At 39.3% G+C, this 251,041-nt stretch overlaps 2 protein-coding genes across 3 annotated transcripts; both read right to left on the reverse strand.

Moving 5' to 3' along the window:
- Nucleotides 1-27,748: 27,748 nt before the first annotated feature.
- On the reverse strand, nucleotides 27,749-38,447 carry Cox18 (cytochrome c oxidase assembly factor COX18). 2 transcript variants are annotated; one of them, XM_006991664.4, is made up of 6 exons: nucleotides 38,050-38,447; nucleotides 36,641-36,741; nucleotides 33,284-33,447; nucleotides 32,769-32,893; nucleotides 31,106-31,213; nucleotides 27,749-28,063 (listed from the first exon to the last, which is right to left on the reverse strand). In XM_006991664.4, the coding sequence occupies exons 1-6, from the start codon at nucleotides 38,377-38,379 to the stop codon at nucleotides 27,890-27,892; spliced, it is 1,002 nt and encodes a 333-aa protein (XP_006991726.1). In that variant the 5' UTR covers nucleotides 38,380-38,447; the 3' UTR covers nucleotides 27,749-27,889. The 2 variants fall into 2 exon arrangements, with proteins under 2 accessions (XP_006991726.1, XP_015865395.1); XM_016009909.3 differs by having other exon boundaries at nucleotides 36,641-36,745; nucleotides 38,050-38,189.
- A 4,670-nt stretch (nucleotides 38,448-43,117) lies between these two features.
- Ankrd17 (ankyrin repeat domain 17) lies at nucleotides 43,118-183,831 on the reverse strand. The gene is given in 35 exon segments (XM_006991673.3): nucleotides 43,118-44,477; nucleotides 46,007-46,171; nucleotides 47,255-47,433; nucleotides 48,356-48,604; nucleotides 55,022-55,219; nucleotides 58,236-59,866; nucleotides 63,403-63,552; nucleotides 65,217-65,372; nucleotides 65,986-66,433; nucleotides 67,556-67,727; nucleotides 70,112-70,228; nucleotides 71,329-71,424; nucleotides 75,981-76,143; nucleotides 76,978-77,153; nucleotides 77,654-77,867; nucleotides 78,464-78,606; nucleotides 82,228-82,373; nucleotides 82,536-82,647; nucleotides 93,114-93,262; nucleotides 97,493-98,245; nucleotides 99,681-99,783; nucleotides 100,118-100,261; nucleotides 100,486-100,613; nucleotides 102,962-103,049; nucleotides 104,500-104,609; nucleotides 105,125-105,316; nucleotides 107,613-107,850; nucleotides 110,021-110,115; nucleotides 113,309-113,542; nucleotides 116,410-116,557; nucleotides 116,781-116,928; nucleotides 118,220-118,376; nucleotides 123,794-123,947; nucleotides 183,275-183,656; nucleotides 183,658-183,831. Coding segments are annotated over 35 exon segments (7,875 nt in total). The 5' UTR covers nucleotides 183,735-183,831; the 3' UTR covers nucleotides 43,118-44,417.
- Nucleotides 183,832-251,041: the final 67,210 nt, after the last annotated feature.

Consider the following 251,041-nt stretch of genomic DNA (forward strand, 5'->3'; position numbering starts at 1 on the left):
GAATAGGTCATAGGCCCTAGGAGAAAAGTTAAGACTATTATTCTGCTGAAAGGACATGATAATAACCTGCCCTCTGTGTTCTTATCATTATACCCATAGATTGGTGCGTCCTTCATCTTTCATCAGAGAAGCTTCTTTATGTCGTAGGTGGCAATTAACACAGAGACTCATGAATGGTCAATGTGTAGAGAACAAGACAATGTAAGGCTCAGAGATCGTTGGGGAAGAAGAGAGGCAAAAGACTGTAAGAGCCAGAAATAGTGGCTATCTGTAGAGAAACATTATTTGCTGCACATGACAGGGCTGTGGTACACATGAACTCCCACGCACTGTAACTGCATACATACGACCTGCACAAAATCTCAGCAAGGGTGATGGAAGGGCTCATCACGTCCCACCCTTAGCAGAGAAATTATTGGCAATTAACAGCTGCTGGGGAAGTGAGAGTCAAGTTTTAGTCAGGGCAGTGGCCCCTGATCATCTACCCATGCTCCAGGAGATGGTCATTCATCCAAGCACATACAGATAGCACTCAGTGGGCTCAGTATAAATTAAAAAATAAATAAATAAAATGAAGTTTGGAGGGAGGAAGGGTGGCGGATTAAAGGAGCAATTGCAGAGAAGGGGTGGATTTGATGGAAACACATTCTATGCATGTGTGAAATTCCCAACGTAAAATTTTTAAAGGGGCTAGAGAGATGGTTTCAGTAGTTAAGTATTGCTCTCGGAGAGGACCTGAGTTCCATTCCTAGCAGATACGTCAGGCAGCTCACAAGCATCTAAAACTCCAGTTCCAGAGGATCTGTTATGACTGCACAGTGATGAAAGTATCCAAGGTACCTGAGTCCACAGGCAGAACTCTCCCGGGGCAGGAGATACAGCCTAGAACTCAAGGGTCTGTGGTGCCAATCAGAAAGAAGTCACTGGTAGACAATAGAAGAATGTAGGTGTGTATGCAGGTGACCGTGTAGAAAACCCAGACAAAATCCTGACTATCTGCCCTCTGATAGCTTACAGTCCCGTCACTATGTGGATGTTTAACAGTTGGTTTGTGTTTTGTAGACACAGCCTGTTACAGAGGTAAGATTTTTTTAATTGCACGGTAATAGATCATTTGATAAAATCATTTTCAGCCAACACATTACACAGACATACACATGCTCATCTGAGCATGCACACAGAAAACATCTCTGCGTTACAAAAGTTCTTGGATTTATTTTGTATATCAAAAGAAAAGGAAAGAAAAAAAGCTAGCTAGCTAGCTCTCTCTGTAGGACAGAGGAACTAGAGCAGGAGTTATGTAAGTAATGATGCTAGGCAGCACAGAACTACTCTGAGACTTAGGAATTACACCCAAGAATGTGAGAGCATAGAATGGTCCCTGACAACCAAGAAGGAAGAAATTACCTTATTATGGGGAAAGGAATTTCAGTTTGGCTATGAAAGCTGAACCGGGACTGAATAAAGTAAGAGAACTGGAGACAGAGACCAGGGTGGGTCCCATACCTGCCCATCCCACAGCATCCTCTCTGTCCTGGCTAGTTATTGTCAGACTGACACAGTGAGAGTAATCTGAGAGGGGGAAATGCCTCCATCAGATTAGCCTGTGGGTAAAGCTGTGGGACATTTTCTTTTTTTTTTTTTATCTTTTTTCTTTTCTTTTCTTTTCTTTCTTTCTTTCTTTTTTTTTTTTTTTTTGTTGTTGTTGTTGTTTTCGAGACAGGGTTTCTCTGTGTAGCTTTGCGCCTATCCTGGAACTCGCTTTGTAGACCAGGCTGGCCTCAAACTCACAGAGATCCACCTTGCTCTGCCTCCTGAGTGCTGGGATTAAAGGCGTGTGCCACCACCGCCCGCCGGGACATTTTCTTGATGGATGTGGGAGGACCCAACCCACTGTGGGCAGTGCCACCCCTGGGCTGGGGATCCTGGGTGTTATAAGAAAGCAGGCTGAGCTAGCCATGAGAAGTGAGCCAGTAAGCAGCCCTTCTCCATGGCCTTGCTTCAGTTCCTGCCTCCAGGTTCCTGCCTCGAGTTCCTGCCCTGACTTCCTTCAGTGATGGACTATGGGATGGAAGCGTAAACCTTTCTCCCCAAAATGCTTTTGGTGTTTTAGTTTTATTACAGCAATAGAAACCCAAACTAATCTCCATGGAAGGATCTAAAAAATTGTCTTAAGTGCCATAGTCAAGCCACCAACAAGCTCAAAGCTGTATGTATAGCATTGACAGTCTCTACATGTTTTTTTGTTTTTGTTGTTTGTTTTGTTTGGGTTTCTGTTTTGTTTTGACAGTGTCTCTCTCTATGTAGCCCTGGCTGTCCTGGAACTCCTATGTAGACCAGGCTGCCCTGGGACTCCACCTGTTTTACCTACTGAGTGCTGGAATTAAAGGCAGGCACTACCACACCCATTTTAGAATCATATTTAAGTGTTAGTATAGACACATTAAAGAACCCAAAATCATTTTTTGTTTCCTTTCTGAAGCAGAATGGACAGAGAAAAACTAATTGATTTCAAAAGCCTTGAGAGGCTGTGATTCTGCAGGCTGCAGAGAGATCGTGATCTGACAGTGTCGGCTGCCCTCTGCTGGTCGTTTTGATAAAGCCCAGTTACTCCGAAATAATCATCCATTTGTCACGAAGAAACCTAAACGAGTTTCATTGGCTCACAGTGAAATGGGCAATGTAGAGCTGTACTTAGAATTAAGAGACTAAATTGAGTTGCCAAGTTAGTCTAACATTAGACTTCTTTTTACCTGCAGATAACACAGCCCTTCTGCTGAAAAAGTCGACAGTAGTAGCAAGTTGGAATCTGGAAGTGTGTGGACTGGGCGTCACCTCGGGCTCCATGTGATCTCGCATGCTATGCTTAGTCAGTCTGCATCAGTACTTGTGAGGTCCCTGACCACAAAACCCCAAGGTCTGAACACTCCTGTCCCTGCTGGTCTCTCAAGGCCCTCCCAGATGGACACAGCATAGTGGTGTACACTTGGAGTTCCAGTACTCAAGAGGCTAAGGCAGGAGGATCCCAAGTTCAAAACCAACTTGAACTACATAATGAGACCCTGTATTTTTTTTAGGGTGGAGCTGGAGAGATGGCTCCGCAGTTTAAAGCCATTGTTGTTCTAGCAGAGGACCCAGGTTCGATTCCCAGCACCCATATGGTAGCTTATAGCCATCTGTGGCTCCAGTACTAGGGGATGCAACCTCTTCTTATGGCCTCCATGAAACCAGGCCTGCACATGTTGCATACATCCATGTAGGCGAAACACATATACATACGGGATAAGTAAATCTAAAAAATGAATCAATTAAATAAATAAATAAATAAACACCCCTGGGGACTGGAGTGAAGGCTTAGTGGATAAGAGCACTTACTGCTCTTGATGGGGACCCAGGTTCAACTTCCAGCACTCGCATGGCAGCTCACAACTGTCAGGGACTCTAGTTCTAGTTTATTCAATGTCCTCGTCTGAGCTCCTTAGGCACCAGACACATACGGGCCACACATACATGCAACAATTCATACACATAAAAATAAATATATGGTTCTTTTCAAAAATTAAAAAAAAAAACAACTTAAAGTGCCAGGAAGAACTGACAGATGGGATTTCATCAAATTAAAAAGTTCTGCACAGCAATGGAAACAATTACCAGAGCGAAGAGAGGACATACAAAATGGGAGAGAATATTTGTTCATCAGTCAGGGGGTTAATATCCAGAATACACAAAGAAATTAAATATCAATAGAACAAACAATCCAACCAATATATGGCCAGATGAACTGAACAGAGAAAAGTCCAAGGGATCAATAACTACAGAGGGTGGGTGCTGCATTGGGTACGTACAAATCGAAACTACAAGATTCTGCCTTAAGCCCAGCCAGCATGGTCATCATCATAAAACATCAATGCTGATGAGAGCAGGCCAGGGGGACTGGCCATAGCAGAGTTCTAAGAACGGAGATCGGTACAGCCACTATGAAAACTAGTTTGGGAGCACTCCAAAGAGCTAGAAATGGAGCTTACAGATGCCCTAACCATATCCTATCCAGGCCTGTCCCACAAAGAACCAACAGCAGACTGTCATGGGGATGCTGGAATGCACATGCTCCTCCCAGCGCGACTCACAACCGTCAGATTATGGAAACAGCCTGGGTAGCCATCACCGGATGAACGGATGAAGGAAATGTAGTGTCTATACGCGCAACCATAAAGAACAAAATAGTATCATTTGTGAACAGGTAGGTGGAACCGGAGAAGGTCATCTGGAGGAAATGAACTGGAGTCAGGAGGACAAACAGCACATTTTCTCTCACACTCAGTAAGCAGAGTTTAAGGTAGGAAAGAAAAGGGGATGACTGGAGTAGACTTCAGAAAGACCAGAGAGGGGACTAGGCTGTGAACGTGACCCAAATACACCGTGCATATGTGTGACAATGCTATAATGACGTCTGTTATTTTGGGTAACTACTAAACACTGTTTTTCCCTTCTGACTTTTTTGGGGGTCGGGATTCTACTATATAGCCTAGGCTGGACTCAAATTCACCATCCTCCTGCCTCGCCCTCCTGAGTGTCCTGAGATTGCAAGCATGAACCATCACACCCAGCTCAATATACACTCATTTTTGTTTGTTTGTTTGTTTGTTGTTTACTTTTAAAGGATGGGATCTCATGCAGCCCAGAGTGGTCTCAAACTCCCTGTGTAGCTGAGAAGTTACTTGAACTCCTCATCTTCTTTCCTTCACTTCGAATGCTGGGACTCCCAGCATGCACCACTGTGTCCATCTGATACTGGTTTAAATGCTTAACGTTCTTTACCTTTCGAGTCTAAACTAAGGATGTGCACCTTCATTTCACTGTGCCACTAAACAAACAAACAAGCAAAAATACTCAAATGATAAGGTTAACTGATGGCAGGTATTTGAGGCGTGAGGACCATGAACTAGAGCTGGTTAAACTTTCAGGCTTTCCAGAAACAATTCAGCTGAGATCCATTTGGATGAGAACTCAGAAACTTCCAGTCTGAGGAAACAGGATCAGCTGAGGAATTGGCCAGGTGAGGAAGCTGTGGTTTGTTCTGCTTCTCTGATCTTTCAGCGTTCACCCCAATACCTGGCTCCAGCTTTGTTTTTATTAATAAGATTTTTCAAGATTCGTGCTACAGTTAACCTAATAAAAATGTTGTTTCTCTATACTCGAGAGATGAAATTCAAAGGGCAAGCATAAGGTTGGCAGTGTATATGCAACCAAAGAAGGCTAGGTGTCTAACAGAAAAGGCTTCTGTACATGCCCACTCCACAAATAGCATATGTTCACACACACAGAAGAAAGACATCCTATCACAAACAAACACTGCCAATTGCCAGCTTTGTTTTGGCTTAGTTTGGACTGGTTAGGTCTGGTGTTTGAGAGGAGGTCTCAAATGCAGCCTAGGCTGACAAGTGAATTCTTTTCTAATATGCTGTTTAGTTATTTGCTTTTTGAAAACCCCAAACATGAGAGTACTGTGTTTAGATCATTTCCCCCTTCCTCTTCTCTCTCTAGCTCTTCCCATGTCCCATGAATTCCCTCGCAAATGCATGGCCTCTTATTCTTTAGCTATTAGTGTTACATGTGCACATACACATACAACCTCAGTGTTGCTTGTGTGCACGCATGTTTAGGGCTGACCCCTTGGACTGCATAACCTACCAGGGAGCTCATTCCTGGAGAAGGTTGACTCGACTCTCAGTCTTTAGCTCTTCAGCTAGGGGTGGGATCTAGTGAGATGTCTCCTACCCATGCTGACATGTAAACTGGTGTTACCACTGTCCAAGTCTTGCTTAGGCAGCCGTTTGGTTGAGATTTCATGGGGGCAGCTTCCTCATCATACGTAGAAGACACTACCTCTCAGCAGACGTCCGGGTCCCCTGCTTCTTACGATCTTTCTCCCCATTCTTCCGAGAAGCTATAGATGCATCAATCAGGTACAGCACTCCACAATCAGCTGTTCTCAAATTCTCCCCAGTTGTGGTTTGCTGTAATGGTCTCCTGCTGCAAAGCCCAGCTTCTCTGACAAGGGGGTGAGAGCTACACGCACGTATCTGGGACTGATTTTAGAGCTACACATGTCTGGGACTGATTCTTCGGCAGGCACTGAGATTACAGATGCGTACCTCCTCGCCTGGCTTAGTGATGAGGGTTTTTGTTGTTGTTAAAGATTTAGTTTTGGTGTGTGTGTGCACGAGCGTGTATTTGAATGCCATGTGTGTATGGGTACCCCCAGACGCCAGGAAAGGGTGCCCTTGAGGTTGGAGTTTGGGAGCCACCACACATGCATGCTGGGAACCAAACTCGGCTCCTCCAGAGGTACAGCAAATGCTCCTAACCACTGAGCTTTCTCTCCAGCCCAGTTGTGAGTTGTTGAAATCCCAATATCCCCTCGATAGTTTTACCATCTTATTAATATCAACTTAATGGAATCTACACCCAAGGAAGAGAAAACAAAAGAAATGAAGAAAAAATGAAGTTCCTATGTTCACATTTGGTCTTAGCATTGCCTCTCCCCACAGATGCTGGGAAATGGAAAACACAAAAAGTGGGCTGTTCTCTACATCTTACCTCTGCATCTGACAAAGTTGCCAAATCCATTCATAGGTCACGGGTACCCCTGGAGGCTCTGAACCATAATCCTGGGTCTCATCTTAGTTGGCTGGTAAGGGTTAGTTCAAAATCCCATTGCTTCCCTAGTGCAGACTAGAAAACTGGTTAATCAAGTGACATCATTCATTACTGAATGTTTTTCTCTCTCTCTCACCTCTCTCTCTCTCCCTCCCTCCCTTTCTTTCTCTCTCGCTCTTTTATTGTATGTGTATGAGTGTTTTTCTGCTTTTGTGCTTATACCCATATGGTTAGGAGGATGGTTAGGAGCCATCATATGGATACTGGGAACCAAACCCGAGTCCTGTAGGAGCAGCAGGTGCTCTTGACCACTGAGCCATCTCTCCAGCCCTGCTAAAGCTTTCAAGGTGACACCATAAAATAAATGAAAAGAAGATGTACAAATGGCCCGCCAGCACACTGGGCTAACCTGTCTCCCTCTCCCATGTTTTCATGTTCTGGTTTCATGTACACAATAAGAACAGTGTAAAGACAAAGGACACAGTTTTACTGCTGGGCTGTCAGCAACCATCAAAGGCAATGATAGTAATTCCAGCAAGCCATGCGCTTTGAACACCGCACATGCACCTGCCACACATTACATCAGATCCTGCTGGCTACAGTTGCTGCCAGCTAGGGACATTTCCAGGAAGTTCCTCCTTCATGGGCCACCGAGCTTTGTATCAACATCAGTAACAAAATATCTGGATCTTGTTCTTGTAGCATTAACTGGAGTAAATGGAGTCCCAGGGTTCACTTAAGACAATGTGTTTACTTAAGATAATGTCCATGGAAAGTCAAGGGTGAGTTGAAAATACAAAGTAACTCTGAGCTTCCTGGGCACAACTGAGTCCAGAACTCAGGACTAGGGCTGAGGAAAGCCTTAGACTTCTGGGCTGCACGCAGCTGAATTTAGATGACAGTTCAGTGTGGCTAGAGATACTGTATTCCCAGCTTCCTGTCCCTTATTTATCACTATCTAACTAGGCATCTAAGGCTACTTATTTAAATTACCAGAGTTTACAATTTTATAACTTAAAAAGCAGCCAATTATTAATTACAAATTCCCACAAACATAAAAATCGTAATTTGAAAGTAACGACATATAATAAGATCCACAAGAAACACCTGTGTGTTTAAGGGAAACAACAAGAAAAAACAAAAACAAAACAAAACAACAACAAAAAAACCTGTCCTTTGTTAACTGAAAACTGAATACCGATTGATGGCTTGTTTCTACCAACCACCAGAGGGCAGTGTTGGGCTATTTGTCTAAAACATCCGCATGAAGGCTGAAGCGCTGGAATCATTTGCCCTTGTGTTCCTTGTGACTCTCTCACCAGTGAGATCCGGCAAAGTTGAAAGAATAAAAGGCTCAAGGTTCAATCTTGCTCTGTTTTCACTGATGTCATAAGAGCCTATTCTCAGTGATACCATTTTTAGTTCAATCATCAATTCATTATTCAAATTATCTTATATAGTCTTTAAAACCTGCAATTGTTAAAAATAGGTTAAACTGAGCCAGGCGGTGGTGGCACACACCTTTAATCCCAGCACTTGGGAGGCAGAGGCAGATGGATCTCACTGAGTTCGAGGCCAGCCTGGTCTACAATGTGAGTTCCAGGACAGCCAGGACTGTTACACAGAGAAACCCTGTCTCGAAAACAAACAAACAAACAAACAATGGTAGTGTACACCTTCAATCCTGGCACTGAGAGGCAGAGGCAGAAAGATTTCTATGAGTTCAGGGTCAGCCAAGACTGCATAGTGAGACCCTCCCAAGAGACAGGACAACAAAACAGCACCCGGAAACATAGCTCCAGGAGGAAGCAGTTTAGGGGTTAAGAAAAGAAAAGGTGGTACACTTACACAATGGAGCATTACTCAGCTGTTAAAAACAATGACATCATGAAATTTGCTGGCAAACGGATGGAACTAGAAAAAAATCATCCTGAGTGAGGTAACCCAGACCCACTCATATCCACTAACATCCAAACTCAGGGGCGGATATTAGCTGTAAAATAAAGGATATAGCCATGCTACAATTCACAGACCCAGAGAGACTAGGTAACAAGGAGGGTTCAGGGGAACGCATGAATCTCATTGTGAAAGGGAAATAGAATAGACATTGCTGATGGGGGCGGGGAGTGTTTGGATGGGGGAGTGGGGGTGGGAACAGAAGGGATGGGGGGAGGATGGAGGGAGAGTACAGGGAGAGACCACTGGAATCAAGAGCATCTCAGGGAGAAGCTAGAAACCTATAGCAACAGAAACTCCCAGGAATCTATGAAGATGACCCTAGCTAAGACTCCTAGCAATGGGAAATATGGAGCCTGAACCGGCCATCTCTGGTAACCAGGCAAAACTTCCAGTGGAAGGATTGGGACCCACCCCAGCCACAAACCCTTCAATCTACAATTTGCCCTGCCTACAAGATGTATTAGGTCTGGGCGGGGGTGGCACACCCCTTTAATCCCAGCACTTGGGAGGCAGAGGCAGGCGATCTCTGTGAGTTCCAGGCCAGCCTAGTCTATAGACAGAGATCCAGGACAGGCACCAAAACTACACAGAGAAACCCTGTCTCAAAAAACAAAAACAAAACAAGACAAAAACAAAAAAACAAACAAAAAACCCAAGATGTATTAGGATAGAGGTGGTGCAGAAATTGTGGGAGTGGCCAATCTTGAATTGACTGGTCCAGCTTGAAACCCATACCATGAGAGGGAGCCCACCCCTGACACTGCCTGGAGGGCCAGGACCCAGAGGCTGGACCACCCAGACACCTAGGATAGAACCAACTATGACCAGCAAAAAAAAGAAAGTCAATAAAATGACTATACTCATAGATTGGTGCCTAGCCCAACTGTCATCAGAGAGGCTTCACCCAGCAACTGATAGAAACAGCTGCAGACCCCCAGCCAAACTTTAGGAGAAGCTCAGGGAATCCTGCCAAAGAGGAGGAGGAAGGATTGTAGGAGTTAAGAGGGGTCAAGGACACCACAAGAAAACCCACAGAATCAACCAACCTGGGCTCATTAGGGCTCCCAGAGACTGAACCGACAACCAGGGAGCCTGCACGGGACTGACCTAGGTGTTGCTACCATGACCGCACATGCGCCGTCCAGTAGCCAAGCAAGAGGCTTAGTCATCCCGGGGCCTTACATCCTAAATAATCCATGCGCTGCATGGTCATGTAATTTGCATGCATCGTGATCACGTAATCTATGCGCATGTATGGCACAGCTACATAAGTCCATGTGAGGGGAAATCCATAATAATGGAGTCACAGAGGCCTCAGGCCTCTCTCCTAGCACGACCATTTCTCATAGACCTAAACACACACACACACACACACACACACACACACACACACACACACACACACACACCCTTCTCTTCCCCCTAATAAACTCTTATAGTAGGTTTTGTTGTGCCTCATGGCTTTTCTCGCATGATGAACAGCGGCTGCTTAATGAATAACACAGTACCACATAATAATAACGCTAGGCCCTCTGTACACATGTGACAGTTGTGTAGCATGGTCCTTTGGTGGGACTCCTAACAGTGGGAGCTGGGGCTGTCTCTGATTCTGTGGCTGGCTTTTGGGACCTATTCCTCCTACCTGGATTGCCTCATCCAGCCTTAATAGAAGAGGGGGCGCCTAGTCTCACTGCAACTTGATAGACCATGGCTGGCTGCTGTCCATGGGAGACCTGCCCTTTTCTGAAGAGACATGGAGGAGGAGTGATGCTCGGCGGGAGGAAGGGGATTGGGAGGGGAAGAGGGAGGGGAAACTGTAGTTGGGATGTAAAATCAACAACAAACAAAATAAAACAAACAACAATAACAAAAAGAATAGAGAGGCCTGGTGGTGCAGAGACAGGAGTTCTGTGAGTCTGAGGCCAGCCTAGTCTACACAGTGAAACCCAGTCTTACAAGACAGGGAGGGAGTGCAGGGGAGGGAGGGAAGGAGGACACAATGTGCAAAGAGGAGAGAGAAACGCTATGAACTGCATTGTAATACAGTCACCCCAGACATCAGGACAGGTTAAACCTGGGATTGTGCCTTCTGCATTTCCAACAAGTACACTTAGCTTTAGCTTCCCTGAAACGTGAGCATGTGGTACACACGATCTTATTATCTGATAAAACCTTTGTGTTTTGTTTTTAAAGTTGCACCTCTAAAGGGAAAAGGCGTCCCCAGTTGAGGTGGCAGGACCGATGGGGAGCTAGCTAAAACGCAGTGGTTGCATCAGAACCAGCATGGCTGGCTGCCTGTGGTGAGGAGGAGAGGAAAGGCCATGCTGTCTAGGTTGGGTGCCTGTTAATAGAGCAGCTGAAGGTATTTGCCAGAGCACAACGTGGTTGCCATGAGGGAGGCATGCAAAGTAAGGGCACTGAACAAGAAGGACAGATTTCTCAAGCCACAGACAGAAAAGGATTTCTTTACTTTATTTTACTATTTTGTTGTATGTATTTCGTTTCAGTGCGTGTGTAGTGTGCGTGTGGGAGGGAAGCATATTCATGCCATGGCATGTATGTGGTGGTAGGAGCCTTCTCCTGCCATCTGGGTTCCAGGGATCAGGCTTGGTGACAAACACCTTTACCTGCAGAGTCATCTCACTAGGCAATGGGATAGATTTTAAGCATTGTGAACTAAGCTACGAAGTCCCCCGGTTTTCACAGATTCTGTTTTTAATATTCTCATCCTCAGAAGCATCCATTATTCACAGATGTTCAAGAAAGCTTGGGGTTATGATGAGAATAAACGTGTTAAAGTTTTAATTGTACAAAAGTCAGAGCATGCAGGAATATGTACTTAGATATACTTTGTGTTACATTTTAAGAGTATATAGTTTGTATAGAAGAGAAAACCAAAGCCAAATTAAATGCAACATTGCCTTCAGAGTTTCTATCTAAGGCAAAAACAATCGTAATTGCCTTATCAGAGACACAGAACAAAAGCATGCCTGTGATATCTCTAAACACTGAAATTAGATATTTTCCCATAGTAACCTACCTGTCTTAAAGGATATTTTTGGCCCTTTGAAGTCTAGCAGTGACACAAACCTCTTTGTTTTTTCCTTCAATAAAACAATAGGAGTTGGTTTCTTCCTTGGAACATTTACTTTCAGTTTTATTTCATGCTTTCTGCCAATGTTTTTGTTCCCAAACACCCAGAAGTCCTGCTTTTCTGAAACAAGACCAGCGGCATAGGCCTAAGTCATCAAAGGCAGAGTGGGGTTGAAGAAGAACTCACCGGACTGTCAAGGAGGCACAAGGAGACTGCATGCAGCAGTCCGCTGCTGTTCTCTTAGGCCAGTTATGTCAACGGGGCCTCACATTCCAGTCATAAACAAGCGCGAAGTTAGTGTTTTGAGCAGTAGGTGAGGCAGGTGGAGGAATTGGCTTCTTTAGTGTAACATAGGTGATTGCTAACACTTGGGTTTACACGGCCACTCTGTCTGAAAAAAAAAAAAAGAATATGCAGGATGCAGGTTTTATAGTTTTTAGGGCTATCGGTCATCACGATCAAATGGCTTTTATATATAGTTTTTAACTGGGATGGCAGAAAGCCACACACAACAGATGTAAACGTAGGCTCTCTGAGCCTAGAATCACAGACCACGTAGAAGGACTCTCTAGTGGGATTAATCCTTTTCCTCTGGCGCCATCCCTAAAAAACAGGAAGAGCAAGAAACCTTGACTTCTTTAGCCTGATCTCTATGACAGCAAGACAATTGTGAAACGGAAATATCTCCAATATGATCTTCTGGTGGTTTATATAAAGGAATCTGTGATGGCCACACAAACAATACACATAACCATTAACCTGACAACAAAATGCTCAAAAACAAGAGCAATTGAATTATTGAAGTTCCAATTTTTCTAACTCCTTTACCTTTGCAATGAATTCCTCTAGTGACCTTCAGTGAAGGTCACTGGGCCCCAGGATGTCCAAGTGGGGCTCTGCTGCTGTCGGCTGGTGGCCTCTTGGCTTACTTGCTTGAATTTGCTACTCGCTGGCTTTTGCTGACTCTAGGCTCTGCAGATGGAAGAGCTGGAGAGAGGAAAGGCTCTCTTCACTCTCATGGGAAACACCATTGGCACTTCATTATCTAGACCTGACTGGCTTGGCCTAGAACTTGCTATGGATACCAAACTGGTTCCAAACTCAAGAGATTTGCCTGGCTCTGCCTCCCCAGTGCTAGGACAGATGTGCACTACCTACCACACTCACCTCAGTTTTGGGTTAACTGTGTGTGTGTGTGTGTGTGTGTGTGTGTGTGTGTGTGTGTGTGCGCATTATTTATCTGTACATGAGTTTTTGCTTATTGCACGTTTGTATGCACACCAGGAGGTGTCAGACCCCCTGGAAAAGCAGCAAGTACTCTCAACTACTGAACCATTCTCCAGTCCCTACTTCTATTTCTTTTGAGGGTCTCATATATCTCTGGCTGACCTCGAACTTGCTTCGTGGCTGAGGCTAGCCTTGAGATTCTGCTGCCCCTTGCCTCCAGCTCCCAAGAATGGCCACCACATGGCTTGTGGTTAATTTGTGATGTTTCCTCCTTCTCAGAATTCACCTAGATAAAATACCTCACCAGCACTCAGTTTTGGTCTGAAGCTTGAAGCCTCTACATGCTGTCTCTACAGGGAGACCTCTACCTTGCCCCAGTTTTTTTTTTTTTCTTTTTTTGAGACAGGGTTTCTCAGTGTAGTTTTGGTGGATCTCGCTCCATAGACCAGGCTGGCCTCAAACTCACAGAGATCCACCCGTCTCTGCTTCCCAAGTGCTAGGATTAAAGGCATGTGCCACCGCACCCCACACCCGACTGGCTTTGCCCCAGTTTTTGTTACCCACAAACAAACAAACAAACAAACAAATAAATAAATAAATTCAGTTCTTGGGCTCACCCAGAATGTCAACAAGAACATTTATGATCTATAGATAAGAATTCTGGTATAATATAATAAAGTACCACAGAATGCCTGGATGTCTTAAGAACTTGCTTCTGGATCAGGGAGCCGGCTGAGTTGGTAAAGGCACCTGTTACCAAAGCACATGACCTGAGTTCAACCTCCAGGAGTCACATGGTGGAAGGAGGGACTCAACTCCTGAAAGGTGTTCTCTGTGGTATAGACAGACAGACAGACAGACAGACAGACACAAACACACACACACACACACACACACACACACACACACACACACACACACTGAATATTTTTAAAAAATTAATAAAAAGGAACTCGCTGTTAGCCAGGACTGGGAAGGTAGAAGATGGAGGATCAGAAGTTCAAGACCATCCTCATCTACCCAATGATTTCAAAGCTGGCTGGGGCCACATGAGACATCCACACTCCCCACACTTTTTTTTTATATATATTTTTTATTTGTTTTGGTTTTTTTGAGAAAGGATTTCTCTGTGTAGCTTTGGAGCCTGTCCTGGCTCTCGCTCTGTAGACCAGGGTGGCCTGGAACTCACAGAGATCCGCCTGCCTCTGCCTCCCAAGTGCTGGGATTAAAGGCATGCACCATCACCTCCCAGCCACCCACACACTTTTAAAATGCTGTTATTTTTATTTGTGATGATTATTTTATATTTATCAATACAACACTTTTCTTCCAAACCTAGAAGTTTAAGGAAAAGGGGGAAGACATTCATTTTAGAGTGCAGTGTGGTGGTAATCTAATTGTATTGAAATATTATTTTGATTTGTACTGAAATATTAATTTGATTGTATGTTAATAAATAAAGTTGTCTGGGGGTCAGAGCTATTAGAGCCATAGCAAGAGTGTGGCGGTGGTGGCACACGCCTTTAATCCCATAAGATCTCTGTGTGTTCAGGGATACAGTCAGCATTGGAGACATATGCCTTTAAGACCTAGGGGGCTGTACATTCAGACAGTGACGAGGCAGTCATGTGTTTGGGTTTACAACCAATGAGAAGGCAGAACAACATACTATAAAAAAACGAGCCGACAGGAAGTAGGTCTCTTTTCGCGAAGCTGGGACAGCAGGAGGAAGGGTGAGATTTTAGCTCTGAGCTCTGACTTCTCGGCTTTCTCTTTTACATTGTTTCTGTGTTTCTTATTTAATAAGACGGTTGGTTACATCTACATCTGGCGCCCAACGTGACAAGAATCCATTAAAAACCGCTTGGCTTGACGGCAGGTCCGCTTTCCCGCAAGGGCGGCAGGCGGTGGCAGGCGGCGGAGGAAGCGGCAGGAAGCGGCCGGCGTCTTAGTCCGAGCTGCCGGCGTCCTAGTCCGGGTAGCAACTTCTAGCCCGGGCCTAGGTCTGTGAGCAGCTTGCCTAAAGCCGGTGCTACAAACAACTCAGACCTGCCCTGCCGAACAGGGCCCTGCCTGTAAAGCCAACGCACGTGGTTGGAGCTTAAGGAAGCCAGACCCAAGCCTTGACTCAGCACAAGAGGGAACACGTGGCTGCATTTAAGCTTTAGCCGGCTACGCTTTCTTGTGCGTTCTCTCTTTCCCCTCTCTCTCTCTCTCTCTCTCTCTCTCTCTCTCTCTCTCTCTCTGGATTTACACCTGGGACACTAGGTGGCTTTGAAAATCCCCTCGGATTTCTACTGTTCTACGCAGATTTGGTAAGTCATAATATATCAGATATTTTAAAGGAAACTATCTAAAAGAGAATTTTTTTCCACATTAAAAAACAAATGGGTTTTATGTGTACATTAGAAGAAAAATGGTTTTTGTTCGAAATTTTAGGCAGTCTGGCAATGGAACAACTATATAATATTAGTATTGGTGGAATTATGCACCTTATCACTATAATAATCCACATTTTAATATTTAAAAAGATAGTCAATTTAAGTGCCAGGATAACAGCTTTAGAAGAACTTGTTAAACCTGTAAAAATTCAGACAGAAGAAATTAACAGTGAAGTTGTTTCAAGTCGGGATCATAAGATTGCAGAAAGAAAGCCTGTTTTCACACAGTCACCCTTAATTTATCCTGTAACCGTACAGCAGATGCCTGATCAAATGGCTACACAAAATACTTGGGCTCCAATTGAAATGTTGGATTTAAAAAGGTTTAAGGAGGCAATAGTATCTTATGGCATGCATTCCCCATATGTAAAGCAAATGTTAAACACTTGGTCAACATATAATAGGATAGTACCACAGGACTGGCGGGACCTTGCACAAGGTGTTCTGGAACCCAGCCAGAGACTTCAATTTCTGACTTGGTTTAAGGAGGAGGCTAAAAACATAGAAAAACAATGGAGGGATAAAGGAGTACAAGTTTGCCAGGATCAGCTTATGGGTGAAGGCCAATATGCTTCAGCACAAGCACAATGTTTATATGATGTCCAAACCCTAATTTTATGTCGAACGGCAGCCTTGAATGCATGGGACAAAGTTGAGGAACCAGGAAAAAAATCTGAGTCATTTACAAAGGTGAAGCAAGGCCCAAAAGAGTCTTTTACAGATTTTTTACAAAGACTGGCTTCAGCAGTAAAGAGAATGGTCTCGGATTCAGAAGCTGGTAAGGCAATAATTGAATCTTTGGCCTTTGAGAATGCGAATGCAGCATGCAAAAGAATAATCAGGCCATTAAGGGCAAGATCTGCACCTATGGAAGATTGGATTAGAGAAACAATTAATGTTGAAGCTGATGAGCATGATGATACATGGGTAGGAGAAGTAATTTCAAAAGGTTTGAGGAGTGTTAGATGTTTTGGATGTGGAAAGCAAGGACATTTGAAAAGGGACTGTAGACAGGTCATTTCCAGAAACAATGTTTCTTCAAGGAACAATGGCAACAGAATGCCCCTTCCTTCTGGAGTATGCAGAAGGTGTGGTAAGGGAAAACACTGGACCAACGAATGTAGATCAACAAAGGACAGACAGGGTAATCCTTTGCCTCAGTCTTCGGGAAACTCCCAGAGGGGCCTCAGGCAGGCCCCCAGTGCAAATCCAGTTCAAACCTTTCCGGCAGCCATAGAGGAAATGCCTGCTCTGGAGAGCGATTAAATAACCAAATGCCTATTGGAATAAATCATGCTGGTCAGGATGATGAAACAGAGAGAATAGAAAATTCAGGAGAAAACATAAAGAAAATTTTTTGGCAAACTTCTATTAATGAACAAAGACCAAAATTAACAATAAAAATAAATGGTGTTTTGTTGTCTGGTCTGGTAGACACAGGTGCGGACGTTACCATAATTGCACCAGAATTTTGGCATCCAACTTGGCCTCTTCAGGAGGTAAACGTTCAACTATTAGGAATTGGGACATTATCTCAGGTGAAACAGAGTGCAAGATGGCTCGAATGTATAGGTCCAGAAGGACAGAGAGGAAAATTAAAACCATATGTGGCTAACATAACTATGAACCTGTGGGGTCGAGACTTGTTGCAACAATGGAATACTCAGATTAACATCCCTCCAATCTCAGAAACAAATCATAAACTAGCACATGTTACTGAGAGAAATATTAGAAGATATTGTTCTAATGAGTGGTCACCAGACATCCATATTATACAAGAACAGGGCACAATAACTGATGATCTTCCAAAGACACCAACAGCTCTACCTTTAAAATGGTTAACAGACAAGCCTGTATGGGTCCAGCAATGGCCTTTAACAACAGAGAAACTCCAGGCTTTAGAAGAGCTGGTAGAAGAACAGTTAAATGCTCAGCATATTGAAGAATCAACCAGCCCTTGGAATTCTCCTGTATTTGTTATTAAAAAGAAATCTGGTAAATGGAGAATGGTAACAGACCTTAGGGCAATTAACAAAGTAATTCAGCCAATGGGTTCTCTACAATCTGGGATGCCTTTGCCTACTCTGTTACCAAAAGGATGGCCTCTCATAGTTATTGATTTAAAAGACTGTTTCTTTTCAATACCCTTACAAGAAAAAGACAAAGAAAGATTTGCTTTTACAGTGCCTACTTATAATAATTCTCAACCGGTTAAAAGATTTCAATGGAGGGTCCTCCCACAGGGAATGTTGAATAGCCCAACTCTGTGCCAATATTTTGTACAACAGCCATTGGAAGTGATACGTAAAAAATTTCCTAAATCTATAATTTATCATTATATGGACGATATTTTACTAGCTGACTCAAATGCAGATACTTTAGAAATAATGTTTGAAGAAGTAAAGAAAATTTTGCCTTGCTGGGGATTACAAATTGCTCCTGAAAAGATACAAAGAGGAGATTCTATTAATTATTTAGGATATAAAATAGAGCTACAAAAAATTAGACCCCAAAAGGTGCAAATTCGGAGAGATAGACTACAGACTCTTAATGACTTTCAAAGATTATTTGGAGATATTTCTCATCTACGAACTATTGTTGGGGTAAAAAATGATGAACTGACTAATTTGTTCAAAACCTTAGAAGGTGACAAGGACTTAAATAGTCCAAGAGAATTATCACCTGAAGCTGAGAAAGAATTAGCCTTGGTAGAAAAGAAAGTGCATGAAGGACACGTGAATCGTATTGATCCAAAGCTGGATTGCATTTTGGTTATCTTACCTTCTAGGCGTTCTCCTACTGGAATATTAATGCAGAGGGAAGATATTATATTGGAATGGATATTTTTACCAAATAAACCAAATAAAAAATTAAAAACTTATGTGGAAAAAATCTCTGACTTGATTTACAAAGGAAAATTGAGACTTCGTCAATTAGCAGGCATAGACCCAGCAGAAATTGTCGTACCATTAACTAAGGAGGACATTGAAAAATTATGGGCAGAAAGTGAACCTTGGCAAAGAGCTTGCAGTAATTTTTTGGGAGAAATTAACAGCAAATATCCCAAAAGCAATAGAATTGATCTTATAAAGAGAGCTGAATGGATCTTGCCTCGAATGGTACGGCAAAAACCCATATCTGGAGTTCGTACATTTTATACAGATGCCAACAAACAAGGAAAGGCAGGTTACAAATCAGAAAATTTAAGTAAAGTGGTTCAAAGTCCGTATAATTCAGTTCAAAAATCAGAATTGTATGCTATTCTGTTGGTATTAATGGATTTTTCAGAACCTCTCAACATAGTAACTGACTCTCAGTATGCTGAAAGAGTGGTGTTACATATTGAGACTGCAGAATTTATCCCTGATGCTTCAGAATTAACTTCACTATTTATTCAATTACAAGATACAATCAGGAAAAGGAATCATCCTTTATATATAACTCACATTCGATCCCATACTGGTCTGCCAGGCCCTCTAGCACAAGGCAATGATGAAATTGATAAATTATTGATAGGAAATGTGCTGGAGGCCTCAGAATTTCATAAAAAACATCACGTTAATAGTAAAGGTTTAAAAAAGGATTTTTCCATAACCTGGCAACAAGCCAAAGAAATAGTAAAGAAATGTCCTACTTGTTCCTTCTACAATCAGACGCCATTACCAGCAGGATGTAACCCAAAGGGTACTCAGAGAAATGAAATCTGGCAGATGAACATGTTTCACTTTGCAGAATTTGGAAAATTGAAATATGTACACCACACTATCGATACTTATTCAGGATTTCAATGGGCAACTGCTTTGAGTTCTGAAAAAGCTGATTCTGTAATCACTCATTTGCTAGAAGTTATGGCCATCATGGGTATACCTGCACAAATCAAAACTGACAATGCTCCATCATATGTCTCTGTTAAAATGAAACAGTTTTTTGCTTATTACAATATAAAGCATATTACAGGCATACCACATAATCCTACAGGTCAAGCAGTTATAGAAAGATCAAACAGAACTCTAAAGGATATGCTAAATAAACAGAAATGGGTAACAAAAACCCCCAGAAATAGACTGCATAATGCTCTTCTAACTTTGAATTTTCTGAATGCCAATGAGAAAGGAACAACGGCTGCAGAGAGACATTGGATAATAGAAAAAACTACAGAATTAAATCAGCCTATATACTTTAAGGATGTGCTGACCTCAGAATGGAAACCAGGGTATGTATTACATTGGGGACGTGGTTTTGCTTTTGTTTCTACAGGAGAAGATAAGCTGTGGGTACCATCAAAATTGATAAAGGTTCGATTTGAACAAGAGAGACCTCTTAATTGAGGAGGTGATAGTTCATCAACCAGCATGAACATCCAATTTAAACTAACTTGTATCAATAACACATGCCTTTTCATTTAATCAGATAATAACTTGTCAAAAGGAAACATCCCCAAAATTAGTCTTGGGGAAAGGTTTTTGTTTTTGTCTTTTAGGAGAATGAAGGTTAAGGAATCTGAAGAACACTGGACAAATGAGACAACTGAAGAAAAGGGACAAATCATCTATCCCAAGAAACAGAGTGAAACGGTGTATGGGTATATATTATCTAAAAAAATTTTATGTCTTCCTAAATGTTTGTTTCTGCTTTTCTCTAAAGATTTAACACTATTGGTTTTCTAATAGTCCCAGTTCAATTAAAATTTAAAGCTGACTTTGGAGTTGGAGAATGGCTCTCTCCTTCTTTAAAATCAAGCATGTTGTTAAAAGGTAAATGCAAACTCCCTGTATCATGCCAGAATAAGAGCCATCTTCTGCTATGGTACAGGACAAAAGCAAAATTAATTAAGGGACGATTCTATTACTAATCTCAACTCTTTGATTCTATTCTGATTCTTTAAACTTTTCTCAAATTATAAATTTTATATCAAAATTTACAAGATTAATATATATATATACATTTTAAACTTTGTTAAGATATGAATGGTCACATTGAGTACTAACTAATTCTAGAAAAAAGGCTAGCTGCATATATATGTTTTTGTGTTCGAGTCTCTTATCAGTTTTCTGCAGGAAATCATGGCCAGGCCTAACATCAACTGAAGTCTCCAGAAAGAAGATGGGGCCCCACAACAACAACAATTCCACGTGGACAATAATAATATCATTAAGCTGACAAACATCATCCATAGATCAGCTTTGAACTATAAGATGCTCAGAGCAATTTTGAGATGACTAGCTGAGATGATCCAGTCTCAAAGACTACTTGAGTCCTTAGACTTGAGATAAACCCTGAACTTTGGCATTATACACAGACTGGATAATGAAGGATATAGTTACCTCTCTTAGAATTTGACAATTAACCTAAAATTTTTCTTTCAGGATAAAGAAAACTTCGCCCATACCCAGCAGGAAGCAATTTTAAGAATACGACGCCCACATTCCCAAAGAGGTGGTGTGGGGCGGGTGGTTTTTTGGTCTTTTTAATGGGTTTTGGGTCTGGGATAATTTTCAGTATTTAGGGGGGTTGGTTACAAGTTATTGTCAAGGGTTAGGAAAAAGGCTAAGCAAAGGAGATTAGATTTAAGGTTCTTGTTTAAAAAAAAAGAGAGAAAGAAAGAAAAGAAAAAGACAATTACTAATTTTAAATACTTTACATTGGATTGGATTGTTTTATATTGTACACAAATTTGAAACTGATATTGTTAGAAAATGCTATATGTATATTTCTAATTGTATTTATTCCATCCATTTAACAATGTAATGCAAATTTCTGATCCTTGAATGTTATTATTATCAACTATTAGGATATAAAGAAATGAAAGCTAGTAGTTAGACATTATCATAGAACTTGTAGTCATATTAAATATGTTTTAAAAATTGAGCAGAGATGTTTTAGACAGGTCATCTTCAAACCCTTCAGAGATCTACAGAATATGGCATTTAAAATGTTTTAATAACTTAGAAAATTTTTCTTTTTTGAGACATGTCGGCTCCTGGCAGTACCAATCTACTTTAGAGAAAATATGGGCATTGAAGAAACTGCATATGGAGTCAACTTTCATTCTGGCAAAAGTTAAGCCACTGGACAACAAAATATCCTCGAATCAACAGGACAAAATGGACAGACAGATCACGAAACAAGGGACTACTGATTCTTGCCAAAACAAGTGTGGTTATGGCTTTATCAAAAGGCATCTTCTGAGGCCAGGACAATATGGCCCCATCCCTGAAGTGGCCTTCGCATCCGGAAAAGGTACAGTGCCCTTTTCTTCAAAGGCAGCTTAACAGGCAGAGGGCCGATGGATTCTGTTGTACAATGGAACAGCAGCTGAAAGCTCATGCCTCTCAAAAGTAGACTGGCATTTAATAGAGGGATGTGGAGAAGAAGGGGATGCTGAGATGAAGCCATATATACACAGCCAAGAAGAATGGACAGCTGAATTAAAAAACTGTCAACAATTTCCAGAATTTAAAATCCTGAATCATGACAGGACACTAGTGGAATTCAGGTGTTTCTGGTACGTGGACTGCTCTCACCCAATGTGAGGTTGAACTGTTGACCTTGTGTACATCCTACTTCACAAATGAGTCTGTCAGATACACTAAGCCTATAGGCTGAAGATGATGCCCCAACACTGCGGAGAAACCTCAGGTGACTGCCCAGGCAGCTGGCTATTTCTGTCAACTCACAAAATTTTTTGGAAGTTGCTTGCATGCACTTCCTGTTTTTATTTTTGTTAGCTAATTATTCCCTTCTTGGGTCTCTGAGGGAGTTGAAGATTAGTTAGTTATGGTTGAAGATTAGTTAGTTATAGTTGAAAATTAATTAGGATAGAAAGTACATTAGATACATCTTGGAATTATCAAAATAGGATAGATAATGGAATTATTTTCTCTGATTCGTCAAATACCTGTTTAGGTATTTATTACTTGTATATATTGTATATAGTTATTGTACTTTTGTATATAGTTTTTCTTTTGTTAGTCATAACCTTTTGCTTTTTTTCTTTTTATTAAAATAGAAAAGGGGAAATGTGGTGGTAATCTAATTGTATTGAAATATTATTTTGATTTGTACTGAAATATTAATTTGATTGTATGTTAATAAATAAAGTTGTCTGGGGGTCAGAGCTATTAGAGCCATAGCAAGAGTGTGGCGGTGGTGGCACACGCCTTTAATCCCATAAGATCTCTGTGTGTTCAGGGATACAGTCAGCATTGGAGACATATGCCTTTAAGACCTAGGGGGCTGTACATTCAGACAGTGACGAGGCAGTCATGTGTTTGGGTTTACAACCAATGAGAAGGCAGAACAACATACTATAAAAAAACGAGCCGACAGGAAGTAGGTCTCTTTTCGTGAAGCTGGGACAGCAGGAGGAAGGGTGAGATTTTAGCTCTGAGCTCTGACTTCTCGGCTTTCTCTTTTACATTGTTTCTGTGTTTCTTATTTAATAAGACGGTTGGTTACATCTACAGTGCAGTTTTTGTTTTTTGTTTTTTTTTTAAATTCCAGATTCTAAGGGCAAGGGATGCTGCTCAGTCGGTACCGTTTTGTCTAGTATGTCCCACGTGCTGGACATGACGTAAGAGGGGGTAGTGGCCTCCCCAGTCATCTAGCACTGTCATCCTAGCTCTCAGAAGGCAGAAACAAGGATCTGTAAATCAATGTTATCTTCAGTCTAAAAAAAAAAAAAATCCAGACCTGGGTATGGTGACACACTCCAGCACTCAGGCAGAGGCAGAGGCAGGTGCATCTCTGTGAGTTCTAGGCCAGCCAGGGCTACATTGTAAGACCCTGTCTCAAAAAAAAAAAAAAAATCAATCAATCAATCCACACTATCAGAAGAAAATTTCATCATACAAATGACAGAGTTTGGGGGTCAGGCATGGTGGTGCTTTCCTATAAACCCTTCACTCAGGAAGCAGAAGAAAGACTGAATTCAAGGCCAGGTAAGTCATAACCTTAACACCTTAACAAAACAAGCAAAATACCAATACCCTTTTTAGCCTTTTTAAGCAAACAGAGACATGAAGGTGGTCTGCTTCCTGAGACCTGGCACATACCCTAAAGTAAAACTATGTGAACTTTATAAAAACTAACTTATACTCCGATTGTTCTTAAAGTCCACAAGTCCCAAGCATTTAATTTTTTAAAAAGCTTTTCTTGGGGTCAAAGAGATGGCTCAGTGGTTAAGAGCACTGGCTGCTCTTGCAGAGGACCTGAATTCCAGTTCCCAGCATCCACATGGTGGCTCACAACTCTGTGACCTGCAGGTCCAGGTGATCCAATGCATCAGGCCCCTGCGGGCACTACACTCATGTCTACACACACGCACTTCAAAATAATAAAGAATAAAGATTTTAGCGGTGGTGGCGGCGGCGCACACCTTTATTCCCAGCACTCAGGAGGTGAGTTCCAGGACAGCCAGGATCATTTCACAGAGAATCCCCATCTCAGAAAACAAACAAACAAACAAAAAAAAACACATTTTATTACTAACACTCCATAAATTCCAGAGGCTTACTAGTTCTGTCAGGAAAGGGAAGACCACGGACATTTTTGGCAGTAGCTAGCTACAGAACTCCTTCAGGTTTTGCACTTTGGAAAGTTACAAGTAGTAGAGAAAGGGTCGATGTCCCTCATCCTGAGAAAAATGACAGCACCAGGACCTAGTGATGTCACAGCAAGGACCGAACTGTCTGTTGCTGAGACTCTTGCAGCAGCCCGGAGTGTTCGCAACCCCCTCGGCTCTTTACTACACGTTGCACATATTTCTGTTTCCTCGATTGCATGCAAACACAGACAGCTGCTGGTTTATAATAATTCAGCACCTGATTTTCCAATTTTGTTAAACAAAAACTGTATTTGGGATTTTTAACTTAACAGTTTTCCTAGGAAAGGGAGCCAGTTGTGTGTGTGTGTGTGTGTGTGTGTGTGTGTGTGTGTGTGTGTGTGTGTGTGTGTAAGTTTTTCTACATACTCTCTAGGTCAAGTTGGTCTTGGATTTGTGGCAGTCCTGTGCTGGGGAATAATTCCTCTGTACACTGTGAAGAGGTGTTACTCTCATTGTTAATAAAGAACTGAGTGGCCAATAGCTAGGCAGGAAGAGGTTAGGCAGGACAGCCAGACTGAGAAGGGTGCAGTCTTCAGAGTTGCCAGGAGACATGGAAGAAGCAAGATGAGCAAGCTGTGCTTAAAAAAAAAAAAAAAAAAAAAAAAGGTGCGGGTTGGTCAAGATGTAATATCAAAAAAGAAAATGTGTGACATCACAAATGAAGATGTATCGTATAGCCAAATAGTTTCTTCTTTTTATTCAACAAGCTGAATTAGTAAACACTGAATCACTGTTCCTAGGGAACATGCAGGGTTAGGTTCCTGCAAGCGGCTGGTGTCTGTCCACAGATAAACACACTGCTGGTTCAGTAACTCGGAGCCCTCTGCCCACACCAACCTGTGCATGCACCCTTCTCCTTACCGCGTGTTCTTATGCTTCGAAGCGTTGGATGAACACTTCCACGGGCCACTTAGTGGCCATTTTAGATAGAAAAGGCTCAGTGGGCAAAGCCTTACAGCCGGAGTTGGATTCCAGGGAACCACAAGAGGGAAGGCGAGCACCACCTACTTCTGCAAGCTGTCTGCTGACCTCCACATGCTTGCTGTGGCACACACATCACTAGTGCACACCCATGCACACACCAAGTCATTTTAAAAAGGGAAGTGGGGCACACAGAAGTAAGAAAAGCACAGCATCACAACCGTGAAGGAAGCATGGTCAGAACTGTGCTGAGCACCAGCTAGTTTGAATTTCACTAATTCATTGGGGAAGCAGAGCCAGGAGGATCTCTGGGAGGGAGTTCGAGGCCAGTCTGTTCTACAGAGCAAGTTCCAGGACAGCCAGGACTACACAGAGAAACCCTGTCTCAAAAAACAAAAACAAAAACACTCCCCCCCCAAAAAAAAGAATTCCACTAATTTATCAAGTGACTAAATTTTTTTTCACCAGTGACCTTAAAAGTTCTATGAATGTCGGATGGTGGTGACACACACCTTTAATCCCAGCACTCAGGAGGCAGAGGCAGGCGGATCTCTGTGAGTTCGAGGCCAGCCTGGTCTACAGAGTAAGTTCCAGGAAAGGTGCAAAGCTACACAGAGAAATCCTGTCTCCAAAAACCAAAAAATAAATAAATAAATAAATAAAAAAGTGCTTGCTGCTTTAATGGGGCTGGAGAGATGGCTCAGTGGTTAAGAGCACTGACTGCTCTTCTAGAGGACCTGGGTTCAATCCCTAGCACCCAGATGGCAGCTCACAACTGTCTGTAACTCCAAGATCTGACGCCCTCACACAGACATACATGCAAGCAAAACACTAATGCACATAAAATAAAAATAAATAAGTTATTTTTTAAAAAGTACTATGAATGTTGATTTGGGGACAGGAATACATTTTAGCTGCAGGCAGGTTTCTAAATACAACAATCTACAAAACGCCAGGGCTGAATGTATCTATCAACCTCCTCACCGTAACTAGGGAGCTGCAGAGCAGTCCTGGGGCACCAGGGAGGGTACCGGGCTGCAACCACCCACCACCTGAGGTCTCAGGGATCTTTTTTTTTTTTTTTTTTTTTTTTAAAGATTTATTTATTTATTAAGTATACAGTGTTCTGCCTGCTTGTATCCCTGCAGGCCAAACGAGTGCACCAGTTATTACAGATGGTTGTGAGCCACCATGTGGTTGCTGGGAATTGAACTCGGGACCTCTGGAAGAACAACCAGTGCTCTTAACCTCTGAGCCATCTCTCCAGCCCTTTTTTTTTTTTTTTTAATTTTTTTTCTTTTTATTTTGTATGCATTGGTGTTTTGCCATGGGTGTTGGGTCCTCTGGAACTGGAGTCACAGACAGCTCTGAGCTGCCATGTGTTTGCTGGGAGTAGAACCCTGGTCCTCTGGAAGAGCAGTCAGTGCTCTTAAACACTGAGCCATCTCTCCAGCACCCAGGTCTCAGGGATCTTACAACCAGGTCCCTAATTCTAACAAAGGAGAAATTCTAATTTTCTCCAATGCCCGCTGAATTTATTCCTGAATACATCAGTCACAACTGTCACCTTTCTGAACGAAACAAGCAAAGAGCTGAAGCCACCATTTATATCACCATAAACTCTTCCTGTATTAATCCCAAGAGGGCATTCGGTCCTTCCAAAGGAACAAGTTAAAAACTATCTCACAACATAGAGGCCTTTTGGGTTGCATACACACTCCAAGTGACACCTGGTGTGTGGGTCCTCTGTGAGTAGCAAGTGCTCTTAACCACTGAGCCACCTCTCCAGTCCCTCACCAAATTACTTAACTAGAACTTGCCAAAAGGACACCCTGAGTCCCATAACTTTTATGACAAAACTGTATAGACTGTTTTTAAATATGCTAACAGACCTACAATCATCCTCTTTGGCTGGAGAGGTGGCTAACTGGCTCAGTGGTTAAAAGTAACCTCACTGGAGGGCTAGGCGACGGCTCAGTGGTGAGCACACACTGCTCTTTAGATGTCAGTTTAGAGTTCAGTTCCCAGCACCCATATTGCATTACTTCTCACTCCAGAGGGGTCTGGTGCTGTTGGCCTCTATAGAAATGTGGTAATACAAGTTAGGATAGAAAGGGAATTAGGCACAACACTTTGGACTCACCAAGATAGGACAGATGGAGTGTTTTCTCTGAATTTGTCAAATGCAAACGGACTAAACATTGTTAATATAATTCTTGCCTATAGGTATTGTACATATTGTATTAGACAAAAAGACGGAACTGTATGATATTTTATTTGTGTTCTGACAAAGCTTTCCTGGAGATCAGAAGGCAGAGCTAGCCACTAGGTTAACCACAGAGGTCAGACTGTGGTGGCACACACCTTTAATCCCAGCACTCTGGAGATGTAGACAGAAATACAAGGTGAGTAGGTACAGGATCTTGGCCCCCTTTTGCTCTGAGGATCCAGAGAGATAAGAAGTCACTAGTGGCTGCTCCTCTGCTTCTCTGATCTTTCAGGTTATTATCCCAATATTTGACTCCTGGATTTTATTCATAAGACTAATTAGGTTCACACTTCAGGCCTCTGTGGACACTTGCACATAGGTGAACATACACCCCCCCCACCAAACACACATACATAATTTATATAAAGTCTTTTTTTAAAGGAATTATCTCACCAGAGCCTTTAATTTACAAAACTTTATTGTGTGGAACGTCAGGCACAGATCACACAGGATCTAAGCCTGTTCTCAGCAAAGCATGATTTTATGAAGAAGGTCAGGCATCCGGGCTTATCTTTACACTTTACAATTGAATATTTATTTCTAACACGCAAAAGCTTTACCTATTATTGTCAAATACATCTGAATTACATCTTTCCCACAGGGCTTCATGATAGTTAAAGGCAATTTAAATGCTACCCTAGTCTTCTAAATTCAATACATGAAACTGACAATGACGTTTCTAATAATTTCAAAGTTACTGAAGCGTACTGTCTTCACTTTCTTGAAAGGAACTTGGCATAAAAGGCGGCAGAGAGGTCTTTGTAAGGGGTCTCTGAATCCGACTTGGTTGGTGGTATCCGGCAAAGCTGGCGGAATCCAGGGGAGCGCAGCAGCAGATTCTGGGAGAGGCCCATGAAGCTGGAGCACAGCCAGTAGAGAACGAGAGACTAGAGAGAGTGTATGACAGTTAGCATCTGCTCCTGTATATGCAACGTTCACACAAGCGGTCAGTAAAAAACACAGGCATTCTGAGCAGGCTACGAGACGGGCAAGAAAGGCCGAGAAGACCAGAAAGCAGAGCGGGGCGTTTACAGCAGACATGACAGACGGCAGGTACCAGCAGGGCCAGGAAAGCACCCTCCCTTCTCTGACTAGTAGGAATTTGTTCCCGCCACAGGTGCTGACAGGCTGGTTGTACAGATGGATGGTGGGAGCCTGGGGATGTGGTGGCTTCCCGTGGCAACCTTACTAGACCTCATTCTCCTTTTATTCGTCACTCTTTCATGATTCCCCAGCAACTCTTTTCTCCCCATCATATAGGATGCATTTCTTATCTTCAGAGCCAGCTTATTATCAATTTTCTTTTGTGATGCAGCCGAGGCTGGTGCTGTAAACTAAGCCCTGCAGCCTTTCTGTACATACATGTGTTTCCTACACATACATGTGTCTCAAGCTTTGCATGGGCATTAGAAAGCAGTCAGGTCTCAGAAGTAAAACCATGTGGCTGGTGAGTCCTGCCTGGGATGAAGATCTCCAGGTCTGAATCCTGTTCACTATTATTTGGCTTTGTATTGGTTATTTCTCTTGCTTCAGTTTCCTATCTGTAAAACGGGACAGAAACTGTACCCACCTTAGAGGGCTTATGAGAGCACGTGCACAGAATGGTTAAGCCAAGTATGCGACCCACAGTGAGTCTCTGCAATTGTTTACAGTGAGACCTCAAGGACAGAAGAATGGCAGACATCAAAGGCAGATTAGGCAGCAGCTACAAACAACAGCTGATCTACCTGGAATGGGAGAGTACCTGAGTAGTTCACAGCACAGAACCAGCTGTTTAACTTCCCATACTTTAGGCTCCTCATCACTAAAGCGGGAGATTGTTTTGTTGTTGTTTTGTTTGTTTTCAAGACAGAGTTTCTCATTGTAGCCATGGCTGTTCTAGAACTCACTCTATAGACCAGGCTGACCTCAAACTCAGAGTTCCTCCTGCCTCTGTCTCCCCGAGTGCTGGGATTAAAGGTGTGCACCACCACAGTCCGGCCCATTAAAATGAAAGACTGTAACAGTGCCTGCCTCATTAAGAGTGCCTCGCACTGGCAAGATGGGCCAGCTGGTAAGAGTGCCGGCCACCAAACCAGATGGTATGGGTTGAATCCCTGGAACCCACATGATGGAAGGAGAACTGACTCTAGGAGGCTGTCCTGTGACTTCACATGTATACCCTGACACGTGCAAGTGCCTGGCATAAAATCAGGGTGCCTGAGTATCAGGCTGGTGCATCCAGGTCATGGGATCTTTCTGTTCAGCTTCCTGAGTAGCTGCGACGAAGGACATGTAGCACCCTACGCTTACACAAGGATTTCGAAATCTTTTATCTTACTACACTTCTTACAATGCATACAGACAGAACCATAAGATGCCATCTACATAACAATTCCTTTCCTTGCTAGGGAACAATCCTAATTTTTAGCTGGGTATACTTGCTGTGGAATAGTCCTTTACATTGTGTGAAATATGTCACTGTGACTGGTTTAATAAAAAAGCTAAACAGTCAATAGCTAGGCAGGATTTTTGAGGCAGAGAAAACACTGGGAAGAAGGATTGTCAGTCAGACATAGAGGAAGCAGCATGGGCAATACAAAGTAAAGGTAACAGAGCCACATAAAAGAACATAGACGAAAAGAAATGGGCTAATTTAAATTATAAGAGCTAACTAGAAACAAGCCTAACCTATCAGTCGAGCTTTTATAAATAGTAAAAAGTCTCCATGTCATGATTTGGGAGCTGGTTGGTAGGAGAGAAAAATCTGCCTGTCTATACTGTTATCTAAAAAAACACTGTACATATTTCCTAGATACTGAAACTGCTAGATGTGACCAAATATGTAAGACACAAGCACATTTATTGGTGGGACCCTAGCAATGGTCCTTAAAGACCATGTGCACTTGAAGCACCCTCTACATTCCTGCAGTGTAACCTGCTCCGGCAGCATCATTACCACTGTGGCCATGAGGAAAATACCAGAGGCTGTGTGTGACAACGCAGAAAGACAGCACAGCTGTCTTCAGGGAGTTGGCACATTGTCCCTAAACTGGACCCGCCTGGACTCCCTGTTGGAGGTAAGCTTGGGTCTGTAATACACCTTCTCAGATTTGTTACTAACTCAGCCCAATCCTTGACATCACACAGCTCTTATTTCATGGAGGTTTCTTCCACTGTACTGCTGTGGCCACATGGTGTTTTACAGCAACACCCGCCCCCCCCCCAGCCATGGGAAAGTACTATAATACATACCATTTCATGCTCACAGACATCAGGTCTACTTCAGAGATGCAGAAACTTATTTTGAACAGGTAAAAGACATTCACCCAAGTACCAGCTTAGACCTTCACTTTTGTACCAACAGCACACTGCCTCAGATCCTAAGAACAGTGAGAGCTTTGTAACTGCTCATCTAACCTTAACTAGTGGCAACTGAATTCTACTTAATGGCTTCATGTTGGCCGAGTAAAGATGAAAATGTACGTAACACAGCTTTTGACAACTTCTAAAGTTATCTGTGGAAAACATACAAAGGACTGAAGTAATTGTAACAATTGTTTGTTCTTTTATTTCTTACAAAGCTTACTTAGGTATCAACAGGGATAAGTGAACCAAACCCACAGCACAGGGTTAAGTAGTACTCGTGAATACGGAAGTTGTTCACTGGACTAGCTAGTCAAATAGGTGAGTACTACAGTATTCAAGGTGCTCCGTCAGACTAAAATACAGGAAGGGGAGTAAGGAGTTTCACGAGAGAGCTGGGCACATGCAGGAGAAAGATTGATCCATCAACCCAAGGAAAATGCTCAAGTGTGAACTGACGACACAGACAACAGTCACACAAGCATTCTCAACAGCAAGGACAGTGAGAGAAGGAGCCTGAAAGCAGCAGGATGCCAGGCTGTGGAAGCTGAGCACCGGCCACATGCAAGGTTACCGCTACTCACAGAAGGTACTGTTGCGGCAATCGGGATCATCAAGACGGACATAGCGCGGACAAAGTGTGTAATATACATTTGAAACCGAGACATTCCAAGTTTTTGCAGAGCGAAAATCTGAAGAAGAACACAAAAGCCATAATTACTAAAATGCACATTCAATCAGATGAACTTTAAAACACAAGCTGAAGCCCAGGCTTTGTGGCACTCTTAAAATCCTAGTGTTTGCTCTGGAATAGCAACTCAAGGTCATCTTCGGCTTTTAGATTTGTAAGGTAGGCTACATGAGACACTGTTTCAAAACAAACAAACAAAACCAAAAACAAAACAATATTCTTTTTTTTAAAGATAGGGTTACACTATGTAGCCCCGACCGGCCTGGAACATATACTCTGTAGATTAGGACAGCTTCTGCTGGGATTACAACCCACACCTTGCTAAAAGCTGATTTGTGGCCAGCCTCCACCAATACCTTAAAGGACTGGCACTGTGGTTCAATGGCAGAGCACTTGACCTTGTGTGTACAAGGCCATGGCCTCCATATCCAGCACTTAACACACCAATTTCAACACCAGTGAACTTATGTAACTCATCATCTAGCTCCAAGGCTAGGAACAGGAAGGCTGTGCGTGCAAAGAGCAACCCTGATGTTGCTAGCCACCAAGCTATCTCTCCAGCCCTATCTTTTGTGTTTTAAACAGGGGCACACATATCCTAGGGTAGCACGGAACTTGCTGTGGAGTTGAAAATGACCTTGAACTTCTGATTCCTCTTACAGCCAGGCCCCACTATGTCCAGTGCATCCAAGGCTGGGACAGAGGTCCCCCGGCTTCATAAACACTAGGCAAGCATCCCACCAACTGAACTACATTCCCAGCTCCAAGGCGTTAAGAAAACAGGCGGTGTCTGCTACAAACAAGATGTACATTAGAATTCCCAGACAGCACTCATTTGATGTGAGGATTGTAAGCTTTCACCTCCAAGTCTGAGCTCTGTACAACACTGCAAGCATGCTCTCTGTGTACTGCTGAGTGAAGCACTATGGGTAACAGAGGAGGCAACTGAAAAATCCTATTTTTCATGTACGTGTTTCTTTACATTACCTCATCAAAAATTCAAATGACTATACTAAGCCATTTATTAAGAGAATGGCAGTAGGTTACTTATGGTTCTCTACCAATAAATTCACAAAAACCCCATTGTGGATTAAAACCGGCTGGCCAAGCATCTTAAATTTCTTTTTTTCCCCTCTCTCTCTTTTTGTGAGTGGTTCTCTCAACCATGTACCCCTGGCTGTCCTAGAACTCACTGTGTAGACCAAGCTGAACTTGAGCTTGCAGAGATTAAAGGAGTGCCAGCACACCCAGCTTTAGGTACTGTTCTTTTTGTTTTGCCTGGTTTTCTGAGATGGTCTTGTTAGATAGCTTAGGATGGCTTTGAGTTTGTGATTCTCCTGCCTCTGCGTCCTGAGTGCTAGGACTAGAGATGGGCAACCGTGCCTGGCTTAGTGCTCTTCTTCCTTTAATAATAAAGACTCTGCCACCTAGAGACACAAAGGACCTGGCCCAGGTCATGGGCTGATATGACATAAGAAGAGCAGCAACAGCAGCAGCAGCAGCAGCAGCAGCCCCAAGGCCGTAAGTGGTCAACAACCCCCATGTAAACCACTGACCTCGACTATCAGTAAATTGACGACACCAACGGAGACAGGCAGGATCCAGGTGGAGTCCACTGCAGTGAGGTCAGGAAACCACAGGGCCCCGCCAGCAGCCAGCTGTTCCTGAACAGAAACACCCGCTGAAACAGTTTAAACACAAAACAACAGATTCCTGAGGACAGCAGAGAGAGAAGAACACACATACAAGCACCCCAACAACTCCTAACAAGCGCCTCACCCTGAAGACCAGCACTGCTTATTCAAGCTATTTATAGCTGCAATTTTTCTCAAGGTATTTTTTCATTTTCTCAAGGTAGTGCTCTCAACATAGACTGTTTATGCTTAAGAGTCTAAACTCTGTAATATAAGGCAGAAGGTAAATGGTAATTATGAAAACTAGAATTATTAATATCATGAATGTAATTAATGAATATCATGAGTGTAAATAAATAAATAAAAACCAGAATTATTTTTTCTATTGGAATACAGCATTAAAGAATTTGAGAGATGAAGATTTCTGTAATAGTTACCTTCTGAATGTGCTGCCCCTGTGCTGAAGTTCCGGAGGGCAACGGATATGAAGATCCACATTGGAAGCTGGACCCAGACTAACACAGTGGCTTTGAAAGGATGGCAGTTGTCACGAACATACAGCTCTGAAACAAGCCTCCGCATATTCTTTAGATACGTGAGCCTAAGGTAAGGGAAGAAAGAGAAAACATCATCTGACCACTAGCAAGAGCTTCACCCTACGGCACACACAGACCCCTTCTGTAGGGATGCTGGAGGGCTGAACAAGGGTTTCAACTATCATAAGCAGTTAAGGGACAGCCACTAAACAGAAGGCACACAGCCTTTTATGAAAGACGCTGTCAGACCACAACTTCAGCCTCTAATATCTCTGGCCAATAAGATTTTTAAAAAACATTTTATTTATCATATTCTCTGATTTATGTGTGCATGCACGATACATGTTAACCACTGAGCCATCTCTCTAATTCCTGCCAATTAAGATTTTAAGGGTAAAATTTTACCAGCTGAGGCAGCACATACCCACAATCCCAGCATTTGGGAGATGGAGGTTGGAGGATTGAAAGCTTGAAGCCAGGCTCCAGTTACAAAGTGAAGTAGGTATGGGAAACCTGTGCTACTTCGTGAACTCCTGTCTCAAAATTAAACAAAACCGAAATGGAGAGTGGGATTGCAAGACCAACAAAGTATAACACACCATAACTACAAATGTTATAGCTAAAAGCATATTTTACTTAACTCTGTAGTCCAGGCAAACATAGTCATCTGACCTTCCAAAGAATCTGATCTGTCCCAAAGTATCTTGTGGGTCTGTGCAGTTTATATTCTTAGACTGTCAAAGTGGCCCCCATTTTTCAATCAACTTTCCAACAAAGGTTATGTTAATCTGTTCACCATACCAGTTCTCTTTTTTAAAAGGTTCACTGTGTAGCCCTGACTGGCCTGATGCTCACTATGTACTAGGCTGGTCTCGAATTCAGAGATTCGTCTGCCTCGGCTGCCCAAGTGCTGGGATTAATAGCACTCATCACCATATCCAGCTCAGTTACTTCCTTTGTTTTTTTGAGACATGGCCTCAGACAGTCCAACCTGACCTTGAACTTGGTTATGTAGCCAAGGTTAACTTTGAGCCTCTGGTACCCCTACCTCCACCTCCAAAGTACCAGGGTTACAGGCTTGTGCCACCACACCTGACCATTCTTCTTTCATAAGTCTTACTTTCTAGACCATGATCTTGAGAGACAATTACTGGGTTTTTTATCTGAGACAAGGAAGGCATTTCTAGCTCTGGCTGGCCTTCAAGTCACAAGCCTCTTCTGTGTGCAACCACTAGCCTTGCTCAGGTTTCCTATTCATCTTTAAATCTCTTATATCACACAGTTAGTACAAGGTAGGCCTTTCTTTAATTGCTGTATTGTATTTAATCAATTTGTAGTGTGCCGGACTGGACAGTACACACATACATTCTAGGCCCTTAAATTCTAATTTTATCTGTACTTTATTTTTCTACATATACCTGCACATTTTGGTCCTGGAAACTTTTAGGTCGTCCAACAAAATAGAGCTCCACATCAGCACATCTGTGGATGTAAACGACCCATCTGAACAAGAAATTTCTAGACGGCCGTGGCACCAGGGTAGCACAGGTAAGGAACGATAAATCTCACCTCACCAAGCCCTCTACAACCCAGATGAACAGCTATTCACCTGTCCTTCTGGCCCACGGCTGTAGCTCTCAGCTTCCTTTTTATTAAATATCAAAACTACTACAGGCTTCGGTTTATCTACATTTAACAAATAAAACTTTGTTTCATGCATTAATACATATACTTCCTCTCTTTCTGAGACAGGGTCTCAGTCTACAGCCTGGATGGCCTGGAACTCATGTAAACAGGCTGGCCTTGAACTCAAGAGATATACCTGCCTCTGCCTCCACAGTGCTGAGATTAAAGGCTTGCCTCATCAGTCTGGCTACAAGGTTTCTCTAAATTTCAAGTTTTCTGTATTGTTAAGATTTATCAGCTAGGCAGTGGTGGTGCAAGCCTTTAGTCTCAGCACTCTGGAGGCAGAGGCAGGCGGACCTCTATGAGTTCGAGGCCAGTCTGGTCTATAAATCGAGTTCCAGGACAGGCACCAAAGCTACACAGAGAAACCCTGTCTCAAAAAAACAAAAACAAAAACAAATTTATCTTATTGTTTTATGTATGATGCTTTGCTTGCACGTCTTTAAATGTACCACATGCACACCTGGTGTCCTGAGGTTAGAAGAGGGTGTTAGTGCCTGGCGGTGGTGGCTCACGCCTTTAATCCCAGCACTCGGGAGGCAGAGCCAGGCGGATCTCTGTGAGTTCGAGGACAGCTTGGTCTACAGAGCGAGATCCAGGACAGGCGCCAAAACTACTGAGAGCGGTGAGCCACAATGTGAGTGCTAGGAATCCGAGTGTTCAGGAGGCAGAGGCTTGCAGATCTTAGCAAGCTCAAGTTCAGCCTGGTCTACACAGTAATAAAAGTAATGTGTTCTTTAAGCCAGGGATAGTGGTGCATACCTTTAATCCCAGCACCGAGCAGGCAGAGGCAGGCAGATCTGAGTTTGAGGCCAGCCTGGTCTATATAGCGAGTTCTGGGACAGCCAGGGCTACAAAGAGAAACTCTGTCTTGGATTTAAAACAAATGCTCTTAAATGGTGAGCCAACTCTTCTAATGTCAAGTTTTATGACAGAGCTTATATTATATATAGTTTGCCAGGCATGGTGGCACATTACTATAGTGATACCATCTGAAAGGCAGGTAACCTGCTAGTGCAAGGCCAGCCTCAACTACACAAACAATTTCACAAGAATCAAAACAGGCAGAGGTTGGAGGGATACAGATGGACAATATGGGACAGGACAGGACCATACAGCAATTTTATACCTACTTACATGCATAGCATAACTCATATGACTTTCATATGACTTACATCAAATTAATACAGTATTGAATTTACCTCCATCTTTATCTGATCATGGCTCTCTTTCAGTGGGTCCTACAGAATAGAAGCCAGATGTGGCAGCACACATCTGTAATACAAGCATTTCCGGGGGGTGGGGAGGGCAGGGGAGGATGAGGAGTTCAAGTTCTGGGAGGCTGAGATGGGAGGACCATTCAGCTCCTCAAGAGTTAGGGTAAAGCGAGATGGGAGGACCATTCAGCTCCTCAAGAATTAGGGTAAAGTCTCTTTTTTCATTTATGTGCTTTCATTCCAATACATAAAACAACCATGCTTCACAGTGACTTATTAATATGAATGAATCAATCAAGCGACTACCTGAACCTGTATTCATGTACTTCATGATTACAGGCATAAAACTGCATACCTGGCAACTCTCTTGGACCAACCAAACCGATGTGCACAAACTGCAACTTCCTGGTTAAGGCGCTTGGCGATGTCTTTTATTTCTGGTTGCAAGTTTTCCACCTAACTGAAGAAAAAGTTGTTTTTATGAGCACATAAAGGATCTTTATTGGTAACGACTACTATAGTTAGCTTCAGTTGTCAACTTGGCACATCTGGGAGAGAAGAGCTCAAAGAAATTTCATCCATCAGATTAGCCTACGGGGTGTTTTTCGATTGCCACTTGACATCGAAGAATGCAGTCCACCGTGGGTCACTATCGCTGGCATGTGGGCTATGTAGAAAAGCCAGAAAGCAGTTTTCCACCACGGTTTCTGCTTCAGTTCCCATCCTGTTATCCCTCCATAATGGACTCTAACCTGGAAGTATTCCTGTTCCTCCCCCATCCTGCACCGGGTCAGTGTCACACCATAGCAGCACAACCAATGGAACTCATATAGTCTCTGTCCCCTAAACTATTAACAAAGTGTTGTATCCTGATCACATTTGCAATCAGAAAAATTTTAAGCAGAAGATACTATTAGATTGCTTAAAATATCTTTAGTCACAAACTTAAATTCCAGTTTGTACACCTAACTCTGGTCAACCAAACTGATTTGCGCAAACTGCAACTTCTTGGTTAAGGGGTGCTTGGTGACGTTTTCTATTTTCTGGCTGTGCATAACTTCTGAAATGGCACCTGCTTCATAGGATTTTGAGAAGTAGATGAAAACTGCACCCCAGATTTTACTGTTCCAGCCTTAGAGAAGCCAGTGGTAGAGAAAACATCACTCGTGAAGTTAAAATCCCAAGGACTCCCGCTGCGACTATACTTGCTGCCTCAGCGCTGCTGCAGCTTCCTTTCCTGGCAATCTTCTGTGAAATCTCACCCTCTCAAAGTAACTCGTGCTGATTTCATCTCACACCACGAAGCAGCCAAGGAAAGGAAAGAGAATTCTATACCGATTCCACATTTAAAAAAAAAAAAAAGTGAAGCCAAGTCAAGGTTACAACTCATCAGACACAGGGTCTCGTAGATTGTAGGTCCAGAGTGACAATCCAAGTCTGCCAATTGCTAACTTGGTGAATCCTTTCTAATAATAAAGAGCAGGAAGGGTAGTTAGGGACAAATAATGCTGCAGACACTCTGTTAAAACGTTTACGTTCCTAATTTTACAGGTTCCGCCGTGCCCTTTCTTCTGCAAACTGGTCCCAATCAAAAATACAGGAAGCACTTGTATTTCAAATATAGACCTGGTGGGTCGGATGAACTGGAAGGTACTCGAGTCACCAACCATCATTTAACATATGCAATACTAACTATTTTAGCGAGGCAGTAGCCTCGATGGTTAACGCTAGCAGGAAGGCAGCAAGGGGACCGACGCCCCTCACCTTAGCCAGGATGTAGTGCTGATAGGCGGCCAGGGGCAACGTGACGGCCCCGCGCAGGGCCACGGTGCTGAGCAAGATGCTGCCCCACCAGGGGAGTCCCGTGGCGGCCTGCGAGCCGAGCAGCACTTCCTCCGCCGCGCGCACGGGCGCCGACGCGGCCAGGGCCTCGTACCATCCAGCCGGAGCAGCGGCCGCCGACACCGACGCGGCCGCCCATACCGGGAGGGGGGCCGGGAGCCGCGGGCTACTCCAGCCCGGCTGCAGTCCCCGTGCCCGGAGCCGCAAGGTGGGCAGTGTCCGGAGCCACCCGGCACCCGGGCAGCACAGCATGGCGACACCACTGAGAGCGTGGGCGAGAAGGACGGCCCGGGGAGCCCGGCGCGCGTCAGGGGGAAGTACGCATGCGCCGGCCCGCGGCCGCACCTGACCCTCCCAGCCAAGGCGGTGACGCCAGGCGTCGCGCTAGAGATGACGCCACCAAGCCCCGCCTCTCCCACGCGGCACTGGGCAGCTGGCGGCACTCACGGGATTCCTTCCCTTGCTAGGGTGGAGCTCCGAGCCTCGGAACCGGAACCGCAGGGGTAGGCGGGGCAAGCAAGCCGCCGAGTGGTGGAGTTTCGGTTTCCAACCGAAGAGGATGGTCACTGGTGAACCTTTTTGTGACCCGCCTGCTTCCGGTGAGGGCACGCGTAGAAACCTCCTTTGAGAGTAACGAGTATTTCTGGTTTGTGCAGAGTGTTAGTCTGCGTCCTTTATCCCCTAGGCATAATTCTACCTGATACAAGATTTAATTCTTGATCTGTTCCAGTCAACATTCTGTTTCTTCTTTATAAACCAGGAGAATGCAAGATGCCAGGCAAGGTGGAGCACGCCTTTAATCCTATCACTTAAGAGGAAGAAGTAAGAGGATCTCTTGTGTGTTCGAGACCAGTCCACACAGCGAGCTCTAAAGCCGCCAAAGCTACCCAGGAGACAAAAAAACCCCACCACCACCATCATAATTAAAAGCAGGAAAAATAGCAAAATGGAATGCACGGGGCATACACGACTACCTGAGTTTTTCCAGTTTTGAGTTCCTGGCTACAGCAAAATAATTGGGATGACATGGTATTTTCTTACAGAGGCACCCAGCCCTAGAGTAATCCAAAGCGAATTGTGAGTTTTTAGAAACCTTTCCCGTGTTTGGTCAAGACAAACGGTAGATAATTGTCCTCTACTTTACTGCACACCTACCCAAGGTTTCAGATAAATTATTTTCTGGAATTCCGGTCACCTGCCTTCAAAAGTATAAATTCATATAAAAAATTTAGAAGTTTAAGCTCCTGTACCATAATCCCCTTTTCTGAAACAGCTTACCGACCTCTTCTAAGAAGCCAGCTGTTTCCAAACAAAACCAAAAAAGCCAACAGTTACTGTCTACTGATTTAAAGTGAAAATCAAGTTATGTTAGGTATGTGTAAAAAGTGAACTGTTTCCCCATCCTCCTTCCAGAGAACTGGCAACATCGAGTTGGCACTTCCAAAGTAGCCTTAAGGTATAGAGGGAAAATTTCTTAAAATGACACAACTCTTACCATGTGAGCACCTAGAATCAATTCTAACACTGGGAAAATAAGTAAATCTGTAATCCAAGAATTTCAAGCAGATATTAAAATCTTTAACACTTTTATTACAACTTCAGCTCCAGGGATCTGACACCCTCTTTTGACCTCTGTGAGCACTTGCATACACGTAAGTAAATGTAATAGAAATAGACCAACTAAAAAAAAAATACCTCATATATTATAACACGATTGAATTAATTTAATATTTAATTTCTTCTAATTCTGCATATGGCTTGTGGAAGTCAGGGAACTTGGTAGTCAGTCCTTTCCATCCACTTTTACCCAGGTCACCACATTTGTACCCTGAACCATCTTTCAGACCATATTTATTTTTAAAGCTTTTTAAACTCAGGTTTATCGCATGTTCACGTGCAATGTGGGAGGAGGAAACTCATGTGGGATCAGAGGGACAACTTGAAGGAGCTGGTTCTCTCTTTGTAATGTGAGTCCTAAGGATTGGTCTCAGGTTGTCAGACATGGCTTTATGGTTTTTTTTTTAACCTCTTGAGGTGCATTTCCTCGATGCTGTAGCCCAGGCCATCATAAAACTCACTATATAACCCAGGCTGACTTTGTGCTCTAGGCAACCTGATGCACTAGTGCTAAGAGGTTAAAAAGCAGGATTACAATTCAAGGTCAGATTTCACAAGAGATGCTTTCAAAGGACCTGAAACTGTAAAAGTGAGGGGCCACCACTTCTTGCGGTTAACGCCCCAAAAATTATTGCAACAAATAAAGCATTTTATTTTTGCAATTGTTTTAAAGATTTTATTATTTTATGTCTATTTTGCCTGCATGTATGTATATATATTGTACTACCTGCAGTACTAAAATGTTTGAGGAAGGGAATTTTTTTTTAAAACATAAATTATTCTTGTGAGAAACTTAAAAAGTAAACCCTTGGTATTGGACTTAGGCATATTTTTTTCTTTTGGGGGAAAGGGGATGTTAAGACATGTAGCCTGGAACTGTGTAGACCAGGTTAGCCTAAAACTCAGGGATTCACCTGTCTCTGCCTCACAGCTGCCACCACATCTGGCTTCTTAAAACCTTTAACAGGAAAGTTCTCTAATGTAAATTAGATCTTATATCTCTGTATCAAACATTGTGTCATTATGTTCCAGTCCAGAGTGGCCTGGAACCCCTTTCTCTCTCTCTCTCTCTCTTCTTTCTTTCCTTCTTTCTCTTCTTTCCTTCCTTCCTTTTCTTTTTTTCTTTCTTTCTCTCTCTTTCTTTTTGTTTTTTTGAGACAAAGTTTCTCTGTGTAGTTTTTGAGCCTGTCCTGGACCACGCTCTGTAGACCAACCAGGTTGGTCTCCAACTCACAGAGATCTGCCTGCCTCTGTCTTCCTAGTGCTGGGATCAAAGGCGTGTGCTTCTTTGTCCTTTGTCCATCCAGCTTTTTTTCTCATCACAAGGTGGCTTTTATTTGTAAAAAGTGTGAATTCATATAAGATAGAACTGTAACATGAGGCTCTCATTAAAACTTTGAATGAGACTTGGTCCCACTGTAAAGGAATTCTGTCTGGGCCAGCAAAGTGCTGCTCTCCATGTACTTACCCCCACTTAGGTGGTGGTCTTTTTGCATTCAGGATGTATAATAGAAGAAGTTGTAAGTTAAGATGCTCTCATCTGAAGGCAGCTGAGCCCAGTGCTGCAACTGCTAAGCAGTCATCAGTGAAATGTGTACTTCCCCATCAGTCCAGGAACACCCAAGCCCAAGTATAGAAAGCATTAACATTAACAGTCTAAGACACCTGGACAGATGAATTTACAAAAAGTCAAAATAAAGCGACTATCTTAATCATTTCAAAATCATCCTGATTCTTAAATTTTGTTACTTAGAAAATTCTGAAACACTGTAAATGTTCTCTATATCACTTCTGTGGGAATGAGTGTTCTTAAGAATTATCAGTGATGGATGCGAAGGGAGGACAAGGGAATCCGTGGCTGATATGTAAAATTAAATTAAATTATAAAATTAAAAAAAAAAAAGAATTATCAGTGAAAGACTGAGTCAGAGGTCCTGAAAGGACTGTGATTCTAAGAACCTCAATGAATAATAACAGTGCACAAAATCATGTTTATCCAGTACATGTTTAGGTAACTTGAGAGAAAGAATATTTTTTGTGAGATGAGACAGGGTTATTTAATATACTACTTTTGTTGTTTTCCCAGAGAACAAATGTATTATTTACTAATAAAAATTATTTTATAATAATAGGCCATAGGAGGTATTTTCTCAGAGAAATGCTAAAATCAGTTCTCAATGCTATTAAAATATGCTGAAAGGAAAGAATGAGGACTTTGTCAGAAACAGTTAACAAGATCTTTTTTTTTTCAGGGGTGGGAGTGAAGGTCTATATAGTCCGGGCAGTCCTAGAATTATGTAGACCAGGCTGGCCTCCAACTCAATGATCTCCACCTGCCTCTGGATCCCCAGTGCTGGGATTAAAGGCGTGAGCATGAGCCGCTACGCCTAACCAACAAGGTCATTTCTAAAGTGAAATAGCTGGAATACACATCACACAATAATTGGGGACATTAGCTATTTGGAAAAGTGATAGTTCTGAAAAGGTAACTCACTTCTGAAAGAGAAGCACACTATGTAGTCTGCAGAGATAATCACATACTTCAAAAGGAAAAAAAAAAAGACCTGCAAGGTCTCAAAAATTGTTTTTTTATTGTTTAAATAAAAATGTTCTTTATTACATCTGAAGTATAAAAATGTATTTGGAAAATGTTCCTAGTACAAACTTCTAGTACCATGGCACTGTCCTTTTCACAAGCCTGATCTCTAAGTGTAGAGATGGAGGGCTCCAATCTAATCTCATGTTCCACCTTTTAAATTCAAGAAAATAGCCAGCTTTTCACCCTTCTTCCTTATTAAACAGCACCACTCACATGCACAATACATGCTGAGTAATGTCTGTTCTCCACTGGGACTATTTCAGGTAGAAAATAACCCTCGTCATCACATAAAACAACTGTGGGGGTAGAGAAGACAGACCCGTGCAAAATTCAATACAAAAGGGTAACTAACATCACACAGGTGTTTTTGTTTTAGTAAAGTGCTGCTTTTTAATCTCATGGCTATATTTGTAGGCTGGTCTCCTAATTTGGGTGTATTTATCATAGGTGGAAAACCAAATGTCTATACTTAACATCTCCTAACTGAAAAGACAAGTGCACCATTTACAAACGGCTGGGTAGGTGTGAGAAACCAACCTTACACTCTTCTACTAACGTCACTAGAGGCAAGAGATCCTCTTATGTACTTTGACAACCAAGGAATGTTATTATCAACTCTAGTTGGTATATCTAAGCTTTAGTTCGTGTTTTACAGTGTGAAATTTGTATCTAATTAAAAATCAAACTGATATATACAGTATTTCTCATGAATGCATTGTTTTATATTTCAACCACATAAGTCATTTTTCCATAGGAGACAGGGTAGGACACATATTCTTCTTGTATACATTATTGTTTATTGTTTCAAGTGGATGGAATATATAATTCCCACTGAGTAGTTTAGTGTGGCCCTGAATCACATATAAACAGGTTAAATGTAGTCTTTATAATCCTTGTATTCGTGTATAGACCATAAAAATCGTCTTAATAACAAACCCAAATACTCCTTTTTTGACTTGGCCCAAGTTAGCTGTTCATCCTTTTCATTGCTACCAACAAGTGCAGAGAGCAAGGAGCCTTTCAACCTAAGACATAAGATGCTTGAAAAAGGAAAATTTTAATGTTGACTCTTCATGACTAGGAAACCAATGTTAAGAATCAATATTATCCCATATAAAATATGCCAAATTGTTTAAAAATAAACAGTATATGCTGACTGAGAACTGTGGTGGCTTTTAATTTCTCCAAAGTCTCAAGTTTTCTGGTAAGAAGAAACCACTGAGTCACTGAAGCTCTCCACCTCTGTGTAGCAGCTGCTATGGTAAAAAGCTTTACAGGGTGCTTTTCACTATTGAGCAAGAGAATCTTACTAGGAACAGTGGCAAAGACAGTCCAAACTGAAGAGAGATGTGTGTATTAGTTTGAAAGTGTGACAAATGTAATAAAGACATGGAAAAATCAGAAATTCCTTCTATATGCCTTGCTACAAACAAACCCAAAAGGGAGCAAGATGGATGTTTTAAGAGCTAACACAGGGAAACATCCACCGATAATCCCATCATTTTACTTTATGCTTAAATTACACAAGTAGAAAAGTTATGCTTATTAATAGTTTAATGTAGGAAGGAAACATCCAGATTTCTGAGTATGAAGGTACATATCTCACATTCATTCAAGTCTACATAAAGTAGAGCTTCTATCCTGACAGACTGAAGTTCACTCTCTGCTTAGCCTCTGCTGTTATGTAAACAATTGTACATTTATTTGCCATTCTAAAACTTCAGGATCAAGTTTAACATAATTTTGCTAAATTTCCGTGTTTGCTCAGAAGCAGTTTACAGTACTAAAACCAACCAGCCAAAGAACAGCTTTAACAGAAAGTTATGTCCAAAGGAGAGGGGAGAAAGAAGAAAATGATAAGAAAAATGCTAACTAAGATAAAAACGGATGACGATGGAGAATGGGCAGTCACAAATGTTCACAGAAAATAGGTCAGTTAGTAAGTTCTTCTGCAAAAAGCCTACACACTTCAGTCAAGCACATCAGTAGAATGATTTGGGAGCATAAAAAATTCTCGGCCACTTGTGATTTCCTCTGAATGAAAGGAATCTGCAGGCTAACAGGCTTATCCTCATCAGCCAAGCTGGTTCATGTGCACACTGTTCATGTGAGGTGCCCAGGGTCCGGTCCACACCTACAAATATAGAGCATGCATTTCACCAAATACAAATTAAATAGATATTTAGGTTAAATAATACTCGTAAAAAACAGTCAAGTATCTATGAACTAATTTCATTCAGTCTGTAACATATAGTCAGTTTTGTGGAAGGAAAAGGAAATACTTGGGAGTTCAAGGTCATCCTCATCTGCATAGTATGTCTTAAGGACAGCAGCCCGGGCTACTTGAGACCTTGGGTCAAAACTGAGAGGCTGGGGGAGGAGTACAGGGAACTGGAGGATGGCTCAATAAGAGCACATATGAGCCGGGTGGTGGTGGGCACACATCTTTAATCCCAGCACTTGGGAGGCAGAGCCAGGCGGATCTCAGTGAGTTCAAGGCCAACCTGGTCTACAGAGCGAGATCCAGGACAGGCACCAAAACTACACAGAGAAACCCTATCTCAGGGGAAAAAAAAAAAAAAAAAGAAAAGAAAAAGAAAAAAAAAAAGGCACAGTTGCTTTTACACAGGACTTGTGTTTGATTACCAGGACCTACATGGCAGCTTTCAACTGTCTATAATTCTAGTTCTAGGATCCTCTTTTGGGTTCCGAGGGCACAAGGCTTGCATATGATGTAGATATACATGCAGGCAAAACACCCATACACACAAATTACAAGAGAACATTATTAGGACACAACAGAAAAAATAGCAATGTCCCCACCCCTGACTGGGGTCTTGAGAATGCTAAGCATGTGCTCTGTCACCAAACTATAACTCAAACCTCTTTTCTTTGCTTCTCTTTTCTCTTTTTGAAACACTAACCAGAAGTGATATCCAAGCAATTTTAAAACTAGCTACCTGACAATATCAAGATTGCTGTGAAAGAACAAATTGTTCAGAGATACTGAACATACACTACACCCAAGTAACTTAAGCATGAGTCAAGTATGGTTGCTTATACCTATGATCCCAGCACATGGGAGGCTGAAGCAAGATCAGCCTGGGCTAGCTAGTGAGTGCCAGACCAAACAGAGCAAGACTCCACCCCCACCTAAGTGTATAGTCATTTCCCTAAGTTTTCAGTTATATACAGTTTGGCATAACACTGTTAAAATATAAGACTATATAGCTCTTTACACATTAATGAATTTTAATGAGAATATAAAGTTATTTTACATGAAGATCACTTTGCAACTTGCCATTTTTTGTTTCTGAAACGGGGTCTTACTATGTAGCCCTACATAACCTACAACTCTCTATGTAAACCAGGCTAACTCTTAAATCAGAGATCCACCTGCTGAGTGCTGGGATTAAAGGTGTGCCCTACCATGTCCAGCTCTATAATTTAAATTCTTCTACATACCATCTGCTACAGAATATAATCTATAAAATGCTTTTCTGTAATAGTTTACAAAACTGTATCATTCTACAAAGGTTTCCAGCTTTAGTCAATTTCTTCTCCTGCCTATATTCACTGTGCTCTATTGCTCTATACCAAAATTCTATTTGTCTTATATTTTGTAAACACCTAAGTGACTGCTTACTGAATTATCAGCCTTACCGTTTGAGGACCATTATTTTCTGTGGAACTTGAAACCATCTTTATCAGTGAATTCCAAGAAGGGTCTGCAGCATGAGGGCCATTGAATATGGGTCCTCCAGTACCATCAGGGATAGGTGCTACTGGAGGAATCATTGCATTCCCATACACAGAAAAAGGCATACTCTTCAACAAAGGGGGAGAGGAAGAAAGAGATTAGCATCCAAGTCATTACCTTCTTTTTCTTTGTCCCTCCCCCACCTCTGATAAACAATCCTGCAAGGACTAAGGACAGAAAACAAAAAGAGGCCCTTGGGAGGCAAAGGCAGCCGGGGTTTAGAGTAAGTTTCAGGCCAACCAGGGACACATACGTACTCTGTCACAGAACAGAAATGAAACAAAAACAATCAAACCAACCAACTGAGGAGTCAAAAGCTCTAAAATGTTTTTTAACACCTCAACTGACTTTATGAATGTGTAAGTTATTCACAGAGCCTAAAAATTATTCTGACATGAATTCAATTAGCAGAGTATAGCTGGGCATGGTGGCCCAGGGCTTTCATCTCAGCACCCAGGAGGTAGAAGCAGGTAGATCTCTGAGTTTGAGGCCAGCATGGTCTATAAAGTGAGTTCCAGACCAGCTAGAACTACATGGTGAGAACCTGTCTCATGAACAAAATAAAAAACAAACACATAGTATAGAGGAGAATACCATATTCAAAGTATTTTTCCAAAAAGCATTCCACTAAAGGCAGACATGGTAGTGCACGCCTGTAATCCCAGCACGTGGGAGGTGGTACAGAAGACCAGAAGCTAAGGTCACCCCAGTTCTGTAAGAGCTCTAAATGGGCTGGAGAGACAGCTCCACAGTTAAAACAGTTTGCTGCTCTTGCAGAATGCCTGAATTCAGTTCTTGGCTCTCACTTTTGATGGCTCATGATTTCTGTAATTCTAGCCCTAAGGGATCCAATACCCTCTTTTACCCCAGTGAGTGTATGATTTATGTGCACATACATACCCACATATACACATAATTAAAAATAAAAATGTAAAAAAAGGAACAAACAATATACCCCAACCAAACCAAACAAACCAAAGACTCCTAAAACATAACTCCCCTAAATGACAAGAAAAACTAATTATTTCTATTTTATCCACTTTGATTTGTAGAGCCCGAGCAGGACTTCACAGATGCATATCTTTGGAAATGAGAGATGACTAGAAATAAGAAAAACATTTTGTAATAATGTAAATGCTTATTTAAATTACCCCAACTTTAGGAAAGTCCATGTATCCTGCAGGAACATGCTGATGGAATGTACCAGAAGGAGTTACAATTCCTGTACTATCTCGCTCCATTGCTTGATGCTGTGAAAACACTCCTGGGTCAGACATTGGCCTGTGAATCATAGGATTTCCCATCCCAGGGTTACACCAGTCCACTTTGTCTAAGGGGAAAAAAAAAAAAAACCAAACAAACAAAAGTTGGTAACATTCAAAATCAATATACAATTTAAAAGGAACACTTTATAATTTCTATTTCCACTTATTGTAAGAATTGTGATAAGCAGGCTGACAGTGCAACTGGGTGTATCAGTCATTTGAGAAAGAGCAAGCTTGAAAAATCTTGACCTTGATGAATGGTGAAGGATTCACGAGAGAAATCCCTTAAATAAACATGTATTCACTGACATAGCAACAGCAAAAAAAAACAGTAGCAGGAACGACGATGACGACAATAAAATACTACAAAAGTAAGTAAAAGCTAAGAGCCAAAAGATCTCAAAGGAAATCCAAACATCTTCATATGGTAAAATGAAATACAAGTAGGGCAAGATGGCAGACAACTGTCATGGAAGTACTGTGAGGTTAGTCTCAGCTACACAGTAAGTTCAAGGCCAGCCTAGTATACAAAAAACTCAAAAAAAAGCCCAAATTCTTTATGTGTATTGCATTATTTTCAGAGATGAGTAAGTGCAATGGGAAAGACCACATGAAACCAGAACTAAAAGATGCTGGTTAGTTTAACTGAAGAGACAGACTAATTCCCTTAAAGGAACGATGAGGGCTGGAGAGATGGCTCAGTGGTTAAGAGCACTGGCTGCTCTTCCAGAGGAACTGGGTTCGATTCCTAGCACCCAGATGGCAGCTCACAACTGGATGTAACCTCAGTTTCAGGGAATCCAATACTTGCATCTGGCCTTCTCAGGCACCAGGTACACCTATGTTGCACAGACATACATGCACAGAAAACACCCACACATATAAGTGTAAATAAAATCTCAAAAAATTAAAATAATGTGAAATTGATTAAAGTATTATAGCTAAACAAATAAATGTAATTTCCAGTAATATGACAGTAAATCATACCTTGATTGCCACCAATCCCTTCAAAGGACCAGATGCCACTATGTCCTACTGATGTAGACAAATTACTCCCAATAACGGATGGAGCTGAAGTTCCAGTTTGCCTGATACGTGCAGAACGTTCAGTTCCAATAGGGACTGGAACTTTCCTGTCCTGAGAGACACTGCTGGGCTTTTCGGACCCTAAAGGTACTGAGGATGGGGCAGGAGACGGTGCACGAACGCCAGAGGATACCGACTGTGCAGGAGACTCTGGAAAAAAACATTTTGAAATAGAATACAGGTACTCTGTAGAATATTTAATTTTGTAAAACCAAATTTCACATTTTGAATCTTAAAATATACATTTTCTAAGAAAAGCTGAGATATAAGAATAATACTTAATTAGCTTTTGATTTGTATCCAAAGAAATGAAGTTCTGAGTTGTTTCACATATATCCACCACTACACTTTATTTTACTCCCATTACTTTCTTCTCCCTCTTCTCCCTCCTTGCTAGTCCCTTTGTTCCTTTGAAATAATTTCCTCTTCTGCTTTAAGAATGTTGAAGCTGAGCATGATGTAATCTGTACTCACAGCGCTCCAGAGGTTCAACCCAAAAGATTAACTGCAGCCAGGTGTGGTGGCGCTCACCTTTAATCCTAGTACTCTGGAGGCAGAGACAGGAGGGTCTCTGTGAGTTCAAGGGTAGACTGGTCTACATATGCAGTTCCAGGACAGCCAAGGCTACATAGTGAGACGCTGTCTCAAAACAAAACTAAATAGATGGCTACAAGTTCAAGGCCAGCCTAAGCTACATAATGAGACTCTGTCTTTTTAAAAAGCAATATATATGTAGACATTAAAACCTGGTTAGGAATAGTAATTTAGTTCAATGATACACTTGATACAGTGCTTGCCTGGCATTCATGAGGCCCTGGGCTCAACCCTCAATAACACACACACACACAATTTTGTAAAAAAAACCAAGGACTTTATCAAAGTGGTCAATTACTCATTTAATAAATCATTGGCTTAATTAATAATTAAGTCAATACTTGCTGCTAAAATATAAAACCAAAGCAATTAAAAGAACAATGTTTAAATGAAGTGTGTGCCCACTTAGCCCAGGCTGATACTGAACACCCTATATAGCTTAAGAGTAATCTTGAATGTTTTGTGTGTCTGAATGTGATATATGCACTTGTTCCTGTGCAGGTGTGCATGCCACAGGAGGATGTTAGGTATCCTGCCTTTGAGACAGGTTCCCTCAGTGGAGCTGGAGTTGAGCTAGGCTGCCAGGCAGCAAGCTCTAGGGACTCCTTTCCTGCTCCAACTTAAGTTCTGGGGTTACAGGCAAGGTTACAGCCTTGCTTTTTACTTGGGTGCTGGGATCTGAACTCAGGTCCTTCTGTTTACAGAGCAAGTATTCTTACTCAGCAAGACAATTCTTCAGTGCTTGACCCCGAATTTCAGATCCTTCTAGCTCTACCTCCTGAGTGCTGAGGTTCTAGGGACCTGCTGCCATGTCTGGTTTACACAGTGCTGGAGGGCAAACCCAAGGTCTTGTTGGGGTACACAGGCACTTTACCAAATGAGCTACATCCCAAGTTCTCTCAAACTGTACTCTTTGCAAACAACTGTTTTTGGTGTTCAGATAGTCTGTAGGCTCCTCTGTTTAAATGCTTGGTCTCCAGTTGGCACAGCTGTTTGGAAATGACTAGGAGGTGTGGTCCTGATGGAGAAGGGGTATCACTGGAGATGGCCCAAGCTAACACCTTTAATCCCAGCACTCTGGAGGCAGAGGCAGGTATCTGTGAGTTCCAGTGCAGCCTGGTAAATACATATATAGTATGTTTCAGGGCAGCCAGGGCTTTGTAGAGAGACTCAAAGAACAAAAACAAACAAACAAAAAACAAAACAAAACAAAAACAATTCTGGAGTCACAGGCAGGCAGATCTCTGTGAGTTCTAGGCCTGCCTAGTCTACAAGGGAGTTCCAGGCCAGTTAGGGCTCCACAGTGAAACCCAGTCTGGAAAAACAAAAACAAAACAAAGATCTGCACTCTCAGCTACTCGCTTTCACGGTGCCTGCTGCCATGCTCCCTGCCATGATGCTTACTGACGCTCATCCTCTGGAATCATAAGCCCCCTATAAACTCTTCTCTAAGTTGCCTTGATTATGGTGTCTCATCACAAAAATAAAAAAGTAAGCTGGGCAGTGGTGGCGGGCACCTTTAATCCCAGCACTCGGGAGGCAGAGCCAGGCGGATCTCTGTGAGTTCAAGGCCAGCCTGGTCTCCAAAGCGAGTTCCAAGACAGGCTCCAAAGCTACACAGAGAAACCCTGTCTCGAAAAACAAGAAACAAAAACAAACAAACCAACAACAACAACAACAAAAAAAGTAACTAAGGCAGAAAAAAGGTGGTATCTGGGGATGGGCCAATGTTACAACAGGCCAAACCATGGTCCTTTTTTGGAAGACTTTGGGACTTTAGGAAAATGATTGAACACTCTAAGAAGCACGTTAGTATGAATGAGCAAAACAGTAGTGCTGAGAGCTATGCTGACTGGAGGCCATGTTCAAGAAGTTTCAGAGCAACTTGAGTGGATACCATTCATGTGACATTGTGACCAAGACTGCAATTGTCCGAAGAATCTGCCCGAGACTGAAAAGTTTTGGACTATTTTAATTGGCTGAAGAGATTTGAAGACAGCCTAGTACTTGACTTTGTCACTTGGCTGTTAGGAATCATTCTTAGGCAGCTCTACAATGAAAAAGAGAAAGTTGGGCAAAGGGAAATGTAAAATGTACAGTCGGAGGAGAAAAAGGGCACCAGGAAATTTCATGTTGGACTCAAGGCTAGCGCTGAGGAAGATTAGGAGAGGCTTTATGCAGAATGAAATGACAGGAGTGCTGTCCTCAGGGTCAGACCCCACCCAGCTAAGCCCCCAACCTAACAAGAAAATGGCAAGAAATTACAGGAAAGCCTGTGCCAAAACGAAGGCGACAAATCAACTCTCATGCCAATGTAATTCAAGGAGGGGCCAGCTTCTCCCCCAAGCAAACAGAGGAATTTGACAGCATAACCTTGTGGTTCTGGCCTTAAAGTTATTAAGATACAGGAGTTGTGGACTCTTCCTTCACTTAGGTTAAGCAGAGCACTGTCCAGTGGTGTGGACAGGGGTGTAGCCAGCTCAAGAGACGTATGTAGCAGTCAGCACGGCTGGGAGGGCAGAGTCATCTAAGCTCTTTGACAACAGAGTCACAAGGTCTGGAATTTGTCTCAGTTTGGTCCAGTATTTCCCCACTATTGCCCCCTTCCTCCCTTTTGGAATGGTAATGTATATTCTCTGCCATCTAATGTTGTAGGTGAGTAATTTGCTTCTTTGTTTTTTTTTTTAATAGGGGTGTAATTAAGAGATTGCTTTGAGTCTCAGAAGAAATCTTGGACTTTATAAATAGTCTTCTTGGGACCGAAATACTATGGGGACTTTTGAAGCTGTACTAAGTGTATTTTGTATTATGATATGGCCACAAACCTATGGGGGCCAGGGAGAGGAATGTGGTTGTTTGAATATATGCCGAGTTGATAGAGCTGTTTGAGAAAGTCTAGGAGGTATGGTCTTGTTGAAAGAGCTGGGACACTAGTGGTGAGCAGAGGTTTAGTGCTCACCCTCCTCTCTCTCATGCTCATCGACAGGATGTGAGCTTTCAGCTACCACCCCAGTGTTAGGAACGCCTGCCTGATGCCATGCTCCTCACCATAATGGTCATGACCTCTGGAACTCTAAGTCTCCTTTAAACTCTTTCTTCTTTAAGTTGCTATGACCATGCTGCCTTCACAGCAACAGAAAAGGAATTCAGACAGGTGCTATGATGCAAAAACAAAGGAATTCATGTACGTAAAAGATCTGTGAGGTCTAACTTAGGGGGAAAAAATCAGCTGGCAGAAAGACACCAGGCTGCTCCTCCTCATCTTTGTTCTATTGTATCCTGTTGATATTTCACAGTACATAATTTTGTAGAGATGCCTAACAGCCAAAAAGGCGAGACATATGGGTTTTGTTTGTTTTTGGTTTTTTGAAACAGGTTCTGGTACATTTTCAACTTACACTCCCTCTGCCTTAACCTTACAAGCCTAGTATCAGAGGTACACACTACTACACCTAACCCAAGCTGTGATCCTTAACCCTGAGTACTTACATCAGAAATTCAATTTGTTTTACATGTTACTAATAAAAAAATTAAAAGCAACAAAAATTTGGTTTGATACAAAAAGCTGAAATATTAAGCATATAATTTAAAGAAGGGAAGAGGGTGTGATAATGACTATAAATCCAGTGACTCAGGAAGTTAAAACCGGAGAATTTTATGTTTGTGGTATGCTGGGGCCACCTGAACTACTTAGTGAGCACCTGTATCAAAAGGAAAGGCAAAAGGGCTGAAGACAGAGCTGCGTGATTAGACCACCGGCTGCTCTTCCAGAGGACCTAGGTCCAGTTCCTGTCACATACATGGCAGCTCACAGCTGTCTGTGACTCTAGTCCCCAATGATCTGACACCCTCTTCTAACCTCAATAGGTACCACACACACAGTAAGCAGATATACATGTAAGTCAAACACCATACACATAAAATAAAAATAAAGGATAAAAACTTGTTTTACAATAAGTAAAAAAGAAGCTGAGGTTACAGGTCAATCATAGAAAACCTGACTACCTTTTTAAGACCTAGGTTCAATCTCCAGTACTTACTTTTTTTGTTTGTTTGTTTGTTTTTGTTTGTTTGTTTTTCGAAGACAGGGTTTCTCTGTGCAACCACCCTGGCTATTCTGGAACTCACTCTGTAGACCAGGCCGGCCGTGAACTTAGAAATCCTTCTGCCTCTGCCTCCTGAATGCAAGGATCAAGGGTGTGTGCACTACCACCACCCTCCAAATGTTCACTTTCTATTTTGTTTGAAGTATTTTGGATTTCTTTTTCTTCTTCTTTTTTTAATTGTATGGAGTCTAATTTTTCAGTAATTTAATGCTTTTTAACTTTTTGTGCTTTTTTTTTAAAAAAAAAACATTTATTTTATTATGTATACAGTGTTCTGCCTGCACATATGCCTGCAGGTCAGAAGAGGGCACCAGATCTCATTACAGATGGCTGTGAGCCATCATGCGGTTGCTGGGAATTGAATTCAGGATCTCTGGAAGAACCACCAGTATTCTTAACCGCTGAGCTACCTCTCCAGCCCTAGTATTTTGGATTTCTGAGTCACGATTGTGGATACGGTAAGGATATAATACTGTGTACAGGGTGAGCTTGTTTTGTTATGCTGCTGAGGTAGATAAGATTTAAAGGTGGAGGGCTGGAGAAATGGCTCAGAGGTTAAGAGCACTGACTGCTCCTCTAGATGGTCCTGAGATCAATTACTAGCAACCACACAGTAGCTCACAACCATCTGTAATGAGGTCTGGTGCCCTCTTCTGGCCTGCATGAATACATGCAGGCAGGACACTGTATATAAAATAAATAAATAAATCTTTAAAAAAAAAAAAAGATTTAAAGGTGGAAAAAAGGTATGTGTTACATGGTAGCTAACAACTACCTAATGAGACCTGGTACCCTCTTCTGGCATGCAGGCATACATGCAGATAGAATACTGTATATATAATAAATAAATCAATCTTTTTTTTAAAAAAAGGTATGTGGTATTTATATAGCAAGTGTTTGTATATGTATTTGAGAGTTTCCACATTACTGCCCAGGCTGCTTTGCAATTCGCTATATAGTTGAGGCTGATCTGAAACACAAATTCTCCTACCTCAGTCTTTAAAGTAGTTAGAATTATGACTAAGTCTCATCATGCTAGGCTCAAAAGGCACACTTTTTATAAAGCTAGCAATCTTTCTGCTCACTACTTGTATTTAAAGAGTAAATACATTAACAGTGAATAGGACTGAGGTAGGGATGTGGTCTGGTTTCATCACCATGGACGATTAAGTAAGTAGGTTGTAAAAGCAGTTTTAGAAAGTTTTATTTTACGTGTGTAACGTTTTGCCTTTACGTATGTGTGTGCATCATGTGTTTGCCTGATGCCCCCGAAGGTCAGAAGGATGGAATGTCCTGGAACTGGAATTATAGATGGTTCTCACACAGGTGCTGGGAATGAAAGCTGACTCCTCCAAGAGCAGCAAGTGCTCCACCTCTCCAGTCCCAACAGTTTTCCTAATTGTTTTTCTTTTTGGTTTGTTTGAGGCAGGGTTTCCTCTGTGTAACAGCTCTAGCTGTCTTGGAACTCGCTCTATAGACCAGGATGGCCTTGAATTTACATAGATCTGCTTGCATCTGTAGAGATTAAAAGTGTGCACCACCACTGCCCGGCCCAATAGTTTTTAAATCTTCAAATTTTATTGACATTACATACACTGTCAAGAGTCAGAAATTGTATTTTTTTAACAGCATTAAAATAATGGTGAAGTTAAAAATCCCAAACATGAAGTAAGCGACAGTAGAATATGCCTATAATTCCAGCTGTGGAATTAATTCCAACTGGAAGCAGAATGATCAGATTCAAGGTCATCTTTGACTGCATGGTCAATTTAAGGCTAGCCTGTCTCAAGCAACTATCTTATACTTAAAGAGCTCGAATCTCTCTGTTTACAAGAAAGTAACTTCTTCTGGGATACAGATCACTCACCATTTGATGCTGATGAACATGGAGTCAACAAACTAAGTGGGGAAAAATGCTGTCTGTTAAAGTTAGCAGCTGCAGGTGCTCCTCCAAGAGGTGCTCCAGGCCCATACATTTGACCTCCTGAAAGACTTGAGGCAAAGTTTCCCAAATGTGTAGAAGAAGGTGTTACAGAACCATATGGTGAGTCCATGTTGACAATACCTGTAATGTAGAAGACCACCATTATTTACTAATTATCCCAAGAAGAGATCATTTAAAAAAAAAAATTCTTAGCTGGGTGTGGTGGCAAATACCAGTAATGCCGGCATCTGGGAGACAGAGTCAACAGAGTCAGATTAAGGTCCTCTTTGGCTATATAATAAATTCAAGGCCAGCCTAGACTATAAGAGAGACAATCTGTCTCTGTCTGTCTCTCTCTCTCACACACACACCTATCTTACATGGTCATAGACATCATGAAGTGGAGAATTGCCACATGACAAGTTAAAGGGGAGTCTAGGCTAAAGGAAGACCCTTTCTCAAAACCATTCCCTCATTAAAAGATATGAACAAGTGAGTAATCTGAATGAGGGAGTAGTATTTATTGCTTGGCATTTTATTCTTAATTTAAATTTTTTTCATTTATCTATTTATGTATTTATTTATTTTTGAGACAGTCTATGTAGTTTTGGCTGTCCTGGAACTTGATATATAGACCAGGCTGGCCTCGAACTCACAAAGATCTGCACCTGCCTCTGTTTCTCTGCTGGGATTACAGGCTTGTGTCACCACCGCTTGTCTAAAAAGATTGTTTTTAGTGTGTAGGCTGGGGAGCTTCAGGTGGCTCAGCAGTTAAGAAGCACTTGTTATTCTTGCAGAGGACCTGGGATGGGTCTCAGCACTTACACAGTAACTCAACAACTATCTGTAACCCCAGCTCCATGGGGGCCAATACCTCTTCTGACCTCCCTAGGCATTAGGCACTCATTGGTACACATATATTCATGCAGGAAAAAGTCTATAATTAGTGAGTTTAGGCCAGCCAGGTCTATAAAGTATAAATGTCCTTAAAAAACAAAAACCAATAACAAATAAATAAACAAAGACAGCCTCAGGTGGTTCATGCCTTTAACCGTAGCCCTGAGGCCAAGGCCTGCTGCTAAGTTCAATGGTCGTTGGGAAGTCTGAGACAAGCATGGCCTATATGGTAAACTCCAGGCCAGTCTAGCCTATAGAGGCCTTGTCACAAAAAACACAATTCAACCCCAAATAAAACAAAATATTCTTTAAAAATAGATCAGGTCACGTAGACCACAGGCCATAGTATGCCCATCTCTCACATGGATTTTCTCAATTACTTTAACTGCTCAGGCTAATCCACAAGAATTTCTTTTCTTCTTTTTTAAAAGACAGGATCTCTGCTGAGCAATGTCGGTGCACTTTTTTTTTTAAAGATTTATTATTTATTATGTATACAGTATGATGTCTGCACACCAGAAGAGGGCATCAGATCTCGTTTTAGACAGTTGTGAGCCACCATGGTTGCTGGGAATTAAATGCAGGACCTCTGCAGGAGCAGCCAGTGCTCTTAACCTCTGAGTCATCGATCCAGCCTGGTGGTGCATGTTTTTAATACCAGCACTTGGGAGGCAGCGGCAGGTAGATCTCTGAGTTCAGTGTCAGCCTGGATTACAGAGTGAGTACCCAGACAGCCAGGGATACACAAGAGAAACCATTTTGAATAGACGGAGTTTCTTTATATTCCTCGATAAAAATGAACTCCACATTTAGTCAAAGATCATATTGAACCCAAAGTGCTGGAGAGACAAGAGCAAGGACTACCATGTTGTTTCAAAAGTACAACAGTTCTAAATGCAATTTGCATCTTGCATCAGATCCTAAAACAGGAAAAGTAGTTATCTGAATACTGTAAAATCTATAGCCAATTAATTTCTTTTTGGTATATATGTCAGTCACCTAAGATATTTACACAAGAAGCATTCTTGTTTCATAAACCTAAGAATTCTTGTTTTATAAATCTAAAAATAAGTGAAAAGTTAAAAAACCAGGAACATAATTAGAATATCTTTAGATCCCCTATAAATACCAGTGTTGTCCAAAAGAACTTCCCTTGAAATAGAAATATTATAGAATTTTGCTGTCCAACATGGCAGCCATTAGTCCACAATACTTATAGCTTGACTAAGAAGACAAAGTGTTGTTATTTTGAGACAGGGTCACATTATGTAGCCCTGGATGGCCTGTAACTCACACTGCCTCTGCCTCCCAAGGCTTGGATTAAAGGTGTTCATCACTATACTTGGTGAATTTTCACTGAGTTAAATAAAAATAGAAGAGATACCTAATGGCTACCACATTAGATAGTGTATTGTCTAAAATGAGAAAGATGTTCAAAAAACAGAAATGAATTCAAATTTAATAAAACTGATAGCTATTTGGTATTTGCTGGCATTTCTTTAATGTAAAAAACCCTATTTTTCCCCCTTTTCTTTTGAGACAGGATCTCCTGTAGCTAAGGCAGTCAAGATCAGTATGCAGCTAGAAATGACTTATAACATGCTGGGACTACATGCATGCATCACCATGCCCTCCCTTCATTATTTTTTTTCCAAGACAGGAATTAATGAAGACTAGTCTCAAACTCAAGCTACTCTTCTTCAGCCTCTCATAATGTTCCATTCTCGGACACATCCCACAAACTTTTCTTTTTCAAAGAGGTGTGAGGGGGAGATGAGACCTATTATCTTATTTATGGGAAACTCAAGATAAAATTTACTATAGCCTTTAAAAGATTGTAAAATAAAAAATAACACACTAAATACACATGATACAATGGTGTACTAAGGGACCAGAATGATCTTGGGCTTGGGGTGTAGCTCACTGGTAAAGTGGTTCTAGCATGTATAAACCAATGGGCTTAACTCCTAGCACCACAAAAATAAAACCCTGTAGCAGTAGTCACCATAACCCATACCTTTAATCCTAGTGGTCAGGAAGCAGAGGTTTGAAATCAAGGCCAGTCTGGTTTACATAGTGAATTCCATGCTAGCCAGGGCTATGTAGCAAAACCGTTTCAAAAACAGCAGCAGCGCAACAAAACCCCCTCCTCATCCATGTAGTCTACTTACAGAGCAAATACATCACAGCATAGCCAGGAGTTTTCATATCATCTCTGTGAAGTAGCTGCCATTGATGTCAATAATTAACACAAACTCACCTGAGGGACTTGGAGCAGGTCTCTGTAATGGCGGCCTAAAACCGGGTGCTTTGGAAGTATCAGACTGATGTAAAGGATCTGAATTTGGCAAGTATGAGGACTTTCCAGACAGCATGGATTCTGGTGTTGACTGAGATGAAACAACAGATCCTCCCCAGAAGGCATGAGCATTCGTAGGGTTGTTTTCAAACAATGTGCTAAAGGGCCCAAACGGTAAAGGGGCACTGAAGTTGGGAGCAACAGGCTTATTTGCTGGATGTACTGAATTCTGACAAGCACTTTGTGTACTTAAGGTCGAAGGTAGCTGGACAGAAGAGGGAACACTATGAGGTCTTTTAATGTGATTGACATTGAGGACTGCAACAGATGAATTCTGCACTGGAGCTGGATTCTTGTGAGGGGCAGCTGTGCCATGAGAAGGTGGTCTGATAGCAGGGGTTTCCATTTGAGGAGGCTGGGCACATCCCATTTGTGTTTGAGGCATAGGGTATGTCACAGGCGCAGTAGAAGGCACCACCGCTGGAGCAGAACTTGTTGCTGGAGGAGGAACAGTCATTCTCACATCCGGGGAAGGAACCTGAGACTGCTGAAGAGGGGGTCTTGGCTCCTGAGAAACAGATCCCGGAGGCTGCTGCTGAGTGGAATGACCTGATGAGCTCCCAGAAGAACTGCTGCTATGTGGAGGCCTATTGTTTGAGGTTTCTACTACTGGCGGACTACCTGCTTCCTGTTCGGAAGAAGATGCTCCTTTATTTGGGGATGCTGAGCCACCATCCAAAGGGCTATTTCTAGAAACCCCTCCTGGCTGGGCTGGCGGTGATGGGGAAGATGGGGAGGATACTGGGTAGTGTTCTTTGGCAGTAGGCATAGGGTATGTGGCATTTGTGGGTGCAGTGCTGTTGTTGCTTGCTGTAGTTGTGACTGTTGTGGTTGTGGCATTGGATGTCTTCACAACTGTGACAAAAAGCTGCCTTCTGACTGAAGGAGAACTTGGACTGCCGTTTGAAGATGTACCAGGCACCGCTGACGCTGATGAACTGGTTGTAGTTGTTGGACTTGAAGTTAAAGAACCTGCTGAATTCACCTGAGAACCACTGCTATTCTGATTGCTATGGCGAGGCACCATGTGAGGCTTAGGCGAGTTAGTAGCTCTGGCAGGGCTCAAAGGCCTGACAGGAAAAGGACCCCAAGTGGACTGAGCTGGTGGAAAAGTACCTCCGAAGTGGGTCATGGGCAACCTTGGTGGACGGATCTGCTGGAAAGTCTGAGCAGCAAGCAAAGCATGTGCAAACTGTGGAGGAGGATATGCTAATGGAAGAGAAACTGGGAAGCCAGGCCTGACATTATTCACGGGGTTCTTAATGGTTTTGTGAGTGGATGCAGAAGAGATGGCAGGCACAGAGAGTGCTGTGGCAGTCTGAGATGTCGATGACAGAGCTACAGTCGTCATTTTAATGCCCACTAAGGAGCTATTAGCAGCAGTGGTGGTAGGTGCTGAGGACCCTATTTTGGAATTTGCTGAGGAGCTTTTCAAACGATTCTTTGGAATAAGTTCATCGATTTCTTTGTCTGGATCCTTGATCAAAGCATTGATCAACTGAGTTGCTTGTCTTGTTGATTCAGTGCCACCCCTGTACGAACAATGAACAAAAGAAAAGGCCGAGAGTTAGCCTCAAGTTCAGTACTTTCTAGCAATAAAGTCACTTGTGTGCAGATAGTGTGACACACACATACACACACCCCAGATAAACCCAGGTGTCCAAGGGCAGGTTTCTCATCAATTTTGAGGTATTCTGGAAACAATAAATGATCTTGAATTAATGCTAAACTTCAGAAGACCAGCAATTTTTATCTTCTTTTTTGGTATGCATGTGGAAAGTGTTGGCAGGCTTTCACAAGCTTGCTAAGTTCCCTACCACTAACCTATACTACCCATCTTACTACCGATCTTCACTGACTTTCCTAAAACAGACTTATTTATGTTTATGTGCATAAGTGTTTAGACGGCTGTAAGGCACTATGCGGGTGCTAGGAACTGCACCCAAGTCTCCTGCAAGGACTGCTGAGTTACTGCTCCAGCTCCCCCGCCCCACGCCTTTTTAATGAAAACTTCACTTTCCCATTGTAAAATATTTTATTGTTAGAAAATCCATTCTAGACAAAAGCTTGCACAGAATACAAGATTATAAAGTTAAATAGGTCAACAACTAGGAGTAGTAGTCGATGACTTTAGTACCAGCAGATAGATGATCTCTGTGAGTTCAAGGCCAGCTTAAGCTACAGAGATATGGTTTTAGAGAAAAAGGTAAGCATAGAACGGTGGTACAAGCCTTTAGTTAGTTACCCCAAGGTATTTTATATTATTTGTGGCTATTGTAAAGGGTGATGTTTCTCTGACTTCTTTCTCAGCCCTTTGATCATTTGTGTATAGGAGGGCTACTGATTTTTTTGAGTTCATTTTGTATCCTGCCACTTTACTGAAGGAGTTTATCAGCTGTAGGAGTTCTCTGGTAGAATTCTGGTGGTCAAAAATTATGTATACTATCATTATCATCTGCAAATAGTGAAAGTTTGACTTCTTGCTTTCCAATTTGTATCCCCTTGATCTCCTTGATCTAGCTAGGAATTCAAGTAATATATTGAATAAAAATGGGGAGAGTGGACAGCCTTGTCTTGTTCCTGATTTTAGGGAATCCAAGCCTTTAATCTAAATAGTTAGGAGGCAGAGTCTGTAGGGAAGGGGGTACCTTGCAAGTTCAAAGCCAGCCTGGTACAGTGAATTCCAGGATAGCTGGGGCTACATAGAGAGACCCTGTCTCAAAAAACAATACTAAACCAATCTAAGTTGGGAGTGGAAATTTAGGCTCAATCTTTAGCATTATAAATCAAAGAACAAAACAATGTAAGTAAACATGGAAAATTTTTACAACTGAGCAAGCAAAGAGGATTTTCTTTCTAACCCTGGTATCTGAGATAACACAGTTTACTACATATTCCCAAATATCTTCTATATTATTAGTATTATAATCCCTTGGGGAAGTTCTCTCAGAACGAGTGAGGAATCCCAATAATGCCAACAATGACAGCAAACTGTAATGTTGGCTCTTGAGGAAAATATTTGATTAGGCTTATGTATGGAAACCTCAGGAACAAATGACCCAGACAGGGTACCTGCTTGCCTTTTCTCAGGATACCGAAGTTAAATATGTGTTAGATTTAACTGTATTAACTAGTTCAAATTCTAAGGCTGCCATCTCAGAAGAACAAAATCTCAAATGTAAAATTGACAAAAAATAACTCCCTGCTTAAAACGTGCTAGATATTAGCCAGTCATGTGCCCACGCCTTTAATCCCAACACCTGGATCTCTTTGAATTTGAGGCCAGTCTGGTCTACAAAGCAAGTTCCAGGATAGCCAGAGCTGTTATACAGAGAAACCCTGTCTCAAAAAACAAAAACAAACAAAAAAAAAAGTGTTAGAAATTTACTACTAATGGCTTGGGACAAATTTTTAAGATTTTTTTTCAAATTTCCATAATAGTACTTAAAACATGTCACAACAATATATTCATTAGAAAAAAGACTGGGAATAACTGTATTCCCAAACACCTGTTTTTTTTTTTGTTTTGTTTTGTTTTTTTCTTAAAAGATAAGGTCTCACTACATAGCCCTGGCTGTCCTGGAATTCATTATGAAGACCAGGATAGCCTCAAAGTCACAAGAGAGCTGCCTGCCTACCTGCCTCTGCTAAGATTAAAGATGTACGGTACAATTCTCATACAATTACTATCCTTTAAAAACATCAAGGCTCGGAGATGTCTCAATGAATAAGAGTGCTTACTGTACAAAGGATTAGAACATGAATTTGAATTCCCAACACATAAAATCTGGGTATAGCCACACATGCCTATAACCTCAGCATTATTTATGGAAGGGTCCTGGCAACTCTCTGTTCAGTCAGACTAGCCTAAACATCAAACTTCAGGTTCACTGAATGATACTATCTCAAGGGATAAGATAGAATGACAGACTATGAGAGGGGAAATTCTTCTCTTGCCCCTACAGTGTCAGCACACATACACACATTACACATCCCCCACCCCGTCGATAATTCTCTTGGTAAAGTATTTGTCTTGAATGCACAGGAACCTGAGTTTGACTTCAGATCACAACACATTAGAGTAAAAAGCTGGGCATCGTGTCTGCATGCTTGTGATCTGAATGGTGGGAAGGTGGAGACAGGTAGATCATTTGGGCTCAATAGCCAGCTATGTATACCTACATAGCAAGTTCCAGGCCATTCAGAGGCTCCCTGCCACAGGAAGAAAGCGGGTGCTCTAAGAGAGATGGTTTAAGGGTTAAGTGCATGTACTGTTCTTGTAGTGGACCCAAATACAGTTTCCAAAACCCATGTCAGGTAGCCTATTACTCCAGGTCCAGGGAATGTGAGGTCTTTGGCCTCTGATGGCACACACAAATATAACTGAGAAATTAAAAGACAAAACAGACATAACAAGATAAAGTGCATCAGAGATCAGCACCCAAGGCTGTCTTCTGACATTCACATGCATTTGGATATACTTGCATTGGCACTCCCAACACACACACACACACACACACACACACACACACACAGTGGTAGTTTGAATGTAACTGGCCCCCATAATATCATAGGGAGTGGCACTACTAGGTTTTGTTGGAACGGATGTGGCCTTGTTAGAGGAAGCCTACCACTGTGGGGGAGGGCTTTGAGGTTTCCTATGCTCAGGATACCACCCAGGCTCTGTTGACTTCCTATTGCCTGCAAGGTGTCAGACCTGCAGCTACTTCTCCAGCACTATGCCTACCTGCATGCTGCTACATCCCGCCATGCCTAAACCTCTAAACTGTAAGTGAGCCACCCCAATTAAATGTTTTCCTTCACAAGAGCTGCCTTGGTCATGGTGTCTCTTCATAGCAAGGAAAACCCTCACTCACTCACTCACTCTCTCTCTCTCTCTCTCTCTCTCTCTCTCTCTCTCTCTCTCTCTCTCTCTCACACACACACACACACACACACACACACACACACACACACACACACTATCAAACACAAAATGCTACTCAAATGGTTCCATTTCATGGAATTACAATACAACAGAAAAAAAAATGCAGAAATAAAGCATTGCCTTATAGTTATTATCCGATCTCCAGTCTTGTCCTTCTGCTTATCAATATCTATGTGTGCACCAGTAAATTCCCGAATAGCATTGATATTGCAGCCACCTCTTCCAATCACTCTAGATATCACAGTTGATGGAACAGATACTTTCTTTGACCTGTTTAAAAGTTGAAAGATAAATTAATAAATTAAGAAAAATCATTATCAGCAGTTGCAATGAAATAAAAAATTATAAGGTGTTTTTAGTATAAACGGAGAACAGACTTGCTAAATAAGCTTCTTATATTTATTTTTTTGTTTTTTAAATAAGCAGTAAATACAAGATCTCACTATGTAGCTTTGGGATAGCTTGAAAGGCAATCTTGGCCTGTCTCCAAAGTGCTTGGATTAAAGGGGTGCACCACCACACCCAGCTTTTTATTTATTCTTAATCCAGACAAACAAACAAAAGGCCCCTTTAATAACATTTCTCTGAGCTCCAGGCTAGCCTGATCAACACAGTGAGATGCTGTCTTAGCCTAACTTTTCATCCTGTTGTTTGCTTTCTTGACTGTGCCACTGCAAATCCTGGTGATACAAATTAAGAGGGAAAGTTCAAGGATCTAATTTAGCCTAAAGGTCCAAGGAAGGCTTCTTTTAGGCACCTTTCATGTTTAACTTATGTTTAATGTATTATTTCAAAGAATGATGAAAATTCTTTGTTTCTCTGAATTTTTTAGAAGCATTTAATTGATTATCTAGGCATACAAAAACTCAAAGTCATGTGAGGAAAAAGAAAAGACTACGCCAGGCAGTGGTGGCGCACGCCTTTAATCCCGGCATTCAGGAGGCAGAGGCAGGAGGATCTCTGTGATTTCGAGGCCAGCCTGGTCTACGGAGTGAGATCCAGGAAAGGCGCAAAGCTACACAGAGAAACCCTGTCTCGAAAAACAACTACCACAATTTAAAAAAAGATAAAAATCACCTAGGGTAGCCTGCCAGGTGCAGGGAGTTGGTGGCAGGAAGATCAGTACTTATTCAAGGACAGAGTCTCATTCTACAGCCTATGTTGGCTTCCAAATCAAACAATCTTCCTGCCTCTCAAGTTCTTGGATTACAGGCATGAACTATTATGCCCCACTTTGCAAAATTACAAAGATTCTTACATTAGGGGTGTGTGCATACATGTGTCAGGGAGTACATGTGGAGGTCACAGGACAACTTGGAAAAGCTGGTTCAATTTATGTGTATCTACATGATTGTATGCCATGTTGTGTGCAGGTGGCCTGTGGAGGTCAGAAAAGGGTGTCCAATCCCCTCAAGCTAGGGTTTCATGAAGTCGAGAGCTGTCCTGTGTGGGTGCTGGCAACTGAATTCAGGTCCCTTGGAAGAGTAGCAAGCAGTGTGAATTTTATTTATTGATTTGTTTGTTATGAACAAATGGGAACCTCAGACAGCCCAGGCTGGCTTTAAACTCATCGTGTAACATTAAGCTCCTGCTCCTCTTGCTGGTACTTCCCTAGTGCTGGGATTACAAGCATGTGCCACCAGGGCTGGCACATTTTAATTTTAAATCTTCACATTGATGAAGGGTTCCCAGCACTTGGGAGGCACTCTTTGAGTTGGAGGCCAGTCTGGTCTACAATGAGTTCTAGGCCAGGCAGAGCTACACAGAGAATTACACTGGGATTAGAGTCATCTACCACTACCTCACTTCTCCTTTTAAAACACTGACTTTGGGGCCATGTGTGTCTCTTGACCAGATTTCGTTTTAGCACCTGAGTTTGTCTGCACCCTTGAGAATGGTGGGAGGACTTTAACTGTAACCCAAGAATCACTCACCTCCTTACAACTTCCTTCCATCCTTCTTCCCTCTTTTGCCCACGCTTAGGACTTGCTACTGTTAACTTCCCATTTGGAGAAGAAAGAGGAGATGGACCAGATTTTGTACAAGTTGACAGAGAATTACTGGTCCCTTCATTGACAGTCTCTGACAATCTTTAACAAAGGAGGGAAAGCACATTAATAATGAACAGATGCAGAAAATTAATGATAAAGGTTATAAGTGACATAGCTTATTGTGTAAGACCAATTAAAGAGAACACACGAGGAATTTGTTCCTACTACTTTCTCTACTAGTCCACACAGAATAACAAAGAGCCAGTTTTAAGAACAAACAACACATGGGTAAATTTAGTGGAGTAGAATCCTAATGCTGTGAAACTACACATCAATACTTTTTTCTTTTTGTGAGACAGGGTTTTGCAACATAGTTCAGCCTACACTCAAGTCAACATGTAGCATAACCTGGATTTCAACCTGTGATTCTCTTGCTTCAGCCTCCCAAATGCTGAAATTACAGGCATGTGCCACCGTGCCCTGATTCATATATCAATACTTTCCATAGGCTAATTTTAACAATCACAAAAAATTACATAGTAAAAGTAATTTATTTTCTCAGCAGAAGATCTAAACAACAGCTTAGTCTTTTTAGCATACAAAAAAATTTAATAGTTAATTTACTTGTTTCAAAAAAAAAAATAAAGAAAGATAGAAAATTAGCAACAAGGTGTTTCACATGACACCAGCAAAAGTAGAACTTGGAACTAACTTTATAGAAGCCTTGCCAGAAACGGATTTTCTCTCCTCCTTTGGAAACGTAACAAGAACAGAAGGCTGCTTCTTGCTGGTCACAGCGGTGGTGACCACAGCTGGCGAGTGACTGTCCCTCTGCCTGCTGCTGTTGCTGTTGCTGCTTTCGTCGCTGCAGCTGGAAATCCTCAGGTTGTCACTGTCCCCACTCTCGCTGGTGCTGCTGCTCTTGGACTCCCCGTTCCCCTTCTCCGGCTGACTGTATGAAATCGGTAGTGGATCATCAAATATAATCTGGACATTTTCGGGAGTAATTTTATTTTTCCTGTTTTTCCTCTTTGAACTGGTTGTAGTTATGGTATTATTTCTTTTACCATGGGAACCTGCCAGAGTAGTCCAGGTAGCAGAGATTCCTATGGTAGTGGTGGTAGTGGCACTTGGAGGCTCTGTCAAGACTTCAGGTTCTTCTGTGAAGGTAGCAATAGTGAGTTAGTCATTCACGGATGAGACTGATACAACCGACAACTGTAAGGAGGATTTGGGAACAGCTTGGGAAATATGCACATGAATCATGTATTCAGTTTTATAAAATCACTAATTTAAGTACAATAATGTTACTATGGATATATAAAATAATGTAACTGAGAAAATACTCAATTATGTCATTATACATAATATATACATTTACATGTAAAGTTTAAAAAAAAAAAGGAGAGAGACAAAGCAAATGTACTCAAAAGTTTTAAAAATCAAGAATGGAAGAAAATGTCCATAATCTAGACCACCTGAAAGGGGCGGGGGTAGGAGGATGTAGAGTGTAAGGCTAGCATGAGCTAAATACAGCAAAAGTATCTCAAAATCAAAGAAAAAACTACAAAACAATACAAAACCCAAACCCAAAATGAAAATCTAAACAGTGAGGTGGGAAATTAATAAATCAAATAACCACTTATCACCTTTGGTCCTCAAATAGTTAAAACCATTTCTAAATTGACTGCCTGGTATTTAAATAAAAACAAGACATGAGACAGCGTTTTACTACACAGTCAAGGCTAGCCTTGACTTTTCAGTAATCGACCTACCTCAGTCTCTGAATGCTAGGATTATAAATATGTGCCACGACATCCAACTTAAAAGTAAATCTAGTCACATTTACAATTAGCAGAAGTAGTTGTATTTTGCTTTCTGAAACAGGGTTTCATGCAGCCCAGTTAGCCTTTGACTGACTGGATGACCCTGAAGTGTTTGCTGACCCTCTTGCTCTACACTTCCCAAATACTGGGATTACCATGGTACACCACACCGTGTCTATCCTAAGCTAATTTTTTGTTGTTGTTTAGTACAAAGGACTCAGCACATGGTAGGCACATGTTTGCAGAGCTACCTGCCTGGCACTCTTTTAAAGTCTTGAGACAATCTAACCAAGTCCTATATTCTGGCCTTGAACTCCACTGTATAATCCACATGTCTTAATCTTGCAATCTTTTTACCTCAGCCTACTAAGCAACTGGAATTACAGCTACTAGGTGCAGCTAAGTATATGATTTTGACTGCAGTCTCGAACTGGATGCTTGTCTGGAAAAAAATACCTTCCACTTTAAGTTTTTCTTTTTCTTGGGCGGCTTGGAGTTCAAAGTTCTCCTTATTTTTGGCTTCAATTTCTTCTAATTTTCTTCTTTGTTCTTCCTTTTTCTTCCTTCTCTTCTCTTTTCGCTTTTCTCTTTTTGCAGCCAAAGCCAGCCTTCGACTTTCTTCCCTTAACTGTTTAAAAACAAAACAAAACAAAACCACAACACTAGAGCTTACTTCAAATAAAAGTGGGCATTATAATGCCACTTATTACAAGGCAATTAAGAAATCTTAAAATTCAAAGTCATTGGATCCAACTTATTGCTAGTGCTAGATGATACTGCAACCACACTTAAGACACTAATAGGACAGTATCTGTTAGCTCTAGGACATTTTTAAAATATCAAGCTGCAATCAAGTTTTTTTCTTTGAAAGGTTTATTTATTATGTATATAGTGTATGTATGCCTGCATGCCAGAAGAGGGCACCAGATCTCTCTATAGACGGTTGTGAACCACCATGTGGTTGCTGGGAATTGAACTCAGGACTCAGGAAGAGCAAGCAGCCAGTGCTCTTAACCTCTGAGCCATCTCTCCAGCCCAAGTTTTTTTCTTAAATGCAAAAATAGAAGGATTTGGAGAAAGGAATTAGAAGAGGGTAATGAATAGGGATTAGGGGACCATAATTCAAGTACATTATTATTTACATGCATAAAACTGCATGACTTAAGAAAAAAAGACAAAGTAACAAAAAAGAGGGGTTGAGGATGTAGCTCAGTGGTAGAGCGCTGGAGGCCCTGTGTTTGGGTCTCAATTATGACAAAAAAAAATCTGCCTGACTATTTTGTAAATAAAACTTTTTTTTTTTTTTTCTTTGAAACAGCATCTCACTAAGTAGCCTTGGCTTGGCTAGAACTCATTATGTAGAATAAAAAGGCCTTAAATTCAGAAAGATCCACCTGTTTCTCGCTTCTTGAGTGTCGGAATTGAAGATATGCGCCACCACACCTGACTTATTTTTAAGCTAGATATGACTGATTATGTATACTCTAATGTCAACATTCAGCAGGCTGAGGTAGTAAGATCTTGAATTCAAGGATTGCTAAGGTTACATAGTGAGTCTGATGCTGGTATAGGCTACACCACAAGTCCTGTCTCAAAAGAAAAGCCTAGGACATAGCTCAGTGATGGAATACTCACCTACCATGCACAAGGCCCCAAATTCAATCCCTATTATAAAAAACTAAAGAAAAGCTTATCTTATTTTAATGAGTAAATGAAAAAGACACATGATTTCTATAATCACTTATAATTTTTAAATTAGGTTTGGAGAAAGTTCAGTGGGTGACAGCTTTTACTGCTCTGGCAAAAGACCTGAAATTCGTTCCAAGGACCCTTGTTTGGTGGTTCAATCACCTCTAACTTGAGCTCCAGGGGGATCCAACACATTCAGCCTCCTCAGATACTAACAGAGCCCCCACCCTCACCCCGTGCACAGATAGTCTTGTTTCCTGCCCATAAGCATTCTCATTTTTGAAAACAATGGCACTTAGTATACATATATATATATAAAAAAAAAAGTCACAGTATCCTACTAGTGAGACTGAGGCAAAACAGAAAGATAAGGGAGATTTTTTGTTTTTGTTTTTTTTTCGAGACAAGGTTTCTCTGTGTAGCTTTGTGCCTTTCCTGGATCTCGCTCTGTAGACCAGGCTGGCCTTGAACTCACAGAGATCCGCCTGCCTCTGTCTTCCAAGTGCTGGGATTAAAGGCATGCGCCACCACTGCCTGGCCAGAAAAGTAAATCTTAAAAACTAAAAAGGTGAATAGCAGAATTTAGACCTCAAACTAATTTTCCTGCTACAATAACTATCTCTGAGACAGCCTGGTCATAAGGTAGTGAGGATGAGCTGTCGAAAGAGAGAGCACAGAAAGAGCCAGAGACTGCCCAAGTAGTTTACTGTTTAAAAAAGAAACATGTAAGGTAAGTTTGTCACTTGAAACAAACAACTTGATGAACAAGTTAGCACGTCTGTAATTCTGAGACAGTGGAGGCTGAATCAGGATAATCTCTAGTTTGAAATCAGCCTAGGATACATATATACCAAGTTCAAGGGTGGCCTGGGATCCACACCTTTCTTAGAAACAAAAACAAAATCATCAACCACCTAATTACTCCAAATCCAACACACACATTAAATGCTCTGAGTGACTGTGTTTCACTGGTCAATTGTGCCTTGCAGTAGATGTGGTATCTCTGATAAATTTATTGGTAATAAACTCTAGGGCTGTGGTTGAGGATTAAGAGAACTTTAACTGAAATAACACTAACTTCTAGATAGAATGTATGCTTCCTTTCAGATCCACATGATCCCTGTAATAAAATTTTACTAAGATTACAAAAAACAATGTCTACTGCCCCTGTGGTACTCAAAATCAAACTTGGTGAGTGCTTGATCACTATGATAAACAATGCATACTGATAGAGAAGAACAAAGTTAAACAGCATGGACAGACTTAAGTTTAGAGGACAGTGAATGATAAAGGATGGTCTCCATGTACCACCGCTTCCATTACCTTTTCCAGGTCCAGTTCCTCCAGCAGTATGCTGGCATTCTTATTTGCTTCAGCAGCCTGTCTGTCTTTGGCTTGTACTATTGACTCCATGCAAAGATGACACTTCTTCAGCATCTCCTGCAATGAAAAATTTGAGACATTTCCAGCCTTAAAGGACAATTCAAATTTAGTCAGATTCCTAAAAACATGACCTTCATTACAGTACTTAAAAATGAACATTAGGCCAGGATGGGGGGAAGGGTTGTTGGGGAGGGAGTGATGTGTAGATATCAAACTATACATTTCCTAAACAACCACAAGAAAGAGCTTTCCATTTTCAAAATACACACCCAGAAACTAACTTAGGCCTATATTTTGAGTAAAAAAATTAAACGTATTACATATGCACATAGTATACAGTGTACATAAATACATGTAAGCAAGCCACCCATGAGTAACATAAAATCTAAAAATAAAAAACCCATATATACCATAACAATGATAATTTTTCCTATAAATGGGGTCAATATAAACAACAAACAGATGTAAAGCATGTTCAGGAGCATTAATTTAGTGATTTCATTCTCGAAACAAACTTAAGAACAACAAAGGAATATATATTCCTTATATTACTATTAGTAAAAACATTAGCTGGGCATGGTGCCGCACACCTTAATTCCAGCAGTCAGGAGGCAGAGGCAGGCAGATCTCTAAGTTTGAGGACAGCCAGGAATATACAGAGAAACTCTGTATTGAAAAACAAAAAAACAAATGAAATTTTCAAAATATCTATTTACTCCAGATGTGGTAGTGCAATGCCTTTAATCCCAGAACTCAGGAGGCAGAGGCAGGCAGATTTCTGATTTCAAGACCAGGCCAGTATACAGAGTGAGTTACAGAACATCAAGTCCTATACAGAGAAACCCTGTCTTGAAAATCCAAAATAAAACAAAATAAATTTTAGTTTAACTCAACTCCCAACAAAAAAAAACCCTAATATTCAATAATATGAACTGCCATACCCCAACTTCTTGGTATTGAAGGCTTCAAGGTATTCTTGTTCTCAGAATACATTACAAATCTAGGTAAATCCTTTAAAAGTTCATAAATATTACAGAAAGGAAATTGCTATATAGTATATTTTATTGCTCACAATGAGTTTACTGGCACGAAAGCTGTATTAACCAAAAGTAATTCCGGCTCATACATAAGGTGAATTTAAATAATACGTACGTTACCTTATCAGTGATGGTTGCTATATACCGCATGCATTCAGAATCTGATGGAAATTGATTGACTTCTTTGACCAAGTAGCGTACTACCTTCACATGACCCTAAAAACAGATATCACTGTCAGATCAAAAACGTGCCAACGGAGTTCAATAAATCTATACACTGTCTGAAAGAACATTAACACTAGTAAATATTAAGGGCACAAATTAAAGACCTAACTGTGTATATATACTAAAAGGAAAAGCAGAGCTTTTTCTTCTAACGAGTTTCAACTACATCGTTCATTTCACCTCACAAAATACAGAACAATGTGGCCTAAAATTCTAAATAAATGAATAAATATCAGCATGAAGAAAAGTGAGCGAGACATCCAATGAGAAAAGAGTCTACAAACGTCAACCTTTCCCCTGCTCTCATTTGTTTTTTAATTCTAAGTAGTAAAAGTAAAAATAATTGCCAGGCTTGGTGTCACATGCCTTTAATCCCCAGCAGAGAGGCAGGGGAACTACTGTGAGTTCAAGGCCAGTCTGGCTGGCATATCAAGTCTAGGACAGCCAGAACTACAGAGTATGCCACTGCCTCAAAAAGAAAAAGAAAAAGGTAAAAACTATTTCCAAACAGGTGTGATGGCCCATACCTATAATCCCAGTACAAAAGGTCCAAGATAGCCTAGACTACACAGAAAGAAACCACATACACACACTCAAACACACACAAAACTGTTGTTTATACTTATGATTACGAGCTGCTATCCTTTTACATAAGAAGGATAGACAGTATTAAGTTTTTGTATATATGTGCATACTTCTACACACGTGCATGTATTTCTGTCATGCGTGGATTCAGTTATCTTCTTCCACCTCTATGTGGATTTGGGGAACCAAACTCAAGTTGCCGGTCTTGCATGGCAAGTACCTTTACCTGCTAAGCCTTTTGCCCCTCTTTTTTGAGACAGCATCTCATTTTGTAGTCCTAACTGTTTTGGAAGTCACTACAGATAGACCAGTCTGTCTTTTAGCACATCTCTGTAAGCCTCTTTCTCCCCAGTGCTGAAATTATGGTACTCACTATGTCGAGGCGAGTATTGAACCTGTTCTGTGAGGCACTACCCCAGCCTCCAAAAGACTGGAATTACAGGTGTGAGAAAATTGGGCTCTTTACCTTTAATCTGTATTATCTGTTTTATCTTTTAAAGGCTTTAAATGAATACTTACAGTCCGTAAAATACTTCTATGCCACAATTCATATAACACCCTCCCCATTAGCATTCATTTAAAAGAAAGAGGGAGAGAAGGAATATAGGTAGCCAAGCTGTATACTTGGTAATCTATTCCTGTAACTCTGGTACTTGTAAAAAACAAACAAACAAACAAAAAATGACAAAAATAAGAAAGGACTGCAGTAGGATTATAGAACTTCTAAAACCTCTACATGAAATCTAACAAAATGGGAACAGTTTGTGACGGCGAGATTTTAAACTACCCAAAAAACCGAATAACTAGAAAAAGAGGAGGGACATGAGCATTCTAGTTGATGACAGAGGTCAGCAGATAGAAGGTAACACAAAGATCAAGGAACAACATGACTCTTCCATTAGGGATTCACAATGGAAGGTGAGATCTACAAGACAGTACATTGTGGTGGCTTTGAAGAGCAAACCAGTCAAGAGAATACTAACACAGTGGAGTGTGGTGATATATTGTGTACCCTAATAAATTTATGTGGGGATCAGAGGACAGAGCCAGCCACTAGATTAGACACAGAGGCCAGACAGTGGTGGCACACATCCTTAATCCTATCACTTGGAAGGGAGATCCAGTCTGGATCTTTGTGAGTTCAAGGTCACACTGGGAACAAAGTCAGGCAGTGGTGGCACATGCCTTTAATCCCAGCACTTGAGATTGCATGCCTTTGCTTGAAAAGCACACACGCCTTTAATCCCAGGAAGGACATGGCTGGATGGAGACAGGAATTAAGCAGCAGTTCAACTGAGACCCCTCAGGGGTGAGGACTGAGAGGCTTTCAGTCTGAGGATTCGTGGAAACAGGATCGGCTGAGGAGTTAGTGAGGTAAGTTTGGCTGTGCCTTGTTCTGCTTCTCTGACCTTTCAGCTTTCACCCCGATATCTGGCTCCGGATTTTTTCTATTAATAAGACCGTTTAGCAATGCATGTTACAGTGGAGAGGGAAGGAAGGTTAACTTGGTGATTCAGCCAATATACTTAGAGAAGAAGACACTTAGAGAAGAAGACACTAGGAAAGAGTAGATTTGAATGTGAAAGGGAAAAGTAAGTGGCTGTGTAGTCCATAAGAATCAGCAAAGTGACTGGGCTGCGGTGGGGCACGCCCTTAATTCCAGCACTCGGGAGGCAGAGGCAGGTGGATCTCTGTGAGTTTGAGGTCAGCCTCGGGTACGGAGTAAGATCCAGGACAGGCACCAAAACTACACAGAGCAGAGAAACCCTGTCTCCCCAAAAACCAGAAAAAAAAAAAATCAGCAATGTGAAGTAAAGAACAAGAGTCAGTAATTGGGAGTGCTGGGTGTGGTGGTATATACCTTTAGTTCCAGCACAGGAAGACCCTGTCTGGGGGAGGGGGAGCAGAGGAGAAAGCAAAGGAAAAAAAAAAAAAAACAAAAGAAAAAGCTAAACCCCAACCATCATCAACAACAAAATAAGATCAAGAGTCAGAAAGAATGAGAGAAAGATGATGTCTTGTAACTTATGTACTAAAAATAGTCCATGCTTTAGTATCTACAAAGTACTTTTATGAATGCTAGGTTTTTGTGGTGTTAAAATTAAGTCCACTGCATCCTGCACACCAGACAAGTACTCTCTCGTTAAGCTATATCCCGAATATGGGATTTTTTTAAAGTAATACAATCTAAAATGCTTCAAATCAATTTTTAAAAATATAATTTATATAAATGTGTCTCTACCAGAAAGGCTGAAGCAGAGTGTCTGAAGTTCAAGCCCTATCTTAAACTCTATTATCTTTAAATAATTTATTTTGTTTGCATGCATGTCTATGTGAGGGTATCAGATCTTGGAGTTACAGACAGTTGTTAGCTGCCATGTGGGTGCTGGGAATTGAACTTGGGTCCTCCTGAAGAGCAGTCAGTGCTCTTAACCACTGAGCCATCTCTCCAGCCCCCCAAGCTCTATCTTATATAGTAAGATTCAAGCCAGCTTATGCCAAAAAAATACTCTCTTTTTTTTTGAGCTGAGGATTGAACCCAGGGCCTTGAAGTGCTCTACCACTGAGCTAAATCCCCAACCCAAAACTGTATCTCAAAGTAAACAAATGTAGTTCCTGAAATAATGATCTTGTTTTTCTAAGAAACAAATTGGGCTAAAACCACATTAAGTTATCAGTGGTATATTTTAAAGCAAATGATTTCATCAAACCACACACAGCTCTGTGCAATAGCACTACATAGAGAAAAGGCTACTTTTGCTTCATTAAAATTCTTATATAGTACACTAACTTTTCAGCAAACTATTGATAGTGAGGTTTTCATTGATTTTTCCCCCTAATATTTAAAACCAACAATTAAGGCCATGCTCATTGTGTGCACCTTTAGTCCTAGTACTCCAGAGGCAGAGGCAAGCCTACGAGTTCAAGGCCAACCTGGTATAAGAGCATGTTCCAAGCCAGTCAAAGCTACACAGTGAGATCCTGTCTTAAATCCAAACTAAAACACAAGACAAAACACCGAAACCAAGCAACAACCAAACAACCCCAATAAACAAATAAATAAAATCAATGATAAAATAAAACTTAGTTTATTTTACAATGGTAATGTAAAAAAGCATCTAAATATTAATATTATAACTAGATTTTGAATGTGCAACTTAGAATATCTATGGCAGTTTGAATGTAATTGGTCCCCATAAACCCATAGGGAGTGACACTATTAGGAGGTGTGGTCTTGTTAGAGGAAGTGTGTCACCTTGGAGGTGGGCTTTGAAGTTTCATATATGCTCAAGCCATACCCAGTGTCACAGTTCACTTCCTGTTGCCTGCAGATAAAGATGCAGAATTCTCAGCTCCTTCTCCTAGCACCAACCATGTCTACCTGCATGCCATCATGTTCCACCACGATGACTATGGACTGAACCTCTGAACTGTAAGCAAGCCAATTAAATGTTTTCCTTTATAGAGTTGCCATGGTCATGGTGTCTCTTCACAGCAATAGAAACCCCAAGAAACTCTCTGTTTTACTTATTACTAAGTATGCATATATACCCATGACTTATGAATGTGGGTGCCTATGTCAGGGCATGCATGTAGAGGTTAGAGGACAACTTTGTGGAGTTGGTTTTCTTTTTACCATTATGTAAGTTCCAGGATTCACTCGCAAGTTGCCAGGCTTGCATGTCAGGCACCTTTACCCACTGGATCATCTGGCTGGCCAGTCTAGATTATCTTCTTACAAGTATCCTTAGTTTTGATGTCTAGTATAAATCACATTCACAGCATTTCTGAAATACTATATCTATTTGGTTTGCCAGTAGAGCATTTCATTTGCACATAGTATTATTGCTTTCATCAAAGCTATTACGTCATAAAAATAAGTCTAGAACAATCACTGTCCAAGCTCTCCCTAGCACAGACCACCATGTGCAATGCAAGTGAATGAGGATGAGATGTGCTACCTTTCTAAATGCAGCCATGAGAGGTGTTATCTTGCGGTTATCTGCTGCATCTACATCTGCACCTGCTTGCACCAATAGCTGAACCACATCTAGGTGTCCACCATTTGCTGCTAGCCACAGCGGAGTGTTCCCCTTCTTGTTACGCACATCGATATGAGCTCCCCTGGAAATGAATGACAGACAGCACTTTCTTACATGAGATGGAATGATAGGGATAGCAGTAAAAAAAAAAAAAAAAAAAAAAAAAAAAACTGTGAAAATTTAAAGAGGAAAATAAATACTCAAGGATGAATGGATTTTTTAAGAATTATATCACAGAGAATTTCTAACTATCAAATTAAATATCCATGTGTTCAATATATGCTTCCCTTATTTTAAAAATGACTATATTATAACTCTAAATTCTGCAAATAAATAGATATTATTTTGGAGACAAACAGTATCCTATGAGGCAATACCCATCTCAGATTATTTGTATCCATGTATTTACAGTACATAGAGAAAAAAACAAAACAAAACAACTTTAGGGTCCTGCTAACATCAAGGTAGGTAAGACTCATGGTACTGTTAATAACAGTTAAGAATACTCAGAACCAAATATGTAGGATGCCACACAAAGGTCTTTAAGATTTTATTTTGTTTTATTTATTAAGATAGGGTCTCTTACATAAATAACCCTGGCTGTCCTGGAATTCACTATGTAGACCAGGCCAGTCTCTAAATCACAGAGATCCATCTGCCCCTGTCTCCCAAGAGCTGGAATTAAAGGTGTGTGCCACTATAGCTAGCTGGTCTTTGACAAGCCTTTTTCTTGAAACCTGGCAGGAAGCTTCTAGCAACTCCCCTTCACCTTGTCTGATACTGAATAGCTACTGTCAACTAAAACAGTGTAAGAGTGAGGAAAATGTAAGTTGCAGAAGTAATTACATTTGATTGTTTACACAGTGACACTGCCCAGAGAATTCTAACATTTACATAGGATACGTTCATAACATACCTGCCAATGAGAAGTTCACAAAATTTATAATGCCCTTTATCTGCGGCTATGGTTAAAGCTGTATCTCTTGAGGAGGGCACTGGAGGGGCATTAACATCAGCACCTTTATCCAAAAGAACTCGGCCCACCTCTGCATACCCACCAGAGGCCGCTTCCATTAGTGGTGTGAGGCCAGTCTAGGTTTAATGGAAAATAAATAAATGAAAAAAAAAAAAACAATAAAAAAAAAAAAAAACTATGGAAGAGACCAGAAATAGCCAAAATGTTAACAATCTGAGGGAGCAATATGATATAGTTTCTACAGATTCATAAATTTATACTGACAGTTGTTTGAGGTATATTTAATTAAAAATTAATTTTACCTAAAATCAGTATGGGAAAAAGGATTTGAATGAGATCCAAGTCCAATGATATGAATGACACTACATGTTTCCTGTCCTTTCAAAATTGCATTGTTTTCAGCTATTTAACCTATCAATAATGCCTATAAAAATGTATGCGCAAGTATTTTCCTAAGTGAATTTTAACTATATATAGTAGACTAATGTAATAAAGTAATAAAACCATAACTTCTACAATAAACCTGTTTTTCCATTTCTAAAATGATTTCTCAGGTATTTTGTCATTATAACAAAGATCTGACAAAGATCTGACAAAGTTCCAGCATTTTCCTTACCTTTGCTCTATGTTCAACGTTTGCTTTTCTATCAAGCAGAAGACTAACCACTTCCGTTCTTCCTTGGAAGCAGGCTAAGGTAAGGGCAGTGTTCCGATTGGTTTCTATCTGGGCGTTTATGTCAGAGCCCATGTCTAAGAGGAGCTTAACTGCAGCTGTGTGCCCGTTCATAGCTGCTAACATCAGTGGAGAAATGCCCAGTTTGCTACCAGTTCTGAGGGGAACAATATGGGGAAACAAAAGCAAACTTTTATCACAGCAGAGATACAGCAATGACTAAAAGAAACTTTGAATATAAAATTCTCTCTGTTTTTTGAGAAAAGAGTATCCTGTAGTCCAGGCTTGCTTCTAACTGGCCATGGTGGCTAAGAATGATCCTGAATTCATGATCAACCTCCCAAGCACTTCAATTATAGCAGTGGACCACCTACCAAGTCTGGCTGAAACTCTTGGTTTCTGTAGGATTATTTAAAATTTTAACTACATTTCTCAGACCTTGAATCTTCTGAGATACTACTAAAACTTTCTCAGAGACCTACAAGCTAGGGTGTGAATTCTCCATCCTATGATGAAGCAAATATATGACTATTTAATAACCACTAAGAAAGATATTGCCATTAGTTCCCTAAGAAACAGTAGTTTGCATTTTTCAGTTACATAAAACACTTTAAATTCTCAATTTAAAGTTTTTAAAATTAATAAGTTTTTATAACACTAAAATAACATTTCCAAATATCTACAGCACAATATTCTTAATAACATGTCTACTTGTCTACATGTCTACATGTCTTAATAACATGTCTAACTTGCCTCGAATTGATCTCGGCTCCTGCATTTAGCAGTATTTTGATGATGTTCACATAGCCACCAGAAGCAGCCAGGCTTAGAGGTGTGTAATCAGAAACATTCCTGTGTTCTTTATTTGCACCCCGAGCTAACAACAACTCCACCACCTGGTAGGAAAAAAAAAAGGTAAGAAATACGCTTTCTAAAGCCAAGACAATTTCAAAGGTATATTTCTCATTTTTCTCTGGTATGTAACAAAATGAGGTTCTTTCATCTTTACTGCCTTAGACAATACGGTTTTTTTTTTTTTAAGTCAACAGAGAGCTCTCAAGCTGAAAAAAAAAAAAAAAGCTTAGAAATCTAATGAATGTTCACAGAAGATTCAGACCTCAGATGTTGTGGCAGGCTATTTAGAAATGAATATTTTTTTTTATCACTTTTACCATATAGTTACAAGGAAAGCATTAGATAAGATTTATTTTATATGTACATATGAATGCATTAAAATTTCATTTTTTTATTTTCATTAAAAATTTTCCACCCATTTTACATACCAATCCAAGATCTCCCTCTTCCCTCCTCCCATCCTACCTCCCATTCCTCCCCACAAGAAGGCAAGGCCTCCTATGGGGAGGCACATCCAGTAGAGGCAAGTCCAAGCCCCTCTCCCTGCCTCAAGGCTGCTGGAGGTGTCCCATCATAGGCAGTGGGCTCAAAAAAGCCTGCTCATGCACCAGGGAGAGATTCTGATTCTACTGCCAGGGGCCCCCCAAGCAGATCAGGCTACACAACTGTCTCATCATGAATGCATTAAAATTTTAAAACCTTCAATCACCCCCCCCCCGCCCAGACAGGGTCTCAAATATGTAAATAAGGCTGGTAGCAAACTCCAAGATCTGACTACCTCCCCTCCCAAGGCACTGGGATTAATGGTGTGTGCCAAAACATCTGGCAATCAGTATTTTTTTGCTATTAAACTAACAAAAGAGTTGAAATTTTTTTCCATGTTTTAACTACCTTAACAACCTTAATAATATTTTGTGCCTGTGGGCACAGCATTAAATCTTACCTGGTAATAGAATCTTGGATGCATAACTTTTTAAGACACTATCAGACTGATCCACAGAACAGCTGTACTAATTAAACCTCACCAACAGTGCAGGAGTTCTGGCTGATTCTACTTCTGGGTCTCAAGACCATTTCTCTGAGAGCTAAATTACTGCGCATTAAGTGCTTTTTGGCCACTCAGAGATAAACCAGTTAAAACTCCTTACTTGTTTAGATAAAGCTATAGATTACTTTCATTAAAGCTAGCCAGACTAAGTGGCTTTACTTTTTAATTTATTGTAAATCTGTATGCATGCAGGCCCATATGGAAAGTGGTGGGAAGGTAGAGGACAACATTCACAAGTTAGCTATCACCATCCACCTCACCAAGGTAGGGTCTCTTGTGTACTTTGACACAAGGAGCCACCTACCTTACTTGTTTTTTTCCTCTTACATTTATCAATTAGCATGTGTACAGAAAATCAAAGTCAGACTGTCAGGCTAGGTGGCACAATTATCTCTACATGCTGGGCCATCTGTTGGCCTACTTTGTATTGTTTTGTTGAATGGCAGTGTCTTACTATACGGTCATGACTGACCTTGACAGAGGCCAAGCTTGCAACAATCCTTCTGCCTTTGACTCCCAAGGACAGGGGGCATTGGCACAAGCCAGTAACAGCCATGAGCTAGCATATCTATTTTAAATGGCTTGAGTGCTTTTATAGCATCTGTCACATAATAAAGTAAAAATAAATGCTTACAAATTTCATTTTTTTCTAAATTTTATTATGTAATTTTATGTTGAATTGATTTTCCCAATCATACCAATTATTTCTCAATACCTGTTTTAATGACACCAAATGAAAGCAATGTGTTTATAGGTAAAGTTTTGTAGCAGAAAGGAAAATCTTAAGTTGTCACGGCTTGGTTAGTTTCTTGTGGTGTTAAGGATGATGAAACCCTTAAAATATGCTAGACAATCATATTTACTAATGATTATTATCTCCAGCCCACCTATTTTATTTTAGTTGTGAATAACTCACAAAAGTGGGGCTTAGTGTTTTTAAATAAGGATGTTACTGTATTTCTTTGATTTAAAACTAAAATACTTGATATGAACTCAGGACCTCTGGAAGAGCAGCCAGTGCTCTTTCTTGAGCCATCTCTCCAGCCCCGTGACTAGGAATTTAAAATTGTATTTAGCCTCAAAAATTTCTGTCATCAAGTTTTGATCTGGAATCAGTAGGAATCTAATGTGGTGATTTTAATAGAATGGTTCCCAATAGGCTCATATATTTGAATGCTTGGCCATGATGGAGTGGTATTGTTTGAGAGGGATTAGGAGGTGTGGCCTTGTTGGAGAAAGTGTGTCGCTGGGGGTGGGCTTTGAGGTTTCAGAAGCCCAGAATCTCTCTTTCTTCTTGCTGCCTCTCCAGCACTAGGTCTGCCTGAATGCCATTATGCTCCTGCTGTGACCATAATGAACTAAATTTCTGAAACTGTAAGCAAGCCTACAATTAAATGCTTTTTTTAAAAAAATAAGAGCTGCTGTGGTCATGATGTCTCTTCACAGCAATAGAACAGTGAATAAGAAAGAAGGTTTTTGTTTTTGTTTTTTTTTTTTTGTTGAGAGCACTGTCTACCTGGCTGGACTGGAGCTCTCTATGAAGAGCAAGCTGGTCTCCAACTAAGAGAGAGATCTGTCTGCCTCCGCCTACAGAATGCAGAGATTAAAAGCATGGGCTAACACACCCTGCTAATTTTTTAAGACCCTCTCCACCTCCACTGTGCATTACAAACGAAACCCAGAAGGAAGAAGCAATACACCAGAACAGGGGCTGTGACATCATCACAAGCATGAACCTTTGTATATACTCTATTGGCAAGGGGAAAAAGCCATAGAAGTAGCCTAAATAAAAAGCTACCAAAAAAACATTCCATGTGTGTATCATGTTTGATTTTTAATCTATAATACAAAAGAGTATACTACCTTTTATGTATTTGTGCCATTTTTTACTACATTTCTCACTCTTGGATAGGAATTCTAAACATTTCTTTTACTAGTTTGCTTTGAAAAACCTAGCGAGCTTATCTGATTAGTTAGAAGGAAGGGATAGGGAAAAAGACGAATTTTTAAGACTGTTTTGATTTTTATTGTGTGTTGTATGGGACCAAATATGGGAGCATGTACCACAGTGAACATGTGGGGATCAAAGGACTACTTTATAAAGTCCTTTCCCTCATTCCATGTGGAGCTCCTGAGTTGTTAGGCTTATTCAACAAGCCCTTTCCAAGCTGAACAGGAAACTAACATAGATGACAGAGTGACTTCTAAAACTAGTCTAACTAGCTAACCATTAAATGCTATTAGACACAAAACTGATTGCACGGCTCGATTTTCTTGTGCCTATATGATCAACTCCTATCCTCTGGTCTGTTTGAAGAAGAGGAAGGATGAGTAGGCATAAGCACTGCACATCTCATCTGGAATGGCTTCATCTTTCTCTTAACACAAATGCAATACACAGGATTCTTACGGCAGAAACTATTTTCAGATGAACAGGACTGTATACATTATATGACTTTCGTTGGAATATTATACTAACCCTATTCTTGCTAATATGTAGTAATGTGAGTTACTCTGATAAGTTTAACGGGCAAAATGTTCATATATGGAAAACAAATACATGAGTACATATTTGCTAAACAGAAAGAGAAATTACACTAAGAGGAAATGTTACCTCCTGTCTGCCCCCCGAACATGCCAAGGACAGTGGTGTATCCTTGGTTCTTTCTGACTGGGCTTCAATGTCTGCACCATTATCCAGCAATATTTCTACAACCCCAACATGACCAGCTGTAGCAGCCAAGATGAGTGGAGTAAAACCTAGGGGGAAAAAAATCTGCTTACAACATGCTAAGCAAAGAAACAGTAACAATTGCTTTCTAATATACCAAACACCAATATGTGGCTATAAACTAATTATTTCTAGAGTCATACTTCCCCACAAAACTTGCATGAAGTAAAACCAACAAAAATAAGGGCTACCTTTCTTGTCTCGGTGTTCAATACTAGCTCCTCTTTCCAGTAGTGTTTGTACCAGTTCCTCATGGCCACCAGCACAGGCAAGCGTTAGTGCAGTATCATGATTACTCTCGGTCTGTGAAGAGAAGGAAAGAGAAGCCATTAGTTTAATTAGTTTATTTAAAGAACTTTCCAGTGTTAATGTCAAAAACACAGATACATATGTGCTCCTCTATTACATCAAGACACCAAGTTATGTGGCCCAAGCTTAGCTAGAATGCACCATCTTCCTGCCTCAGGCCTCCTTCCTGAGTGCATGCCACCAGGCTTATAGGAAGCATTTGTATGGTATATGGTTTACTGCCGACCCTTACACCAATAAGAAGCCAATTCCTAGTTTGTTTTTTCCTTTGTCTTTTTTTGGTGGTGGTGGTTCTAAAACTTCCTAGCTTATGACTGCCTTAGCTGAGGATGACCTTGAACTGTTTGTTCCTCATTGCCACACCACTGGAGTACTGAAATCACAAGCCTGTTCCATATGCCTAGCTTCAATGACCTTTCTAGGCTAGGGTTACAAATAACACTCAAACTTTATAAGCAATTATTAATGGCACCAAAGGATAAAAGAATGGGTTTCTATCATATGCTAATTTCAAGCATAAAATTGATAAAAGATAGTGTGAATTCAATTGTGCTGCCATATATTAACAGAGTAACAGATTAGATGTTTCTATTTCAAATAACTTTTTGTTTACATTTTTGAGATAGAATCTCACTGTACCTCAGGCTGGCCTTGAACTTGTATTGTTCAGTCAGCCTCTACCTCTATTGCTTTTTTTTTTTTTTTTTTTTTGAGAGACAAGATCTTTTGCTCCCTCTTGCTGTTAAAGATTTATTTATTATTATGTATATAGTGTTCTGCCTGAATACACTCCAGAAGAGGGCACCAGATCTCATTGCAGATGGTTGTGAGCCACCATGTGGTTGCTGGGAATTGAACTCAGGACCTCTGGAAGAACAAGCAGTGCTCTTAACCTCTGAGCCATCTCTCCAGCCCCCTCTATTGCTATTATAAGCATGTGTCACCATGCCTGACCTAATACATTCACGCTCTCATGCTCTCATGTTCTCTCTCTCTCTCTCTGAAAATGTGTCGACAGGCAGTACAGAACAGTGATTCCTAAGGACAAAAACATAGGAATGTAGGAATGCAAATGTAGGAATAGCAGGTGCCCAGTTAGCTGAGGAGAGAGTTTAAAGAGGAAGGACTACAGAGTGTTCTGGAGATGAGCAGAGAATCCCTCTGGTGTCTTCAGCTGATGTTCACCAGCCCATGTACATGAGGAAATTATCAGAGGGCAGGAAACAGACCAGGTACAACACCAAGAGCAGGAACACAGGGCCAGGGATACAAGTCCTACCAGCTAGAGCAGAAAGCATTTACAACATGCAGAAAATCAATAGAATCTTCTGTATACAGACCAAATTAGTTGTGTTGGACCCATAAAAATCATGATGAAATTTTTTTATTTAGCCTTAAAATTTAAAAAGTGTGCTGAGTATAGTTTTGAAAACCCTTAATAACAGCACTCAGGAGGCAGAGGCAGGAGGATCTCTGAGTTTTTGGCCAGCCTGGTCTACAAAGCAGCCAGGGCTACTACACAGAGAAACCCGGCCTCAAACAAAAAAACAACCTGAAAACAAATAATAAACCATTGTTTTCAGTAACTTGGCTGTGTTTAAAAATAAAGGCCCCAAATTCTTTAAGGACTAAAACACATCGGATACACTGTTTTAAAAACTACTCAAGATTGTAATTGTGATTACAATCACTGCAGAGCTGAACTTCTCGAGTAATATGTGACTAGCATGGCTAGTGGGGTGCTTCTTTTGGAGAGGGGGTCCCACTATAAAGCTCAGGAGGGTGGGTCTCTCACTCCTTCAGATAGTTACGGGTACTGGGAATGCATGAGAACGTGGCCCTGCCTGGCTTTTGAGACAGACTCTCACTACACAGCTCTGGCTGACCTGAAGCACTTTATGTAGTCCAGGTTGGCTTCAAACTCAGAAATCTGCCCGCTTCCATTTTAAAATTATTTTTAAGTTAATAAATAGGTAGTCTGAGAAAATGAACATGTGAATGTGCTTTTCAACTATGTAGCTAAATTTAAATATAAATAAAAGTATTTCCAATATAAATTCATATTAAAATTGAAAAGTACTGTACCAAACAAGTTGACAGAACTCTGGGGGAAAAGCCACTGTAAAGAGGGACTTTGAATACTAAAACCATTCTCAGTTAAAGCAAAATAATGGGATCACTATTAACTACAAACTCAACATACACACCAATTTTCAAGACTTAACCTATGACATAAAATTTCAGGGAAAAAAAAACCAGCTTTATGACTCATTCCTTTTTATAGTGGGGTTCCTTGCTTTCTTTTTTCTTTGATTTTGAGCCTGGGTCTCTGCAATCCTGTCTTGGAGCTCTCTATGTACACCAAGCTGGCCTTGAATTAATAGAGATCCACCTGCCTCTGCCCCTGCCTCTGCAGGCATTAGGGTGAGTTTCCTTCTTTGGGGTAGGGAGAGGTCTCACTCTGAAGCCTTGACTACCCTAGAACTTCCTATGTAGACCATAGAAGGTCCACCTGCCTCCTGAGTACTGAGATTAAAGGAGTGTGACATAATACTCTGCTCTTTTTACTTTTTAATGTGGTAACTAAAACTGTTCTAAAACATGCCTCTATTTTTCCTTTGTGGTTTGTTTTGAAATTTGTCTCACTATGTAGCTGTGGCTGGCCTGGAAACTCAATCCCACCTGAACTTACTGAGAGTACAAGTATCGGGCAAACTCTATTGTTCTCTTTGATAATATGTTTATATCTCTATTACCACACCATTTTCTTTGTCTTCAGAAGACTTAAAAAATTTTTTTTGAGATAGGCTCATACTATATAGACCAGGTGGGCCTTGAACTCAGAGGTCCACCTGCCTCTGCCTCTCAAGTACTGAGATGAAATATTTGGTGCACCATGGCCAGCCCACTAAACTTTTGAAAACCTAATGAACATGTACTGTATTTTCATTCTCAACCTACCATGTAATATTTTGTCCAGAATACATTAACTGAATGTTGAATGAATGACAACAGCTGTAAACCTTCACATATTCAAAGACTATTAACAGGCTTAAATATTTATAGTGTTCTTATACAGTAATATTTATATAATACAAGTCATACCCTCCCAATAACTGTAAAAGCCAAACTCCATTACAAAAAACTAAAATCAAGACAAAAAGTGAAACTGATCAAGAGTCAAGAAATGAGAAAAAGCCTACTAGTCAGTGATGGAGAGGGAGCCGCACTAGCTGCTCTGCAGAAGAGCCACTGACTGCAGAGATCAGGGATGGCCACAAGGGAGAGATGCACCAACTACAACAATGGAGAAGGACATGAAACTTCAATGAGTGACAGTTCTGTGCTTCAACATATGATCTTCATTTCAAGTTTTATATTTTGAAAAAGGAAAGAAAAGAAACCTTGTCTGATTTTAGAAAAAGGCAACCAATGCTCAGAGAAACAATTTTCTGATGGGCACACTGAACTGGTAACTACTAAAGATGGGCTTTCAAAGACCAAGAAGGACATTTCAGACAGCAAACTCCTCCAACTGCATCCCAAAGCCTACTAACATAGTCTGCGGAAGACTGTTAAACACCCACGTCCTGTGTCCTCTCTGTTAATTGTATATAGTCCACCAATAGATTTAGGTTTAAAAGTTTTAAAAATTCTTTGAGACTAAAGGGTAAATTATAATATTCATGTCTAACTGAAAGACACAAAAATATACAAAATTTGAAAAAGACAACAATGAAAAAATTTCAAGTGATCAATAATATATAGTTTCCCTCATTTCAAAGCATAAATTAAGCTAATATTAATTCTAAGCATCATTTTTCCCAAGTGCTCTATTCCAGAATCTCAGGTTTACAAAGTAAATATGGATCTTTCTACAGGATCTAGTTAAATACTGTACAGAGTCGATTTGAAATTAAGTTCAAACTATTTTTAAAAAGCTTATTAAACTATACATTTTTACAAGTGAAAAAAAATTTAAAGCTGAGCAAAGAGAGCTGTTAAATTCTTTAAGGAACTAAAGTTAGTTACAAAAATGAGAAGGTCCACTCCATTTTCATATGATGAAGAACGGAAAGCAACAATTTATTTTTGTTATTTATTTTTATTTTTTGGTTTTCCGAGACAGGTTTTCTCTGTGTAGCTTTGCGCCTGTCCTGGAACTCACAGGTAAGCTTTGCCTTCCGAGTGCTGGGATTAAGTCGTGTGCCACCACCGCCCGGCTTGCAACAAATATTTTTAAGATAACATGAGAACTTTAAGTTCAAAAAGATTGCTTCTAGTCCCCAAACACTAACATAATTCCAAATTGATAGTACCCTGCTTTACAACCCATAAGTAAAAATAACTGAAATAGTTTGATATTAACAATGACTGACAGTGAACAGAAATAAATAAGTGTCAGAGAGGGAAAAGTACAGGAAGGATCCTTAAAGGACTTAACATCACACACTGTTACTTTCTTCCTTATCAAGTACCCAAACCAAAGTCTCAAACATGGAAAGAAAAGGGGGTTGGGAGGAACGGGTGTGTGTAAAAAAAAAAAAAAAAGCATGTATGTATGTATGATTTATAAAACAGGGCAGGGTGGCGACACTCAGATTGAGGGTGAGTATGGAGTGAATCTCTGAGTTTGAGGCCAGCCTGTCTACACAGTGAGTCCCAGGACAGCCAAGGTTACAATCAATCAAACAAATACCTTATGAATTATTTACACGACTTAAGTGAGAGAAGAAATGTGCAGGTAACATTATGGCCATACATGTGACTTAATGCAAAGGATCAAGAATATGTGAGAGTGCTGTATAAAATGAAACCTTTAATGAGCTAATTATTGCACAGGTTGAAAAACTCTTATAGGAAGTACATTTGTTATTATTAAATTAATTATGTTTAAAACCAGGAAAGACTGAAATAGCTCAACATTTTTATATACCTACAAAAAAATCTTTACAATTTCAAATATTTCATCTTTTTATACTGCCAGATTATGTGTAAGTTTAAGGAATAAACTAACATTTCAGGATATCAAATAAATGAAAATAATCAGAAAAACTAAACTTAGTAAGTTTTCTAAAAGTAGTTCATATGAAGCAGCAGTTGAATGCATATCACTTTTCTATGAGACAGTGTCATTATGAATGTAGGCTGCCCTCAGGACCTCCCTGTCTTGAGTGCTGAAGAGGCCACAAAAAGGTATGAATTCTCCTGGAACCTGAGTTAGAGGCAGTTTGTGAGGGCCATGTGGGTGCTGGAAACCATCTTAAACTCTGAACCATCTCTCCAACTGCTCTAAGCTACAATTTGAAAGGAAACTGCTTTTTATTTTGAGGCAGGGTCTTGTTATACATGCCAGGCTAGTTAGCTTCCAGCTCCCTGTCCTCCAGCCTCAGACTTCCAAATGCTGGGATTACAGGCACGTGAACATACCCAGAACGTAGAAGGCCTTAATGTATATTACACATAATTCTTCACTTCCTCAATTACTTGTTGTATCATTACAGTGAAACTTTTCTCTAGACTCTAAACCTGGTAAGAATATAGGAAAAACCATCTAACTAACATTTAGATGATGGAAGGTCAGACACGGTCTCACATACTTCCCAATCTTGTTTGACTTTTTTAGGAGGTGGGGAGGCAGTATTCAGGCAGTCTCACTCTAGTCCACTTAAGATAATTCTCCTCCTATTTCAACCTTCTAAGTTTTAGGCTCACAGGAATGAACTGCTATGCCTAAATATAATTTACATTTAGCTATAATTTAAGTCTTGATGCATGAGAAGTTAAACTTAATAGCTCACGTAACCCAGGCTAATCTCAAATATGCTATGTACCAATGGATGACACTGAACTTTTAATTTTCCTCACTCAACCTGTATGCTGGCATTAGAGGTACCAACAAACATATCAGGTTTTATATGGTGCTGGGGAATCATACCCAGGATTCTGTGTATGCGACATGCAAGCACTCTACCAATTGAGCCACATTCCCAGCCCACACCAACAACTTTGAATAGATAAAAAGGGATGGAAATAATGTATACTAACTTTTTATTCGTTTTTCTCACATTACTACTTCTAATTTGAGAAAAGCTCATAACAGTTTGAGAATAACAAAGCTAGAAAGCTTAAACAAGTGTTAAAACACCATAAATAAAACTAGTCCTTTCCTATAGTTACTTAGTGCTTATGAGAGTCAATCAAATTTCATAAAATCAAAAAAAAATTAATTCAGGGGTACCCAAGTTTAATCTCCATCTTATTTACTGCTTCATGGAACCTTTTGCTCAGTTTATGCTAGGGATCAAATATACCCACTTCACCTCTGAATAGCATCAACAGAATCAGACTCTACCCCATTAGAAAGTGTTTAATCTCTCACAGGAGCTCGGCACTCTATCTTACAGTATTTTTTTTTTTTTTTTGGATTTTTGAGACTTTTCAGTATTTCATTTGTGTGTTCCAGCAAAGTCTGGTCATACAAACAAAAATATTCACGACATCAGAGTCCATGGGATTTTTATTTTAGTATCAAATATTTTTAGAAGGATGTGGCAAAAAAAGAGAAAAGGATTCTTAAAAAAATTTATTGAAGTATTTGCTTGACACAGAAGCAAATTCCTTAAATTAACTTCAATAATTAAGTCAGGAAGAAGTGTCATAATTATAATTTTGGCTGTTTTTTCCCTCCAGATTCAAAAACTTTTCTGTATTTAGATAACCACTCAAACTTAACTCATGTTAGACAAAAATGCAACACAAGTTTTAAAAAGCCTCAAAATAGGAACCAGATAATAAAATTTTTTATATTCATGTATTTTAGGCCTCCATGCTTTACTTTGCCTACATTTATGTGCACCACATGCATGCCTGGTGCCCTTAGAGGCCAGAGGAGAGCTGGATCACCTGGAACCAAAGTTAAGGATAGTTGTCAACGACCACGTGGGTGCTAAGAACTGAACCCTTGTAAGGGCAACAGGTGTTCTCAACTGCTGAGCCATATTTCTAGGGAGCCATAGTGAAATCTTTATATGTAAACAAAAGTTTATTTTAATTTATGTAAATTCTCAGTTAACTTATAGGATTGTTGGTTAAACAGTAACATGAGTGAAATTGCATCATCAGTAACTTAATTCAGTAAAATCACATTCACACTTGGACACATAGTTTTAGACCCATTTTATATGAAAATGTTTTGAAAACAAGAGTTAACTTTGTATAAGGACTCATTCTTGGTCCCCTAAAAATCAAAATATACTTCTTGTCAAATGCAATAGTCTCAAGATAAAATCTCAAAGGAAACAATGCACATCTAATGCCAAGTTTTACTGAATTCCACAATCTGATCAACAATAAATATAAATGAATGTGATTTTCATAGTTTTAAAAGAGGCTATGTAGCATGACTGGTATCTTATTGAATTCAATAGTGCTGCACACTTGTAATTCTACCTACCCAGAAGACATGATTCCAAGAAGCAAGCTAGGACAAGACTCATAGCCTTCCTCCTCCTTAGCCAAGCAATGTGACAAATAAACAAAATGATTAATCTCATTTCAGGACAGTAATGGCAGTGACTTGATCCGAGGATTAGGTAATTTCTTTAAAATATTCCCCAGCAACTTTTTTAGGGCTAGAAAGAGGGTTCAGTGATTAAGTGAACTTGCTGCTCTTGTAGAAAACCTTGGTTCAATTCCCAGCACCCAGATAGCAGCTCATAGCTGTCTGTTCCAAGGAATTCAAATGCCCTCTTATGGCCTCCACAGAGACCAGGCACATTTGTGGTACGTGTGTACACACACACACACACACACACACACACACACACACACACACACACACACACACACACACACACAACCATGCAGTTCAAACACTCACACATAAAATAAACACATAAACAAAATAAGCCTGAGCATGGTAGTACACACCTTTAATCTCAGCACTCAAGAGGCAGAGGCAGGGGATCTCTGTAGTTTCAGTGCAGCTTGGTCTACAGAGTGAGACCCTGTCTAACGATAAACAAACCCATTGGGGAATATTATTTTAAGGTGTGTTACTTTTGTTTATGTTTCATTTGTTTAACTCTGTGAAGCTGTGCCTGTCTAAAACACCCAATGGTCTAATAGTTGAACAGCCAATAGCAAGGCAGGAGAAAGGATACCTGGGGCTGTCAGGCAGAGAGAATAAAAGGAGAAATCTGGGAAGAGGAGATCTAGGAGGGAGAAAAGGAGGACATCAGGGGTCAGTCACCCAGCTACACAATCAGCATTGGAGTAAGGAAGTAAGGTTACAGAAGAAAGGGAAAAGCCCAGAGGCAAAAAACAGACACAATACTTTTAAGTTAAGGAAAGCTGGCAAAGAAGCCAAGATAAGGTTGGGCATTTTTAAAAGAATAAGCCTCTGTGTGTGAGATTTATTTGGGAGCTGGGTGGCAGGCCTCACAAAAGAGCAAAAACAAAAACAACAACACAAACCCACATATAAAACAATTATGAAACATTTTAGTAAAAAAGGAACTCTCATAGCTTGGAAGTACAAGGTTTTAATGGTATATACTGTTTCTTGAAATTAAAATTTATAAAAGTCTGGAAGTTTTAATAGAATATACTTCCCTTACCCCAGGCATTAATCAAAATACTACAAATATACCCTGCAAACATTTTCTTATTCTTACCTCTTACAATAGTCTCTCCTAACTTACACTTCTTAGCCTTTCCTTCTTTTCAATTTCACTTCATTCATTATTATGTAAAATAGAAGGAACCCCCTTGGTCCTCCTGCCTTTACTCTGCAAGGGCTGGGATTTTAGACTTTGTGACACCATGCCTGTCACCTTTTGGCCTTTTTCAAGATAATACAAGCTAAATTTGCCAATCCCATCTTGCCCTGGGAATTCGTGCTCATCTTAAAATGTATGTGTGTTGTGTGGGAACACATGATATAGCACACATATAGGTCAGGAGACAGCTGGTAGGAGGTGGTTTTCTTCTTCCAGTGTGTGAGTTACAGGAATCAAACTGAGGAAGCTTGCCGTCTTGCATCAACTAAATTTTCTTTATTTATTTAGTGAGACAAACTCATAGAAATTCACCTGCCTCTGCCTCCTGCGTGGGAATCAACTAATTTTTAATAGAGCTGCTTACTTAACAGATCTCAAGCTTTCTAAACCGTAACAGTATCATTCTTCACTCATACACATATTCCTTCAGATAATCCTAAGAAATAAGTGTTTCTATCTCCTCCATGCAATCTGTTACAGCTAAAATTGCATAAACTATGTATTTCCTCATACCATACATAATTTCATCATAATCTTTAAAAGCGATATAAAGCCACGTATGGTATGTTGCTGGAAGTTTTCCTGTGTTCTACACAGCCCTGAGGTCCCACAGCCACTTATAAAATAATCACTCAGAAGCTTATAGTAATTATTGTATGGTTATGGCAGGTTTCTTGCTAGCTAGCTCTTTCATCTTAAATTAACCCAATTCTACTAATCTATGTATCACCATGTGTTCCATGGCTTTACCTGTGTCCCATTACATGTTGCTCCTTGGACGGCAATTTGGCGTCTCTCCCATCCCACCTCTCTCTTTCCTGTATCTCTGCTTGGTTTCTTGCCTACCTCTAAGCTGCCTTGCCATAGGCCAAAGTAGCTTCCTTATTAGCCAACTAGAGCAACACATATTCACAGTGTACAGAAAGATATCCCACAGCAATGGTGATTCATGCCTGTAACTCCAGCACGGAGGAGGCTTAAGCAGGAGGATTGCCGGGATTGAGGCCAGCCTAGGCTATAGGGAGACCCTATCTCAAGGGGAAAAGTTATAGAATGCAACTAAGCATATATAATGTATAGAAACATAGTTCATGAAATTTCAGTATCACCTTTTGGTGAGGCTAGGGACTCAACCCAGGACTTTTAAGTACTCCGTAAGTTCACTATACTCCCAGCATTTTCTTTATAAATAATTGATTACCTATTTAGGAAAATACACAGCAATCCTAACTTTTGTTTTACTGACACAGTAAACACAGTAGGACGTCATGCAGCCTAGACTAACTTCACAGTGTCACACAGCTGAGGCCAACCTTATCGGAACTCATGATCCTCTTGACCCTACTTCCCAACGGCTAGGATCACAGTGGTGGTTTCATTTTAATCTTAAATAATTACTTCTATTATATTCTAGTACTTTCTAAACAAAATTTAATCCTTAGCTCAGCGTGGCCTAGCATTAACTATGAAGGCGCAGGCTGGCCTTAAACTCACATAATTCTGCCATAGCCTTCTAAATGCTAGGATTGGGTGTGAGCCACCATGCCTGAACTGGTAATATTTTAAAATGGATTTTAATTTTTAATTGTATCTGCAGTCTTCGTAAGGCGTTAAGACAGTTACCATTTAAAGGTGGTGTAATTCCAGGGAAACCATCTCTCCTATTGTGGAGCTTACCTGTGCATCAATATCAATGGCAGGGTAGATAGGTAGCATGGCTGAAGGAGAGATGATAGGACTTGGAGTTGGAGTCTGAGGTTGGGAAATAGAAGCAGCGATACTGTGGGTAGGAGTGTTTGACATTGCAGATGCTCTTCCACTGACTGCTGTTGAACAAAATAACTGCACTTAATAAGGACGAAACATTGTTAGGAAAGAGTAAGAAATACTTCTTTAAAAATGTCTATAAGAGATTATTATAACATTAATAACTAATTTTCTGATGATTTTTGATTGGTGGACAGCCCCAAATTAGAACGTACATTGAATGATACACTTTCTATTCAATAATCCTCCTGAAAGACACATTCTTTTTTAAATGAAAGTAACCATAAAAATCTTAATTCAAAATAATCCTGAAAACAAAATATTTTGCGTACTAAAATTACACAGAAAAGGAATAAATGATAAAATAGTCAAGAATAAAAGAAAGAAAGGTGATTTTTTTTTAAACTTCCAAACTTCAAACCTTGTATTGTAGAGCAAATAAAAGTTACTTCACCATTGGAATGGAAGATCCCAGAAGTCCAACTATTTCAAACACCACATATTTACTAACCACTACAGGGCAATGGTAACTTTGAAGGCCCTGGTGTTTCAAATATGTTTTCAACTATGCATTTTCTCACATTAAAAATCATTCTGAGAGGAATAAAATATCCCACCTGGCAATCACACTAACTTAGGACAAAATTAAGATTAGGCTACAAATAAGTATATTTACACAATCATCCTCCCAATATGGATTCTTGTTCTTCTATGTAGGATTCCGCTGTAATCTTATTTCACCCACATATATGATTTAAATAATGTCTACTTAGATCTGTACTTAGGGTGGGAGAATAATGCTAAAGACAAAGGCAGAGAATAAACTGAAAATTAGCTTAAGGGACTTTGTTCTCTCAACAACTCAATTCTGTAGTTCATGTGTGAACATCTTCCTCTTCACCCACAGTAAGAATGCTGCTGCACTGGTATTAAATCATGAATAGTAATCTCTGAACAGAGTGCAGATGTGTATTCCCAAGTACTGTAAACTCCATCAGACACAAAACAGAGAGTCACAGCTGAGTCTCAAACCAGGCAAAAGAATTTATCTTGCCAAGAATAGTGAAATTGATCTTGTAACAGTTATAAACACGACTATCAATTAAGAAATCTACTTTACACAAAATCTTTAGGTCAGGCACAAACATACACTGTACATTATAGCAACACACATTCTATAGTTTTACATTTTTAGTCCACTTAAAAGTCAAAAGAAAAACAAAGAACAACAAAAAAAACCAACAACAACAACAAAACATCTGAATCATTAAGGAACCAGATCAAGAGGAAGAGCATGTGCTACTACTAATGATCTAGTGACTTTGATAGTCTTACTGATTTCTTTCTAGATAATGTTTTAATCTTGCAATCCTGATCTCCTGAGTCTACCTCAGACTGCTAAGATTACAGGCTCATGAGCACACACAGATTTAAGAATCAAATAATTTCATTGAAAGTTCCTATCCTATACATAAATTTCAAAATCACATATAATCTACAGCTCTTAAGATAGGTTCCATGTTTAAGATGACCTTGAATTTCTGCTACTGCTACCTCCGCCCTACTAAGTGTTGGGATTACAGGAGTGCACCACTGGTTTTATAGAGTCCTAGGGATCAAACCCAGGGTGCTTCATGGATGCTATTCAAGCACTCTATCAACTAAGCTAGATATCCTTAGCCCTCACTGACTTTTATTCTATTAATTTAAATGGGTTAAAAGATAGGTAAATGTCTAAATTTCAATCCCCATTCCAACTAGAATAATATATTTTAAAGAACCTACTAAACCTAGTTTTCTTGTTGTGGGCTGTTTCAAATTGGTTGTTTTCATCTTCTCATCTAAAGTTGGTAAGAAAGAAGCCTCATTTCCTTCAAACTGTTTTATCAAGTAAGAGTAAGTTAACTATTCATCATTCAACCATTTACTATACAGATAAGAGGAAAAAACTTAAATTCTAAGAATCTTTCTTTTTCTTTATATTTTAAGATTCAATTAGGGACTGATTAGAGAGGGAAAACTGCATGCTTGAAAGGTTTTAACAACAGAAATGAAACAGTGTCATCAAGACAAAACGGGCATGTGTTAAGAGAGGTTAAACAAGTGCCTAGTTTTGATCTGGTGAGTATGAGGAATAAGGAGGGTTGAAGACTTGGCCAGCTCAGCACCCGAAGGAGAACGTCCTAGGAGAAACCTAACAAGTGAGAACTAAGAAAGAGAGGGGACAGTGCTTAGGGAAAGAAGGCCCAATGAGGTTGTGTTACTCAAGAAGCCCAAATAAGGAATGGAAAGGATCCTTAGTCAGCTGAAAGGACAAGTATGATCAGAAGTTATTCAAACAAGGAGAATATAGAAAAAAGTTGTGTGCTTGTATGTGCACATATGTGCGGAGACATGTGAATATGATTGAGATACTAGGTAGGGATCATCTGCAGGTAGACAGTAAGATTATTTTTAATTCTGTTCTTTTTCCGCTTGGGTATGTCTCTTTACCCACATGAAGAGCATGATACAGATGCCTTTTTAGAAAATAGCAAATTGGTCATAATCCCTAAAATCTTACGTTCATTGAAAAGAAAAAAGAAAAAAAAAGCAAAGAAAAAAATTTTATGAAGGAACAACCTTGAACACACAGAAATTTTGGGAATAAATGAGTTAATAAAAAAAGCTATTTTACAAACATCTGATAATTCTCATCAGAATTAAAAAATTTTACAATCAGCAAATTGTTGACAACTATGCTCAAGTACATCAGGTAAACTCTCATAGTGCATCAAAACCAACTTTCCAACAGTCATTGGTATAGAATGTCCCAAATTTTCATTTCATTAACACTTAACTCTATAATCTTTCAGTAAACTGATACAATAGAGAATTATAATCTAAGTTAATGGCCATGAACATGGTATCAATTTTGGATTTATAACTACTGTGAGCTAATTGTCATACAATGTTTTAAAGTTTATTAGGTATCATAACCAGTTAGTGATGATTAATAGGGACTTAGGTCTTAAAAATCTATACTTGTATTAAGATTGTTACAAATTCTTATTAGTTACTACTAACAGTTATCCTGATATAGGTTTATATTACTCTTAAGATTAGCAGAGGTTTTCATACCACATATTGCTGAGAAGATAAAAAAAAAAAGGACTGGGAAACTATACCAATTTTTAAAATGCAAAATCTACCTCATTACCTGTTTCGGTTTCTGTATTATCTCAACCTAAATAGCTAAACACTACAAAGCATATTTTCCTTTAAAAAAGTGAACCGTATATTAATGTATGACTTCATCATAATAAATGTTTCTCAAATAGTTTCAAATTAGAAATAGTAAATTATCCAGGTAAAGACAAATAAATAAAAAGTGGGAAGAAATCAAAAGAAAATTATCAAAATTCAACAACTATTTATTTCCTTTATTCTCCCCCTTCCCTTCCTTATCAAGTTTCCTTCCTGAAGAAGGAAAATGATTTTAGGTAGCAGAGCATTCTTTATGACCTATAACCCTATGAAATCTCATTTTACTGTTACACAATTCACAAAATCAGTCCCAAATAAGCAGCATTAAAAATCTTAAGTTGCAATACTCATTAGAATAGAAGACAAACTCTCTGGCTCCACATTTAAAACATGTTTTTTCCATACTGTCAGGGGAACATACCTTTCCATAATACAGTCAGAAACAGACTATACATTAGCATTCACAGGGGATAAAAACACTGACATACAGTAGAATCGGACTCTACTCGGTTGGTCCTTTATTAATGTTGTAAAGGTGTTTGTTTTGATTGTTGTTTGCTTGTTTTTAAATAGCCATCATCAAGTTTGGTACATTAGTAAGTTAAATATTTCTTTTTATCACAAATAGAGTTCCTAATATACCCTAATACTTTTGTACTTCAACTTTTATCAATTTTTCTTTTATTGGTGTGAATACAGAAGCAAAATTGCCAAAAATCCAACCCCAGTGTTCTGAACTTAAAAGTGAAAAGGATAACCAAAAGTAAAAACCCTAGACTCAATCCACTACTGAAAAACCTGGATTCCCAGCCTACTGATCTACGACAGGCAGATCTGGTCATTTGTCTTGTATAAACTAATCTTTAATTTGACCTGTAGCCATTTGAGAACTTCTTAACACTAATATTTCTAAAGACATAATGGGTCAAGAGTCCAAAAATAGTTCTCAAGTTGAGTAAAGGTTAAAAAAAAAAATTCTGGCACACTCTTACTCGCCTTAAGCAAATCATATTTGATACCTGCTCATAACAATATAAACCCACCTGCCATGATGTCATCCAGCGTGTCATTGAGGGTCTGAGCAGGGCTGGCTACCATTAACCCTTGTTGTGTTTCAGTGAGAATTCCTTGCCCCAGCCCTGCCAACTGTGCTTGGCCCAGTACTGGCTGTCCAACTATCACTCCTTGAAGTTCTGTAAGATTTGCGATGGACCCTGGAGGCAAGGGACCCGCTGCCAGAGGCAAAGCTTGAGGCATCGCCAGAGGCTGGATTGGTGCAAAACCCATCTGAGCAGCAGTCTGCTGGGGTTCATCTTTAAGCAAAACAGGATCCACTTGTTGTAAGCGTGCATAGTCTCCCTCGGAAAGCTGCTCTCCAACCCCAACAGGAGTAAGAAGTCCCAGGTGTTGGCAAGACTGCTGCTGTTGCTGCTGAAGTTGAATTCTTTGAGCTTTAACTTCTAGATACTGTTTTTTCAGCTGCTGCTGAGTTTTCAGCTGTAACTCTCGCTCTACTTTCTGCAGTTCCTCCAGAATCTTTTGTTTCTTCTGAATTTGCTCCTCCCTTGTTTTGTTCAGCTCCTCGATCTTCTCCTTGGTAAGTTGGTCGGCATGAGCCAGCTCCAAGGACTGCAGCTGTGCATTTTTTTCTATGGCTTCTTTTATCCTCTGTTCCAGTTCTGTTAACTTTCCCTGAGCCTCTTCTACAATGCTCTCTGGAGACTGATTGGTGATGTAACCCTGTACATCCTGGCTGTTTGCTGGCAAATGGCTGTTGGACTTTTGTTTAGAAGCAGCTGTGTGAAAAAGAAACCCCCTCAGAAGTGCACATGAATGGCATCCTCATTACAGAGTTACTGTTGGGAGGTTTAGTGCCCACAGTTATGCACCAAGGTATCATATCCACGAAGGTGAAATGTATTTTTAAGTAGTTAAACTCAAGTCCACCTTCTCTATCACAAATACAAAATGTATGTGTTTTATGTGCATAGAGTCATCTCTGAAAGTAGAGTTTAGAATTTATCAATATCTAATTTAAAAATTAGACAACAGAGGGATGAAAGCTTGTGACACTTAAGTGGTGCAGTTAAAGTCAAATCTAAGGCTATGTGTAGGTATTTCATATGGTCAGAATGTAAAAATTCATCATAAGAGCAGAAAAATTAAGCTAAATCATTAAGGTGTAAAGAAAATTTAGATGTCTATATTAAGATTTTCCACACTTCATAAATGTCTGTGCCTTTGATAAACACACACACATACACACAGAGAGTGCCCAAACCACTGAGATGCACCAAGAAATTAAAATCCAACTAAAATATATGTATTTGTTAGGACCTACCATCTTCAAGACTGACAAAGGAAAGAGATAGAATTCACATAGTCACACAGCTACGCGGCCAATAGAGAATTGGGATTTAGTTTCCCTGAAAGAAAAGATGCTGGCCTACGCCACCCTCTGTATCTTCTGACAGCCAGGGAAACAGACTGCTCTGGCCAACGGGTTTAGCAACCAACTGAAAAGGATGCCAAGACAACAGGCTGGTGGTGGTGACCGGAAACAACTGCTGGGAATGCTTAGCATACTTGTTGCTAAAAGAATACAGGTAGCCAAAACCAAGATGCCAAAATCACAGTTTCTTTAAGTAAAACTTTTCAAAAGAAAAAGTGATTCAAACTGGTAGGTGTCATGTTTGGGGACATACTTAAGAACAGGCATGGTATGACATATACAAGTCAAAAAATGGACCTTGGAATTCTAAGAAAGTGTATCTTATGTATCTTTGAATTACTAGTTGAGGAAAAAGTGTCCTAGATATAAATCTATGTTAAACCAGTTCTTTAAATTGAATTTTAATATTTGATCCAACTTCTTAATCTTTATGCCTTGTGTCACTACAGACTTAGGAATGGTAAATAAAAATGATCAGAATTGTCATGCAACTGTATCCAGCTTAACATGAATAAAAATGACTACTCATTGGAGGAAATTGTGGATATCAGAATTCCATCAGAAAGAGCACCTGAGTCTCTTCTGAGTCTCTCAGTCCCTGTCTTCTCTCCCAGAAAGTTGCTTTTTCATTAGTTTAAAACAAACAACAAACAAACAAAAAAGCTTTAGTGATACCAACTTAGTAAATTCATTGTTGGTGAAAAATAATTTTGAAGGGCTACTTTTTGTATTCTAATTTGACCTGGACATGTAAGAAAGTCTTTAGAAGTATAACTGACCTTTGTTCCTAACGGGCAGAGTGGCAGCAACGTTGGCAGGGGGTTTGTCAGGCTCCTGGGGTGGGACAACCATGGGCAGTGCTTGAACTGGTACACGAGGGGCCTACGGAAGAGGGTGATAACAGTCATTTCTTCTTTAGTACACACGTCATCATCTCTCGAATAACTTGCAGAGTTGCTATGTATACTTAATATGCCATTTGAGACAGTGACATATTTATATCAAATTATTTTAAAGGTGGCTATGTATTCCAGTTATTCTGACCATAATTTTAAAAAAGGAAATCATAATTCCATCAATCTAGAACATAAATCTTATACCAAATAACAATAGCCTTGGCATAATTATACAGAGCTTCATCTTAACAAAGATAATCTCATTTAAATGAAAATTATAGCTAAAAAGAAATATAAAATGCTTTAACTTTGAATCTTACCCTATTTAAATCGTGGGATGGGGGCGTTAGCTGAGTGACATCAGGTGGAGGGGCTGAAAGTAGATTATTAGGATAGTCTAAAAGATAGCAAACAACACTTGTATGGCCACCTTTTGCTGCTTCTATCAACATGGTTGAGCCATCCTAAAAGAACAAATATAGAAGGGGAAAAAAGTTAGTACACTAAGAAAGCTATCAGGTCTCAGATACATTCAAGTTATATATCTAATAGGAAAGTTTTTTTTTTTATATTAAGGCCAGATAACTAATACTCAGAATGTCATTACAAATACAACTTATATGTGGCAATTTTATAATGTTCAAGGTGAGGAATTCATAATGCTGCCTTAACCACTTGAGTTACCTACTTTTAAACGGTGAGTAGGGTCTGCCCCGTGAGCCAAAAGCAGTTCTACCACTGCCAGATGACCTCCTGCACAAGCCAGGGACAGTACAGTATGGTCATTATTAGCTGTGGTTCGATTCACATTTGCTCCTAAAACAGACATGGAAAAACTATATTAGTAGAGTGATTAAAAAAAATTAAGATTTATTCATTTTTAATTTATATGTATATGTGTAGACCTGTGTGAGTTTATGCCCCATGTACGTGTAGATGCTCTTGGAGGCCAGACATTGGATCCCCAGGAACTAGAGTTACAGTAGGCTGTGGGCTATCTGATGTGGATGCTGTGAACTGAACCCAGGTCTTCTGTAAGAATGGCAAGTGTTCTTAACCACTGATCCATTTCCCAGCCCCAATTATGGCAAAATTCTACAAATCATTTAGTGTTTATGCACACAAGCATATACATACATACATACATACATATTTATATAAGGGTGCATGTGTAACATGGTATGCACGTGGAGGTCAAAGGTTTATTTTCTCCTTCTACCATGTGAGTTCGAAGCCTTAAACTCAGGTCATCAGGCTAAGCAGAAAGTACCTTTACCCAGTGATACTCACTGACTCATTTCATTGGCTCAAAATTATGGAAAATTTAAAAATCATAAAGAGTAAAGCCAACAGTGCAATGAAACCTCACATAACCATTATCCAGTTTCACTGATTATAAACAGCCTCTCATTTCACATAAATCCTCATTTTCACGAAAATTCTCCTATACAGAATTATTCTAAAGCAAATCCCACAGAAATATGATATATTTTTCTTATAAATATTTTAGTATATATCAGTAAAGATAATACAAGGTTGTATCATACCTAAGGCAATCATTGTATTAATAAAGTAAAATACAGGGGAAAGAAAGATGGTTAACTCAATGGCTAAGAATATTTGAAGCTCTTCGGAGGCAATCCAAGTTTGGTTCCCAACACCCACACAGATCTCACAAGCACAGGCACCACTTGTTCCAGGGGATCTGATGCCCTCTTCTGGCACCTGTGGGCACTGCATGCATGAAATGGTGTCTTCTATGGTTGAAATACATTTAATACATTAATAATTACATTAAATACATTAAATTTTAAAAAATTACAAGGAATAGAAAAATCTAGTAATGTTCCTTTAATCCTAGGTCTTGAGATCTCATGCCTTTGCTTGAAAAGCACACATGCCTTTAATCCCAGGAAGGACATGGCTGGATGGAGACAGGAATTAAGCAGCAGTTCAACTGAGACCCTCAGGGGTGAGGACTGAGAGGCTTTCAGTCTGAGGATTCGTGGAAACAGGATCGGCTGAGGAGTTAGTGAAGTAAGTTTGGCTGTGCATTGTTCCGCTTCTCTGACCTTTCAGCTTTCACCACCATGTCTAGCTCTGGGTTTTTTATTAATAAGACCCTTTACAATTCATTACAGAAGGTAGAATATAATTAATTCAACCAAAGAAAAGGCAGGGCAGTGGTGGTGTATGCGTTTCACCCCAGCACATGGGAGACAGAGGCAGGTAGATCTCTGTGAGTTTGAGGCCAGCTTGGTCTACAGAGCTAGTTCTAGAATAGCCAGTGCTACACAGAGAAACCCTGTCTCAGAGAAAAAAAAAAAAAGAGGGTGTGGGGAGGGAGGGCAGTAATTATGGACATAAATCCAGTCTTGAAGTGTGTCACCATCATGCATATTTCACCAATCTGTACCAACTTGTCCTGGAATAATCTGTTCAAGAATTTATTTCTGATTTTTTAATCTATAAGAAGTTTGAAGACTACTGAACAAAGAGTAAACATTTCCAAGGTGCATATGGCCCTTCACTTATCAATCATTTCTGTCCTATTATTTGCTTTAGAAGTATTTTTAATCTGCAATGAAGAGTAAAACCAATTCTTGAAAAAAGATTTAACAGATTATATAGTAAATACTGAAGAAATAATTTAAAGTTTCGTGTTTATTTGGTCAGTAAAAAATTCAAAAGAATAACTGCAGATTATGAATAAAAATCTTCATGTAACTTGACACGTATCACAGTTTAATTCTGAATACTTTCTTCATTTAATTTAAAATTATTCCACTATCTTTTAAAAAGAGGACAACGTAAGGTAGGAAAGGTGCTTGCCCCAAGTTCTTCAGGGGAAAAAACAAAAACCCATGTTGGAAAACAATGCAGTAGTACACAAACAGAATAGGACTTCAACATAACACTAGCTTACACAGAAGACATTTTCTTTGTGTTTCTTCTCAAGAGTGCTACTTGGTGTAATAGTCTTTTGTAGCTCACAGCTATTATAAATATTATGAGATGTTTATTACTAATGTTAGGAGGAGCATCCCTTCTCCATATCATATAATAACCACAAAATGTTCTTTACCCTTCAAAGGTCAAAATGCCTTAGCATAGTTCTGGATAGATAGTTAAGAAAAAGAAAAAAAACTTCTCTATAAGATTACCTTTACTAATTAAGAACTGAACTGTGCAAACATGACCAGCTCTGGCAGCTTTCATTAAAGGAGTTCTTCCACCTTCAGATTCATGTTCCTGTTTTAAAACAAAACAAGAAACAAAAAAAAACCTCACTGTTGTATAACTCATATTTAATTGCAAGGGAATACTTAATCTTTTCATTTAAAAAAAAAAAGGAAAAGGAAACTTAATTCTGAACCCAAGCATATTAAATATCATGTAATGAGCAAAGAAAATATACTTTCAATTAAAAAAAAAAAAAGATCTGCACTTTATTGTAATAATTTGAAACCTAAAGTAGGGGATTAGTAGCACACACCTGCACTTCTGGTTACCAGAAGATGCAGCAATAGATACAGCCTGGCATGCTGGCACCCAGGCTTCAGAAGAGGACTGAAACGACACTTCATCTAATTCAAGCTGGGAAATGTCCTTTCTCTATAAAAGTGATTGTAGAACTCGAACATTGGATAGTCAATCTGCTCCCCCTTTTTAATGGTGAGATCCTGCTACATATCTCAGACTCACATAGAACAGTGATCCTCCCACTTCAGTCTTCTGAATGATAGGATTATAATCTATACGACCTCTCCTCAAACTCTTGTCATTTTCTGAAAGTCGCATATAGCATAGGTTAGCCACAAACCTCACTCTGTCACGTACTCCCAGTCTCCCGAGTACTACGGTGAGACTAGATCTTCCCTCCACAGATACTTTACACCTTCCAAGCACTCAGACAACTCCTACAATTTCAATTATATAGCTCTTCTGTCCAGGCCTCCCTTTCCAAACCCCATCCAGCCAATGAACTAGTATCTCAAATGACTAGTTACATCTTTTGACCTTTATCACTCTCTGTACATTCCCTGTGACATCTCTTAATACCCTGCACTGAATGCACTTAAGATCCATTTTACCCTCTTTACTACTTTATGTACTACCCATGGGACAAAATTATTAAATACTTATGTTTTAACGCTTTAATTGATAATGCTTAAAACATAGTAGGCAAATTTCCCCCCAACCTACAAAAGAAATGCTTCTAAACAACATTTACCTTAAGTAAACAACTAAGGAAGGAAAATTTAATTTGTAATTCCATCTCTAAGCAGAAAACATTTCTTTGTAAGGGCATGGGATTAGTGAACTGAATATTACAAAAATAAGAACAAAAACTAAATAATGTAAAAAAAGAAAAAACCAAACCAAACCAAACAACAACAAAAAAACCAAACCTGACTATGACTTTAAATAAAAGGGAAAAAAAAAAAAAAAAAAAACGCCAACAAAGTAAGAAGATATGCCTTTGATTTAATTATTAATTTCCTGTCTTTGTTTGCAGAGGCGGGGTCTCACCATGGATTCCAGGAAGGCCTTGGGACTCTGGACTCAAGTAGCCTAGGTGGCCTTGAACTCGTAAACTCTTAGGTACCTTTCTGCTTCAGCCTCACAGGTGCACAAGCGTGTGCTAAAATGACTAATTCATCTTCTCTTTATAAATAAAGATTTAAGTGATACAGCTTACCAGATCTGCACCTGCCTGAAGTAAGACATCTGCTACATCCGTATGGCCATTTTCACAGGCGTATGTTAAAGCTGTATCTCCTGTTGCTGTTGTGGCATGGACATTAGCTCCTGTAACAGTTAAAAATAATCACTGTTAAAAAACCCTTTTACAAAATCAACATAAACCTGTTTTTCAAGATAGCCCACATCTCCTAAAATCAGACAAAATATCCATATCTATTTCTAGAATGAGTACACTGACAACATCTTTAAAAGAGGGAGAAGTCTGCAACAACTGCTCAGGGCGTGAAGGTTAACTACCATCAAGCCTGACTACGCAAGTTCAGTCCCCAAGACCACATGGTAGAGAGAGAGAACGGACTTCTACAAGTTGTCCTCTGCCTGTGAACACATGCACTGTGGCATGTTTGCATGCACACATACACAAATTTTTGAAAGGAAAATATATGAATAAATGTACTTGAAGTTAAAATTGCATATACTTACTATGACAGCTAAATTATCCAGAACACACAAAGGATATCCTATCTTTTCACCACATATTCTGTGTGCAATAACATAAAAAATACTTGTACTGTGATCCTTATATCATGCAATATATTCCCAAATGCAAAAAGGCATACCTGCAGCTAGTAAGTATTTAACTAACTCCAGGTGGCCCTCTTGAGCAGCTTCCATTAGAGGGGTAGAACACCCGAGTTCTATGTCAGCTCCAGCCTTAATCAGAAAGTCTGCCACTTCCAGAAAGCCTCCACAGCAAGCCAGGGTCAAGGCAGTTTCTTGAGTTTCTTCTGTCTGTGCATTGATATTTGCTCCTAAAAGAAAGATTCTACTTAAAGGAAGTTCAGGAATTTATTCAGACACAAACAAAACACAACTGTTTTCTAATGAACTATATCTAAAGTGAACAGAATTATCTCTTCTCTATTCTTGGCAGTCAAAAGTAAATGGGAAAAAAACCCACATTCACAAGTGGGTATCTACTATATGTAGGTAGAGTGTTTAAAAAGGTACTAGTTATGAATAAAAGGAGTCATAAAATTACCTAATTCCCACCTATAAAGATTCAAAATGGAGGATAAATGTACTAATGACATTAGCTAACATTTTTTTTTTTTTTTTTGTATTTCATAAACTTTTTTTTTTTTTTTTACTTTTTTTTTTATTTTTATTTTTTGTGATATATATTTTTTATTTTACAATACCATTCAGTTCTACATATCAGCCATGGGTTCCCCTATTCTCCCCCCTCCCACGCCCTCCCCTTACCCCCAGCCCACCCTCCATTCCCACCTCCTCCAGGACAAGTCCTCCCCCGAGGACTGTGATCGACTTGGTAGACTCAGTCCAGGGAGGTCCAGTCCCTTCCTCCCAGACTGAGCCAAATGTCCCTGCATAAGTTCCTGGTTTCAAACAGCCAACTCATGGAATGAGCACAGGACTTGGTCCCACTGCCTAGATGCCTCCCAAACTGATCAAGCCAATCAACTGTCTCACCTATTCAGAGGGCCTGATCCAGCTGGGAGCCCCTCAGTCTTTGGTTCATAGTTCATGTGTTTCCATTCATTTGGCTATTTTTTTTCAATAATTGAGTAAAACTGAAATTTATTATATGCCACAGTCGTCCTAGGGACCTCCATGCTATATATATAGCCTCTATGGTTCTATGGGTTGTGGTCTGATTGTTCATTTTATATCTAGAATCCACCAATGAGTGAGTACATACCATAACTGTCTTTCTGGGTTTGGGTTACCTCACTCAGGATGATTTTTTCTAGTTCCATCCATTTGCCTGCAAATTTCATATTAGCTAACATTTAATAAGCTGTTACTATTTCCCAGGCAGTATTAACAGTGCAGACTGTTAAGGTACATTTATGTACATAATTCAAATTTGAGGTAGGGGCAATGCTGGAGAATGAACCATCCATGGCCTATTGGATTGTGTGGTGCTGGATAGAGATCAAACCCAAGTCCTTGGGAACACTGAGTAAATATCCTACCAATGAGCAACATATTTCTAAGGCCTTATGTTGGTATTATTTTCAGCACCATTTTACATAAAGCTGAACAAGCTGAGGTTAATTCATTTAATTCACTTGCCCTAGCAACATTATCACCATTACTATTACCTTCACCATGGCTGATTGACCATTGCACCACCTTCCACCCCTCCCTCCCACTAGAAACAAAACTGTCATGCAGTGTAAATGATTCACATTTCAGTAAGTCTGCCAGGCTGTGGTGGCACACGCCTTTAATTGTAGCACTTTGGAGGCAGAGGCAGTTGGATCTCTGTGAGTTCAAGGCCAGCCTGGTCTACAAAGCTAGTTCCAGGACAGACAGAGCCACACATAGGGAGACCCTGTCTCAAAAAAAAACAAAAAAACAAAAAAAAAACAAACTACTTCAAAACCTGTACGTTTAAAGTTCCAGTCAATAGAACCTCTACAGAAAAACAAGTAAATGTGCCTGCCACTTGTGTTAAATGTTAAACTTGTGTTAAATTTGTTAAACAGAATAACACTATAAATGTAATGGGAGATTATTATCTAAATGTAGATATTTAAACTACTATATCATATCACCGTTTCCAGAAATTCCTTCTGTTCTGGCCTGAGCTCAACAGTTTCTGATGTATATGCACCTAGATTTGTTGGTCTCGAGTGTTCTTCTGTTTTCCTCAGACAGTGTCTCCACATGTAGGACTGGATGGCCTCAGCCTCCTAAGCACTGTGATTACAAGTGTCTAGTCCCTACTTGGCCTGCTGCATACTTTCAAGCTAAGTTTCACAGAAGTGTTTCCCATGTTGCTCCATTACACACTTATATTCATGAGTAATGTCCTAACTCCAAAGAATTCCCTCACTGTATTAGGCTTGGAGAATTGTGATTTTGTTTTTGTTTGTTGTTTTATTTTCTCATAGCATATGACTTTCAAAGTACTACATTGAAGAAAATTCTACTGAGCCATTTTACAGCATACAACGTAGAAGTTTGGGAGCAACAGGTCAGTGTAAATATACTGAGGAGGTGATGTGCTGAAATTCAGCCTTAACAAAGACTTCTGTTTTACCCATTTATGGTTTAGTATTTACTACAAGTGCTTACCTTGGCCTAGAAGTAATGCCACCATTTCTTCATGTCCTTCACGGGCTGCTTCCATCAAAGGTGTATAGCCTTCATCATTGACCTCTTCCAGGCTAGCTCCTCTTTCAATAAGTAAGGCTGCAAGTTCCACATGTCCCCCACATGCAGCCAAAGTCAATGGTGACTCAAATGAATCAGCTGGCATGTTCACTTGAGCACCACTGTCCAGAAGCAACCTAGCTACTTCAACATGGCCATCCTATTCACAAGCAATTAAAAAAATTCAATCAGCACCATAAAAACTTGAAAGAAAGAAAAAAAAAAACTTCTCAATTATCACACAATGACAGTTGCTGACCTTTACTCAAAAGAATAAATATACACCTGACAGCTTGGTAAACGCATGTCATGTGTTGCCTGTACTCTTTATCCCACAGAAGTTCAAGGATTTAAAGCAAAGAGATGAAAAATAGTCTCTCTAATCAAGAAGCTTATCAGCCACCAAAAGAGAAGTGGAAGGAAAAGAACGGGAGACAAACTTAAGGCCACAGAGAATAAGCAGAGCATGGCAGACATTTGAATGACAAGCTCAGGTACTGAGAAGGCAAATTTTTTAACATCTTTAGAGTGAGCAAACTTTTGATCTAGCAGGACACTAGATGCTATGGAGAAAAAGCCTCCTGTGTTAAAGGACAAAGTGAATACATGATGCTTTCTTTGTTGTTCGTGTAAGCCCCAGGAAAAAGACAAAGAGAGGAGCTATCTTACTACTGCAACTACTCAACAATCTCCACTCTGTCTTCCTTTCAAGGAATAGTTTCTTTTAACCCTTCATGTACTTCCCACACACATACGGACACCTTGCTCTGAATGTCTTCTTTTCATGGTTACATTGTTATTTTTGCCGTTTTGAAATGCTTCCCCATTAAGTCAAAGACCAATTAAGAGCTTCAACATTTTAGCAAGACCTCCTAAGTGCCTGGCCTCTATTCATATACCTTTTAATTACATCTAACTATCCATCCATCTACCCATCTATTTATTATTTATTGAAACCAAGTATTGTGATTAAAGGTCGATCGGTCTATCTATCTATCTATCTATCTATCTATCTATCTATCTATCTATCTATCTATCTATCTACCTACCTACCTATCTATCTATCTACCTATCTATCCATCCATCCATCTACCTACCTACCTACCTACCTATCAATCAATCAATCAAATCAATCATTTATTTATTTAGACTGAGTACTAGGGTCTGGGCATACATCTCCATGCCCAGCTATTTGCATTTATTTATTACATTTCTAGTGCATATGGATTGGGTCTATCGAATATTCCTCCTTAATTTATCTGTCTAAATACAAGTTATTTTCATAGCACAAGGTAGCAAAAGTGACTGAATTTCCTTTATCAGAGAGATTGCTGAATTGGTCATTACTACTGCTGTTCAAGGATCTCATTTAATCCTCATGAGAACACCAGAACAAACAAAAATCATTTTACAGACAAAGAACGCAAAAGCTCCAAAGAAATGTACACATGTTCAAAGAGAAACTTTTAGTAAAACAAACACAGGGATGACAATAAAGAAAGCAATATATAATTCAAGTAGTAAATGATGATCATCTACCATTTCTCATAAATCTTTCCTAGTTTTTTCAGATACCTCCCTTTTTGTAGATTATAAATTAAAATACAAAAGCTTAAGAGTACTAATATAATTAATTTTCAAGAACAAACTCTAAAATAGAATTCTTTTTTATATTTTGTTTTTACAGATTTTTGTGTGTTGTGTGTATATCTGAGTGCTTTCTCTGCTTTTAAGTGTACGCGTACAGGCAGATACCCACAGAGGCCAGAAGAAAAGGGTCAGATCCCCTTGGAGCTTTAGTCACAAGCAGTTGCAAACTCGACCACGTGAGTGCTGGGACCAAGTGCACAGCCGCGTGTGAGTGCACGTGCACATACACACATTTGATTTTTTTTTGAGACAGGGTCTCTCTACATAGCCTGACCAGTCATTTTGTAGACCAGTCTGTCCTGAAACTCATGGAGACCCATTGTCTCTGCCTCCCTAGTGCTGAGATTAAAGGCATGCATTCATTATCATGTCTGGCAGCTCCTTATATTTTGACAGGGTCTTGCTATGTAGCCATGGTTGAGCCAGTACTCACTATGTAACATAACTTTGCCTCAAATCAACAGCAATCCTCCTCTTTCAACCTCCCAAATGCTGTGATTACATGTGATCACCACCAAGGGCAGCTTAAAATTAATACTTCAGCTAAGGTTCTGTTCTACAATAAAGTAAAGAAAAGGAGAGCTTTTACATCCAAGGAAAAGGCTCTTTATTTTACAGTAGCTCTACTTCTCCCCACCTACTATGGAAATACATTTCATATATTCATTCACCCATCTTACCATGCAAGCCTCCATTAGAGCAGTGTGCATTTCATCTGTTTTATGCTCTTGATCGGCGCCTGCTTCCAAAAGAAATCGCACCATCTCTAGATGTCCTAAATCAAAAGTGTATTGGATTACTTACATTTATTTTCAAAAACTATTTTTAAAGTCAGTGATAAATAATTTTTAGTGCATGTTGTAGAATATTTGATCACTGTGGACCCTGAGATTGCATTATTTACTGGAAAAAAATCTGTTTCTAGTCATGGTGTGGCTCAGCCCTAGCACACACCTTTAATCCAAGAACTTTCTTCTTGAATATTGTAAACAGGTCAAGAGGCAGAGTAAGCAACCAGCTGACAGGAAGTGAACATAGTATTATTAAGAATAAACCACAGAAAGAGTCAGGAAGATGGATAGAGAGGTACACAGGAAGTAGAAGGGAGTTTAAAGAGATTGGTTTTCAGACATTAGGAAAGGGAGAGGCCTCAGGGACTTCAGGAAAGGAGAAAGATCAGCTGGGTGCTTCCTCGGTCTCTGAGCTAGCAGGCTTTCACCCCAGCATCCGGTTTATTGGTCCTTATTGGTATGAGTCCCTTATTGGTAAAATCGAATGATTGAAGTTTTGTTAAAAACAACAGGTACGGGGCTGGAGAGATGGCTCAGAGGTTAAGAGCACTGACTGCTTTTCCTAGGTCGAGTTCAATTCCCAGCAACGACATGGCGGCTCACAAACAATTGTAATGAGATCTGGTCCCCTCTTCAGGCCTGCAGGGACGCAGGCAGAATACTGTATACATAATAAATAAATAAATAAATCTTTAAAAAAAAAAACAAAACAAATAAACAAAAAAACCAGGTGCAGATCTATATGTAAATTTTTATGAACCTCATTCAGCACACTAATTTTTTTTTTGTTTTTAGATTTTTGTTGTTTTTAATTATGTCTCTGTACATGTGAGTGCAGTGCCCATGGAAACCCAAAGAGGCTATCAGATCCACTGGAGCTGAACTTGAGAGATTCCATGAGGGTGCTTGCAAAATGAATTCAGGTCCTTTGAAAAACTAGCCATCCCATTGCTCCCCTCCCCATTTATTTTCAAGAGCTAGTAGCCCAGGATGAAAATCATTCAAGCTATTCCATCTATGAGTTCAAGTACTTAAAATGACAATAATCAATACACAAACTTTTCAAGAGGAATTGTAAGCCATATTTATGAAAATATTCTTAAAACATCATTTAATTTATATGCATTCCTCTACCTGGAGATAAAACATATGATAGAAACACAGTTTCAAATAAGCCTATGTTTCAGTTCAATAAGTTACTAAAAAGTAGAAGACCAATAATACTTAAATAGGACTTTGGATACTATAAAAGAGAGCAATATGAAATGAGTTATAACCAATTTATAACCAATTGGAATTAGACCAGAAGATAAAGTATAGTCCTAGATGGAGAGCTCAAACAAGACTTAGTAAGTACAGCATTGACTACACCTTGGTTTCCCTTCAAGTATCTGCATCAGTGCTCAATCTGTCTGACTTCTAGACCTTTTCTGTATTGTTTTCAAACTCCCAGGAAATCCCAATAGAAACAGAAGAAGGTAACAGAGTTCATTGACTCCTTTCAAGATGTACTCCATTAGCTTAATTCTCTAACTAGCTTCTAATTAAAGTTTGCAAGCCCAGCCTTAGATACCATCTCTAGAAAGCAGAGCAGACAATGGGTGACAGACCAGAGTTGTCACATATAGTCTCATCACAAAGCTCTCTGGCAAGCTGGGAAAAGTAATGTAATGGAACCAGTTCTGGGGTCAAAGTGTTTGTAAAAAGTATGTAAGGACATCCAATAAAAACTTCCCAAAGCTTAACTCCACCAATGCTTAATAAAGACCAGCCCCTGTGCCTAATTGTCAAACAGGAACAGGGAAGTTAACTGACTTCAACTGTGTTTTCTACCTGAAAATCTGCTAACAGACACTCAAAATTAAACAGCTTAAAATTTTAGCAATTTACATATCTAAGTATTATTGTCTCATACTTTTAAAGAAAATCAGTTCTAAAGACAATACAAGATCCTGACCACTCTTAAACATAGAGCAAAGCAATGGCAAGGAAAAGGGCTAGGCTGAGGAAAGACCAGAGTGGAAATTTTCAGCAGGCACTCATTTACAAACTTAGCAAATGAGGAGCCGACATGAGGTTGAGTGCCTCCTCCTTAACTTTTATATCTGCACTTGCAAAACCTTTTCCTTAATATCTCAGATCAATGCTGAACAGTGTTTTATGAACTAAATGTGGCCTGGGGAGAAATACAGATACAAAGTTGCATGGCTTATTTTTTAAGTTTCTTAAAAGTTAAAAAGAGGGGGCTAGAGAGATGGATCAGAGGTTGAGAGCACTGACTGCTCTTCCAGAGGTCCTGAGTTTAACTCCCAGCAACCACATGGTGGCTCACAACCATCCGTAATGAGATCTGGTGCGCTTGTCTGGCCTGCAGACATACATGCAAGCAGAACACTATATACATAATAAATAAATCTTAAAAAAAAAAAAAAGTTAGAAAGAAAAAGAAAACCTCTCAATTTATAGCCACACATCTGTCATACCCTTGGATATGAAAAATGTGACTCCCTGGCTCTTTTAAAAAAAGAAAAGAGCCAGGGAGTCATATCTGGCCCACCTAAGAATCCAAATTCTGATCTCTCTCAGTTCAGCACCACCCTGGCCTACAAAATGAGTTCCAGGACAACCAGAGTTGTTACAAAGAGAAACCCTGCCTCCAAAAAAAAAAAAAAAAAAAAAAAAAACCCAAACAAAAGAATCCATATTCATTAGTAAATATTTTTGGACTGGTTGGCATTTAATTATCGTGTACCTTCTCAAAAGGTAAAGCATTTCTAATATACCAAACCATCATAAAGTGTAATCACATTAAAATTATAAGCTTCCTCTGATAAGACTGTCAATTTTATTGACAATATTTACAATTTTGAGACTATATAGTATTAAGCTTTAAAACACTTTAAACAATCTTATTTACATTTTTTTTTTTTTTTTTTGAGACAAGGTTTCTCTGTGTAGATTTGCACCTTTCCTGAAACTCGCTTTAGAGACCAGGCTGGCCTCGAACTCACAGAGATCTGCCTGGCTCTGCCTCCCGAGTGCTGGGATAAAAGGCGTGCGTCACCACCGCCCAGCACTTATTTACATTTAATGACACTATATACTATTATGTTGCATTGATAATTTAAAACTGACTTTAATTGCATTATTTTATTTAAAGAACAATTTATACTATACCTTTATAACAAGCTAATGTAAGGGCACTCTCTTTAAATTCATTGGAATGCGTATTGATGCCAGCTCCATTTTCTAGCAGCAATCTGGCTACTTCCACGTGTCCAGCACTCCCAGCTTCCATGAGAGGAGTATGACCATTTTCATTATGGTCCTCAATACTAGCACCGGATTCCAAGAGCACCTTTACAACATCTACATAGCCTCCAGCACAAGCGTAAGTAAGAGCTGTGTTGCCTATTTAGGTAAGAAAACAAAGAAAAGACATTAGCATCACTCACATGCACACAAACACAAATGAATGTACATCTCAATCCAATGAGATGCTTCAGTGCATAAATGGACATATCAAGCCAGATGAGCTGAGTTTGATCCCTGGGGCCTATATGGAGAAGGAGGTGAGAACTGACTCCAGCAAGATATCCTTTGATTTCCCCAAGTGTACCATGGCACATATGTGCATGCACATACCTAAATAAAAATAAATGTAAAACTTCTTAAAAAATGAAATATCAAATTTACATTTAAGAAGCTGAAATGGAAAACTATGTCCATAATAAATATTTAGTAATAGACACATATAATTGTAGTACTTAACTGTACTTTCTCTATCTGAAATCAACTTCATATCCTCCCTTTTTGTTTAAAACCAGAATTGTCCTGTGCCTGGTGGTACGGGTTATCATCTCAACTACTAGAAGGCTAAAGCAAAAGGACTAGAAATTCAAGCCCAGCGTGTGCTCCAGAGTGAGTCTAAACAACTTCTTCTGAGTCTGCCTTAAAATACAAAGTAAAAGGCCTAGGATCTTAGCTCATTTGGGTAATGCTTGTCTAGCATGTGCAAGATTCTGGGGTCAATCATTTGTACTGCCAAACAACAACAAAAATACATGTCAGATTATAGAAAAATCAGATACACTTATCAAGACTAGAGAATTAAGATTTGACAGGGAAGCCATACCCAGGATATATCAATAAAATGGCTATCTAAACAAGACCTGAATAATAATTCCAACAGGGGACATAGTAACATCCAAAGAAGAAATCTCACAGAGTCCCAGCCCTAGACAAAGAACTACAGGCAAATAATGACGGCTAGTAGGAGGAGATTCAGCGTTTCCCAGAGATAAACCCCCATAATTAGTCATCTAATAACAAGTGACCTGCCCTAAAAATCATTTACACACAACTCACACTAAAAGGACTCAGTAGGCCATATTTGTGTGTGTGTGTGTGTGTGTGTGTGTGTGTGTGTGTGTGTGTGTAACAATAAATAGTAAAGAGGCTGTCAATTTGAGAGGGAATGAAGGGTAGGGGATGAATGGAGGGACATGGGATGGTTTGAAAGAAAAATGGGAGGTGATGGAGGAAGACAGGAGAACACGTAAGTAATGTATTTATACTTTAATCTAAAATTAAAAAAAAAAAAAAAAAACTTTGGAGAACTGTAAATGAACTGTGCAATTCTTTCCTGAACTTTTTCCTTCACAAATGAGATAAAAGTTATAGTTAGCTTTAATACAAAAAATGTTTCATAAAGAATTATTTTTAATAAAGGTCATCATACCCAAAACCTATATATATATAACCCACATACTAGACCAATGTCAAATAATTTAAAATAGATTCATATTTTTGTTTTTGGAATATGTTATGCAGTTCCACTGGCTTCAATAAATAGCAATCCTCCTGACTCGGCCTCCCAAAGGCAGAAATTGCAGGTATGAGACAAGACAATGAACAAAAGGATCCCTTCTTGGTGATTAAAAACTTGCTATGTTAAAAGAAACCCCAACTTAGTAAATTTTTTATATAGACTTCTTTTTAAAACACAACTACATTTATTTTTTTGTTTTTTGTTTTTTTTTAATCTGAAGAAAACTTACAAAATACAATACAATGTTAGACCCAGATCTGACCCTACTTCCAAAAAAAGAAATCAGTTTAGGCTCAACTAATGCCCCATTGGACATGTTTTCATAATTCTTTTCCCTGGGCCACAATTCAGCAAAATTAGAAGATCATGGTCTAGTCCTTGTTGTCCATCCTATTCTCCCTATATCTTGCATTAATAGTGAAAAGGAAGCCAGGGTTTGAGAACTGTAAGCCATACTTCTCCACATCTACATGGTAGTCTTTCAAACTGAGTGCTTAACATACTTTAAAAAAGAAACCAAGAATGTCTTATAAACCTAACAGGAAACATTTTTTTAAATATTATTTTAAACCTCATAGAGACTTGGGCAAATATGTAGCACTTAAGTGTTGTGGAATCTTATTTGAAGATGTTTTACATTTGTTTTTGCTGTAGAACGTTGTTTTAATGATGCAAAGATGTGCTGCATTCTTTTATGTTACATGTGTTTAACTCTGAAGGTAGTATGTTATTTTGCCTGTCTAAAACACCTGATTGGTCTAATAACGAGCTGAATAGCCAATGGCTGAGCAGAGAAAGAACAGGTGGGGCTGACACACAGAGAGAATAAATAGGAGGAGAAATCTGTGAAGGGAGATGGAGAGCCAGAAAAGGAGGAGAGGAGAACTCCAGGGGCCTGCCAGCCAGCTACACAGCAAGCCATGGAGTAGTAAGTAAAGAAAGGTATATAAGAAATAGAGAAAGATAAAAGCCTAGAGGCACAAGGTAGATGGGATAATTTAAGAAAAGCTGGCTAGACTAATGCAGGGGGAGGGGCTTGGACCTGCCTAAACTGAATGTACCAGGCTCTACTGACTCCCCATGGGAGGCCTTACCTTTTTAGAGGAAGGAATGGAGGATGAGTTGGGGGAGGGAAGACTGGAGGGGGAAGGGCAGGAAGAGGGAAGAGAGGGGGGATCTGTGGTTGGTATGTAAAATTAATAGAAAATTTCTTAATAAAGAAAAAAAAAATAAAGCTGGCTAGTAATAAGCCATGCTAAGGCCAGGCACTCAAAAGAAGTAATAAGTTTCCATGTGTTTTATTTTGGAGCTGGGTGGTGGGCCCCCCAAAGAACAAAGAGTTAAGAGGAAAAAACAACAAACTACACTTAAGTGAATACCTTCATGAGAAACAATTATTAAAAGGGATGCTACTAGCTAATGAAACTGAAAAGGAAGTATGCATAACCTGTTGAAGACTGTGCATTGACATCTGCTTTGTGAGCTAGCAGCAACTTCACAATTTTGACATGTCCTCCATTAGCAGCAGCCATTAAAGGGGTAATGTCACCTTTGATTCCCCTGTCTTCCACATTTGCATGCATTGCCAACAAAACCTGGAGAAAGAAGAAAACAGTTTATAGAGTATTAAGAAAGTACTCTGAAAGTTTTCAATACATTTATTTATATAATACCTCCATATGCATTAAGATTCCTAGGAATCATAAACTAGACAAGCTGTATGCTACAAGTCTGTATTGAAATTAGCTCAACAGGCAAAAGGGTTTATTCTTTTCCTAATAAATGGTAGTTTTAAAGGCTTATTTCTATAACACAAACCTGTGCAAGCTCATAGTATCCAGCAGAACAAGCTAAACAAAGGAGGCTCTCCCCTTCCTCGGTGTGTTCATTTACACTTCGACCTTCAATGAGTAATTTTCGCACAGCATTTACATCTCCTTCTGAACAGGCCTCTGCCAAACTGCGGCTATGGCAAGAAGAACAGAGTCATCTCAGAGGATGATATAAAGATCTGCATCATGTAAGTATTGTTTTTATGTCATTCTAAATTAAAATTAACCAGTATTCTAAAATGTTTTCAGATATGTACAACTAATTCACAGCAAATAGTGAAATTATAAAAATTCAAACATAAATGTTATAGATTAAGCTTTTGTTCAATTGCTAGAAATTCTATGACATTAAGAAAATATAAAATGGGTAAGACACCTACTAATTATGAAAGCCTATCTGAGTTCTTCCATCAAGTAAAAGAATATCAGACACAAGATGAGAGCATGTAATGTTAACAGTAGAGTAACTAGCAGAGTATTTACTCATACAATCACCTCAGGTGTCCGTCCTGTCCTTCTACCTTGTTTAGACAAGGTGCTATTCCTATCTGTAAGACAGGATCGTGTCTCCTGTCTCCACCACTTCCTGTGTCATACTCACATCCTCATCCTTACTCAGCAACAACTTTACCCACTGTGCCATCTCCCCACATAGCTTTACTTCCAATCAGAGGAAGAAGGCAGAAGGCAGTAAGGACTAAAACTGTAACACAGTAATGATACCTCTTCAGATGCTCTGTTCACACTCCAGACTTTATATATAAAAATGACTTTCATTATATAGCACCAGAAAAATCTAAAATATTACTTATAATACACTGAATCCTTATTAGTACTAAAATCAAATATACAAGAACTATGAGAGACAAAAAATAAAGTCTCTTGGTCTAACATTCACATTATGTAAACAAGATTTATGATTTTTTAAAACTTCAGGAAACAAAATTCTTGTATTCTAAACCATACATATGAACTGAAAAAAATACAGTTGATAGAATAGCACTGACTTCTTTGTCACTAATACATAAGAGCAACATAAATAAGTGAAAGGTTTTTTTTATGAGTTTTAAGCCATGGGTGCTGGGAACTCAACTAGGTAGGTGCCTGGGGAGGGGGCGGGGGGGCAGAGGCAGCAAGCTGTCTTAACAAAGAGCTACCACTCCAGTCCTCAACGGCTTTCAGCATAAGACAATGGTGTTCATCTCATCTTCTTGAGCTACATTAAGCTATTCATCTCCCAGTGTGCTTATACAACTGACATTAAGGAAAAAAAAATCCACAACTTAAAAGGTTCGTTTTTTTATGTACAAAAAAGGTACTGTGTTAAGTGGCTATAGTATGAGGCACAAAAAAGCTACATAAACATAAACTATTTCCCTCTTAGGAAAATCCCTGCTATACGGCTCACAACACAAAAGCACTCACTTGTCCGACTGCCCTGCATTTGCTGTGCTTTCAGCTCTCATTCGCGTAAGTGCAGCAGCAGCTTCATCCAACGCACAGCTGACAGACGATGTCAACCTCCGGAGTACTTCAGGGTCTGCAAAGGCTTTACCATCGGCCGTGGATAACTTGCCTATTCCTATTGTATTATTTTCACACCAATATGGAAATACCCAAAAGGAAAACAAAGCAAAACTCACGTTACTAAAATCTGCATGTTAACTTGAGCTTTAGATACTATAATAGAAATATCTGTCTATAATCTTGAGGTAAATAACTTTTCTCGAATCTAAAAACTTTATCCACACCATATGGTCCCTGGATACATGATCTGACACACTATGGTGTCAGATGTGGGTCTTTAGCCTGTGCTGGACAGATAGGAGACTTCTCTGAAACATGTCCTGTCTTTGGGAGAACAACTTATGTTCAGAGGTTACTGAGCTGTAGGTATTGAGTCATAAGCTATTTAGTCACTTTTATCACCACAGGCAGAAAGACTTCCAAAAATAAAGTCAATATACAGCAAAACAAAGAAAAAGAATTCTAGAAAAATCATTTTTGACTCACTGACGCCACAAGTGTCAGCAACATCACTCTATTTTTGGTAAATGTCTACTTTTGCTTCAAGAAAATGGATGAGTAGAATACAGGCTGCATAAAAAAGATAATCTACATATAACCACCTCTTAAAAACTCACTACATATGCTTACCACATGTACTTAGAATCTTCTAAAATTATTCAAAATAGCAAAAGAAATACAAAAGTAAAAATAGTAAACATCTGAATGAACATAATACTTACATTTCCATATATTTCTAATAAAGCAAGCTTACCATGATTAATATTCATTATTATTTTATTCCAGATTATCCATCTGCATCACCTGTGGTGCTTATTAAAGACATGGGTGTTGGGATTGGAAAGATGGCTCAGTGATTAAGAGCACCTGACACTTTTCCAGGACGTGATTTTGTTACCAGTTATCAGGCAGCTCACAAACACCTGTAACTCCAGCTTCAGGGAATCTGACACCCTCTTCGGACCTCTATGGCACTTGCACTCATGTGCAACACACACACACACACACACACACACACACACACACACACACACACACACACACACACACACACACACACACACACAGTATCTCAAGCCCAAAGATATTTCAGACAAGTAATTCAGACGGAAACTAAAATTTAGCAAGGAAACGCTATTGTTAACTGTAGAACTACTTGAGATCAAAGATCATCTACTTGGTAATATGAACATTTCTGTAAAATAACAGTATTTTATAAAAGTGGGAAAGGCACAATACTTACATAGTCTTATGATGAAAGTTTATACTTGCCTAGCTTTTCTGTCAAAAACTTCTATCAACTACTGTATTGTATAAAACTAAAGGTAAATTTGAGAAGCAACTATGATTTCAAAAATAATAAGAACTTCTCAGTGGCCAAATTTCATTTCTGCTAATCAAGATGTCCAGATGATAAAGGCTGCCGTGGTCTGCTTGTTAACACTCAGGCCTGCCCCTGCCCCTCCCAGTGTCCTGACAACACCATCCTATGTAAAGTGCCTTTTAAGAAAAAAAAAAAACCCTCCCTCTTCTCTTCTCTCCTCTCCTCTCTCCCTCTCCCCGTCCCCCTTTAATAACAAAACTTTCCATATGAGTACCATGGCATGGTGTGAGTGACTTTCCACCGTGGCCCCCCTTGGACAGAGCCAACCCTGTCTGCATGGCGTGTCTCCCTCACCCGCTGTGGGGCACCTTGGCTCAAACCCACCAACACCACCACATGCTGTTTTTTAAATACAACACTGCTAAGATCAAACCCTACTGTCCAACTGGTGTCATTAATATTCAAAGTCAAATTGTAATCGGAAGTCTATTGGAGCACAAGTGAGATCTATTTGGTGTATTTCCAAATGAGAATTAGCTACCATTTCTCAGGCTGTTGTCAACTCTATAAGAAATTCTAGTCAGACAAGCAGAGAATGGTCATTACTTAAAAATAAAAACAGAAGAAAATGTTCATTTTAATCCATGAACTTCTAATAGCTCCCAAGTTCCTTTCTTTTGATCTTTGTTCAGCCTCAGCCACCAGAATGTAGAGACTGCTAGGACTGAAGGGACCCACCACCATGTATGCCCACAAAAGCAATTTTAGTGGATAATAAGGATGCAGCAAAAATATTAATAAAAGATAAATAACCCATGGCAAATTATGGTGATCTTATGTCGAGCAGCAATAACCAAAAATACAAAGAGCATAGTGTAACCAGATTAATCTTTCCAACTTCAGACATTTAATCACAGGACTACAAGACTTAACATAGAGAAGGCATTACAGCATCTAGGTTTCATTTGAAGATAAGGGTAAATGATTTTTTTTTCTCCCTTTCCTTTTAAAACTTAATAAAAATAAGCAGAATGCAATACAGGAATTCCACCCTTGATAAAACTAAGATACCTCTTTAAATCTAAGGTTCTATTGTAAGGTAAACAGAACAGACTAAGCAGAAACAGCTATCAATGAGAAACAAGGAGATCATAAAGTAAGGACTTGAGAATTAGATAAAGAAACTGTAAGGCTTTGGTCATGAAACTGGGACACTAGCTGAACCTAATCAATTAAGTACAAGTCTCCATAGACTCTCTAAAACCAAACGGGATAGGACCTCAACTAGGAGACAAGGAACAGGGGGAGACAGAAAGGAGGAGTATTGGATGGATGGTGAGAAGGTGAACACCAACATGCTGCATATTCAATCCTCAGGTTCCTTCCTTTTTGTTCCTAAGAGACAGAGTGTTAGCAGCCAGACTTGTTATTCACAAGACTTAAAACTTGCAGACATGTCTCTCAAGAAATTCAGCAGATTTGAGAGGAAAGACCTACATAGTAATATGTTAGGTAATCTCAAAGAAATAAAAACGTCTGTATGTAATCACAGGTAGGAAAACTAAAATGTTCCTAACAAATTAGATAACACTGGCATACTTATATTATCCTTCAGTCAGTTTATTTATTGTTACGTGTATTTTTAAGTGTTCGACTGTGAGCATGTATGTGTATCAAGTGCATGCATGATGACAAGAGGTCAGAAAATAGGGTCAGGTCCCCTGGAACAGGAGTTAACAGTGGTTGTGAGGCATTTCTTAGGTGCTGGGAACTAAACCCTGGTCATTTCCAAGAGCAACAGGTGCTCTTATGTGGTGGTATTGTGTTCTCCAAAATATTGTGCATCCTAATAAATTTATCTGGGGTCAGAGAACAGAACAGCCACTAGATACAGAGGCTAGAAAATGGTGGCATGCACGCCTTTAATCCTAGCATTCCAGAGACAGAAATCCCTCTGGATCTCTGTGAGTTCAAGGACACATTGGAAACAGCCAGGCATGGTGACTCACGCCTTTAATCCCAGAAAGCAAGCCTTTAATCCCAGGGAGTGATGGTAGAAGGCAAAGATATATAAGGTCTGAGGACCAGGAACTAGAAGCATTTGGCTGGTTAAGCTTTTAGGTTTTGAGCAGCACAGTTCAGCTGAGAGCCATTCGGATATGAGGACACAGAGGCTTCCAGTTTGAGAAAACAAGATCAGCTGAGAAGTTGACCAGGTGAGGTTAGCTGTGGCTTGTTCTGTCTCTCTGATCTTCCAGTGTTCACCACAATACTTGGCTCCAGGTTTGATTTTATTAATAAGAACTCCTAAGATTCCTGTTACACTCTTAGTCACTAACTCCACTTTTACAGTCCCTATTTACCCACCTCTTAAGACTTCACTTAAGATAAAATCTACTGTCACTGTAAAGTTAAAGCATATCAAACAGATTATCCTGGTGGGTCCAACCCAATCAGAAACTCATGAAAAGCAGAGAGAGTTCTTTGCCTGGGGATAACAAAGATAGGGAATTTAAGAAATAAAAAGATTTTTACGTGCCCTTACTGGCTTAAAAATGGAGAGGAGCTGTGCATCAAGGAATGTGGAAGCAAGAGAAGATACAACTGATTGTCCACAAAGAGCTTGGAAGCGAACCTTCCCCAACAGCAGATAGGTACAAACGTAACACAGGTGATTTCAGTTTACAAGATCTTAATGCAAGAGATTTCAGCCACACTATGATCTAGTGTCTGATACAAAAATTACAAGGCATTTGAGTGCTTTTTCTTGTGGCTGTATAAAAAATAACTACAATGCAATAGGAAACCAGTGAATGCCTCACAGTGAAATGTATCAGTTGGCAAAAGAGATGTGTACACTTTCCAATTTCGCTTTTTATGTCATTGCTATTGGCTATAAACAGAACTCAGAGATCACCACAGTCAAACACAATTTGATAATCTGGAAAGACAAGCCAAGGCAATTAAAACAAAACCAATTTTCAAATGCCACCAAGTTCTGGGAAAGACTAGGAACTAGTGGTGCAGAAAATGAAACCATTCACAACTGCAACACACAAGAGCAGAAGACAATAGGGCAATAATTTCAAAAATCTGCAGGAAATTATTTTTAAACTAAACTTCAATGCATAAACTATTAAGCATGAACACAGTAAGACATTTCCACTTGAGATCTCAGAAAATTTTGCCCCTCACAAGTAAAATGAGGGAAAAATAAAGCAAAACTATTAACAACAAAAACCTCACACATTCATACATCTTTCTTGAGAAAGGTGTTCTAGGGCTAGAGAGATGGCTCAACAGTTAAAGAGCACTGGCTACTCTATCTAATCAAGCAAAACCTAGACTATGAAATAACTCATCAATTCTCCCAACAGACAGGATATTTAGTCATTAAAAGTAAATTTCTACTTTTTTCCCCCTTTCGACTGTCTTTATGGCCCCATTTTTAAAGGAATCCTTGAGATACATATGCAAGAAATCATATATGAAATAACAAAGTACATATCTATATTTAAAGACATGGGGATGTCAAGAGAAGAGTAATGAATAAAAGATGAATAAAAAATGAAAAAGAATAAGTCTACCCATGTACTGATGCTTATTAAAGTTGAAAAATCACAATTGGAGTTTGCTATGCTATTTCAAGCTTTTGTGTGAAATTTTTTATTAGAAAAGAATGAATAAGGGAGAGAAATAAAAGAATGAGGAAGAAAAAAATTATTTGTAAAATCCTCCAATTGAAATTATATTCTTACGGAGAAAATAAAACAATTTGCTTTACTTATATAGGTATACAGCCTGTATTGCACACTGGGGGATTCGAAGCATTCAATTATTATCATAAAGTTGCTGCAAACTGCAACTGAGAACTAAATCACTGCTGCTAGGACAAAGAAGAACTACTGCAAGTCTTGGGTTAGAATATTCCATTAATATATAACCTAGTTTCATGTGTATTATGTATTAAAGATATCAATAGTTTATTCATTAGCAATAAATTCAGTCAACAACACTGTAATTAAACTTCAATGAATCTTACCTAATGTGTTTTTTCAAAGAAATAAAGGAGCACACACTACAGTAGCAAGAGCTATGGTATGGATAATAAGGAAGACATGACTATCAAGAGCACAAGACATACATACCTGCAGCTTCTAGTAAAGCTTCCAGTCTAGCCTGTGTCTCTGGATCTACCGTCCTGAGGTCTGCACCATCAGCAGTGCCTGATAAGAGCAACTTGGAAGCTGTTTCCAGCATTGGATTCTCCAAATCATCCTGGTCCAAAATGAAAGACTCCACCTAGAAAAGAAAAAGAAGACAGGAAAGAGGAGAAGAGGACAAAAACAAAGTAAGATCAGAGGGAGAAAAAATATATTTAACATAATTACCAATGATAAGTATAGTAGCAATTCTAAATAAATTCAAACAGCTAACACCCACTGCTTAAACTAAGAGAAAATTAAAAGTTGAAGATTTTGAGAACTCAATCTTCAACTGCAATCTTTTTATTTACTGAAATCACATGCATTCTTTCCAGTTTTAATGTGTGCATAAGATACGCCTAAGCTTGTAAACATAAATCCTGGATCCGTCCCTCTACCAGCTCTTTAGGTAGTCATTTTAAACACTTGGCTTTCCTTAGTTTTTGCACTTAGAATTTTAAAATTACAGATAATGCTTAAAAGCTCAAATTTTTCATTACAACAAAAATGAAAATGACAGGTTCATTTTAATTAATCTTTTGAGGATGTTTGTCAAAAATCCAAGTTTAATAGACATCGTTTGACAGTTGTAAAAAGCATTTCATGAAAAAAAGTGGTTAAGTTTTCTTGTGTCTCAAAAATTTGTGAAAAGAGAGCTGGAGAGGTGACTCAGCAGTTAAAAGCATATATACTGTTCTTGCTGAGAATCCAAGTTCAGTTCCCAGCACCCAAGCTGGAGGATTTACAAATGCCTACCAACCCTTACTCATGTGCACATATCCACATATACCAATAATTTCAAAAGATAATAAATCTTTTAAAAACTAGTGAAAAGTGAGATCTGAAATATTTTCTTTTCTTTTTTTTCCCCTCTGTGTAGTTTTGCGCCTTTCCTGGATCTTCTTCTCTAGACCAGACTGGCCTTGAACTCACAGAGATCCGCCTGCCTCTGCCTCCCAAGTGGTGGGATTAAAGGCATGTGCCACCACCGCCCGGCCCTGAAGCATTTTCTTTAACTACAAGCATATAGCAATGAACAATACTTGTATACTTTGGTTCTACAACCTTAAGGATAGGAAACATTTACTTACTACTGTGAAAATGTCTACATACATACTACACATTAGAAACAACAAATGCCTCAGTATTATGGGGACAATAATTCTGACCTCCCGATACCCTGAAATGATCTACTAGACCCACAAAAGTTTATAGACCATATGTTTAGATACACTCACTATAAATAAGAGTAAAATGAAAGAAATTCAAGGAAACAGAAACCTATCCACCACAGCTCGTTTTGTTGTTGATTTGAGTTTGGCTATGCTGCCCAGTCCAGCATCAAAATCCTGGACTCAAGAGATCATACTGAGAAGTACTGGGAACCTAGGCAGACAAGACCACATCCAGCAAAAATTTTAAGGTGCTTCTATACAGCACTGCAAAAACTACAATAAAAAACCTAAAGTAATAGGGGGCTAGAGAGAGATGGCTTAGTAGGTTAAGTACACTAAATGCTCTTCAGAGAACCCGAGTTTGATTCCCAGTATCCACACAGTGATTCACAAATGAATGGGGATGTGACATCTTCTAGCCTCTGAAGGCATGCAAGGGATCTACAGGGATGCAAGTAGTCTACAGACATACACGTAGGCAAAACACTCATACACATAAAATATAAAGAACATACACAAAGTAATATATATCTAGAGCACAGCATGCTCAGGCCTAGTATCTAAAAGTACAAAAGAAAAGCAGTCAACAGAAAAGCATTTAAATACTGACAGTGACATTTTTTTTCCATCCTCAAATGTCATCACTTTAAAATGGCTGTCTCTCTGATGGGAGTATATGGACCCAAGTGCTATATATATGGACCCAAGTGCTGGTACTCTCAGAGGCCTAAGGCATCAGATCCCTTGGTGCTATAGTTACAGGTAGCTTTGAACAGCTTGATATGGGTGCTGGGAATGGAACTTAAGTCCTCTGCAGGAGCAAGGAGACAGGGGGCTCTCAACCACTGAGCCATCTCTCCACCTCCCATTCTTTTCAGAGACAGTGTCTCACTGTGTATAGTCCAGCCTCCCTTGGCACTCACTGTGTAAACTAGGCTGGCCTTGAACTTCGAGATCCACCTACCTCTGCACCACCACACCCAGCTTACCACTGCTATTTTTTTTCCAGAGCTGAGGACCGAACCCAGGGCCTTGCGCTTGCTAGGCAAGTGTTCTACCACTGAGCTAAATCCCCTACCTACCACTGCTATTTTTAATCAGCACACACTTAGTGGTAAATTATACTTTCAAGTTTTTGTTTTCACACACACACACACACACACACACACACACACACACACACACACACACCACACACACATATCACACAGTGCATGGGTAATCAACAGAAAAGTTGCAGGAATTCACTGCTCCTTCAGCTTATGATCCTAGGGATCAAATCCAGGTCACTAGATTCAGTCACAAGCACCTTACGCTAGAGCCATCTCATCAGCCCATAAATGACACTTCTAATATTTCAAAGACAAATGAACATAGAACACTCTGAAACTAATGTAACTGCCTAAATTTTTTCATAAAATTCTGAGGATATTAAATTCAAACAAATGTTAACATGCCAGGGCTATTCCATTCTGTTTTTTTCTTTTACTTTCTTTTTTCTTTCTTTTCTTTTCTTTTTTTTTTTTTTTTTTTTTTTTGAGGCCGAGTTTCTGTGTAGCCCTGGCAGACCAGGTTGGCTCTGTAGACCAGGTTGGCCTCTAACTCAGAGATCCACCTGCCTCCTGAGTGCTGGAATTATAATTCTGTTCGTAAAGGGGCAGCAAAGGCATGCTAAAGCGAGAGCAACACAGTCTAACTAAGTGCTTAAGTGAAGGGACGTTACCAGGTAAAGTGCAACTTCTACTTTTGTAAGTGCATTTTTGGGTGTGTTATGATTCACAAACGCCTTTGCATTCTGTAACATGGTTCAAAAGATGATTCTTTCTAAAGAAAAGGCTGTGCCCAAGCAATGACAAAATCACATCTGCTAAAATATCTCTAACAACTTCAATGTAATGAAAAAGGAAAATATATAAATATGAACACAACTGAAATTAACAGATGAGTAAGTAAATATTTTAAGTTAGCTTTAGAAAGTAAACAGACTCATTTTAAGGCAAAAATGACAGGTGCCAAATCTCTCCAAAAGTATTGTTAAGTAGAAAAGAATAATTTTGACCAAAATAACTAATCTGTTTAAGATGAGAGAGGGAAAGTTATTTGTGGCACTGGCAGATACACACACAATTTCACTCTGATGGAACAGGACAGTTCACAGCAAGAAAGTTCAACTTGTAAGTTAGGGGAAGTGGCTTACGTTACAATGTATTATTACTAAACCTAGTGAAGACTTACTACGATAAACATAGTTGAAAAAAAAAAAATAGTTGTCCAAGGCCTATGAGACGCTAAGGTAAGGCGTTTGCAGCCAAGCCTAAAAACTGGAGTTCCATTACCAAAAACCCACATGTTGGGAGGAGAGAACAAACTCCCATAAGCTGTCCTCTGACCACCATATGTTCATCACGGCACGTTTCCCCATCCCTGTATCAATAATTTATTGCATGTATGGTGTATGTTCGCATAGTTTCTATGTTCTCTCTCTGTTTAACTTACATGCACACCCAACAAGTAGGTAATCTATGTTCAGAAATCAAGAAACTTTTGGAGGGTGAAAAACTTCAAAGAATTAGAAATTTGGGCTGACGAGAGGGCTCAGCAAGCCAAGCTTGACAACTGAGTTCAAACCCTGGAAACTACACAGTTGTCCACTCACCCCGACAGGCCCACTGTGATACGTGTACCCATCTATCCTCTCTTACACATACACAAATGCATAAATGTACTTTTTTGGAAAGAATTTAAATTACCAGATGATCCTGATATTCTTTCCATTTTGATTCTAAAAGGTTTAGAGTATATTTGGAGAAAGAAAAGCTAATTATACAATCTTAAATGGAGAAGGGAACAAAACTGTTCTTTTCATTGATTACACATTGCAGACATTCTATATTCAAAAGTGTTTACTACTGCATTTATACATCAATGCATAAAAACCAATCCTGTTATTTAGGAACTTATTTTATAAAATGATTGTGTACAAGTGGCCAACAATACAAGTAAAGGAATATAATGTACTGTGGGGTTAGTGGTGGTGTGAAGGGCTACATGCAATTAGAGAAAAAGCAATAGACTTTTCCTTAACGCCATTAACCCTTCCCTCACCTGGAGGCTGTACATGTAGCCTTATGGTATAGAGCTTACCCAGCATGCACCAAGTCCTGGGTTCAATCCCAAGAGCTGTAGAAAGAAATATTCAATATTCTTTTTTAAAGTGGATTTTGTGTTCTATTCTCAATAAATACAGATAGAATGACACAAGAAATTCACTCTTATAAATATGAAAAATAGCCTTTTATTCAAATTTAAACTATATTAAGCATATATACCTCCTTTTCATGTTCTAAATGCTGTTAGTAGTTTGTCACTAAAAAAGTATCAAAGTTAATGAATATTTAAGTATGACAAGTATAAGTTACATTTAAAGTATTGTGGATGTATTGTCAGAACTGGGTATTCCACAAAAATGATTATGTATCACCATTTTTATTGTTTACTAATTTTTTGAGAACATACAGGAGCACTGTATCTGCATCACTCCCATCTCTCTCTGTCCATCCTTCAACTCCTCCAGTGTCCATCTTCTAAAATTCATGATCTCATCTTTATTATCATTACATGTAATACACACACACACACACACACACACACACACACACACACACACACACACGCAAACATGTGGTTACACAACCTACTGAGACCATTTAGCTTTGCTCGTATGTACATATGCCCAAGGCTGATCACTTGGGATTGACAAAATAACTGTGAGCTTGTCTGTGGAAGAGAGTGATTTTCCCTGTATTATTAAATTCTTGTCCAATATAAAGACAGAAAACTGGAAAAGAAATGTAAGAGCCTTAGAAATAAAAATCACAGGCCTAACTCATTATTACAGTTAAGAGACATACAAAGATCCTTATTTAAATGGCAGGTTTCTAAATATGCAGTACAGAGACCCAGGTAACCTCAGACCCACTCATTCAATGCTGTCTACCAAAAAAAGAAACTGTATGTTCATAGAGCTCCACAAAGTCTAACTTTAAATTTTTTTATTTTGAAATCAAGATTACTAAGTAAATTCACTACAAATGACAAAAAAGTAGTTCAAATAAACAGTTTAGGTCCCTGATACAACATAAAATGTGAATTATCTCCTATGACATATTGTTCTTTTAATAAATTGTGTTCATTTGTCTTTGGGTATCCACATGTCACAGTGTATGTGTAGAGGTTAAAGGTCAACTTGCAGGGGCCAGTTGTCTCTTTCTATCATCTGGGTTCCTGGGCTCAAACTCAGGTCATTAGGCTTGGTTGCAAATGCCTTTCATCCACCAAGTCATCTCACTAGCCCTCCTATGAGGTGTTCTTGACACTACCCCATTCCCAATAAATAATAATCTAATAGGCCTTTAGAAATAACTCAGTTTTGAAAACAGTAATAAGGCAAATCAGAAGATGAATCTTTTTTCTTAACCTAGGCACTAGAGGCATTCTGGATGAAATAAATAACCCTTTCTCGTTTGACAACCAAGAACATACCCAGACACAGTCAAACGTCTCCTTGGAAGAGTAAAGAAAAACTCCCTTCTCAATGTCCACAACCCCTTAAAAACAAAACAAAACAAAAAACAAACAAAACAAAACAAAAAACTCACATGGGAAGGAAGTTGAGAAGCTCTGAGTTAAGCAGAAGCAAACATACAAATCTAAAATGTGAAACAGTTTACAGTAAAACCATTTCTCCGACTAAGCAGAATAGCAGCAAAGATCAAAGAACTGTTCCAAGTTAACAAGACTTGAGCAACAATAAATCATAATACAGATCCTATCTGAAACCTGGCTTAAGCAAGCCAACGGGGGAAAGAGGGCATTTGAGACAAAAAGAAATAGGACTATATACTGGGTATTTGGAAGCATAAAGGCAATAGTTTGGCTATGTAAGAAAATACACTTTGCTTTTCTGAGATAGTCTCATGTATCTCTGCATGGCCTCAAACTCACTATGCAGCCAAGAGTATCTTGAACTTTGGATACTCCTATATCTACCGCCTAAGTGCCAAATTACATATGTGCATCACCAAGCCCAGTTTTATGCAATACTGAGGATCAAATCCAGAGCTTTACGCATGCAAAGCGTGCACTCCACCAAATAAGCCATGTCTCCGGCTCTAGGAAATTCTGAACAACATATATAAAGCAATTTTTGGACTGGTCTCTTTGTATGTTTGTTAATGTCTTAGCTTTGTAGTGGCTTCACTGCAGACTGATTCAGTTTTGCTTTGTCTTTTTAAAGCAAATATTACCTATATTCAGTAATAATGTTTATATTACAAAGTAAAATAATTTTATCACATTCTCCTCAATAAAAAAAAAAATATAACAGATACACTTAAATAAAAGCCAAGGTCTTTTTATAATGGTAAAATCCAAATACATGTTTATACCAGTAGCGATATTTCCAAATCGTTCTATACTCAAAACAGAAAGACAGGAAGTTTTTTGGCAATTTGAAACTACAAAACAATTTAGACCAGCTGTGAACATCAGCAATTTAAATGAACATTTTTTCTCAAAATATAGTCATTAACCTCATAGCTAAATCCAAAGGATAAGGAAATAGTGTACTTTGATTTACTGGCCATCATAATATACCAAATCCACTAAAGAAACATCTTTATACCTTGTGTGCAAAGTAGCTAACTAGCTATTAGCAACAGAAACACAAAAATGATTATTATGATCATTGCCATCCATCAATATACAATCTAGAAAGACATTGCTAAGTGCAAACAAGTATCAAATATATTTGAAAAACAAAAAGAACACTAAACAGGAAGACAGTGATAGTGATGATATGCAGAAAGAAGACAGTTCTCTATAAGTATAGTAAAAAAGAGCAATGCTTAAGGAATAGGGCACGTTAGTACAGTTCTGAAATTTTCACCATTTATAAAACCTACTGAAAGGATTCCTTTAGGCAAAGTGTTTCAGAAACATAATTAAGAGCCCATGCAAAAAGTTGTTTTGGATACATGTGGCTTCAAAGATGAAACCTATAGAATTTATTTCAGTATACCCAATACAAACAATGTAAGGTTCTGCCAGAAGGGAAGCTCAGACTATGAGTACAGCATATTTAAGACGGGCCTCCCTGGAGTTCAACATTCTGTCACCACAGCCACAAACGATGGCTGTTTCTGTTCTTCTGTACACTATCCTGCCATCTACCAGAGCAAACACCTGCACTTACAGTGTGACAAAAAGTCCATTTAAGTTTCCTTCCTTTGGCTGGGTTTTGAGGATCTTGTAACCCAGGTTGGTCTAGACCTCTATCTGGCTAAGGATGATGCTCTGGCCTCTAGCTCCTCTGCACTGAGGCTACAGGTATATCCTGCCGCCACCATACCCAGCTACAAAGGTCCTATAGAACAACAAATGATTCCATATATGCTCCACAACAGTAAGGTCTCTGCAATTTAAAGTTAGTCACACTTAATCCCTCCATATAAATGTCTATGATCTTTTTTATTTTTATGAATCTTACTTTTAGTAGTATCAGTATTTGATTCTTACAATCAATTTGATAATTTCAATGGAAAAGTGGTATATTTACATATATAGAACCTCTAATGACTATATATTTATATAATACCTACAAAACATAAGTGCTCCAGTTATTTGAAGCTGTGATCATGAACTGAATTCTCTAAGTTCATATTTCCCTATCTAGTGATATTCAAATGCCAGGGTAAATAAACATAATTTAAGACAACATGTTTTTGAATACTGATAGAATTTATCATCAAGAAAATGTCTTCTGCAAGTAAAAGATACTAAAAATCAGCATGAAATGGTAGATATAAAATTGAAGAATGAATCTGACAACTTGAGTTCAACCCCCAGAACCCATAAAGGGAGAAGAAAAACATCTGCACAAATGTGCCTTCTGACTTCCAAATACATGGCGGAACACTAGTGTCCCACATACATTACACCCATGTGAGCAAGCACATGCACACGTGTGCCCCCCAACCCCCTTCTTCTTTTAAAGAGGTGCTCTCTTTCCTTTCACCATGCCATCCAGACAGAGGAAGACCTGCAAACCCCAAGGCCTCATGAGCCACCGCTGCATAAGCCAAGGCTGCCAGAGCAACCAAGAAAAGCACCACAGCACCTGGGATGATGGGGATCCTGAAGGCACGGATCACCACTGGATCAACTTCAGCAACCATCATGCAGGTTACTCTGGCAAAATTGGTATGAGGATTTACCTTAGGAGCCAGAACTTCTGCCCAACTGCCAACCTTCCCAAACTGTGGACAGTGACCAGGAAAGGGACTCAAGTACATGCTGTAAAAAACAAGACTGGAACTGTTCCCACTACTGACGTGGGACTAAGGGCTACTACAAAGTTCTGGGGAGGGGAAGGCTCTCCCCAAGCAGCCTATCACTGCAAAAGCCAAATTCATCAGTATAAGGGCTGAGAAGAAAATCAAGGATGTTGGATGTTGGAGATGCCTGTATCCTGGTGGCTTGAAGCCACACAGGGAGGTTTATTAAATGCTAACATTTTTAAGGTCTGAGTATAGGTTCTTTGGTGATGGGTCTTACTGACAACAGTCACAGTGTATGGTGGATAGACATGGCCCAGCCTCACATCTCAAACACTTCGGAGTATGTGTGTATACTACTTAAAAGTCTTAGATTCCAGAAACCAGCTGTGGATTCCTAAGTCTTTGTTATACTACCAGGCCTGATATTCAAAGAACTGGTTAACACCATTAACTCTCAGCGCAAATGTATCTCATAAAAAGCAAAACAAACAAATCCTGAGGACCAGTGAGAGAAACACACTGGAGCTACAGATCTGACTGAGCAACTAAAAGCACAGACTGTTCTTCCAGGGGACCCAAAATCAGTTCTCTACATCCCACTATTTGCAGTTCACAACCACCTATAACTTCAGGTCCAAAAAATCCAGAATGCCCCTGGCTTCTATAGGCATACCCCCACCACATACATACATACACACACTATTTAAAAGAAAAAAAAAAAAAGGTGGTAGATTTCAAAAAAAAAAATTTTTAGAAGCTAATTATTATTGGTATGACTCATAGTATGGAGATATAAGTTAGCAAAATGAAAGTGAACATAATTAAAATAATTTAGATTTCAAAAGATCCACTAATCAGTAATAGAATTAACACAGCCTTTTTGATAGAACACACACAAAACATGACTTCTATTTTTAAGCTTCAAGGTGCTCATCTGTCCACAACTCAGATTAAAAACCACTAATATGATCTAGCCTTAAATTGTACTTAACTATAACCTTTATAAATTATGTGAACTAATTATATTTAAAATAAGATAAAGTTTTTTTTATGGTCTAGAATTTACAAATAGATTTTTCCATGACATACTTACCATTTAAAACACACACACACACACACACACACACACACACACACACACACGGATGCATGCCATTACCAAATCCATCATGAAACTGCTGTAATCTTAGAGTCCTGGGGCTATAAATGTACAAAGACAATGGGGGTGGGGTTTGATGTTCATGACGGACTTGCTAAAAAAACGTTAAAATCAGACATACTGGATTTCTTAGATAAAACACTAGATACTTTAAGAAAACTGTGCAATCAATAATTAAAAGTATTTTTACTTTAGAATTACCATATAAAACACACATATTTGTTTAAGAAGATACACAAATCCAAGAAGGGCACATCCTTGGAACGACAGGAACAAAAAGATAGTACAAAAACCAGTGAAACACAGCATATGTTTAATATGTTACATAACTGGTAACAAACAATTCCTTCAAGTTAGAATAGTGTGCTATCACACAAGTATCTCTAAAATTTCTGATTATTTAAAAAATGTAAGTCAAGGCCAAAGTAAAACAATATCAAAAGCTCATTCTAGGGGAAGAGTATCGTCTTTGCAACTGCTGGTTGACTCAATTTAATGCTGATATAAGAAGTGGAATATGAGAAGGAAAAAGAAAACAGCAAACTCAGTGAAAGACAAGAAAGAAATGAGAAATCAGAAAAGTAATAAAATCAACTGGGGCAATATTAGGAAGTTTTTAAAGAAATAAGAAAAGAAAAAGTCAATTATATGTTTTTGTTGAAAGAGACAGCTAATTATTATTTAAAGCCACAAAGGAGTTGGATATAAGGGCTCAGCAGTTAAGAATCCAGAGGACTGGAGTTCAGTTCCCACCATACACATTGGGTGGTTTACTATGCCTGTAACTGAAGGTCTAAGGGATCCAAGGCCCCTGCCAGCACCTGTATTCACTGTGCATATACATATAAAGATGTGTGCATGCATGCACATACACACACATACACACACGCACAACTATAGATAATAAAAAAATGTTTAAAGAAAAAAGATTGGAAATAGAGGAATGAAAAGGCAACCACAACCAACGGTTATTTTTATCAGCTAGAAAATAATCTAAGACAAAAAATATTACACAGAAAGAATACTTTGTAATGCTGGAGAGCAGCGGACACATCCAAGGTAGGTCAACCATAAACATACAACAAACCTACTAAAGAATATGGAGCTTAAAAAAAAAAAAAATCAACCCAATGAGAAAATTTCCATATGCTTCTCTAAGAAAATGATGAATATGCATACTATGCAATGACAAGAGTCAGAAATAAAATTACTATAATATTTAAGGAAAAATAGATGGCAGAGAAAAATTTTTTAAAATTAAACATCTGACCATACATTAGGAAGAAAACAACGAATTTCAAAGAGATGAATTTGTAATTTATATATACGAGGCTATGTTCTTGGTGCTGAAAAAAATGGGATATTAAATATTAATAGTAGATAATCTACTTGGAATTTAAAAAATTCACTATTAAATAATAGAGGAAATAAAAATCTAAAAAAGGACATTATTTCCTACAGGATTTGATCATATTTTCTTCCTTACAGAAAAGGTTAGAGGCTTTGCCCTGGAGGAGGTGGGAATGGGGGGTGGGCTGGGAGGAAGGGAAGAGGGGCAGGAGCGGGGGGAACAAGGGAATCCGTGGCTGATATGTAGAACTGAATGGTATTGTAAAATAAAATAAAAGGAAAAAAAAAGTTAGAGCTACTCTTAACATCTAAATAAATCAAATATACTGACAAATTATGTTAGTGGTACAAAGAGAAAAGGGGATTTATAAGAAGAAAGATTAAAAAAAATTCTATGGAAGCACTGACTTTTTGTTTTCTTCAAGTGTGGACTGCTTCTTCCTGAACTTGCATTCTTCAGGTCCTAGCTCGTATTACATTTCCTTCAATGATCACACAAGGGTGTGCTCTCCTCTGCTCCCTACCATACCACCCCAACTCTTAATACAGTCACAGTTGGAAATCACCACCTTCTCTCCTCCTTGCTTATTGTTTCTTTTCTCCACAGAAGACAGGAAACTTCTGCAGACTCACACAAACTGACACTATGGTGTAAGTGTACTACTGCTAACTCACAGCAGAGTTTCTGGCTATGAATATATCTACCTAAATATTTCCTTGAAAGAGTATTTAAAATAAACTAAATTATGATCAACAACTGTAAACATATAATGCATCACATTAAATATTACAGGTAAAAAAACATGAATCATCAACAAACTGTATGGTTAAATTAAGTATCTACTGCTGGGCATGGTGGCACACTTTTAATCCCAGGACTAAGGAGGCAGAGATTGGTGCCCAGACTACATGATGAGACTTTCTCATAAAAAAGAAAAAATATCCCCGACCATAAAAAGTACCCGTTAAGTCAGAAAAGTAATTTGCTTTCTTTTATAATAAAAATGTAGAACATACATAACCTTAAAATGAAAAACATTTAATTTAAATCAAGAACAAGACACTCGAATAAGAAAGAACAGCGGCAGTTCTGAAAAACCTACCCAATAGTTAAGACCAGAAAATGTAACAAAATACTGTTAAGCACAATTACTGAAAAAAGGAAAAACACAATTTACAGAAAACATTATTCTTCCAGAATTTTAACAGAATCAGAAAAAACTAAATAAATGGCAAGACCAAAATATACATAAAAAAATTAACAGCCTTCCTACACAACAGCAACAGCTTATTAGAAAATATTTTTGTAAAGATGCTATTCACAGTAACAACAAAAGCTAAAGATACTCAGAAAAATACCTAACAAAAAAATGTGTAAGGCCTACGAAAATAAATTTTAAAGAATCTATCAAACTGTACCGTAGACATAAAAGAACACCTAGAGAAATGGAGAGGCATACCATGGTCCTGGGTGGGAAGACTCAATAGTGTAAAGATGTCAATTCTCCCCAAATTAATCTGTAAATTCAATGCACTTCCAATCAAAATCCCAAAGGGATTTTTAATGGAACTTGACATGTTGACTCTAAAGTTCATCTGGAAGAGAAAATACACAAAAATTGCCCAAAAATTTTTTGGAAAAAGACAATGGGGAGGGGTGCCCTATCAGCTGTCAAATATAATATGAAATGAAAATAATCAAAACTGTAGAATACTGAATCCAGAGCACATGTATTGGGACTTAAAATATGATCAAGGTGATTTTCATGTTAGTGGGAGAAAAGAATGTATCACTCAATAATTTATTCTCGGAGAAATATTATGAAGCTGGAAAAATTAACTAGGCCCTTACCATGATTATTAAAAGAAAATTCAGATGAATTAAAATCAATTAGAGACATAAATAAAATTGCATTATAGAAGAAAAATAAGAAACTAAAGTGCTCTGATACTGTTGGTAAGAAGACTTTGAGAAAGACACATGAGAACACTGGGAAAGTTTTGACAGCATAAAAATAAATATAAAAAATGCTACAAAATAAGAAACTTGAAAAGGTAGGTAAAAATACCACAAATTATAACAAAGTTAGTAAGAGAATCATAAAGAAATTTTAAAATTCTCTCTAAGGATAAAATGAACAAAATTTTATGAGTAATTTTTAGCAGAAATATAAAATTCCAGTATATATGTTCAACTTTATTGGGAAACAGTTTAATACAAATTAAAATAAGATATAATTTTATATCCATTGGCAAATAATATCTAAAAGTTGGAGTGGATGGTAGAATATAAAAATTCAACAATCAGAATAAAATTTTTCTTTCTATGAATTTTATCTACTAAAATATTTGCATATATATGTGTACATGGTCGTTGATTGCAACATTAGTCTTACAGAAACAAAAGGCTACAAATTACCTTCCAATACATCATTGTAACAGCGGCTAAAGAAATTCAAACTGAAGGAAGAGGTGCTCTGGATGGAGCTGAGGTAGGATACTTACCTAGCGTCCTCAAGGCTCATCCCTCTAACTCTCAACATACCTGCTACCACTTCATCTCTTTAGCCTGCACTAGTTATCTTCCTACACTAACAGGAACGGCTCCTTCCACTTTTACTGTCCTCCTCTCACTTGAATACAACAGAAACCCTATTTCCTTGCATCAGAATAGAGCCTGAACACTAAGCATAAGGTATAAAGGAAATTCTGCCTTTTAGTTATCCACACTCTTCTGTACTTCTTACCTTAACAATAAATTAGGGGCTAACAGTTAGGAGCACTTACTGTTCTTCCAAAGGCCCCAAGTTCAGTTCCCAGAACCCATGTGGCCTCTTACAACCATCTTTGATTCCAATTCCAGGGGATCTGATGCCCTCCTCTGGCCTTCCTGGACAATACATGCATGTGATGCTCTTACACACATTTAGGCATAACACTACTGCATATAAAATAATAAAGCTTTTAAATAAACAAACAAAAATGACCATGCCATCTTCTATTGGGTGGTTTCAGCAAGTAAGGAATAAAAACCCAACTTCTCTAGAGTTTGGGCACCAGAGAATCAAAGCAGACCTGAGCCACATATGCCTGCATCCTAGCACTTAGGAACTGATAGTTTCAGGCCTGACTGAGTTACACAGAGACATCTCACCACCACCTCCAACCTCTTAACTCCCAATTAAGAACTATCTAACCATTTCTATACACTAAGCAAAAATATCAATAGCTAGTGTGGCAGCTTATATTATTTCAAATATATAAGACTAACTTTCAACTTCCTGGTACATATCATTCAGTTAAAAGCATGTAGGTATATATGTAACTTTTGTTTGCTTGCTTTTATGTTTTTGATAGGGCTTCAGGTAGTCCAGGTTGGCCTTGGACTTAGTATACAGCACTAATGGCCTTGAACTCCTGATCCTTCAACCACCACCTTCCAAGTGTTGGGATTACAAATGTGCACCACCACATGGAGCTTCCTAATAAATATTATTTTGAGAAATGGTCTCTCTATGCAGACCACGCAGAGATGCTCCTACCTTTGCCTCCCAAGGGCTGGGATTAAAGGCACGTGCCTTAAATTAATTAAATTAAATTAAAGGCACCAGCCTCCTAATTAATTTCAAAGGAAGAAAATGTTGGTACTGTTAAGACCCTGTTCAATCAATGGTATTCTCAAGTGGTGGCTTAAAAAAAAATTAAGCATTATGCTCTCTATTCATATTATTTCTCCCTCTATATTCAACAAATATTTTGTAAAGATTTATTATAAAGTAGAATGTGTGCTATATTTTTCTCAATTTTTATTTTTTTTCCCTTACTACCTTGTAGGCATTCTGAATATTCTGAGTACAAGCCCTGTCTCAGACACATGGTTTGCCATGCATTTTTAACTGGTGGGTCCTCTTTTAGGCATTTTCTTAGTAGCTTCTGAAGAATGGGTTTTTTATTTTGTTAAAGCCCAAATTCCTCACTTTCTTTTAAGTTTGTATAGTGTTCTGTGTAAAATATACTTACTAGTCCAAGGTCATAAAGATTTTCTCCCACATTTTGTTTTTATAGAATTATAATGTTCTGGCTTTTACAGCTACATTTACGATTCACTGGTGAATTTTTGCACAGACAAGATTTGAGTATCTTTCCTTTTTATAAAAAAAGATAACTGAACATTTTGGCACAATTGATAAAGAAAACTACTTATTCAATCACCCTGGCACCTCTCAAAAATTAACTCCCAAGTGTTCTGAATCTTCTCTAGAATCTTAAACTAATTAATTAAAACCACCACTATCTTCTATCAATAACAGAACAAACTAATTCATTAAAACCACCACTTTCTTCTTTTATCAATAATGTAACAAACCATCTTAAAGAAACAGCTTTATAATCCATCTTGGTTAATGGTTTTATTTCTAGTAATCTTTAAATTTCTCCTTATTTTTCAGGTGTTTGATAGTCTAGTTTTTTCCTATACAGATATTAAAATGTCTGTCACTTTCAAACCCAAATATCCCACCCCAACAAAAAGCTTAGTGAAATTTTGACTGAAATTGTGTTCAATATATACACCACCATGAAGGAAACAGACATCTTTAACAGTATTAGGTTTTATAATCCATTTGTGTCTTCATGTATTTAGGCCACCTTCATGTTCTCTGAAAGATTTTTAGTTGTCAAAATGAAAACTATATAGTTTATTAAATTTGCTTCCTTTTCTTTTTTTTGGTTTTTCGAGACAGGGTTTCTCTGTGTATCCTTGTGCCTTTCCTGGAACTCGCTTTGTAGACCAGGCCAGCCTCCAACTCACAGAGATCCGCCTGCCTCTGCCTCCCGAGTGCTGGGACTAAAGGCGTGTGCAACCACCGCCTGGCTGAATTTGCTTCCTCATTGTTCAATATTTTCTAGTGGGATTACAACTGACACTTTAAAATGTTTTCACTTTCCAAGAGATAATTGCATGTTTATACCAGCACAAGACTGCCAAATTTATTTTTGTAGTAGTTTTTTTTTTTGGGGGGGGGGGGGGCTTAAAAAAGGGAAAAAAAAAAATCGATGAAATTTTGTATATTGACAACTATGCTATCTACATACATTTTGTTTTCTTCCAGCCTTTATGGGTGCTTGGGGAAGTTATTTTGTTCTTTAAATTCTGATTTATTAGGCTAAGATCTCAAATACTAAGAGTGGACAATCTTACAAAGAAGTCATCCAGTATCAGCACTAAGTGCTGCATTGCCTACAAGGCTTTCTCTGATTCTTTTTTGTTGTTGTTGTTGTTTTTGTTTTTCCGAGACGGGGTTTCTCTGTGTAGCTTTGCACCTTTCCTGGGACTCACTTGGTAGTCCAGGCTGGCCTCGAACTCACAGAGATCCGCCTGGCTCTACCTCCCGAGTGCTGGGATTAAAGGCATGCACCAACACCACCCGGCCTTTTTTTTTTTTAAAGATTTATTTTATTATGTATATAGTATTCTGTCTGCACGCCAGCAGAGGACACAGATCTCATTACAGATGGTTGTGAGCCACCATGTGGTTGCTGGGAATTGAACTCAGGACCTCTGGAAGAGCAGCCAGGGCTCTTAACCTCCGAGCCATCTCTCCAGACCCCCTTTCTCTGATTCTTATCAGGTCAGATTCTTTTTTAAAAAAATATTTATTATGTATACAGTGTTGTCTACCTGTACACCTGCAGGCCAGAAGAGGGCACCAGATCTTATTACCTCATTATGGATGGTTGTGAGCCACCATGTGGTTGCTGGGAATTGAACTCAGGACCTCTGGAAGAGTAGCCAGTACCCTTCACTACTGAGCCACCTCTCCAGCCCTCTCAGGTCAGATTCTTACAATTAGTTTATCGAGAATTTGTTTTAATCAGTGGGTATCAAGTTTGATCTTTTCTGTACCTGAGATAACCAAATTTTTCCTTTACATGTGTTGACACCATGAATTACATTAGTCAACTAATGTTCAACCAAACTTACATACTTAAATATATATCATTAGTTTGACACACTATACTGCTTGGATGTTAGCTACTATTTTACTAAGATTTTGTTTCTATGATCATAATGTATATTGGTTTCCAACTACTAAAATTACATTTTTGTTTTCTCTGTGTATGTGTGCATACATGGTCAGGTAAGAGGACAGGTCAGGTAAGAGGACAGTGTGTAGGACTTGGCTCCCTTTCTGGAGAGTGAACTCAGGTAGTCAGACTTGGGAAAAGGAGATTCCACCGGCATAGGCATTTCATGAGCTCCTTGGAACTGTATTGTATTGTTATCAAAGTGATGCTGACCTCAGACACGGGGATGTGATCTCTCAGTGTCTGTTTTCCACAAAAATATACAATTAGTGTATTTCCCTTGAATGCCTCACACTGTTTGTACATGAAGCCATCTGGACAGTAAGCTGTCTATGTGGGAGCACTGTAAATTATAAACATAATTTCTCTAATAGATTTTTCAGGGTATTGATTCTTGAGTGAGATTTGGTGTCAGTGGTTTTCCTAGAATTTGCTCATTTCATCTAATTTAATCTTATGGGCACGAACAGTCCTTTGCTAATTATTATTATTTTATCAATGTTGGGAATCAAACTCAGGGCCTCACACATTAGCAAAGTACTCTACCACTGAGATATAACTTTTCAAAATCATACTTGTTTATTTGTGCATGTGTAGGCATGTATGTACCACAGTATACATGTGGAGATCAGGAAAATTTGTAGAAGTTGGTTCTCTCTTTCTACCACATGGGTCCTGAGGATCAAACTTCAAGTCATCAGGCTTGGCAGCAAACACTTTTATCTACTGAGATACCTCACTGGCCCTTTTATTAGCTTTTTAATAGATATGGACAGGTTTCCTGATAACAATGTTTTTCACAATCAACACAGTATGTATCCTTTCAATCTCTCTCTTCCTCTCATATCAATTTTAATCATTCCTTCAATGAACCAACTAATCATAGATTCTGCTTTTATCTTCACCATTTTCTGTATTCAGGGCTTCTGTTTAATCTGCTCTTTTTCTGGTTTCTTTACGCAGAATTTTTAGATTACTGATATGTCCTCTTTGGGATCATTTCCTTGCAGGCCAGTTCACAATGACCAGTCCCCACCACTCAAATTTCCCTGTTGGCCAGCCCCTCCACATAATTTCAATTAGTTTCTATTCCTTGTCCAGCTTATGTAAACATTCCCCTATACCATCTTGTTCCTTTTCTGTTTGTTAAATTGTATGGCAGGGTAATTTCATCAACAAACCCACATTTTATCAATGACCTACTTCACCAGCAACTTTGGAGTACATCTCTCTCTCAGTAAGTTCTTAGCTGAGCTCCAGCTCTGTATTAACTAGATTGCTAGATTACCTTCTCTCGGATATATTACTAAACAACTGAACACAACCCAAGCTGCTATCATCCTGTGTGCCAAGAACACTACAGGTATTCAATAAAATAGAACCACACACACAATGTCTCACCAGTGTAATCCCAGCACTCAGGAGGATCCCAATTTCCAGGGCAGCCTTGGCTAGAAGGGAAGTTCAAAACTAGCCTAAGCAATTCTCAAAAGCTAAAGCAAAGGTTGTTGAAAACACTAATTTCCCTACTCCTGAGCTGGTACACTGAAGTAGTCACTGGCTGTGAAGCCCACTACTCCGAGTTCCATCCCCAGGACCCACGTGGTGGAAATGACAGTCAAATCCCTCCAGTTGTCCTCTGCCCTCCATATGTGCACAGTAGCACACCCCATCAACCCAAGAAAGTAAATATTTAATATACTTCAGTAATTACTCCCCAAACCAAAGACATCAATTATAACTAGCATTTTGCCTTGCCATTTAAGTTGTTTTGTACGAATCTAAAGGTATATAAAAAAAAAAGTACTTAATGCCATGCTGAAAAAAATACATTATGCTTGCTTATCTGTTCAATCCCAAAGTATTAAAACTAAGAAGCAGTTAGCCACTTCTACGATAAGGCTTTTGAATATTTATTTATATTGGCATGAATTTAGACACAGTTAGAATGAGAAATCCTAAATTTAAAATAAACTGCGATTTTTGTTCAGAATAATTTTAAAAAACTGTGCATACAGATACCAAGTATCATAAACACCCAAACATGATGCAATGTTCCTCATCATTAGAAGAGTGACAACAATCTATGTGTGCTTTGTTTAGACAAGATACACTTGTCTAAATACACGTGGTTTATAAAAAGCAGAAAAAGATATTAAGGAACTAAATTTAACAAAATTAACAAAAATTTATTCGTGAGATAGGTATGGTAAGGTAACACTTGCCACTAATTCCAGCCTGCAGAGGCAGGAGATCTGTTAAGTTCAAGGCTAGCATGAACTACATTGGGAATTTCAGGTCAGCCAGGGCTGCACAGTGAGACCCTGTCTCAAAAAACAACAACAAAAATTATTTCAGGAAATACAGTCATTATCAACTCTATTACTATCACTGTAAACCTTTTAAGTATTAAATTTTAAACTATACAGTGACTTTATTATAGTGATCAGAAAAAGATAAACAGAGGTAAATGGAAAGCCCCAAATACCTTACACTTACAAAAGTATAGATTTGTGGCTGGAAATGCAGCATTGTATCTATTTGAAAGTGCTTTACCTGGAAGATCCTAAATCGTTTTTAGATAATCCTTAGAACCTGTGCCAAACGACCTAAAAAGGTAATTCAGGGGCTGGTGAGACACAGCAGTTACGAGCGCTTGCTACACTGGCAGAGAGCATGTGCAGTCCCCAGAACCTACACAGCACCTCACAACAATCGGACACTCCAGTTCTGGGTGATCCAATGCCCCCTTTTGGTCTCTGTGGACACTGCTCACATATAGAAGGCACAATACTCATACACATAAAATAAAAATAAATCAAAAAAGCAACTAATATTATTAAAAGCAGTAACAACTGGAGATTTTGAATAAAATTGTTTCATAAAACACAAGACTAACAGTATTTCTTAACTACTTTATAAAACAAACATTTAAATAATTTTTAGGTTCTAAAATACACATTTTAAATAAGGAATATGATGGCTTCCATGTTTAATACTTTCATCAAGAACCATTTCACAAGACTGAAATATTAGTAGCTTTCTATAACTAAAGGGGTTTTGCTATTCATTGGCCACTTTTTGGCATAACCTAATAAAAAAAGGCTTTCAAATTAGTAACATAAGCCCTGGAAATTGTAATTGGGCTGCAGTGTGCTATGAGATAGGATATGTAGTCTTGGCTGGCCTGGAGCTCTCTCCCTATGTAAATACCAAACTGGCTCTGCCTGTCACTGCTTCCAAGGGCTGGGGTTAAAAGTGTGTGCCACCATGTCTGGCTTTGGGATGTGTACTATATTTTATATAAAGTATCAGTAACTCAAGTTTGTTTTTCCTTACTTTGAAAAAGTATTGTGTGTGTGTGTGTGTGTGTGTGTGTGAGAGAGAGAGAGAGAGAGAGAGAGAGAAGAGAGAGAGAGAGAGAATGAATGAATGAATGAATGAATGAATGAATGAATGAATGCAGGCCGTACATAACAACACACATTCAGGGTTTAGATGAAAACTATACTTGTAGAGTTAGTTCTCTCCTTCCACTTTTATGCCAGTTCCAGGTATCAAATTCATGTCTCCAAGCTGAGTGCCTTTACCTGCTGAATCAACCTGCAATAATCCTAACTTTATACAGTATTTATTACACAAATTTTTTAGACTTACTTATTAATTATGTATACAGCATATATGACTGCAGGCCAGAAGAGGGCACCAGATCTCATTACGGATGGTTGTGAGTTGCTGGGAATTGAACTCAGGACCTCTGGAAGAGCAGTCAGTGCTCTTGACCTCTGAACCAACTCTCCAGCACAGTATTTATTATATACAGTAATTTTTACTTTAAAATATTTTTCCTAGACTAGAAAGATGAGTTAAAAATCATGAAAATCCATGCTTAAAAAAGAATTCATTAATCCAAGTGTACTGTCTTAGCTTTTCCAGTAGTGCTAATGTGGTATGCTGACAGACAAGTAGCAGCAGATATACAGAGTTTGAACCACTGAGTGTTTACATCAAAGTTCTGCCTTCATCCTAAAAATGGGACTATTTTTTCAACTGTCCTAAGCAAATATAACATCAGAATAGCTCAAAATACAAAGATTAACAATGATCATTTGTATTAGCAAAAGAATCCTCTTAGGTGACCTAAACATATTGTTCAGCTTAACATGGACATGGGTATTAAGAAATGTACCTTCCGGTTGTTGGGGTGGGCTTGTTATCATACTGATTTCAATTTCTACCAGAATTCTTCACATCTCAACATCACACATATAATGCAACTTAAAGTACCACCAATTATTTCTTACACTTAAAATATATGAAAAAATTAACACATTCAATTTTAACAGATTGACAGCATTTTCTATTTACCCAATGTTCTATTTGTCTATGGCTATTCAGAAACAAATAAATATTAAGTTCTACCCTTTAAGCCAATTTCCTGCCAACTACACTAAACTGAACTCTGAAATAGTTAGACATCTTAGGTGGGCATAGCTCTCAGCTACTCAAGGTCCTGTGATAGAAAACAGGAAAGCAAATTATTATATTATTACAGAACAGTTTATATTCCTGATCATATGGATGAATACAATTTACGTTACAGAAACCAAGGCACTGAGTTTTGGGTATGGAGACAGATAAGAGGTGAACTGAATAAAACATGGAGTTTTGGGTATGGAGACAGATAAGAGGTGAACTGAATAAAACATGGATGTAGCCGGGTGGTGGTGGCGCACGCCTTTAGTCCCAGCACTCGGGAGGCAAAGGCAGGCGGATCTCTGTGAGTTCGAGGCCAGCCTGGTCTACAGAGTGAGTTCCAGGAAAGGGGTAAAACTGCACAGAGAAACCCTGTCTCGAAAAACCAAAAAAAAAAAAAAAAGATGTAAAAAAAAGTCTTATGGAAACATACTTGTTTGTAAGTTAATTACAAAATATAATTTAAAACAACAACAAAAAAGGAGTTTGAACAGAGGTATCCTGCATAGGTGAACAATGCTCCTCTCAGAAGACATGGGTTATTAAATGTCAATCTTAGTGTCAAGCATGAGATACCTCCCTACACTTTTTATCAGAGAGGCTCCAGATGTCCCCAAAACAACACAGGCTAGCTTGGTGCGCTCTCTCTCTCTCTCTCTCTCTCTCTCTCTCTCTCTCTCTCTCTCTCTCTCTCTCTCTCCCCCTCTCTCTCTGTGTGTGTGTGTGTGTGTGTGTGTGTGTGTGTGTGTGTGTGTGTGTGTGTGTGTGTAAGTGCACTGCATGTTTAGAAACTGAGAGAAGGAATAGGAGAGGAAGGATTCCAGAAAGGTATCATGTCAAGTTCCTCCTCCCTTCATAAACCTCACAGTAATTTTCTGTATAACTGAGAAAACTGTCTCATTGCTGATTACTTTATAGAAATTACCATTATGTCTACCACTTCTCAATACCTCCCCCCTTCAAAATATCAATTGTAGGGGCTTTCCCCAGATCTTTATAATTAGTTTCCTGTGCCTAGAATTCTCTATGATCATCTCAACATTCAAGTGTCTGTTTAATCTGCCACTAAGTTCCTATGAACAACTCTTCCCCTTTGTTCAGTTTGCTCAAGCTTTAGATTTATAGTAGTTCACAGAACAGTAAATTATACTAATACTATTAATATATTAAGTGGTATTCGCTTATCTAGCTGTATACTGTCAGTCTTGCGAAACAAAAGTTAAACTTCATGAAAGCAGGAATTTCATCTGACTTCTTGCTGTTGTCAAAGAGAAAACAATACAGGAACCCTAGAAGGCAGTTTGTTGAACAAGCATAACCTCACTAAAGACACTTAACTTTGACAAGGCCTTTAGCTGGAGATTCCAAGGCCTCCCACAGTTTTTTTTTTACCCCAAAAAGTTTGTAAGAACAGATGCACAGCTTTTTCATGTTCTACTGTTGCAATAAAAATTCCCATCAATTTACTAATTTACTGTCTTCTATAAAACTTGAAAACATTAAATATTAACTGTTTATGTTAATAGTGACTTGTTTGTTTATTATTAAGGAAACATTTCATGAGAATTGTTTTTTACAGGGATGTTTGAAAATGAAATATTGAAAGAGTTTTAATCTCTATCTGCAGAAAAGGATATTTTTCCCATCATACAAAAAGAAGTTAGCAGTATTACAAGAAAATGAAAACCAATATACCTTGAAAGGGAAATAATCCTTTACAGGTATAAGTAAACAAGTCTAGCCATATAAAGTAAGGGTCATACATTATGACCAAGTGAAGTTTATCCCAAGAATACAAAGTTGGCTAAAATCCCCAAGTCAATACAGACCACACAGTAACAAAGAAGGCAAGTCTCAGTACACAAAAGATATACAAATACTAACATACAAGCAGGAAAATTCAATACCCTCCTAGGATTAAAAACTCCTAGCAAGCTATGAATAAGAGTGAACATCTTCAATAAGATAAAAGAATCAAGAGACAATGTCCAGGTAATCTATTTACTGAGGTGCTAGAGACCCGAACTCAGGCACTCAGGCTTGTGTAACAAACACTTTCTACTCTCAGCTTAGTTTAATCAATGAAGGCACATATAACCTGAAAATATTCTTTATATTTATTTATTTACTTGTGTGCATGCACACATAACCACAAGACAAAAGTGGAGGTCAAAGGACAGGATGCAGAAACTGGTTCTCTCCTTTCACCATGTGGTTCTGGGAACTGAATTCTGCTATTTAGACTTGGTAGCAAATACATTTACCAGTCATTTCACAAGCCATTTTGCTTTAACTTATTTTTCACTTTTCCAAATATATAAACTAAATAGTCTCTGAGGGAAAAAAAAAAAACTCTTAACTGAATAAAAACCAAAGCAGCGTCTGTGTGAGGACAGGAGGATGAAAAGATTATCTCTATAGCCTTCAAGGAAAAAAATGTTCAAATTTGAAAAACCGTTTCATCTTTTTTTTAAGAGACGAGGTCTCTCTATATCCCTTGCTGCCCTAGAACTCACTCCGTAGACCAGGTTGGCCTTTAACTCACAGAGCTCCACCTGCTTCCACTCCCACGTGTTTGGATTAAAGGTGTGCACCAGCACCGTCCTCATGTGTCTCTCTCACTTCCCAGAATGTATGATCTAACAATCCACAACTTACAAATCATCCCTATTCAGACTGAAGTAAATGACAGAATTCATAAAATCGTTTCAGTTTTTAATTATCTCTAGCAGTACTACATGATACTAGAGTGACAGCACCAGTATTTGCTACTGTAGAGGACCTGGGTTCAGTTCCCCACACCCACATACATAGTAGCTCAAAACATCTACAACTACAGTTCCAAGGGATCTGACATCCTCTTCAGGAACTCCATGGACACCAAGCACACATGGTGCACACACACATACATGCAGGCACTCAAACATACACATAATAATTGGAAATTCTTTAAAGAAAAACAACTACTTTTCTACTGATCTGTAGTTTATCCTCTCACTACTTCACTAGGGCCCTCAAACTCCTCACTTCTAAGAATCCTGAGTGATGAAGACAGAACTCATACTTAAACCACCAGTTTTCCTCCACTTCCTAAATTTGGCTATACTGTAACGGAGGGCACACTGACCTAGAAGGGATTGTCAAAACACATTAGAGAAGTTTGTAGTGACTTAATAAACTCAATAAAATGATAAACCAATACATTTGAACCAAGGTTACTTGTGTCTAAAATCTAAATACTAGTTTTTGTTCCTCTTAACAGTTGGGTGATATACAGGTAGCTCGTAGATCAAGTGTGATAACTGGGATCTACCCTCTGAGAAGCAGGTATCTACCTCTCCACAGATACCAAAGACTCCAGAAGTACAGTGAGGTCAAAATTACTTTTAGGAGATGGGCTCAGTTAGCAGCCTTCTTGCATGGTGCACACAAAGCATTGTGGTAGACTCCAAGCACAACACAAAACCTGGCATATAATACCAGACACACACACACACACACACATTACCTTTGTAATACTAAGGTGTTTGTTTGCCTATTTCATCATGCAGATCATACACCAATACAAAAGCAGTGGTCCAAAAATTTGCTACCACTTAATATATGAATAGTACAAATGAAAGCCATTCCACAAATCTACAGTAGCTAGCAGTAGGCTATAAATTCACAGATAAGAGGGCAAAGAAACAAAGTCAGTTTCTTTTATATGTATAAGCAATAGGTTTAGCATTTACATGAGTATGGAAATGTTTAAGTTTTCTAAATTTAATTTCTAATAGTACAAATATTGATTGTCTTCAGTACAAATACTGATACTCTCAAAATCAAAAACTCTTTTAAGCCCTTAACTTTTATGTAGTTTGAATGCTTAAAAAAGTTTGCAAAAAGCAATCCCCCCCCTTCTCATGCATTTGTTTATTTAGTCCAGGTTTCTTTTGGAAGCCCAGGCTGGCCAGAACTCTCCCTAGATCTTGTCCTATCCTTGAGCTCACAGTTCCCCTACCTCAGCAAGGATTGCAGGTATGGTGCGCCACTATGACACAGCAATTTCTAACTTTTAAACCATGAGTATATTACTCTTAAAAAATTCTATATGATAAATTTGAAAGCATTTCTGCTGAATGTATATGATAGTTACCCCAAGAAAAACCTGCAAAAGTGAACAAGTCATTTTTTAAAATATTTTTTATTCAGATTTAGTGGCAGACATTCTCTCAAAATGAATAAAACAAGAATGTCATTTCAAGAAAGACTATTCACATTCTTTGTTAATTATTAAATTCAAGCTTTCGGGTAAAATTAGATTCTGAAAGCCGTATCAGATACTCTAACATAATACAGCTTGCTAATTTTTCAACTTTTAGAGAACAGTAACATATATAATGATTCTTTAAATTTAAATTACATTTATATGTTAGTTTCTCTATCTGAAGTTTATGTGCACACATACTTGAATGCACCTATGGCACACAAGTAAAGAAGACATCAGAAGACCACTGGTGGAGTCAATTCTGTCCTTCCATCAAGCAGGTCCCAAGGATCAAATTCAGACTGTCAGGTTTGGCAGCCATTTCCCTTTACAGGCTGAGTCATCTCCTGGGACCTGACTGTTTTCAATTGTAGAATTTAAACAAACATCACACCAACAAAACCCCACAGTATCTTCTAAATGACTAGTATGTTATAAAATAATGCATGCTTTAGACATATTCAAAGCACACCAGTTTAAGATATCATACAAAATATAAAGGTAATTTCTCAGATTCCATGTTAAAGAAACTACTGTCTGTGACACAGCAGTTATTGGTGTTTGTTGCCGAGCCTAACAACCAGATTTTGATCCCTAGAACCCAAATGGGGAGAACAGACACCTGTAAGTTGTCCTACAGTCTCCACTCACAGATTCAAGAGCCCAAACACATTCACATAAGCACACACACCTACACATACATAGTAAACATAAAATAAACTTACAAAGAACTACTACATGAACAGGTTCTGAGAGGTATTAAGACTACCTACAATGATCAGTTATTAGCATGCTTCCCAAACCTGTATCACTGTGCACCTGAATTTCTTCTGAGACTTCACCAAAATAATATATTAAACAGTGAATATAAGAGCAGATGACAGTTTCTCTTCTACTAAGTAAGACTTGAAAGTTCTCTACAGAAATATAAAGCATCAACACTCTTCTCTGTACTTCCTTTGAAAAATAGCTTACTTTTGAATAGATTTATAAGCAATAGGTCTAGTATTTACATGAGTATGGAAATGTTTAAGTTTTCTACATTTTAATTTCTAATAATACAACAAATACTGATCATCTTTAGTAAAAATACTGATACTCTCAAAATCAAAAACTCTTTTGAGCCCTTAACTTTTTTTTTTTTTTTTTTTTTTTTGGTTTTTCGAGACAGGGTTTCTCTGTGTAGCTTTGCACCTTTCCTGGAACTCACTTGGTAGCCCAGGCTGGCCTCGAACTCACAAAGATCCGCCTGCCTCTGCCTCCCGAGTGCTGGGACTAAAGGCGTGCGCCACCACCGCCCGGCAAGCCCTTAACTTTTATGCAGTTTGAATGCTAAGACTATAAAGATTATTTGAATAATCTCTCAAGCTCAATTTTTCATCTGTCAAATGGAGGATGATAAGCATAAATATGGTACATGAAGGTTACTGCTACTTTAAAAGAAAATCTAGCAATTAAGTGTCAACTATGTGTTAACTACTGTGATCAATGTTTATATAGGTTACTTCATTTTTCCTTTTATGAAGTAGGTCTCTACTTCCACACAGAATCATTTAGATTCACTAGAGGAATAAGGATCTTTTTTTTTTTTTATTAGCTTTGCGCCTTTCCTGGAACTCACTTGGTAGCCCAGGCTGGCCTCGAACTCACGGAGATCCGCCTGGCTCTGCCTCCTGAGTGCTGGGATTAAAGGCGTGCGCCACCACTGCCCGACAGGAATAAGGATCTTATGAAGGACTTGGCATATTATTCCCCCTTTGATAATAACCTAAATATCCAATAAATAAATAATAGCTAACATGGCTCATCATGCAACTCATACTTACAACCGCTACCCAATTACTGGACATCTAGATTCATCTAAAAGCCTATTATTAATAGTCAATATTAATCTAATCACTCATGAAACCAAAAGTCATTGTCTCACAGGCCTTCACACTGAAACCAATAATAAAACACATCTCTGATGCTCATCAACTTAGCAATGATAAAGTTTATTTCACATCAGAATGAGCTTCTCAACAAATCTCTCAACAATTCAGAATGAGGACAATTTCAAAGTTGTTGCATGCATGCAGATACTGTACCATGCAGACTGTTCTAGGTCATGCTCCACACAATGCACTGACCACTAGATTATAATGGGTCAGTGTGCAATTAGAGGCCAACTGTAGAGCCTCATTTGAATCATATATTCTCCTACGAAAGTAACTGATTTTTATTTACATACTTCTACCTTTGTGTAGACTGTGTGGAGCTTCTATACGCCATTAAAGTGTCTCTAAAATGTTAAAGGGATTACTACTATAAAGTTACCCTTTAGAGATTTATTGCTCTCCCAAAGTTGATATAAAAGTAATGTTGCAATTTCTGCCCACCATTCCAAGACAAACTAGACTAAAAACAGATCATCCACACTACCAAAACCGGCCAAAATAATATGTGTGTGTAGTATGTGTAAGCACCTGTATGTGTATCATATATACATACCTGGTTTTAAATGGCAAGAATAAAAAATAAAAGCATTATAGGATATTGACAGCCTCTCTCTCTCTCTCTCTCTCTCTCTCTCTCTCTCTCTCTCTCTCTCTCTCTCTCTCTCACACACACACACACACACACACACACACACACACACACACACACAAACCATACATAAAAGGGCAACCAATGAAAACATTATAATGAAATCCAGACAATAAAATCTTAAAACTCACAATTTAAGCAACAATGGTGGTGGTACATTTAGAATGCACAGGTACATAAGAGGCCCAGGAGAACTCTTCAAATTCAAAGCCACCAGGATTACTAGACAGTGAGACCATGTCTCCCACCCAGAAGAATCAGATTAATGAAAAATTAAGACAATATTAACCATGTCAGCTTTCTAAAGGTATTTCTGAAAATAGACCTCAAATTGTTTAGATAGAAACAATGAAGAAAAATGTCAGTAAACAAATTGGGATCCATACAGGTTCTCAATTTTAAACTGTTTAAAGTATTAATGGCAAGCCGGGCGGTGGTGGCGCACGCCTTTAATCCCAGCACTCGGGAGGCAGAGCCAGGCGGATCTCTGTGAGTTCGAGGCCAGCCTGGTCTACCAAGTGAGTTCCAGGAAAGGCGCAAAGCTACACAGAGAAACCCTGTCTCGAAAAACCAAAAAAAAAAAAAAAAAAAAAAAAAAAAAAAAAAAAAAAAAAAGTATTAATGGCAAACATTTCTTTCCTCTGTACTCTTAAAATTTAACCTCTTGAAACAAAATGAGCTGGGCTAACTAGTGAATTTCCTGTATCCAACCACCTACACTGCATTTGCTTAAACAAACAAAAAAAGTGAGTAAACAGATATTTAGTCATCCAACATGTCTCATATCTTAATTCCAAAACCTTTTATTCAATTGAAATTAGTTATCAACTGAAACAATTTACATATTTTGTTAAACTTATTTCCAGCAGAACAACTTACACTGGAGACCTACGGGTTAGTTAGTCCAGTTCTGTCCAACAGAAACTGCCACTATGACACAAAATTTAACTATACACTGTGAAATTTACTGGTATAGTATATAAATGATATGTGTTAAATATGCTGATGTGTTTTCGAGTATAAAAAGAAATACAGCCAGTACCTGTGAAAAGAGGCTACTTACATGGAGATTTAGAACCACTTTACAAAAAACAATAGTAAACAGCAGACTTTCCCTATTTGAACCACAAGTAGAATAATTTATAACTGTCCATCTCTTGACAAATGAAAAATAGTAACTGCTCTATGGCTTTTTCAATCTTATTTTAAAAACAAACGAAAACCATGGTGTATCAAAAAGTAAGATTATACAGTAAGAAGAGGTTATATTATAAACCTGTTTACTTAACTTCAATAATATTATTCCAGTTTCAACTTAAAAGAGTACAGTCAAATGTTCAATCAATAATCATGGAGTCAGGGCTTTTTACCTTATAGATACTGTGACCTGTAATATCAAGCATAAATCTATAATCCTAGCTTTAGTTGACAAAGAAAAGATTGAGCATGAGAATTATACTCAGTACTAGGAACATTCCTATTTTCATAAATTTGTTTTCAAAAGAAAAAACAAAAATCAAAGATACTTTTAAAAATTTGGAATTTAATTAAAATTAAAGATAAATGATTTCCTGTATTTCATGTTATCGTATCCAAAACCTCTATATACACCTCAAGTTTTTTCCACACAATGCTCTTAAGTCATTCAAATTCAGGCTACCCCTTACCTCCAACAGAAATGAGGGCTTTTCTTCCTGTGAGTTCTCTTGACGGCTACAGATATTGTCTACTACATATTACTGACAAGTAAACCATGACATTCTGAAATTAAAACCATGTCTATACAAAACAGCAAATATTAGATTAAAAGAAGTATCTGTACACTGGATGAAAGCCCTATTCCTATCAAATGTGATTTTCTAATTTCTTGAGTATTATTGATTCCTTTTACAGAAGTGTAGCAGAAGGAACAGAAGCATTTAACTACTTTAGTTTGGAAGGAAAAATAGTGCTTAGTTAACCAAATTATTCTCATTCAACAAACTGGACAGTTAAAAAGAAATAATATAAATTATAATCAACCTCTTCTAGTTTTACTATAAATTTCAGAAATATATTTAAGATTTTAAAGATTTAAAGCTTCAACTATACTTTATGCATGTGTGTGTATATATATATTTGTGGTTCTATTTAAACACATAAATTTGTGGTTCTATTTAAAGTGTTTAAGATGTTAAAATGTAAAATGTGGTTTATAAAGTAAACCACAAGAAATTTTAATTGTTAAAATTAAAAAACAAAACCAATAGTAATATAAAGATATGTCTGCGTTTCCTGGTTCTAAGTTCTTTTTTAGTAAGATTTAATAAGAGAACCTTTAAAACTTGTATGATTCAAAGGGTCAAGTTACAAACCAGAAAAAAAAGAGTCGATGTCAATTTAATATAAATAAAAAATCCAAAGGTTCTATATGTTTAATAAATAAAATGACAAAGGCAAAAACTACCATAATACACTTCAAGTGCCTTAAAGTTCCTTACTGACTGACTACCAGACTGACACTGGTGTACAGATGCCCTTCATTACCCACCATCAACATTTATAACAAGTAGGCTCTTAAAGAAGTCAAAGGATATTTTTTAGGAAAGCTCATTCTATAAGTTGTCTACTTACAATAAGATGCACTTTTGCAAATGTCAAAGCTAGAAAACACATCTTTGCACTTTTATTCTGGCACTGCACCACTCTAATTACTTTCCCTTTTGGAAAGCAATCTTCTGAATACTTGCAAATTTTTCACATCTATTCTGCCAACTAAACCGAATTGTAGTATTTTAAACAGAAAACTACTCAATACAGTTTAATGCAACAGGTATAAAGAAATCAAATCAAAATAGGTGGAAAATTAGGACAAACAAAATTGCAGTGATTTTAATAACTGGTAACAATGAATAAATTAGGCAATGCAACATCCAAATCTGGCAATTTTATTGGAAATAATGACAAGCAACTGTTACAACAGATGTAAAGAATCTGTACTTAGAGAACAAAACTATGCTTAGAGGTTTTATCATCAGAAAATGAAGACACCTAAAACCTTTTATAATCTTAAATTTAAATGTTCTACGAAAACTGTCAAATAGGTTTTAAACTCCATGATTCATACTTCTATAAAATCCAAGCAAATGTTTGGATTTGATGTTAAATGTTAAAGAAGAAATTTAAAAAGGACTACCCAGAGCTTTAAAATCTAATTAGGTCTCTTTAAACTGCACTGCCAATGAAGTCATGTGACCGCTTGTAATTACAGAAGTCTCTTAATGAATGTATATACCACTGTTTCCAAGTAAATAATTTCGCAGCATTTTAAGGGAAAGTTACTAATAGTGTCAAAGCTGGGAGGTGGGGGAGGAAAAGAATGGAAATTAACCACACAATTCAACTTACACAATAACATTTAGGAGGGGGGGGGCATTTTGGGCAGGTGTCTGCAAGGAGGTAGATAATACAATGGAATCAGTTTTCATTCTGCAGAACCCTGAGACTTGCTGCAATGTCAGCTCCAGGCACACACTGAAAGACTCCAGAAAATGCTCATTGATCATGCAGCACTTTATAATGCGCATAGGCTTTTTTCTCCTCTTGGCCCCGCCTAGCTTCCCTTTGCAGCAGCTCCCAAGCCCTCTCCCCACAATGAAATCTCTCTTGAAGACAGTGAAACGGTAACAATTATCCTCACACTACCATAAAGCTTCTATACCCGAATAGCCAGTCTTTTTATTCCCTTTCTTAAAGACGGAAAAAAAAAAAAAAAGAAAAGAAAAGAAACAAAACAGTAACCACCACAATAAAAGCCCTGCATCCTCACAGAGAAAGAAATGAGATTTAAGTAAATACAAATTTTTGGTAGCATGCTATAACCAAGGCCATAATCAATCAGTTTCACTTTGACACCTATTTCCTTGAGTTGCTTTCTATTCAAATGGTGTCATTTAAAATTGATTAAAAAAAAGTGTAATTTAAAATACTCATGACTTAAATCATAGATTTTTATCGATAACATTCTAGCATCAGAATCCAAATTTAGGGGTTTTAAAATTAAATTTCTAATTTATTTTACAGTAAAATCACATGAAAAAAATCTAGATCAGAGTGTACCACTTACATTAAGCAATTAGATTCTCAAGCTAAAATAACCAGCAGTTTTTACAATTAATTGCAAGCACAGCTTTAGGCTTAGATATGTAAATGAATTCTAAGACATATGATACTAAACCTACTTCAAGCTGCTTTGCAGACCCCACCTTCTAATGAGTTAATCTAAAGGTCACCACGAGCACAAGGCTTTTAATCAAGTCCGAGCCCTCTCTCCTTTTTTCCTACCAAATATATCTACAATTTATAAAACATGAGGTTTAAACCAAGTAAGTCTATAGTTTAATAATCATGTGAACAGACTAACACATTTTCACAGGAAATAAGGTCTGTCCGTGTCTTGCTTTTATGCTCTGCCTCTCTCCTCTAATCTATTCATCTGTAAAATAATTCTAGCAGATAAGATTTCTTTGTTCAAATTTCCACTTTCATTTCATGTCCAGTCCTAAGCCTACCTCCAGAATGTCTTCTAGCACATACGCTTCCATTTCAGCCGCTGTCTCCACCATGGTTTCTCAAACTGCCATGTTTCTACTGCACTATGATTAGATCATTGCCAGCAGGAACACTCCTCTGTGTCAGCAAGGGAACAGGAAATGGAATGTTCTATTACATGCCTAAAGCAGCTTAGCTCTTCACCAGCCAGGCATCTACCAAAAGAGCAGGGGGTGACTCACTGCATATTCTTTAAAGACACAGAGGCTCTATTTCAAAGCAAACTTCTGCCAAGTAATTTCAATAGATAGAATCTCCTATTTTACCATTACTAATAATGAAAACCCAAAGAATACGTGTGTGTGTGTGTGTGTGTGTGTGTGTGTGTGTGTGTGTGTGTGTATTTTTTAAAGCTCCTTAACATTTTAGTTTCCTGGTTGAACAAAAGAGGTTCAAGTGGGTTTCATAGCAATTTATCCTTAGTAAAGTCTTACAATGAGATTAATTGTTGTATTAAACATGCAGAGGAGGCACGATAATGCCAAGCTAGGAATTTGGAACATCCTAGCAAATGGATTATATAATATACCTAAGTCCTGTAACTGGCTTAATGCAGACTTTTAAAATGGTAAACTGCTTTCCTATCTGTTTGTAAAACCCTGTAAGTACCAAATGAACATCTACTATATACTACAGTATATTCATTTTCTGGTAATGCCTTTAACTTCATTTATTAACTACAATAGTGTAGTTTTTCTATTAACATAAATATTGTAAGACATTTGGCATAACTATTGTATAACAGAAAGTATTTTTAGAGTAGCCAAGATGAGGTTTCTTCCTAACAAGTTCATATGAGATAAAGCAAGGTAAAGTACCTACTGTATAGTAATAAAGAGACAGCTTTACTGTGGCAGGCAATGTATGAGTTTTGTTTTATGTTAAAAAAAAAAAAAACAACAAAAACATGTTATTTAGCCTTCGTAATAACCCAGCTATGTGACAGTAACTTAAAATAGTACTAATAAACTTAGTGGGTTTACTATATGCCATTGAAATGCTTTTGAGTCTATTAACTCACTGAATTTTCAGTCTTAAAGGATGCTGTATGATATCCACGTTAAAGATGTGGAAACCAGACAGTATGAAGCTTCTTGTCCAATTCTTCTCAGCTAAACTGACTTGGTTGAGGGACTAAAACTGGTGAATCTAGGTAGCCTGCTCTGGATTTTATTCTCAGAATCATCTACTACAGTCTTTCTCCAGGCAATATTATTTATATTTCATAGATAATGAAACAATGGCTCAGACTGGGCACAGAGTTACATAACAAAACCAAAGCCACATTCAATCTGGAACTATGGGACTCAATGAAGTTAATGGTAAACAAGTAATATCATAAATGCTACTGCCCTGGGCCTACCCCTAGTGTCTACATTTAGGTATGGTAATGTCTACTTGGCAGTTTCTCCAAATAATCTCCATGCTGAAACCTAGCACAAAGTGAAACCAGCAAACTAAATTTTATCTCCTACCTTCAAAGTCAACTAACTTTAAGCTTCAAACAAACTTCATCTCTAGGCTAAGAGAAGAACTTCATAAATAAGCAAAGGCAGGTATGACTCTAAGAACTCACATGCTAGAACAGTCACTCTTTTTTCTCATAAGACAAAAGAAGGGCTTCTCAAAATTTTTCCTGGGGGGGGGGGGGGTTAATCTCCAAACTCAAACCAAATACTGACTTTGGGGCTAGCAACATAGCTCAGTGAGTAAAGGGCTTGGGGCACAAGCCTAACCCTAGAACCCACATAAAGAGGGAAGGAGAAATTCAACTGCACAAAACTGTCAGCGTGAACACAATACACATTTCAAATGTTCTGTAATATTTTTGTTATACATGAAAATAGTGATTTTCCCATTAACTTTTCTAAGCTACCTGGCTAATACAATGACTTTATATTAAAGGAAGCAAAATAGTATGAAAGGAGATGCATACACGTCCGTCTTAAGATTCATTGTTTTTAAGAGTCATCAACTCAAGGCAGGGCAATGGTGGCGCACGCTTTTAATCCCAGCACTCGGAGGCAGAGCCAGGCGGATCTCTGTGAGTTCAAGGCCAGCCTGGACTATAGAGTGAGTTCCAGGAAAGACGCAAAGCTACAGAGAAACCCTGTCTCAAAATACCACCTGTCCAAAATTGATTTCAATGACGAGACCACTTTTTTCTAATGGCAATAATACTATGTAATTAACACGCTAAGAGACACATATAAATACATAAAAATAATTTACAGAACAAACTATTTTTTAAACATTCTCTGAAGATTCAAATGTCGCCGGGCAGTGGTGGCACATGCCTTTAATCCCAGCACTTGGGAGGCAGAGGCAGGGAGATCTCTGTGAGTTCAAGGCCAGCCTGGACTACAGAGCAAGATCCAGGAAAGGCGCAAAGCTACACAGAGAAACCCTGTCTCAAAATACCAAAAAAAAAAAAAAAAAAAAAAAAAGATTCAAATGTCCAGTAAAGTTTCAGGAGAAAACAGCCAGAAGCCAAAAGTGGTCTAAACAAGAAAAAAGCAAGCAAGACAGAAAGTATACACAATATATTGTCAAGCTAGAACTCTAGTCTGCATTGATATTTCCCTAGATTTTGTTTACTTTTGATGGTGGAAATCAAACCTGGTGAGATTTCAAAATTTAAATTTTTCAAACAAAAGGACAATACTAAGAAAACATGCACTTCTCAAAATGTATATATTTATGAGTTTTTTCCCCTATAGTATAAGACAGTTTAGAAGAAAAACAAAACAAAACAAAACAAACCCACAACAATAGCCTAGCCACACATGTCTTAAAGACTTAAAAAACAATTTAGTGAAAATGTTTATAAAATACAACAAGATTTTTGAGAGGACACTATAAACATCAGTGCATATCTACGTCTTACCTCTCTCTCCTAACCTAGTTATACTATAAAATGACTAAAGATTATAGATGTATTTCTAGTTTATTATAGCAATATTCTTTTCCTTACCATTAAGCTTATTTTCTTTTACTAACTACATCTTTTACCTACAAAGTAATCCATATATATGGAAAACACTAACAGCATAAAACATAATACATACACAGGACTGAGGATGCAGCACTGACCATACATATACAGGGTCCTGAGTTTGATCGTCAGCACCACAAAAAATAGATAAAATTAAAAGCAGAAAAGCAAACCTCCTATCATCCTTAAGAGGTACAATCAATATTACAGCTCACATTTTTCATATACATCTTAGTATAAAACTATTTTTACACAAATGGAAGTATGTTATGCATAGTTGTCCCTGTTTCCATCTGTACGACAGATTCTAGCCTCTGCAAAAACGAAAATACAAAAAAATTGGCACCTGTACAACTATATACATAGCACACACACACACACTGTACTGTGTCTACGTAATCTAGAGATGAGTTAAATAGGTAGGAGGTAGGGGCAAAAAGAAAAGTAGGATCTAGAAGGACTGTCTGAGGGAACATCAGTTTTTTTACATGGAAAGGGAAGAATCATCACTTGCTGAATCACAAGTAGCTGATTTTTTTCCCCTTTGTCTGGGGTAAGAAAAAGATGCACATAATGGAGTCTAAATTGTGAAAGACATCAACAGAATTTTCAGCTCTTTCTCCTACAGTTCAGTTGTTCAGGTTAGCATACACACACTGTCACTTTCCTTTTCCTAATGAGGCTGGCTTTAACCTTTTAGAACACAAACGGGAAGCTGCACAAAGGTTTATACGCCTATAAAAGGGGCTGCAGTCTTTTGGCTCCAGGTCTCCAAACAGAGCTGGCCTGTGTATGGAAACTGTATGTTAAGCACCCTTACTGTTTAAATGAAGTACTCTACAACATATGTTCCGACTAGCACATGTAAAATCTATTTTTGACAACTGCTCTAATTTCCAATAAAAACAGTACTGTGACATATTTCATCAGTCCACTACTGATAGACATTTATTTATACCGTCCGTAACACTATAATTAACACTGTTCATTATACATACTCTGTATATACCAGAATATAGCCATATAGTAACTTTCTAAACATGCTTTTACATTAAACCTGATTGGTTACTGTTTTCTACAAAGTATTTTGACACAAATCTATTGCAAATCCTAAATCTGAAATCAGCATTAGTCGTAAAGGTATTTAGGCTTATACTTAATTCCTCAAAATATTCACTTTATAAGGAAAAGCTCAAAACTTTCACCATTTTGCATTTAACTTTTTCCTTTTATTAAAAAACGATTTTTGCTAAATTAATCTCAGTTACTGTTTAAAATGTTACAACACCGATCTTTCAAAATGCATATATTTGGAGAAGAGAATGGGATAAAATATTCTGGCCTGCAAAAACGTAATCTATTTCTGTTAAAATACAAATTCCATGTAAGGTTTGGTGCTAGTGTTTTGTTCTGAACTTGAAGTCAACTGTGAACAGATGTCTCTGCAAGAATTTAATATACTAAACACCTAGAATCATCAGGAAATATTTGGGTATATTCTTATTAAATAAAACATGGTTAAATGAATTAACTTGTCTTCTAGTTTACTTTCTAATTATTGTGGGGATTTTTGTTTTTAGAGACAAAATTCAGGATGTCAGAGAACTTGATATGTGGCCCAATCTAATCTGAATTCATGATCTTCTTTCCTCAGCTTCTCAAGTACTGGGGTTACTGGCATCCATCACCATACCCAGCCAAATTATACATTTTCTTTCTTTCTTTTCTTTTCTTTTCTTTTTTTTTTTTTCCGGTTTTTCAAGACAGGGTTTCTCTGTGTAGCTTTGTGCCTTTCCTGGAACTCACTCTGTAGCCCAGGCTGGCCTTGAATTCACGGAGATCCGCCTGGCTCTGCCTTCCAAGTGCTGAGATTAAAGGCGTGCGCCACCACCGCCTGGCTCTTCTTCTTTTTTTATTTATTTTACATGCCAACCACAGATTCCCCCTCTCTTCCCTCCTCCCGCCCTCCTCCCTCTAGTCTCCCCCTCCCCAACTCATCCTCCATTCCCTCCTCCAAAAAGGTAAGGCCTCCCATGGGGAGTCAGCAGAGCCTGGTACATTTAGTTGAGGCAGGTTTAAGTCCCTCCCCCTGCATCAAGGCTGTACAAGGTGTCCCACCATGGTAATGGATTCCAAAAAGGCCATTTTCAAAGAAGAAATTGTAATGTAATCTTTCCACGTATGCTAAGACAAAGAATGGGCAACATTAAAGAACACTTGAGTCTTGTGTTTTTAATGTTTGTGAGACAGAGTCTCACACAGCACAGGCTGGCACACAAACTGTTAATGCGGTGAGAAACTGCTGACACTCCCACTCTCATCTCACCAGAATGCGGGAATACTGCATGGTATCGCGATCAATCCAATCATTAAAGAGCTTCATTAACTAACCCAGAGCACCATGTAATTTCTACCCCAGTTGTCTAACATACATCTGACATGAGAGTATGTTCTAAATACTGCCTATATTAGACTTAATTTTATTATGTAAATGAGATTTTTCTTAGGCTCATATAAAAACCCCAAAGCCAAAGCCCAAGTAACTTTTTTTTTTTGAAGCTGGGTCTATGTAGCCTGGCTGTCCTTAAACCTAGTAACTTTCTTTTTAAAGATCATCCTTAACAGTTTGCATATTCATTTATACATTTACTGATACTTACCAGGTGTTAAGGTCTATACTACATCCTGAATACAGAATGATTTAAAAAAAAGTCTACTTTAAAAGTTCATAATCTGGGCTGGAGAGATGGCTCAGAGGTTAAGAGCACTGGCTGTTCTTCCAGAGGTCCTGAGTTCAATACCCAGCAACCACATGGTGGCTCACAACCATCTGTAATGAGATCTGGCTCCCTCTTCTGGCCTGAAGGGATATAGGCAAGCAGAACACTGTATACATAATAAATAAATTAATTAATTAAAAAAAAAGTTCATAATCTACACAAACTCCTGGCCATCTGTCTAAAATCTTCACCATTTTTATTTTCTCATTATAGTCCCTTTCTATTCTTCCCAAATCCAATAAATAAAATATAAAATTCAACTTAGACCAGCACAGAAGAGAATCACTACATTTAAAAAGAAAATATTTCAAACTAGATGTGTCCTGTATACAAAATGATTTAAGAAGCCTTATCCAAGCTTAAGCAACAGAGTAAGCAAAGGAGCTAAGGCAGCTGGTGCCTCCCAGCACAGCTGAAGTAATAGCTGGGTCTGCTGACACTTATTTGTTACCTCTCCCCATGACAGGTTGGTCACACTGTGAAGTCAGTATTTTTCTAGTGTTCACAATAGGATCTATGTATATTAAACTGACAAAGTATGTATTATTTTTAAGTCCCATCCACCTTTCAAACTTATGAGTACTGTACAAGAATAAAAAAGAAAAACAAGCAGAAGCATAATAATAATTACTTATTTCAATGTTTTATTTTTAAATAAGCTAAATCTACTGATGGTATAGTACTTTTATTATTATAGCAAGCAACATATTAACTATCTCCTGCTCCAAAGCAACTACTAACAAAGAGAAATCAGACAGACAGACAGACAGACAGACAGACAGACACACACACACACACACACACAAGTTGGAGGTGACCTGGGAATATACACTTAAATCATATGAAAAAAACCTTAAAACCAGAGGCATGAAACACTAGCATGTAAAAACTACCAAGATGCACCAAGGAACTCTATTGCTGTCACTAGGTCTCTTCTGATTCCTTGGTGACCTTGGTTCTCTGATATCAATGTCCAATTAGTATGGTGTCAAGATATGCTACCATTATGCTAATTCTAGTTGAATCTATCTTAACAAACTTTGAATGGTTGACCTGCCAAGTAATTATTTCAATTACTAAGACTATCCTTTCCAAACTCATAATTCAATGCATTAAGAAATATATTACATTCAGTTATCTCTAGGGCTAGGCTGCAAACTACAAAAATGGGCACTATCCCCTTTTCTACTAGTCAAAATGTGACCCTAGACAGAAAATCACTACAGAGTTGTCACATAAAGAAAAATCCGCTTTAGTGTTTCTACATCTCCATTAGTGTACAACTTCTAAGTACACAACCAACTGTGGTGATAATTGTGTTCCCCAAAATATTGTGCACCCTAATAAACTTATCTGGGGTCAGAGAACAGAACAGCCACTAGATATAGAGGCCGGAAAATGGTGGCACACACACCTTTAATTCTAAAATTCCAAAGGCAGAGATCCGTTTGGATCTCTGTGAGTTAGTTCAATGTCACACTGGAAACAGCCACGCATGGTGACACACGCCTTTAATCCCAGGAAATGATGGCAGGAAGCAGAAAGGTATATAAGGCATGAGGACCAAGAACTAGAGTCTGGTTAAGATTTTAGGCAGCAGTTCAGCTGAGATTCATTCCGGATAAGGACTGAGAGGCTTCCAGTCTGAGGAAACAGGATCAGCTGAGGAATATGCAAGGTGAGGAAGCTGTGGCTGGTTCTGTCACTCTGATTTTCCAGCATTCACTCCAATACCTGGCTTCAGGTTTGATTTTATTAATTAGACCTTTTAAAAATTCATGCTATACCCAACTGAACCCCTGGCCTATATTTTCAAGAGAATGATTCTTTTGTTTTGTGTATGTTGAGTTTTGCCTACATGTTTGTCTGTGTACCATGTGCGTGCCTTGTCCTCAAGAAGGCCAGAAGAGGTCATCAGATCCCTTAACTGGAGTATAGGTGGTTATGAGGTTCCATGTGGACGCTGAGAGTCAAATCAATCTTCTACAAAAGCAGCCAGTGCTCTTGATCAGGATGTAGCTCTCAGGTACTGCTCCAGCACCAGGCATGCCACAATGATCCCTGCCATGATAATGGGCTAAACCTCTGAAACTGTGAGCAAGCCCACAATTACATGCTTTCTTCTATAAGAGCTGCCTTGGTCATGGTGTCTCTTCACAGCAATGGAACAGTGACCAAGACAAACATCATTAATCAAACACTGTGAGAAAGCAAGTTAAAAGAATATGGTGGATCATCTATGTTAGTCCATTCATTTCAAAGAAAATTTCCATCAATATAGATAAAATGGAGTTATAGCTTCATAGGTGGCTAAGCATATAAGGCAACAGCTGTGTACTTTATTAATCATAACTCAGCTTTCCATGTAACTCTTCACCTATCCAGGAAGGGGAAAACAGATATAAAAATCTCTCTTAGGAGTTTTTTTCCCCTCACTGATGAAAGAAAAACAAAGGATAGTTGATAACTTACAAGTTTTTTTTATCAGAAGGTAGAGAGATGGTTCAGTGGTTAAAAGTGTTCACTGCTCAATCATGGGACCAGAGTTCAGATCTCAGCACCCACATTGGGTAGGTGACAAATGCCAGTAACTCCAATTCCAGGGGATCTGACATCCTTCTTCTGGCCTCCATGGGCACCTGCATGAATACATGTGCACATACACACAAACAACTAAACAAAATAAGTCTTAAAACAGTAAATTAAAGTAAAACTAAAATTGACTCATTGGCTCTGGTAAGATGGCTTGCTGGGTACATCTCATGACTTGAGTTCTAGCCAAGGAAGTCATGTAACAGCAGAGAATCCACTTCCCAGTTGTCCTCTGACATCTACACCCATACCATGGCACGTGTGCACTCAGACAGCATGCACACATACACACACATAAATAAAGCATTCTAACCAGATATAGACTCTCAAAGGTTTCCCGATAGCCCTCCTATGGGAATTTCTGTAGGTAACTTACATAATTACTAGGGGCAGAGGAAAGGAAACAGCTGACCACAACCTAAGAAAGCTAAAGAGAATTGTTTCTGAATAAAAAAGAATAATTCCAACTTTGTTCCAGAATTTCATATATGGATTAAGGTGAAAATAAGTTAGCAAGTAACATGCAAAACCATGTATTAAATCAACTATGTAAAATATCTTCATTCTTTATAAAGTCCAGCTTCTTAATCTGTGAGTCACAATTCTACAGGTCATGTAACTGAATGTGTGGATTGAGGGGGGGAAAAAAGCAACACAACAGTTTCTGGAAAGCAAACAAACAAACAAAAAACAAGGAAAAATAGGCATAGGCTACAATCCTTCAATATAAGTACTTGGGAGGCAGTCCAGCGGAGCTTTGTTAAGTTTGAGGCCAGCCAGGTCTACAGAAGGCAGTTCCAAGGCAGCCTGTATTATATGATAAGATGCTGTCCCAAAAGAACAAAGTTCTAAATGCACAACAACAAAGATTTAAAAACAAATACAGGATGAATCCAGTATGTTTCTGGCAGCTTTCAACCACGCTGCCTGACACAACTGCACTGCAGCCCTTGGTTCTGAAGACAACATTCAACTGCAACCAACAATGACTGAATGCCTAACTAAGGACTATCAGATAGATACGTTTTAAATTAAAGTGTTTCTTACTGTACTTACAAAGTCTTATGGACTCATAAAAACATATTTATATATAGAAAACAAAGACAATATTTTCCTATCATCATTCTTCAGCATGTATTAGTGTCTTTTAGGTAATACTGCATTATAACATTTGATCTTTAAGATTACTATATAAATTGTCCAAGGTATCATTAAAAAAATTAATGACAGGCAGTGGTAGCGCACGTCTTTAATCCCAGCACTCGGAAGGCAGAGGCAGGCGGATCCCTGTGAGTTCGAGGCCAGCCTGGTCTACAGAGTGAGATCCAGGAAAGGCTCCAAAGCTACACAGAAAAATCCTGTCTCAAAAAATAAATAAATAAATAAATAAATAAATAAATAAATAAATAAAACAAGGTTTTCACTCTGGATTAGAGCAGAACTTTCAAAGATTTCTGAGGTGGCCCTAGACATATTTTTGCCACTCTGTGCTCTTCATTTATACAAAGCCGCTTTCTCAGCACTGATGACTATATAATCAATGCCATCAATGAATTCTATAGAATGTAGAAAATACTGTGTGCTGCAATATCAAATAGTTAGCCAAGATTCAATCCCCTTTGTAAAAATAACCAGATCTACCTTACTAGTATGTAAATTAGCCTTCATCTTTAATAAATGATAAAATTATATGTATACCAAAGGAATCAATAAATGTTTCATTTGTATACCTATTTTATGTACCTAAGTATACATATCCAGAAGATGTGAAAATTCAAGGGAAAAGGGTTCTGAGTTGAAAAGTTAAAAAATCCTGATTTAAAGAAACCTCGTTAAAAAGTTCATTAGATCAAATATGAAGAAACTGAGACTAAATAATAACTTGACCCAATCAGGAAATACTAAAGAAGGATTGTAAAATAAGATACTAGCTCAATTTCAAATCATATCCTTTCCAGGAGAAATAATTCTATAAAGAGACGCAAAAACAACAGGCTATTTCAAAATTAAATGCAACTTCAAGTATAGTACAATATTAGTACATGCCTGGTTTTAAAGATATTAGAATGACTGCTTTTCTTACTATCTTTGATTAAAATCTTCATAACGATTTCGGGGGGGAGGGGGGCTCAGTGGGTAAGAGTTCTGGCTTCTTCCAGACGACCTATACCCACATGGCCTTCTGTAAGCCCAGTTCCAAGGGATCTAATGTCCTCTTCTGGCCTCCACAGGCATCAAGCACACAAGTGTTACATAGACACATATGCAAGCAAAACATCATATACATATAAAATAAATATATTTAAAAAAAAAAACTTCTGTTACGGTATTGAGGTCAAAGGGACTTTTATTTCATTAAGACACACAAACCTAAACATTGCTCGTTTTCTTAAGCAAGACTGTTCTTCTGGGCTCCGTAGAATAAAAAACTAGCATTCTCATGTATAAGACAAAAGCACTACAATACCAAGTCTATATTTAGGTCTTGGTATAAAAGAGAGCCAGGCTGAGGCTAACATGGATAAGAACTTCATGATACTAAGGCACATTCACAACTTCAACTGTATTACTAAGAGAATTCAGATACTCCTGGAGACACAAGCTAAGCTGAGTGGTCAAGGGGATCCTGAACTGTAAAGTAGTTATGTGGAGGCAGATTGAAGTAAGAGAGAAGAGTCCACCAAGTGAGGACCATGTGTTAAAGGTCTGAGGTCAAGCAAACAGCATATGCAGGGCCAGTGAGATAGCTTACTTAGTACCAAGCCTAACAACTTGAGTTAGCTAGGCATACAAAATAAATACATACATACATAAACATAATTTTAAATAAGTATCATGTTGGTATCTTTGTTTTGATACTTGGCCATTTTATCCCAAACCCTAGCCTTACTTGCTAAGCCTATAGCAAAGAACTCATAAGAATAAATTTGCAAAAAAAAAAAAAAAAAGATTTTGCTAATTTATTAGCCATAGAAAATTAACAATATAATGAATTATTAAATTTTTAAAGTTCTAAAGGAAGTTAAAAATGTCTTCTATTTAAATTCTAAAGACCTAGTAAATCCAGAAAATAATCCTGTCTAAACCAAATAACCAACATTTTGTGAACTCCTTATTATAGAATCCACAAAAGTTCTTAGCCTGTGATATCATAGCCACTTAAAATAATGCACATTCATTTTACTGACAATACATAAATTCAGTAAAATAATGACATTAAATAAAATTGGAAAGAGAAATAAGGAAGAGTTCTTTCTAAACTTACAAAGAAAAAAATTAGTCAAAGGCTACCAGTCAATGTGGCTCAGTGGATCAAACACCAAGCCTGGTAAGCCTGAGTTCAACCCCAGAATCCACAAGGTAAAAGGAGGGAAGTGGTACCTGCAAACTGCCCCTCACTCCCACCTGTATGCCATGGCAAGCACACACAAATATACGTTACTTTAAAAATAATTACATTTTCACAAGGCTCTCTAAAATGTCTTACCTTTCACTTCTAACAATAGTATTTATGGAAAAGAAACCCTAGTAAGTTCACAAACACTTCATATACAATCTATCACACAACCCCTACTAAAAAAAAAGTTTAACAAGGCTCCTTCTGTTTTGAGGATCTGAAAGACTCAGTTTACATGTCATATTGACCTGGCAGCATGGACATTCTTCCCAATTCACATTTGAGAACTTACAATACCAGGTTATCCACAGGGTATGTATTTTTCTATGATGTTTAGTAATGATGAAAAGACAGTATATGATTTGCTGATCACCTTCAGAACCTATAAATTCAACCTCAAGATCAGTCACATGAATATTATTAAGATGGAGGTTAGGGAACCAACATGATGGAATAGAACAGAAAAAAAATTAACAAGACACTTTTTAGGCTACACCTCAAGTAGACTAAGGAATCATTCTTATAGATCTGAAAGAAGGCCCAAATGAGAAACGAAATAATCTGCTAGGCTCTACAATTGATACAAAAATTCATTTTGTAGAGCAATTCCTAGAAAGGCTGTGGAAGGATAGGAAGGGGCAGGAGAACAAAGGTGTTGCGCTAAGGAAGCAGACTAATGGACACTGTCCATATTCCAGCTCCACCACTTATCCTACCTTGAGAAGGTCATCTGCATGTCTTAACCAACGATAAAATGGAGTGTTAAGGCCTACCATTATGGAATATACATAAAGCAATCAAAACTGTGTTCGGTACTTAGTAAGTACTAACTAAAATATAATTTGGGTTATTTATAATTACTAAATATGCAGAGATGTGATATTTGTGGATGAAGCAGTCAATGGAATTCTCCCCAAATTAATACTAGAACAGGGCTTGTAATCTGGCTTTCAATCTTGTACATAGACATCTAACAAAGAGCCACTACGGTTTCAAAATTTTGGGTGACATGAATAATAAAATGACAGATAAAAAAACAGACCCCTGGGAACAAGATGCTCAACAGAGGTAAAGGAGCTATCCATGCAAGCCTGGTAATCTAAGTTTGATCTGGAGAACCCATATAAAGGTGGAGAAAATAGACTCCACCAAAATGTCCTGACCTCTTTCCACAAACAGACACCATGGCAACACGTAACATGAATACACACAATAACAATGTTTTAATAAAAGCCCCATGTACCTGGTGTAGCAATTTCACCACTAACATTAGGTTGTACCATAATACTAAAAGCATGTATACATTCGCAGAAATGATCAAAATGGAAAAACATCAGAAACAACAAAATTTCCAAACTGGAAAACAAGGGAATACTCCACATCCAATAAAAGGAGCATGCGCTCATGCGCGCGCGCACGCGCGCGCGCACACACACACACACACACACACAGTTTTTCACATGTAGACTCTATGATACTAATTAAGAAAGGTTCAGGGAATATTTTTTAAATATTCTCATTTATGCATAACCAAACTTTGATTCTATAAATATGCATTTATGCATCTGTATGAAAATGTATAGGAAAAGCCAAAATATTAAGCTTAAGAACATACTTGATATATAAGAAAGATTTTCATTTCTTATTCTCTATCTTGTTTAAGATTTCACTCAACATTTATTATGTAACTTAGCAAAGAAAATTAACATAATGTCCCTTTAAGATTACAACATTAAGTTGAATACTTTCAGCAATTTTATGGTAATGATTCGTAGAAACTTCTCAAAGATTTTCTTTGAAGGATGTCCTATTCTCTCAACATAATGAGACATATCTTAGTCCAGGGCTAAGAATGCTTGCCTAATATGCATACTGCCTTTAGACTCAATATCAAACTCAAGTAAAATAAAATTGAAATACTTTAAAATAAAAAGATTTCAGAACGAGAGCTGAAGAGAACTACAAAATTTCAGTCTGTCTATCCTGCACTAACTGTATGGAGTAGAGTAGGTCAAGTAAAAGGTCCAAAGAAAATCTACATCAGCAGTTCTCAACCCCTCTGGGGTCGCATATCAGGTATCCTACAAATCACATATTTACATTAAGATTCATAATAGTGGCAATATTACAGTTATGAAGTAGCAATGAAACAATGTTATGGTTGGGGGTCACCACAACATGAGGAACTATATTAAAGGGTTGCAGCATTGGGAAGGTTGAGAACCACTGATCTAGGAGATCACGAGAAGGACACTACAAGCGGCTGCTGCTCTTCTTAATAAAAGCTCTATCTATGTATATATCTATAAAGAGAGGGAAGAAGGAAAGAAGTCAGGCCTGCACAGGAGGAAGAAAAATTGCAACAAACGACCACTCCATGAGCCAGATATGGTGGTACTTGTCTCTAATCAATCCTGGAAGCTGAGGCAGGAAAATCCTGACAATGAAGCCAGTCTGGGATAACATCAAGACCCTGTCCCCCAAAACAAACAAACAAAAAAGCATGAGCATTTAACCTAGTAGTACTTAACATGAACTTGGTCCTGCATTCAATCCCCTGTACAGCAAACCAACAAACCAAGCAAACACCTGGATTACATGAAAAATATATAAAATTAGTTTGTCAACCATAAGCCGCTCACAAATGTTACCTATTTATCAAAGAACATGTGAAACTGATTAGTGTAAGTAACTAATTTTCCTGCGTGTAGACATGTTCATGTGTACATGCGCACGCACATTTGTGTGGGTGTGCATGAATATGCAGGCCAGAGATAAACTAGACACATACGTCTCAATTGCTTCTCCTTATTTTTTGGGGCAAAGTCTCTCTTGTAACCTAGAGCTCAGGTAGATTGAGACCCTCCCTCCAGTCTTCCATATCCTCAGCACTGGGATTAAAGGTATGTCATACTCAGTTTTTTACAGCCCCTAAATATTTGTGTGTGTGTGTGGGAGGGGGGGGTCCTTCAGCACATACAAATGAGGTACATATTAAATATGAACACACTGAGAAAATACAATTTGATGCATTATTCAACTGGACAAACATGAAAGAAAGGTAACACTTCAAACATGGGAGGGGATAGCGTTGCAACACCTAAGTCAATTCATTAAATATATATATATGAATATATGTGTGTATGTGTGTGTGTATATATATATATATGCTCCCTCCATGAGTCTACATAAATGTTAGCGGGGCAATGTAGAGTTCTTCAATGGATGTGCAGTACACTTTCGACTTTGCAAGATGAAAAAGTTCCGGAGATCTGTTGCAGAACAATATAAAATTTCCTGACACTACTGAACTTACACTTTAAAACCAGTAAGATTTTACTTAGTATTGTTTATATTTAAGAAAAATTTAGCTATTATACGAAGCATGAATTAGTTTAAAAAATTACTAGGCACAGTAATCAAACTCATTTTGAGCACTCTTGAGTGTCAGTCAGTTCTCAGAACTCACATAGTGGCTCACAACCATCCATAATTCCAATTCCAGGGGATTCAAGACCTCTTCTGGCCTCCATGGGTACAAGGCAAATACATGATACATATACATAAATGCAGGCAAACTGTCATACATCCAAAAATGTTTTTTAAAGAAAACAAATATAAAAGGAATCTGTAATAGATAATCTTTACAAGATTGATGTGAGGAAGAAAGCAGTTTTTCCTAGAAGACAATAAATCTAAAGTGAAATAGACAATGGGCGAAATGTAAGTTAGAATGTTTCTGAAATCAAATCCAAAAATGTGTTAAAATAGTAAATAGTAAATAATACCAAGTATTCCAAACACAGATTAGTGTTAGGTCATCTATCATTGCGTGTGAACAGGGAAGTAGAGAGCTTAATAACCATTTTAATACACATCAAAATGCATTTCAGTTGGGTGTTATAACACACATCTTTATTACCAGCACTAAGGAGACCGAGGCAAGAAGACTGTGAGTTTGAAGCAAGCCTGGACAATATGACTAGACCCTATCTCAAACCAATAAACAGACAAGCCCCACAAATGCAAATTCCTAATAAAAAATTTTGATAAATGTTATTGTTTCTGGCAAAACTTAAACGAGCTAACAGAAAGATACACTATATTGCTTTAAAAAAATTGCACTATACTTAATGGTGACACAGCCCCATTACAGTAAGGGAGGACAAGGACAGGCCCCATTAGCTCTGATAATGGACATTTTGGGACACTTAAAACTGACACAGTAAGAGAGAAAGAGAAAAAAAAAAAACTTGGCATAAAAATTGGAAAACAAAACAGAAATAATACGCTGAAGCCAACATGACAATTTAAAAATTAAATAGTACAAACTAAGAATTCAGTTGTCATGTAGAAGATAAAAATATCAAAATCAAGTGTCCATATTTTAACAGTAACTAAAAGGTATAAAGAAAAGATAGAATTCATGACAGTAATAAGAACTATAAAACAATCCACAATAAGTGTGTAAAAGTTGTATAAAAACTGAGTAACTTGTCAGACATGCTGGTGCACACATTTAATCTCAGCACTGGAGAGACAGAGGCAGGCAGAATTCTTGTGAGTTCAAGGCCAGCCTGGTCTACACAGTGAAGTTCCAGGACAGGTAGGGCAATATAAGGAAACCTGGAGCTGAAGACAGCTCAGGAATTAAGACACTGGCTATAGTTTCAGAGGACCCGGGTTCCATCCCCAGCACACACGACAGCTCACAACTATTTGTAACTCCAGTTCCAGGGGATTCCACACCCTTATACAGACATACATGCAGGCACATAAAATTGTATTCAAAAACAAAACAAAACAAAACCCCACATGTTATATAACTGCATAACTTTAGTAGAGAAATATGAAGAGCTTGAAAAACAGAAGCACATTGTGTTTATGGGTTAGACTTTTCACAGTGTTACACATCATGGCATAATGCATATCCTATCAAAACAGACATAAAAATATTTGAGGCAATTTGCAAAAGATTAATTCTAGAGCATATCTGGCAGGTTAGAATCCAAATTCTGGACAAACAAGATCAGTGACTGACAACTATCTTCTAAGACATTAAAGACGCCTAGAGTATTACACCTAATCACATGAAACCAGTCACTTAGGACTTTTCAATTAAAAAGACAGCAATTTCTAGAGGATGAGGAGCCATCTTCCTGTGCAAACATAAGGAAGAGTTGGGTCCCCAACACTCATGTCAAACTGGGCAGGCATGGCAGCCCATCTGGTAATCCTGGTTACCTGGTAACATACAGGAGGCAGAAATGGGGTAGATATCTAGAACAAGCTAGCTAGCTACACTAGCTAAATCAGTGAGTTCTAGGTTCAAGTAAAAGACCCAGGTTTATAACACAGTAGGGAGAACCTGAACCTGAACCTCCACAAACACATGTCCATGTCACCAGCACAGACAGACAGACACAAACACACACACCTCACCAAACCTCAGCAATTTTACAAGCGTCAACTGATGATTAATGCTGATGTGGACACGGGAATAAAAGACTTTGATATTTGGGCATAGTAAACAAGTAAACACACACCCCCCTTTTAAAAGTGTTAACAAACAGGCTTCAAAATCCACTGAAATACTTACTGCTAAAGCTTAGTGAAGAATCAATCTAGGACTTCTGTTTCTCATCCTAGTCAACTTAGAGGTAGAAACGGAAAGGTAGAAGAGGAGATGTAGAAGGGCAAGTCTCCCTCAATAATCCAGAGTTGAAGAATCTACTTTGAAACCTGAAGGGTAAAATCAAGAAAAATCAAGAGGGGCTACACAGACAGCTCAGTGATTAAGAGCACACTGGCTGCTCTTCCAGAGGACCTGGGTTCAATTCCCAAAATCCACATGGTCGTTCACAACTACCTATAACTCCAGTTCCAGGGGATCAGACACCCTCTTCTGACTTTCACAAGCCACAGGCATGCAAGTAGTGCATAGACACACATACAGGCAAAACACCCATATGCATAAGACAATAAAATAAAGTTTTTTAAAGTCAAGAGCCAAGGGAAGAATAGCCTAGGTAAAAGACCCCACTCCAGGACCTTCTAGCCCAGAATGACAAAGATAAGAATGGGCGAAAAGGGATACAAAATGAGACTACAACAATGGGAGCAGTCATCAAAAGTCTCGCAGACCAAATTAAGAGCTTCAATTTTATTCTAAGAACAGTATTCAAGTAATGACCTATATTTCAGCAAGATTAGCCACTTGTTACATGAGGACTGAATGAGATAGAGGGAGAAAAGATGGAAAGGGGAAAGGAGAGATGAGGGGAAAGAGGGTAGTGTGCCTGCCAGGGAGGAGAACAAATGAGGAGGGTACTATGAAATCTAAGTACGATAACAGCCAGCCTCACGGGATGGCAGCAACACACACAATGGTTAGGAGGTTCTATGCTCTCCCTTGTCATTGTCCTACCATGTCATCTTAGCAATGGAAACCATTCCATGAGACTGGGTGAGAATAAACTCCCCTGGCTCACCTTCTACATAGCAAACACTGCAGGTCCTGAATGACGCATCTTTTTCAAGGAAGAAACCAAGACCCAAGCTAGGCCAACAAAATTAATTGAGGAAACCAGTAGAGACATTTTCTCTTGTATTTATTACCTAAAAGGACAAGGTGATCCTAGAACTTTGTAAGGTATTAATTATCCCCCAAATCCACAGTCCTTCTTGCAATATAAAGCCAGTTCCCCCACAAGCTTTATCTGGACACACAGTCAAATAGCAAGAACTAAATACTAAATTATGAAATTAAGTTCTGACCAATAGGATACAAACAAAAAGAAACAGTTACAATTCCTTGGTCAATTCTTCAAAGGAAGCTATCCATAACCATCCTTCTGTTTCCTATTTCTCACAGGATGCATATTAATTCACTAGCACAAAATAACAGATTGGGTGGCTCAAACAGCATTCATTTTCTCCCAGTTATGAAGGTTAGAAGTCTAAGACCAGGCTATCAGCAGATCTGGTCTCTCAGGAGACTCCTTGCCTTGCTTGCAGATGATCACCTTCTTCCTTCATCTTTACTTGGCCTTTTTTTCCTGTGTGCACATCTGGTGTCTGTAATTAAACTTCCTTTTATAGGGAAACCAGTCAGACTAGAGGACCTGATTTAATCTTAATTACTCTTTTAAAGACTTTATCACTAAATGCAGACATAGCCTGAGATATACAATTCAATCCTGGTAATCTGGGGCATAGTCATTTTGGTTGGTAAGCTATATACATTAGATTTTTTTTCTAGGTCAAGTCAACACTGCAAGGTAAAAGAGCTATACAAAATGTTCTATGCTGATAGAGATATTCTATATCTACACTGTTCGATATGGTAACCAATGGCTCTACATGACTACTTAAAACTTAGTTTAAAAATTAAATAAGATTATAAACTCAGACTCTTAGATGCCACTAACCACATTTCAAGGGCCCAGCAGCCAGAGTCTACTAGGCAGCACAACTTAAGAGGTAACAGAGTAGTAAAAACTACTATATCTGTGATCTGAACTTAGATCTACAGATGTTTACAAGGACTATACCTGGAGTATCAGAGAAAGGGAGACCACAAAAACAAAAAACAAACAACCCCCCCCCCACACACACACACACACGATACACAGGGCTACAAAGCAATGATGTTGCCAGGGTTGTCTTAACTTTCCAGTGCCCACTACATTTCAGACATGGTTAAGAAAAAGTCACCCAAAAAACAAAGTCAAGGACATAGACAACAATGAAAAAACAATCCTCCCAAGGGGAAAAAAAATGAGTCAAACTACGGACCTTGCACAGTTGCCAGCATATAGCTCTCACAACTGCTGTCCCAGAAGGAACTCATTATGAATATGGCCCAAGGACTGTTGTGTGCTTCCTTTCTCTTCTCTAAAGAACTCTGATCCCAGTTACTCTGTTCCTAATCTCCACTGTACAATGGGTTAGGCAACAGAGACTTTTTTCTTTCTTTCTTTCTTTCTTTCTTTCTTTCTTTCTTTCTTTTTTGTTTTGCTTGCAGCGTACTGAACTGGTGACGAGACTTTTTTTCTTTTTTCTTTTAGAGTACTGAACTGGTGACGTCTACTTTAAGCTGTATATAATAGCTGGGTGGGGTTTTGAACTGATTTACTTAAAGGAAAGATTAGGTGTGGGAATAAAGGTATATACAAATGTTGGATGGCCAGAAGCCTGAGTTCAACTGTCAAGAACAAAAGTTGAGACAGGAGATGTAAACTTTATGGCAACTGGCACATAGATAATATAACAAAACAGAAGAGGAGACAAAATGACCTAAGATCAGACTCCAAACAATACACCCACAAAAAAGCAGTAAAGTAAATACTCGTAGGACGTGCACTGATGTGGAGAGGGGGAAGCAAGAAGATCAACTAAAGACAGCTAGTAAACACAGGAACAGGAGAAAAAGAAACAAGGAAAAGCTGAAGTTCTTTTAAGAAGCAGGGCTATGGAAAGAGTAGGAAAGAAATGAACACAATCAAATCCTACGTCTAAAAGGAGTACCAAGGAACCTCTGGAAAGCAAAACATGTAGTACCAAGAGAAAAGTTGTAAGAATCTTCCACATATGGGATCAAGGAAGGTCTCTTGTGTGAAGTGTTTTATGAGTCATAAAATAATAATATAATTTACTAAGCAAAATAATTTTTCATATTGTGAAAATATAAAGAGAGTATGTGGAACAATATAAAGAATACCCATAAATATAAATAGCACACACAAATCACCAAGACAAAGAAGCACAATATGTAAGGGATGAAAGAGGAAATTCAAACAAAAACATAAAACTTTAGTCAATGTTGACAATTATGAAAATACAAATACTATTTTAAATAAATCATTAAATATCAAAGAAAATCACATCTGGAACATTCTCATACACTTCTGATGACAATAAAGCTTGGGGCAATTAAACTAAGAATTATAACCCAATTAAAGTATCTTATATGGGTCCAACATAAATAGCTACAAATAAATTCTTTTAATTTAAGATATGAAATTCCAAACATTTTCCAGAGTAAGTAGCCACAAGGATTATTTATGTAATACTGATACTTGAAACGTGGCTTCATGAAAAATCTAACGTGTAAGAGTCTAAAACTTACACAACACAACACACACACACACACACACACACACTACTGTATAGTGGAGACATGAGGAGCAACACCAAGCTTCTGCCTTTAGTCCTGACAGTCCTGCACTCTCAACTACTCCACCAATTCAAGGTAAAGAGTCACAAGAAAGGAGAAAGGCACTACTCATCACAGCAGGCCTTCTCTGATACCCGTACTTTCTCAGAGGCACTTTGTAAAAGTTAGATGCAAATAAAGGGATGTCTCATTCACAGACCTTTCTGAGTATCTAATAAAAAGTTGCATATAGCTACGATGTGGAAAAAGGGGGGGGGACCCTAAAATAAGCAAATAAAATCTTGCAATTTCAGGCTACTTACTCTATCCAGACTCCAAATCAACACCCCCTATTTTAAAGGAAATATATTCCTTTTAGCACAATAAAGAATAAATGAGTGATAAACAAATGAACATATTTTGAATCAAACAAACTCATGTCAAATCCTGTTCTGACATTATATATATATATATATCCCTCATAAGGTCACTTAAATATATTTTAAACTAGTATCTTTGCCTGTAAAATGAATATCCTAACATTAAAAAAAAAAAAAAAAAAAAACATGGGGAGGGGGTGTGCTAATATCCGGAGGTCAAAGGACTACCCGAGAGTTAGAGTTAGTTCCCTCCTTCCACCACGTGAGTTCCTGGGATCAAACTCAAGCCATCAGGCTTGACAGCAAACCTCTTTACCCCGAGCCATCTCACTGGCTCTGTCACAACATTTTAATACTTCTGAAATTCACATTCTTTAAACAGAATATATAACTAACCACATATATACACATATGTGTGTGTGCATATAAAAAGTAATTTAATCTCATTCTTACATTTTATTAATCTGTTTACTCATTGGTAAATTTTTAGCTTACATGTATTAAAACAGTTTTACTTATCATTGCTTATTCAATGCAGAATATTAAGCATACAGTAAGTACTCATTTGAATAATGAAATAAATGTGGCATCCACTTCATAGGGTTATGGTGAAAATAAAATGAGAAACATGAAAACTTTACTAACTCCTTTCACTTTCTTAACAATGCTATAAAGTAGGGTCTATTATCACCATTTACATATAAGAAAATGAGCCATAGAGGTTAGTAACTGGACCAAGACCACAAAACTGGTTAAGGGATAGATCAAAGAACTGAATACAAACTCTACACACAGTCCATGCTCATAACCATTAGCTAAGTCTTCACATACAGTGGGCACTCAAGTACTAGTTTTCACTATGTTGTTAGAATATAAATATAAGTAGGAGATTTAAAGCACCTATTAGGCATTCAACAGTCAGTGACAATTATTTTAAGTTAGGGAAGTTTCATAACTCAAGAGAGTAATTAAGAAATTGAAAGATGTTGCGGGGCATAGTGGCACAAGCCTTTAATCCCAGCACTTGAGAGGAAGAGGCAGGAGGATCTTGTTGAGACCAGTCTGGTCTACAGGGCGAGTTCCAAGACAGCCAGAGTTATATATTGAGATCATGTCTTTTAAAAAGAGAAAGAGAGAGGAGAGAGGAGAGAGGAGAGAGGAGAGAGAGGAGAGAGGAGAGAGGAGAGAGGAGAGAGGAGAGAGGAGAGAGGAGAGAGGAGAGAGGAGAGAGAGAGGAGAGAGAGGAGAGAGAGACGAGAGAAGAGAAGAGAAGAGAAGAGAAGAGAAGAGAAGAGAAGAGAAGAGAAGAGAAGAGAAGAGAAGAGAAGAGAAGAGAAGAGAAGAGAAGAGAAAAAGAGAAATTGAAAGAAGTTAAAATCCAAGCATCAGCTATTCACAGGCTCTGGCTACAAGAAAGAAAGTAACTCATGGTTTCCTAAATGAACTCTGGATTCTCCCTAGAACTGGTACTAATTAACTGAACATGTCTGTATGCTGTTCCTTTTTTGTTCTGTTTTTAATCAAGTCCTCTTTAAACAGAAGATAAGACAATAATATTTCAAAGATCATCTATTTTACAAATAATGCTATATCAGTTGAAAAAGGACTGGGAACAGTACAGGCAAGTTCTTTTGGCTATTCTGAGATTTCATGCATTTACAATATAGGAACCTAACATTTTTTAATAATAATAATAATAATAAGAAGAAGAAGAAGAAGAAGAAGAAATAATAATTACTTTCAAGAGTCTAACTTGAATATTTTTCCCTTCTCTCTCCTTCTCAACTCTATCTTTCTTATAGCTGAAAGTCTATAAATCCTTCCAGTAGTTGCCTACACTTGGGCCCACTGTCTAAATTCCTTCATTAAGTGTATCTCTTAATGTAAAAACCACACCTTTCCTACACATATAGGTAGAATTCTGATTGACTTTTACCATGCTAATATTTTCTGCCTCCCTCTTCAACAAAAACACTGATCTTGAACTTAAAAGTTCTTTTATTTCCTCCCTCTGAATTCTGCTTTAAAAAAGCTGCCTTCCACTCATATCAAAAGTGTGTTCAATAGAATGCAATGCTATTTCTGAAATAAGGCATAAACTCTTGCAATTTCACCTTTTTCTTGTAATATTCAATTTAACTACAAAAGAACTACAACGTGTTTTTCTTTTTTTTAATTCAGAAATATATTTTGAACTTTACCAGTCAGTGACCCATTGGAAGCTTAGAAAATTACATTTTCAACTTAAACCTAAGGTCTTGTGTCAAACAGAAGGGAAGAAAGAGAGAGAGAGCTTTCAATCTCATATGTTCTTTCCAGGTACAGCTGAGACAATGCAAACATCGGGACATTACCATCGTTCTGAAACACTTTAGGGATACCTACTCTAATGTATAAATAGGAATTGCAACCAGGTACTTAAAGCTGTTGTTTAAATCCATTTTCCTTTTCTTCCATTTTTTTTTCTTTCAACAGACAGACAATATCCAGCTAACATTTCTTCAAAACCACCAATGTATTTTTGTCATGTTAAATCATCCTTCACATCCATCATGTTTTCAAGTTAAACACTGCAAAAGTATAAGCTTTCATATTCCCTTCTAATCTTCTGATGATTTTTTTTTCACTGAAGAATTAGTTCAAGAATCATGTTATCTGCATTTTTAAGCTGTGTAAGCTAAAACAATGAATTTGGAGGAAAGGGTAAAAAAGTACATTTCCAAAGTCCTGAAAATTAAACTTCTGATGCCATGTCAGGACAATGAAAGTGGAAAGAAGCACTGCACAACTCACCCACCTGACTTACAGTGTACAGCACCCTAAGGTTTTCAGCCTTAAGGGAGGCAAGTGCAGAGAGAAAAACTACTCCTTTTTGTCTTTCCTATTCCTCATGTGTTGTACACATTTTTAATGGCTCAACTTTGACACATATTTCACTCAACAAATGACAAACCTATTGCTTATGCTTGTGCAGATGGCATTACAAAACACATTAAGAATCAACACTATCTTAGTTGGTCAAAGTTAATACATATAATACTTATTTTCAGAAGAAAAAAATCCAACCTACAAAATTAACATATCTACCAGCTTGAGCCATTTTCAAGGAATTATTAGGCCACGTTCCTTCCAGTAGACAAAACTACCTAGGTATGTAGAGTTCGAAGCAGAAAATTCCCTTAAGTATATGACCTTTTTCCAAACCAGAGCTTAAGGTTAGAAAACTTAAAATCTTCATACTGCATTTTGCTCACAGCTGCTAAACCTGAAATTCAGCACCAGATTTTGAAATAGGTCAGAAGGGAGACACAAGGAAATAAATCACTTTCAAAGCACCGTTCTGAGTCTCTAAAAACAGATTCCTACATTTGCAGCTATCAGACACAACCGGTTTTAAGCCTTACTGTCCTTATTTCTTTTTAATAAAAAGGCTGAGCTGAAGTACGAGAAATGCTTCCCACTTCTGAAATTTATAAAGCTGGTTAATTCTACGCATCAAAACAGAAAAAGATTCCATCACATCTTTCTCGTCGTTGTTTCAATATTAATGTTTTGCTTTCTCTTGTTTTGTTGTTTGTCTCTGATGCTTCTAATGAAGCCTGGGCAACACACTATCCCAAAACATCCAATTAAATAAACTACCTACAGAACAAACTACCCAATCAAACCTACCACAACAGGCCAAACAAATAACAGAAGGGAGAAGTTTTGGTGTATATATTCCTACTCTTATAAGTCTACCATGTGGCTTCGTCTAGGGTAAAAGTGAGTATCTTTGGTCTTATTGCTAACAGGTGAATCTCATTCCCTTTCCAAGGTGTTTCTCTATTTAAACAGAACCTAGATGGGAAGAAAAAAAGAAAGAAAGAAAGAAAGAAAGAAATTATCTCAAGAGCAGGTTCTTACCAGACTCTATGTCTGGGGAAGGAAGTGGCAGGTAGTAGTTCTGGTTAATTAAATTAGTCTTCGCTCTTAGAACTAAGTTTTAATCAACTCTTACAGCTGCTTTCCTCTGTGGCCTTCCTCCACACTGACATGTTTAAAGCTTCCATTTCGGAGCACTGACAAGAGGGTTAGTTTCAGAAGAGTTAATAACTGCTAAGTTTTAGTTGGCTATCAGTATGGCTCACTAAGCTTTTGGGTTAAAAGGCCTTCTTTGAGGAACAAGATCCTACAACGCCGCCTGTCTGTAGACCCAGGAAAAAACTATTAACAGTTACGAAACCAGATCACTAGGACAAATCATAAGGCCTCCCCAATCACTACAACCAAGCCTGGGTGCAAAGCAGTCGCTTCTTCTTCGTGTATTTGAAAAGAAAAAGCGGGATCTGTTTTAATTATTTCTTACTAAGGGAGAGCCTGATGATGTATTTATCATCACGTAGAGCATCAAACAGAATTTTTATGTACTAAGTTATTTGTAAATGCATACGGATGTAAGATCGGTTCATCCAAAATCGTTCATAAATCGAGGAAGGTAAGATTACTTCAGAAGCCACAACAGTTTATTAAGAAGAAGAAAAAAAGCCCTGCAGCAAAACAGTATGGAAAAGTACAGCTTCTCACGTGTCTCTCCCAGACACAAATACTTAGCTCCGAGTCCATTACAACCACCTCACCACCCCTCCAGAACTGCTCTCCTCCACCTTACACTGACAGAAAACTACCAAGCTCGCCGCCGTTCCCCCAGAGACTCTCCTACCTATTATCTTACCCCTCCCGCCTTGGCTCCGCCCCCGCCCCGGGAATGAGGTGGCCTTACTGGCCCCGGGGAGACCACCCTCCTGCTCCAACGTGCAACCCGGGAATCGCAGCAACCCCTCGGCCCGCAGCAACCGTGCCTTGCGAAGCATCCTAGGAGGACCAGCTCCTCACCAACTCGCCGCACTCTGTGGTCCTCCCACCCCCACGTGTCAGTTACCCTCCCCCACATTCCCACACCTCACGACTCGGGCCGAGCCAAAGAAAGGGGGCCGTCGAGAGCCCGGTCCCCCCCCCAAGACAGATCGAAACCCAGAGAGAACTCCGGCCCCGCCGCCAGCCCCCCTCCCACCCACCCCCGGCCCTCCACGATCCCTTCCTCCCTCCTCCTCGAGGTGAAACCAGGCCCTTGCCTCTGAAACCTCCTCTTCCTCGTCGTCGTCGTCCTCCTCTTCCTCGCTGTTGTTGCTGCTGGTGCCGCCGCCGCCGCCTCCTCCTCCTCCTCCTCCTCCTCCGCCGCCGCCGCCGCCGCCGCTGTTGTCGCTGTCGCTGCTGCTCTCGCTGCTGCTGGGGGGTCGGCAAGTCCGGTTCCGCTTGGCCTTGTGGTGCTGCGGCGGCTGCGGCGGCGGCGGCTGCTGCTGCTGCTGCTGCTGTGGCTGCTGTGGCTGCTGCTGCAGCTGCAGCTGCTGCTGCGGTGGCTTCTTCTTCAGGAGCAGGTCGCAGACTCGCACCATCCCACGAGGAGACGAGGCCGAGCGAGCCCCGCCGCCGACCTCCGCCGCCGCCGCCGCCGTGGGGGGGGGCCGCCACTGCCGCCGCCGCCGGGGGGCTCCCTTCTCCCTCAGCCGCCGCCGGAACCGTCGCCTTCTCCATCCCCGCGGGAAGAGGACGGGGTGAGAGGGGGGGGCGCGGACGGAGGAGGGGCGTGGGGGGGGGGGCGCTCCGCTCTACCGCGACTTCGGCCGCGCCGGGGCCGACACAGCGCTCCGGGCCGCCGCTGCTGCTGCTGCTGCTGCTGCTGCCGCCGCCGCCGCCGCCACCACCGCCACCACCACCACCACCGCCTCGGTCACCTCTACTGCCGCCGCCGCCGCCGCCGCTCCGCCAAGCTCTCACCTCGTCTCGCGATACTAAGGGCGGGGAGCTTGGCGATGGGAGGGAGGGAGAGAGGGAGGGAGGGAGCGGGAGAGCGGGAGGGCGATCTGGTGTGGTGTGTGGGGAGGGGTGGGGAGGGTGGCGAGGCGGAGCGCGAATCGCCGTGCCCCGGGCAAGCCGAGCAAGCGTCCCGGAGGAGCCGCCGCCGGGGGAAGTGTGCCTGGCGTAGCTTCCGCCGGGGAAGAAACGGGGGTCTGAGCGGGGATGGCAGGCAGGCGGGCGGGCAGGGGCCGCGGGCGAGCGCCGGGCTGGCTTGTCTTCTCCTCGCTACTTCCCCCCCGCACGCACACACACACAGCCCTGCAGCCCGCCCTCCCTTCCTCCTTCCTTCCTTCCTGGCTTCTGATGAGAACGCAGCCGCAGGCGGAAGCGCCGGTGACGCCATCACCCAGCGCCGCGGCGCCGATCGTGGCTTCCCGGTCCAAAGTGCGGGTTTGGCGGGCGCGGAGCGAGTCGGGTCGTCGTCCCCCACCCCCCCCCCCTGCCCCCGGGAGGGTTGTTGTTGGAGGAGGTGGTTTTTAGGGAAGCCCTGGCTGCGGAATGGAGAGCAATTGGGCCCGGGCGGGATGAGGGGCGAGCGCGGAAGCTCGGGGAGCAGCTATGCTAAGTGGGAGGGAGGCCCGGCTCCCAGATCCGGGAGGTGGGACCTCGCCCCGGACCGACCTCCTGGACAGACTTTCCTGCCTGGCCTGGCCATTTTCTTCCGAGGGCTTGGGATCTTCAGAGGTGACTTCGTGTAAGGAGAGAGACTCCTATCGGGTTCAAAAGAAACTGAGCGTCCCCTCAACTGTATCTTGCAGCGGTCATGTCCTCACTTTATACGACGGCTCCGTCGCCAGAGTTTGGTCTCGATCATAAACTTCCTGAACCTGAGTTTGACACGTTTGTAATCGGAATTTAGCGGAGCCGTAAGACCATAGAGTTCTGAAGAGGTGAATTAGGGAGCTGTGCCAGCATGGAATGCATCTCTCGGTCTGGATTCTGAGTTCAGTTTAATGGAATGCATCTCTCGGTCTGGATTCTGAGTTCAGTTTAAGTACCTGAAAAAAAAATAACATGCAGACCGTTTGAAATGTTGCTTTCCTCTTGAATCAGGCTCCAGTGTGGCCCAGGCTAGCCTTGAACTGGCGCTCTTCCTTACTCTGCCTCCCAAGAGCTGAGTTGATACAGGTTTGTACACCCACCATGTCGTGTTTATATAGCTTATTGAACTCGGAATTAGCCATTTCTGGTCTAGTACGAGTAGTGGCATAAGGAAAAGGAAGCAAACATCAAAGACAGATGTACTGGCACGAGATAAAAAATGAATGCCTCAACTGACAGAGTTGCCATTTTAAGATTGCTAAGTTTAGCCGAGTGCCTGATTTTTTTTTTCATTTTCTTCTTTTTAGCACTAGCATACCATATGAAATGTGGGCAGTTGCCAGTACTCTACTGAGTACCACAGAAGAATTGGGGATGACTAAATCAATTCATTCAAGCAAAAACTCATCATGTGCCTACTATGTGCGTAATCTGTGAAATCAAGCTCTGTTTCCAGGGGCTGCTCTGGATAGTGGGTGCTGTGTAAATATACATACAACATGCTACCCATCTGCCTGCTACTTTCTACTGTTTGTTCAATTCTGGTGCAGAAAAAAAAAACTATTAGGTATCTCACAATCTTAGGTTGTATGGTTTGGGCTGGATCTTGTCCATTTTATATATTCTGCAGCACCTTTGACTCACTTTCCACTTGAATACCTTTTGCAATCTTTAAATCCCAGCCCCATTGCATTATATGACTGACTTCACATTTCACAAGAAGACTAAGGCCACTGACTCCAAATTCCTTCCATTTCCCAGATGCTAGAAATGTGCTGATCTTTTGTCAGTGTTGAGAGAATGACAGAACTCCTTGCCATTTCGCAAGGTCAACTCTCCAGCTATATTCCAGTTCAAGTCCCCCCACCCTCTTTTTTCTGATTTTAGTCCTTCACAAATTGTGGCTCTTTTTTGTAACTTTTACCCAGTTTCATTCTTTCACGGGGATTTTCTTTTAAAAATAGTTAGATCTGGTGTCCTTTTTTTGCTATCAAAATTTACTCATCAACTCTTGGTAGTGTGATGTATCTGTCCTGCTATCAAAATTGCTCTCTAATGTAGTTTTATTACTTGGGAAGAAAATCTTGCTTTATTGTTTAGAAATGAGATTATGATCTTGTTGGGACTTGTCAGATAAGGCCAAACTATTACAATACTCAGATCCCTGGCATGGCTTTTATCTATTTTTAAATAGTTTTTGTATTTATATATATATATATATATATATATATATATATATATATATATATATATATATATATATTTCTCCCTTTGGTAGCTGTGTAGGCAATACCGGCTGGCCATTAATTTCTCCCTGGGCACACAGATAAACTAAATCTCATGTTTTCTTCATGTTCTTATGTCCAAGTGATGGGGTTCTAGAAAAGGTACGAATGGCAGCAATATGCTCATTTTCAGGCTTGATGGAGTCCTACTGAGCTTATGTTCCGCTATCCTGATAACCAGTGAGCGTGTAACCTTGAAACCATATTGCTGCTGATCTCAGAATCGGAAGAGAGAGTTTGAGTAGCTCTAGAAGCACTATTGTAACAAGAGGGCCACCCCTGTTAGAAACACCCTTTTTTTGTACTTCTAGTAAAGAAACTTGAGGTTTGAGAATGTTTATGTATTAGGAACTAAAATTAACCATAATGCAGAAAATATGTATCAGGAATGGAGTACTGCTAAGAGAACAATATGTTAGATAGGTATTGGGTTGGTCTATGACAAGCATTGTGTTGCAATGCAATGTCTATTCTTCAGTCAGCCAAACGTAGAACTAAGTATTTCTGTTTGGCCTTTGCCTCCAAAACTTTCAACTAAGAAATAAATTTAGAGATAATGCAGCTGAGTTATCTGTCTCCTTGCCCTCAAATCTCACGTCAGTGGGTGGTTCCACACTAGAGCTTATTTGTCAGATTTTGTGAACACTGTGTGTATGTTCATCAAGAGATGCATGAAATGATTGGGCCAGGCTTTTCCAGTGATACTTTTTTTTTCCCCTATCTTCAACTCTCCACCCCTACACTTCCAGATACAATGCCAGGGTAATAGCTTATTAACTTAGGTAGACTGCTGGCTACATGCAATACATGTAGGAACACAAGGCATCGGATTAGTAAATTATCTCTGCTTTTGGCTTCTAAACCACATTCACCTAAACATCAAAATGATCAGCTGCCAACTAAAATTTCACCAGAATTGTGCTAACTGAAATACCGAATCTTCCAAAGTCCTGATTGTTTAGTTCTAACACACTCTGTGGACAAATTGCTTTCCAGAGAGGAAACAAGACCACTAAGACAAGGACTGTGAACCTGATCTGCTAGTTCAGTGTGCCCTCAGCCTTGAAACCCATCCCACACAATGCCCCCCCACCCAGTGTTTAAGATGCAGTAATTGAGCAAAACTTTGGTATGTCTTTCATCTGAGAAGACAGTATTTCAGTTGTCTTGGACTATGATATTTTTGAAATTTTTATGTATACAAAGAACATCCAAAGATTAGGATTTAGTGAACAGTTGTTGGTTTTATTTAATTTTTACCCAGTTTTTCAGGAAATGCCTTTTGTCTACCTGAGGAGGCTGTCAGTTATGTGATTCTTTTGTCTCCCTCCCACAAAGACACAGGCATAGGAGCCACACCATGGTTTGGAAGTCAACAGTAAAATGTTTGCTAAAGTTGCCATTGCTGCTGGTCACCTTTGAAACAGTGTAGAGTAAGCCCATTTACCCAGCAGTGAAAACACTGGGAGCAGGTAAGAGTAATAGAGTCAGAGTCCAGACACTGTCCTTTAAAACCCATTGCCTTTTTTAAGTGAACACAAAGTCTGCCTCCCTGCCCAGCTGTTATACCATCCTCACCTAAGCTACTTTAGATAAACTCTTCATTTGTAGCGTCCTGGGTTCATGTAGTTTTCTGGAGAGCATAGATTCATTTTAGAGAATGTTAATGTCTTAGGGTTTCTATTGCTGTAAAGAAACATCATGACTGTAGCAACTCTTATAAAATAAAACATTTAATTGGGGTGGCTCACTTACAGTTTCAGAGGCTCAGTCCATTATCATCATTGCAGTGTACAGGCAGATGTGGTGCTGGAGTAGTAGCTGAGATACTTACATCTGCAGGCAACAGGAAGTCGACTGAGACACTGGGCAATATCCTGAGCATAGGAAACTGCAAAGCCTGCCCCCATAGTGACACACTTCCTCCAACAAGGCCATACCCACTCCAACAAGGCCACGCCTCCTAACATTGCCACTCCCTATGAGATTATGGGGGCCAATTACATTCGAACTACCACAGTTAACAAGGATTGCCCCTCTCTATCCTAGTGCATTTTTTCATTACAGAAATAAAATACTGGAGATGGGCTGCCTTTTTTTTTTAAAGCTGTTTATTTAGCTTACAATTTGGAAGCTGAAAAGTCCAAGACTGGGTATTTTTACTAGGTAAGCCTCTGGTGAATATTTAACAGCATCATGGTTGGAGCAAGCATGAGAGCAAGATATCACTTCTTCAAACAAAGGAGCTATTCCTGGGGTCAGTTTACTCTTGCTCATGTGAAAATATTCTTAGTCCCTTCAAAAGGTAGAACTTTGACTGACCTATATACCTCCTATTAGGGCCTACTCATTCAAATGTCACATAAACACATGTTACTCTAGAAGATACTCAACCCATATCCAAACTGCAGTATCCCACCATGAAGATACTTCGTCATCTTCCTTTGAGAAACTATACCTAATTTGATCAAGGAAGATGGTGGGTTGGTTGGTTGTGTTTTATGAGCCAGGGTCTTGTAGCCCAGGCTGGCCTCAAATTTGCAATGTAGTAGAGGCTGTCCTTGAGCACCTGATTGTAGGGTAAAAATGGGCCAAGGGAAAAACACCCTGCCCCTGACTAGACCTGAGACCTGGGCCAAGGAAAAACACCCTAATCTTGACTTACCCCAGGATCAAGGATTGAAATCCCACCAATCCCTGAGCTTGTCCCACAGTCAGGCTGCAGAATTTCACCAATCCCTGAGCACAGAATCCCTGAGCATTAAAACCCATCGATCCCCGAACACAAAAAACCCACAGATCCCTGAACTCGCCCCAGAGTCAGGCTGCAAAATTTCACCAATCCCTGAGCACAGAATCTCACCAATTCCTGAGATCTCTGAGCACGAAAATCCATCAATCCCTGAGCACAGAATCCTACCAATCCCTGAACTTGCCCCAGAATCAAACCACAAAATTCCACCAATCCCAAGCCACCCTGGAAACCACGCCCCCAACCAAGAAATCCTATATAAGATCTGTACCCTGTTCAGTTTGGTGCTGTTTCTCACCAAAGGCAGCCATCCTTCTGCATTCTTCCTTCCCAATAAATCTTTTAAGTGAGATTTTGTTGTCCAGTGTGACATTTTGACCAGAGCGGAGCCCAGCTGTAACAATTTGAGCAGAGCAGAACTGTAACACACTTTCAATGGGGGAAACTGTCTCCTAGTGGAGCAGAGCTGTAACAACTTCTCTGGGAACCCTGCTCCCCGCCTGCTGGAGCAGAATTGTTACACTTGCACTGGGGAAACCTTTACTTGGTGCAGGGCTGTAAGTTCCTACACTTATGGTGACTTTACCGTATTCCTTGGCTCCAGACTGTGAGGATACCTTTGTACTGGAGCTACAGTGCTTACACTGAGCCTCCTGCTTCAGCTTCCCAAGTGCTGGGATTCCAGACATGCACGACCACATTCAGTGTTAGATTACATTTTGAGTCCCAACTTTACCTGATGCTTTGGGTATTAGCCATCCATTATTACAAGGGAGTCCCAGTGTAAGAATTTCCTTTGTGTTGCCTAATTTCCAAAAGGTTTGGGGAAGAAAAAAAAAAGGAATGCAAATGAAGGCCAAAATATCACCATATTAGTGATAGTTGCCAAGTTGCCTGATGTTGTTTATTCATCACTAATAGGAAAATAGAAATAGGAAATAGGACTGGAGAAGTAAAGAGCACATCCTGCTCTTGCAGAGGAACTGAATGAAATTCAAGGTGTCCATGTTAGGTGGCTCATAGCCACCTGTATTTACAATTCCAGGGGATCAAACACAAACACTTCTAGCACACACACACACACACACACACACACAAAGGCACAATATAAAATAAAACAAATCTTAAAACATTCAAATCATATATATATGATATATATCATATATATGTATGTGTATATATATGTGTGTGTGTGTGTGTGTGTGAGAGAGAGAGAGAGAGAGAGAGAGAGAGAGAGAGAGAGAGAGAGAGAGAGAGATGAAGTAGGTTGCCTCCCAGAATAAGAAAAACTTATACCTACAGTTCCCAGCAATGTTTGAGAAAGACAGCATGAAGGACTGAAAGAGAATTTGATCTCTGGACAGCCTTATTATGTGATTAGAAAACAGCTTAAATCACACATTCTTCACAGATTTAGTAATTATACTACTCACTTGCCTCCGCACATGTAAAAAAAATCAGGAATGAATCATGAATCGTGATTCTTTTACAGAGAGCAACATCAATGGAAGCAGACAAGATTCTTTTCCCACCAGCTTCATTGACCATTTTCTTATTTCCCATCATAAACTTTTGACTATTATTTTATCTGTCTAGTCATTCTTACTAAGTGTTTTATAGGTCTTTCTTCTTCATGATTCTTAAACTTCAGGAGTTCCCCATAAGTTCAGACCTTTTCCCTATTTTTATTTTGCCTCTCCCTGTATTTTCAGTTCCTCTAACCATGCTTAAGGTTAATGATTCTACAGCCTTTATTCCTAACCCCATTAAGATCCAGAACTACCAATGGACATTAACATGTGTAAGCTAATATTTCCTGAACTTTTCTCCAATCTAAATATACTCAAGATTACTAAGTCCTATCCCCCTGTCCTAGTTAGTTTTATATCAACTTGACAAAAACTAGAGTCATCTGAAAGGAGGGAACCTCAAAGGAGAAAAATGCCTTCATAAGATCTGCCTGTAAGGCATTTTCATAATTAGTGATGGATGGGGGATGGCCAAGCCTATTGTGAGTGTGACCAGGCCTGGGCTGGTAGTCCTGGGTTCTACAAGAAAGCAGGTTGAGCAAGCCATGGAAGCAAGCCAGTAAGTAGCAGCCCTCCATGGCTTCTGCATCAGCTCCTGCCTCCAGGTTTCTGCTTGAGTTCCTATCCTGACTTCCTTCAGTGATGAATCTTGCTGTGGCAGTGTAAGTCAAATAAACTCTCTCCTCCCCAAGTTTCTTTGGTCATGGTGTTTTATCACAGCAATAATAACCTTAACTAAGACAGTATTTGGTACCAGAATAGTGGGATGTTGTTGTGACAGACTTGACCATGTTGATTTGGGGGAGGATTGTGAACAGACTTTGGAACTTTGGGCTAGAAAAGTCATCGAGTGTAGAGAGCTCTGTGAGCTGTTCTGTGCGAGCTTGGAAGATAAGAATGTTGAGAGCAGTGCAGACAAAGAAGGCCTGGCTTGTGAAGTTTGAGAGGGATGAAAAGACTCTCAGGACTTTGGGTGTGAAGAATCTGCAGTTCTGGTTAGCTGGGGCCGAAGAATGTGCTGTGATTAACAAGAGGCCAGAACTACTAAAGCGAAACTTTGTTTTGCTGGTTGCCTGGGGTTGAGAAATGAGCAGTGATTAAGCAGAGACCAGCATCACCGAGGCAAAACCTTCTGGGAAGTGTTTCCTGAGAGCAAACGGAAGCTGTGTTCCAGAGGTAGCCAACGTTGTGCCTCACCCTGGCAGCTGAACTTGGTAGTGTAAGAATCACCCAGGTGGTACTTAGGTTTTGAAGGCATGAAGGGGTCATGGGGTGCAGGTGAGGTTTGGCACTGTGAGAGGCCATTGGTGAAGGTGCAGCCTCAGTAGCAGTTGAAGAGCTGGGATTGAAGGGGTCGTGCAGAGAAGTTGAGGCCTGGCACCATGAAGAAAGCCCAGGAGAGGCTATTGGTGAGAGTGTGGCCCAGTGGCAGCAGAAGACCCCAGCTGTAGCATGGGGTGACAACCCAGGACAGCAGCAGTGGAGCAGAGGGCAGAGCCGGAGAAGGGACCCAAGCCCTTTGGAGGAGTCCAGAAGATCCTGAGGGAATCCCAGGCAATTGGACGTTGAGTCGTTTGCACTTTGGGAGTTTGGCTTTGCTCTGTTCACGTTGTGACTGTGATCTGGTTCTTCCCCCTTGAAGCACAAAAGTATGTATTTTTTTTTTTTATTATGTTATAGGAGTCCACAGCCGAGAGACTGAATTTTAAAAGAGATTTTTAGGTTTTAAAAGAAACTTTGGATTTTTAAAGTGTCTGAATTTGTAAAAACTGTGGAACTTTTAAAGTTTGTAAAATGTTTCATGTTGTGATGTTGATATTAATAGGTGCTCTTGGGGATAAACAAGAATGGAATGACCATGGCTTAACAGTGGTAGATATGTGTGTCAAGTTGACAAGTAGTCAATTATCATGACTCATTTTATGTCAACTTGACACAATTTAGAGTCGTCTGAAAGGCGGGAACGGCAATTGAAAAAAATGCCTTCATAAGATCTGGCTGTAAGCACACAAGAGAGCGGGCCCTGCACCCCCTCCCCAACAGCACACTAGAGCTCATCCTGTTGCTGGGGCATCCTGAGTGCATGAGAGCTGGAGAGCTGACTCCCTACCTCCCCTCCCCCCATATCCTCTGCAGCATTGGGGGGGCGGGGTGGACAAATAGTAGAGCTGGCCCTGGTGGTGTGAGGGTAAGTGACCTGGATCTGAGGACCGGAGAGCAGGAGAACTGGCCCCGCCCCATGCTGCAGACTGCATTGGGTGAGCTAGCCAAGGCAGTGCTGGAGAACTCACCCAGGTAGTGATGATGAGGGAAAGCTGGCAGGCTGACCAATCCAGTTATTGCCCAGGCCCAGAACCAGGGCTATGAGTTGGCCCACTCCAACGTCCACCGCATCTATGAACTAACTGTTGGAGCCTGTGAAAAGGACGAACCTGCTGATCCAAAACTTCAGGATCTCCAGGACACAGGACAACAACAGGATATTCAAGAGGAGCCCCAGAGAGAGCACATTATCAATAGTGTAGAAGAAGCCAGAGGCTTCGAACCAGACCAATGACTCATAGCAATGAGCACTTACAAGTAAAGATGAACGACTGAAAGTTAAACTGTGTGACTCAGCGTTCAGGCCACACTACAGCTTCCTTGACGAGATTCTTCTTTTTTGTTTTTTTGTTTTTGTTTTTGTTCTTGTTTGGTTGGTTTGGTTTTGGGTTTTTGGTTTTTGGCTTGGGGGCGTGGCTCTGTGGTAAAGTATTTACCTAGATGCAAGAAGCACTGAAATTGAACTCCAGCACCAGAGTAGATAGATAGATAGATAGATAGATAGATAGATAGATAGATAGATAGATAGATAGGTAGGTAGATAACTGATATTAAGCTGTATCAGAAGATCAGAAGCACGGAAGGTGAGTGAAAACTGTTTACAAGATGCGTCTGGAAAGATTCGAGAAGACAGATCACATAGGCCTTGTGCTAAGGATCTTAACTTACGTGTTGAGCTGGACTCTCTCTCCTCTCTCTCCAATTTATTCATCAATGACTGTGATCTTTTTCTTAAATGGCATCCTTCTCTTTTGTCACTTATGCTTTATATGACATGGCTATGTGCTCCCCTTTTCCCCATTGGTCACTGTTTTGTAAAAGTAATGATTTTCTTAGTTCACTGTTCTAGAACTACTGACAAGTGAACTCCTTAAGCTGTGGTCTAGGGAATGACAGTCTAGTTCTAGAATACAACACAATTAACTACTGGGCACTTTAGAATAGTAGAATCGCTACATAAATAATTAAGTGTTATTTGTTATGTAGCCCAGGCTGGCCTCAAACTCTCAATCCTCTGACCTCAGTTCCTCAAGTGTTGAGATGGTAGGCACATGCCACCATGCTCAGATCTATTATCGCAATTATTTTAGGCTAAATTTTCTTTTACACAAATTTTTATTTAGACTGAAATTAAAATCAGTATTGCTTTACTACATGTCCTCCTGTGTTGGGTAGAGGAAAGATAAAGGGATGGAAAAGCTTAGAGATTAGTGGATAATCCAGAAAGAAAAGGAAACTATCCCAAGGATAATGAACAACAAAATAATCTGCATTAAGCTTTGCTTACTATGTAAATGAGCTACCTACAGTTAAATTTTGTGTTCCATTTTATGTTGGTTAGCAACGCCTGTCCTTTGCAAGACTTAAAGTGGATATTGCATAGACTTCTGTCCAGTGAGGTATGCGTTCCTGAATTTTTTTGTTGTTTTTTTGAGACAGGGTCTCTCTATGTAGCTTTGCGCCTTTCCTGGAACTCACTAGGTAGCCCAGGCTGGCCTCGAACTCACAGAGCTCTGTCTGGCTCTACCTCCCAAGTGCTGGGATTAAAAGCGTGTGCCACCACCGCCCGGTTGTAACTTTTGAACTGAATGTCAAGAGAAACGTTTTCAGCATGGAGATTCAGAACAAGTCAGAATATTAACAAAATTATCAAAGGGACAATTGTGAACTTGTATCTTTCTCAAGACAAGCCCATTGGAAACTTGGGAAGTGTCGTAGAGATGGGAAGAATTAGGGAATTTGGAGGATGTAATTTATGTGCGCTGTGTGAGTGTGTGTGGGTCCAGGTGCCTTCGGGGCTGCTGGCGCTGGAATTGCAGGCAGTCACCTAGCATTGAGTGCCGGGAACCAAACTTATATACTCTGCAATAGCAGTGTCCATTCAACCTCTGAACCATCTCTCTGGTCCCAGAATCTAGAAAATTTTAAGGGAAGAGTCCACCCACTGAAATGCACACAAGAAACCAACCAGATATCTTCCTGGAACCCCAAATAAGCAAGCATTTAGATCATACCACTTAACCAAGAAAATAAAATACAAGCTTTTGCATCTTCACACATAACAGTAGTTCTAAAAGGCAGGCAGAGTTTCCATAGCATACATTAAGCTTAGACGATACCACTTTATGCGGGTAACAAGGAAAAGGCCTGGCCAAACAAAACAGCAATTTTTAGATTGGCCTGAAGAGTGAGTTCAGGGAGAACTATTGCCCCAAGATTGGCAAGATGGACTGGTAGATGCAGAGAACTCTAAGTGAAGAGATATCTGGGGGACCCAGTGCTTGGTTAGGAAAACCAGCTGTAGCCCGTGAGCTTGCTGGAGACACAGCCTGCACAAGCCTGAGAGTTCAGCTACTCCAGGGGAACAGTCACTGAGGAGAGGTTGCACACTTGCCCTCTCTAAACACTACCAAGTCCCATTTCTATGCAGAATAGCTGAGAGAAAAAAAATCCCTTTTCCTGTTGGGGGTTGGGGAGAGGCATACTTTGGAAATATATCAGGAGCATTCTGGTACCAGAATCCTGCCCTCAGGAGAAATGACTTAACTTGCTGGGTTTCATTAACGCAAACAACTCCAGTTGCCTCGAATGGTAGAGGGAAATAAATATCTGCCTAGAGGTTATTTAGGATAAAATGGTGAGAGTTCACAGTGTCTGGCTGCAGGCTCACTAACAGCAGCCAGAGACCGGGTCCCAAGACTGTAGATGGCTCCTCACGTGGCATGTCTATAGTTCCTTTGATTCAGTATACCATGGTCACCTTTCAGCAAAATGACATGGCATAAAAGGCAAAGAGCCTTAGATTTGAGAGGAAGCTTCCTGAGTTTGGTTTGCTTTCCCAACAGTTCTAGCAATGGAAGTAGAAGAGCTTTATGGACACGCTTTGGAGATGGCCTAAATTTAGCAGCACCTTCCTGATCTCGGCATGGACAATGCTCCCTTGGTAGTTCTCTTCTAAGGTGGAGATTCAGTTGTTAATTTGGGAAGATCCTCTGAAATCCATCCCATCTATCCAGCACAGGAATCCTACAACCATTTGTAATACAGCCTTTTCTGTTCAGACTTGCGTGTTTTCTTCTCCCTGTGACCTAACCCTCACCAATGGAGTGTACTAAGTGGCTATTGACAACTATCTGTCAAGAAGATGGGAGTCTCAGGGTGATGGCCCAGTAGGTACTTGCCACTAAGCCTGACAACCTGAGTTCAGTCCACGGGACTCAAATGGTGGGCAGAGAGAGAACAGACTCCTGAAAGTGGTTCTCTGACCTGAAAGTGGTGCTATGACCTACATGAGATAATGTATAAGCACACACATATCTGATAAATAAATACATAAAATCAAAATTAGGAGCTGTGATTGGTTATCTAATTTCCATGCATTCATGGAAGCAAAAATCCTTGTAACATCAGTGGGTGACCAAAAATCTTTATTTGAATTGATCACCGTGGTTGTCAAGAATGAGATGGCTACTGAATACAAGGTTTGGGCAAACCACATAGCAACAATGAGAATGGGGAATGCAGATTTCTGGGATGGACTGTTTTTAGCTGTACCAAAGAGAGTGGGAGGGGAGGAAGGGAGAGAGAAAGGGAAGGGAGAAAGAGGGAGGGAGGACGGAGGGACAGTAGGAGGTATGGAGGAAGGGATGGGTGCTTAAATAAAGATCACTACAAAGGCAGTATTTTAAATTGAAATCCCTGAATCTGTAGGCAAGAAGAGATATTTAAGGAGTTTCTTTAAAAATAAGGCTAAAAAGCAACTATTCCACCTTTAGGTCCCAAATAATCCTAGCTGAAAATGATGTGCTGAGTATGATATTCCTAAAGATGAGGATGTTCCCTTTTGTTCCTGGTTTTCTGAGACCTTCTAACCGAACTTTTGTGTCTTTAATAACTTTTTTTGTCTTTATTGAGATCATCTTATGATTTTTCTTTCTTAGTCTGATAAATCACATTGGTTGGGATTTGGATATCAAGTTTATACTTCTAAGATAAATACCTTTTTTTTTTTTTTTTAGTTTTTTTTTTTTTCTTTCAAGACAGGGTTTCTTTGTGTAGCTTTGCGCCTTTCCTGGGACTCACTTGGTAGTCCAGGCTGGCCTCGAACTCACAGAGATCCGCCTGGCTCTGCCTCCCGAGTGCTGGGATTAAAGGCGTGCGCCACCACCGCCCGGCCTAGATAAATATCTTTTAATCATGATGTATCATCATTTTGTATATTATCATTTAATTTGCTAAAATTTTGTTAGGAATCCATGCATGTGTGTTCATTTATTGGTCTGTAGTTTTCTTATAAGGTCACTGCTTGATTTAGGTATCAATTCTGTCCTCAAAGAATGAACCAGAAAACTTCTTTTTCAGCCATTTTTAGAAAGTTGGTGTAGGACTGGTGTTGTTTCTTGTTTCATTGTTTTGTTGAACTCGTCAGTGACTCTATATGGACCTAAAGTTTTCTTTGTGGGAAATTTTTATTATAAGTTGAAATTCTTCAGTAACTAAGGAATTATATATGTTACTCTTCACTTTATAGTAAGCTTAAATAATTGTTGTCTTTCAAGGAGTTTATCTAGTATAAGTCCTTTATCTCTGATACTATCATTTGCTTTGAAATATGTATTATTTTATTGTAACATAATATACTTTCTTTTGATTATTATTTCTCTGTTTTCTTTAAGATTTACCATATCTATTGTCTTAGTTAGGGTTTCCATTGCTATGAAGAGACACCATGACCATGGCAACTCTTCCCCCCCACCCCCCAGAGCTGAGGACCGAACCCAGGGCCTTGCACTTGCTAGGCAAGCACTCTACCACTGAACTAAATCCCCAACCCTCCATGGCAACTCTTATAAATGAAAAACATTTAATTGAGGTGGCTTACATTTTCCGAGGTTTAGTCCGTCATCATTGTGGTGCAACATAATGGTGTGCAGGCAGACATGGTGCTGGAGAAGGATCTGAGAGTTCTACATCTTGACTCGCAGGCAACAGAAAGTAGTCTGAGACATTGGGCATGGTAGAGCATATATGAGACCTCAAAGCCCACCCCCACAGTGACACACTTCCTCCAGCAAAGCCACACCTACTAATAGTGCCACTCCCTTTCAGGGGCCATTTTCTTTCAAACCACCACATCTATTAACTCTTCAATAGGCGTGTGGGTATGTATACATGAACATGGGTGCCTCAGATGACAGAGGCATCAGATCTCCTGGAGCTGGAGTTATAGGCAGTTATGAGTCACCTGAAGTGGGTACTGGGAGTTGAACTCAGATCTTCAGGAAGACCAGTACATGTCCTTAACCAGTGAACCATCTCTCCCAACTTTGGCTTTTATATTGAATTCTTTATTTTGAGGATTTTTAAATGACAGAGATTAAACCATTTCTATTTAATGTAATTATGAAAAATTTGGCTTAATTATGTAATGTTATTCTTTGTTCCATTTATTTCCCCTTTTTCTTTCTTTTCATTTGGAATAATAATTTTATAAAATTTTAAATTGCATTTATGTATATTTATTTATTATTTATTTTTGTGTGCATGCATACCATGGCTTATGTGTAGAGATCAGAGGACAACTTGCAGGAGTCAGTTCTCCTGTCCACTATGTGAGTCTTGGGGATTAAACTCAGGTTGTCAGGTTTGGCAAGTGTCTTATTTACCTGCTGAGCTACATGGTAAACACACACACACACACACACACACACACACACACACACACACACACACACATGTGCGCGCATTTACTAATCACTCTCCTCTCAAAAAAACACTGCCTCAAAAAAAGGTAATTATCTTTATTACCTTTTAAAGACAGTTGAATAAAGACATCTTCATACTTATCCATGTGGTGGCCATTTCTGGTGCTCTACATTTCTTTATATCAATTTTGGATTCTATTTAGCGTTATTACTATTAACTATTGTTAATTTTGCCAAAAGACTTCCTCCATCATATCTTTTAGTGTATGTCTGCTGGTGAATTCATGAAAGATGAATTCTTTGATCTTTTAAAGGATGTCTGAAAAAAGTCTTCATTTCACTTTTGCTTTTGAAGGCTATTTCCAATGAATAAAGTACTTGAGATTGATGGGATATTATTTATAGTACTTTTACTATATTATTATTGTCCTCTAACTTGAATTGCTTCTGATAAATTGATTCTCATCTTCATTCTTTACATCAAACACCTTTTTTTCCCCTTTGAGTGGCATATAATTTTCTTTTTATCACTATTTCAGTGAAATTTTGCTGTTAAGCAATACTATACAGGACCCAAACAATACTTATTCTGGGGGGGGGGGAGAAGCTTACCACTGAGGCAAGGTTTCTCTGTTGCCCTGTCACCTTCTAAAGTTTGGACTCTAAACTGAGCCTTTTCCCTCTGGCTGCTGAGAGCAGGTGTTCAACCAGTCCTCATGAGTCCTACAAATGCTGTTTGCTCTCAGCCTCATGACTCGTCCCTCATGCCTGTGGATACTGCCCTTGCAGGAACAGTATTCACCTGGACATTCCAGGGCCCATTCTCTTGAGATCTTGCGGGCTCTTCTCTGCAGTTTCTTTTTCTGGGGTGCTTCCCCAACAACTCTAGGCTTCCTAACTTGCCTAGACTCCCAGACTCTTCTCCCTCACAATTTCTCTTCCCTATGTTCTAGTAAAACAATTCCAGACACTTTGTTGGCATGATAGTATAGCTTGTCTCATTTCTTCTTCTTTCTTCTTCTTCTCCTTCTCCTTCTTCTCCTTCTCCTTCTTCTTCTCCTTCTACTTCTTCTTCTCCTTCTTTTCCTTCTTCTCCTTTTTCTCTTTCTTCTCCTTCTTCTTCTCCTTCTCCTTCTTCTTCTTCTTTCCCTTCCCCTTCCCCTCCTCTCACTTCTCCCCCCTCCCTCCTCCCCCTCCTCCTCCCTCCTCCTCCTCTTCTTCCTCCTCCTCCTGTAGCTGGAGTTTTCCTGGTCCTGCCTGGCCCACGGTCAGGACAAATCTCTCTCACCCACCAGTCCCGCAGCCACTCAGACCCAAGTAAATAAAAACACAGACACTTATATTATTTAAACTGTTTGGCCTAATGGCTCAGGCTTCTAGCTATCTAGTTCTTATATCTTAAATTAACCCATTTCTATAAATCTATGCCTTGCCATATGGCTCATGGCTTACCAGTATCTTACATGTTGGTACTCATGGCGGAGGCTGGTAGGGTCTCCTGACTCAGCCTTCCTGTTCCCAGAATTCTCTTCTCTGCTTGTCCCGCCTATACTTCCTGCCTGGCTACTGGCATTTTATTTATACAGAGCGATATCCACAGCATTCTCCTTCTCCTCCTTCTTCTGATGGGCATCACTGTCCTTCACTGTCTGATATCCCTTGTCCTGAAAGTCACTGTTCTGTACTTTTGTCTGTTTTCCTCCAGCTGTTTCAGGAAGAACAGCAAATCTAGTCCCCTTTTACTTGTTTTGACTAGCAGCAAAAGTCTAATTGAGTTATTAAAGTGGACACATTTTCTTATAATATGCCTCTCTTATATATATATTTTTTTTTGTTTTGTTTTTTGTTTTTCGAGACAGGGTTTCTCTGCGTAGCTTTGCACCTTTCCTGGAGCTCACTTGGTAGCCCAGGCTGGCCTCGAACTCACAGAGATCCGCCTGGCTCTGCCTCCCGAGTGCTGGGATTAAAGGCGTGCGCCACCACCGCCCGGCAGCCTCTCTTATAATTTTGGTTATGTGCCTAATCTTTAATGGCTGAGCCATCTCTCTAGCCCATATTATGCTTCTCATAAAATGTTTCTCACTGTTCTTAGGATAGAGTCCGTATTTCTTAGGAATGTCATCAAAACAAATGACTTCTTGCTTATCTCATGCCACATTTTCTTTACGTCCATCAAACCAGCCACCTTTTATTTGTTCAGACTCAACAGGCACTTCCATCTCTCCTCTACCTTTTACATGGTTACTTATCTATATCCTTCAGTGTTTGCCTGAGTATCATTTTCTCGACTTCCCCTAGTAAATTGTGTATATGAGTTAGACTTCATTATTATGATGGAATGCCTGATGAAGAGTAATTTTTCAAAGGAAAGAGGTTTATTGCTCACAGTTTTGGAAGACCAGACAACCCCGTTATCCAGACAGTTTAACCTATGATGAGAGCCCTCTTGGCCATAACACACATAGCTGATTGCATCATAATGGGAACACATGGGAACAAGACATCCTATCACAGAACTAGAAGCCATAGAGGAGCCTGGGGTCTCACAGCCTTTTCTGAGGACTTTGGACTAACCCAAGAATCTCTCCCTGGGTCTCACCCCTTATAATCACACCTCCCAATATTGCTGTACTAAGGCCAGTGTCTCAAGACATGAAAGTTTTCCAGACGAGCACAAACAATATCCAAAGCATAGCATGATGATCTTATAATTGTCCCAAAACTTTGAAATCAATACTAATATTGAGATGCTGTAGTATAGTGAATAATTTCTGAGAGTTTTGCAAATTGTGTATTCTATAGTTCCATTCTTGCTACTGTGGGAAGGTTTGGGACAAGTTAGGTAGTATATCAGACAATGAGGTTTACTGAACCCGGAGGTAATTAATAGGGTAGGTTAAATGATTATCTGAAACAACTATAAGAAAAATTAGTCACAAATGATTGACTGGAGAAAAAATACAGAGATTAAATGGTTGGAACCGAGCTGTTGTAGATGCAAGGAGCCAGTGTTGGAGAAAAGGCCAGGAGACAATGGGAAGTCATGTGTTGAGTCAATACAAGCACGTAATGAGGACAAGGGACAAGACCACAAACAGTCCAGAGCACTTAATGCTCTACAAGTGAGGGGGCTGGATGGCCAGAAGGTCTCCACAATTACACACAAATCATGTGATGACTACGTGAACTGGTTAGAAAAAATTTCCTGTGACCCCACACAATTAGATTTTCCCAGGGCAGTCATACAGTCTCTTTGGGAAAAAAATTATATATCTCTCTCCTGTTACACATTTGTTTATTTTTGCATTAGTTGCAATAGCTAAGTTATGAAATAAGCCCTAGATGTCTTTAGACGTCTTTTTTTTTTTTTTTTTTGGTTTTTCAAGACAGGGTTTCTCTGTGTAGCTTTGCGCCTTTCCTGGAACTCACTTGGTAGCCCAGGCTGGCCTCGAACTCACAGAGATCCGCCTGCCTCTGCCTCCCGAGTGCTGGGATTAAAGGCGTGCGCCACCACCGCCCGGCTTTAGACGTCTTTTAACAGATGAATGGATAAAGAAAATGGAAATTTATTCAGTAGATAAAGATGAAATTATGTCTTTTCTAGGAAAATGTATAGAACTAGAGATCATCATGCTAAGCAAAATAAACTAAACCCAAAAAGACAAATCCCACTTTTCTCCTAATATTCAGAGTCTAGGCTTGAATATCTGTCAATGTTGGGAGGGGTTGAAGAGAAGAGGAAGTCAAGGGGAAGTGTTGTAAGGGCAGAGGGCAGTTACAAAGGGAGATGAATGGGATCGGGATGCGTGATGTGAAATCCACGAAGAATCAATAAAAAGTTTAAAAGACTGAGGGCGGGGAGGAAGTGGTCTAAATGGATAGGGGGTGTATAATTCAGAAAAAATAAAAAAAATATAATTTTCTCATATCCAGAAAATATATATTTCCAGAAAGGAAATCAGAAAGAGGAATTTGTGTTCCAACTGTGTGCCTTAAATTAGCCCAAACTGGCATGTCCCCATGCACTCACTGCCTACTATGACCTGCTCACAACAATGACTATTGGTTTCACATCTGCACTCATTGAACAATCTGAATTCTGACTCAGGCTCCAGTCCCAATTTATAGTTGTGCTCTTGTCCTTTGTACTAGACTCTGCTGTATTTGTTTTTCTATTTCTGATTCTTGGCTTGCACAGAAAAAGGTACTAATGGCCACTCACTTCAAAGCACTTTATTTTTACTATTCTGCAAGGACCCAGCACCCACTTCTGCTCATGAGCCACTGACTCACCCATCACTGGACCTCACGTGAAAGATTCACATCTGTGGTTATTTATATCATGTTACTTTACTAATATCATCCTCATGGATGACGTGCAAGCTGCAATGGCAAAGTCCAGATCACTGCCTACTGTGTATTTTGGCTCCTTCTCTCCAGCAACTGGAGCAAATTGCAAAGGCACTGGGTTCTGAGTGGAGACCTAGAGCCATGATCACAAGGATCTATTCCAATGAGTCTGGATATATAGATGATAAACTTCAAAGTGAAAGGTTTCTGTCTCATGGATTGAGAAACCTATTATTGTCTAGATTAAGGAATAGTACTGAATGCTCTGTAGCTTATGTGAGTGGAGTCGTGGAGTCTACTCTGTATCATCTCCCTTATGTTCAAAATTAGTGCCCTAAACTTTCATTTATTTAGCGTATTTATTGAAAACCTACCATGTCTGTACTGAGTATGGGACTAGAACTTGATACAACAGTGAATACATCAGACATGGACGCTGATATTACCGAGTTTAAATCATGCTGGTTTCAAATAGATGAAAAAGGGTTTTTGTCATCACTCCCTCAGAGAGTTGTGGAAGGATGTTGCCAGATGGGTCTAAGAAGCAAGAAAAAGCTAATCATAGGGCCTCAGGGAATGGCTCAATAGTTAGAGCACTTATTGCTCTGCCAGAGGATCACAGTTCAGATCCCAGGACCTATGTCATGTGGCTCATAACCCCTATAACTACAATGCCAAGCAATCCGACATCCTCTTCTGGCTTCCATGGGCACATCCATGCTTGCACAACACACACACACACACACACACACACAAATAAATTAAAAGAAAGACAGCCATAGAGGGTTATTATAAGGATTTCTATCTTTATTCAAAGAAAGGTAGACTGATAATAAAGTCTATTACAGAGTGTACTATGAGTTGTGCTTTGGAAGATCTTATTAGTTGTCTTGTGGAAGTGACCCAAAGGACGCATGGCAGTCAGCCAGCTGATTTAGTAGCTGATTTAGTAGATCCAAGAAAGATTCTATGCTGTCTTAGACCATTGAGTAAGCAGGGGAGGTCACTACAAGTGGTGGGATTCACGTAAAACATTGAAGTTAATAAGGCTTGTGGATAGGTTAGAAATAGAATAAGCTACTGCTCTAGTTACAAATGTTCCAACTAGCCAGTCGCTGTTAAAAAAAATTATCTCCTCTCAAACTTTGCTAAGAAAATGAAAGTCATCAGAGAACAACTAATTACCTGCCAAAAATGTGCACTTAAAAGGGACTGGAGGGAGATTGTGTTTTCAAGGGAGAGAGACTACAGTTAAAGAAGGAACAGAGGACGAGCCCAGGCAGGTTCCTAAAGGTATACAGGAAATGTCTGCGAAAGACTTGGCTGCCATTCTGAGCTCTTTACTAAAGTCTGAAAGACAGAGGAAGGGTCTGTTGATCTGCAGGAAGGAAATGAAAGACAGTGATAAGGAGGGGTAGATGGCATATAATTTGTCATACAAAGGCAAGATAGATGAAAAGCACAGAAAAAAATTTTTTTAAGGGAAAGCAGATAGTAGGAGGTAATGATTAGACCTGTGGCTAGATAGAAAAACCAGCTGTTCCTATAGTAGAAGGTTCACACTTGCTGCTAGAGAAATTGGAGACTTGTGTGGTGCCTGATGGTGACAGTTATGAAAACTGTAGACGCTTTGTATCAAGAGATGTCCATGTCTACTTTGGGTTATTTTGGATCTCCTCCAGGATTTGACTTAGAGCAAAGGTAGTGGTGTGCTGTGCATGAGGATAACCAATGGGAATGGCATCTCATCTATATTTCTTGAAAAAAGGGTAACAAGGAGAGTTGATGGGGGGACACCCAGACCTCCCTGGGAAGGGGTAGAGATTTCCTGAGTGGACTGAAGGCAAGTGGAGATGGAAACATGAGTGATCAGGTTGGGTCGGGACATAGAATGGAGAGGGAGAATGCTCACCTGGACTGTTGCGGGGGCAGGGGTGTGGGGGGACACAGGCAGAAGCCTGGTGCAGGGGAATCTCCTAGGAGTCTATGGGGACAACCGACCTTACACTCCTAGCAATAGTGAATAAGTAGCCTGAACCGGCCCCCTCCTGCGACCAGATTGGTGCCTGGCCCAATTGTCAGCAAAAAGAGGCATCATCCCGTAACTGATGGAGGCAGATGCGGAGACTCACAGCCAAACATTAGGTGGAGTTTGGGAATCCTGCGAAGGAGGAGAAGAAAGGCGTGTAGGAGCCAGAGGGGTCAAGGACACTGTGGGAAGGCTCGCACCGTCAACAACCTGGGCTCATAGGAGCTCACAGAGACTGATCGGACAACCAGGGAGTCTGCGTGGGACTGACCTAGGCACTCTACATACATGTTACAGCTATAAGGCTTGGTCTTCTTATGGGACTCCTAACAGTGGAACAGGGCCTGTCTCTGACTCTTCTGCTGGCTTTTGGGACCCTACTTCTCATACTGGGTCACTTTGTCCAGCCTTAATAGATGGGGAGGTGCTTAGTCTTACTGCAACCTAATATGCCATGTTTTGTTGATACTCATGGGAGACCTGCCCTTTACTGGATGGAGAGGGAAAAGGAAGGGATTGGGAGGTAGGAGGGGGAATAAGGTATAGGGACTAGGAAGGTAGGACTGGGGGTGAGGAGGGGCTGAGGCCAGGATGTAAAATAAATAGATGAATTTTTAAAAAAGAAAAGAAAAAGGAAACCTTATAACACAGCTAACTTCTCTGTAAGATTAGTAACTAAGCCCATGATTTAATTTATATAACTATATAGTCATGAAAATTTTTCTTCTAAGAAATCAAGAAAGAACATCTCTTTCACTGTAGCTCCAAATAATAGCTAGAAATAAACATAACCAAGGAGGTGAAAGTTCTCTACATTGAAAACTTTCAGATATTGAAAGGAGAGATTAACAAAGACATAGGGAGATGAGCACACCTCCCATGATCATGGACAGGCAGAATTAATATTATGAACATAGCTATGTCACTAAGAGCAGTCTACAGATTCAGTGAAATTCCCCTCAAAATCTCAATGACATTCTTCACAGAGCTAAAAAAAAAAAAAAAAAAAAAAAAAACCCAAACTCATACGGAAGCACACGATACTTTTAATAGTTAAAGAAATCCAAAGCGGAAAAAGCAATATTGAATCACAATACCCAATCTCAAGTTATTCTATAGAGTCATGGTAACAAAAGAGAGAGAGAGAGAGAGAGAGAGAGAGAGAGAGAGAGAGAGAGAGAGAGAGAGAGAGAGAATGGTTTGGTACAAAAGGTGACATGTAGAACAAGCAAAAGCAAACAGAAGATTAAAAACAAAACAAAACAAAAACCAGGGCTTGGAGTGGTGGCTCATGCCTTTACTTCTAGCACTTGAGGGGGATCTCTGTGAATTAGGGGCCAAAACAGCCAGAGCTACACAGTAAGACCTTGTCTCAAAAAACCAAAGAACAAACAGAACAAAACAAAATAAACCCGCACAGTTTAAAGTTACTTATTTTTGACAAGATGGCCAAAAACCATGCATCGGAGAAAAGACATCTTGAACAAACGGGGCTGGGAAAACCACCTCTCCACAGGCAGAAGAATGAATGACACTAAACCTATGTCTAATTCTGCACAAAGTCAGCTCAGCGGATCGAAGACTAATGTAAGAGCTGCAACTTGTACACTTCTAGTGGAAAACAAAGGTAGAACATTTCAAGACAAAGGCATAAGTAAAGAGTTTCTGAAAAAGGATCTGCCAGCACGGAAATAATCTCAAGCCCCAACAGATGGGATTGCATTAAATAAAGAAGCCTTTATACAGAAAAAAATCAGCCAAGTGAAGAGACAGTTTGAGAATAGGAGAACAGTCTTTGCCAACATGGGATTAATATCAAGGATATATAAAATAACTATAGAAGTTAAGTATTACCCTCCTGTATTATTCAATTAATAATTATGCTAGTAAACTGGAGTTCTTAAAAGAAGAAACACAAATGGCTAATAAATACTTGACAAAATGTTCAACATCCTTTGCCATCAGAAAAATGCAAATTAAAACAGCTTTGAGAGTCTATGGCATTCCCATTAGCATATCTATCATTTAGAAAGTAAATAATAACAAATACTGGCAAGGATGTGGTGACAAAGAATCATTATTATTATTATTATTTATTGTTTTGCTGGTGGGAATAATGTCAACTCGTGCAGCCACTATGGAAATCAGTAGGGAAATTCCAGAGAGAGAAAGAGAGAGAATGAAAATAGAATTACCATATCACCCAGCTATGCCACTCTTGGGTGTACATCCAAAGGGCTCTAAATTAGCACACCACAGAGATACTCACAGGGTCATGTTCATTACTGTTCTATTCACAATAGCCAAGAAATTGAACAGATTTAGATGTCCGTCAACAGTTAAATGCATAAAACAAATGTCACATATATATGTATACATAACATGCTGTTTTTTACACTTATTGATTGATTGTGTCAGTATGTGCCATGTTACACATGTGGATGTCAGAGGACAGGAGTTATTTCCTTCCACCACGTGGGTTTTGGAGATTGAACTCAGGTCAATAGGCTTGGTGGCAAGTGCCTTTACCTGCTGAGCCATCTCCATGGCCTAACCCCACCCCCCCAAAATGGGTTTCATTGTGACATTTTCATAAATGTATAATATGTATATTGGCCACATTAACCTTTTATTATCCTCTGTGTCCCTCTTGTCCTTCCCAATGTCCCTTTCCTCTTTCCAAATACTTCCCCTTCCCCTTCTACTTTCGTGTTTTGTTTTGTTTTCCCTTCAAGGTCTAGATTCCACGGGCTTATTTGGCTTAACAGGATGATTTCCAGTCCAACCTATTTTCCTGAGATAACATGATTTGTTCTGCCTCATGGCTGAAGAAAACTCCATTACATATGAGCATTACACTTCTTTATTCACTTATCTGTTGGTGGGTTCCTAGGCTGACTTCATAGCTTGGCTAATGTGGGCATGTCGGTTATCTCTGTTGCATGCTGACTTCAATTCCGTCAGCTATACACTCAGGAATGTATAGCTGGAGCATTCAGAAGTTCTGCTTTTACTTTGGAGCAAATTCTGTGCTGGTTCCCACAGCAGTTGGAGTCTTTTACATTCCCACCAATACATGAAGGTCCCTCATCACTGTCAGCATCTGTTGTATTTGTTTTTGTTGAGAGTTGTTCTGGTTGGTATGAGATAGGACCTCAGCAGAGTTACGATTTGCATTTGCCTGATACCTAAATGCAATGTTGAACTTTCCCCCACGTGTGCTTATTGCTCGCTCTATTTCTTTTATGAGAACTACCTGCTCACTTTCATTGGTCTATTTATTGATTAAAAATTTGTTTTGCTATTTACATTTTTTAGTTCTTTATATGTTCTGAATGTTGCTCTCTCCCATCGGATTAATAGCTGACAAAGATTTCCTTGCACGAGCAGGCTCTCTTCCTCACCTTGCTAATTGTTGTCCTTGTTGTACAGAAGCATTTTAATTTGATGTAGTCTCATCCATTGATTCTTGCTCTTATTTCCTGAGCAGCTGGAGACGTATTCAGAACATCCTCGCTTAGAGTTGAGGAGATGGCTTAGTGTGTGAAGTACTTCTGCAACTGGAAGAAACTGAATTTGGATCCCAGACCCCGCGTAAAGCCATGGTAGTGAATATCCATCATTTCAGTGCTTCTGTGGCAGAAACTTATCTAGTTAGTCAGGATTACACAGTGGCCAATAACAAGTGACGCTGTCTGAAACAAGGTGGAAGATGGAGATTGAAGCTTGAGGTCGTCTTTATGTCTTCACCTGTGATCTTCACCCTGGCACATATGTGCACATGTGATTCTTTTAAAGGTCTCTGCCCATGCATATATTTTTGCTGTGGGATGGTCCCTCCATACGCTGTGAGTGTATGCTGCTCTCATTGGTTGATAATAAAGCTGTTTCGGCCTATGACAAGGTAGGATAAGGCTGGGCAGACAATCAAGCTGAGGACTGGGGTGAAAAAGGGCAAAGTCGAGGGGAGCCATGAGCCAGCCACCCAAGAGGCAAGATGCCAGAGGACCGGTAAAGCCACAGCCGTGTGGCAACACACAGATTAATAGAAATGGGTTCATGTAAGAAATGGGTTAAATGTAAGGGTTAGTTAATAATAAGCCTGAGCCATCAGCCAAGCATCTGTAATTAATATAAGCTTCTGTGTGCTTATTTGGGACCAGGTGGTCAGGACAGAAAAGTGCCATCTCTGATTACATATTTTGAAGTTTTTTTCCCCCCAATAATTCACTCTGATAATTTCAAAGTTTCAGGTCTTACATTAACATGCTTTATCTGTTTTGAATTGGTTTCTGTAAAGAGTGAGACATGGGCACCTAGCTTCTGCTCCCATGTGTGGACAGCCAGTTTTTGCAGGCCTATTTGTTAATGGGTATGCATTTTTCCAATGTGCTTGATGTCTTTGTTGAGAGTCAAATGGCTGCAGTTATTAGGTATGTTTCTAGGCCACTTCTGCTCCGTTAGTCTACATGTCCGATTTTGTGCCCTTTATCATGCTGTTTTTCTTATTATGGCTCTGCAGTGTAATTTTAAATCAGGTTTGACAATTCCTCCAGCATTACTCTTCAGCTCAGGATTGCTTTGGCTATTCAGAGTCATTTACGCTTCCGTGTGTTTTTTATGATACTTTAAAGTGATAAATGCCATCAGAATTTTAATGGAATAATATTGAACCTATAGCTCACTTTTAATAATGTGGCCATTTCCGCAATGTTAATTCTGTCTGCCCATGAACAGGAGCTCTCTGTCACTGAGCTATATCCCTGACACTCCTTTGTGGCAGCTGCTTCTCCTCCTCCTCTTCCTCCTCCTCTTCTATTTCCTTCTCCTATTCTTCCTTTCCCTCCTCCTTCTCCTCTTCCTTTTTTTTGGAGATAGGGTTCTACTGTGTATCCCCGGCTGACCTAGAACTTACTAAGAAAACAAAGTTGGCCTTGCAATCCATTTGTCTCTGCTTCCCAAGTGCTGTGATTAAAGGCATGTGCCACTACGCCAGGCTATAATCATCTATTATTCTTGAGAAAATTATAAGTCTCTGGGTCTCACCTTCTTTTACATTTGCACTTCTCACTGCCTCCCAGTGGGTGCCCTTCTATTTTCAGAGTTTGGGAGGGGGTTTGGGTGGTGGTTTGTTTGTTTGATGTTGTTTTTTTTTTTTTTTTGGTCTGTGGTTTTGGAGACAAGTTCTTACTGTGTAGCCTAGGATAGCCCTGAACTCACAGCAATTCCCAGGCCTCAGCCTTCCAGATTGCTAAGATGATAGACCTGATAGCCATGATGTCCATCTTACTTTTATGGTATTAAAAATAATTATTAGCTTATATCAGTTGTACAAAGAAATGGATTTTATAATGATATTTTCATTTAATTACATTAGATACTTGGACAAGAGTTGCCCTCATTACCCTGTTCTGTCCTCAGTCTCTTTTTCTTCTTTCTAAACCTTCATGTCACAGACATACACACATACACATATGTCATTACATTCTTTGATTCCAGTAACCCAATACCATGGAATTTGTGGATTATAAAGAAAGCAAGTCTGTTTTGGCTCATGCTTCTGGAAGTGAAAGGCTTAGGGCTTGCACGTATGATGGACTTCTTGTTGACAGAATACCAAGGCATGGGTGGTGAGAGACAGGAATGTATGAGCATGTTTACAGCATCCCTCCTTACAATGCCATCATAATTCCACCATGGGTTCACACTAAGATGACTTTACATAATCTTTACCTTCTATTATGGTTTGCATATGAAATGCCTTCCTCCCCACACTCATTATGAATGATTGGTCCCCAGATAATGGCACTACTGGGGGAATTTGTGAAAATTTTAGGATGTGGATCACTGGAGAACACAGTGTTGGGAGTATCATGCCTCTGGCATTGCTCTTATGTTCTCTGTATGTCCAACACAAGGTGAAGCAGCTCTTCTGCCACGTTTCTGCCAGTAGAACATTCTTTTCTGATGCCCATGTGTCGAACCCTCTGAAACTGTGAGCCAAAATGAATCTTTCTTCACATGAGTTATTTTGTCAGGTACTTTGGTCATTGATAGGAAAAAGTAAACATGGCATCTCCAAACAGCATTGTTGGATGGTTTCTACTCTCTTAATATCTCATAATAGATATTAAATTTTAATATTTGAAGTTTTGAGAAGGCATACACACAAAAACTATATCTAAATTTAGATCTTAATTCATTAAACACTTAAAACATTCAATAGATAATGTATTTAATGCATAAAATTTATTTTATTTTTGAGACAGGATCTCTTAATGCATAAAATTTAAGGTTAAGGTTTTTTGTTATTTTTAAATGGAAGAACATATATTTAAAAAAAAGCAGTAAGTATATATTTTCAGATAAATTAAGGAATTGACTGTTAAGATTTTATGTGTTTATATCAATAATAGATCTTTTGTTTTGTTTTGATTTTTGAGACCAAGGCCTTGCTAAGTAGCCAGCCAAGTTTGGGCCCAAACCCATGACCCTCTTGCTCTAACCTCCCAAAGATGGCCATAAAATACTTCATATGTGTTATATTATTGTAGCAACATGGAGACAAGCAGAGGAGTTTCAGTGACATAGAAAAGTCAAGACTAACAGGACAAGACTTGCCTGAACATAGCTGAAAGGTTCTCTTTGTTGCTCTGAGCAGCTTCACTCCAAGTGTACATTCTTGTTCATAATATTTAGGAATACAAGGATTGGAAGATACATTGTGGTGTAATTAAGCAGCAAAATACTGTTGTCCTGCTATTTGTAGGGTGTATTTGGGAATCATAAGAAACCAATAATTAAAATTAAGGAAAATTGTGTATAAATATGCATGTACATATATACATATATGCTGTAGAATATTATTTTAAGATATGTTACATTTGTTTATGCTGTGGAACATTTGTTTAATGATGCAAAGATGTGTTGCATTCTTTTATGTTGTATTTGTTTAATTCTGAAGCTGTGTTACTTTGCCTGTTTACAACACCTGATGGTCTAATAGAGACCTGAACATCTAGTAGCAAGGCAGGAGAAAGGATAGGCAGGGTTGACAGACAGAATAAATAAGAAGAGAAATCTTGGGAGAGAAGTATCAAGGCATGAGAAAAGGAGGAGAGGAGAATGCAAGGGGCCACCCACTCAGCTGCAGAGCAAGTCATGGAGTAATATGGTGATATTTTAATTGTACTGAAATGTGACTTTATTTGTATGTTAATAAATAAAGTTGCCTGGGGGTCAGAGCTAATAGCAAGCCATAGCAGAACCAGGCAGTGGTGGTGCATGCCTTTAATCCCAGCTCTTGGGAGGCAGAGCTAGGCAGATCTCTGTGTGTTCAAGGATACAGTCAGCATGGAGACACACGCCTTTAATCTCAATACCAACCATAGAAGATCTGGAGGTCTGTACTGATGGGCAGTGACGAGGAGGTCATGTGGTTGGGTTTACAACCAATGAGAAGGCAGAATAGAAAGTCTATAAAAAAGACAGACAGGAAGTAGGTCTCTTGCTGAGAAAGATAGCAGCAGCAGTGAAGTGTAAGGTTTTCAGCTCTTAGTTAGCTATTGCTCTGACCTCTTGGGCTTTCATCTTTACATTGGCTCTGTGTTTCTTATTTAATAAGACGGTTACATTTACAGAAGTAAAGAAGGGTATACAGAAATAGAGAAAGATAAAGCCCAGAGGCAAAAATAAATGGGATAATTTAAGTTAAGAAAATCTGGCTAGAAACAAGACAAAGGCTGGGCATTTATAAGTAATAATTAAGACTCCATGTGATTTATTTGGGAGCTGGGTGGTGGGCCCCCAAAGAGTCAAAAAGTGAAAAACAACCTACTATGCATATATATATATATACATATATGTATACACATATGCATATCTTCTCTATATATATATATACATTCACATACACACATATATTTATGAGTGAGGCAGTAAAATCAAAACATCATGATTCAGGAATGAAGATAGAGAATGACTCTTAGGTCTAAAAGATATGTGTAACTGGAATGAACTACTGGTACATTTAATGAAGGGATGTATTAGTTGAGAATAAGGTTGCTCAAAAATAGAAATAAGCAAACAAAAGTGGCAGTGGGGAGGAATCTCAAAGACAAAGCATTTGCACTCGTTCAGCACCATTATCCCATTTTACCTCACTAGAAGTACTTGACATTATGGGATGGCTTTTGTTAGCTGGCTGCATTAATCCAGCCATGCCCCTGTCATCAGACATCCCACACAGGCTGTGATAGGGCAAATCAAACACGAAAAGGTAAACTTGGTGGTAGTTCTTTTCAATGCAAATCAGTAAATTGTTGGAGTTTCACCATATGTCCATCCTTTTGAGGTTTACTAGAAGGAAGTGATATCCTGGAATTCAGTCAGTTCAGGGCTAGAGACTAAATTATATGCCAGACTGTAAAAATAAAGGAACAGTAAGGAACTGACCAAAGTCAGAGGCAGTTGACTTCCGATTATCGGTTTTCTGGTTTCCCACCTATGACATCCTTTCTCTTGTATGAAATCTTTCTTTGTGTATAGAGATGATAATTATGAATTCATGTAGTAAGTATGAAAACCTTTTCATGTTATTTTAATGAAAGGGTTAAAACATAATACCTTGTCTACCATGAAATATACTTTAAAATATACACAAATATGGACACAGTAATAAAGGACATGGAAAAAGAAGGAGCAACCATTTGAGGGGCAGACATGCCAATCACATTTCTGTTTCTATCAAATTTTTGTTTACTTCATAAAAATAAGGAGAAGAATTAAAGCAACTTTTGCATCTGAAGTTTTCAAATAAGATATATAGCGCCTGCATCTATGGTGTGAGAAACCTCATAGAAGAGGGGGCAGAGAGATTCTATGAGCTGGGATACCAGAAAGTCTGCTGTGAAACAGTCTCTCCTAGAAATGGTTGCATAAACAAGATCAGAGTAATGGCAATGTCAATGAGCATATTAATGTGTGAAGCGGGAAATTTCATGGGATCCCACTCCTAGACAAAGAACTACAGGCAACTAATGCTTCTGGGAGAAAGAGAATTAATTTTTCCCAGAGATGAGACTCCTTATTTGTCCAATGCAGAGTATTCAGCCCTGAAACCATAAGTACACAAGCAACAAAAATACACTTAGTAGGCTTTGTTTATATATATGTGTGTGTGCATTCATATATATACATATGTAAATATATATATGTTTGTATGTAATAATAAATAAAAATAATGACACTGAGAGTTATGTGAGATATGGGAGTGGTCTGAGAGAGGAAAGGGGAGGAAAATGTTATAATTCTATTTCAATTGAAAACATTAAAAATTACCATCTTAAAATATATTTAGTAATATAAAATAGCATATCTCATACTATTAATTAGATGTTAAAATATATTAAGCAATAGTGTTTGGAAATGTTAATCTCTAATTGGTCCAGCAATCTGATCCATACATGGCAACCAAGAAAACTCACATCCAAAATGAAAATGCAAGCTGGACTTGGTGCTACACACCTATAATTCCAGCACTCAGGAGGCTGAGGCTGGAGGATTATCTCAAGTTCAAGGCCATTATGCTTTGTATTGTGAGTTCCAGGCCAGCCAATGTTATAAGATCCTATCTCAAAAACCAAACCGAACCAATCAGCAATAAAAAACGTGAAACACCCACACACCTATATACCTCACGGCCCAATGAACATTTTTCAGACATGAAGCTTTCCAATTTTTGGAAAAGTGGAAACATATTGAACATTCAAAGCTATCTTTTAACTATGTTGATAACTCCAAATAAGATTCCATAAATTGCTGGGTGGTGGTGGCTCATGCCTTTAATTCCCATACTTGGGAGGCAGAGGCAGGTGGATCTGAAAACAGAGGCAGAGTTTTTCTGTCCTGACACCCAGTCCCAAACCAACACACAGAAGCTTATATTAATTACAAAACGCTCAGCCAGTAGCTCAGGCTTATTATCAACTAGCTCTTTTAAATTAATCCATTTCTATTAATCTATATATTGCCACATGGCCCTTGGCTTTACCGATCCTCTGGCATCTTGCCTCTTGGGTGGCTCACTTGCATCTCTCTCAACTCCACCTTTCTTTATCCTAGTTCTCAGTTTGATTGTCCTGCCTAACTTTATCCTGCCTTGCTCTATGCCAAACAGCTTTTATTATTAACCAGTGATAATACATATTCACAGCATGCAGAAGGATCATCCTACAGCATGGATCTCTGAGTTTGAGGCCAGTCTTGTTTGCAGAGCAAGTTCCTGGACAGGCAGGGCTACACAGAGAAACCCTAGCTAAAAACAAACAAACAAACAAACACCTGATAAATTACTTGGCCACAAATAAATACCAAAGCTAACTATGCAGTTTTGGATTTTTCCTTTCTAATAACCAGATCAATCTACAGGCATGATGCTTTTCTCTCATTTTCACTAAGTTGTTAAAGTCAGTAGCAGTGAGCAGCAAGACTCAACTTCGTTAGAAATAGTCTTTATATGCAGACAATCATAGAGAACACAATGGGGACTTCTGTGTATGTCTTCATCAGCTAAAGGCTTTTAGAGAGGATTGTGATGTCTGAATAATACACAGTGGAGTTCATTGTTGAAACTTACTACTGTTCAGTTTGTATAACAAATTGTAGAACAAAAACTATGCAATATTCACACTGCACTGAGTATTATAAATAATTGAGAGATGGTGTAAAGTCCACAGGAGGGTGTCCATATTCTTCATGCAAGTACCAAACTGTTTCATTTAGGGGACCTGGACATCCACAGATTTGGGTACCCTGAGAGTGGTATAAGTGATATAATGACAATGAAGGATGATTGAGATTTTAACCTTAAGTATTTAATATCAGTAACTTGTGGTGACATACAAAACCCAAGCTTTTGGAAGACTGAGGCAGAATCACAGTTTGAGGTCAGCTTGGGCTACACAGCAAGTTCAAGGTCAGCCTAGAATGTAGTGAGATGTCTCAAAAATAGAAAAGTATTTAGTAGTCTTCAAACAGAGTTTTAAATATTAACGGAAATGTGCTCATTCCAGTCCTGGCCCCTCATGGGCTGCAGCTCTATTGCTTTTCCCATACTGGATCAGCTCAGAGAAAGTCTACATCTCCCTCTAGAGTATGGACACTGTCACTCTCCACTCATTTGGAAGCAGAAATAGTCTTTGCATGGGGATTTTGTCAGTCTCCACAGTTCTACAGCTTGAGGCTCGTCACCAAAGGCTTTGCTGCTGGATTGCCTTGTTTGTCCTCCTCTGACTGGTGTGAATTTACCAGTCACTGGTTGCCATAGTTAGAACAGTTTCTCAGGGACTGAAACAAAAACATGGAATCATGGCCCAAAAAATTCAAACAAGCTGAAGTATCTCTGGGGAAAATGAGAGAGTGGATTGGACTATTAATGAACAGAATTTATTTTGTCTGCAGGTACGTGATCACCTGAAGTCAGTCCTCAAAACACCTTAAATCCAAATAAAGTGTAATATGTTTGGGTAGTCTCTGTAAGCCTCATTCACAACAGGAAACAATGCAAACTCAGAGGCAGTGAAAAGTATCTACTGTGTGTGTGTGTTTGTGTGTGTGTGTATGTGTGTGTGTGTATGCGTGTATGCGCGCGTGTGTGTGTATGTGTGTGTATGCGTGCGTGTGTGTATGTGTGTGTGCATGCATGTATGTGTGTATGTATGTGTGTGTATGTGTGTGTATGTGCATGTGTGTGTATGTGCGTGTGTGTGTACATGTGTGTATACCTGTATGTGTGTATGTGTGCATATGCATGTGTATGTGTGTGTAGTATATGTGTGTATACATGATTGTGTATGTGTATGCACATGGAGGTGAAAGTCAATGTCAGATGTATATTCCTCAGTCACTCCCCACCTTACTTTTTTTGACACAGGGTCATAATGAACCTGGAGTTCAATGGTGGGGCCAGACTAACTTGCCAGCAAGCCCCAGATTATCCTCTCTGTCTCTGCCTTCTTAGCCCCGGGGACTCCAGGCATGTATCGCGTGGGTCTGGGCATCTGAACTCAGGTCCTCATGCTTGTGTGACAAGCACTTAACTGACGGAGCATCTCCTCAGCCCCTTTTGTTTGTTTAGTTGCATTTTTATTTTGCAGTGACTTTTACCTCAAAGATCTAGAACACATTGTAGGCATATATCACATACATACATCATAGATATACAAATGCGCATATCATATGCATAGATTGATCAACCTACTTTCAGGAGATTAAAGAAGCTACATAGGGCACACTGCTTAAAGACATTATGTTGCACTTCCATACTTAGACATATGCATATTCTTATTAAAGAAGCTACATAGGACACACTATTTAAAGACATTATGTTGCACCTCCATACTTAGACATATGCATATTCTTAGTTGCCTTTCCTTTCTCCGTATCCATTTGAGAATATATCTGAAGTAAATATAAAGGAATAAAAATATACGTTCGTTGTTTTTTTCATTAAAAGAGATTCTTGGGCTGCAGAGATGGCTCAGCAGTTAAGAGCACTGGCTGCCCTTTCAGAATTCCTGAGTTCCCAGCACCCACATGATGGCTCACAACTATCTATAACAGGATCTGATGCCCTCTCCTGATGCCCTCTTCTGTCATGCAGATATACAAGCAAATAGAGCCCTCATATACATAAATACATGAATAAAATAAATCTTAAGAAGCTCTTGTTTATGAACTTGAGAGGGAGGTGGTAAGGAGGAGTTGGAGGGAGAGTCGGAAGTCGACATGATTAAAATGTACGTATGCGTGTGTAAGTCTCAAAGAATAAATAACAGTCCATTATAAAAAAGAAACTTGTGGTGGTGAAAAGCAAGTCTTAACTCCTTATACCAGACATGGCCCACAGCGTGCAGTTTAACCATCACACCAACCACATTAGTTACTGATGCACAACTCCATTCCTCAGTCGCTGAGAACAGGAAACTTGCCACCTCAGAGTCACGGTGAGTCAAGAATCCAGAGCTTGCTTTCCTTGGGTTGCCTTCCTTGAGATCAAAGCCTCCAGGGGTCTGCTTGGTGGAGAATGTGCTTCAGAGCTTCTCAGGTGGGACTTGGCGGGATTCGGATTCAATTCCTACTGGGCTGTTGCACTGAGGGCTTTAGCTTTTCGCCAGCTCTTTGATCAGGGCTTGCCCTCAGTCCTTTGTCCCATGGGACAGTTCACAGCATGGTGATTGCACTCATTCCTCACAGCAATTCAGCGAGAAAGAATGTGTAGGATGGAAGCCACCGGGTTGTTTTTTTTTTTTTTGTAACCCAATGTCACAAGTGACCCTTCACTTTTGCTGCACTCCAGTGATTAAGAGCGAGTTCCTCGTTCCAATTCACACACAAAGGGAGGGGGCTGTACAAAGATGGATGTCAGAACAGTGTCAATAACTCCAGGAGGAACTGGAGCCATCTTAAATGATGCCTACAACATTGTTCCATCCAGAAATTGCATGAAGAAAGGTGTTTATGACCATCTTGTCGCATGCTCCCTGTCCCCCCAGATGACTCTAGTCTACTGACTAATCGTTGCCTAGCTGTAAATTGCCCATCAGACTATCACAAATCATTTTATCATCCTATCCTTGCAGATCTTAGGAGACACTTGTCAAACATACTTTAAAAATCATCTCATTTTTATCTCGTCGGGTGAGTGAAATCAATTTAAACTAAGCCCCAAGGACAATCTTGAAGAGCGAATGTGACATAGCAACATTACATCTTAAATGATGCTCTAAATAGAGAGGGAGAGCGCCATATCTCCATGACAGATGGTTTCAGGGATGAGGGAATGCATCACAGTCTCTTCTCCACCCATCGCCACCATTTCATTTAGGTTTTCATAGAATGATTTATATTGTTTGTAGAAATAAATAAGAGACCAAACCAGGTATGAACTGGACTTTATAAATATTATTATGGTAAATCACAATCAGTTTGATTCAAGAAACTTTCAGAGTTAGAGAATGCTACTTATTACCAACCATCATCTAAATAGCACTCATGTACTTCTGTGCTATCTCTACAAATTCCTAAAAACACAGTGTTTAAACTGGAACTGCCGATGGACCTGCCATCATGTCAAGGGGTGTCTCACTCTGACTTCAGTGCCAGGTTATTTTCCTACTCTTTCCCTATTAAGTGATGTAATTTTTGTCACCTTTCTGTATATGCTATAGACTCCAGGCTGTTCTAAACAACCTTATATGGATGTTCTTTGTACTCCCAATTGACTTTGGATAGTGAGCATGTGAGTTAAAGACAGTTAACACCTTTCTGCTGGCCAAGCAACCAGTACAGGATGAAGCAAAACTTCAACGTCCCTTAGTCCAAATCCAGGTTCTTTCTCTCAAAATACAAAATGTATATGTACTATTTATATAGTTGAGAACTGCCAAGGGAACATTTTCTAAGGCATGTTTGAATGAATCATTAATTAGTTTTTTTTTTAAATGAAAAGCCACTAGATGGCAACATTTCTAAAATTAAGGTACAAATTTTACTAGTGATTGGTTTTCTATGAGTGATTTATTTCTCTTTCATTGATTAAATTAACATTGTTTTATTTACAGGTGATTTTTCCAGAACTGCTGAGGTTTTTTAGTGGGACCAAGCCTGGAGTGGTAGGTGCTGCTTTGGCTTCTGTCTGATTTTAGTTTGGGGTTGAAGATGAGTTTCTACGAAACTTTCAGTTTCTTCCTGGAGATTTTCCCACATGCCATAGTTATGCTAAGAAGCACTTCTCGTTTGCTTAATATCAAGCATGGCAAGCACGTTAACAGCACTTTTCAGAAATATGTTGTGTCATGACAGGCTTTAGGAATTACAAATAAAATCCGTACTGCCTGGAATGCGCCACTCCTTCCTGGTGGGTCCTAACTTCTATACACGACTTTTTTTTTTCTCCCTCTCTTTCGCCTCTCTCCCACTAATGTAGGTAGTTAGTATCTTAACTGCCCCATCTTAACTCTATATACAGGGTCCCTTGGAGCCTTTGCTGTATGACACATGCCTAATGACGCACGTGTCTAATATAAGTTTGCTCTTTTGGGGACACTTCAAAGCAGTCTTTTACAGAATAACACACAGAACCTTCTCTACAGCCCTCTCTAGTCACAATCTGCAATTCTTAGCATTGTGTCTGACACCACGGCTTCTCAATGCCTGGGTAGAGAATTATGTTACCTACCTGTCTATCTGACCCTTTACCAAAGCATTTGACTTCCTTTCACGAATCTGCTATCACTCAATGCTTTAAAAGGCCCTTGCTTCTGTCTTGCGCCTATGTGAGGATGTCTTTAGACATTTTAAAGATAGTAATTGTGAATTAGAAGGTGTAGAGATTTAAAATGAATGACAAGTGCCATTCAATCCGGATGCTCATTAACTAGTTTGACTTCCTCTGCTTTTCAAACTTCCCATGAGTGTGTATATGAGAAGCTTTTATCAGTCCAAAGCTGAGGTTGTAATTTCACTTTCCTCCTACAAATTTAAGCAAGGGTTTGGCCCATATTATTGGTCTAGAGACAGTGCCGGTTAGGAATGAGATAGAGACTTGGTTTCCCCTAGCAACAGTCAAAATATCAAACACTTGTTCTTCTCAACATCCTTTGTAGACCAACTGCTGCTCGGTGAACTTTCTAGTAGGGCTCAGAGTTTCCATTCATCACAAGCCTGTATGTGTTTTCACCATTTCGAGTTTCCTTGGTTGTTATCAAGCTTTTGGTCTGATTATTGTATTCTCTCCTGTATTAGCTACCTTTCTGTTACTGTGATAAAACACCATTCCCAAGACAACTTACAGAAGAAAAGGTTTATTTTGGCTTACGGTTCCAGAGTGCTAGAGTCCTAGTGGTGGGGACAGCGTGGCAGCAGGTGGCAGGAATGTCAGCAGGAAGAAGGAGCTGAGAATTAACATTTTGAACACAAGCACAAAGCAGACAGTGCAGACTGGCCGTGGGTGGGGTTTTACTCTCAATGTTGGCCCCTCGTCACACACTTCCTCCAGCAAGGCCATACCTCCTAGACCTCCCCAAAGTGCCACCAACCAGAGACCAAGTGCCCAGGACCACTTGAAGGCTCCCTTAGGGACAAATCTAGTTTTAAACTTGGTCACATTGTCAGTTGAATGACTGAGGGATCTTCTTTTGGGTTAGATCTTCTCTGAAGGCTGGTTGCTTGGCATATAGCCTTCTTGAACACGGACCACTTATCTTCCATACCCACAAGCAGAGCTGTCTTCATGGGCATGCATCTACGCTGTAGCAAAAGACTCTGCACTTAGAAGGCCCTATGCTTCGTTTTATGTTCTACCGCAGTGGTTTTAAATTTCTTTTTAAGATAGGGTCTCATTATGTAGCTCTGGCCAGCCTGGACCTTGGTATGTTGACAAGGCTGGCTTTGAACTCACAGAGATCCTTCTGCTTCTGCCTCTGCCTCCAGAGTGCTGGGATCAAAGGCATGTACCACCATGCCTGGCTTGTTTTTAATTTCCTAATAACATTTGGACAAAGGGCTTTGTATGCTGTCTTTATATTGGATTTTACAAATTATGGAGCCAATCCTATCTTCAAGGAAAGTTTCTAGTTTTGGTCTAGGATGGAGACTTAAAAAAATAACATGTTATGCTGGGCAGTGGTAAAGCATGCCTTTAATCCCAGCACTTGGGAGGCAGAGGCCAGCCTGGTACAGGATGGCCAGGGCTACACAGAGAAACACTGTCTCAAAAGCAAACAAACAAATAAACAAGCAAGCAAGCAAACAACATAACATGTAATCATAAGTCTACCTTCTATCACCATTCTCGTATACATAATCACAAGAGAGATATCCCATTATCTTTGTCATAGTCAGTTGGTTTGAAGTAACTCATAGATGCTAATGACATATATTGAAAGATTATAAAAGAGTATGAGGGCAGATTAGGAGAGCCATACATGGAGTCTTTTTGCTACAAAACTATAAACTGAAATATGGCAAGTAAAGCACATGTAGCTAAAAATGATAGAGGATTTCTCTGCCAGCCATGCTTTTTCTAGCATCACATTTCTTGGAATTTCTAAGTATCATATTCATAGTCATTATATCCTACAAAGCTTTGTCTCCAAGAATTGACTTTATAATTGATCCCTTCATCACTTGGTCATAGATTGTCAGCGTGTTCTATTGAGGACTAACACAGTGCCAAGAGGGAACCCTTATCTTGGGAGATCAGGGTCGTGTCCTTCCTAATAGATTTTTGTGGTCTGAGACAGAAACTAGGCTATCTAGCTGTTTTTATGGCTGTTTTTATTGATTATCAGAACACATAGATTTGGGAGGCAAATAACCATAAGTTGTAGTTCACAAAATTACATCAACTATCCTGCCTGTGTATTTTTTTTAATATCTTATATTTAGAATGCTGATTTTGTTGTCTAATCTGAGAAATATGAATACTTAAAAAGTACATATCTGGGGCTGGAGAGATGGCTCAGTGGTTAAGAGTACTGGTTGTTCTTCCAGAGGACCTGGGTTCAATTCCTAGCACCCACAGGGTGGCTACAACTGCCTGTAACTCCAGTTCCAGGGTCTGGACTGAAGGCACTTCGTGCTCATGCTGCACAGACACACATGCAGGCAGAACCCCCGGATGCATTAAATAAATAAATAAATAAATAAATAAATAAATAAATAAATTTTAAAAAAAGTAAATATTGGAAAGACATCATTTAGTGCCTAGAGGACATTACCTGTTTACAGTAGGTGACACAATGTTAAACTGTATGAGAACAGATGCTGCCATGGTTGGGGAGACGACGGCTTAGTCTGTAAAGTGCCTGTTGTACAAGCTTGAGTTTAGATTCAGGAGTCTGTATGAATCCCTAGCATGGGAGGCAGGCAGCCAGGAACAAAAAGATCCCCAGAGCTTGTTGGCCAGGTAGTCTGTCCAGTTGGTGAGTTCAGAGTCTGGAGAGTGACTATTGCCCAAAAGATCAGGTGGATAGCCACCAAGGAAGATTCCTGACACCAATCCCTGGCCTCTATGTACCTGCTGGGATCCCATCCCCAGCAAGTCCTTGCTATGACCGCATAGCAAGCACTCTTAACCAGTGAGCCACATCTCCAGCCCCTCCCCTTTATTGCCACCATCACTATATTTTATTTTAGTATTTGTATTTGTATGTATGGATGTTTGCCTGCATATATGTAAGTGTACCACATGTGTGCAGTGCCCATGAAGGCCAGAAGAGGGCAGTAGATTGCCTGGAACTGGAGTTAGAGTTGCAAACCACTGAGTAGGTGCTGGGAATAAAACCAGATCCTCTGGAAGCTGGTGCTTTTATTGGCTGAGCCATCTCCCCAGCCCTGTCTCTACTTCATTTTTTGTTTCATTTATTTTTATTTTATTTTTTACATCTATTTATTTAAGTGGGGGTAGGGGACTCATATGCCACAGTGTCTGTGTGACAGTTAGAGAGGTTGGAGGACAATTTGTAGAGGAGTCGGTTTTCTAGCATCCTGGAAATTGAACTCAGGTCCTTAAGCTTGGCAGCAAGTGTCCTTACCTGCTGAACCATCTTGCCAGCCCTATTTTTTTTTTTAATTGAGCCACAGCATACAGGAAGAGGTCAGAGATCTCTGTGGAGGTGGTTCTTTCCTTTTACCTTCATGTGATCCCATGGATTGAACTCAGGTTGTCAGCCTTGCCTTCCTGCCCACTGAGCCGTCTTGCCAACATTTTTTATGGAGTCATGTATATAGCCCAGGCTGGCCATGAGCACACTATGCAGCACAGATAATACTGAATTCCTGCTTTTTCTGCCTCCATATTCCAAGTACTGGGATTACAGCCTGCTCTACCATGCCCTGCTCCCATAGGATTATTTTTATGCACACATGGTGTTGGGGCTAGAGCCCAGGGACTCACACATGCTAAGCATGGCCCCTTCAAGAAGCTACATTCTAAACGCCTCTTGACAGTTGGTAAATGACTTACTTAGAATTCAAGGGCTTAAAAAAAAGAGAGACATTTTCACTTGAGTTCCAGGAACTATGACCAAATCCATATTGCAAAACCGGGTCATCCAAGATGATGTAGTAGGAGCCACAATGTAACATTTGAAAACTATGGCACTGGTGGTTCTGTCATGACCAGGAAGCCACGATGTCAGCATGTGATCTGCCCGTCAGACACAGAGGCTTCAATGAAGGGCAGGCTCAGAACCTATCACCTCTGCTCACCAGGAAGCTGCCCACAGTCAGGACACTATCCTCAGCTCCCAGCTCCTCAGGATCTTAAGGAGTTTGTCACATTTAACTGCAACAGCATGGGTGCTCAACCCTTTGTCCACCTCCCTGTGAGTCACTTCCAAATCAAAGTTGCAGGAGTGAAGCTGAACAGTAGAGCCCAAGTGACATCTGGTGTTGGGGCGAGGGAGTCTGGGAAATGCAAGGTTTTAAATGGCTGTCTGCTGTACAGAGCAGGATAAGTGCTGTGCAAGCCGGTCCTCTCTGGAAGCTAGGGACAATCCTCCCTCATTTTCTAGTATCCAAAGCACGTGTAAAAGAGGAGTATGCTCCTCAAAGGATTTGGGAAGCATGCTTGCCATTTTTGTTTCTAGGAAAATTTTTTAAGTGTACAAGAAAAGGTATAAGGTAAGTCGTATTTGTATTAGCTTGAAGATACATGTTTGTGGGAACGGTCACAGGTCAATGAAAAGACTAGAGAGACATTGGGCAGTGGAGAGATTTGGTGGGGCAGACACTTTTTTTCAATATACACTTGAAGATTTTTGAATTTAGAACCACATATACATACTATGTATTTAAAAATGTAATATGCAAAAACATGAGTATGGTCAAAAGTTCAACTGTTATTTTGTTATTTTAAGAGTTTTCTGCCAGATGTGGTGACACACCCTTTGATCCGATCACTTGGGAGGCAGAGGCAGGCCTTGAGTTCAAGGCCAGCCTGATCTACAGAGCGCGTTCCAATACAGAAGCCCTGTCTCAAAAAAACAAACCAAAACAAAACCCCAAAAACCACCAGTGACAAAAAAGAATTTTCTTCTTATTCATACGTAGTCTCCACTCTTCATTCTCAATACTGTTAGTATGTGTTTAATATATACATTTATTATTATTGTCATTGTTGTTTTGAGACAGAGTCTCACAGTGTAGCCCTGGCTGACCTGGAACTTACAGATATTGCCTGCATCTGCCTTCCAAGTGCCGAGATTAAAGCCGTGTACCACTTTGATTATTATTTGTTAATTAAATTTTTAGTTAGTATACAAATAAATTGATTTCATTATGACAGTTTTGAAATATATCATTATAACTGGATATTATTCACCCTCCACACTCTCCTCCTTAATTTCTCTGCCGTTCTCTTCCTGGTCAGCCCCACCTCCACCTCCTAGTTTCACACTACCTACCTTCACTAACCCTCTGTCTTCCTCCTCCGGTGAGAACCCTTCCTCCTCCCACACGTTCTTGCTCTGTCCCTGTCCTACATATATCAGTACACATTCACCTACACACACACACACTAACGCCACCACACACACACACACACACACACACACACACACACACACACACACTAAATACCACATACACACTAAACACCACACACATACACACACTAAGACCACACACACAGTAAATACCACACACACATACACACACTAAGACCACACACACACAGTAAATACCACAGACACACACACATAGACCAAACACTAAATACCACACACACACTAAACACCACACACACACTAAACACCACACACACACACACACACTAACACCACACATACACACACTAACACCACACATACACACAATAACACCACACACACATGCACTAAACACCACACACACACACACACACTAAATAACACACACACTAACACCACACACACACTAAATGCCACATACACACACTAACACCACACACACATTAAACACCACACATGCACACACACACTAAACAACACACACACTAACACCACACACACACTAAATGCCACATACACACACTAACACCATACACACACTAAACACCACACATACACACACACTAAACAACACACACACATACTAAATACTATACACACACACCACGCAGTCACACACATACACATACACACACACCACACACACCACACAATCCACATATACCACACACACCACATACACTACACATACACACACATACTCTCATACATACACGCATATACCACACCACACTATATGCACACACCACAAAACAATACACAAACACACACCATACACATACACACACACACCACACACACCACACAATCCACATACACCACACACACCACATACACACAAACATACACACCACACCACACTATATACAACACACACATACCATATACACACAGACACATGCACACACACCACAACACATTATACACACACACATTTAGAGCTAGATTTCACAGCAATATTGCTTGTTTTTATGACTTCTTTTTTTTTCTTTTTCCTTCTTACTAGTTTATGAATCCTTTCAAGTAATCAGCTTTCAAATTTTCTATCATTTTCTTGCTATTTCTTCTTTTTCTGGACACAGCTTCTTGGTAACTTTGCTGGGCTTCTGGTCCTCTTTTTTACTTTGTATACTTGACATAGTTCATTTTTCCCTTGCTCCTCTAACTCCCCTTAAATGCAGTGATAGCTTTTAATTTCCCTGCTGATTTCTTCTGAGTTCACAACACGGTTTTCAGTATATTACGCTTTACTTTTTTCTCGTTGAAACTCTCAGGGTCACTTTTATTGCTCGTTTTAAGAAGTTAAAAAATTCTGTTATTTATGTAAGTTAATTCTTAAAAGACAATAAACTCTAGATATTGTGATATCTTATTTCCATGCACCACACCATGAAATAAAGTAATAGGCACCTTATTCTCATTTGGAAATTAAAAATTAAAATCTATCTATTCACTTTGGCAACATGATTGCATTTCTAGGAAACATCCTCAGCTTAAAAAAAAAAAAGATGCAAAGCAACGACAACAGCAAAGACTTTGCAAACCTAAGTGATCTCTGCGGTTATGTCACAAAACGTCTCAGCCCACAGTTTGTTTCCAGGTCAGAGATGCAAAGGCTATGAGTTTTGTCTTCTCCCAAGACCCCGCTCTCTGTGGCCTCCCCTTCTGCTTCTTCTTGCTTTCTTCTCTATCTGAAAATCCATTTTCAATTATTTGCCATTTGATTAAATTTAATATAAAGCCAATTTGAATTTAATTTGTAAATTGCACAGTATCTGCACCTCCTGATAGATACATTACAGCAATTCAACCCGTAGACAGTGTGTATACAACCAAATTAGGGCACCATTGACGATTATTATGTGTTGGGAAAATAAAAATTGTTTATTACAGTTGTGTGTGCGTGTGTGTGTGTGTGCGTGTGCGTGTGTGAGTGTGTGTGTGCGTGTGCGTGTGAGTGTGTGTGTGTGCGTGTGTGCGTGTGCGTGTGCGTGCGCGTGTGCGTGTGTGTAAGTCAGAAAACAACTGTGGGAGCCAGCTCTCTCCTTCTACCATGTAGGTCTCAGAGTCTGATCTCAGGGTCTCAGGCTTACTGGCAAGCCTCTTTACCCAGTGAGTTGTATCCTCAGCCCTTGAAGTCATTTTGAAATACACGTTATCTTGCCATCTCTGTGTTTTGGCTGCCCCGTTGGCCTTATCTTTGTTCTTTCCTTCCTAGCCTGTAGTGACCACTGTCCCATCCTATTCTTCCATAAGGTTAATGTGTTAGTTCAGCAAGTGGGTGTATGTATGACATTTGTCTTTCTGTGTCTGGTTTAACATGATGATCTACTATTCTATTTTATACATGTTGTTGTGAATGATGGGATTTTTTTCATTTTTATGGCTGAATAATATACACATATATGAAGTGTGAAATATATATATTATTTCATACTCCACCCCCAATTGTTGATTGAGCATCTACTGGAGAGGATCTGGGTTAACTGTTTTGCTAATTTGAGTTTCAACCACTCACTCATATTTAAGCACATACAAAGGGTAAGAATTTAGTAATAGAACAGTCAGGGAGATCTGTGGAATCTCCTGAAGTATGTAATCATGACAGCTCTGGAAACAAGCCTGAGCTTTGACTTTCAGGGTAACTCAAAGTAGGAGACCAGGATAAATTGATGTTTTCCCCTCTTTTTCATTTGAGAGCTTTGCTTCTTTAAGGAGCTACAACTTAGTTCCCAGAACTTCTAAGGATGCCACATATCACTGGGGACCCTGCCCTGTCCTAACGCTGTATGTTATGAGGATGATATACCAAATGTATCATTAGAACGATCACCACACACTTATTGTTACTTTTCTGCCAAATTATGAGTGTCTCATCTCATTATCCAGTACTGGTACTTTCTGCCAATGTGACTACTTATTATTATTTTTTCTGGCAGATTTACCTTTAGTATATGTGGTGGTTTGAAAGAAAATGAACTCCACAGGCTCATAGGGAGTGGCACTATTGGGAAATGTGGCCTTATTGGAGTAGGTGTGGCATTGTTGGAGGAAGTGTGTCACTGGGGGTAGACTTTGTGGTTTAAGAAGCCCAAGCCAGGCTCAGTGGCACTCTCTCTTCCTGCTGCCTGCCAATCCAGATGTAGAACTCTCAGCTACCTTTCCAGTGCCTTGTCTGCCTGAGCACTGCCTTGCTTCCTGCCATGATACTAATGGACTAAACCTCTGAAACTGTGAACCAGCCTCAATTAAATGTTTTCCTTTATAAGAGTTGTTGTGGTCATGGTGTCTCTTCACAGCAATAGAAACCCTAACTAAGACAATATACAATTCAAGATTTATATGTTGAACATTTACCATGAACAAAGCACTGTGATAAACACTGACTCTTAATTCTTAGTTTGTAGTAGAACTTTTCTGATGTCTAGGGATATATGTAAAGCATTTTAATTGTAGACTTGACATTTCTGACCCAAATGTTGCTTCATTACTGCATTTTCTGAATTTTCCTTTTTGGCAGCTCATACTGCCTTGCCAATTATTTCCTGTGTTGTGTTTTTGAATTCTGGGGAAGTCTACATCTTGGTGTTTAGCATAACTGGAAACAGATCTGTACACTTTCCAGGCACTTAACTGTATACATATAAGAGTGTTTGATGAGTATCAGAAGCTTTGATTATTCTTAGTACTTGCTATTAAATGCTTAACAACTAGCTGTTCCCCAAACTATGCACTTACATATAGGTAAGTTCAAAGCAAAGCTAATACAATAAAAGATGCATACTGGCCGGGCGTTGGTGGCGCACGCCTTTAATCCCAGCACTCGGGAGGCAGAGCCAGGCGGATCTCTGTGAGTTCGAGGCCAGCCTGGGCTACCAAGTGAGCTCCAGGAAAGGCGCAAAGCTACACAGAGAAACCCTGTCTCGAAAAACCAAAAAAAAAAAAAAAAAAAAAAAAAGATGCATACTGAATAACAAATAACAAGTGATACATAACTTTTGTGAATTCCATAGCCAATTGGTGGTTGTAGAATCCTTTCTTTCTCTCCCTCTCTTCTCTTTCTCTCTAAATTCTTATAAATGTAGATTCCTTTTGATTGCAGTTGAAGAACAAGTGCTGTTCACTCGAAATTCTAGTTGACATCTTTCGTGACATTAACAATTAAGGTGAAATTGAAAACACAAAGATTAACCTTGGAGCATCCATGTGTGTGACTTCTCCATCACACGACTGTTTTCAGAATCTAGAAGAATATTTCTGCATTTGTTGTGTTACCTACAACGTGACATGACACATGATACAGCATACCTTCAAGATTAATCTGAAATGATTAAAATTTCATCTGTGATTCTCCTAACTCAATCATTAAGATAAGTCAGATACAGATTTTCAGGATTTCTCTAAATAAATACAAGTCATTTTCTTTTTGTTCCATTTAAATACCTTGTTAGATATAGATATTTATCAATTAGTGGCATGAAATTGAATTTCCTGGTTGGAGATGGTTCCTTTGGTTCATGTTTTCCTTTTGTGCAGATGCATAAGAAATTTGACTTACCCTGTTTCTTCTTCCTTTGAAGCTTGCACATATAAACAGAAAAGTGAATTTTACTGTTGGGGGGGGGATAGGAAGAGACTATGATTAGTTATAGAATACAATATCTTCCCCTTTTAGACTCTGATTTCTCATCTGGAAACATGAGACTGAAAGACACAATCTTGAATATTTTATTCCAACTCTATGATTCATAGTGACAACTGATAATTGTTCTTACATGTTTGCTGTTTTTTTTTTTTTTTTGAGACAGGGTTTCTCTGTGTAGTTTTGGTGCCTGTCCTGGATCTCACTCTGTAGACCAGGCTGGCCTTAAACTCACAGAGATCCTCCAGGCTCTGCTTCTGGAGTGCTGTGATTAAAGGTGTGCACCACCACCACTTGGCTTTTTTTTTTTTTTTTTGAAAGGTGGTAATTCTTCCTCCCGTGACATCAAGCTTAGTTATGTGATTCATGAAGCCCTTCAAGCAGGGACTATTGTTTTTCCAGGCTCGGTGACGTCACTAGGTGACTTGCTTTGCACAGTGGAGTGTAAGCAGAAGTGAAGTGTGTCATTCCTGCTGGAAGCACTGAAAGTCAGGTAACCTTTGCCTTTGCCATGCTACAACAGAGGCAGAGCTCCCCAAAGATATGCAGGGAACTAGTATAGGGAGAACATCATCATGAAGAGAAGAGAGAGTGGAGCACAGAGATAATCCCCCCAAACCTAACATGCCTGCTCTTATAATTCCCTGAGAGAAAAGGCTTTTGTTACAGTATCATAAGCTATCAAAAATATTATCTATAATCAACATTTAAATATCAATTTATGTTTCAAAATTTAAAGTACCAACTTCTAATTCAAATTTAGTATAAAATTGGCATAGGAGGGTAATGAGTTTGAAGCTAGCCTACTACACAGAGAGACTGTGTCTCAAAGGAAAAAAAGATCTTTTTGGGGGTATAAAAATATAACTATGAATATTCTATATGTTCTGGCTAGTTTTTTAAAGAATGTATTTAGTTTCCTTTTTAAAATTTATTTATTTATTTACTTATTTATTTATTTATTTATTTATTTTAATTTAATGTGCATTGGTGTTTTGCCTGCACGTATGTCTGTGTGAGGGTGTTGGCTCCTCTGGAATTGTAATGAACAGTTGTGAGCTGCCATGTAGGTGCTGGGAATTGAACCTGGCTCCATCTGGAAGAACGGCCAGTGCTCTTTAACCTCTTAGGTATTTTTCCAGCCCGTGTTCTGGCTAGTCTTATGTTAACTTGACACACAAACTAGAGTTATCGACAAGGAGGCCTCAGGTGAGAAAATGCCTCCATATGATCCAGATGTAGGACATTTTCTTAGGTAGTGATTGATGGGGGAGAGCCCAGTCATTGTGGGTAGTGTTGTCTCTGGGCTGGTGGTTCTGGGTTCTATAAGAAAGCAGGCCGAGCAAGCTATGAGGAGCAAGCCAGTAAATAGCACCCCTCCATGGTGTTTGCATCAGTTCCTGTCTCCACTTTCTTGGTCTGTTTTGAGTTCCTGTCCTGACTTCCTTCAGTAATGAACTTATTTGGATTAAGCCAAATAAACCCTTTCTTCTCCAGCTTGCTTTTTGGTCATGGTGTTTCACCACAGCAATAGAAACCCTAACTAGGACAGTGTATAACATATAGAAATAAGTTATAAAGCAACCTTAAGAATAAAATACAGGTGTAGAACTTACATTAAATATTACTTTGTAATTTCTATCTTGAAGTAAAGATGAATTTTTCAAAAATATTTTCTTTGATGATATGTATGTTTTTAGTCTCCATTTCATTAATTTATTTTATTTTTATGAAAATACTTATTGGGCCTAAGAGGTTTCTAGTGGAGTCTTTACTGCTATTTCTTCTGCTTGGTTAAGGATTGGTGATGCTTTCCAGTGTAAATTTTGATTAAAAACAACCACAGCAACAACAACAAAACACTTTAGCTCCAGAGTGGCAGAGATGGCTCAGTGGTTAAGAGTACCTGGGTTGACTACAAGCACCCCCGTGGCAGCTCACAACCATATGTTACTCCAGTTCCAGGGGATCTGATACCCTCTTCTGACCTCTGTGAGCACAGTACATATGTAGTGTACTGCATGTATGTATGTATGTAGACATGCATGCATTCAAAACACCCATGCCTATAAAATAATAAATAAATAAAATGTTCGATAATAGTCCAGTGAACTTCATTTCCTTGTGACTTTTCCTTCCATATCCCACATGGATGACTTTTTCATCTACGTTGCTGATTTTCTAGTCCATTTAGTTGTCTCCTCCATGTTACTCATTTTCTAAGTTCTGGGTCAAGTTCACCTGCCTGTTTGTGTCCTCTTTGACCTCATCTGTAATTTTTTTTTTTTTTACCAGAAAACTTTTGAAATTCTCGCCTGCTATTTTCCCTGTTTCAACACCTTTGAATTCAGTAGCTTAGGAGTTATGACCTTTAAAGGAGTCTCATCATTTTCATTTTCATGAGTTTCTGTGTTTTTGTGTGGTGACTTGTACGCTGTTGGTTTAGAAACACTTTTTTTTTGTGGGTGGTGGTAGTGGTGAATCCTCTTATTGGACAGCCTACTCTCCCTTCCTTTCTTTTTTTTTTGGTTTTTCGAGACAGGGTTTCTCTGTGTAGCTTTGCGCCTTTCCTGGAACTCACTTGGTAGCCCAGGCTGGCCTCGAACTCACAGAGATCCACCTGGCTCTGCCTCCCGAGTGCTGGGATTAAAGGCGTGCGCCACCACCGCCCGGCCCTTCCTTTCTTTTTTGAGACAGCGTTTCTCTGTGTATCCCTGGATGTCCTGGAACTCGCTTTGTAGCCCAGGCTGTCCTGGAACTCAGAGATCTGCCTGCCTCTGCCTCCCGAGTGCTGGGATTGAAGGTGTGCATCACCGCTGCCTGGCCCCAAGGCAGCCTACTTTTGAAGCCTCAATCCCTACTACCACTCCGTAAGAAGAAAGGCTGCTGTATCAGCGATAACCATGTCGTCCAAGATACAGAACTACATTTAGTACATTGCCAATGACAGTAATGTGGGAGAAGGCAGAACTACCATGGGATGTACCGTGGAGCTAAAAATTTTTTAAGGTGAGCATAGAAAGAATATATGAATGAGATGGAAGGTTCAGAGGAACAGGAGCAATAGAGTTAAATAAAGGGAAGAAGGAGAATAAATAAGTACATTATGGAGGGGAAGGTAAAAGAACAAATGATTAGAATAAAATTAGATAAAGCTAATACAAAACTACAGAAATTCAGAATGTAAGAAGGAAAATAATAATAATAATAATAATAATAATAATAATAATAAAGTAACAACATTAAAGAAAAAGAACCAATAAGGCCAAGTCACAGCACTACTAACTATGAGGAAGGGGATATACAACTGTAAAAAAAAGAAAGAAATTAAAAAATATTGCCACCAGATGGAAAAAGAATGCATAGCAAAAAAATCAGGTGAGTTTGATGGAGAATAAGAAATAATAACAAAATAAATAAACTACAATGAAGTAAAAGTGCTGCTAAATCTGTAGAAAAGAAAAAAAGTATTCACAAGGTGGCAAATAAACACTGTGACAGTTTCTTTTGGGGTTTGCAAGAACTGAAGACTATCTGTTCTCTGCATGGGCTGGGTGTCTGCTGAACTTGTCCTTCTCTTTGCCATTGCTGAGCCTGTATAGGAGATGCATCAGTCTGCTAGGTCAGTCTTCACCATTAGCCATTTACCTTCTTTGTACAGCAGGGGGCCTCTGGTGGCCGCACTTACCTTTGCATTCTGTGGGCTGGACAGACTCCACTCTCCCAAGACTTATTTTATTTTATCCATATGAGTGTTTGATGTGCATGTATGTATGTGTACCTCATGCCTGGTGCCCATAGAAGCCAGAAATGTGTGCCAGATACCATGGAATGGGAGTCACTGAGGTTGTGAGCTATAACATAGGTGCTGGGAACAGAACCTGGGTCCTTTTTTGAGCATTCTTAACTACTGAATCATCTCTCTAGACCCACATTCATGTCTGTCTTGTGGTAGTGTATCACTGTTGCCTTTAACAAAATCTCAATCATTAAATTTTACCAAAATTAAGACCAGGGAGCCAGATGCTGGGGTGAAGAGCCAGCCAGCTCAGAGAGGCAGAGAAAGCACCCAGCTGACCTTCCTCTTCTGCTGACATCACTGAAGCCCCTTTCCTCCTACACCATCTCAAACAAACCCCTCAAACTCCATGTCCCTTCCTTTTACTTCCTGTGGGTCTCTCTATCTGTCCTCCTGACTCCCTTTTACTCTCTATGGTTTTTTTTTTTTTTTCTGGATTATCCTATGTTCACTTTCTGTCAACTGGTTATTTGTTCTGCCTCTTGGGCTATGGCTGACTTTATTTAATCCTGTTTGCAATATTCAAGCAGAATGCTCTTAGTCTGAAGGTGTGTGCTAAGGCTGAGCCACATCACAGCTAGAAACAGGTTTTTCAAGTAAATAGTGCAATCTTGGGGTTCACAATGTAATCAAATATTCTGCAACATATCACCCTCTAACTGTTGGCTGCTCTGTACAAAGCAAAATATTCTTGAGTGATTGTTATATTATTTCAAATAATCTTATTGAGATAGAACTCACATGTAATTCACCATTTAAATGTCCAACTCAAGAGCTTTTGATACATTCATATGCTTTCATTACTACAATTTTAGAACTTTTTATTTTCCATATAGAAACTTCATATCCATCCCTTTGCCATCTTGCCCCGAGAAAAATTGTTTTCTCTTTTGTTCCCATTCTTAAAAATTATAGACGGAATCATGCATGTGGTCTTTGTGATTGTTTGCTTTACCTAACACAAAGTTTTAAAAGTTTAGGCATGCCTTTTTTGCAGGGCAGAGGGCGGTGGAAGTCATATCAGTTTGCACTATAAACTCATCCTGAGTGTCCAGGGGCAGTTTTAGATGTGTAGTGTGACAGAAGATTGGCTTCTATTTTGGTGAAGAAAATAGTCATGTCTTTGGAAGTTTTTTTGTGCCCACCCACCTCCAACATATGTGATGGGGACAACGAAGGCAGAAGAAGGTGGAAAGAAACAAAACAAAACAAAACAAAACAAAACAAAACAAAACAAAACAAAACAAAACAAAACAAAACAAAACAAAACAAAACAAAACAAAACAAAACAAAACACCAGCCTGCAGAGTCTTGGGGAAGCAGGAGGCAGGAAGAATCCAAGCATAGCCCTCTCTAAGAATTTACAGAAATAGCTTTCTCCATTATTCTTCAAAAATAGTTTAAATAGTTGGTCTGCCTGCAAAGGCTTGTGGCCTCTTTTGCAGACATCAAGGAATGTACTTTCAAAAAATCTGGAAGCCTTTCTAAGAACTTAGTATTAATCAACAAAGAGCAAGGGAGGTTTATACTTACCCACTTCAGCTCCTAGATTGTAATTACAGTTGCTATCTATCTATCTATCTATCTATCTATCTATCTATCTATCTATCTATCTATCTATCTATCTATCTATCTATCTATCTATCTATCTATCTCAGCAATTACAGGAGTTCATAAGACAAAGGCCAAGCCTTTTCCAGTACACCACAGCCAATCTGCTAACCCCAGGCATTACTACTAATATTTCACTGACAGAAAGTCCACATTCCTTTCTGTTGCAGCTGGAAAAAGCATTGCCAAAAATGTTCTCTCTCGTATCACTCATGGGAAAGAGCTTCAAGGGACTTAAACAAAGTGCAGAGGAAACAAGCTAGGACTGTGAACAGCCAGGGATAAAACACGAGGTGGCAGTCTTGTCCCAGTGAGCACTGTAGAGATTGGTGCAGCATTAAAAACAGGAGTTGGAAGTTTCAAAGATGCAGTTCACAAACATGTCTGAGGCTCCCTCAATAGACAGACTCAGACATAAGTGGCCTTTTCTTACGAAGGCACAGTGGTAAAGTACAGCAAGAACTGATGTCTGAACTATGATTTGTTGTACACCATCACTTACCTTTTTTTTTTGTCTTTGTAATTCACAGTCAACTTTACACTGCTGTTCCACTCAGAACAATATTACATGATGGTAATTCTATGTTCAAATGGTGTTTCCTTTTGCCTTCCCAATAAGATCCTGATTTGTCTTCAGAAACCTTTTAGCCTCCATTTAGTCCTGAAGTGTATATGGCTTCTGCATTGTATCCTCTCTCTTGCCTCTGTAATTGTGCAGATGGACACATTCTACCCAGAACTGTCGTCTTTTATATTCATGGATGATTCCTGCTCATTCTTTCTGGCTCAAAAAGATATCACCTTGTAGAAGCCTCTGTGGACAACTTCCAGAGGCAGGTATGTAAGACTTGAGGTGCATAGAATACCTAACAAATGGTATCTATTGTTTTCATATAAGTCCAGTAATTTTAGTCTATAAACATTCCATTCTTGTATTTATTTGTGTATGTCTCATAGATTCAGCCTGGGGGCACTTGGCTCCCCTTTTTAAGTCTCATGGTCTGAGACTTTAGGTAGTCTATCACTGCAAGTCACTCACAAATGCACATAACTCCACAACTGTAAGAAAGTCCCAGATTGTTTTCACTCCTGACCTGATTCCATTTCAGTCTACAGGATCTATCATCAGTCCAATAAAGGAACGTGGGTACATAAAACTCATTAGTTTCATGAAGTTGAAACTGTCTTCATGAGCAGAAAGAATAAAGTGGGGGACTAAAACACTAAAAGAGAGAGAGAGAGAGAGAGAGAGAGAGAGAGAGAGAGAGAGAGAGAGGAGAGAGAGGAGAGGTGAGGACAAGAGAAGAGTCTCATGTGGAGTTAAAAATTTATTGGCTTTTCTCGACTGGAAATGCTGCAAATATCCTCTGGCTTTGCCAAAGAAATGCCTTTGTAAATTACTCAGCTTTTAGAGTGATTAAGGACAACTATGGGGTTACCCTAAGCTGGGTGGTGTCTTAGGATTCCAATATAAAAAAAAAAAAAAAAGATGTGCTTTCCCAGGCTTCTCCAATATGAACCTGATGGTTTGATTCAAGAGAAAACCTATAAATCTCAGTGATGTCTTTTCATTCATGTGGCCTTGGGCAAGGTCCCCACTTCTCTGAGCTTTGGTTTCTTACTGATGACATCCAACACTAGGAGCTGTTAGATGACCTGAGAAATGTGTGGTGACACTTAGCTCATGCCTAGCACTGAACAGACAGCCACACCCCAAATCCTGGGTGATGGCCTGGATAAGTTAAGGGCACCCCGAGAAATAGAACCATTAGAATGTATTTAGGCACAGAGAGAGATTGATCATAAGTAATTGATTCATGTCATTACAGAGGATGACAAGACTCATGATCAGTAATTGGTGAACTGGACATGCAGGAGTGTGTCACTCCAGCCTGAAGGCCATGAGCTCAACACTTGGCATTTTTCTCATTTCAGCTTGGGTCCAAAAGTAAGACAAAACTGACATCACAGCCCAAAGCAGTCATGAAGGAATTATTTGTAGATGTAACCAACCATCTTATTAAATAAGAAACACAGAAACAATGTAAAAGAGAGAGCCGAGAAGTCAGAGCTCAGAGCTAAAAATTCACCCTTCCTCCTGCTGTCCCAGCTTCGCGAAAAGAGACCTACTTCCTGTCGGTTCGTTTTTTTATAGTATGTTGTTCTGCCTTCTCATTGGTTGTAAACCCAAACACATGACTGCCTCGTCACTGTCTGAATGTACAGCCCCCTAGGTCTTAAAGGCATATGTCTCCAATGCTGACTGTATCCCTGAACACACAGAGATCTTATGGGATTAAAGGCGTGTGCCACCACCGCCACACTCTTGCTATGGCTCTAATAGCTCTGACCCTGAACACACAGATATCTATGGGATTAAAGGCGTGTGCCACCACCGCTACACTCTTGCTATGGCTCTACTAGCTCTGACCCCCGGACAACTTTATTTATTAACATACAATCAAAATAATAATTCAGTACAATTAGATTACCACCACATTTCCCCTTTTCTATTTTAATAAAAAGAAAAAGAAAGCAAAAGGTTATAACTAACAAAAGAAAAACTGTATACAAAAGTACAATAACTATATACAATATATACAAGTAATAAATACCTAAACAGGTATTTGACAAATCAGAGAAAATAATTCCATTATCTATCCTATTTTGGTAATTCCAAGATGTATCTAATGTACTTTCTATCCTAATTAATTTTCAACTATAACTAACTAATCTTCAACCATAACTAACTAATCTTCAACTCCCTCAGAGACCCAAGAAGGGAATAATATTAGCTAACAAAAATAAAAACAGGAAGTGCATGCAAGCAACTTCCAAAAAATTTGTGAGTTGACAGAAACAGCCAGCTGCCTGGGCAGTCACCTGAGGTTTCTCCGTAGTGTTGGGGCATCATCTTCAGCCTATAGGCTTAGTGTATCTGACAGACTCATTTGTGATGTAGGATGTATACAAGGTCAACAGTTCAACCTCACATTGGGTGAGAGCAGTCCACGTACCAGAAACACCTGAATTCCACTAGTGTCCTGTCATGATTCAGGATTTTAAATTCTGGAAATTGTTGACAGTTTTTTAATTCAGCTGTCCATTCTTCTTGGCTGTGTATATATGGCTTCATCTCAGCATCCCCTTCTTCTCCACATCCCTCTATTAAATGCCAGTCTACTTTTGAGAGGCATGAGCTTTCAGCTGCTGTTCCATTGTACAACAGAATCCATCGGCCCTCTGCCTGTTAAGCTGCCTTCGAAGAAAAGGGCACTGTACCTTTTCCGGATGCAAAGGCCACTTCAGGGATGGGGCCATATTGTCCTGGCCTCAGAAGATGCCTTTTGATAAAGCCATAACCACACTTGTTTTGGCAAGAATCAGTAGTCCCTTGTTTCGTGATCTGTCTGTCCATTTTGTCCTGTTGATTCGAGGATACTTTGTTGTCCAGTGGCTAACTTTTGCCAGAATGAAAGTTGACTCCATATGCAGTTTCTTCAATGCCCATATTTTCTCTAAAGTAGATTGGTACTGCCAGGAGCCGACATGTCTCAAAAAAAGAAAAAATTTCTAAGTTATTAAAACATTTTAAATGCCATATTCTGTAGATCTCTGAAGGGTTTGAAGATGACCTGTCTAAAACATCTCTGCTCAATTTTTAAAACATATCTAATATGACTACAAGTTCTATTGTAATGTCTAACTACTAACTTTCATTTCTTTATATCCTAATAGTTGATAATAATAACATTCAAGGATCAGAAATTTGCATTACATTGTTAAATGAATGGTATAAATACAATTAGAAATATACATATAGCATTTTCTAACAATATCAATTTCAAATTTGTATACAATATAAAACAATTCAATCGAATGTAAAGTATTTAAAATTAGTAATTGTCTTTTTCTTTTCTTTCTTTCTTTTTCTTTTTCTTTCTTTTTTTTTTAAACAAGAACCTTAAATCTAATCTCCTTTGCTTAGCCTTTTTCCTAACCCTTGACAATAACTTGTAACCAACCCCCCTAAACACTGAAAATTATCCCAGACCCAAAACCCATTAGAAAGACCAAAAAACCACCCGCCCCACACCACCTCTTTGGGAATGTGGGTGTCATATTCTTAAAATTGCTTCCTGCTGGGTATGGGCGAAGTTTTCTTTATCCTGAAAGAAAAATTTTAGGTTAATTGTCAAATTCTAGGAGAGGTAACTATATCCTTCATTATCCAGTCTGTGTATAATGCCAAAGTTCAGGGTTTATCTCAAGTCCTTATTCAAGTAGTCTTTGAGACTGGATCATCTCAGCTAGTCATCTCAAAATTGCTCTGAGCACCTTGTAGTTCAAAGCTGATCTATGGATGATGTTTGTCAGCTTAATGATATTATTATTGTCCACGTGGAATTGTTGTTGTTGTGGGGCCCCATCTTCTTTCTGGAGACTTCAGTTGATGTTAGGCCTGGCCATGATTTCCTGCAGAAAACTGATAAGAGACTCGAACACAAAAACATATATATGCAGCTGGCCTTTTTTCTAGAATTAGTTAGTACTCTATGTGACCATTCATATCTTAACAAAGTTTAAAATGTGTATATATATATATTAATCTTGTAAATTTTGATATAAAATTTATACTTTGAGAAAAGTTTAAAGAATCAGAATAGAATCAAAGAGTTGAGATTAGTAATAGAATAGTCCCTTAATTAATTTTGCTTTTGTCCTGTACCATAGCAGAAGATGGCTCTTATTCTGGCATGATACAGGGAGTTTGCATTTTCCTTTTAACAACATGCTTGAGTTTAAAGAAGGAGAGAGCCATTCTCCAACTCCAAAGTCAGCTTTAAATTTTAATTGAACTGGGACTGTTAGAAGACCAATAGTGTTAAATCTTTAGAGAAAAGCAGAAACAAACATTTAGGAAGACATAAATTTTTTTTAGATAATATATACCCATACACCGTTTCATTCTGTTTCTTGGGATAGATGATTTGTCACTTTTCTTCAGTTGTCTCATTTGTCCAGTGTTCTTCAGATTCCTTAACCTTCATTCTCCTAAAAGACAAAAACAAAAACCTTTCCCCAAGACTAACTTTGGGGATGTTTCCTTTTGACAAGTTATTATCTGATTAAATGAAAAGACATGTGTTATTGATACAAGTTAGTTTAAATTGGATGTTCATGCTGGTTAATGTGGTCTTTAGTCCTATGTGGGGTTTCAACTGACTGGATGAAGGGTGCTCTTATTAGGGAGAGCAATCTGACTTACTCAATCCATTGTAGTAAGCCAATCTCTGGACCACCAGCTCCTGAATAATGACTCAAAGACCTCTTATTAATTGTGGACGCTTGGCCTTAGCTTAGGCTTGTTCTCAACTAACTCTTAAACCTTAAATTAACCCGTGTATGCTAATCTATGTTTTGCCGTGTGTCTCATTTCCTCTCCTCCACACCGTATGTCTGACGCTCTTTGAGTCCAACTGGCGAATTCCACTCCTGGAAGTCCTGCCTATCCTCTTCTGCCTAGCTATTGGCCATTCAGCTCTTTATTAAACCAATCAGAAGGTGAGACACATCTTCACCGTGTACAGAAAGATTTTCTCTCACAGCAATTCATTGATATTTTATTAATCCTTTGAGAATTTCATACAAAGTGTTTTAAACATATTTGCTCCTTCAAATCTTTCTAGATCCCACTCTTCTTCCCTACCTACCTAATTTTGTATGACCCATCAAGACTAATTTGTGTGGCCCAAGTATTCTTGGGTTGTAGTCTTCCACTGGAGCATGGTTGACTTATAAAGGATACACTCTTAGAGAAAACTATCCCTTTACCAACAGCTAACAATTCCCAATAGTTCCATGAATAGGGGTGGAATGCTGTGTTCAGCTCCCATCTCCATGCTGCAAGATTTGGTGTGGTGTGGGCTTAAGCAGATTTTGTGCATTCTGTCACAGCCACTGAAAGTTCATATGCAGCTGCCCAGCTGTACCCAGAAGACAGTTTCCTTGTAGTTATGCACATTGCTTGGCTTTTATACCTTTTTTGCCCTCTATTCTCCAGTTATCCTCAAGCAAGCCTTGAGAAGAGGTGTGGTATGTATGTTCCATTTTGGGGCTGAGCATTCTATATTCTGTATTCTCTTATTCTCTGAGAGAGCCGTGGATCTTTGTGTCAATCACCATCTACTGCAATGGAAAATTGCCAGCTAAGGGTTGAGGGACCGATGTGTTTAACAGTAAATCATTAGGAATTAGTTAAATACTAGGTTCATAATAGTAGTAGGCTCTTCCATAAGGCCCATGTTTTGTCTATCCATAGGTTCTTGGACTGATAATGGTGCCAGGTGAGATATCATGCAAAGTGAGATATAAATTCAACCAGAAAGTGATTGTTTACTCCCATAGCATCTGTGTCACTTTTATATCAGTGGCCATGTCTTGCAGGCTAATCATTACTGTAGCTTTCAGGGTTCACAGCTGGGTATGACTGATGCTTGCTTTTCTTCTCTGATAGTGTGCATAGCACCTTCTGACATTATGAAAACTAGCCAGTAGAGACGAAGCTTTTAGGTCAGTACCAGCTTGATTTCTCCATGTTCTATGACTCAAGAATGTGGTGTCTCCAACAATAAAGTCTTACGATTGAGTTCGGGAGGGTAACTGAAAGCAATTACAACAGACTGTAATGTTTGGGAATTTCAAACCTCACTGGCCAATGATTCCACAAGAAATAACCCATTCCTAGCATTGGGCTTTTGATTTGTTGGCCTGTAGTGTCAAATATGGGCATCATTCATTGACCTGTTATTGAGTAGCTACATATTAACTCCTTTTATGTATATATGTGTATATATATGCATTTTATGAAGCTTTCACATTAGCAGGTTTCCATATGACTTTTCAAGAGTCTCTCCACATGTTCCCTCCACTACCTTGCCCTCCCTACACCTCATTTTAACCCTTCTTGTTTCATTATTTCTGTTTGACCTTTTATGCTAGTGCATTTCATCTCCCCTCCTTTGCAAGCCTCTTTCTGTCCCTTTTAGTAACTTCTTGACCTCTGTGGGTATTCCAAATCAAACACACATATATAAAGATTCAGAATCAACATTCACAGATGAAAGAAAGCACACATTTGTCTTTTTGGGTCTGGGTTATCTCACTCAGAATGATTGTTTTTAAGTTCCACCGATTTATTTACAAATTTAATAATTTCTCTTAATAGCTGAATAGTATTCCATTTATGTAAATATGCTACCTTTTAACTATCCATTATCTGCTGATGAAGATCTAGGCTATTTCCATTTCTTGCCTATTGTGAATAGAGCAGCAATGAACATAGGTAAGCAGATATCTTTAGAGTAGGGTATGGCATCCTTTGGATATATTCCCCAGAGTGATATAAGTGAATCACATGCTAGATCTACTTATAGCCTCTAGTGGAACCTCCACACTGACTTCCACAGCGGCAGCAACAGTGTGCACCCCCACCAGTGGTGAACAAGTGTTCCACTTTCCCTGTATCCACACCAGAATTTGTCTTATTTTGTTTTGTTGAGCTTTGTTATTCTGACTAGGTTTGGAATGAAATCTCAAAGTAGTTTTAATTTGCTTTTCTCTGACGACTAAGGATATTTAGTATTAAAAAAAAACTATTTCTCAGCTGCTCATATTTCATCTTTTGAGAACTCTTTAGTTTTGGGCCCCATTTTAAAATTGGATTGTTTTCTTAATGCTTAATATTTTTTAAATATATTCGAGATACTAACCCTCTGTCAGATATATAGCTGAAAAAGATTATCCCCAGTCATGGGCTGCCTCTTCAATCAAGTGATGATGCTCTTTCTACAGAAATTTTTTGGTTTCATGAAGTCCCATCTATTAATTGTTGGTCTTAACGCTTGCATTACTGGATCCCTGTTCATAAATTTCTTTCCTGTGCCAATAAATTCAAGTTATTTCCTAATTCACCTTCTATCAGATTTAGGGCTTTGGGCATATGTTGACGTCTGTGGTCTATTTGGAGTAGAGTTTTGTGAAGGGTGAGAGATAAGGATCAAGTTTCATTTTTCTGCATGTAGATTTCCAGTTTAACCAATACTATTGATAGTGTCATCCCCACTCCCAATGTAGATTGTTGGCATCTTTGTCAAAAAATCATTCAATTTTAACAGTGTGGGCTAACATGTGGGTCCTTAATTCTGTTCCATTGATCAATAAGTCTGCTTTTTGTCAGTCCCATGTTGTTTTAATTACTATAGCTCTGAAGCATAACTTGAGATGTTGGATGGTGATACCTTAAGCAGTTTTGTTGTTCAGGACTGTTTTGACTATCTTGGCTATTTTGTGTTTTCATGGACAAAAGTAATAGTGCTTTTTCTAATTTTTATGAACAATTGCATTGGAATTTTGAAGGGAATTGCATTGAATCTGTAGATTGCTTTAAGTAGAATGGCTGTTTTCATAATAGCATCCTGCCAATCTATAAGCTTGTGAGGTATCTTCAATTTCTTTTTTCAATGTCATAAAGTTTTCATTATACAAGGCTTTAACTTCCTTAGTTAATTTATTCCACAATTTTAAGGCAATTTTGAGTGGTATTGCTTATTTTTCAATGTGTTTGACATTTGTATATAAGAAGGTTACTGATTTTTGTGGATTACTTTTGTACTTTGCTATTTGCTGAATGCATTATCAGCTGTAGGAGTTTTCTGCTAGAGACTTTAGTGTCTTCTGCATATAGAATCATATCTGAAAATTAAATATAGTTTGGTTTCTTTCTATTTGTATCCCCTTCATACCCTTTTTTAAAATTGCTCTAAGGTGTAAAGTAATGTTGATCAGGAGTGGGGATGGTGGACATCCTTGTCTTGTTTCTGATTTCAGTATAAATGCTTTGAATTTATCACTATTTAGAATGATATTGATTGTGGGCTTGTTATAAATATACTACCTTTAGTATATTGAGATATGTCCCCTGTGTTTATATTTTTTCTAGGATTTTTTTTATCATGAAGAATATTGGGTTCTGTCAAAGGCCTTTTCTTCATCTAACAAGATGATCATGTGCTTTCTATTCTTTAGTCTATTTGTTTGGTGGATTCAGCTTACTGACTTATGTATGCTGAATGATCCCTCATTCTCTGGCATAAAACCAAGTTGATGATGATGAATCATCTTTTTTTTATGTGTTCTTGAATTCAATTTTCAAGTACTTCATTGAGAAGTGTTATATACATGTCCATCAAATGCATTAGCATATAATTTTCTTTTTTAATCTAGTATTTGTCTGGTTTGGTATCAGGATAATACTACCTCCATAAAAAGAATTTGAAAAAGTTACTCTTTTTCTATTTTGTGGAATAATTTGAGGAATATTAATCTTTTCAAAGAACCAATTCTTTGCTTCAGTGAGTCTTTGTATTTTTCTTTTAATTTTTGATTTCTTTTTCATTAATTTCAGACCTGATTTTCTCTCTTTTTATTCCTACCTTTTGGGGTTATTGCTTACTAAGGTCTTCTGGTGCATCATTAAGTTATTAATTTGAGATCCCTCTAATTTTCTGACATAGGCACATAGTGTTATAAATTTTCCTCTTTCATTCTGTACTATAGTTTTTGGTGTGTTGTGTTTCATTTTTAGGAGTTTAATTTTTTCTTCTTGATTTATTCCATCATTTATTTTTGGTTCATGAGTGTGTTGCTTAGTTTCCGTTAATTTGTGTACTTTCTGTCATTTGTTGTTGTTATTGATATCCAGCTTTAGTTCATGGTGGTCAGATAGAATGAAAGAATGAAGAATGTGATTTCAATTTTTCTACATTTGTTATGATTTATTTTCTGACCTAATATATGACCTGTTTTGGAGAAAGACCCACCTGCTGCTGAGAAGATCATCTATAGTGTTTGGGTAGAATGTTCTACAGATACCTGTTGGGTCCATGTAGTTTATGATGCCATTTAACTCCAGAGCTTCTCTACTTAGTTCCCGCCCCCCCCGCCAGATTACCTGTCTAAATATTGAAAGTGAGGTATTGAAATTGCCCACTATCACCGTGTTGGTATTACTCTGTGGCTTTCAACATAATAGTGTTTCCTTTATGAAATTGGGTGCTCCTTTGTTTGATAAATAAATGGTTAGGATTGTAATATCCTGCTGCTGGATTCTTCCTTTGACGGGTACAGAGAGTCCCTCTTTATCTTTTCTGACTGGTTTTGGTTTGAAGTCTGTTTTGTCAAATATTAGAACAGCTACTCCTGCTTGATTCTTGGTTCTGTTTGTGTTGAAGATCCTTTTCCCTCCTTCAACCCCAAGGTGGTGCCATCTGTCATTGGTGGTGAAGTGTATTTCTTGGAAGCAGAAAAGAAATGAACCTTATTTTCTGATCCAAGCTATTAGTCTGTGCCTCTTCATTGGTGAGTTGAGACCAGTAATATTCAGAGTTATTCCAGAACACTGTATATTAATTCCTGTGGTTTTGTTGTTTTGTGGTGCTTTATTAGTCCTCCTTTGATTTAGTGTTCTGAAATTGCTTGTTTATTTTGCCTTTTCAAGCACTTTTTTTTTTAAACTGCCTCTTCAGACTAGAGTATGAAGTATCCTCTGTAGGGGATTTAGTAGTCATAAATTCCTTAAATTTGTGTTTATTGTGGAAAAATTTTCCTTCCTTCCTCAATCTCAACTGATAGTTTTTATGGCCATTGTAGTCTCAGCTGGCCTTTGTGGTCTTCCATGGCTTACAGAACATTGGTTTGGTATTCTTCTAGCATTCATAGTCTCCACTGAAAAATCTGTTCTTATGCTCATGGGTCTGCTTTTGAATTTAACTTGATCTTTCTTCCTTGTCTCTTTCAGTATCTTTTCTTTGTGTTGTACATTTAGTGTTTTGACTGTTATAAGATGCAAGGAGTTTCTTTTCTGGTCTTGTGTATTTTATGTCTTGTACACCTCTTAGACTTTCATAGGTATCCTCCTTAGATTAGGAAAGTTTTCTATGATTTTATTGAAAATATTTAATGTTTCTTTGACCCATGTATCTTCTCCTTCTATACCTATTATTTGTAGTTATGGTCATTTAAAAAAAATAGTGTTCCAGAGTTCCTGTGTACTCCATTATTGGAATTTTTTTTTCATTTGATATATTTTTGAGTCACTCAGTTTCTCTTCAAGACCTGATATTTTCCCTCCACTTGATCCAATATGTTGGTGAGTCTTTCCTTTTTCCTCTGCATTTTTTTGTTTGAATTCTTGAATTTTTCATTTCAAGTTTTATTTTTCTTTAGAGAGTCTCCTTATTAAATTCCATTTTAATATATTGAGTTGTTTCATTTAACTTTTTATTTGTGTTTTTCTTTGTTTTCATTCCAACATTTACTCATATACTCTGAGTTCTTTGATCATTGCTGTTCAGAAACCATTGCTCTGGATTTCATCTAAGACAATTCTCTTGGTGGACAATCCCACAAGAGTATTGATTTTGGCAAGGATGTATTGTTTTGATTATTCATGAATGTGTATTTGTGATTGGATCTATGGATATGAGACTTAGGTAGGTTTCTTTTCTTTTTCTTAATTCTTTTTTATTTATTTTAAATATTTTTATTTTATAATTTATTTAGTTTTACATACCAACCACAGATTCCCCTGTCCTCCCCCCTCCCTCTCCCCAGCCTTCTCCCCAAATCCACCCTCCATTCCCACCTCCTCCAAGGCAAGGTCTCCCCTGGGGAGTCAGCCCAGCCTGGTGGATTCAGTTGAGGCAGGTCCAGAGCCCTTCTACCTACACCAAGGCTGAGCAAAGTGTCTCAGCATAGGCCCTAGGTTCCAAAAAGCCAGCTCATGCATCAAGGACAGGTCCTGGTTCCACTGCCTGGGGGCCTCCTAAACAGTTCAAGCTAATCAACTGTCTCACTTATCCAGAGGGCTTGGTCCAGTTCCTTGGGGGCTTCTCAGCTATAGGCTGGAGAGATGGCTCAGCAGTTAAGAACACTGCCAGGTAGGTTTCTTGGTATGAAAATCTTGTCTCTCATTATATGCCTGTGCACCACGTTAAGTGCAGTGTCAATGGAGGACAGAAGGGGGCATGAGATTCCATGGAATTGGAATTACAGGTAATTGTGAGCTGGGAATTGAGCTCAGGTCTTCTGAAAGAGCATCCAGTGCTCTTAACCTCTGAGCCACCTCCCCAGCACTTCTTCAGAGGTGTTCTGGGGAGGCCTTCCAGAGTATAATGCTCTTGAAGTTTATTAGTTCTTTCTTTATTTCCAAAACCATTAATCTTCTATTTAACCTTTCAGATATCTACTGTAGATTATATGGTCTGAATTTTCTTTTCCATGTTTCCAACTTCATTGTTTAAATTCTTATTATGCTTTCTTTGGTTGCTAGAAATGTACTTACTAGGACCTGGGATAAAGATATTCTGTACAAAAATTGTTGCTTGTGCAAATAAATACTCAAGAAGTCAGGGTGGTGAGGAAATGAATTTTCGGAGAGATTCTAGTTTAAGTTTACCTTCACAAATCAGACTTTCACCCAACCTGTGATCAAGTTAATAAGAATATGCGTTGAGACCACTTATGCACTCATTCTGCCAACACACTATGTACTCAATATGTTCAGAATTCATTGACCTTAAAGAAAAACAATGTTATCACTCTTACTATGCTTTAGCGTCCCTCCACGTACCATGTGCCCTATTTTTCCTTTGTTACTCATTCATGCCCCTGACTCAGACAATGTGTACACAAGATGTGGTGTCTAGACCTGAAACTGAAAACAGCAAGGCACTGAAAACAAGAAAAACGTTGAATTCATCCTGTGGATATAGACTGATAACATTGAATTCTGGCTTTGTGGCTTTTCTGAGTCAATAGAACCCAAGCCCAATTTTCTCCCTTGTAAAAGATTATGACAAAATTTCCTCATTCTTTTTGATGACATAATCATTGTGCCATTCAATATATAAGATAGCTTTTATTTAAGAGACCAGATCAGAGATCAGAGCTCTTCTAAACAAGTCACGGCCACTCTTGGGTAAGTGACACCAAGGGCCAGTTTCTTTGTCACATCAAGAGGAAAGGAAACTCAGACTGCACAGCACACAGTAGTACATTCAGTTGAATGTAATCCCATCATGACCCTCTGAGAATAAGTTTGGGGACATGTCTCCAAATCCTTCTTTTGAAGAAAGAGTGTGCAAGTCCTGGCTCCCTTCACAGTTCATTACCTTATCCTATTTTTGTATCTTTAAGAAGTTTGTGAGTCATATATGTAGAACCCTGTTTTCCCTTTGTTTTTTATCCTTTTCCATGGACGTGAGAAGCGTTGGTTGGCTGGGTCACACTGCCTCCCATCCCTGATAGCAGAAACACCTGCTATTTTTACCACCTCCATTATCATCCTATCACATATTTTTTTCAATTTGAGTTTTTGTGCTTTCTTTCTCTTTTTTTTTTTTAAAGCAGTCAGTACTTTTTTTTTTTTTTTTTTTAAAGATTTTATTTATTTATGTATACAGAAGAGGGCGCCAGATCTCATTACAGATGGTTGTGAGCCACCATGTGGTTGCTGGGAATTGAACTCAGGACCTCTGGAAGAGCAGTCGGTGCTCTTAACCTCTGAGCCATCTCTCCAGCCCGCTTTCTTTCTCTTTTCTTGATCAATTACACCAAAAGTTTAAAGAGTAGTAATATTTTTGTGTATGGGAAACACATACTTTATTTAGAATGCTGAGAAGTTTTTATTTTTATCTCTCCCTTTTATTAGAAATAGATTCTTTTCTGACACAATATATCCTGGTAACGTTTTCCCCTCCCTCTGCTCCTCTCAGCTCCTCACCACTTCCCCTTCCATTTGGATCTACTCCCTTTTTGTCTCTCATTAGAAAAGAAAAGGCTTCTAAGAGATAATAATAAAATATAACAAAATAAAGTGCAAGATAGAACAAAAACTATCACTTTGAAATTGGACAAGGCAAACCGAAAGAAGGAAAAGCTCTCATTAGAAAAGAAAAGGCTTCTAAGAGATAATAATAAAATATAACAAAATAAAGTGCAAGATAGAACAAAAACTATCACTTTGAAATTGGACAAGGCAAACCGAAAGAAGGAAAAGAGCCCAAAAGAAGGCAAAAGAACCAGAGACCCACTCATTCACACACTCAGAAATGCCATAAAAACTCTAATCTGGAAGACAAAATATATACACAGAGGTCCTGGTGCAGACTCTGCAGGTCTTATGCATGCTGCTGTCTCTGTGAGTTCATGTGGGGTTTGCTCATGGTTTTGTGTGTGTGTGTGTGTGTGTGTGTGTGTGTGTGTGTGTGTGTGTGTGTCCATCCTTCATCCCCTCTGACTCTGACACTCTTTCTACCTGCTCTTTCACAAAGTTTCCTGAGCCCATAGTGTAGGGATTTTATGGAGACATCCTATTTAGGGCTGAGTGTTTTAAGGTCTCTCTCTCTGTGTAATGAATGGCTGCAAATCTCTATATTTGTTTGAAGAGTTGCTCTAATTAATCTTACCAATAGAAAAATTGGGAGTCAGATATCTGAGTAAAGACCTGAAGGATCAGGGAAGCAGGGGAGCAGCTACAGTCACTTCCTACCTCTCCCGTTCGTTCCTCCATCCCAAAAGGCCAAGATCCTCTCTCAGCTCCACCTTACCACTTCCTGTTTCCTCTCTGTCTACAGTCCTCCAAACCTCTATGGTTAATTTTGATCAGCTAGTGGCTGGCTCCACCCTCTGACTCCAAACAAGCTTTATTTGTCAGAACACAATCAAAATATCACACACCATTTTCCTCTTTTTGTCTAAATAAAAAGGGAAGGTTTTAACTAACATAGAAAAACTATATACAATAAGTACAATAACTATATACAAATATATACAGGCAAGAATTAGATTAACAGTGTCCAGTCAATTTGCATTTAACAAATTCAGAGAAAATACTCCATTATCTATCCTAATTTAGTGAGTCCAAAGTTTTGTACCTAATTCACTTTCTGTCCTAACTTGTATTACCAACCGAATACTATCTTTTGATGTCTCCCAACCTTATACACTTTAGACGTCTTTGTCAGACGGGAGAGGGAGGAAGCCAATGTGGCTGCCCCCCTGCCTCTCTGACCTTTCAGGTTTTTACCCCGATATCTGACTCCCAATTTTTTATTGATAAGATTAATTAGATTAATGCTTCATTTGTTCCTATCTGCTGCAGAAGGAAGCTTCTCTGATTGTGGCTGAATAAGGCACTGATCTTTGAGTATAGCAGAATATAATTAGGAGTAAAAAACTTACTAATATTTTAAAAGATAAATTATTTTGTCACTTTTTCCTTCTTAAATTGTGGCTTCAGGAAC

This window comes from Peromyscus maniculatus, chromosome 10 (genome assembly GCF_049852395.1).
Source record: "Peromyscus maniculatus bairdii isolate BWxNUB_F1_BW_parent chromosome 10, HU_Pman_BW_mat_3.1, whole genome shotgun sequence".
NCBI lineage: Eukaryota > Metazoa > Chordata > Mammalia > Rodentia > Cricetidae > Peromyscus > Peromyscus maniculatus.

What these genes read in the sequence shown, in the direction of transcription:
- Cox18 (XM_006991664.4), bottom strand. Translation starts at nt 38,379, where the DNA reads ATGCTGTGCTGCCCGGGTGCCGGGTGGCTCCGGACACTGCCCACCTTG. An exon ending in AGCACTACATCCTGGCTAAG is followed by an intron (nt 36,742 to 38,049) that starts GTGAGGGGCGTC and finishes TTCTTCAGTTAG; the next exon opens with GTGGAAAACTTGCAACCAGA. An exon ending in TGGTCCAAGAGAGTTGCCAG is followed by an intron (nt 33,448 to 36,640) that starts GTATGCAGTTTT and finishes CCCTTACCTTAG; the next exon opens with GCTCACGTATCTAAAGAATA.